This window comes from Spea bombifrons, chromosome 2, assembly GCF_027358695.1.
Source record: "Spea bombifrons isolate aSpeBom1 chromosome 2, aSpeBom1.2.pri, whole genome shotgun sequence".
In the NCBI taxonomy this organism is placed as follows: Eukaryota; Metazoa; Chordata; class Amphibia; order Anura; family Pelobatidae; genus Spea; species Spea bombifrons.
In genome coordinates, this window is record NC_071088.1 from 52,638,473 (window position 1) to 52,899,209 (window position 260,737).

At 43.6% G+C, this 260,737-nt stretch overlaps 2 protein-coding genes and 1 long non-coding RNA gene across 8 annotated transcripts; 1 reads left to right on the forward strand and 2 right to left on the reverse strand.

The window, feature by feature from the left end:
* Positions 1–23,015: 23,015 nt before the first annotated feature.
* Positions 23,016–24,170, reverse strand: RABIF (RAB interacting factor). Its single transcript, XM_053457024.1, has 2 exons — positions 23,964–24,170; positions 23,016–23,739 (listed from the first exon to the last, which is right to left on the reverse strand). The coding sequence occupies exons 1-2, from the start codon at positions 24,072–24,074 to the stop codon at positions 23,494–23,496; spliced, it is 357 nt and encodes a 118-aa protein (XP_053312999.1). The 5' UTR covers positions 24,075–24,170; the 3' UTR covers positions 23,016–23,493.
* An 18,201-nt stretch (positions 24,171–42,371) lies between these two features.
* Positions 42,372–208,309, forward strand: LOC128472411 (vesicle transport protein SFT2B-like). Of its 6 annotated transcripts, XM_053454246.1 has the most exons (9): positions 42,386–42,571; positions 83,641–83,727; positions 118,503–118,588; positions 133,117–133,198; positions 154,194–154,229; positions 155,769–155,827; positions 185,211–185,240; positions 198,515–198,560; positions 208,129–208,309. In XM_053454246.1, the coding sequence occupies exons 1-8, from the start codon at positions 42,509–42,511 to the stop codon at positions 198,531–198,533; spliced, it is 462 nt and encodes a 153-aa protein (XP_053310221.1). In that variant the 5' UTR covers positions 42,386–42,508; the 3' UTR covers positions 198,534–198,560; positions 208,129–208,309. The 6 variants fall into 6 exon arrangements, with proteins under 6 accessions (XP_053310225.1, XP_053310224.1, XP_053310222.1 ...); XM_053454250.1 differs by lacking the exon at positions 155,769–155,827 and having other exon boundaries at positions 42,372–42,571; positions 208,129–208,167; XM_053454248.1 differs by lacking the exon at positions 133,117–133,198 and having other exon boundaries at positions 42,378–42,571.
* On the reverse strand, positions 94,152–94,662 carry LOC128472413 (uncharacterized). The gene is made up of 2 exons (XR_008346170.1): positions 94,629–94,662; positions 94,152–94,537 (listed from the first exon to the last, which is right to left on the reverse strand). It is a non-coding gene; the product is annotated as an uncharacterized LOC128472413 (long non-coding RNA).
* Positions 208,310–260,737: the final 52,428 nt, after the last annotated feature.

Consider the following 260,737-nt stretch of genomic DNA (forward strand, 5'->3'; position numbering starts at 1 on the left):
ATTGGAAGCCCGTGGGCAGACGGCCAGCAACAAGTCAAAGGCTACTTTGATCGCGAAGCTAATGGAGGGAGACCGGAACAGCCTCGCCTCATCGGAGGGCACTGAAACTTCAGAGCTCCAGCGAGAAATCCGGTGGCGTATCGGTCTCCTGGGATCAGAACCGCCACAGGCGCTCATCACCCAGATAGTCAGCGAGGCCACCCAGCTTCGCATCACAGAGCTCCAGAGAGATAAAGAATGGGTGCCCACGACAGATCGGAGCGGCCCCTCGACCAAAGCTAAACTACCCTACGACGCCATTCCCCGATTTCAAGATGGCATAGATGAGATAGATAGATACCTTCAGATCTTTGAGCGACAATGCGATTTTTAGGGAAGTGGAAGCGTGTTGGTTGAATTAATGGTCGAATTCTCCTCAGAAAGAGTTTCCTTTAATTAGATCATGCGCATAATCGAGACAAGGCACACAACACACAAAAGTCGAAGCGTTGTCTAATTACACATTAAGATTACATGGTTTATATAGCATCTTATCTACTTCTAATAGCATGCATCATTATGATTGGTTACTTTTCAAGCAGGTTACACATCTTTAAGCTGCATAATTAAGAATGGCCTAGACTTGACCCTTTGCACATATATATAGAACAACATAGAGTAGACGTGTTGGCGGGAACTCGTGCATATATCATAGACTAGACATTCTCTGCTTTCTTATGTCTTTGTCAGGAATAATATTTACGATAACATAAGCATTTTTCTAACATTTCCCTCCTGTTTATCAAAATATTATTCAATATCAGATTCTTCATCTTCAGTGTCAGTTATTAGCACTGATTATTCATCTTTCATGTCAATAACGTCATTAATACGTATAGTCTCAGATACTCTTAATAATTGATCACAATCTTCTTTGTCGACCAGGGAGTACATAGTCTGATTTACAGCTTTATCAATTGTCTTATTCAAAAATCCTCGGCAACATGGAATAAAACAGCATCCTCCGAATATCAATACTGCAGATACTATAGTGATAGTAATTATTCCAGACATTATCATTCCCGACCATCGCCCGAACCATCCTTCTAACCAAGAGGTGAACACATTATGTATTCCTGCATTCTCGGCAAGGATGTTAGTCCTTCAAGGGCTTTGGTCTCCGCACAACCACCAAATATCTGCTCTAATCTGGGTTGGCTGTCTCAGTCCTGTGGAAAAAGTCTCGATACATAGTGAATTTAGACAAATCTTTATAATCAAAATAGCTGCTATTACCCTGAAGTTTCATACAGATATAATTTCCCCCATATATTTGCACTGTTGGAGATAATCCAGGTCTCTTAACCTTGGAAAACAACAAGTCCAATGTATGACAAGTTTCCTTTCCAGGTGGGGTATAAGTCTTATCAAACAGCTTTATTATGCAGTCAAATCCGACTGGATCATTCTCTTCTGTTAATGGAAATGGCACCGTAGCCACCTGCGGACGGGCTTCTGCACAGACTATACAATTCTCTTTGTTTAGACTCTTTACAGTAAATCGAAGCCATTCCAACCAAACGTTATCTCCATGAAATCCTGCTTCCAGGGCAATTTGATCAATAGAACTCAAATTGGTACCGAATTACCCCTGTCTCAATTTCCTCGATATATCTTTCTTCCTGGATCTGAAACTCTTTTTCTGCTTGGACCTTTCTGGAAAAGACAAAAAGAAAGTTCCCTGCGGGTCTCTATTGGAAACCCACACACCTATGGGATATAGTCTTTCATCCGTCTTCATAGGTTCCTTTAAAGTAAATAACAATTTATTACAATTATCAAAGGTTGTACATTCAGATTGTAATCTTTTTACAGATAATCTTGTTTTTATTCGCTCTTGCCCCGGGTATCATATCCCCAATCTCAACTAGCTGTTGTCCACATAGCATAATCCCAACTAAGACATGATGTTATACTTCGTTCTCCAGGGGGCTTTTCGGGCATCCAGCATATATATATATATATACATTGGCCTTAGCATAGTTTATTGCTTGCCCAATATTTTCACAATGAATCAATTTGCACAGATCAATTTCAATGGAACTATCTCCTGCCAATGAAAAAGTCAGATTTTGTGCTTTGGTATCTTCCCATCTGGTCACCTTCTTGTTCTCATCCCACTTAGCATTAGCTTTAGAATAAGGAATTATTGTAAAGCATCAGTCACTACCCAATAAACTATAAGCAGGCACCACCCCTTCATCCTACCTGGCCGTCAACTCAGGGTTTGGGGAATGGATTTCTTCACTGGCTTGAGACGAGTCCAACCTATCGTCTGGACCCCCCTTTGTACCCAGACTTAATGAGTGACTACCAGCAAGTGGTGTTACCTTCTTACAGTGCGACTGATATATCCAACAACTCCTCTCAGCTATCCATTGTTTCTTTCTACCAACCCTGCTGACTGAGGATGATAGGCACAATGATTCTTTAATTGTATACCAAATACTTGTGCAAATCTGGAGATTAGTTGATTGACAAAATGAGGCCCATTGTCACTATAATATATTCTTTCTGGTATTCCATATCTAGGAATGATTTCTTTTATCATGAAGACAATTAGCACACAAAAATTTTTTTTTTTAGAGTAATTTTGGAACACCTTATCTATCTATTACCATCCCTCCTGTTGAGACATGGCTCAGCCCATGACTCAATAAAGCTGCATAGCGAACCAATGATTTTGGCAATATTGGTTTGTTGTTAATGTGAAAAATTTTCTTACATAGAGTCGCTTTTTTAGACTGCCAATATCGTTTTTCAGACATAGGGGCAGCCTGCTGCATATCATACAAAACCTGGTGATCAATTTGTATCTTGTTAGTGATTATGGCAAACATCTCTTGAGCCATTCTTTTTGCTTCAATATCTGCACGGTTATTGCCTAATGCTATAGGATTCTTGCTGTTGGTATGAGCTGCACACTTTATTACAGCTACTTCTTTTGGTAGATTTATAACTGTTAATAGTTCTTCAATCAGGGCTTTATGGTTTATCGGTTTCCCTGTGGAGGTAGTCATATCTCTATTTTTTCATTATTGTGCAAACACATATACAGTAGAAAACACATATTGACTGTCGGTATAGATATTTACCCGTTTGTCTACTGCCCATTTGCATGCCTCTATGAGAGCCGTTAACTCAGCCGCCTGGGCTAATAAATGATTAGATAATTTACCTCTCTTACTTCAGTATTGCATTGAATATCTCCTTTATCTCTTTTCCACGAGTGATTAATCTCACATCGCAACACCATATCTCCCACAGACTTCTACTGATCCGTTTGGTGTTTACACAGAGACAAAGTGGTGTTTACACAGAGACAAAAAGTGTGATTATTCGGGGTGTTAATATACCAGATAATGCCCCTTGTCCTTTGTCCAGTAAAAGTATTCTGTCTGTATTACAGTACTTTGTTCATCTTTTAGATTCATAATACTCATCTCCTCCTGCTGTTTTCTTAACATACATTTTACAATGAAAATCATATGAATGCTGAACTTGTAAATCATCACAGATCTTGAATGTTTTATGTACAAGTTCTAAAGCCTGTATTATATTTCCCTTATTTTCAGTAAAATCTATGTTTAAAGCATAGTAGTAACGATCATGCCGTCATTGATAGTTAGTTCTTTTTCCCACTGTAACATCAAACTTGTCTCCCACGGGTGCAATATGCACTCCCAACTCTCTAATCAGATCTCTTCCCAGGAGATTTACGAGACATATTTCAGATAATATTACACTGGCAGTAATTATGTTTCCAGACTCTGGATGTTGATTTGGAGGGGAACAGATAAACTTTCGGTATGTGTCCTCCCATTTACTCCCTTTATGTGAATTTTACCAGTCCCTTTCTGTATGCCCGTGCAGGTGGGATAATTCAATAGGGTTCGCGAAGCCCCTGAATCTACCAAAAATGTTACACTTAATGTTACAATTAAATCAATTTCAGGCAAGTTTGACAATAACAACACATCATGAACATTACTGAGATCTAATGTCTGGGGAGTTCTGCTTTCTCTTGTCTGGTTCGGGACACTCTTTTACTCAATGACCTTCCTTTCCACAATTATAACATCCTTGTGACCGTCTATCACCTCTACCTCTTCTACCTCGGTACGACCGTCTGCTCTTGCCACAACTTCGAAATTTCTTACTTTCTCTTTAATCATTTCTCAGACTACTTAGCATATTTTAACACATCATTCAACGACGCTGTACAGCGATTAACCATATATTTACCGATGTAAACATTTATCTCTTTACATGTCCCAGACACAAATGTATTTTTAGTTGCTGCTTATATCTATTTATCTCCCTCCAATTTGTTCTACAAGCCTATCTGTTTTTGCAAGCAGTTATAAAAACATTTAATCGATTATTTAAATCAGCACTGTCCCCTGGGAGTGGGTGTCTTGGATTTAGATTATCGGACCCATTCCAGTTCAGTTCTACTGAACTCTAATCTGATTTCAAAATTCGTCGACGCGTTCTCTCTATTTCTTCACCATCACCATTTAATTGATAACTGTTATAGAGTCCCCCTATATCTATATCCTCTTTTGGACTTTTTACACATTCAGTAGCTTTTTAAATATCTTTCTCTGTTCATGTGCTATGCACCTACATGGTTAACGGATATATCTGACCTTGATTACTCCATAAGGAGGTGCGTTACTTATAATGTTACTTTAAGCATATTAATTTGAACAAAAAATAAAACAAGAATATATATATATCGTAAAAACCACAGACAGGTATACAGGATATCTTATTATCTTAAAAACAAAATATGTGCTAATTATAAATTTTAGCATTTAAATTATTAACCCTTATTTAAATGAATTCTGAAAAAAACATCTGAATAAAAGCATTAGAATAAAAAGATAAAAAAGCTTTTCTAATGTCGACTCTACATATAATTTATGATCGATCACAGATAACGGACAAGACATACATTTAACAGATTCTGGAACCAGCTGGAAACATGGTATAGAATTTGGAATGTTAAAATTTAGTCACTACGTAGTTTCTTTTAAATCCACACGTTCACCGGGATGGTCCAACCATCCGAAACCTGAGGGATTCACCCTCTATTTTTAAGTGCACTATACAATGTGGACTTACACCTAAACATTTTCTTGATTAAGTTTATACATAAACTGTTTGTCTTCTTTCAGTGGTTTCTTCTTTATCCACAAGAAAACACTCTCATCCTTTTGTTTCTTTCCCTTACTGTGGGATTTCCCCATGATACAATCTCACCGCAAAGCAGAAACCAAGGAAAATCTTTCGGTATTTATAAGATACCACGTCTAGACAGGGTTAAACAAAGGATCTCGGTATTTATAAGATACCACATCTGGACAGGGTTAAACAAAGAGCTCTTGGTATTTATAAGATACCGTTCCTAGACAGTAAAGACAGATAAATCACTCTCGCAGCGAAGTTGTTCACTTGCAATCCCAGCACTTGATCACAGAGGGCTTCTCACAAATGCCGGGGGGCGTATTAACAACAACCTTATTAACTGTTCGTTCGCCGTAAAGGACTCCTGAACAGTCATTCACACAGATAGATTCATTCAGACAAGATTTGTGACATGGGTTGGTATAGCTGTCCCTAGACCATAAGAGCTCTTCTCTTTAAGGTCTTGTAATACTCATTCACAATAATACAAGCCACAACCAACATCAACAGTATTATCACAATTACAAACAACAATTCGTTATCACAAAAATAATGACTAACTACCTGTGCACATTTCTCCTGATCAGCCTCAGTACTCCAAGTACTATTCCTTATTATCGAATGCATACGCAGTTATTTATTTCAGTAGTCCCTGACAGACTTTGACCTCTTATAATATTTCCCAGAAATATTTTTCCTACTCACATTTCTGAAGAAAAGACCGTAATAAATCTTCGGGAGGACGCTGCCGGTTTCAGGGACGATGTCGCAAAGTGCCTCTGTTTAACAGCAATCTTAGCTGGAGGACTTATATTACCCCAGATGCAGATTCTCGAGGTGCAGTTCCTCAGGACTGTCGTCCCCGTCTCCGGTCAGGACCTCCTCACACAGGGCACCAAAATGTTGGTTGAATTAATGGTCGAATTCTCCTCAGAAAGAGTTTCCTTTAATTAGATCATGCGCATAATCGAGACAAGGCACACAACACACAAAAGTCGAAGCGTTGTCTAATTACACATTAAGATTACATGGTTTATATAGCATCTTATCTACTTCTAATAGCATGCATCATTATGATTGGTTACTTTTCAAGCAGGTTACACCTCTTTAAGCTGCATAATTAAGAATGGCCTAGACTTGACCCTTTGCACATATATTTTGGTTTTTACTATATATATATATTCTTGTTTTATTTTTTGTTCAAATTAATATGCTTAAAGTAACATTATAAGAACAACATAGAGTAGACGTGTTGGCGGGAACTCGTGCATATATCATAGACTAGACATTCTCTGCTTTCTTATGTCTTTGTCAGGAATAATATTTACGATAACATAAGCATTTTTCTAACAAAGCGGCAGACTGGGTGACACTGCTGGTGAGCCGGCTGTCGGGACGAGCCTTGGAGGCCTATGAGACCACCCCAGATGCGGACAGTACCAATTACTCTTGGGTAAAGGAACGCTTACTAGCTCGATATGGTATCACCCCCGAGGCCCACAGGCTGAAATTTTGGAGCCTCCGACGCGCAGATGGGCAGCCCTTCACCGAGTGGGTGCATCGCATGTCCCGGGCAGCCGAAGGTTGGATCCACGGGTGCCAAGCCTCCTCCGTCCCAGATTTCCTCCAGCTGATCATACTGGAGCAATTCTATGACTTGGCCCCCCCTGGGTACGTGACCGACGACCCCACACCGCAGACCAGGCAGCAGTTCTAGCTGACCAGTATATTGACTCCCGGAGGTCTATCCCACCGGAGCACCGATCAGGGGCCCACTATGTACCACCCCCACTTCAACCACCTCAGGCCCACTGCACCAGACCTCGACCCCTGGCACAACAGCGGCCCACTACCTTCTGGGACAGTCGACCCTCGGGTGTCCGGTGCTATGGATGCAATCGAGTCTGTCACATATATAGGGAATGCCCCGCTAACCACGCTGCTGGACCGGGAGGGCACCCACCAGCCGGGCCCATCCAGGCAGCTGCTCATTGCCTGGAGGCTCCACCATCCCCCCCACGACACGACTGTGTCGAAGAGGATTTCGGGGTACTATACGAGGCCGACCCGATGCAGGCCGCCGCCCCAGACGCTGTACGGGTGACGGGAGGAAAGGTACTCCGAATCCTCACCCCCCGGGTGCACTTGGATTGGGGAGCTGGCGCTCGCGAAGTAGTAGTAGGTGTCATGAAGAACCTACCCACGGAAGTTCTACTGGGCAACGATCTGGGTCACCTAACTACCGCGTTTCACCCGGATGACACCGCCGAGCAGTGTGGAGCCATCACTCACAAGCAGGCACGGAAGGCAGTCCGCACTCGAGGACGAGACCCGGGTAAGTACTGTTAACCCTGACATCACTCCGACTGTTCCCCGACGGCCCCTACTTTGCCCTGGACCTCCCCTGCTGACTTTGCCCAGGAGACCTTGCACGACCCGACCTTACAGGGCTATAGGGACCGGGCAGAAGCGGATCCGGGTGGGGACGAGGAAGACAGAATTGAATGGAGCCAGGGGCTATTATACCGACGTACGGATGGGCAGGGAGAGACCCATGTGCCCAAACGCCAGCTGGTCGTGCCACAAAACTATCGGCAAGAGATCATGCATACTGGACACGACATTCCCCTGGCCATTTGGGGAGGCGACGGACCCATCACCGAGTCACCTGGTCCTTTTTCTGGCCAGCGCTGTCCAAGGATATCCAGCAGTACTGTAGCACCTGCGACACCTGCCAGCGAATAGGGAAGGGGCGTGGCCAGACAAAAGCCGCATTACGTCTGCTACCCATCATAGATGAACCCTTCAGCCGGATAGCGGTGGATCTAGTAGGGCCCCTACCCCGACCTAGCCCTTCGGGGAAAAGGTACATACTGACCGTGGTAGATTATGATACCCAGTATCCCGAGGCCATCCCCCTGTCCAATATACATGCAGAGACTGTAGCCGATCCCTACTACGGGTCTTCGTCAGGGTGACCCAATTTACAGCAGAGATTACCCAGCAGCTGTGGAGGTTGTGCGGGATTAAGCCTGTGTATAGCGCCCCTTACCACCCCCAGACGAACGGGTTATGCGAGAGGTTCAATGGAACACTGAAGCAACTGCTTCGGATGTTCGCTACCTCAGACCGGGACTGGGAAAAGTACCTACCACACCTCCTGTTCGTGTACCGGGAGGTGCCCCAAGAGTCCACCGGGTATTCTCCTTTCGAGTTGGTGTATGGGAGGCAGGTACCTTAGAGTTGATCCGGAGCAATTGGGAGGGGGGAGTAACCACCGAGGGCACCCCGGTCATACAGTATGTGTTAAAGTTCCGGGAGCAGCTGAGGGCACTCGCCGGAATGGTTTCGGGAGAACCTTCAAGCCGTGCAGGGGCGGCAAAAACGGTGGTACGATCGCACCGCTCGAGACCGCAAGTTGGGCAAAAAAGTTCTTGCCCTCAAGCCGGATAAGTCCGATAAATTACAAGATGCCAGGGTCCCTACCAGGTAGTGAAACAACTGTGTGACACTACCTACCTGGTCCAAAATAAAGAAGCAGAGGCTCAGCACTCAAATACCTACCTGGTAACCAAATGCTCCGATAGGAGGATTCAGTGAGCCTTCCATGTAAACATGCTTAAGGCTTACCAGGAACGGCCCAAAGAGGTGGCCGCTATCTGTGCCCCTGCCGCAGAGGATTCAGAGGATCTTCCGCTACCAGAGTTACCCAGACGGGGCTCAGGGCAAGTGGGCATAGAGGCTATCCGACTCGCTGATCAATTAGGGGCGACCCAGCGGGAACAGGCCCGGCGGGTACTGTCTAAGCGCCATCAAATGTTCTCCACTGCCCCTGGATACACTACTGTAGCAGTGCACCAGGTGGAGACCCCGGGGCAGCCGCCCATGCGGCAAGCAGCTTACCGGGTGCCCGAGACCGTACGGGAAGGTATGCGGTCCGAAATACAGAAAATGCTTGATCTAGGAGTTATTGAGCCCTCCAGCAGCCCTTGGGCTTCCCCGGTAGTGCTAGTACCGAAGCGGACGGCTAGTGCCGAAGCGGAACTCCTCGTTCACCTGGGAGTTGTATTAGACCGCATCAGGTCTGCGTGTGTCACCTTGTCAAGTGTACGTTAGGGGTTTCCGAGGTATCTTATCTAGGCCACCGGGTGGGCAGCGGGCGACAACGACCTGTACCTGCGAAGATAGAGGTGGTGGCTAACTGGCCCACCCCTACAACCAAGACACAGGCCTTAGCCGGTTCGTCCCCAACTACAGTGCCATTGCCAAACCCTGACGGACCTAACAAAAAATAAGTTGCCCCGACAGGTCCTGTGGTCTCCAGAGTGCGAAGCCGCCTTCCAGCAGCGAAAGAGTGCCTTGACGTCCGCGCCAGTACTAGCCGCGCCTGACCTGTCCAAACGTTTTTCTGTCCACACAGATGTCTCCACATTAGGGCTGGGAGCAGTTCTAAGCCAAGTAGGAACCAACGGCAGTGAGCACCCCGTAGCCTACATCAGCCGAAAGCTGCTACCCAGGGAAGTCGGGTACGCCGCCGTGGAAAAGGAATGCCTAGCGCTGGTGTGGGCTCTAAAGAAACTCCAACCCTACCTGTACGGGCAATCCTTTACAGTGCTTACCGACCACACTACGCCTGCTACGATGGAGCCTAGCCCTACAACCCTACAACTTCACGTTTCAGTATCGTCCAGGAAAACAGAACGGGAACGCGGATGGGCTCTCGCGGCAAACCGATCTCATGCCCACCTACCTTCCCCGGACAGCCCCAGGCCGACCCGTGGAGGATCTAGCCCGGTCTGCCGGACTATGCGTCGGGGGGGGGTGTTGTCTGGGTAGGGCGGGAAGATGTGTCCTGATTCATTACCTTTTTATCACCTAACCTGTATATAAGCCTGTGTGTTTCATTAGCGACATTAGTCTCGTCTAATGCTTCAGGGGCTTGCTGGATCACTCCGGATTCAGCTATGCTTCGGCGAGCTACAGTGCTCGTTCACCCAAGAATCCAAGCCACGTTCCTGGTCCCTTCCCCACTATTATAGGCTACAGCTGGAAGTGGTTAACACTTGTGGTTCCGGGAGGAAGCAACAAAGAATTGACGGGTGTTAACATAACATAAAATGTTAACATACCGTATTTGCTCGATTATAAGACGACCCCCCAAAATCTGAATATTAATTTAGGAAAAAAAGAAAAAGCCTGAATATAAGACGACCCTATAGGAAAAAAGTTTTACCAGTAAATGTTAATTCATGTAAACTATGTAAACTATTTTTTTTAATAAAAGCTATGATTGAGAAAAATATTTTGTTTTTAATTCCTTTTATTTTCAACCTACCCCCCAGTTATGCACATCTGCCCCCAGGCTTGTCACTCTGCCCCATAAATGCCTTAAATCCCCTATATGCCACTGTGCCCCATGATATGCCTTTTAACCCTCTGAAGTTCTTGAGAATACAAGTGAGGAACCCAGTATGCAGAAAAGGCACTGATAAATAAAAGAATTGTCAGACAAGCCGGGTCAGGAGTGGAGAAGGCAGCGAAGTCAGGAACAGGCACAGGTCAGCAACGGAGATGGTTGTCATACAAGCCGGGTCAGGAGTGGAGAAGGCAGCGAAGTCAGGGACAGGCACGGGTCAGCAACAGAGATGGTTATCATACAAGCCGGGTCAGGAGTGGAGAAGGCAGCAAAGTCAGGGACAGGCACGGGTCAGCAACAGAGATGGTTATCATACAAGCCGGGTCAGGAGTGGAGAAGGCAGCAAAGGTCAGGGACAGGCACATTTCAGCAACGGAGAGACAATCAGGTAAGTATACTAGTACAGGCACTGCTCAGATGGAACAATAACCGAGCACTGAATGGAAGTCAGTGCTCGGCTTTTGAATCTGCCGCTTCACCCAAGCTCCGCCCCCAACGGGTGACGTAACGCTAGCTACGTTACGTTGCCTCCCGGGAGGCAACCTATAAGAGAGGGGGCGTGGTTCGCCCCCGTACGTACCGCCCATCGTTTGTGATGGGGATACCAGGAAGGACCTGCCCCGGGTGCGTGCTGGATGCCTGCACGCCGAAGCGAGGTCCCGGGACTGCGGGAGAGGTAAGTTTCGAGTACCCGCTAGCCGCGGGTACTCGGGGAAATTGGTGCGTAGCGGTCCGTGACGCGGACCGTGACAATGCCACTGTGCCCCATGATATGCCTTTTGACCCCCTATGTGCTACTCTGCCTCCAGAAATGCCTTATACCTCTATATGCCACTCTGGCATTTAGGGGGTTAAAGGCATATTATGGGGCAGACTGGCATATAGGGAGGTATAAGGCATTTCAGGAGGAAGAGTGGCTTATAGAGGGTTAAAATGCATTTCTGGAGGCAGAGTGGCATTAAGGGGGTTAAAAGGCATTTCATAGAGCACTCTGCCAACAGAAATGCCTTATGCACCCCATTTAACACCCCCCACCCAAAAAAAACCCCAAAAACTTACCGGTGCTTCTGACTCCCGGTGTGTTGTCCGGGCAGCGTGTAGACGTCTACGCGATTCCCGTAGACAACTTCCGCTGCAGCCGGAAGGAGGTGTTGTTAGCAGCGGGGGTTGTCTGCGTCCATCGCGCAGACCTTCCCCGGCTGTCAGAGAGAATTCCCCGGTCAGGGGAACTCTGATCTCTGACAGAGAGAATTCCCCGGTGAGGGGAACTCTGATCTCTGACAGCCGGGAAAGGTTTGCGCGATGGACGTAGACAACCCCCGCTGCTAACCGCACCTCCTTCCGGCTGCAGCGTAAGTTGTCTAAGACAAGAAACATGACGTACTTGTCGGCTCATTATGAGTGGACGAGAGTTATTACGAAAGCTGTCCTCGTGTACACTTTTTGCTATGTAAAAGTTGCTAGACACCACTCACTGTCGCTCACGTTGGTTACAAGCTACCTTATATGAATATTCAGCTAATAGGTTTTATTTGAATCCACTGCTGTTGCATATTTTGTTAAGCAGCTCAGCCATATTGACGATTGAAAAATGTTACATTTGACTCTGAGTTACTTTGTCATATTGTCAATTACGAATTCTTATGCTTCTATAGTTCGTATCAATAACAATCTTTTTATTAAAAATAAAAAAAGATACCCCATGGGCATTTAAAATGCTAGTATTTTATCTCTTTCCATGCAAGATTTTAAGAGAACATATAGCGCTACTTTTAGGACTAAAAACGTTTTTATATCTATCTATCTATCTATCTATCTATCTATCTATCTATCTATCTATCTATCTATATATATATATATATATGGGCTCTTTTGTGACATCAGTGGGGAATTATTTTTACTTTTTTTTTTCGACTTGCATGGTTGAATACCTGCAGGGGGAGCCCAGAGTACTCAGGAGAATTTTTGCAAAGGATGCTGCCATCTTGCGAGAGAAAATCTCACACAGTGGCGCTTGTGACTGGTTTCCGGAGCGGTCACCCTGCGTGCTGAGGTGGGATTTCGGTGTTGCTGAATGCCTAGCTATCAATACATTTCAGCGACAACGTTTACGATTAGGAGGTAATCGTTGACTGCTCATCATGGCTATCCAACAAAGAGAAGTAATCTTATCACGTCACTCTGTGCGTTGTCCAGCTGTCATGGTATTGTACCCTGAATCGATTTTGTGCTGAACCAGGATGTGTCTTGAAATGTTTGTTTGTTGTTTAAATCAATTGTCCTCCGTCTTAGTAAACCTTTTCCATTTTGGGGAAAAAAAGGGTTTGTGTCTCTTTGTTTATGGATGAATCAAATCCCTTTTTTGTTAGGTTTGTTTTATCAAGATAGTTCTGGCTGTTGTTAAGTTCCCAATGTTGGAAAGATTATATAGTGATGTGAGTGTACCTGTTATGGGTGATTTCAGTATTTTGTAAAATTCGGCTGGGCAGCCATCAGGGTTAGGACTTTTTTTTTTTTTTTTATTGTGTAGGGTAGGTAAAGCGGACTGGATGTTAGCCTCTAAAATGTCTTCTTTCTAGAATGCATCTCATGTCTCGGGTTTAGTTTGTGTATGACTGCCTTTTGAAGCAGTTCCATTCCCCAAAAATCATCCCATATAGTATTTACTGTAGTTTTGAAAAGTGTTCATGAAAAGCTTTATGGGGGATGTTTCCAGCCTATTATGCGACGTCTGCCTTGTTTATTGCCACATTTCAAAATCTTAAAGTGTGTAGTCTAAGGCATTCAGCAACACTGAGATCCGCAGCAGGGGAGCTGTGTGGCCCCTCCCCGGGACATCGTCTGAATTAAAAGAGCTTAGGAGGGCCCATTGTGACTCACTGTGACTGCTCCAGAGACTGGGCACAAGCCACACTGCAAGAGATGTTGCCTCTCATAAGGGCGCCTATTTAAAACAATTTTTTTAAAAATCACAAAAAAATGTTACAAAATAAATAAAATAAAAATATGGTAAGATTTAAAAATAAGTATGCGGTGAACCATCCAGTTCCAACACAATGTAAAAAAAAAGTTTATTTTTAAGTTCTAAAATTAGCATTGTATCTTCCCAAAAATCCTGTCATGGAAATAGTTAAAACACTAGCATTTCAAATACCGATGGGGTGTCGACTTTAAAGAAATGTATGGTTTAATGAAGTAAGTTTACTTGGGTTCAAAGATTTCCCAAATAGGGCATAGGTGCAGACTGACCAGATGTCAAAATAAAAAAATAAAAGTGCACCTCCCAAATATGGCCTTCTAGCCCACAAACCCATGCATGGGTGGTATCATTGTTTGAAAGTGACATATACCAGGAGCTATAAATTCATACCTGAATTCATACAATTACTACCACAAACTTTGCCAAAGGCTGGTGGTAGAATTTGTGCATGGAATGGGTTATATATTTGACCATATATCTGTTAATTGATTTTTATTTTTTTTCCCCCTTACTGATATACATGGTAATTTATAATCACAAGTGGTGTTGAGAGGTATATGCAGTAGCGTACCTAGCGGGGGGCGGTCCGCACCGGGTGCCGCTCATCAGGGGGGTGCCAACTTGCCGGCACCCGGCACCCCTCCAGAGACGGACAGTAATGTCCGCCGCTGGAGGAGCAGGCTCGCAAGGGAGCGGTATCAGAGGTCTTTAACAGACCACCAGCTCCCTTGAGTGATTTTAAGCCGGTTCAAGGATCTCCCTTGAACCCGGCTTAAAATCACTCAAGGGAGCCGGAGGTCTGTTAAAGACCTCCGACACCGCTCCCTTGCGATCCGCGCGGCAACAGCTGTTGTGCGCCGTGGTTTGTTGTCAGATCCCGGCGCACAACACTGAAGCCGCGCCCACCGCTGTCCGTGCCCTCTGAACCCTGTGCCCTCGGAAGAAGACAGAAGAACGGAAGAAGAAGAGGAGCGAAGAGCAGGAAAAGGAGCTGTAAGGAGAAAAGAGGAAAGCATACAGTGAGAGTGGATTGGTGTATGTGTGTGGATTGGTGTATGTGTGTGGATTGGTGTATGTGTGTGGATTGGTGTATGTGTGGATTGGTATGTGTGTGTGTGGATTGGTATGTGTGTGTGTGTTTTTCGTTTGGGTATTAAGACCAGGGTCTTAATATTTTCAGGGTGTTTTATTGCGTGAAAATGTCTTAATAGTTAATTATTGGATTTATTAGCGAGCTAGACAGTTCCCTGCTTTAAGTGAAGGCATCTGTCCCAGCACTCAAGGGGATACCTATGATTGGGACAAAAAACTAGTAAATATTAATTCACATGTAAACTATTTTTTCTTATTTAATAAAAAATATAATTGAGAAAACATTTTTTTATTTCCCTTTATTTGCCACTCTGCCCCCAGTTATGCAAATCTGCCCCCAGATATGCCTTATACCCCCTTATTTGTCACTCTGCCCCCAGAAATGCCTTATACCCCCTATATGCCACTCTGTCTCCCTGATATGCCTTGTAACCCCCTATTTGCCACTCTGCCCCAGATATGCCTTATATCCCTATATGCCACTCTGCCCCCCTGATATCCCACTCTGCCCCAGATTTGCCCTTTAACCCCCTATTTACCACTCTGCCCCCCAGATATGCCTTATACACCCCCTATTTGCCACTCTGCCTCCCTGACATGCCTTCTAACCCCTATATGCCACTCTGCCAGAAAACCATTATACCCCCCCATGCCACTCTTACTTACGCCCCACATGCCCCGACTTACAGATGCACCCCTAGACTTGTCCCCTGTGCTTCAGATTTCTTGGTGTCATAGAAGCCCCGGTGGAAGCGGCGGAGGTTGTCTGTGCGCATCCTGCAAACGTCCAACGGCAGCCGGTGGAACCACTGGCGGTCTGTGCGATTTTAGATTTCATGTAATGGACATATGCAAAATAGTCCAATTTGCTGAAGTAGAATGAAAAAACGTTAAAAAAATAAAATAAAATGTGTGTGTGCAAATGTATTCACCCCCTTGGTTATGAAGCCTCCAAATAATATCTGTTGCAACCAATTACCTCTGTATGTCACATAATTTGTTAAATAAAGTCCATCTGTGTTCAATTTAAGTGTCACATCAGCTGTCCCATGATCAGTACATATACACCTGTTCTGAAAGGCTCCAGAGTCTGCAACACCACTGAGCAAGGGGCACCACCAAGTAGGCAAAGTCGTGGCGTACAGATCAGGGTTGTTGAATAAAAACAAAAAATATATCTGAAACTTTGAATAGTAAATGGAGTGCCATTAAATCCATTATTAAGGAATGGAAAGTATATGGCACCACAACAAACCTGCCAAGATAGGGCTGTGACAGAACCCTCCATCACTGGGGCCCATGGAGAGGCCTGAGAGCCACCCTCCTCCCTATTGCCTATGGGCCCAGGCCTTGTAGAGACTTCTGTGTGTGGACAAAGGGGGTGAGTTTCTACTGATTTTCCCCATGTTTTACTACTCAGAGTCTCAAAACTGTAACGTCAGATGGACATCCTGTTGTAGGAAGAAGGCTGAATGTCTTTGCATTGTTGATTGTATAGGTGTGAAGTGTTTCCCCTGTCATTGTGTGAGTTGGCCCTTGTCTTAAGACCCCTTGTAGGTATGACTAGGTGTCACTGCTGCATACCTAATTATCAATTACACAACAGGTAGCTGTTAATCCTGTGATCTCCTGTTATCTGTGTGTCCAGGGCATTGCCTGTCTCAAGCCAATTATATGTCTATCATCATTCCATGTCTATGTCCCCAATTAATGTAATTATTTATGTCTCATGTCATCCTGTCCTTCCCCCGGATATTGTGTTGCAGGATTTGATCTAATTACTTCCTTCCTGACATGGTAATTAGACCATGTGATATTTGTCTTGCCCCTTTTCTCACTTGTGTATATATAGCTCTGTATTTGGTTTTAATAAGAGTCCTGTTTTCACCTGAGTGTTGCCTGATGCTTGGGGTGGGCTGCTATGATCCTTTACTGTCCTTTTTGGGACAATAGCCACGCTGTTTAGCTAAGCTTTGGATAGCCACAGTGCCAACGCAGCTCCGGTGCAGCAACATCCCCCCTTCTATCTACAAAGCTGGTTCTGCCTGGCGCTGAAGGGGTTAATCGTTGGTGTCCCGGCAGGAGGAAGCAACGATTTGCAGGAGTACCCAGTCGGGGTACAGGTCGGTCCCGTCACAAGGGCCACCCACCAAATCTCACAGACCAGGCAAGAAGGGCGTTAATCAGAACGGCAACAAAGAAACCACAGATAACTTTGAAGGAGCTGCAGAGTTCCACAACAGAGATTGAAGTATGTGTCCATTGGACCACTTTAAGCAGTACACTCCACAGAGCTTAGATTTATGGTAGAGTGGCCGGAAAAAAAAAAGTCCATTGCTTAAAGAAAAAAAAATAAGAAAACGCATTGGCTGTTCACCAAAAGACATGTGTGAGACTCCCCTCTGGGAAGAGAAGACTTTATTTAGCTTTTTGGCCAGTCAAGAAAAATGCTATGTCTGGCGCAAACCAAACACCTCTCATCACCCTAAGAACGCCATACCCACAGTGGAGCACGGTGGTGTCAGAATCATGTTTCTAATCGGCAGGGACTGGTAAACTGAACAGAATTGAAGGATGGTGTTAAATGCAGTCTGGAAAACCTCTTCCAGAGGTTTGAGGCTGGGACGGAGCTTCACCGTCCAGTACCCTAACCCCACTGCTAAATGGGAAACATTGAAATGTCTTGGAATTGCTTACCCAAAGCCTACACCTCAATCCAATTGAGAATCTGGGGTATGACTTAAAGAGTGCTCTACACCGGCCGAACCTATCCAAATTGAAGGAGCTTAAGCAGACTTGCACACCGCAGTTTCTTTGTTCATGTTTGTTTTACAATAACAAATATTTTGCATCTTCAAAGTGGTAGGCATGTTGTGTAAATTACACAAACCCCCTAGAAATCCATTTAAGGTTATAATGCAACAAAACAAAAACTTTTGCAAAGCACTGTACGCCATTTGATGGTGATCTATAATCCTTTCCAAATTTGTGTCAGATTATTATGAGCAATATATTGGGTAATTGTTACTTTATGACTGATTGCTGTGTGTGCAAACACATGCATTTTAATGCAAAAATATTTTTTAAACTGACAGACTTCAAAAGACAGAGTAAGTCTAAGATGGTAAAAAAAAAAAAACACGTCCAAGTAGTAGCCTAGTATTGTATGTTCCTTGTAAGGTGCTGTTGACAGTGAAAGACCTGGTTTCACAAAGCCTAGAAATTACTAACTCAACAAAATACATAAAACACCTAAATCATTATCAATTATAATCACCACTCTCATCAACTTCTGTCGGCCACGGGAACACTTTTTTTCTTGCAGGATGATGGGTATGTACAAAGGGAACTGTGATGATTCAATATAGATAAATGTAAGGTTTCTTTGGTACCAAAAATGAGCATGCAAATTACACTCTATAGGGCATTGCATTGGGAATAGCAGAAAACGAGAAGGACTTGGGTATAATTGTAGACCATAGACCAGGCATGTCCAAACTTTTTTCAAAGAGTGCCAGATTTGATGAAGTGAACATGTGCGAGGGCCGACCATTTTGCCTGACATTTTCTGAACCATTAAAATTAAATGCAAATTAACTATTTTATGCAAAGTTTATTGAAAACGGCATACCACATCTATCCCTTTCTCACTATCTCCCCTCTCCCTCCCTACCCCCCTTCTCACAATCTCACCTCTCCCTCCCTACCCCCCCTTCTCACAATCTCACCTCTCCCTCCCTACCCCCCCTTCTCACAATCTCACCTCTCCCTCCCTACCCCCCCTTCTCACAATCTCACCTCTCCCTCCTTACCCCCCTTCTCACAATCTCACCTCTCCCTCCTTAACCCCCTTCTCACAATCTCCCCTCTCCCTCCCTACCCCCCTTCTCACAATCTCCCCTCTCCCTCCCTACCCCCCTTCTCACAATCTCCCCTCTCCCTCCCTACCCCCCCTTCTCACAATCTCCCCTCTCCCTCCCTACCCCCCCTTCTCACAATCTCCCCTCTCCCTCCCTACCCCCCTTCTCACAATCTCCCCTCTCCCTCCCTACCCCCCTTCTCACAATCTCCCCTCTCCCTCCCTACCCCCCTTCTCACAATCTCCCCTCTCCCTCCCTACCCCCCCTTCTCACAATCTCCCCTCTCCCTCCCTACCCCCCCTTCTCACAGAGGAGTCCTGGATTTCTGTCAGTCAGGGGGGCCCAAGAGGTGCCGAGCGGTCGTTTTCAGCAACCGATCGGCACCCCTTGGGCCCCCCTGACTGGCAGAACTCCAGGGCCTGGTCGCAACCCCGGTAGTTCTGCCACTGCCTACAATTTCTTCATCAGATGCCCTTGAGGCTGTGTGTGCCGGCGCAGGGAGAAGGAAAGCCCAAATCTAGCGACGTCCGAGATCGCAAGATTTGGGCTTTCCTTCTCCCTGCGCCGGCACACACAGCCACAAGGGCATCTGATGAAGAAATTGTGTAGGGGAGGGTTAGATTTCAACCCTCGTCTACAGTAAAACATGAACCCTGTTTAAAGTTACTGTAGACGAGGGTTGAAATCTAACCCTCCCCTACACAATTTCTTCATCAGATGCCCTTGTGGCTGTGTGTGCCGGCGCAGGGAGAAGGAAAGCCCAAATCTCGCGCTTTCCTTCTCCCTGCGCCGGCTGATGAGGCCAAGTCCCGTGGCTCACTTGGGGGGCCGTATCAGTCCGGAACGCGGGCCGCAATTGGCCCGCGGGCCGGACTTTGGACATGCCTGCCATAGACGTAGCAACAAAGTGCCAGTCAGCAGTTGCAAAAGCCAGTAAGGTATTGGCATGCATAGAGTATTAAATCACAAGATGAAAATATAATTTTACATCTTTATAAAGCAATGGTGAGGCCTCACCTTGAATATGCAGTGTAATTTTGGGCGCCAGTTACACAGCTCTCTAGTGATCTGCTCACCAAGAGGTCTCAACAAAAGACATGGGGTCATCAGACACTTGAGGAAAGGAGATTTCAGCATCGACATAGGATGGATGTCTTCCTCTGTAACAGGTGTCTGGCATGTGGCTACAGCACTCCAGGGGCTCTAGTGGTACATGGCTGCCCTGCACATTATTTTTAAGCCAATTTTCTGCCTTTGATTCTTGTGGTCTTGATAGTTGAAGAAGGCAAAAGACATGGATTTCCAATGTGGATTTTCCTTCAAGAAGTGAGCCTGTTCTTTGAGCCCCTTTTTAGCCCAAGCTAACACTAATCCTTCTAAAATGTTCCCCGATTTCACATACTAAAGCCCATAAATTTCCAGACTGAATTGTCAACACCAAATATCAGTATAGCAAGCGTGATGGATCAGGGCAGGGCAGTACAACTGTGTATCCATGGGTTGCATGCAGCCCACCATTTGCAAACCAGCAGCAGAGGCAGGCTGACACAATGGTAATTTTCCCCCTGCTGGTCTGAAATTCTTTAGCCAGGGCCCTATGGGGTCAAGCTAATGCAATGTTAATACTGTGGTGTGTATGTGTAGTTTTGTCTATGGGTCTGGCCCTCTAGCAGGACAAACTCATGCTCATAATATACAAGTGTTGCTAAATCGCTGTCATATTTTTGCTGTTCTGTTTAGCTTATTATGTACAGTATTATATAGTATGTTGTAGTTATGCAACAGACCCAGTAACCATTCCCTCACACCTGCGAGCACCTTAGGTCCCATGTTACCACCTGCATGTCCTCATTTCAGAATAATGGGTAATCATTTCAATCTACTGGCCACATTGAAGTTACACACACACTCATCATTTCACATCCTACTGGCCACAGATAACAATAACAGTTTCTTTGTCTTTTGTGTTTGTTCTGTTTTCCTCCCCAATAATCATTTTGCGTTTTGATTCCATCACTCTAGTGGTTTGTTTGGAGATACTCAGGAGAGAGTAATACCTTATTCTGAGAAGGGACCAGCTACCTACCTGTAGCCAGATCAACGCTGGCTGAGGACATTCTGGCAGACGTCTATTCTTGTTACACCCTCTGCAACAACAAAGTTGGACAGCACTGATCTAAGGGATAAAAGTAAAGAATTGGAGAAAAGGAGGGGGGGGGGGACTTGTTTCAGATATGCTACAAGCATCTTGCATGACTTATTAAGCCGAAAGAAGCAGTGCAATGACTTCCAATGACAGTCAATGCTTTATGTAGTGATAGCTGCGACTCATCATCACAACAAAATTGCGATTGGGCACAAATGCAATTCTCTGATATCATCGGTAAATTAGTGGAAGGAACAATTTGGAATGACGTTAAATTATTGCTTGTAATACTGACATGATTCTGTACAGAACAGATCTTCTACCATGAGGCAAGTAATAAATTTAAGTCTTGAGAGTCTATTTAGATGTATATCATTGAAGTCTAAAGTATTTGAAACTGATTCTTCTGATGTCTATGTAGGTCTTTTTTGTTTTGTTTGTATATCTATGTCCAAGAAGTTAAAAAAAGGTTTTTGCGACTAGCACCAATTTGTTTTAGGCTATAAACTCAGCTCATGTTCTCGGAACAAAATAAGTACATGGACGAGTGACCACTAGAGAAGGATTTGGTCATTCTAGTTGCCTTTTACCTGCTGGAAACATTATGCCAAAATGCTTTCTTTTATATATACCGATCAACCATTACATTATGCCCACGGACAAGTGAAGTGAACAACACTGATAACTGCTTGACGAAAATTGACGGTCTGGGCATGTCATGCAAAAACATTAACAATTGACGTGTCGGGACCGTCAAGCCTTTAAAACGGGTGTGGAAAGCGATCTACATTTGATTTAATCACCCAAACACTGTTGCTGTAATGCCTCGATGCCAAGGCATTCAGCAACACCAAGAACGGCATCAGGGGCCACATATGGCGGCGGACACCTGTTTTAAAATGATCGTATCCTAAACAGCGAACACCCACCCCAAGACGCACTGTAACCATTCTGGAGAGCGATCGCTCACTGCAAGAGATTTTGCCACTCATAGATGGTGACGTGTCCTTTAAAAAAATATTAAGTTTCTAAAAATTCCAAGAGGCTTCAAATATGTCCCAAATTGTAAAAAGTGGTTTTGAAATATGAAAACGCCACTTGACAGGACAAATAGTAGACTCTATTGAGCAGGTTTTTTTCATTAGCTTTTGTAGATGAGTAAAAGATTTTAAAAATAACAGCGAGAAAATGTGCTTTTTTTTTATAGGAAATTATATATGAAAAATATGGAATCTAAAGAAAGCCCTTTCTTGTCCTGAAAAAAAATCAATATATAACTTCTGTGGGTACACTAAATAGGAGAAAATTTACAAGTAAACATGAGCGCCACAAAAGTGTTAAAACAGTCTTGGTCACAAAGTGTGCAAAAAAAAAAAAGCCTTCTGCAATTTGAATTGTTACAAAATATACAATCTTATGGATAATTTACCTTTTTTATACCGTATTTGCTCGAAAATAGGCCACACTTTTTCCCAACTTTAAATCTTTAAAGTGGAGGTGCGTCCTATAATCCGGGTTTAGCGCAGAGATGCGCAATTCGTATCGCAGTTCCGGGAGGGTGTTTTTTTTTTTTCTTTTTCATTTAGCCCTGCTGTGGGATACTGTTGGGATACTACTCGTGCAGACGTCCACCGGCTGCCGGAGATCTGCCCCAGGTGCCAAATACTGTAAGTACGCCCCTGGTCCCAGCCAATGGCGCGCGCCCGTGCCATTTCTTGTGGGCGGCGGTGCAGGATCAGATTGAAACTCACTGCGTTTGCTGCCAGATTGTCTCCCACCTGCAGACAAAAAAGCCTCATAATGTCTGTTTGATGATTGATTGATTCCGTATTTGCCGCACAGGGCGCACTTTTCCCTCCCACTTTAAGTCTTTAAGCGGGGGTGCGGCCTATATTCGGGGTTTAGCGCAGGAATGCGCAATTCGTATAGCCCGACACCTGGGACATGTAGTTCCGGGCAGGCAGCAGGGTTAGGATACAGATCCCCCGCAGCGGTGCAGGGGACTTGCATCCTACTCTCCGATGCACCGAGACGGCCTCCCCTGCCAGCACTTCCCACGGGGGGAGTGCCGACACAGGAGATTGTCTAAGTGCATCGCGCAGACGTTCACCGGCAGCGGCGATTCGCTTAAACAACCTCCGCTGCCGGCACTCCCCCGTGGGAAGTGCTGGCAGGGGAGGCTGTCTCAGCACATCAGAGAGGTTTTTTGTTTTCCTTCAGATGGATTAATGCAGCCAGAGATATATTGGTAACCTAAAACAGCATATTGTGACAAACTATTCAAGAAAGTTGGATTTTAGTGTAACTTTATAAAATGGTATTCTAACCAAATGATAGATTGCATCATATCATGTACTAGCCAGTGCTCAACCAGAACCTCGCATTCCGGAGCAGAGGCCTCAGCCACTAAAGTCTTCATTCTCATCAGCGGCAGGAGAACCTGTATAGATGAATACATATCAGCAATTTTGTCACAAATTGTAACTGATTAATAACATTCGGAGAACGATAGAATCGGGGTGTATAAATAAACGACTGTATAATTACTGTAATAAATTGAACACAACACAGATTGCATCAATCATGTCAAGCATGTGACAGGTTCACTACAAACCCCAGAGGAAATAACATTAAGGATCCTATATGTACTTACTATATAGAAAATCTACAATTAGAGATTGATAGCACAATGTCAGTGAGATCCGCATTAACTTGGCCAGCACATTATTTCACAAGTCAATGTTACTTGTTCTTCCATCATGAGTCATCACTCGTGCTGCACTCTCTCCAAAGCCACATAAAAGCTGTTCCGCTCTTCCAGACTGTGCCATCCGATAGGACCCACTTCACAGTCTGCACATACCAGGTATTTCACTGACCCAACATCCTTGCTGAAGCCGACGTTTTCAAATGTGAACATATCATGTACTAGCCAGTGCTCAACCAGAACCTCGCATTCCGGAGCAGAGGCCTCAGCCACTAAAGTCTTCATTCTCATCAGCGGCAGGAGAACCTGTATAGATGAATACATATCAGCAATTTTGTCACAAATTGTAACTGATTAATAACATTCGGAGAACGATAGAATCGGGGTGTATAAATAAACGATACACAATGGGGCCCGTATAAGCCTTCAACTAACAAACCGCGATTAGAATTTGTACTGGTAAAGTGTGCCGATTAAAAATGAAGCGTCACAGTAGGATGCGTGGAAAGTAGCATCGGATACAAATTCACCTCTTTTCTCGCCAGCGTAGCCACCCCAGCTGAGAGAACTCTACACCTGCAGCGCTGACAAACCACTGCTCGAGCATTTCTCCCGTCCTCGGATAGTAGACTCTGCTCCATTGCCACAGACAAACCCGGATATTGCGCAGACACTGTGCAACACAATCTTTGGAAAGCATTACTTGATTGGCCACGTCACACTCCCTTCAGTAATACGTTAACGTGTTCGGGCGTAACGTCTTTCGTATATGTTTAAATTATAGAGACAACACAATGCCGCGATGTACGCTACATTTTGGCGAAATCGTTTTCTTTTGTGTGCAATAATTGTTGGTCTTCCAGCGGTTCACCCACTGTGTTACTCTGTGGTATGGGTTCGCCTTATTTTTTATATTTTTGTCTCTTGCGTTTAGAGCTCTATATGAATGTTTTTATGACTGGGGTACTTTGCATGAGTAAGTGCCTTTTCTAAAGGGACTGTTGTACCGCCTAGTGGTCAGGTCCTGCAATACGATAGAAGAAGAAAAAATAACTAGTACGTTACAAATCCGGAAACTAACCGGTTTACACTGAGAGATCTAGTTCCTATGCTACTAACGTTAGTTAGTTCATATTCATCTGTACCTTTTTATGTTGTGTGCAGTGCTCCCGTCTACAGCAAACAGGCCCTCTACTGGGATATTAGGTCGGAAACCTAATGCTTCTCGGCTTTTTGGCTAAGATCAAGTGTAGTACCCTTGGACAGGTGGGGAAAAACTTGGTCCGCTGGCCTTAGTGCCAAGGTAGCTTGAAGCCCGAGATGTCTTATTCGAGGCTCCAGAGTAGTCCTGGGCAACCTTGCAAATAAATGCATGAAGAGCACCATAGCTAGCTGCACGGCACCCCATCACTCCTTGACCGTTACAGGGTTGTGTGTGAAGATTTTTTATTAATACAGCCAAAGCTGAATGGCTGGGAACTTTGTTTATGTGCACGTGTGACTATGAGTTTTTTCCTTTTGTAAATAAATGTGTGCGATTTTTCTTTTGATATCACGGCTGAACTGAAAACGGATAATGGACATGGACACTGATTTTCGGCACGGATTTGGATTTGTTCAACATTCTTTTTATTAGAATTTTTTAATGACATTTTAATTGTACAGAAAAGAAAACATTGTCAGTGATTAGCACATCACATTTTACACAAGGTTCAATGATAATACAGAAGGGAAAAGTGAGTTTATTAGTGCAATATTAATGCAGTGACATGGCAAACATTTGTTCACAATCTTTCTACAGAAATAAATCTTCTATTCCCTTTATTGCTTCCGAATAAGTTATTTAAACAAAGGTAGGTGATTTATCAGTCCAAACTGTTAGATTTCGAGAACCTTTGTTGCATAATACCCCACCCTTAACTGACTTGTAACATGTTAACCCATCTAACAATGTAAAAACAAAAATAAGACAAAAGCATATTAACCCAAGTAAGTAACAGGTTGAGATAAAATAAGTGTTTGTGTTCGGTGTTAAGTGGTAAAGTCTTACGGTAATTACTGTAGTTTAGTGTATACTTTTACTAATTTGGATTTGAGCACTGCGCCGCAATGAAGCTAGACTCCAGCTTTTTTAGTTGGGATGGATAGAGGCTCCCTACCTCTTCCTTACAGTTACAGTGGTTCCCTTCCTAGTATTAGGTGGGTTCCGGCCCTCCTGCAGGCCTTCTGCCCCAGGGAGGGAAGGAAGACTTGGCATATCCCTTCGGGTAATGAAAGAGCTAGTATCTGTCCAGCTTTTTCTTCTAATGCAAGCCCATACCTCCCAACATTTCAAAATGTGAAAGAGGGACACCTTTTTGTTTATCGTCCTCGCGCAACCAGGGGTGGGCTGGCAGCCTACGGCCCACCATCCATGCCCATCTTTTCTAACACATATTGATGTGCTGGGATTGGGAGCACATCAGTACAATAAAAAAGTCATCATACACGGGACGTCTGAAGCCACAATTTAGTGCCACTAATCCTTTTTAAGACTGCAGATTGCAGATGCAGACTGAAATAGAGTAAATAACACACAACCTTTACTTTTCCTCTTACTGATTCCTGGGACTAGAAAGTTTTGTCCTCTAAAGTGACTGAAGATTCAGGAGGGCGTTTTATCTCTGGATGAGAGTAAATAAGTAAAGTGCCAGGAAACAGACAACCAAATACACACCAGGACAGGCTCTGCCACACCGACACCCAAATACATACATACACACACACACACACACACACACACCAGGACAGGTTCTACCACACCGATACTCAAACACACACACACCAGGACAGGCTCTGCCACACCGACACCCAAACACACACACACACACACACACCAGGACAGGCTCTGCCGCACTGACCTCCAGACACACACACACACCAGGACAGGCTCTGCCACACTGACACCCACATTACATTTATTGTACTCCACAGCGCTGTTACAGTCAGTAGAACAATTTCACATACAAAAGACATGCAATAACAAACTGGTGCAAAGGAGAGGAGGGCCCTGCTCTTGCGAGCTTACAATTTAGTCCATGGTTGAGGAGGAAGTGAGACACTAGGAGAGGACTGCTTGGATGGAGGGCCGGACTGGGACTGAAAAGCAGCCCTGGAAAAATTTGGAGACCAGCCCCATATAGTTTATCTCACGGTTGCGCTCTTTAACCACACGCACCCCTTATACACACCCGAGTCACACTATTCGCCATTCTTTTTATCTCATTATTTGTATTAAAATGCCAGAAAGCAAAAGTGTTAAAAGGCCCTAATAAATGAAATACATTACACATAATGGGATCAAAACATTTACTACTGCGAGCATTTTTAGATGAAAGAGTTTCATTTTATTCAGTGGAACAAAACACTGATCACATTATTCTTCACGATATTCTGGTAAGAAACTTTTATTTCTTTATTAATTCATGTAGACTATTTTTTTCCATATTTAATAAAAACTATGATTGAGACATGTTTGGTTTTTATTTCCTTTCATTTGACAACCTACCCCCGAGTTATGCACCTCTGCCCCCAGGCTTGCCACTCTGCCATATAGGGGGTTAAAAGGCATATCATGGGACAGAGTGGCATATAGGGGGTATAAGGCATTCCTGGAGGCAGAGTGGCATAAAGGGGGCTAAAAGGCATATCATGGGGCACTCTGCCTCCAGAAAAGCCTTATGCCCTCCTATATGCTTTATACCCTCCTATATGCCACTCTGCCCCATTATATGCCTTTTAAACCCCTATATGCCACTCTGCCTCCCTGATATGCCTCAATCCTCCTATATGCCCCTCTGCCCCGTGATATGCCTTTTAACCCCCCTTTTGCCACTATACCTCCAGATATGCCTTTTGACCTCCTCTATGTCACTCTGTATCCAGAAATGCCTTATACCCCTATATGCCACTCTGTCTCATGATATGCCATATAGGGGGTATAAGGCATTTCTGGAGGCAGAGTGGCATAAAGGGGGTTAAAAGGCATATCATGGGGCACTCTGCCTCCAGAAAAGCCTTATGCCCCCCTATATGCCACTCTGTCCCATGATATGCCTTTTAACCCCCATATGCCACTCTGCCTCCCTGATATGCCTCAACCCTCCTATATGCCCCTCTGCCCCGTGATATGCCTTTAACCCCCTTTTTGCCACTATACCTCCAGATATGCCTTTTGACCTCCTATATGTCACTCTGCATCCAGAAATGCCTTATACCCCTATATGCCACTCTGTCCCATGATATGCCTTTTAACCCCCTATATGGCAGAGTGGCATATAGGGGGTTAGAAGGCATATCATGGGACAGAGTGACATATATGGGTATAAGGCATTTCTGGAGGCAGAGTGGCATAAAGGGGGTTAAAAGGCATATCATGGGGCACTCTGCCTCCAAAAAAGCCTTATGTTCCCCTATATGCCACTCTGTCCCATCAAATGCCTTTTAATCCCCTATATGTCACTCTGCATCCAGAAATGCCTTATACCCATAAATGCCACTCTGGCATATAGGGGGTTAAAAGGCATGTCATGGGACAGAGTGGCATATAGGGGGGACACACTTACATACACACACATGCTGATTTTTTTTGTTTTTAACACATTCAAAAAAATATTATACATTTTGTACAAAAAAATACATTACTTTACTCACCTTCTACTTCTCTTGACTTCCGTCCTCTGGTAGCCGCACACTGTTCTCTTCTCTCTCCTGACAGGATGTCACTGACCTGACATCCGGTGCTGCAGCAGTCTGAGTGCGAGGGGGCGGAGCTTCCACCCCTCACGCTGCTCCCATCACTATGCAGCCATCAGACTGCTGGGAATGTAATCTAAACGGCCGGTGCGTGCTGATGCCCCTGGCCGGAGCTACTTTAACACTTTTTTTTAAATTTATATGGTAAGAAGGATCGGCTCGCCATATAAAGTAAAAAGAAAAGTATTAAAGCAGAGCCGGCCGGCGGCATCAGCACGCATTGGCCGTTTAGATTACATTCCCAGCAATCTGACGGCCGCATAGTGATGGGAGCAGCGTGAGGGGTGAAAGGTCAGTGCGAGGGGGCGGAGCTTTCACCCCTCACGCTGCTCCCATCACTAGGCAGCCATAGCACACGGCTGCTGGGCGCCGAAGCGGCCGGCCGGCGATACTGTAATACATTTTTAAAATTTAATATGGCAAGCCGGACCAGCTTGCCATATTAAATTAAGAAAAAAGTATTATAGTAGCGCCGGCCGGCCGCATCAGCACCCAGCGGACGCTCAGATTAGATTTCGGGCAGCCTGGGGGGCAATTGCCCCCCTGCCTAGCCCGCCCCTGGTCCCAGCCTGCCCCTGGTCCCAGCCCACGGACCTGCCGGCCCACCGGGAAATTTCCCGGTATCCCGGTGGGCCAGTCCGGCCCTGCTTGGATGGGGATGTGTTGATCTGGTTCCAACGATGTGTTGTCTGCAGTGGTACTTGGTATGTCGTTTCCCTCCAGTTTAACTCCAGTTTAATATCCACTTATGATGAGGCCACAGCAGCTAAGTTAAGCTAGACTAGAGGGGACCAAATGTAACCCTTTAAGAGCAGCAGGGTATGGAGACAGGCAGGATAAAGACATACCAATTGGAAACGGGTTACAGCAGGAGATGAGAGGTTCAGACGAAATATGGGATAGTCATACCAAGTGGAAACAGAGGTTACAGCAGGAGATGAGTGGTTCAGACGAAATATGGGATAGTCATACCAAGTGGAAACAGGGGTTACAACAGGAGATGAGGGGTTCAGACGAAATATGGGATAGTCATACCAAGTGGAAACAGAGGTTACAGCAGGAGATGAGGGGTTCAGACAAAATATGGGATAGTCATACCAAGTGGAAACAGGGGTTACAGCAGGAGATGAGGGGTTCAGATGAAATATGGGATAGTCATACCAAGTGGAAACAGGGGTTACAGCAGGAGAAGAGGGGTCCAGACGAAATATGGGATAGTCATACCAAGTGGAAATGGGTTACAGCAGGAGACGAGGGGTTCAGACGAAATATGGGATAGTCATACCAAGTGGAAACATGGGTTACAGCAGGAAACGAGGGGTTCAGTAGAAATATGGGATAGTCATACCTGTAAGAGAAGGAGATATAGCAGACATTAGTGATTGCCAGAGGAGTAGTTGGATGAAAGCATGAAGACCAGAGATGGATGTCTGGATAGTCCAGTGTAACTCTTAAATATCTACTTTTGAAGAGGCCAGAGCAGCTACATTTCCAAGCAAGCTTCAGGTATGGATCCACAGCTCCTGGTATATGTCAATATGTGCTCAGCAACATCTCCTGAGTACAGTGGCTTTGGTTGTTTGGGGACTAACAAGCCACTTTGGTCAGTCTGTGCCCTATCTCCTATTTGGAGAGACCCTCTTGGAAACTTGCTTATTTTTTTAAAGTACGCCGCCATCTTGTGAGTGTCAAAATCTCTTGCAGTGGTGCTTGTGACCACTCTCCAGAGCAGTCACATTACATATTCCAGTCATGATTTATTCAACAAAAAGCCAAAATGAAGACACCATGTGTGAAAACTAAGTATACCCATACTGCTTCCTTAGGAATTATTATTATTACTATTATTATTTATTGTTTTATATAGCACCATCAAATTCCGTAGCACCATACAATGAGTAGACAGGACATAACAAGTAGTACATAACATAACAATTTGACTTACAAAAACAACAGGCGAGGGGGGCCCTGCAGACAGGTGCTGCTAATCAAATGCCCTTGATGAATTGCTCATAAGCAAGTGTGACCACCTCTATAAAAGACAAAGGACTGGCACATACAGGTGTGTGTTAACATAATGCCAAGGAGGAAAGACATCAGCAATGATATTAGAGAAGCAATTGTTGCTGCCCATTAATCTGGGAAGGGTTATAAGGTCATTCCATCATTGTACAGTGAGAAAGATTATTCAAAAGTGGAAAACATTCAGTTCCCAATCTTTCCAAGAATAGACTTTCCAGCAATTTCAGACCTTGCGATGCTCCGAGAAATTGCAAGAAAACCAGAGAGTTACATCTCAAAGTCCTCAGTATGTTAAAAGTTCATGACAGTATACATGAACATGTATAGTTTATTCCAAAGGCTTGCAAGGACAAAGCCTCTGCTCTCTAAAAAGAATATGGCAGCTGGGCTTAGGTTTGCAAAGTTGCATCTGAACAAACCACAAGGCTTCTGGAACAATGTCCTTTGGACAGACGAGACTAAAGTGAAGATGTTTGGCCATAATGCACAGCGCTACATTTGGAGAAAACCAAACACATATCAGTACAAACACCTCATTCCAACTGTCAAGCACAGTGGTAGAGGTGTGATGATTTGGGCTTCTTTTGCAGCCACTGGACCTGGGAACCTTGCAGTCACTGAGTTGGCCATGAACTCCTCTCTATACGTATTATAGAGTCAAATGTGAGGCCATCTATCCGACAGCTAAAGCTTTTGGGTCATGCAACAGGACAATGATCCCAAGCACATCAGCAAATCTACAACAGAATGGCTGGAAAAAAATAATCAAGGTGTTGCAATGACCCAATCAAAGTCCAGACCTCAACTTTATTTTGAAGTGTTCAACTTGAAGTGCTGTAATGGGACCTTAAGAGGAAACCTCAAAGAACTGAGGCAACGTTGTAAAGAAGAGTGGGACAAAAGTCCTCCACAACAATGTGAGAGGCTGATAAAGTCATACAGAAAACGATTACTTGAAGTTATTGCTGCTAATTTTTAGACCTGCTAAGGAACAGATTATTATTATATCCTGGTATGTTAAACCATAGAATTCAAACAATTCATACAATTCATACAACTGTAGATCCTTTATAAGGACTGGAAGTGCACAACTTATAGTAAACTGTAATGCAAACAGGTCACTATATACCATGAATGAAAAAAAATATTTGATCACCTGCTGACTTGGTATGTTTGCCCACTGACACAGACATGATCAGTCTATAATTTTAATGGTAGGTGTATTTGAACAATGAGAGACAGAATAACAAAAAATCCACAATAACACATTTCAAATAAGTTCGACATAGATTTGCATTTTACTCAGTGAAATAAGTATTTGACCCCTTTGCAAAACATTACTTTAAGGCAAAACCCTTGTTGGCAAATCAGAGATCAGACATTTATTGTAATTGGCCACCAGGTCTGCACACATCTCAGGAGGAAATTTGTCCCACTCCTCTTTGCAGATCTCCTCCACGTCATTAAGGTTTTAAGGCTGACGTTTGGCAACTCGAACCTTCAGCTCCCTCCACAGATTTTCTATGGGATTAAGGTCTGGAGACTGGCTAGGCAACTATGTAGGAGATGAGAGTAGGTTCTCACCTTGAAGTCGCGCGTGAGCTTAATTATGTTTTGGCCAATTCATATAACCCAAACCTCTCATTTATATTATGTTTATATATTTGTTGCCAACTTTATTAGGGTAAGAAGCGCAGACAGTTTTTGTTTTTTGGTATAGATTGTACAGCCAAACACTATTTTGCTTACACCTGTTTGGTACGCCTCGTATTATACATTCGTATTATTTGAGCCTGAGACTAGCTTAGCGCACCAACATTTTTTATTTTCCCGGTTTACAAATACAGGACTAGCCTAGGACTATATGAAAACCATTGGAGATTCAGTCACATCATATAGCCATAGTCTGCTTAGCCCACCACTACGTCAAAGTACTCCAATATTCGGTGGGTCCTAGCTCTAAATCCTGCCCACTGAACCACCAAAGCTGAAACCAAACATTAAAGCCAAACCCAGAACAGAGACAAAGCACACCTAGAAACTGCAGACTGAGACAAACATAACAAATGGGTGGGGCACACCTTATAAAGGAAACAGAAGCTGAAGCCAGGTGCAGGACTGAAATCAAAGAATCATAAGTAAATTGCATAATGAAATCCAGGAGTGGATACAGCAAGAGGGGACTGTAGGGAGACCAGGGATCTGTAGCGATAAAAAGGAATACATCCATCTTTCACAAGGCAAGCTCTGCCAATGACATCTGGATTGTACATGACTGATTCCTGCCCCATATTATTAAACAGGAACAAGAATTCATTCCCTGCACATGGCAGGCCTTTACGGATAGCCCCATTGTACCAAACCTGCATACTTTGCTACAAGCCCTCACAACCTGCAATACCCACCTTCATGTTCCCCACAATCAACTGAAGCCCAAGCAAACCTGCATACTTTGCTACAAGCCCTCACAACCTGCAATACCCACCTTCATGTTCCCCACAATCAACTGAAGCCCAAGCAAACCTGCATACTTTGCTACAAGCCCTCACAACCTGCAATACCCACCTTCATGTTCCCCACAATCAACTGAAGCCCAAGCAAACCTGCATACTTTGCTACAAGGTATACAGAGTGGACCAAGAGATCTCCTTTATTATCTGTTATTGTTTTCTGTATTGTTATTATCATTTTCCTGTTTCTGAATTGTCTATTACCCTTTTCTGTCTATCTATGCTTTATGGCCTAGGAATGCCCTTACTGGGAGTTGCAGCATTTTTCCACTGATTGTTTTATTTGTTTTTATTTGGTAAAATTTATGTCATGCCTGTCACTACTTAAGTGTGTTATATTTTACTTTCTTTCTTTCTGCTCCACTGACCCCTTATCTCCTATATCTGCCCTCTTACTGCCCACGTCCACTTTAACACTATTTTACACTCTCTATTACAGCCCTCACAACCTGCAATACCCACCTTCATGTTCCCCACAATCAACTGGTTTTTTGACCGCCCTCCCTGCCCCTCTCCCACCCGCCCCAGTGGTGTTCTAATATATATATATATATATATATATATATATATATATATATATATATACACACCGTATTGGCTCGAATATAGGCCGCACTTTTTTCCCCCACTTTAAGTCTTTAAAGTGGGGGTGCGGCCTATATTCGGGGTCTAGCGCCCGACGCCCGGGACATGCAGACCTGCATCCTACTCCCCAAAACGCTCAGACAGCCTCCCCTGCCAGCATTTCCCACGGGGGGGGGGTGCCGGCACGGGAGGTTGTCTAAGCGCATCGTGCGGGCCGCCCCCCCCCCCGGACTTACCGGAGCAGACTTTGGAAGTTGTATTGCGTAGATGTCCCCCGCCGGCCCCGCAAGACACCCGGGAGTCTGCTCCGGTAAGTCGGGGGGGGGGGACAGTGGTAGCATATCTCGGGGGGGGGAGGGGGAGGAGGACAGTGGTAGCATATCTCGGGGTGGGGGAGGAGGACAGTGGTAGCATATCTCGGGGGGGGAGGACAGTGGTACCTCGGGGAGGGAGGACAGTGGCAGCATATCTCGGGGGGGCAGAGTGGCAGCATGTTTTTTGGTGCTTTTTTAAAGAAAAAAACTTTTTCTTTAAAAAAGCACCAAACTTTTAGGGTGCGGCCTATATACGGGGGAGGCCTATATCCGAGCCAATACGGTATATATATATATATATAGACAGTTAAGTACCAGCTCTATTGGAACACGCCAGTAGAGGGCACCAAACTGTAGATCCCTTTACTACCCACTACTCCCCATTAAAGCATTCCAGATCCTATCCCTCCCCATCTCTCTGCCATCAAAGTTATCCCAGTACCTCTACACTAAACCTTTATATGTGAAACCCACCTATATTTGCTCTACTACTCCTGTCCCCCACATAGTCTTTCCTATTCCTATCACTCTAAACCAGCAAACTCAATCAACATGCGCAACCTAACCAATCTTATTCCTATCATCTCCAACCATAAGCTACCTCCCGTCTTTAACTGCGCGCTATGGAATGCCCGCTCGGTATGCAACAAACTTGCTTGTATACATGACCTTTTTCTATCCCATGCTTTTAACCTCCTAGCTCTTACTGAAACCTGGATCCCCTCCCATGACACTACTGCTTCTGCTGCACTCTCCTTCGGAGGACTACACTTCAGCCACACTCCTAGGCCTGATGGCAGAAAGGGTGGTGGTGTAGGCATCCTTCTCTCACCTCACTGCACCTTCCAGAATATACCAAGCCCTCCCTCCCTCTCATTCTGCTCCTTTGAAGCTCACACAATCCCTCTTTTCTCTCCACTCTCTCTTCAAATTGCTGTCATATATCGCCCTCCAGGTCCTACCTCGAAGTTCTTTGACCACTTATCTGCCTGGCTCCCTTTCTTCCTCTCTCCTAATATCCCCTGTCTCATTCTGGGTGACTTTAACATTCCTCTAGATAAATCTAACAACTCTGCTAGCTCCAAACTCCTCTCCCTGACATCCTCCTCTGGTCTCTCTCAATGGACTAATTCCCCTACACACACTGAGGGACACTCACTTGATCTGGTTTTCTCAAGATCATGCTCGCTTTCAGACTTCTCCATCTACCCGTTCCCTCTGTCTGACCACCACCTTCTATCCTTTTCTCCAGTGCTAACCCCTAACAAGACAAACTTACAGCGCTCACCTCATACTTGTAGGCCATTACCAGACAATACCATTACCCAACTGTCAGCCTCACTTGAACCTCTCTTACCTTCCATGTTAACCCTTTCCTGCCCAGACACAGCAGCCTCTTTTTATAACAACACACTTGCTTCATCCCTCGACACCATAGCTCCAATTACTACAAGTCACCCCCGACAATTTAAACGCCAACCATGGCATACCAAAACCACACGGTTACTTCAGAAGTGCTGCCGCACGGCTGAGCGTTACTTCAGAAAATCCAAATCCAACGAAGACTTTACTCACTATAAATTCATGCTCCACACCTACAACTCTGCCCTCTCTCTCACCAAACAGCTCTACTTCTCCACTCTCATATCCTCTCTTTCTTCCAACCCACGACGCCTTTTTTCTACTTTCAACTCCCTTCTCTGTCCCTCCACACCCACACCACAAACCTCTCTCACTGCCCAAGATCTTGCTACCCACTTCAAAGAGAAGATCGAGACTATTAGAAAAGACCTCTCTTCCTTACAACTCCCTCCTACACCACTCAACACCACTCTCTCCACTCTTACTATACTAACTGCCTTTTCCCCTACAACCAAAGAAGAGATAGCCACTCTTCTTTCTTCCTCTCACCCAACAACCTGTCCCCTCGACCCCATCCCTTCACACCTCACAAAGTCTCTATGTCCATCCTTTGGTCCATCACATACCCACCTATTTAATCTTTCTTTATCATCTGGAACTGTACCATCTGCCTTCAAGCATGCGCTCATCACACCCATTCTAAAGAATCCTTCCTCAGATCCCGTCTGTTTGACTAACTACCGCCCCATCTCTCTGCTTCCTTTTACCTCTAAGCTCCTTGAACGGATTGTGTACAATCGCCTCACTAATTTCCTCTCCTCTAATTCCCTCCTTGACCCTCTACAGTCTGGTTTCAAACCCCTTCACTCTACGGAAACAGCTCTAACAAAAGTCTCCAATGACTTGCTCTCTGCCAAAGCAAAAGGTCACTACTCTATTCTGATTCTACTGGATCTCTCTGCTGCTTTCGATACTGTTGATCACCACCTTCTTCTAGACTCACTTGCTTCTATAGGCATTCGAGATACAGCTCTCTCCTGGATCTCCTCATATCTGTCTAACCGTTCCTTCTCTGTCAACTTCTCTGGCAAGACATCATCACCCCTTCCACTTTCGGTTGGTGTCCCCCAAGGTTCAGTCCTTGGTCCTCTGCTGTTCTCTCTTTATACTTCCTCTCTTGGCAAACTAATCAACTCATTTGGCCTCCAGTATCATCTATATGCAGATGATACCCAAATCTACCTGTCTTCTCCTGATCTCTCTCCATCTCTCCTGTCCCGTATTACCAATTGCTTGTCTGCTATTTCTTCATGGATGTCACAACACTACCTAAAACTTAATCTTTCTAAAACTGAACTCATTATCTTCCCTCCCTCCATCTCCACTCCACTACCTGAATTCTCTATCACCATTAACAACACGACTATCTCTCCTACTAACCAGGCCCGATGCCTTGGGGGCCTTCCTTGACTCAAACCTCTCCTTCATCCCTCACATTCAGTCCCTCGCCAGATCCTGCCGCTTGCACCTAAAAAACATCTCTCGTATCCGCCCATTCCTCACCCAAGAATCCACAAAAACCCTGGTTCATTCCCTTATCATTTCCCGTCTTGACTACTGCAACACTCTTCTGGTTGGCACTCCACTGTCTCGACTCTCTCCTCTACAGTCTATCCTAAATGCTGCTGCTAGGCTCATCTTCCTTGCACGTCGCTCCTCTTCTGCTTCCCCCCTCTGTGAATCCCTCCACTGGCTCCCAATTACCTTTAGAATTAAATTTAAGATCCTGGTACTGACATATAAGGCCATCCATAATACCGCTCCTCCGTACATTTCTGACCTCATTAGCAAATACTCTCCTACTCGATCCCTACGTTCCTCCCATGGGCTAAGGCTCTCCTCCTCACTCATCACCTCTTCCTTTTCCCGTCTACAAGATTTCACTCGAGCTGCCCCATATCTCTGGAATCTCTGGAACCTTCAGCATTCACCCTCCCTCCCGACATTCAAGAAACATCTAAAAACCCACTTCTTCAGAGAAGCATACCATCTTAGCTGCTAGAACTTCCTTGTCATCGATACAACCACCAAACTACCTCTCACCCTTTCTTTGTGCCTTATGTTTGTCACCCCATTTCCCTCTAGATTGTAAGCTTGCGAGCAGGGCTCTCTCCACCAAATGTATCGGTTTGTCTTAGTCTGTCAATTCTTGTCATATCCCTTGAATTTATGTATTGTATTAAGCGCTGCGTAAACTGTTGGTGCTATATAAATAAAGGATAATAATAATAATAATAATTATAGTGGGGGACTTAAATTTAAAAGTAAATTATAAAGTAGACATGTCCGCAGCTGTCCACCAGCTACTGTACAGAGTTAACATTGTATTCTAGCCCTTACAAATGCTTTTCGAGAATATGCTTTATTTTCATCGAAGCAACCTTGCTACAGACTGTGCAAACAGCAAAACTGGGCACCATCACATGGTCAGCCCATGTGCCGGTGGTGGTGGCTGTGGTTACTGACTTGTAGGGTACAGGCACATGGTGCCTAAATGATTATTTACAGAGAATCCCACATTTTAAATCCGAAATGGATTCTGTATGTGGCACCCCCCCCACACAACACACTTAAAAACAGCATATATCATTATATACTGAGGCAAACATCCCAGTTAAACAGCATAACTGCTATCATTATATACTGAGAGTAGGGTAGAGTAGCCATGTTTCCAGGACACATAATTTTTAAAGATTTCTGACCAGACCAGATAAAGTGCTGCCCTGCAGTATGGATAATGTATAACCAACTAATTGGCTCCCTTCCATGAGTCTATGCATCCCACATACTGCAAGGCACCATTTTATCTGGGCTGGTCATCAATATGAAAAACGTATACATGTCCTGGAAAACATGGCTGATGTGGTCTCCCTGAGTGGTCACCCATTGATGTGGTATATAGTGATAGGAGTTATGATGTACCACTGTCAACTAGATTGTAAGCTTGCAAGAGCAGGGCCCTCTTCTCCTTTTATGTTGGTTTATGTGATTTTTAATTTTACTGACTGAATGTAACTGCGCTACAGAATCTGCTGGCACTATATACGTTCATATAATATAATGTCTGGCTCAGTATAAAGTGATGGGAGTTATGATCTACTTTAGAGGATAACTCCCATCACTATATACTGAGCCAAGCACTGATGGAGTACAACATAACTCCCAACACTACACTGAACAAGACATTGACAATAGTGCAGTATAACTCCCATCACTCTCACACCACTTACTAATGCTTTCTCACCCCCCTCCATCTTGCTCTCTCCCTCTCTCTATCAATGTCTTCCTATCTTTTCTAAGTCATTTTCATTTTTCCTCCTCCTCTTCGTTCTTCTTCTTGGCTCTTCCTTTGTGTCCTTCTAAAGCTTCAGTGTTATGTGCCTGGATATGACATCAAATCCTGCTGCACAGCAGCATTTGCCGCCTGCACAGCAAGGGAGGAGGATCGGAGGTCTGCTCCCTTGACTGATTTTAAGCCGGTTAGAGGGAGATCTTTGATCTCCCCAACCGAGCCTGCTCCTCTAGAGGTAGACATTATAGTCTGTCTCTGGAGAGTTTGCGCACCCGATGCCGGCCCGGTGGCACCCCCCTGATGAGTAATAATGTTTTTCACATTTCTTTGGTGCTCATGTTTAGCTGTAATTTTCTTTTCTCATTTACTGTACCCACACAAGTTATTAATTGTGGTTTTTAATGACAAGAAGGTCTCTCTTCAGATACTATACAATCAAAATAATGGTAAGTATCATATGGTAAACATTTTGAGGGGGGACTTTTTCTTCAAAAACCTTTTACTCATCTACAACAGCTAATCAAAAAACCTGTTAAATAGATTCTATTATTTAGATTAGAATATTTTAGAAATACCCAATGTTTTGTGTTTTTGCAAGTTATAGGGCAAGAAGTAGGAGTCACATATTGCAATTTATTTTAAATCTGATGGTACTGCCCTCATGTGTTATTCTGGACATTGTTAATGCTGGTCAGTTCAATATACCCCCATCAAACCATAAATGTTTGAAAACTAGACACCCTGTTTGTGGTAGTCATTTTTTGTGTTTTTTCCTTCACACGCACTTTATTTCAGGCATGAATTTACAGTCTCCTTCTATGTGTCACTGTCAAACACTCCAGTACATTGTACTTCAGGTAGGACTTTTCCACTCCTAGTATGTCATTATTTGCTTGGTAGTAATTATCAATTATGATCATAGTGTTTATTTTTCTTTTCTTTCTAAGTATCAAGTTGTAGGGAAAGTCCAGCAAAGGAACATCAGGGCCAAAGGTATTTCCTGAATCTGGACCAAAGTGGCTTTATGATGAGATGTTCCCACCAGGTGTGGGAGCCTTTGTTTCTGCAATTTCTCCAACAGATTCCAGATGCATTTGGGTATATTTTCTGTATTATTGTTGGCACCAAGTACCATATGTAAAGAACCCGTTTGCTTGCTAGTGGTTTATGCAATTCAAGACCCTAATACAATGCTGCTCTCCACTGTTCTACTTTGATATTTTCTAGTTCAGCCTCCCAGTTCAAGACTGTAATGGCATTTTGCAATGCTGCTCTCCACTGTTCTACTTGGAATATTTTCTAGTTCAGCCTTCCATTGTACATGAAAGGCAGCTTGTGTGGTATAGCTAGGTATATATAGGTATATAACTAACAGGAGTGGTTTCTACTTTGTTATGTGATTACAGTCCACACTGGAGGTCCAACCTCCTTCTGAGTAGGTAGAATTGCTTTAAGAACAAAAGTTCCAGAGTATCTATGGGGCCAATTTGATTGCTGCCACTGTATCTATTTTTGTTCTAATGTACGTATACCACAGTTTAAGACATCTATTCATGGTAGGAAGCAAGTGAGAGAATTTTGATCTTCTTGCCGATATCCAAATAATTTGATAGAAGTTGATCGATGACAGGTTTTCCATGGAGACTCATTTGGGGAGGGACGTTTTGTAGAATGTTGACAATGTTTGTGACAATGAAGCCGCCATAAAGTATCTGTTTATATCTGGCATCCTGAGACCAGACAAGGCTTTGGTAGGTAGAGTCTCCTTACCCTAGGCTTCTTGTCACCCCATATGGAGGTTGGTATCTGCTTTTAACAGAAGCTTAAGATTAACCTTGGTATATGAATAAGGAGCGCTCTGAAATCTGAATAGATAAATGAGACAAGGAAACACCATTATTTTAAGAGCAGCAGTCTGTTTCCATGTCTCTGTCTTTACTGATCTCTGACTGCAGTTTAGGGAAATTGCCACTGAGCAGATTTTGGTGATTTTTGTTCAGTTGTAACTTAACGAATGATGCCGGTCAGGGATATCAGCACACTTGGACATCTCCTTTGTTTGATTATGTGTGAGATCTATAAGCCACCTAGTGCTATCGGAAGCTTGCCACCCAGTAGCGAATCTAACTTGATCAGGATCTAGCAGAGACGGGAGAATGATGTTCAGATGGTTGGTCAACAGTCATGTATAAATTTTAGTATCAATATTTAGCAAAGAGATAGGTCCGAAATTTGCAGGAACATGAGGTGTCTTCCCAGGCCTTGGAAGAGTGATAATGAATGTCTCTAGTATCTCCCCTGGGATCCTACTTAAGTCCTTAAAATAATTAAATAGAGGTAGTAAATGTGGTATGAGAATGTGCCTGAAAGTCTTGTAGTAACAATTTGTAAATCTAGGGCAGAATTTTCAACATATTAAAAGTCCAAGTTAAAAAAACTGAATTGCGCACGCCTCAAATGCTCCTATTACTCCCCAACTAATCTGACAAACCCATGCATGGGTGGTATCACTTTACCAGTGTTCAGTGTTGCTGAACACATATTGAGACGTTATTTGGCAGTCATATATACCAGGAGCTAAAGTCATACCTGGATTAAAATGTGTGTGGGAAAAACACACAAAAAAATACCACTGCAAACTTTGACAAAGGCTGGTGGTAAAATGTGTGCAAGGAAAGAATTTAAAAACCCCATTGGACCAATATATTAATAGTGAAGTAGTCTCACATATACCCCCTCTATAATATCTTACAAAATGTAAAGCTAAATATCCAAATATCAGCTCAGACGGTGGCATTTTTCAATAGTCTATACAGGGTAAAAATAAAATTCCCCCAATGGACCAAAATATTAACAGTGCAATAGTATCACATATACCACCCTCTATAATATCTTACAATATGAAAAGATTTTAAGATAAAGTGCCCCAAATATCAGCCCATTGGTTAGAAACTGACAATTTTTAATGTTCTATATGGGGTAAAAAAATTTCCTTTTTTCTAAAAAATGTTCACTGTATTTTATTCCTTTTTTATTGCAAAGATATGATCTGATCAAAATAATGACATCGTATCCCCTTCTTATGCTGAAAAAAAAACCACTGTTTGCTTTCAGTAAATGGGAAAAGAAGAAAATTACAGCTAAACAGGAGCACTGCAGAAATGGTAAAACAGCCTTTGTCACAAAGGGTACAAAAAATAAAACCAGCCATTGTCACGAAGGAGTTAAATAGCCCTAGAGCCAAGAAAAAAAAAATTCCCCCTTCAGATAATTACTGGGGCAGGCTGAAATTGTATTTCTTTACTTAGAGCCTTCTTAACTCTTTCCAGATTGTAAGATATTATAATATAGAGGGTTGTGTGTGTGAGGTATATGCAGTGTAAATATATTGGTGCAATGGTGGATTACAATTATCCCATATAGTCTCCTGATCTCACTGTCTAACCAATGGGCTGATTATTGCTGATATTTAGGTTGCTCCTGATCAAAGGTTAAGGGGTGCGCGATTAGGATGGCTGTGCTGGTCGACCCAGACGCCTGCAGAGTGCAGACAGAAGCAGCAAATCAGCAAAGCCCCAGCGATCACGACAATTTTGGTGTCACGGAACCAATGTGTGAGAACTCTGCCTAATTCAGTCATAATTGTATTTTTAGATCTTTATTTAATATACCTTGTGCTAATCTGAAACCAAGTGTCTGGTGGCTTGACTACTTATTTGAAACTGTCTGATAACTCGACTTCAGACTGGCGTCGAAGGGGTTAAATTCGCCGTCACTGTCCTTTCCTTCTTGAGCCTGTCCCAACGCTGCTTCTCCACATCGGTGCTCACGTCATGGAAAAATGCCATGACGATTAGTAAAAACTCAACATTGATCTTTCTGGGCCCTGCAGGTATCAGTTGAATTATATTCATTCATTTTTCCTGCAAAGTAGTGGCTTCCTGCAGCTCCAGTACCATGTGACCACTACAGCGGTCACATGACTAACTGATGTCAGGCGACAGAACCTAGCGTGTACGTAGGTAAAAAGGTTTTCCTTATTGGACAATTTCCTGGTACCTGGTAGCTCAAACGCAAGATTTTTTTTTTATTGAGACTAAGAGACAAGAATTAACAATCCCAGAAAATACATAAACATGGATAAACTGAAGAAAGTCTTAAGTGGACAGGATAATGAGGAGAGAAATGACTTCGAACAGGTACTGAAAAACATTGTCTCAGAGTTCCTTTGTTGCATAAAAAGTGGGATGGAATGTTAAGCATACAGGTTTTAAAATGTTATATGAAAATTAGGAAGCTAATGTTAATGTTATATGGCGGTTATAACATATTTACGTTGTCTTTATTCAGCATTAACGCCTCTGACGTTTACTTTACTCGCGCAAGTGAGTTTAGACACGCCTACTAAATACACGGTGGGTAGAGAGAGAATTCCTATTTAAAACACCTGCCAAAAGGTAATTTGAACCCTTAAAGAAGCTCGTGTTGGCGAGCCACGTATCTGGGTTTCTGTAATCTGAGCACGTATTTACCTGTTTGTAAATTCTGCCTTGGCATATGCGGAAATGTATTTTTAAAACGCCCGATGTTTAGGTTTAATAGGAAGGCATGTAAACTCCCGTGTATACCTGTCAATTTAAAAACTATATGTAATAGCATCCATATTCATTATCTGGAAGATCCAAATAACAAATGTAGCATTTTTGAATTCATATAAAGGGAGGTATTTTAGTGACCTTGTCTTTTTAATTGAAGCTCCAGATAGTGATGAATACTTAGATGTAGCAATCATTGTTAAGACATGAGAGATACCATGTATACAGGGAGCTACATAACATACTTGATTTATGATGTGGTTCGTTAAGGGTGGCCTTGGACCAGATTTGTTTATTTTAAAGGGAATCAATAAAAACTTTTAATAGCACTCACCTATGAACAAAAAAACCCGGTATGCTATTGAAGCACAGGCAGCCAATGCTATTTGCCAACGCTGGGTCATCTACCTCTTTTCATGCAGCTGCTTCTCCAATGCCATCTTTTAAAGTGTGTGGCAAGAAATAGAACTGTGCACCGTTTGGAGTTTTGCTTAGGATATGCCGCTACCTGATGTAGAATCCAAGTGCAAAAAGTTGCAAAAGTTTAAAAAAAGATTTCATTGGAGATTAAAATGCACATATGATCTCTTATGCATCACCCTTTACAGTAATATTTATTTATTAAAAAATCTATGTTTGGGTTGGTGGGCAGTACTTTTTTTTTTTTTTTTTTTTTTTTTTTTTTACAATTTTACTAAAACAGTTTTCATTGTGCTGTCCAAAAGAAGTGCCTTAGAAGTCTCTTTCTGTTTTATAAGAAGATTTATGGGAACTTGTGATCACTGATTTTACTATGGAAAGCCCTGCTTTTATTGGCCTGATGGCTCATCAGCGAAATCTGCAGGATCTGTATAGACCATTAGAAGCTCTTTACTATCCTGACTGTTGCTTCCTTTTAACCCCTTAATGACTTTCTTACTTGTAGTACATTTTGGGACAATGGCTCTTAACATTTTTCAGTGTTGCTGTAATTTTCTTCTCACTTTGTTCACCCACACTTTTTGTCAGGACAAACAGGGCTTTCCTTAGATACCATTATTTTTATATCTAATTTACTATAAAAAAAATTAAATATGGAGATTTTTTTGTTAAGACTTTCACACTTTTTTTTTAAAAAAAAGAAAACATCTTTTACTCATCTGCAAAAACAAATGAAAAAACCTGCAAAATAGATTCTACTATTTGTCCTGAGAAATATCCACTGCTTTTATATATATAATTTTTTTTTTTTGCTTTTTTTTCCCTGCACGTTATGGGGCAGTAGCGTGTTGCTATTTCCCCAAAGCTGGTCATTCTGTCCCATGTACTATTTCAGTTATCTTTGAAGCCGGCCAATGCAATTTACCCCATCAAACCATATATTTTTTAAAACTAGACACCTCAAGTTATTTCAAATGCTGGTATTTTAACCCTTTCAATGCACGAATCCTACCATCAGCCTTTGTCAAACTTTATGGTAGTAAAAAAAATGTTTATTTTTTTTCCACACACACACGTTGTACTCCAGGTACATATTTACCGCTCCTGGTATATGTCCCTATCAAACACCTAGGGCTGCAACAACGAATCGATAAAATCGATAATAATCGATTATGAAAATCGTTGTCAACGATTTTCATAATCGATTAGTTGAATTGATTTTTATCGATTTATAAAATTATGTTTTTCAGAGCAAACGCTCTGAAAAACTCCCGTCCTTCTATAATCCGATCTCAAATAGAGATCGGATTATAACAGTAGAAACCAGACCCCCCGCAAAGCTGCAGGAGACCTGGATCCTCTCTGCCACCCGGTGAGGGTCTGTGCAAAACGCGCAGACATCCTCCGCATTCTCCCCTCCACTTCCGCCGGGGTTTCTATCACTGAACCCGGCGTCACGTGACCTTCCCGGTGCGGCTTCCATCATGGAAGCCCCAACGGAAGCGGAGGGGAGAAGCGGCTGTCTGTGCGCATTGCACAGACTCCTGCCGGAGAGGATCCAGGTCCCGTGCAGCGCCTGCAGGGGATTTGGATTTTAGTGCGCGATGTGCGCAACCTCGATACTTCATCTCGCTGCCACTTCCACCTGCCCCACCAGGGGTTAATATATCAACAGAAGAAAAACAGGACAAGTAAGCAGCACTGGGTAAGTATTATCTTTATTTTTATGCTCATTTGCCCTGTGTTTCTTCTGTTGATATATTAACCCCTGGTGGGGCAGGTAGAATTTTTGCGGAATCTATTAATTATGTGCATTTGTGGTTTTTTTTTTGATGTCTATAATATTTGATTTATTTTCCATATATTTATATTGTATTGTGTATTTTTTTTTGTCTATATTTAATAAATATAAAAAATTTTTAGTGATAGATTTTTTAGGGGGCATAAGACATATCAGGGGGGACAGTGGCATAAAGGGGCTATAAGGCATATCAGGAGGGACAGTGGCATAAAAGGGCTATAAGGCATATCAGGGGGGACAGTGGCATGAAGGCGCTATAAGGCATATCAGGGGGCACAGTGGCATCTCAGTGGCATATAGGGGTGAAAGGTATATCGAGGCATGGTGGCATATCAAAGGTTAAAAGGCTTATAGGGGGCTATAAGGCATATCAGGAGGGCACTGTGGCATATCGGGGCACTGTGGCATATATAGGGCTATAAGGCATATCAGGGGGCACAGTGGCATATCAGTGGCATATAGGGGGCTATAAGGCATATCAGGAGTGGTATAAGGCATATCAGGAGGGGTGTAAGGCATATCAGGGGACAGCGTGGCATATAGGAGGTATCCCCTTATACCTCCTATATGCCACTCTGTCCCCTGATATGCCTTATACCCCTCCTGATATGCCTAATAGCCCCCTATATACCACAGTGGCATCTCTGACATATAGGAGGGTATAAGGCATATGCATATATATATATATATATATATATATATATATATATATATATATATATATATATATATATATATATATATATATATATATATTAGGGCTGCAACTAACGATTATTTTAATAATCGATTAATCGGCCGATTATTTTTTCGATTAATCGATTAATCGGATAAAAAAAAACAATATGCAAATTTTTCGTTTATTTAAAAGAATTTAATGAACTGGATGTTAAAAAACAACTTAAAATTTACATTAACATTCTTATTTTGTTATGATGTAATAAAAAACAATATTTTCAAAGTACAAGAACCCAAACACAATATTTATGAAACAAAATAACCCCAAACATTCTGAAAAGAGGTGGACTATTACTGTTCAAGAAACTTTGCCCCAGCACTTTGCACTTTGCACCCAGCACTTTGCACCCAGCACTTTGCACCCAGCACTTTGCACCCAGCACTTTGCACCCAGCCCTGGCACTTTGCACCCAGCACTTTGCACCCAGCACTTTGCCCCAGCCCTGGCACTTTGCATCCAGCACTTTGCACCCAGCATTCAGCACTTTGCACCAGCACTTTGCACTTTGCACCCAGCCCTGGCACTTTGCACCCAGCACTTTGCACCCAGCCCTGGCACTTTGCACCCAGCACTGGCACTTTGCACCCAGCACTTTGCACTGTGCCCCTGCACCCAGTCTCTAACTCTGCCCTGCACCCAGCCCTGCCCCCACATTCTGCCCTGCCCCCACACTCACACTCTGCCCTGCACCCACTCTGCCCTGCACCCACACTCACACCCTGCCCTGCATCCCCACCCCCACTCTGCCCTGCACCCAGTCTCCCACTCTGCTCTGCACCCACACTCACACCCTGCATCCCCACCCCCACTCTGCCCTGCACCCCCCACCCCCACTCTGCCCTGCACCCCCACCCCCACTCTGCCCTGCACCCCCACCCCCACTCTGCCCTGCACCCACACTCACGAACCGCTCTGTGCGAATGGAGCCACTCGCACAGAGCGAACCGCTCTGTGCGAATGGAGCCACTCGCACAGAGCGAACCGCTCTGTGCGAATGGAGCCACTCGCACAGAGCGAACCGCTCTGTGCGAATGGAGCCACTCGCACAGAGCGAACCGCTCTGTGCGAATGGAGCCACTCGCACAGAGCGAACCGCTCTGTGCGAATGGAGCCACTCGCACAGAGCGAACCGCTCTGTGCGAGTGGAGCCACTCGCACAGAGCGAACCGCTCTGTGCGAGTGGCTCCATTCGCACAGAGCGATTCGCTCTGTGCGAGTGGCTCTGTGCGATCCGTGCACATAGACATGAAGAATACTTACCTCCGGAACGCGTCACATCCGTCACGTAGCTAGAAGGCGGAGACTGCAGAACGTGTAGCAGAAGCGGGGAACGCTCGCGGAGGTAAGTAAAAGGAGCCGAGTGCTCCAACAACGAATTGATCACTCGATTAATCGATAACGGAAATCGTTATCGATGATTTCCGTTATCGATTATCGATTTTATCGATTCGTTGTTTCAGCTCTAATATATATATATATATATATATATATATATATATATATATATATATATATATATATATATATATATATATATATATATATATATATATATATATATATATATATATATATATAGGGGCAGAGTAGCATATAGGGGTATAAGGCATTTCTGGGACAGAGAGGCAAGCTGGGGGTGAGATGTGCATAACTGGGCAAAATAGTTTACATGAATATTTACTAGTAAAGCTTTTTTTGGGTTCTTGTTAAAATATAGCTTTAATTATTATGTCAGTAAAATAAGAAGGCGAATCGTGAAATGCCATTGTAAGTTTTTATTTTAAATAAACGAAAAATTTGCATATTGTTTTTTTTTTACCCGATTAATTGATTAATCGGCCAACTAATTGATTATGAAAATAATAGTTAGTTGCAGCCCTACAAACACCCCAATATGTGTTCAGCAACATCTCCTGAGAACAGCGATACCCCACATGGGATTGTTGGATTATTTGGGTGGTAAAAGACCACCTTTGTAAGGTGTGTATTTTTTGCCATTTAGACATCTGGTCAGTCTGTGTCCACGTCCGTTGTTTGGGACATCTTTGAAGCCGGTGAATTCAATTTACCCCATCAAATCATACATTTTTATAAACTAGGCACCATATGGGCGTTTATAATGCCAACATTTTAACTCTTTCCCTGCAGGAATTTTTGTGAAGATATAGCATGAATTGTAGGACTTGCTCATAAAACACTTATATGCACTTTTTTTTTTCTTTTTTTGGTGCAGTGGGGAAGTATACCATATATTTATTTTTTACCTAATCACACTGATTTGTGAGCTGGGCTCCATTGACTTTGCATGGTTGAATGGTCTGGAAAGACCCTCTGTGAACTTTCTGTTGTTGACGCCATCTTGTGAGTTGCGGCAGTCATTTACATAATGACGCTTGTGGTTGCTCTTTGGAGCAATCACAAGGCGATCAGTGTAGGGGGGGGGTCAAATATCGAGGCATGTCAGCGACACAGTTTATGCTTAGGAAGCGATTGCGGTGGTGGCCATTTTTCTTGTGGGGAGGGCTCTCATCCACGGTCAGCCTCACTTGTGAGGCTTCAGTGGATGCTGCAAAGCTGCCTATCGCGGCTATGCACCTGTTTAACAGCAGCCTGTACATGTACGGGCTTTGTCATTAAGGGGTTAAACACTGTCTCAGTTTGTAGCCTTACCTTCCACACATTAGTAGGGTGATCTCCCCTCTTGAACCAGAATATAACATCCCGACAGAACGTTCTGTAAAGATGCAAGACGTACAATTGCCTTGAGAAGGTGATATAGGTATGAAGTTCCTATACCTCTACATCCCCAATTGTTAAGTAACTGAAAAACCTCACCACGCTTTGCAGCTAACCAAAGTTTGCTATTGAGAGGTCTACTTCAAACTAAGAAAACAATTCTGGATAGCAGCGCATTGAGCTCCTCACAGTTCTTCTCCATACGCACATACAAGTGCAAGTAAACATTTTAACGGCTTATTTTATTTTTTGGACCCTTTGTGACAATGGCTGTTGAAATTTCTGCGGTGCTCATGGTTAGCTGTAGTTTTCTTTCCCGTTTACCGAACCCACGCAAGATTTATATTTTTTTCATGACATTATGTAATGAAATGACAGATGTCATTGTTCACTATAAAAAAAAAGTATAAAATATGATGTAAAATTGAGGAAAAAAAAGGACTCTGACTTTTACTTCTCTATAAAAAATGAATGAAAAAACCTGCTAAATAGATTCTACTATTTGTTCTGAGGCTAGAAATACCCAATGTTTTTATGGCTTTTTTTTTTGCATGTTATGGGGCAATAAGTACAATAAGCATTTTCAAAACCATTTTTCCCAATTTGGTATTTCTGGCCCATGTGCTATTTCTGTATCTTTGAAGCTGGCCATTGTAATTTACCCCATCAAACTATATTTTTGAAGACTAGACACTGTCATGATTAACTCATATAATGTAGTGGATGCATGGAAGGGTAACCCAGCAGAGGTGGTTAGTTTCTTTGTTTAAGCACTCAATGAGTTAATCTGAGGTTGACTTAATGTGTTTCTTTGTGAATGCCCTCTGTATCTGTTCTGGCTAGAGGTGTCATCTTCCCAAAGGACCCCTGTGGTGATTCATGGCCTAACAGATAAGGATCCTTAGTTATAGGAATTCCATTCCTATCTTAAGTGGGGGGGTTTCCATCACCTTTACCCCACCATAACTTATTGGCACATCAAAGATGGGACCCGATTCTTGGGGATGGTGTCATATAATCAGTCATGTGGTCAGAGGGGCGTTTGCTTGCAAAAGTCTGATTTAGGGACAATGCAGCGACCTCAAAGCAGAACTCCATGATATACTCTGATCGGAACAACATCATAAGAACCATCTGGACTTAAGGAGTTCCCACAGGCCTACTTATTGGAGAAACTCGTGAGTGAGGGTCCTGTGTTTAAGTCCTATTGCTTTTAAGAACTGTTTGCTGTTTTACTTTTATTTTGTATGTCTTGTTGTTTGTAATTCTGGCACTGTGTAATCTTTGTCTTTTTGTTATTAAAATATTCAAAATCTAAGTCTGTCTTTGGGCTCTAGTATCGATATCCACAAACCCGAAGAGAGGATAACACGTTACCGTATTGTTATTAAGTTTTACAGGATATATATGTATGTTGTTTGCCCGGGGTGGGTTGATATATATATATATATATATATATATAGATAAAGGTTCTAATTCGGATTTCTCACAAATCCGGTATCAAAATCGTGAGTGGTGGCAGACTACCTGGGGGGATACAGGCAGGATTTGGGGGTTAATTTGGTGTAACTTATGCCCTGTTAAGGGGTCTAGTTAGTAAATCCAGAGGCCTGGTGCTATTAATCCCTTCATGCCCACGCCCTCCACACAGTCACGGCTTGGCAAGTAGTCCTGACCGTGACAGACACCCCGGGGTATTTCAAATGCTAGTAGTTTAACTATTTCCAAGCAATAATTCTACAACCTGTCTTTGTCAAACTTTGTGGCAGTAATTGTTTTTGTATTTGTTGTTTTATTTCCCCCCCCCCCGCCCACGCATTTTAATTCAGGTATGAATTTACAGATCCTGGTATATGTCACTGTCATACAATATGTGTTCAGCAGCAACATCTTCCAAGTACAGTGAGACCACTCATGCATGGGTTTGCATGTCTGTTTGGGGGCAAAAGGGCCACATTTGCAATGTTGGACATTGACATTTGGTGATCCACTGCCCATGCCCTATTTGGTACATCTTTGAGCCTGGCCAATTCAGTGTGCTCTATAAAACCATATATTTTTTAAAACTAGCGTTTTTAAAATAATTGTTCAAGTTTCAAGAAGATATGAAATGGGAAGAGCTTCCAAAGGTAGAGGTGCAAGTTGCACAGTTATCTAAGAAAACCACGCTATACAGGGAAAAAAAAAGGTGAGATAGCGGGACTCAGAGACGCTATGGATAAGAGAGCCGAAACAGCTGTTAGGAGAATGTTTCAGGCAGCTGCGTTTCAGTATAAAGCAGCTTCAGCGGGAGCAGCTGTTATCAAGGCACAGGCCCTGTAGCTACAGAAAATGGAAGATTACTTTATGGAGGATGCCGATAAAGAAATTGTAAATCTTTTAAAAAATTTAAGATTATCTAATGAATATTTAGCAGACACCATGAAAGAGGTCGTGAAGCTTTCCACCCATTCCATGGGGCTGTCATCAGTGGCCCATAAAATCTTGGAAGGCGGATACAGCCTCTAAAGCAGCCTTATGTGACCTGCCGTTTGAACAAGGAAGACTTTTTTTGGTTCGCCATTGGAAGAACTTATTAAACAAATGTCGGAATCCAAGAGAGCAGGGGTGGTCTGCAACACTTTCAGGCAGCATGGTTTCAGTCTACAGAAAACACATGGATAACGGAGTGGTCTAGACAAATAGTTTCTGTAGGCTACAAGATCAGGTTTTTCAAGGTTCCTCGCGACCACTTCCTGTGTTCCTCTTATCTTACAAAAAGAAAGAACAAAGTTTTGTCGGCAGCAGTGTTGAGATTGTTAGTGAATTTTTCCCGTGCCCAAACCAGATGGCACATTCCGTCCGGCTCTCGACTTAAAGGCCGTCAATCGTATTTCTTATCAACATTTCAGAATGGAAGTCATTATATCAGTTTCCCACATCACCCGAGAAGGAGATTTCATGGTCACTATAGACCTAAAAGACGTCCCTATGGCAGTAAGTTCCAGGAAGTTCCTGAGATTTGCTATAAGAACAAAGAACGGCCTGAAGCATTTTCATCACAAAGCTCTTCTTTTCGGTTCGGCTACCGCTCCACGAGTCTTCACAAAGTTTCTCTGTCCCCTGGCGGCGCAGTTGACTTTGCGGTTTAGCCGTCATCCCATATCTCGGCGACTGGTTTCTCAAGGCATCCTCTCCAAGTCAACTCAATCACCAACTGAAGACTTCAGTAGCCTTATTAGAACAGCACGGATGGATCATAAACATAGAAAAATCTAATCTTACTCCATCCAGGAGAATCGATTTCCTAGGTCGCATCGTGGACTCTGTATCCCTCTTTTTGCACCTTCCTTCTTAGAAGATCACACCGTCTGCAACGATATCAGATTTGTATCATAGAAAAGCAAGAGTCTCCTGGGTCTATTAACTTCTACCATCCCAGCAGTAAGATGGTCTCGAGCAAGGATGAGGCCACTTCAGTGGCAGATCCTTTCCAGATGGTCCAGGTCTCAAGAGGAGTTAGAGTCTAAGATCCAGGTGTCAAGAGTGGTTCTCCAACAGCTCAATTGGTGGCTTTGTTTTCAGCCAGCAGACTGGTCCATTGTCACACCCGACGCGTCAAAGGTGGGGTGCTCACCTTTGGTTCCACAGAGATCAAAGCAGAGAGTCATCCAATTTCAGGGAACTGAATGCAGTTTTCTAGCCCTTAAGGCATTCAAATCCTGGATTATGTTCCACCACGTACAAAGTTATTAGTAAATATTAATTCATATGTTAACTAAAAAAATATGTTTTCATATTTAATAAAAACGATGAGAAAAAAGCCTTGTTTATATTTTCTTGTATTTACCAAACTGCCCCCAGTTATGCACATCTGACCCCCAGCTTGCCACTCTGCCCCCATATATGCCTTATACCTCCTATTTGCCAGAGATTCCACTGTGCCCCCTGATATGCCACTGTGCCCCCGATATGCCTTATACTCCCTATATGCCAGTGATATGCAACTGAGCGCCCTGATATACCTTTTACCCCAGATATGTCTTATGCCCCCCTGATATGCCTAATATTGATATGCCTTATACCCCCTATTTGCCACTGTGCCGCCTGATATGCCACTCCACCCCCATAAATGCCCTGCACCACCCTGAAATTCATTATACTCCCTGATTCACCACTCTGCCTCCCCCAGATATGCCACTCTGAAATTCATTATACCCTCTATACACCACTCTGCTACCCTGAAATTCATTATACCCCCTTACACCACTATAACTCACCCATATACCACTCTGCCTCCTCTCCCCTCCCATACGCCACTCTGCCTCCCCCCTACACCACTTTGCCTCCTCCCCCTCCCACACACCACTCTGCCTCCTGTCAGCAACGGAGGTTCACAAGACACCAGGGAGCCGGGTAGAGAGGCAGAGTGGTGTATGGGAGGGGGAGGAGCCAAAGTGGTGTATAGGAGGGTGGCTCTCTCCCGACTCCCTGGTGTTTTGTGAACCTCTGTTGCTGACAGGCACTTTCACTGCAGCTTCATAAAAGCCTCAGCGTAAGTGAAGGGCAGTAACGGAGGCTGTCTGTGCGCATCGCGCAGACCCCCACCAGCTGACAGAGAGGATGATCCTCTGCAGGAGACCTCGATTCTCTGCCAGCCGGTGGGGGGGGATCTGGATTCTAGCGTTATAATCCGATCTCTGTTTGAGATCGGATTATATAAGGAGCAAATGCTCGGAAAAAAAACTTTATAATCGATTCGACTAATGATAATGAAAATCGTTGTCAATTTTCATTATCGATTATATCGATTAGTTGTTTCCGCCCTAAAAAAAAAAAAAACTCCTCTCCCTAAAAACTGCATTTTTGGTCGCCGTCCCTTCAGCTAGAAGAGCGGGTGAAATTCAGGCTCTCATCATCCAGTGAGTTCATTCTCTTTCATCAGGATAAAGCAGTTCTGCATCTCAGACTATCTTTCCTCCCTAAAGTCTTGTTGTGGACTAACGTTAACCAGCCTAAAGTGTTACCCACCTTTTTTTCCTAATCATCCTTCTCCAGATGTTAAAAGAGCTCTTCCTGTCTATTTACAACGTACTGCAACACGTTAGGACAAGATTCAGGGAGAGTGGATAGTGTGTGAGAGTGATGGGTGTTATGCTGAATGTTTGTGAATGAGGGTTTCAGATAGCATGGATATGTAAGTGTTGGGTGATAGCATGGCATAGGGAGGCTGTAATCACATTCCTTTCATGCCCAGATTCCAGCATATACCGGCTGCCTAGGCATGATAGGAGTGTGATTGCTGTTATCAATTTTTTTTTTTGGTCCAACTTTGGTGTGTTAACAACACTTTTATTGGACAGAATAATTATATATACCGTATTGGCTCGAATATAGGCCGCACTTTTTCCCCCCACAGTCTTTAAAGTGGGGGTGCGGCCTATATTCGGGGTCTAGGGCCCGACGCCCGGGACATGCAGTCCCGGGCGCCGGGCAGGCAGCGCGGTTAGGATACAGATCTCCCGCAGCGGTGCAGGGGACCTGCATTCTACTCCCCGATACGCTCAGACAGCCTCCCCTGCCAGCACTTCCCACGGGGGGGGGGCTGGGGTGCCGGCACGGGAGGTTGTCTAAGCGCATCGTGCGGACCGTCCACACGATGCGTTTTACCTCTGCCCACCCCCGACTTACCGGAGCAGAATCCCGGGTGTCTTGCGGGGCCAGCGAGGGACATCTACGCAATACGCGTATACAACTTCCGGTGCCGGTAGCATATCTCGGGGAGGGAGGACAGTGGCTGCATATCTCGGGGGGGGGGGGGACAGCACCAAACTTTTAGGGTGCGGCCTATATACGGGGGCGGCCTATATCCGAGCCAATACGGTATATATATATATATAATTGCAAACAGCAATCACACTCCTATCATGCTAAGTCAGCCAGCACATGCTAGAACCTGGGCATGATAGGATTGTGATTGCTGTTATCTATATATATATATATATATATATATATATATATATATATATATATATATATATATATATTTGTTGTTGGTTTTTTTTTTAGTCTAATTTTGGTGAGTTACTTTTAATAAAGTATTTTAAAGTTTTTTGGGGTTTTTTTTTGGCCAAGTGAATGCTGAATTTTCAGTTTAGGTCCAGAATTTTCATTTCGGTGCATCCCTACTATATACTAAGCCAGTCACTGACGTGGTAGGCCTACACCACATCAATGTTTGGCTTAGTATATAGTGATAGGGGTTGTAGTGCAGTATTGTCAGTGTCTGGCTCAATGTATAGTGATAGGCACGCATTGACGTCAATGTGTGCCTCAGTATATAATAGTTATGCTGTACCCCTGTCAATGTTTGCCTAACCATAGAAACTATGAAGTTTTAAAGTGTGTGTGTGTGTGGGGGTGCCACATACAGTATATGCCACAGGTGCCAAATACTCTCGGTACGCCCCTGCATCATGCGGCAGTCAGACCCAATGGCTGTGCCTCAGCTCTTTGTCCCACGTCTTAAAAGGGGTGGGATGAAGAGCTGAGGCACAGCCATTGGGTGGTGCGGTGCGTGCACGCCGGCCGCTTTGATTTCATTAGGCGCCGGTGGAGTGACTACTGCATGACAGCCGCTTTCAATGTCGCTCACAGCCGCTTTGGTGGCGCAATGGGCCAGTTGACTAGACTTGCCCCCCAGGCCTTGGGCTGCCAGCCCTCCCCTGGCCGTCATGTTCTTCAAGCAGTCACTGCCTCTATCCCACCCATGTAAGGGATCTTTCTATATCCCATACGTACTGCCACTATACGCAGGAAAAAACTATTTCTTACCGTAAGTTTTCTTTTTCCTAGTATAGTGGCAGTACTCCCTCCCTTATAAGTTGGAGTGAGCAGTATTTCTTCTGAGGACTCTACCAGCTTGCCGGCTTTTATTGGTAAGAGGGGAGGAGTTTAACTTTTGATTGGTCTTTCAGAAGCTTGTCCTGAGGGGAAAGAACAACCCATACGTACTCCCACTATACTAGGAAAAAGAACATTTACGGCAAAATTATTGTTTTTTGTGTATTTTTTTCCCACATGCATTGTAATTTATGTATGAATTTACAGCTCCTGGTATATGTCACTGTCAACATCTCCTGAGCACAGTGATACCCCCCATGCATTGGTTTGGGGGCTAAAAGGCCACATTTGGGACACAAACATTTTTCAGATTGGATCATCCTACCCCCTGTGTTAATTGGGACATTGTTGAACCGGGCCAATTCAATATACCCCATCAAATAATACATGTTCTAAAAGTAGAAACCTCGTGGGCTAAATGCTAGTATTTTAACTTTTTCCATGCGAGAATTGTTTGAAGATATAGTGGTTATTTTAGGACTTGCTCATAAAAATGTGTATATATACACACCATATTTGCCAGATTATAGGCCCCACTTTAAAAACAGCCTATAATCAGGGTTTAGCCCATGGTTTTTTTTTCTTTATCATTTAGCCCTTCTCCCGGCAAGCAGCAGCTTGTTGTTTGACAGTGACATATACCAGAACCTGTATATCTATAACAAAGTGTAGTTGTATAATTGGTGCATGGAAAAGGTTAAAATAATAGCATTTGGAATACCCTGGGGTGTCTAGTTTTCAAAAATATATGGTTTGATGGGGTTAAATTGAGTTAACCAGATTCAAAGATATTCCAAAGAGGAGTTGGAGGCAGAATGACCAGATGCTAAAAGTCTCTGTTGCCTCAAAAGTGACCCTTTACCAGCCAAACAATCTAACAAACCCATGCATGTGGGGTATCGCTGTACTCAGATGTTCCTGAACACATATTGGAGGGTTGTTTGACAGTGACATATACCAGGACCTGTATATCTATAACTAAAGTACAATTTGTGTGAAAAAAAAATAAAAAAAAATTACTATTACAAAGTTTGACAAAGTGTGGTTGTATAACCGTTGCATGGAAAGGGTTAAAATAACAGCATTTGGAATACCCTGGGGTGTCTAGTTTTCAAAAATATATGGTTTGACGGGGTTAAATTGAGTTAACCAGATTCAAAGATATTCCAAAGAGGAGTTGGAGGCAGAATGACCAGATGCTAAAAGTCTGTGTTGCCTCAAAAGTGACCCTTTACCAGCCAAACAATCTAACAAACCCATGCATGTGGGGTATCGCTGTACTCAGGAGATGTTCCTGAACACATATTGGGGGGTTGTTTGACAGTGACATATACCAGGACCTGTGTATCTATAACTAAAGTACAATTTGTATGAAAAAAAAAATTACTATTACAAAGTTTGACAAAGTGTGGCTGTATAACTGTTGCATGGAAAGGGTTAAAATAACAGCATTTGAAATAACTGTGGGTGTCTAGTTTTCAAAAATATATGGTTTGAGTGGGTTAAATTGAGTTAACCGGCTTCAAAGATGTTCCAAAGAGGAGATGGAGGCAGACTGACCAGATTTGTTAAAAAAGGTTTGGAAATCATAAAACGCTGCTTGTACTTATTGCCCTATAACTTACAAAAACCAGCAAAAAAACATAAAAACATTTTTTCCCGTCGTGTAGTGTCAGTACCATGGGTGTCGCTCTTCCTGGGACAAGGACCTAGAACCGAAGAGGTTAAGATACCTCCTAACCCCTCCTACTCCTCCCTATAAGAGACCCGGCAACCCTCATACCTCCAGTTTCTTCCTTGTCAGGGACGGACCTTGTTCCTTGTTTCTTTTTTTCTTTTTTCGTTGGTGGGGCACACGGGTTGTGTCCGGGGGTTCCCTCCGAGTGCTCCCCGGGTGGTGAGCAGAGCGAGGAGTAACGTCCGCATCGGCGGACGTTACGGAGCCGTTTAGACGCCGCGCTCTTATGCCGGCAGAATTTGGAGCATGCGCACAGCGGTGGAACGCACGCCAGAGGGCGCTGCGTTCCACCAAGAGTACTGACACGCTATTGAGCATGCGTGATTCAGTTTCTCTGATTCAGGGCGCGAAAACTAACTGGTTTTCGCATATATATAGCTGTGCTGCCCAGTCTGACAGCAGAGGAGCTTGTCAACACTGGGATTTCCGTGTCACCAGCCCCCCCCCCCTATCAGCGCACCTCAAAGGGTTGCCTATGTTATCTCACATGCAGAATCTCATGTATAGAGAGTGGAATAATCCAGGCAAAAGAGCCTTTATATCAAAGCACTCTAAGCAGCTTTTTCACCTTCAAGGCGATGAAAAATGGGAAGATATCCCTAAAGTAGACGTCCAGATAGCCCAGCTTTCCAAACGTACGACCATTCCCATTAGTGAAGTGGCTGGTCTTAAGGATCCTATGGATAAGAGGGCAGAAACGTCTTGCAGACGGGTTTACCAATCATCTGGGTTCCAGTGTAAAGTGGCATTGTCTAGCGCATCTGTGGCTAAAGCGCAAGGTGTCTGGTTGCAGTCCTTAGAGGGCAGTCTTTCAGAATCTATGGATGAAGGTTTGTCTAAACTATTTAAAAACCTGAGACTGGCTAATAGCTTCCTGCTGGAAGCTGCAGAAGAGGGCCTTAAGCTTTCAGCCCGTAACATGGGTTTGTCTTCCGTTGCCAGAAGGGCATTATGGCTACGTTCCTGGGCAGCAGATACTGCCTCCAAATCTACTCTATGCGATCTGCCCTTTGAAAGAACCAAGCTATTCGGTTCTTCCTTGGAGGAACTGATCAGACACATGTCTGATACTAAAAAGGCACTTCCTCAGGATAGGAAAAGCAGATGGAACAAACGATACCAGTATAGACCTTCCAGGCCTTTTCAACCAGTTTTCAAGACTCAAGCCTTTCGTAAACAACACGAGAGAAAATTTCAGGAACACCCTAAGAAACCAGAGGGTAGGAAGTTCTGACGGTGTTGGAGGTCATCTGCAATGGTTCCTACCAAAATGGAGACAAACCACAAACAATTCCTGGGTCCTCAGAATCATTGCGGACGGGTACAGGATAAAGTTTTCCAGTTTTCCTCGTCCTCTGTTCCTGATTTCGTTTTACCCCTCTCAGGTGAAGAACTCAGCACTCTTTGCCGAAAGCCTTACCCTTCTAAAAAAGGGTGTCATAGAGCCTGTTCCAAAGAATCAGGAGTTTCAGAGAGTTTATTCCCGTCTCTTCCTGGTCTCAAAGCCGGATGGGTCCTTCCGTCCAATTCTGGATTTAAAGAGTGTCAATGCGTGTATTCCTTACCGTCACTTCAGAATGGAATCCATTCTCACGGTTACCCGCCTGTTGAGACAAGGGGACTTTATGGTTACGTTAGACCTAAAAGATGCCTATCTCCATGTGCCTATCGCCATAGCCTCCAGGAAATATCTCAGGTTTGCCATAAGAGTCGGGACAAGAGTTCGTCATTTCCAGTTTACTGCTCTCCCTTTTGGCCTGTCGTCAGCTCCTCGGATCTTCACAAAGCTTTTAACTCCTATTGCAGCGGCTTTACGGAAAGAGGGGATCACAGTTGTCCCTTATCTAGACGATTGGCTGCTAAAAGCAAGTTCTTCTCAGGAGCTCCGGGCACATCTCAGCTTTATGACCCGATGCTTGGGGGAACACGGCTGGATCATAAATCACAAAAAGTCCAACCTGATTCCAACTACGAAGATCCAGTTTCTGGGGCTCATAGTGGATTCCGTCTCTTCGAGACTTTATCTCCCGCGCTCCAAGATCAAGAAGATAAAGAATCAGGTTTCCTTTCTGCAACAAAATCCAACCCTTCCCTTCAGGCTGGCTATGAGTATCCTGGGCAGTCTTACAGCGTGTATTCCGGCAGTAAGCTGGTCCAAAGCACAGTTGAGACCCCTGCAATGGGACATCCTACAACAGTGGTCCAGGAGACCGGAGGATCTAGATGTTACCTTCACGGTATAGAAACATAGAAACATAGAAACATAGAAAGTGACGGCAGATAAGAGCCAGAAGGCCCATCCAGTCTGCCCAACCTCTGAGTACTCTCCTTTAGTACTTGCCCTTATCCTATATCTAGCTTGGCATTATGCCTATCCCATGCTTGCTTAAATGACTTTACTGTATTAACATCTACCACTTCCACTGGGAGGCTATTCCATGCGTCCACTACCCTTTCCGTAAAGTAATATTTTCTGATGTTACCATTAAACCTTTGCCCCTCTAGTTTATGCTTGTGTCCTCTTGTTGTGGTTTTATTTCTTCTTTTAAATAAACTTTCTTCCTTTACTTTGTTGATTCCCTTTAAGTATTTAAATGTTTCTATCATATCCCCCCTGTCCCGTCTTTTTTCCAGGCTATATAGGTTAAGATCCTTTAACCTGTCCGGGTAAGGTTTATTTTGTAATTCATAAACCATTTTAGTAGCCCTTCTCTGCACTTTCTCCAACATATCTATATCCTTCTGGAGATATGGTCTCCAGTACTGTACACAATACTCCAAGTGAGGTCTCACCAGTGATCTGTACAGCGGCATGAGCACTTCCCTCTTTCTACTGCTAATACCTCTCGCTATACAACCAAGCATTCTGCTAGCATTACCTGCTGCTCTACTGCATTGTCTACCTACCTTTAAATCCTCAGAAATAATTACCCCTAAATCCCTTTCCTCACACGTTGAGGTTAGGACAGTACCAAATAGTCTATACTCTGCCCTTGGGTTTTTATGCCCCAGGTGCATTACTTTGCATTTATCCACGTTAAATGCCAATTGCCACAGCTCTGACCATTTTTCCAGCTTACCTAGATCGTTTGCCATTTGGCTTCTTCCTCCAGGAACATCAACCCTGTTGCAAATTTTTGTGTCGTCGGCAAATAAACATACCTTTCCATCAACACCATCTGCAATATCACTAATGAAAATATTAAAGAGAATGGGTCCAAGTACAGATCCCTGAGGTATCCCACTGGTAACAAGACCTTGTTCTGAATATACGCCATTGACTACAACCCTCTGTTTTCTGTCACTCAGCCACTCCTTAATCCATTCAACAACATTGGGATCTAAACCCAGAGATTGCAGTTTATTTATAAGTCTTCTATGTGGGACAGTGTCAAAGGCCTTACTGAAATCCAGATACGCAATGTCTACTGCACCACCTTGATCAATTACTTTAGTCACCCAATCAAAAAAATCAATAAGATTTGTTTGGCAAGATCTTCCTGAGGAAAACCCATGTTGTTTTTGATCTTGAAAGCCATGTGACTTCAGATGTTCAACAATCCTTTCCTTTAACATGGTTTCCATTAATTTTCCCACTACAGATGTAAGACTAACTGGCCTGTAGTTGCCCGACTCCTCCCTACTGCCTTTTTTGTGTATAGGCACAACATTCGCTACTTTCCAATCCCCAGGGACAACTCCCGTTACCAATGATTCGTTAAATATATCAGTTAACGGTTTTGCTAGTACACCCCCAAGCTCTTTTAATAACTTGGGGTGTATCCCATCAGGCCCCATCGACTTATTTGTCTTTACCTTAGACAACTGAAGTAAAACCTCCGCCTCGATAAACTCACATATTTCAAATGATTCAGTCTTTTTTCCCAATTGAGGTCCCATTCCATCATTCTCATCTGTAAAAACTGAACAGAAATATTCGTTGAGGCAGTCAGCTAAACCTTTATCCTCTTCTACATATATGCCTTTTGTTTTTAGTCTAACTAATCCTTGTTTAACTTTCCTTTTCTCATTTATATATCTAAAAAATGTTTTATCTCCATTTTTTACTGATAGGGCAATTCGCTCTTCTGCCTGTGATTTGGCAGTTTTTATAACTTTCTTTGCCTCTTTCTGCCTAATTTTATAGATCTGTCTATCTTCCTCACTTTGGGTATTTTTGTATCTACTAAAGGCTAACTTCTTGTCTTTCACGATTTTGGCCACTTCTGCAGAGTACCACAGCGGTTTCCTTAATTTTTTACTCTTACTGACCAACCTAATACAATTTTCTGTTATCTTCCATAAAACAGCTTTTACAAAATCCCATTTCTCCTGAACACCATTTAAATTGTGCCAGTCTGATAATGACTCCTCTATACATTTTCTCATTTTAGAAAAGTCAGCTTTTCTAAAATCTAAAACTTTTGTTTTTGTGTGGTGTGACTCAGTCACTGTTCGTATATTAAACCACACAGACTGATGATCACTAGATCCCAAACTTTCACCTACAGAAATATCTGTTAACAAATCTCCATTTGTGAACACTAAATCCAATGTGGCCTCCTTACGAGTTGGTTCCTCAACCACCTGTTTTAAAGATAATCCCAATAAGGAGTTTAGAATATCCGCACTCCTGGTACAACCAGCTACTTTCGTTTTCCAGTTCACATCAGGGAGATTAAAGTCACCCATGATTATAACATCCCCCTTCACTGTCATTTTAGCTATTTCCTCCACTAGTAGATTATCGAGTTCTTCTACTTGTCCTGGGGGTCTATAAATCACACCTATGCGAGTTACTTTACTTTTGCCAAATTGTAACCCAAACCGACTCTAAGTTCTCTTCACCAACTTGTATTAAGTTAGATTTGATGTTATTTTTCACATATAGGGCCACCCCTCCCCCTTTCCTGCCCTTTCTATCTTTTCTATATAAAGAGTACCCCGGTATTGATATGTCCCAGTCATTTTTCTCATTATACCATGTCTCAGTAACAGCCACTATATCAACATTCTCAGTTGCCACAACTGTTACAAGTTCATGGATCTTATTCCCTAAACCGCGAGCATTTGTAGACATGACCTTCAGCTTGTCATTTAACACCGATGCTGCAATCACTTTCTGTCCTTGCTTTGGGGGGGCAAAACATATGCTTCTCCCTATTATCTTTATAGACCAAGCCCCCAGATCCACCCACCTGGTTACTAAGTAAATCGCCTTCCCTTTCTATACTGTCTAACCCGGTATTTATTCCCTCCCCCCCCATTCCTAGTTTAAAATCTCCTCCAACCGTCTAACCATTCTCTCCCCAAGCACATTGGACCCTCTTGCATTTAGGTGCAATCCATCACGACTATAGAGATTGTACCCCAAAGCAAAATCAGCCCAGTGCTCTAAGAACCCAAAGCCCTCCTTCTTACACCAAGACTTCAGCCATGCATTTAGCTGCCTAATCTCCCGCTGCCTTTCTGGTGTAGCGCATGGCACAGGTAGTATCTCTGAGAATACTACCTTGGAGGTCCTTTTCTTAATCTTACTACCCAAGTCCCTAAAATTATCTTTTAGGACACTCCATCTTCCTCTTACTAGGTCATTGGTGCCAATGTGCACCAAGACAGCTGGATCCTCACCAGCCCCTCCCAATAATCTATCCACTCTGTCCGCAACATGCCGAACCCGGGCACCCGGGAGACAGCAAACCATTCGGTTGCTGCGATCAGAGCTACAGATTACCTTGTCTGTTTTCCTGATTATTGAATCCCCTACCACCACAACCTGCCTGGGCTTTCCTTCCTTTCGGATCCCCTGCACATTGGATGAGCTGCTCTCCCGGCTGTTAGGGAGAACAGCTTTTTCCGCAAAGCCTACCTCTGAGTCTGCCTCCCCAACATGCTCACTTAAAAGGGCAAATTTGTTGGGAGGGAGAGACTCTGGGCTGGCTTGCCTCTTCCTCTTCCCTTCCCCACTGCAACCACGTCTTACTGTCACCCAGCTATGTGCCTGACTCCCTTCTGACTGATCTCCTCCCTCATTGCTAGGGGCCCCATCTAAACTTTGCTCAGTGAGCAACAGACTCCTCTCAAGGTTGTCAATCTCTCTCAGTGTTTCAATGTGCCTCTTAAGAGCACCAACCTCAGCTTCCAGAGAGACCAATTGATCACACTTACCACAGCGATATGGACTAAGGAACTGCTGTTCCAAGCATGCATACATATGGCATGATGTGCACTGAGTGAAATCTCCAAGCTTGCTCATTCTTTATAAAGGGACGCGAGTATAGAATTTAAACAGTTGCTTTATGTCACTTACCCTCCTTGCTCTTGCACTCTTGTGTTGCACTAACTGCTGTGGTGCACAAACTGGTCACTTACAGAAAGCAAGTCACTTAGAAAATGCAAGCCCCTTACAGTGAGCAAGCTGTGAGTTTAACCACTTCCTTATATACAGAGCAACACAGTTAATTGATTATAAACCCCACCCTTAACTAATTACACTATAGAAAATGGGAGAGAGAAAAAAAAAACAAACAGTTAATGCAAAACAGTTTTTTTTTTTTTTTTTGTTTTTTTTTTTTGTTTTTTTACCACAAACCCTTCAACCCTCTTGTTGCTGGTTGAGATACAAACCCACTGTTGGTATACTTATAATACCACTTCTCTGCCGCTGCTGTGGTGCACAAACAAACTGGTCACTTACAGAAAGCAAGTCACTTAGAAAATGCAAGCCCCTTACAGTGAGCAAGCTGTGAGTTTAACCACTTCCTTATATACAGAGCAACACAGTTAATTGATTATAAACCCCACCCTTAACTAATTACACTATAGAAAATGGGAGAGAGAAAAAAAAACCAAACAGTTAATTCAAAACAGTTTTTTTTTTTTTTTTTTTTTTTTTTTTTTTTACTCCGGCTGAATTGGTGGAAAGCGAAAGGGCGCCTCACCCAAGGGCGATCTTTTCTACCACGTCATTGGTTCACCCTCACCACGGATGCCTCCAAGGTAGGCTGGGGAGCTCATCTACTCGACCTCTGCAGTCAGGGCAGCTGGTCCTTAATCGATCAAGCCCAATCATCAAACTTTCGGGAACTGAAAGCTGTGTTCCTGGCACTCAAGACCTTCGGTCCAAGATTACGGGGGAAAGCTGTGAGAATCCAGTCCGACAATGCCACCACAGTCTCATATATAAACAGACAGGGTGGCACCCGAATTCCAAGACTACAGGACCTTTCAGACCATCTCATGCGCTGGGCCCAAAGAAACCTGGAGGATTTAGCAGCGACACATATCAAAGGAGTAGACAACAGTCTGGCAGACGATCTCAGCAGATCTCGTTGCTCCCAAGCAAACTGGTCCCTGGACAAGAGCATTTTTTCTCTCCTAGTTCAAAGATTCGGCCTACCAGATATAGACCTTATGGCGACCAGACAAAACAGGAAATTACCAGTTTTCGCCTGCCTTTACAGGCAGGACAATCCTCCCCTGCTAGACGGAATGTCAGTGGTTTGGTCTTTCAAGATGGCTTATGTGTTTCCTCCAGTAGCCATGATTCCTCGGATCCTCCTGAAGATTCGGGTAGACAGAGCCAGGGTTTTAGCTATTCTCCCTTATTGGCCGAATCGAAGTTGGTTTTCGGAGCTGCTCAGTATGGCGATTTCAGTATGGGAGCTGCCAGTTTCCTCCCATCTTCTGGAAAACAAGAACCTGTCCAAGGATGTTCTTCTGCAGTTCAGATTGACGGCCTGGCTGCTGCAAGGATGATCCTCCAGAGCAGAGGCATTTCCAATTCTATGTCAGAGATCCTATTGGGTTCAGTACGAAGATCTACGTCCACTATTTATCTTCGAGTCTGGAATAAATTTCTCCACTGGTGTGTCTCCAAAGGTTTGGATTTCTCTTCTCCCCCCACAAGTTCTGTTCTGGATTTTTTGCAGGAAGGTTTTTCAGCGGGTCTCACAGTCTCGACGCTTAAGGGACAGGTTTCAGCCCTGAGTCATTTTCTCCTGTCTGAGTTGGCGTCCCAAGTTCTCGTCAGGCGTTTCTTTAAGGCTGCCATCATTCTACGGCCTCCCAGACGTTCGCATTTTCCCTCCTGGGATTTGTCATTGGTCCTCCAAACACTCTGCTCTGAACCATTTGAACCTCTGGAAGAGGTATCTCTAAAATTTTTATCCCTCAAGACGGCTTTTTTGGTAGCCATTACCTCAGCGAGGAGGGTCAGTGAACTTCAGGCTCTTTCCGCGGCTCCAGAATTTACTATTTTCCACCAAGATAAAGTCGTCCTGTATGTTAAACCTTCTTTTTTGCCCAAGGTTATCTCTAAAGCTAATGTCAATCAGCCATTAATTTTGCCCTCTTTCTTCCCATCTCCTTCAACTCCGGAAGAATCACTCTGGCACACTTTAGACGTCCGCAGAGCTCTACGAATTTATATAGACCGCACTGCTTTTTTCCGCTCCATGGATCAATTGTTAGTTAATTATTTTGGTAGATCCACAGGCAATGCGGCCTCCAAGCACACGATATCTCGATGGCTTTCCGACACTATTCGCTTAACCTACTCTCTCAGCGGTCAGGTTCTTTCATCCCGCGTTACTGCTCACTCCACCAGGGCTATGGCTACATCCTGGGCTGAAAGGTCTTCGGCATCTCCAGAAGAAATATGCAAAGCAGCTACTTGGTCTTCCTTTCACACGTTTATCAAGCATTACCGGCTAGACATCTTCTCCTCCTCTGATGCTGACTTCAGGCGTAAGGTGCTTCAGGCAGTTACCTCGTGACCGTTTTTTCCCCACCCAGGAGGGGTCATCTTGCTATATCCCCGTGGTACTGACACTACACGACGGGAAAAATAGTAATTTTACTTACCGTAAATTCTTTTTTCCTTAGTGTAGTGTCAGTACATATATCCCTCCCTGTGCATTTTTGTAGTAAAATTATTTTTTTGCAAGCTATCTTGTGTTTCTTGGTACTTTCTGGAGGTATGAGGGTTGCCGGGTCTCTTATAGGGAGGAGTAGGAGGGGTTAGGAGGTATCTTAACCTCTTCGGTTCTAGGTCCTTGTCCCAGGAAGAGCGACACCCGTGGTACTGACACTACACTAAGGAAAAAAATTTACGGTAAGTAAAATTACTATTTTTTTTTTTATAGTAAATAAGATGATACGATCAAAATAATGGTATCTGAAGAAAGCCCATCTTGTCCTGAAAAAAACAATATATAACTTATGTGGGTACAATAAATGGGTGAGGAGAAAATTACAGCTGAACACAAGCACCACAAAAGTATTAAAGCAGCCTCTGTTCCACAGGGTACAAAAAGAAAAAACGAGCCCGGTCCTTAAGGGGTTAAATAAATTAAAAATTCACATTCATTTTTTTTATCCCATTAATCGAAAAAAATAATCGGCCAACTAATCGATTATGAAGGTAATCGTTAGTTGCAGCCCTAAATACATGTATTGCTGTTCATTAGGTAAAATACTGTTTAACCATTACACTTATTTTTTCACAAAAAAAATTTCTTTTTAAAATAGCACCAAAATATAGGTGTGGCATGTGTTATATTTATACATACCGTATTGGCTCGAATATAGGCCGCACTTTTTTCCCCCACTTTAAGTCTTTAAAGTGGGGGTGCGGCCTATATTCGGGGTCTAGCGCCCGATGCCCGGGACATGGAGTCCCGGGCGCCGGGCAGGCAGCGGGGTTAGGATACAGATCCCCCGCAGCGGTGCAGGGGACCTGCATCCTACTCCCCGATACGCTCAGACAGCCTCCCCTGCCAGCACTTCCCACGGGGGGGGTGCCGGCACGGGAGGTTGTCTAAGCGCATCGTCCGGACGGTCACCTGCTGCGGCGATGCGGGTAAACAGCCTCCCGGTTGTTTACCCGCATCGCCGCAGCCGGTGACCGTCCGGGCGATGTGTTTTACCTCTGCCCCCAAGACTTATCGGAGCAGACTCCCGGGTGTCTTGCGGGGCCGGCAGGGGACATTACGCAATACGCGTATACAACTTCCGGTTGTATACGCGTATTGCGTAGATGCCCCCCGCTGGCCCCGCAAGACACCCGGGAGTCTGCTCCGGTAAGTCTGGGTGGGCAGAGTGGCAGCATATCTCGGGGAGGGAGGAGGAGGACAGTGGCAGCATATCTCGGGGGGGGGGGCAGTGGCAGCATATCTCGGAGGGGAGGATAGTGGGAGCATATATCGGGGGGAGAGGACAGTGGCAGCATATCTCGGGGGGAGAGGACAGTGGCAGCATGTCTGGGGGGGGGACAGAGTGGCAGCATATCTGGGGGGGGACAGAGTGGCAGCATTTTTTTTTTTTTTTTTTGTGCTTTTTTAAAGAAAAAAACTTTTTCTTTAAAAAAGCACCAAACTTTTAGGGTGCGGCCTATATACGGGGGCGGCCTATATCCAAACCAATACGGTATTATATATATATATATATATATATATATATATATATATATATATATATATAATATACCGTATTAAATATATACCGTATTGGCTCGGATATAGGCCGCCCCCGTATATAGGCCGCACCCTAAAAGTTTGGTGCTTTTTTAAAGAAAAAGTTTTTTTTCTTTAAAAAAGCACCAAAAAAAACATGCTGCCACTGTCCTCCCCCCCCGAGATATGCTGCCACTGTCCTCCCTCCCCGAGATATGCTACCACTGTCCTCCCCCCCGAGATACGCTGCCGCTGTCCTCCCTCCCCGAGATACGCTGCCGCTGTCCTCCCTCCCCGCGATACGCTGCCGCTGTCCTCCCTCCCCGCGATACGCTGCCGCTGTCCTCCCTCCCCGCGATACGCTGCCGCTGTCCTCCCTCCCCGCGATACGCTGCGCTCCCTCCCCGCGATCCGCTGCCCTCCCTCCCCGAGATCCGCTGCCCTCCCTCCCCGAGATCCGCTGCCCTCCCTCCCCGAGATCCGCTGCCGCTGTCCTCCTCTGCCCCCCCTCCTCGACTTACCGGAGCAGACTCCCGGGTGTCTTCAGGGCCGGCGAGGGACATCTACGCAATACGCGTATGCAACTTCCGGTACCGTTACCGGAAGTTGCATTTGCGTATTGCGTAAATGTCTCCCGCCGGCCCCGCAAGACACCCGGGAGTCTGCTCCGGTAAGTCGGGGGTGGGCAGAGGTAAAACGCTTAGATAACCTCCCGTGCCGGCACCCCCCCCCCCGTGGGAAGTGCTGGCAGGGGAGGCTGTCTGAGCGTATCGGGGAGAAGGATGCAGGTCCCCTGCACCGCTGCGGGGGATCTGTATCTTAACCCCGCTGCCTGCCCGGCGCCCAGGACTGCATGTCCCGGGCGTCGGGCGCTAGACCCCGAATATAGGCCGCACCCCCACTTTAAAAACTTAAAGTGGGGGAAAAAAGTGCGGCCTATATTCGAGCCAATACGGTATATAATTGCCACAATTGTGTATGACGCATTCGTGGCATTGGGGACTAAATATCAGTCAATGCTGTGCTCCAATGGAACATCAGCATTGAAAGGGTTAAAAAATAATAATAATAATAATAAAAAAAACAGCACTGACCTGAAAGTCCAGGGTGCTTCCAGGTCAAATGCTGTGAGTTTAGTAAGTGGGCTGATGATGATCAGATCACTCCTGACCAACTGTTAATTTAAAAAAAATCCTGGCTCCTAACTTTTTTACCTGGCGCCTAGATCCACAACAAATTTGTCAAGCCCTGCAGTCTGTTATATTAGAGGTATCAAGGACACTAAACTGTCTTTTGATCTGACTTGCCCATATAGTGATGCTTTTCCCTTTAAGGGCCCTTATATTAACCACTCTTTTTTAGAGTGATATATATATATTGTGACAAGCCTCCCTTTTTCTTTGGGATTTTTGTCAAGGATCTTGGCTGTAACCACAGTCTTCTAGGGTAAATGAAGTCCAGGACACATCCAGCTCAGCTTCAATGTTTATTTTAAAGGAACAAACAACAGCAGTTGTAAGCAGAATAACAGTCTTTGCTTAGAACAAAACAGGTCACAAGTTACCATCAATATGGCTTTGCAAAGAGAAACCACCCCTCAGTTTATCAGCTCTCCTAGCTGGCATAACAGTGGCTTCCTCTCTGAATCAGATTCAGTCCCCTTTACCCTCTGCCTGCTAATTAATCAACCACAGGTGAGCTGCTACTTAGTCCACACCTGTGGAGCTCCTGTCCAGAATGCACACTCTGGACTGGCTCAATACAGCAATTAGTGCTGTTGGAGCACTGGCCCACCCTGCTCTTCCAGATGCTCCGCCCCAGGGACCCTTACCATGTTTTGCAAACTGCCAGTAGTGCAGTTTGTAGTCAAACATCTTTCCCTGGGACATATTTTAAGGCAGACTACTATTGACCAAGGTGTTGTATATACTTCTCCTCTCTCAAACCAATACCACCAATTGATATGCGTGGAGAATAATCCGCTCTGCGTTGTGTATTAATGATAAATGTAATACCCCTTGTTACCTCCTCCAAGAACTAACATATAACCGTATCCCCTTTTCCAGATAATATATATGTCTAGTTCTACTAAGGTTTTCTACCCGATATTACAATAAAACAGCCAACCCAAGATTCTTACCAGAGAGAGAGCTTTAATTAGAATCTGCCCAGATTAATGTTACAGCAAAGACAAAACCAGAGTTACAGTGATATACAGATGACAATCATTCATACCGACCACAAACATCCCATCTATCTAATATCTGCTGCTAAGTGTGTATGCTGTGTGGGTGATGTGCCAAGGGTGAGACTCTCCAATCCAGTCTCCTTCTGTGTGTTTCTACAATGTCTTTTTAAGGGATTTCTCTATTGATGTGTAAATGAGGTCCCTGTCCTCTGTTCCCAAGACCCCACCGTGTGATGTTATTGACTTGCTATGTTTCCCATGCCTATCTCCAGGTGATGCATTTCCTTCCTTCTCTACGTAGTATGTAGGTGTGATATCTTCTTACAGCTGTCTTTCCTGTTACTTCCCCCCTAAGTGGCTTGCAGCTATCATACATACATATATACACACATAAACTTAATCAAGCACATATTAATTACAGATATACATACTTTGTATTTACCCCAACACTCCCCCACTTGAATAAGATCCATATAGGAACTTATTCATAAAGACATATACCAACTCAAACCCAAACAGTATTACAAGAACCAATATACTGGTATTTTATATCCCTACAATTGATGCTAGCTCTACTCGTTCCTGCTTGGTGTGTGTTTTTTTCAGTTCTTTCCTCCAGAAGCAATATAGGATGAATAAGGAGCAAATTAATACAAATTGCAGGAATACAAATATTACAGAAGCAGTTCTTAATCCTGGGTGTGTGTATACATTGTAGGGGATGCTCCACCAGGGCTCTTGAAAGCTGTGTGTAATTTCTTTAGTGCTGGCTAAATTTTCTTTCACCAGATTCTGTAATTGCACAACCCTTCTATTATTTCTTTTAAATAATGTATCCAAATCTATGTTAAGTGCCGGGATTGTTTTAAATAGTGAGGGAATCATCTTATTCCAATTTCCCAGCTCCTCCTGTACCATGTTCACAGATACCTGTGTGAGTTGAACGTTAGCTCTTATGACCTCCTTACCCACTTTCATGGAGCCATAGGTGAGATTAACACACCATCCTGTAGCAGGTACATTACAAGGTACAGTTTGTTGCCAGAGAATTTTAGATACACCCAGTGCACAGATCGTAGGGCCCTGCCCATGTACCACCCTTTTCCATCCATTTACAGTTCTGTGAAGGTGAACTGGGCAGCTCCCTGAGCTCTCCATTATGAAGCCAAGCATTTTTACGTCTGTCACAGCAACTGGGGTTAATAATCTTCCATAACTGGTTTTCTTTTACCACCAAGCGGGTTTGTGGCAGGAGTTGTTTTAAAACATTAGTGCCATTAGCCACGTCTAACTCACCCAGCATAGTCATCTTATAAACAGGTACAGGCTGTTCTGTCCAAACTGGAATGTCGATTAGTAATGGAATTACCTTTTTCCCTACTTTACACTTAATTCCCTAACCAGATCAAAAACTAGGGTAGAATTCACAATTCTGGGCCATTCCCCTTGTTTTATTTCTTGGAGGCCTAAATTTAGGTGTTCAACTAGTAGATTTCCGACTATACCACATACCATAGCCTTGGACACATCATTATTCTCAACTGATTCTCTCAGAGCATTTACAGATATCAGCAACTGTGTGAATGTTCTGTATTGATAGATCAGTTTCGACTAGAGTGTTAAATTCCACACGTCCCTCTTTAAGTAAAATTTGTTGCAACCCATCTACAAATTTTTGTTCTCGTGAGTTTAGATCCTCTATGTCTCCTCTATTCCAAATTGAGGTCCCCAAACTGAATCCTGATATTATATCAGTACCCAGATCCCTTTTTTCTCTCTCTCTAAAACAAAGCCCTTGTGTAGCATCCCAGAATAGATTAATATGTGCTTGAAACACCTTTTTAAACCATTCTTTCAACATTTCTGGGCAGCTCTCTGGTATATTAAATGAAGAAAAATGTAACAATAAAGGTAATTTTACATAAGACACATCTGTATAAGCGACCGTTTGTGTTGGTTGTATGAATAATCCATGCTCTGGCCAGGGGGTGGTTGTTGGGCAGTCCTGTGAGTTAGTAAGTTGTACTTTAATTGCTGAGTCTACTATAGTATGCAGTCCACTGTGATTTGGGTTGCATGTCACAGAACCATCCTGGGTTAATGTAAAATTTCTTTCCAGCAGCATCTTTATTCTCACTTCCTTTGTGGTATTGGCCCAAAATGTACCGGTACTCTTATGCATATCACTCCCTCCTGGATAGCTCCAAACTGCAAATTCAGAGGGAAGGTTAGACTTAGGCATTGAAATATTACACTGTACCACTATCCATCCCCCTATAGCCCCAACCACTGTATGCTTATCCTTAAATGTAACTTCTGGCGATTGCCCCTTTACTCTTAAAGTTACTCTGATTTCTCCATTTTCTTCTGGACGTCTTTCCTCCCTCTTATATAAATTTCCTGAAAGAAATCACACATGTTAATGTCCCGATCTCCTCACAGGTTTGTTTCCTTTCTTCCTTTATTTTTTTTTTTTTTTTTTCATTTAGTATCATCTCTTCTTTTTCTGAAAAACAAATACTTTAAAACAAATAGATTAGCATCATATGTTACAACAACAAATGAAAACAAATCTAGAAGACCACACTAGTTTTATTCTGTTTTTCAACTCTTTCTTTCTGTGCCTTAATAACATGGTAGGGAATCCAAGGCTTGATATAATCTTTTCTAACATCATTACCTCTTCCCTGAGATCCCCACCTAGTGTAATTAAAACAACTCTTATCTCCCTGCCTCCAACTATCAACCATGGGTCTTTCCTGAACATGGTGTTTTTTAGCAGCGTGAGATTGGCAATTTCTGGCAAAATGTCCTACTTTACCACAAGCAAAACATTTAAAGGCTTCCCTTTTATCTGTGTGTCCTTGAAATTTATGTTGTAGCCTGCTCTGATACAACTGTCTCTGAAGCGAAGGGCTTAATACAGACACAGGCTTTGCAATAATTTTGCTATGATTTCGGATCAGTTTATGATTACCATTATTGTGCTTCTCATCTAAACCTTGCCCATCTATTTCATTCACATCATCATTTTTTAACACTTTGACTGCAGCCACAACATCATTTCTTTTCTGTAGCTGTACATTTAACTTGTTACCATTAGCTGTGCAATGCACACGATCAGCCTCCCTCTTACTGCAAGCTGCCAGGGTCCTGATCTCCCCCTCTGCATCCTTCAGCCTCTGAGTTAGCCGCTCGTTTGCACTACGCAATTCCTCATTTTCCTGCAAAGTCTGCTGGTTGCTTACACATAAAGCTGCAGCATTCTGTGCACAAATCTTAAACTTTTCAAGTTCAATGTTTAAACCTAGAACTTTTGCTTCCAAAAGTTCTTTTTGCTCTTTCATTGATTTGTACTGCTCCTCTATCCAACGGGCAGCAAAATCCAGAGCAGTTTTCACTCTAAGATCAACAATCTTATTATTTAACGCATTATACATCTCATCATGCTTCTCAGATTTTACTTTAATTGAAACATTCAGCTCTGCCAACTTATCCTCCTTTGCTTTCACAATTTCTTCTAATCTTAAACAACAAGAGAGTAGTCCTTGCACAATGCAACCTTTTCTTTTACTCTCTGACACCTTTTTTTCAAATAATGTCTCTCCCAAAAACTTCTGCAACATCTCCCATGACTGTTTACAGTCCTGTGGGATTTCATAAGGACCACCATGTCTCTTAATATAATTCAGAAGCCATTTCTTAACATTTTCAGAATAAGTAACTTTTGCATCCTCCATGTTGCATGTCATATCAAACGAACAAATCACAGCAATAGAATATAATAACAATTATACTCACCACACTCCAGGCAGACTCTGTAAAGTTCTTCTGGCCAAGGGTCACGGCACCAATATGTTGTATATACTTCTCCTCTCTCAAACCAATACCACCAATTGATATGCGTGGAGAATAATCCGCTCTGCGTTGTGTATTAATGATAAATGTAATACCCCTTGTTACCTCCTCCAAGAACTAACATATAACCGTATCCCCTTTTCCAGATAATATATATGTCTAGTTCTACTAAGGTTTTCTACCCGATATTACAATAAAACAGCCAACCCAAGATTCTTACCAGAGAGAGAGCTTTAATTAGAATCTGCCCAGATTAATGTTACAGCAAAGACAAAACCAGAGTTACAGTGATATACAGATGACAATCATTCATACCGACCACAAACATCCCATCTATCTAATATCTGCTGCTAAGTGTGTATGCTGTGTGGGTGATGTGCCAAGGGTGAGACTCTCCAATCCAGTCTCCTTCTGTGTGTTTCTACAATGTCTTTTTAAGGGATTTCTCTATTGATGTGTAAATGAGGTCCCTGTCCTCTGTTCCCAAGACCCCACCGTGTGATGTTATTGACTTGCTATGTTTCCCATGCCTATCTCCAGGTGATGCATTTCCTTCCTTCTCTACGTAGTATGTAGGTGTGATATCTTCTTACAGCTGTCTTTCCTGTTACTTCCCCCCTAAGTGGCTTGCAGCTATCATACATACATATATACACACATAAACTTAATCAAGCACATATTAATTACAGATATACATACTTTGTATTTACCCCAACACAAGGCTGGTCTAATATACCTGCCATCTACCACTTTACCAGACCTATATATATATTATACACACACACACACACAATCTATGGATAGTTACCAGCACTCTAGGTCTTTTTCAAAAAATACAGATTCCTTTTTTGTAGGTCAACGTTTCAGTCTTTATTTGACTTTCATCAGGACAAAGTCAAATAAAGACTGAAACGTTGACCTACAAAAGAGGAATCTGTGTTTATTGAAAAAGACCTAGAGTGCTGGTAACTATCCATAGACTGTGTATATTACTTTGCCTTGTTACCTAGCATCAGGCTACTACAGAATTGGTTTGGAGTGCAATAGCATATCATTGGTTTTGTGTGTAAGTATTATATACTCTTTTCCCAGTCACTAGTCGAGACTCAGTGTAGGGTATAACCAAAACGATATAGCCAGCAAAGCACACATTAACATAAATCAAGCTATTGGGATACAAACTGCCCCCTTAATCTGCCTCCAAGAGACAACAGGGTCAGTAAAGGGATTAACAATGCAATGGGGTCCCATCCTCCACTATCTATTAGTGGCCGAAATCAGTTCCGGGGATTGGCTGGGGTAAAAATCTGTAGTGGTGGAACATTAAACTAAAACAACGGCGGTCAATCCCCCTTAGCAAATGATAAGATGATATACTGCTAGGGGGTAGACACAGAAGTCTTTACAAAGCTAGGGCCCATAGTAAATAGGGAGGAGGCTGGCTGTCAGGCCTCTTCAGTGGTTGAGATGGTGTCAAGCGTGTGTGGCGGCAACCAGGTGAGGAGTACAAGGACAAGTGTGTCTTGCCTGCAGTCAAGCATGGTGGTGGGAGTGTCATGGTCTGGGCCTGCATGAGTGCTGCCTGCAGTGGGGAGTTACAGTTCATCGAGGGAACCACGGATGCCAACATGTACTGTGACAAAGTGAAGCAGAGCATGATCCCCTCCCTTTGGAGACTGGGCCGCAGGGCAGTATTCCAACATGAAAATAATCCCAAACACACCTCCAAGACAACCACTGCCTTGCTAAAGAAGCTGAGGGTAAAGGTGATGGACTGGCCAAGGATGTTTCCAGACCTAATTGAGACATGCCCTATTGAGCATCTGTGGTACATCCTGAAACAGAAGGCGGGGGAGAGTAAGGTCTCTAATATCCACCAGCTCTGTGATGTCATCATGGAGGAGTGGCAACCTGTGAAGCTTTGGTGAACTCCATGCCCACGAGGGTTAAGGCAGTGCTGGAAAATAATGGTGGCCGCACAAAATATTGACACTTTGGGCCCAATTTGGACATTTCCACTTAGGGGTCTACTCCCTTTTGTTGCCAATGTTTTGACATTAATGGCTGTGGGTTGAGTTATTTTGAGAGGACCGCACATTTACACTGTTATACAGGTTGTACATTCGCTACTTTACATTGTAGAAGAGTGTCACTTTTTCAGTGTTGTCACATGAAAAGATGAGAGAGAGTATATATTGTGATCCTGCACCCACACAGGGTACCAAGTCCTTGCAAACAGCACAGTCTTCTAGAGTATTAAAGCCACAGTTCATTATTAATCCACATCCACAGTTGGAGCTGAGCACTGAGCTCTTACTAACATATATGTCCCTTACTAAGCAGGGTCTAAACTAAACAAAATGTGGGTTCACCAACCTTTTTAGATTGCCTCTTTAGTGCATAGCCAGCCCTGCTGCTTCCAGGCCTCAAACAAAACTCTCTTTTCTGTTACTCAGGCAAGGCTTTATTGCAGTCACTGCAGCTAATCACTTGCAGCTGACCAGTGCTTTGGAGTCAGCCTGAACTCCTGTCCTGGATTCTCCAGGTGTATATAAACTACTCTCTGTGTGCTCCACCCTAGGGGCCCATATATACTCATTAGTGATGTCCGGATCATGAACGAATCGTTCATTTGATCCGATTCTTTTCAGTGATCCGAATGAATCGGTTCAGTAGACTGAACGATTCATTTGAAGCAGTTCAGTCTGTGAATCATGCAGTAGTAACCTGATTCTAGAGTGAGTCATCTCCAGAGCACTCAGACACAGACTCTTGGATCAGGTTACAGCTCATTAACCCCTTAACGATAAACCCTGTATATGTACTGGCTTGCAGTGCAACATGATAACGACAAAGCCTGTACATGTACGGGCTGCTGTTAAATAGCCGCATCGCCGGCTTTGCAGCATCCACGGAAGCCTCACAATTGAGGCTGACCATGGATCCAGGGAGGAAAGCCCTCCCCTCAAGGAAAATGGCCACCGCCGCACCAATCATCAAAGATCACGGCGGCGTCTGGCTAAAACAGCTTAGGAAGCGATCAGAATTACAATTACAATTACAAGACGACTTCCCCCCAAAATTTGAATATTAATTTAGGAACAAAAGAGAGCCTGAATAGAGGACTGCCCTATAGGAAAAAAAGTTTTACTGGTAAACATTAATTCACATATTTAATAAAAACTATGAGAAAAATGCATTTGTTTTTATTTGCCAACCTACCCCCAGTTATGCACATCTGCCTCCCCAGATAAGCCACCCCCTCTGACTTAACAATGCATCCCCAGACTTGTCCCCATGCTGCAGACTCCCTGGTGTCTCACCAGCTGCCAGAGAGGAGAATCCAGGTCCCCTGCAGCGATGCGGGGAATCTGGATCTTAGTCTTATAATCAGACCTCTATTTGTCTTATATTCAAGCAAATACTTTATCTTCCTAACAAATCCTTTCATGGAAAGAGTTAAAATACTAGCATTTCCACCAAATGTGGTCTTTTAGCCCCAACCAACCAGACAAACCCATGCATATTGGGGTATTGTGCCTTAGTAAACCTTAGTAAACTCTTAGTTGAATACCCTAGTTTGTCTACTTTTGAAAAAATATGCACAGCTAAACGCCACAACAGCCTTGGTCACCAAGTGTACAAAAATAAATTAAAATCAGCCCGTTCATTAAGGGGGTAAGGTACTTTTCATATGCAGTCTGGCGCCTAGGTTTTGTCAGCCTCTTACATCCAGAAAAAATTGTGGATGTAAGAGGCTGAGTCACCACACAGGGGCGCTGCTGCTGCTGTCTGCCCAGGAGTCTGGGCAGACAACATAGCCACTCCGAGCCCGCCCCCGAGCCTGAGATCACTCCCACGGAGTGAGCCTGTAGGCTGAAAACGTGGTTGCTGCAAAACCAGCAATCGCGTTTTCAGCTGCCACAGGCAGCTTCAGGGAAGGAGGTTGTGTGTTGATTGGGTCCCCACACAAGTGTGGGGACCTGACACAACACCCCCCTGCTGCCTGATCGCTCCATGAGAGCGACAGTGCAGCATTAACCCCTTCAATGCTGCGATCGCGGCATTTAGGGGTTAATTCCCGTTTTGTAAGGGGCTCTGCTGCTGGTGGTCTGCCTGGAAGCCCAGGCAGACCAGCAACAGCAAAAACGAGCCCCCACAAGCCCTTTGATGATTCCTGTAGGCATGGAAGCCTACACCAGTCATCAGAGACTCCCCCCTGCAATGACTGGTCTATAGACCAGCAATTGAGTCCCAGCTGCCAGAGGCAGCTTCAGGGACAGGGGAGAGGGTTCTTTGGTCTCCCCATGAGTGTGGAGAGCAGCCCCAACACCCCCTGCTGCCTGATCGCTCCCTGAGAGCGACAGTGCAACGTTAACCCCTTCAATGCCACATTTGTGTATGACGCATTCGTGGCATTGCAGGGGTTAACATTTGTCCCCACAAGCTTGTGGGGACTAAATATCAGTCAATGCTGTGCTCCAATGGAACATCAGCATTGAAAGGGTTAAAAAATAATAATAATAATAAAAAAAAAACAGCACTGACCTGAAAGTCCAGGGTGCTTCCAGGTCAAATGATGTGAGTTTAGTAAGTGGGCTGATGATGATCAGATCACTCCTGACCAACTGTTAATTTAAAAAAAATCCTGGCTCCTAACTTTTTTACCTGGCGCCTAGATCCACAACAAATTTGTCAAGCCCTGCAGTCTGTTATATTAGAGGTATCAAGGACACTAAACTGTCTTTTGATCTGACTTGCCCATATAGTGATGCTTTTCCCTTTAAGGGCCCTTATATTAACCACAATTGGTTGAGATAAGGTCACCTGTTTTTCGTTTTTAGAGTGAATAAATCTTGTTTTGCTGACATCCCTTATTAGTCTTTTGTAGCTTTTCTTTGCATTCTTTTAAATTCAATCACATCTTTCTTGTGGAATGATAGCCTGATAGCCACTGTGTAGTCCAAACGAAGCCTAATCGGTACTTTTTATGGTCATAATTACATGCTCAGAACTTGTATTAGTACCCTTTTTAATGTATGCTTACAATTAGAGATTATAATAGCCTTGGTGCTTCATAATTTGCATACCATCTTTACTCTACCACCAATAGCAGCAAAGAGACAAACATGAAAATCTAAATATATAACCATAATTTATCAACATAAAACAGGGACTATAAAGCCTGAAGACAGCCACCCCTCCTCCTCTTCTTTGATGCAGAGCCAACGTGAAGAACAAATACGAACAGGAGGTTATAACGGCTATTTCCGACGGGTGGAACCGATGATGTCCACCTCTGAGCCACAGAAAGGGCACGATTAAACTGAAAGAAAAAGGTAACAGTAACTGTGTGATCCTATAGCTAGGTCAATAACATAGACCATAATAAAAACAAGGCATAAAAACTCACACAACCCCCATGCTACAGAGTAAGCGAAAGGGAAGAGAAGAGTGGGAAATTATTCACCTTCTGTCTTTATTACAATTTAGATTATACATGCACCAAGGCTATTATAATCTCTAATTTTATAGCAAGACAGGAGGCTTCATAATTTGCATTTTAAACGCTAAGCCAAGCAAAGGTAGCATGGGGAGCATGAAAATAAAAGTTATGGAAAGTAGAAGTCCTGGACCTGTCCTCGGAGTGCAGGACATCAGACAGGGAGGTGCCTAGAGACACAGCACCAGAGGCTGCCACCCCTCCGAACAAATAAATCCTGAAACTGGGGTCAATCCCGACCAGACCCAAAACCCGGCGCACCCATCTAGCAGTGGTAGGAGACGGTACCAGACAAAGGGAGAAACATACGAGAGAAGCAGCTGATGGGAACCCCTTGGACGATGAGAGTCCGTGGACAGAAGATACAGCCGAGAGAAGCAAGCCCCACACAAAAGTGTCTGCTCTGGAAAGCATGGGTAGGAGACAGCCGAAGAAATTGATTTGGTGCGACAAGAAAGCGAGAAAACCACCCTCTGCAGAGAGAAAGAAATGACAAAGACAAACTAAAGCCAGAAGCAAAGTAAGTTTGGCCGAAAGCTGTTTCAGAGAGAAGTATTAGGCAAGGATTTCAGAAAATCCAGTACCTTATGGATTTCCCAGAGAGACAAATACCTAGGACCCAGGGGACGAGATAACTGGGCCCTGCGCAAAAGACGACAGACCAGAGGATGCCTACCCAGGGGAGCACCCGAGACCAGAGCATGAGAAGCCGAGATGACTGATCTAAGGCATTCAGGGTACGGTAAGACTTCCCCTGGCAGAAAAGGTGAGAGAGAAAGTTAAGAACAGCAATTGCAGTGGCCTAGAACGGATCATCATGCCATTCCAGATACCAAGACACCCAGGACCTCCAAGCATAAGCGTAAGCTCGTCCGGTGCCTGGTGCAAGGGGTCTCAGATAAGCATGTGAGCATCCTCTGAAAGTTGGAACAAACTCCAGGTCACTGGAGAGGCTCCACGCTATTAAGGATGAGGGGTGAAACTGACGGTCCAGATCCTGAAGAAGGTGCAGGACTGACAGAAGGACAAGAGGTGTCCTTAAAGACAGTTCCAGGAGTGACTGGATACAGGGTAGAGGCAGCCAGAGGGGTGTGGTGAGAAGCACAGATCTGATCATGCAAAGCGTCTGAGGAATCAGAGCAAAGGGGAAAAGCATAAGCCCCGGATGGAGGCCAAGTCTGTAGGAAGGCATGCACTGCAGTGCAGTCTGGATCTGGAAGCCAGTTGAAGAAAGTCGCCAGTTGAATATTCAGTCTGGATGCAAAGAGATCAATAGAAAATGTATCCCAACGAGAGTCCAGACGCTGGAAGACCGCAGAGTCCAGTTTCCAATCACTGGTATCCCTCAAGTCACAGGAAAACCGGTCTGCCATCGTGTTATTGGAGTCCAGAAACATATTCTGCTTTCAGTGTGATGTGGTTGGCCAGGCAGAAATCATAGAGATCCTTGGTAAGGACCCTTAGCATACATGACCGCATGCCCCCCAGACGGTTAATGTACTGGACTGCCGAGATGTTGCCCATCCAAAGGAGAAGGAAAAAGTGAGAGCAATCTGCGGCCAAGCTCTGAATGGCAAAGGATCCCGCAATCAGTTCCAGACAATTGATGTGCAATTGCCTCTCCTCCGCTGACCACCGGACACTCCAGAAGGTCTGGACACCCCACAACAGTAAAAGCTGGCGTCAGATTCCAGGACTAAGTCCGGAAGGGAGATGAAGATAGCTCAACCATTCCATGCCTCCATGTATTGCAGCCACCTCATGAGCTTTAGCCTTTCCTCCGTCGAGAGGGTGATCTGTTGATCATAGGATGGAAACCTGCAAAAGTGGGTCGCTGAAGAGGTTGGCAGTGGAGCGCAGCAGGAACGATTGCTTGGATGAACGAGGAGAGAAGGCCAACAATGCGAGCTAGAATCCGAAGTGGAATCAGCTTGGAGCATAGCAACCTGCGGATCTCCTTCTTGATCGCCTGGGTCTGAAAGAAAGCCATGACAGATTTCATCAGCTTGGTAAAGCACCAAGGGGCCGAGCTGAGTCCAAAGGGAAGGCAGGTGAACTGCCGAAGCTCATTGTGCCAGAAGAATTGAAGAAACCGGTGGTGAGCCCTCTAGTCGCCCTCTAGTAGAAGATCTCTGAGGAGATGTATGCTTTCCATCTGGAGTGACGGCAAAGATCTTGAGGCTTCTGAGATTTATAACGGGTCGAGATTTCCCTGACTTCTTGCGAACCAGGAAGATGTTGCTGACAAAGTGAGGAGGACCCATGACATGGGTTCTATGGCGCTCCTTCTGGGATAGCAGGTGGATTTTCGAGTCAACTAGCTCCTGTTGGGGAAGAGAAAGCTAGGGGAGAAAAGAAAATCTGTGAGGAAGCCCTGAACCGACTGAAGGACTCAAGGGTCCAGACACATGAGGGAGCAATAATGGGAAAAGAGAGATAGCCTGCCCGCAACCCGAAGGGGAGAAGAGATTTGTGGCACCTCGTCCAGGTGAACCTCTGGCGGAGGGAAACTGAGCCTGACGACTGGTAGCCTCTGGTGGCTGAATAGGAGCCTCTGGTGGCTGTACAGCTGGTGGTCCTTGGATATCCAGCCCTGCCAGAAAAACGCTGTCTGGAAGAAAAGGCTTACCTCTTGGAGGATTGGGCCTTTGTGAAGGAATAGAAAATGTTCACATGCTTATTAGCTCCTTGATGAAAGCATCCCAGAAATAGAGAGAGATGGCAGCTGGACCCATCTCCTTGCTCCGAAGATCCATAAGGCAAGGGACTTGGCACCTGAGAGCAGCCTGGCGTTGCTCGGTTCAGAGGGCTAAGTTAGCGTTACCAAGCATGATGCTGCGGAATCCATTCCGTGGCAGGGTCCATTTCGGGTATCAGACATGATGGCTTGTTCGGCCATCAGGAACAAGTAGGACAAGGGGCCGGCAATGTCCAGAAGCTTTTCCTGGGCTCTTCTGATACCATCTTCGGCCCCTTTCCTGGGTCCCTGCAGGTTTTGGACATATATGTCACCATCGTGGGGGTCAAACTTGGGGGTCTTAAGACCTTGTGTGGCAATTTAGGACCTGGGCATTCTGCCCGAGGTTTGTTCCGGATCTCACTCTCCACTGGTTTCTGGATCCATTTGACACCGAAGCGTGGGTTCACCCATGGCATTGAGGACACCAGAATCCTCTGGTATTGCAGCAGCTCCGGATGGAGTCATCAGATACGAGCCTGTAGCCTGGGTACGTCCAAGGCCGTCTCACAATCCTGCGAAAGGGAAGGAGGTCCAGATTGTCCGAATATAGGTCGGAGTCAGCAGAATCGCCTCGCCACTCGTCTAGGAGTGAGTTGTAGGCGCCTGGACCCTCGTCTTCCTCAGATGAGGAACCATGGATATCCCCACTGGGGTGGAGCCAATGGGAGTGTGTATCGCAACTTGCTTCTCTTTAGAGGTGCCAACATAATGCTCTTACATGGGCGTTTGCTGACTGAGCCCTTTGGATCAATATCTGAATATGGCGTGTCATCTCGAAGAGCCCTGGGAGAGCACCATGAGATCTGCGAGAGATCAGCAATAAATGTGCAAGGCACAGTATATAAAACCACAAGGTGACGGTGGAGGCTAGTAGTATAGTAATGGTAAGGTCCCAGATCTAGTAAAAGTATCAATCAGATGGAGACAGGGACCAATCTTAAGGGAGGCCGACATCTGGTAGGCCTCCCTGAATCACCCTGTATAGCAATATGTCCTTTTTAGTATTAAAGAAATAATCTAAAAAAAAACTGGAAAAAGAGGCAAGATTCCTTAAAACAAGAACTAGGCCTAGAGAGACCACCTAGAAACTAAGAAACAAGGGAAAAACAGCCTGAAACGACTGCAAAAAAGCAAAAACTGAACAGCAATAGAAAATGAAAGTGAAAGTAAATGCGCAATCGCTTAAGAGAAAGAAGGAATCTAATGGGGAGCTGGCACCATGAGGGAGGAGGGCTGAGAAGCGGAATGTGGAGAGCAAGGGAAGCAGCTCATTGCTACAGACAGGTAAGGTAAGTGTTACAGAGAGAAAAAAATAAAAGGAAAAATAAAGCGGGAGATGCACAAGAAGAGGGTTTAGGGCCCTAAAAGCAGAGTCTCTGCAGTGAACAAATTGAGGTGATGTAATTGCAATAATAATATCAGCAAAATAAAGATAACGAAAATCAATAATAGAAACAATCAATACAGGAAAATTTAATGGGTAGCTGATCTGACCTGTTGTTTTGGATTTTAAATTCACCATGATCATGTAACCTTCTCTGGAACATGCATTAATACATTTTGAAACATGTGTACTTACTTGTAACAAGTTTTGATGTTATGTCTGTTTTGCAGGTGATAGAATCAAACTCTCTAAGCTTCGGTACAAGAATAAAAGCCTTTATTGCTTGTTTTGTAACTGGAATTGTTTGCTCTGTTATGGTAAGTTCTTTATAATTTTTACTCTGTATTTGTGTGATTTATTTCAAAAATACATTTGTATAGATAAACACATATAGTGTAATATGTTTTGTTAGTACAAAAAAAAAAATTCTCTATATCTAGTATAGACACCATCCCAGTGAGTGTCTAGAAGTGTCTGTGTTTTTCAAACTTTCCCATAGATATTTAAATAGGTGGAGGTCCGGTGATTGCTTTGGGAAAAGCCATAAAAATTAGAACTCCTTGTCCTTTCTTGGGCTTCAGGTGGCTTTGATGTGTTATTTAGATGAAAGAAAAGACCAAAGTCCAATAAGTTCAACATTACTGTTAATTTAAAAAAAAAATGCAAAAAACTCACATTGAAGAAAGTTCCTGTTGTTCTCAAAAAGGGTGAAAACTCCAAAATGGCAATCTAATTTTAAACTGGATCAACAAACTATAATTAAACCTGACTTTATAACCAATTATATATCCTTGTATATTCGTCTTTGGTTTATAAAAACACCTCTGCCTATTTTTAAAGGTATCTATTAAATTTGAGTCTGAGTAATGAATTCCATATCTTTATTGTTTTTACGATAAAGAACTTTTCCCCTGCTTTAAGTGTGAATGGATGACCTATTGTTCTTTGCACAGTCCTATTAATGAACAGGTCATTAGAGAGCAGCTGTTATTGCCCCCTTACATATGTGTTAAATGTTATCATATCTGCTCAATTTAAAAAAAAATCTTTTTTACTGTAAACAAATTCAACTTACCTAGCCTTTTTCGTAACATAGGTGTTGTCTTTATCTCATTCATTTTGTAGCACAGCTCTGCACTTTTTAAGCCCATTGATTTATACAGAGGCAAAATTATATTTTCTTCCTCCATTACGTCTCTGCATACATGCCAATGTCTTAAGGGCCCTTGCAGCAGCTGACCGATATGGAAGGCTGTTGCTAAATACAGTTATTCCCGATCATTTTAAACCTTAAATGAGGTTGTGTTAGGGAAATCATTTATTTTCTCAAATTGCATAAAATTGTGTTTTTCATCATTAACATTCACCTGCCCCGTGGTTGCCCAGCCCAGCAATTTGACCAAATTTCCTTGGAGGAAGGGAACTTCTAGTTCAAACTGTATTACCTTACCTAACTTTGTGTCATCTGCGACACATGGCTTTTCATACCCATTGCAAGATTATTATTATACATCATTAACAACAACTCCAGACCTAGGACAAACCTGAGGAACTCTGTTTACCACTTTTCTCCATTTGGAGAATTTTCCCAAACAAACACTCTCTGAACTCTACCCTTAAACCAGGTGTCAGCCCTGGTGTATAACATTTTGGCTAAGCCTATATGTTTTATTTTGTACAATAATCCTTTATGAGGAAGCGGAATGCTTTAGTAAAGTCCTAATCACGTATACTGAAATTTACCGATCTATATTTTTGCTCGCCTTTTCATTGATTCAAATGATGATATTATTAGATCAAATATATTCTTGAATATACAGGAGTGATCAAAGAGACTCCTCCCTGTAATCTCCCATCTACGGGAGATTGTGGGGGCTCGTTTTAGCTGTTGCTGGTCTGATCGCAGCAGCAGAGCCCTGTACAAAATGGGTATTAACCCCTAAAATGCTGCAGCTTTGAAGGGGTTAACGCTGCACTGACACTCTCATGGAGCGATCAGGCAGCAGGGGAATGTTATGTCAGGTCCCCACACTTACCTGAAGCTGCCTGTATTCTCCATGAGAGCGTCAGTGCAGTGTTAACCCCTTCAATTTTATGAAAAATTTATTTTGAGCCGACAAAATCATTTCGTGGGAGTGATTTGAAGGCTCGGGGGCGGGCTCTGGGTGGCTGTGCTGTCTGCTCAGACACCCAGGCAGACAGCAGCAGCAGCGCCCCCGCGATCACCACAATTGTGGCAACGTGGGGGCATTTTTTTGAGATGACGTACCTGCTACGTCCCGGTCTGCAGCTACCATGTAACCATGGCGTACCAGGTACATCCCGGTCTCGAAGGGGTTAGCATTAGAAACAGGAACAAGAATTTTTCCACCAGTAAGGAAGGGCTTTGAGGTGCAGACCAGGACAGGCACTGGCAGACAGACACATACAGCCATGAGACTGACCCTCACCATATTAGAAAAAAATTTAATATGTCTATTAAAGAAATAATCTAAAAAACTGGAAAAGAGGCAAGATTCCTTAAAACTAAGAAACAAGGGGAAAAACAGCCTGAAACGACTGCAAAAAAAGCAAAAACTGAACAGCAATAGAAAACGAAAGTGAAACAGGAACAAGAATTTTTCCACCAGTAAGGAAGGGCTTTGAGGTGCAGACCAGGCCAGGCACTGGCAGACAGACACATACAGCCATGAGACTGACCCTCACCATATTAGAAAAAAAACAATTGATTCCCCAGAGTAAGGAAGGACATTAAGATCCAGGGGCAGGGAACAGAGCAGAACAGGACAGACACCAGCTGAGAGACACATCCAGCCACAAGACCACCTCCGCATAGATGGTAGACACTGGTAGATTATAGGCACATGCCCCAAATTAGAGGTTTGGCTAGTAGTGTAAATGTGGAACTGGCTTAATCAACTAAATTCTATTTAGGAATAGAATTTAGTAAATAACTGAACAGGGCCGGCCCAAGACATAATGCCGCCTGGGACGAAATTTCAAATGCCTCCACCGATGCCAGGGGTCATTATCATTATCCTTCCTCTCCCTCCCTGTTTTCTACCCTTCCTCCCTATTATCTACCCTATCCCCCCTTTGTACTTACCTTTCAGCAGTCCTGCGGCGTGTCTCCCTGCTCTCCCCCCGGGCGCGCTGCTTTACTGCTGATGTCATTTTCCGGTGCTCAGCATTACAAGCCGGCACCGAGACTGAGCTAGAGGGCTCGCAGAGGAGAGAGTGCCGAGCAGGTAAGCGAAAACCACTCGGCGCCCCCTCTCTCTCCTCTGCTTAAAAAAAAAAGGCGCTTGGGTGCCGCCTCTTCAAAAGTGCCGCCTGGGGCAATTGCCCCACTCTGCTCCATGGTAGGGCCGGCCCTGCAACTGAAACATAGTGTGTGCAAGTACAGTCAAATGTCTAGCGTTGTCACAAATATTATTTTTTGTATTAATCAAACAGTAGAGGTTCTGCCTTAAAGTAAATGGGGACAAATGTCTGCTGCAGTCCCTGTTTACATTACACTTTCTCCAGTCCACCCCACACTAGTACATTTTCTACACTAAAATAAACTATTATTACTTAATTATCTTGCAGTATTGTAAATGAGCAATGAGAATGAATCTCAGCCTCTGCTAAGCTAACTGTCACTGTCTCACACCCCAGCTCTCATCAGTCTGTAACTGCTGCTACTGATGAGTTGAAATGCCGTCAGCACATTTATTTATCTATATATAAATGCTTGTCCCTTCCCCTTGTAAAATTCTGATTGGCCAGAGTGAAAAAAGAAAGGAAAAACACCCACAGGTTGTTGGACTCATATCAATCACAGCCATAAGCATCCATAACCATCAATGAGACCATCCCCTGTTTTTAAATACTTCCTATGAGTCATTATTATGTACCCTCCTACACACAGCCCCTTCCCACTTTACCTCATCAAGGAGCACCAAACGTTGGGGTTCACGGAGGTTTGTACAAATACACAAAGCAGGCAATTTTCGTAAAAAAACCCCAAAATGCTTGAGTCCAAGTGTCATGGGCAAGCAATCTGAGCACCCCTTCCCTTTTTTATAATTCCTAAAGCTTTACTTTCCCCACCACAAAAGCAAGCGGTGTGTCAGAGAATTACAGCAATAAAAGTAAATTAAAAATCATTTATGGCAACTAACTCCTCACTAAACAGTTTAGTAGAAGTTATGACCCTCTTAAAGGGTTATTCTTTAGGGAATGTGTGCTGAATAAAACACAAAGACAAGTGTATAGGAAAATGGTTTCTATAATATGTTTAAAAATTGTATATTGGTATTAAATTAGGTCACAGTTACAGGTTATAAATCATATTACATACACTAAACAAGAAAAAATATAAAACAAAAGGAATGCTTAACGACCTTCGTGACCGGGACGAACCTAGTACTTCATGGTCACCTTTGGCTTGGGACGTACTAGGTACATCATTCAAAAAAAAACTGCCCCACGTGGATTGCGAGGGCACTGCTGCTGCTGTCCGCCCAGTGTCTGGGCAGACCAGCACAGCCCCCCTAAGTCTACGATCACTCCCACGGAGTGATTCCATAGGCCCAAAACGCAATCGCCGGTAAACTGGTGATTGTGTTTTCAGCTGCCGCAGGCAGCTTCAGGGAAGGGCATTGTTTGTTGATTGTTACAACATTCTCCCGCTAACCCCTTCAATGCCGCGATCACTGGATTTTAGGGGTTAATACCCATTTTGTATGGGGCTCTGCTGCTGTGGGCTTCCAGACAGACCAGCAACACCAAAAACGAACCCCCACAAGCCTTTTGATCATTCCTACAGGAGTGATCAAAGAGACTCCTCCCTGCATTCGCAGATGCATCAGCGATTGCGTCCCAGCTGCCAGAGGCAGGGACCGGGAGAAAAGGTTCTTTGGGTGGAGTGGAGATCAGCCCCAACCTTCATCTGCTGCCCGATTGCTCTGTTAAAAGCAATCATGCAGTGTTAACAACATCGCGGCATTGCAGGGGTTAATATTTGTCCCCAAAAGCTTGTGGGGACTAAATATCAGTCAATGCTGTACTCCAATGAAAGTTAAAAACTGTTGTAGAACCAATCAAAAGTGGGCTCATGATCAGGGCCGGCCCGACAATGGAGCCGAGTGGGGCAACCGCACTTTGCTGCCCCAAGCCCCTTTTTTTTTAAAGCGAAAGAGAGAGAAAGGGGCGCCGAGTGGTTTTCGCTTACCAAGCTGGCACCGAGACCGAACAGGGAGACTCGCCGCAGGACTGCTGAAAGGTAAGTACAAGGGGGGGTAAGGGTAGATAATGGGGGGGCGGCAGGGATGGAGAGAGAGAGAAAGGGTAGATAAGGGGGGGGGCGGCATTTTAAAATTCGCCCCAGGCGGCATTTTGCCTTGGGCCGGCCCTGCTCATGATGATCAGTTCACTCCTGGCCAATAGGAGTGATCTGATCATAATGTCAGCCCCTAATGACCCTGCCTTAGAAAAACCCACAAATCATTACCGTGTTTGCTAGATTATAAAACGACCCTGATTTATAAGACGACCCCCCAAAATCTGAATATTAATTAGGAAAAAAGAAAAAGCCTGAATAAAAGACGACCCTACAGGAAAAAAGTTTTACTAGTAAATGTTACTTCATATAAACTATTTTTTTTAAATAAAAGCTATGATTCAGATTTTTTTTTAATTTCCTTTTATTTTTCAACCTGCCCCCCAGTTATGCACATCTGCCCCCGTGCTTGCCAATCTGCCTCAGAAATGCCTTATAACCCCTATATGCCACTGTGCCCCATGATATGCCTTTTAACCCTCTAAATGCCACTGTGCCTCATGATATGCCTTTTGAAATGCAGAAATGCCTTATACCCCTATATGCCACTCTGGCTTTTAGGGGTTAAAAGGCATATTATGGGGCAGAGTGGCATATAGGGAGGTATAAGGCATTTCAGGAGGCAGAGTGGCATATTGAGGGTTAAAAGGCATTTCTGGAGGCAGAGTGGCATTAAAGGGGTTAAAAGGCATATCATAGAGTACTCTGCCTACAGAAATGCCTTATGCCCCCATCTAACACCTCCCCAAACTTATGTGGTTTTTACACAACACCCCAATATGTGTTCAGCAACATCTCCTGAGTACAGTGGTACCCCACATGCATAGGTTTGTCGGGTTTTTGGGAACTAAAAGGCCGCATTTGGGACGTGTGCATTTTTTAAATTGGAAATTAGATGTGTGGCTATCCTCCCCCCCGTGTTAATTGGGACATTGTTGAACCTGGCCAATTCAATTTACCCCATCAAATCATACATTTTTTAAAAGTAGACACCCCATGGGCATTTAATGTGCCAGTATTTTAACTCTTTCCATGCGAGAATTGTTTTAAGCTAATGTGCTAATTTTAGGACTTGCTCACAAAAATATTTTTTTATATATATACATTTTTTTTTACATTTTTTGGAACTTAAAGGTTTTCCTAATGGTGACGTCAGTGGGAAATTATTTTTACATTTTACTGTTTTTTTTTTAAACTATTTTTTTCTTCTTGTTTTTTTTTTTAATTTATTTTACTAATCACATTGTGATTAAAAAGCTGGGCTCCATTGACTTGCATGGTTGAATGCAGTACCTGTATTCAACCTGCAAGTGGAGCCAGAGTTCTCTAGAGGGTCTGGAGACCCCTTGGGCTAACTTTTCTAACTTCATTGTTTTTTTTTTATACGACGGCCGCCATTTTGTGATTGGCGAAATGACTCGCAGTGGCGGTTCTGACCGTTCTTCGGAGTGGTCACAGCGCATCCTGGGATGAGTGTTTGGTGTTGCTGAATGCCTCCTGATCGAGGCATTTCACCGACACCATTGAAGTTTAGGAGGTGATCGTTGATTGCCTCCTAAACACTTTTAAAATGGGCATATGCCGCCATACAGTGTATGGCGAATGTTGACGCCCCGGGGAGGGGCCAGACACAGCCCCCAGGCAATACAGTAACACCGTTTGGGTGCAGAAAGCGAACGTAGGTCACATTCTGCACCCGTTTAAAGTCATGATGGTCCTGGCACGTCAGTTGTCATTAAGGGGTTAAAATTAAAATGGTTAAGCAATAACCCCTTAAGGACCAGGCTGTTTTTTACTTTTTGTACCCTTTGGGACCGAGGCTGTTATAACACACTCTCGTGTTTAAATGTGATTTTCTCCTCACCCATTTTGTGTACCCACAATTTCCCATAAAAAATATATGATGAAAAATTTTAAAAAAACCTACTTTTTCTCGATGGAGGTGGCCAGGGAGGTGGGGTACGATGACGTAAGACGCAGCATGACGTAAGACTGGGAGGTGAGTCTCGCAGGTCTTCGGCACAGGAGGATGTAAACGGCACAGAGATTTGTGAGGGATTTGTGAGAGCGGACTGGTCTAGACACATGAACTGCCAGAGCGAGTGGAGGCAGGAGAGACAGGCTGATTTATGGTGGCGGGGGTGAGTCTTGAGCATTTTATCTAAAAAGAAGCACACTGCTTTCAGTTTGCCAAGAATATTACCACCGCCCCCTCCCTTTCTGTGTTTGTGAACCTCTAACTGGAGGGAACGAAGTTGCAATTATTTGGACTGAATCTCAAATTACATTTCTAATAGATCAATAGCTTGAAAGAAGAGTAAAAAGTAAAGAAAGAAAAGGGAGAGATGGAGGGAAGAGGGGAAAAAATTACTTAACCATCGTCTAAAATTGATTCATATATATAAGGGAGAAGTGGTACTGTGGCGAGACTGTTCAGAATGGTTTCCTGAACGCATAATACATTAAGTGAATATATGTTTATAAATTTCAGCGTTTGAAAATCTTGGAGACATAGACCTGTCACAATTGTTTGAAATCTCTGATATTGTGGATATTTATTATCACGAAAAATCCTTTCCTCTCTGCAATCTTGAAATATAACTTAGAATGTGCTATGGCATCCAGGAGAACACAGGACTCCAGAGCATTGTCAAAAAAGAAGGAAAAAAAAGAGGAAAAAAGGATTATAAACTGGAAAAGAGACTATCCACCTTTTTCTCACCACAATCAACTAACTTTCAATCAAATAGATCCATAACAGGCACTCCGCCCAACCCAGATGAGGAGGATCAAAGAAACAGTAATGAGCCAGATATATCAACCCCTAATCTGCATACCTGGGAACTCTCCGAGTTTGACCTGGAGATTCTCCGGCTCAAGACCCGAATCCTCCGGGTCGCGGGAGCGGGGTCTTGACACGCCCCGCTCCCCTCCCATTTTTTCATTTACATGGGGGTGTTCCCCACCGACGTGAGCAGGAACTCCCGCAAGGGAAGGCTCCGGGTTGCTGGAGCCAGGAAGTTCCCAGGTATGCTAATCTGCTAATCTTTAGTAGAAGAGCTAAAACAAGAAATGACCAAATCTTCAAAAGATATTAAATCGGAAATTATTCAATTGGCAACCAAAATTAAAAAAAAATAGAAGATAAAAGCGAGGACCTGGAATTACAAATAAAGATCTTAACGGATGATAAGGTCAAACTAGATCAAAAGATTCTTCAGCTAGAAATGAAAATGGACAATTTAGAAAACAGATCTCAAAGGAATAATTTACGTTTCAGAAATCTTTCGGAAAGAACAACCTCAGAAGATCTTAAACAAATACTATCAGATTCTTTTTCATCTATTGTTCTCTAACTAAGTTTCTAGACTCCAACTTCCTGCTTGACCCTCTTCAATCTGGTTTTCGCCCTCGACACTCTACTGAGACCGCCCTTACTAAAGTTACTAATGACTTACTCACTGCTAAATCCAAGGGCCACTACTCCATGCTAATCCTTTCTGCTGCTTTTGACACGGTGGACCCCCCCCCTTCTCCTTCAAAAGCTTTATGATCTTGGCCTCCGTGATACTGCTCTCTCATGGCTCACTTCCTACCTCTCTGATCGTACCTTCAGTGTCTCTGTCTCCAGTAACACTTCCCCTCCCTCTCTCAGTTGGGGTTCCCCAAGGCTCAGTTTTAGGACCCCTTATGTTCTCTCTTTACACTTCCTCCCTTGGCAAACTGATCTCATCCTTCGGCTTTCAATACCACCTGTACACTGATGACACCCAAATCTATCTATCCTCCCCTGATCTCTCTCCCTCTGTCTTAGATTGTGTAACTAACTGCCTTGCATCTGTCTCTACCTGGATGTCTGAACGTTTCTTGAAACTCAACCACTCCAAACGGAACTCCTCATCTTCCCTCCCTCCAACGCTAAGATTCCCCATCTATCTCCCTCAATGTTAATGGTGCTATCATCCCCCCCATCTACTCATGCACGCTGTCTTGGTGTTACCCTTGACTCCGACCTTTCGTTCACACCCCATATTCAGTCTGTCTCTAAAAACTGTCGCCTTCATCTTAAAAACATTGCCCGCATCCGTCCCTTCCTAACACAGGATGCCACTAAGGCTCTTGTCCATGCCCTGATTATCTCCCGTCTTGACTACTGTAACTCTATTTTAGCCGGTCTCCCTCTTAACCGTCTCACCCCTCTACAATCCACCATGAATGCTGCCGCCAGACTTATCTTCCTCTCACATCGCTTTACTAACGTTTCTCCACTCTGTCTGTCTCTTCACTGGCTGCCTGTGCGCTTCAGGGTTCATTTCAAAATCCTCACTCTTACTTTCAAAGCTCTTCACAGCGGTTCCCCTCTCTACATCTCCTCTCTCTTCTAAATACACTCCTAACCGGTCTCTCCGCTCATCCAACGATCTCCTTCTGTCCTCTCCTCTGATTTCTAGCTCTCATGCCCGCTTACAAGATTTCTCAAGGGCTGCCCCTATCATCTGGAATGCCCTCCCCCAGTCTATCCGTCTCTCCCCCCTGCCTTTATTCCTTAAAAAAAATCCCTCAAGACCCACTTCTTTAAGGATGCTTACAACATAGCACATTAACCCCTTTCCTCCCATATTCCTTTAGCTTACCCTTCCTACTCCCTCCCCTGCAATACTTTTACTAGCGTGGCTGGTCTATCCCCAACAGTGGCACTTTTACCTTTTGTGTAATGCAACCCAACCCCCTCTAGACTGTAAGCTCGTTTGAGCAGGGCCCTCCTCACCTGTTGTCTCTGTCAATTTATGTTACATACTACTTGTTATGTCCTGTCTACCCATTGTACAGCGCGACGGAATTTGATGGCGCCATATAAAACAATAAATAATAATAATAATAAAGACTTTTCTAAATATATGGAACGTATTCACAGGCTTCCCAGGCCTACTAACTTACCTCCATTGCAACTTTCTAGTCAAGATCTAATTGTGAAAACGTGTAGGGAGAAGAAAATTACAGAAGGTCAATATGAAGAAGTAATAGTTCTACCAGATACTTCGATATTGTGGAAGCATAATATCAGATTTAAGTGGGGTTTCCCCACAAAGATTAGTTTCATATATGAAGAAACTTTCCTCTCTTTTGATGATCCAGAAAAAAACTTTGATATAGTTACAGTGTTTACTATCCAGTACAATGTGCCTTTTTAAAAATAATTTTTTACATTTTATTTTCTTTTATTTTTCTCTCACTCTAATAACAATGGTAAACTTCACTTGGGATTAATTAAGAAGTTAACTTTATTTATTAGTAGTGCTGCAACTAACGATTATTTTAATAATCGATTAGTTGGCCGATTATTTTTTCGATTAATCGGATAAAATAATTCAATTTTTTTTTCAATTTAAAATAATGTAATAAAAAAACGTACAATTTACACTTTCATCTCTTTATTGCAATGGCCTCTCTCTATTCACCTTCTTATTTTACTGACATAATAAAAGCTACAAGAACCCAAACACAGTGTTTCTCAAACTAGGTTTTAATACAAAGTTATTAGTAAATATTAATTCATATGTTAACTATTTTTCATATTTAATAAAAACTATGAGAAAAAAGCCTTGTTTACATTTTTTTTATTTACCAAACTGCCCCCGGTTATGCACATCTGACCCCCAGCTTGCCACTCTGCCCCCATATATGCCTTATACCTCTTATATGCCACAGATTCCACTGTGCCCCCTGATATGCCACTGTGCCCCTGATATGCCTTATACTCCTTATATGCCAGTGATATGCAACTGAGCCCCCTGATATACCTTTTACCCCAGATATGTTTTATGCCCCCCTGATATGCCTAATATAGATATGCCTTATACCCCCTATATGCCACTGAGCCCCCTGATATACCTTTTACCCCCAGATATGTTTTATGCCCCCCTTATGTGTCTAATATCGATATGCCTTATACCCCCTATATGCCCTGAAATTTATAATACCCCCATACACCACTATAACTCACCCATACACCACTCTGGCTCCTCCCCCTCCCATACACCACTCTGGCTCCTCCCCCTCCCATACACCACTCTGGCTCCTCCCCTCCCATACTCCACTCTGCCTCCTCCCCCCTCCCATACTCCACTCTGCCTCCTGTCAGCAACGGAGGTTCACAAGACATCACGGAGCCGGGTAGAGAGGCATAGTGCCGTATGGGAGGGGGAGGAGCCAGAGTGGTGTATGGGAGGGTGGCTCCCATACACCCCTCTGACTCCGCCCCCCTCCCATACACCGCTCTGCCTCTCTACCCGGCTCCGTTACTGACAGGCACTTTCACTGCAGCTTCATAGAAGCCTCAGCGTAAGTGAAGGTGAGTAACGGAGGCTGTATGTGCGATGCAGACCCCCACCGGCTGACAGAGAGGGGGTCTGCACGATGCGCACAGACAGCCTCCGTTACTGCCCTTCACTTACGCTGAGGCTTCTATGAAGCTGCAGTGAAAGTGCCTGTCAGTAACGGAGTCGGGAGAGAGGCAGAGTGATGTATGGGAGGGGGGAGGAGGCAAAGTGGAGTATGGGAGGGGGGAGGAGGCAAAGTGATGTATGGGAGGGGGAGGAGTCAGAGGGGTGAATGGGAGGGGGGAGAGAGACGAAAGTGAGAGACCGGCCGACAGTGAGGGGAATCCAGGTCCCCTGCAGCGTTGCGGGGGATCTGGATTCTAGTGTTATAATCCGATCTCTGTTTGAGGTCGGATTATAATAAAGAGAGGAGTTTTTCAGAGCATTTGCTCTGAAAAAAACCTCTTTTTATAATCGATAAAAATCGATTCGATTAATCGATAATGAAAATCGTTGACAACAATTTTCATTATCGATTATTATCGATTTTATCGATTAGTTGTTTCAGCCCTATTTATTAGTAATTACTTGGTTTGTCACAAGAGTAGAAGTAATTAATGGGTTATTAGTTAGCACCATTTTAAGATGAAGACAAAGGTTTATATAATATACACTTTTACCTTACGTGACAGCACCTTAGAAAAGCACTTTTTATATAATTTTTTAAATTCTTTTCTTTCGGAAAGAAGGAATTAAAAGAAAAAATAGAGAATTAACTATAATTTAAATGGGAATATCACTTCAAGATTAGCACAAATGCTTACATACAGTGTTCATTTATGTGGGTACACTCTGAAACCCTTTTTTTTCTCGTATTTTGAAATTGCACCTTATTGTTGTAGGGTTACTGTTCTTTTATTAATTGAAGGATTTAAGTATATAATCTACCGTATTTGCTCGATTATAAGACAACCCTGATTATAAGACGATCTGAATATTACCGTATTTGCTCGATTATAAGACGACCCTGATTATAAGACGACCCCCCAACATCTGAATATTAACTTAGGAAAAAAAGAAAAAGCCTGAATATAAGACGACCCTAAAGGAAAAAAGTTTTACCAATAAATGTTAATTCATGTAAACTTTTTTTTTTAATAAAAGCTATGATTGAGAAAAATATTTTTTTTTTGTTTTTATTTCTTGTATTTTCCAACCTGTCCCCCAGTTACGCACATCTGCCCCCAGGCTTGCCACGCCAATATGGCACTGTGGCCCATGATATGTCTTTTAACCCTCTATATGCCACTGTGCCCCATGGTATGCCTTTTGACCCCCTATGTGCCACTCTGCCTCCAGAAATGCCTTATACCCCTATATCCCATTCTGGCATTTAGGGGGTTAAAATGCATATTATGGGGCAGAGTGGCATATAGGGAGGTATAAGGCATTCCAGGAGGCAGAGTGGCATTAAGGGAGTTAAAAGGCATTATATAGAGCACTCTGCCTCCAGAAATGCCTTATACCCCTATATGCCACTCTGGCATTTAGGGGGTTAAAAGGCATATTATGGGGCAGAGTGGCATATAGGGAGGTATAAGGCATTTCAGGAGGCAGAGTGCACTATTAAATGCCCCCTTAACACCACTCTGCCTCCTGAAATGCCTTATACCTCCCTATATGCCACTCTGCCCCATAATATGCCTTTTAACCCCCTAAGTGCCAGAGTGGCATATAGGGGTGTAAGGCATTCCAGAAATGCCCTACACACACACACACACACACACACACACACACACACACACACACCTCTTACTTACCGGTGCTTCCAATTTCCTGCTGTATTGCCGGGGCAGCGGGTTGACGTCTCATTCCGCGGCAGCCGGAAGGAGGTGGAGTTGGCAGCGGGGGTTTGTATGCGTCCGTCGCAAATACCTTCCCCGGCTGTCAGAGATCAGGAACTCTGGAACTCTGATCTCTGACAGTCGGGGAAGGTATTTGCGACGGACGCATACAAACCCCCGCTGCCAACTTCACCTCCGGAAGCACCGGTAAGTGTGTGTGTGGGGGGGGGCGACGACAGGAGGATCCAGGTCCCCTGCAGCGGTGCGGGGGATCTGGATCTTAGTCTCCTAATCAGACCTCTATTTGAGGTCTGATTAGAAGACGACCCCGATTATAAGACGAGGGGTATTTTTCAGAGCATTTGCTCTGAAAAAAACCTCGTCTTATAATCGAGCAAATACGGTAATTTAGGAAAAAAAGAAAAAGCCTGAATATAAGACGACCCTATAGGAAAAAAGTTTTACCAGTAAATGTTAATTCATCTAAACTATTTTTTTTTAATAAAAGCTATGATTGAGAAAAATATTTTGGTTTTATTTCCTTCTATTTTCCAACCTGCCCCCCAGTTATGCACATCTGCCCCAGAAATGCCTTATACCCCCTATATGCCACTGTGCCCCATGATATGCCTTTTAACCCTCTAAATGCCACTGTGCCCAATGATATGCCTTTTGACCCCCTATGTGCCACTCTGCCTCCAGAAATGCCTTATACCCCTATATGCCACTCTGTCATTTAGAGGGTTAAAAGGCATATTATGGGGAAGAGTGGCATATAGGGAGGTTTAAGGCATTCAGGAGGCAGAGTGGCGTATAGAGGGTTAAAACGGCATTTCTTGAGGCAGAGTGGCATTAAGGGGGTTAAAAGGCATTTCACAGAGCACTCTGCCTCCAGAAATGCCTTATGCCCCCCGTTTAACACTCCCCCCCCCCCACACACACACACACACACTTACCGGTTGATCTGACTTCCCTGTCATGTAGCCGGGGCAGCGTGTAGATCCCACGCACTTACGCTGCAGCCGGAAGGAGGCGTGGCTTCCCCGACTGTCAGAGATCTGAACTCTGATCTCTGAAAGCCGGGGAAGGTCTGCGAGATGGACGCAGACAACCCCCGCTGCTAGCCACACCTCCTTCCTGCTACAGCGGAAGTTGTCTAAGCGAATCGCGTAGACATCTACACGCTGTCCCAGCTACACACTGGGGACTCAGAAGTGGGGCCGGGGGGGAGACAGGAGGATCCAGGTCCCCTGCAGCTGTGGGGGATCTTGATCTTAGTCGTCTCATAGTCAGACCTATTTGAGGTCTGATTATAAGACGACCCCGATTATAAGACGAGGGGTATTTTTCAGAGCATTTGCTCTGAAAAAAACCTTGTCTTATAATCGAGCAAATACGGTAATAATAAAAAAATAAAGTGAGCTAAGTGATGTCATTGTGGCTTTAATAACATAATCAAGAGGTCCCTAAGAGGACCTCTAACCATTTAAAAAAAAAAATATATATAAAAAAAGATTATTTTTTTTTTTAAAAACGTTACATCCCATTGCCCTAGCACAACATCTATCCAGTATAACCCTCCTGCCCCCGTTCACAACCCCCAAACCCGTTAAGCCATAAGCATAAAAATTCTACAAAAAGGGGGAGCGTGTCTGACTGCCGAGTAAGATGGCCGCATGAGCTAGTTGCTCCGCTGTCGCTCGCACATTTTTATAGCTAAATAGCCGCGTTTTCATCATGAGACGCTCGAAGAAGACAGTTGCCAGCCCTCAACTACAAGGGATTGTTCCCGGTCATCCTCGTCATCTCTCCAGGAGTATTTCCATACTAATCTGGCCTCACAAGCCTCAGACGACCACAAGGCCGCATCTCCAGCCAGCACATCCTCTGCGGAGGATCTGGCAGCGCTGGTGCACTATCCTTCTGTATCCCATCTGCCTGAGGTTTTACAGCTCTTCTCGGCGCGCTGGAAGTCAGATTTCTCCCTGTTCATCACGGAATTTAAGCATGTGGTCCGAGATGAGGTGTCAGCGCTCCAGAATGATTTGTCCTCCTTGGAACAGAGGGTTCAGGCCCTGGAAGATGCGACGACCCAACAGCACAGTACTACTACTGCTGTCCAGCACGTGCGTGATCGCCATACACACTACCTGAGGGAGCTACGCTACCGGATCGAGGACATAGATAATGGGGGTTGGCGGCAGAATATTCGAGTGCTAGGGGTTCCTGAGTCGGACGCGCCTGAAGATGTCATGGCGCTTCTGACAGGTCTATTCAACGCTCTCCTTGGCCGTGCCCCTGATACTCCCGTATCAGTGGATAGAGCGCACTGGGCTCTTTGTCCTCGTGGTGGCCTGGGGACCCCCGGAGGGATATCATCTGCCACCTCTCAGACTTCCGTCTGAAGGAAGCCATCATGGGTCACGCGAGGGAGGTAGGCAGGCACCTGGCCGTTCACCAGATATCATTTTTTCATGAACTGAACTGACCTGACCTTACAAGCAAGACGGTCCCTTCGCACCCTGACATCGGAATTGCAGAGGCTACAAATTACGTACCACTGGGGTCACCTCTTCGCCCTGGTTATCTGACATGACAACAGGTCCCTCACTATTAAACATCACCATGATGTGCAAGACGTCCTACAGCTTCTCGGCTTGCCAGACGTCCAGATTTCGGATTGGGCCGTTATGGACACTGTTCCTGATTCTCTGCCCCTTCCGCGCAGGTGTGATCGACCCATGTCCTCCTGCTGCCGATAGCAGGTATAGATCAACACACAAACCCAGATCAATTGAAATTCACTTGTGATCTCAGCACTGAAGGTATATATCACTGCCCGCATAGAACCTGACCAGCACCCAAATAACACACACATAAGATTTGCCATCTTTGTCCCCAAATAGCCCAGCACAAGTCAACTTTGTCCCCAAACAGTCCGGCTTGTGCCATCTTTGTCCCATATACACCCTGCCTGTGCCATCTTGGTCCCCAAGGCTCAAACCTCCTGCTAGTGCCATCTTTACCCTTCCACAATTGTACATCCATGGCACACACAAACACTTTTACAGTCACTCACTAATTCACACTTTCATTCAGACAACTCATCCACACATTAACCCATGCTCTCCCTCATTCAGACAACTCATCCACACTAACTCATGCTCTCCCTCATTCAGACAATTCATCCACACATTAAGTCATGCTCGCCCTCATTCAGACAATTCATCCACACGTTAACTCATGCTCTCCCTCATTCAGACAATTCATCCACACATTAAGTCATGCTTGCCCTCATTCAGACAATTCATCCACACATTAACTCATGCTCTCCCTCATTCAGACAATTCATCCACACATTAACTCATGCTCTCTCTCATTCAGAGAATTCATCCACACATTAACTCATGCTCTCCCTCATTCAGACAATTCATCCACACATTAACTCATGCTCTCCCTCATTCAGACAATTCATCCACATATTAACTCATGCTCTCCCTCATTCAGACAATTCATCCACACATTAACTCATGCTCTCCCTCATTCAGACAATTCATCCACACATTAACTCACGCTCTCCCTCATTCAGACAATACATTCACATATTAACTCATGCTCTCCCTCATTCACTCATGCACACATTAATCCACTCTTTACTTATATCACTCTCTAACCCCTCTCCCTCCCTTATCACTCTCTAACCCCTCTCCCTCCCTTATCACTCTCTAACCACTCTCCCTCCCTTATCACTCTCTAACCACTCTCCCTCCCTTATCACTCTCTAACCACTCTCCCTCCCTTATCACTCTCTAACCACTCTCCTTCCCTTATCACTCTCTAACCCCTCTCCCTCCCTTATCACTCCCTCACCCCTCTCCCTCCCTTATCACTCCCTCACCCCTCTCCCTCCCTTATCACTCCCTAACCCCTCTCCCTCCCTTATCACTCCCTAACCCCTCTCCCCCTTCTCACCTTGGGGTCCAGCGTCAGGAGCACGAGGCTTCTGCCTTCTTGCACTGCTGGGGTGCCTGCTGCTTCACTCCTGAGCGCCTTAATATAACGTCATATTTTGGCACTCAGCACTAAAACAGCGGGCACCAGCGGGTGGCTTTTAAACGCTGTCTTTTTTTTTTTTTGATGCGGGGGAGAACGAGAGGCGCCGAGCGGTTGCTAGGCGCCCCTCTCTCTCCTCCGCATCAGAAAAAAAGAGGGTTTAAAACCAGCTCGCTGGTGCCCGCTGCTTCACTGCTGAGCGCCGCAATATGACGTCATATTGCGGTGCTCAACATGAAATACCGGCACCGGGACGGAGGTAGGGTGCTCATGGAGGCTCATTGCTCATTGCTAGGCTCATTGCTAGGCGCCCCTCTCTCCTCCGCACCAAAAAAAAAAACAAGACAGTGTTTAAAACCCGCCCGCTCGTGCCCGCTGCGTCACTGCTGAGCGCCGCAATATGCCGTCATATTGAGGCGCTCTGCATGAAATGCCGGCACCGGGACGGGGTAGAGGGCTCGTGGAGGAGAATGAGGGGCGCCGAGCAGTTGCTAGGCGCCCCTCTCTCTCCTCCGCATCAAAAAAAATTACGGCGTTTAAAAGCCGCTCACCGGCGCCCCCTTTCAAATGGCGCCTATGGCACGAGCCATAGTTGCCATACCCTAGATACGCCGCTGCACTTATGCCCCCCCACACCTGTCTTAAAATGCTTTGGGGGGGCTAGCGGCCATTGTGTCACGTGGGCTGTTATTTGCTGTCCCATTAGTGCAGTGCCCGTTCAAAGAGTCTCTGTATGTTGCTCTTGGTGCTTGTGTTTCTGAACTCTTTATCAGTTTGCCTTCATCGTGTATCAGACCTCGGCTTTGTTTCCTGACCTCGATCCCGTGCTGCCTGCCCCGACCTTGGAACCTCCTGACTAAGTTTATCTGCCTCTGGCCCTGTATCGTTCGTTTGCCTTGGACTTATTTCCTGAACTCTTCGTGCTGTGAATACGTCTCTGAATAGTGGGTGCATTATCGGTGTTGTCCAGGTCCTGTGATAACGCAAAGTACGATGAACTTGCTTTCCATCAACACTCGTGGCCTGAATGCCCCAGAAAAACGTTCCACCCTTTTCTGAGAATTGGGAAGGGGCCGCGTGGATGTTGCCTTCGTACAGGAAACCCACTTCCATGGGGATAGAGCTCCTAAGTTGCCATGCTGATCGTATCCCACTGGTTTCTTCAGTAATAACCCGTTGGCTAAGACAAAGGGTGTGGCGATACTCTTTTCTGCCAGAGCGCCTTTTTGGGTGATGGATATGCAAGTAGATCCAGAGGGGAGGTTTTTGCTAGTTAAAGGGATGCTTTTAGAGCATGTATACGTTTGCGAATGTTTATTTACCTAATCAGGGCCAACATATTGTTCTGCGTGCTGTCCTCCGCAAACTTGCTGACTTCCAGGAGAGGTTACTGGTGTTGGGAGCAGACTTTAACTTGGCTTTGTACCCTGAGTTAGGCACCTCTGCAGGCAGTGTGCGGACTCCCCGTCACGTCCTGCGGAAATTTTTTTCCCTCCTTGCGGCACACAAACTGGTTGATTGCTGGAGAGCTCTGCACCCTGTTGATAGAGACTATACTTTTTATTCTACAGCGCACGGTTCATATTCCTGCATTGATTTCTTTCTCCCCTGCCACTTTCCCAAGCTCCTGCGTGGCTCTAACATTGGGTCGGCGACCTGGTCGGACCATGCCGTCTCCCTGGCCTCCTCTCTGCACCACTCCTCGGGGAGGTTCTTGGTGACTTAATAAGTCCTTATTGCTGGATGAGTTTTCCTGTGCAGAGATCTACTGGGTTCTCCAGTGTTATTTTGAAGATAATCTCAAATCAGTTGACTGTCTGGGAGGCTCATAAGTGTGTTGTTATGGGCCACTTTCTTAGTGTTTGTTCTAAACGTAAATGGCTTGAGGCTGAGCAGGTTGACAGGCTCTACACCCAGATAGTTTTGGCAGAACGGGCGCACAAGACCTCCTTGTCGGAAGGTGACCTGCAGCTCCTCCTGACTCTCCGGGGTGAATTAGCTTTGATTCTTAATAGTAGGATGCAATGCACCTTTTTAAAAACTAAGGTGCTCTTTTATGAGCGCGGAAATAAGTCTGGCAAGTTCTTAGCCAGGGCTCTTCGCGCAGTTCGGAAACCCACATACGTCTCCAGGGTACGTTCCTCCGGAGGTCGGATTCATTCCTATCCACCTGATATTTCCCGTTGCTTCAAGAACTATTATGAAGAGCTTTATAACCTTGGGCCGGGTCCACATGGTCCCTCCTCTCCTAGTAAAGCAGCTGATGTATCTGACTAAAACGATTAGTCGGACACTCGCTGTGGACGAGGCTGCTCTCCTTGATTCTCTGATCATTCTGCCAGAATTCATGATGGCCCTGAAGTCCTCCCCATCCAGAAAATGCCCCGGCCCTGACGGGTTACCCCTGCGTTATTACTCGGCGTTCAAGGACCTTCTGGCCCCTCACTTCATAGATGCTTTGAATTCTATCTTGGAGGGCAGTCGCATTCATAAACACACTTTATCGGCCTCAATCACTCTGATCTCCAAGGTGGGCAAGGACCCCGAGCACTGCAGTAGCTAACGTCCCATATCCTTGTTGAACACTGATTTGAAGTTGTTCACCAAGATACTTGCTAACAGAATCAAACCCTTCATGCCCTTTTTAGTACACCCTGACCAGACGGGCTTCATCCCGGGCTGTGAAGCTAGAAACAGCACTATTAGAGCTCTTTCGATTATGAACTTCGCAAAACACACATCTACCATGACCATGCTCCTTTTCACTGACGCTGAAAAAGCCTTTGACGGGGTGGACTGGTCTTTTATGATGTCCACTCTGAATCATATGGGATTTGGTCCGGGTCTGTTTACCTGGATCACATCTTTATATTCTACACCCACGGCCTGAGTTCGGATTAATAACTCTTTCTCCAACCCCTTCCCTATCTGGAATGGGACAAGGCAGGGCTGTCCCTTATCCCCACTGCTCTTTGTGCTCTCTTTAGAGCCTTTTCTCCAGGCCATCAGCATGAACCCTGACATTTGCAGACTCCAGGTGGGAACCACGCACCATAAGATTCTGGGTTATGCCAACGACCTCCTGTTTATTATCACCCGCCCAGGGATATCCCTCCCTAATAGTCTGGAAGAGTTTTCAATTTATGGCACTCTTAAGGCTGCTCTCCAGGCTAACCTAATGTCTTGGAAGAAATTGGCGATCTCCTGGGTCGGCCGCATCAACACAATTAAAATGAACATCATGCCTCGTATTCTATATTTGTTTCAGGCTCTTCCCGTCTCCACCCCCTCCTTTTTTGACTCTCTCCAGACAACATTCTTGACATTTATATGGGGTACACAAGCTCCTCGAGTCTGTTTTACCACATTGATACTTCCTAAATCCTAGAGTTGTCTTGCTTTGCCCTGTCCCCGCGCCTACTACAGAGCTTGTCATCTGCTCCGTGTCCTGGAATTGGCACATAGTCCGGTTCGTAAGCAATGGGTGTACATCGAAGCGGTCCTGTTGGACCTTCCTATGAGGGTCTTACCTTGGCTAGCGATCTGGACGGCTTGCACAATCACTTTGTCCCACCCTTTTATCCGGGCCACTTATGATGCTTGGCTCCAGGTTCTCCGGAAGACACAACTCTCTTCTATCCCTTCCCCATTGACCTCGGTCAGGGACAATCCGGATTTTCCTCCCGGGAAGGGGTGCTACCTTTTCCCGGCTTCCCCTGCTGCAGCGGGGTCAGGGATCAGCTCCTTTTTGTGGTCTGAGGGCCTTAAGCCTTTGGACCTGTTGTCCTCTCGCTCACCTCCTTCCCTCTTAGATTCGTTCAGATATGCGCAGCTTCGCAGTTTCTTCCGGTCCCTGCCTTTGGAAGCACAATATGCTGCATGACCACACGGCGTTTGAGGAGCTCTGTGTGGCCTCCAAGCTCCCGCCTCATGGCATTTCTAGATTGTATGGCCTTCTACTTGAGGCCTTTCACTCGGTATCGCCACCGTTCATGGGGAGCTGGGAGTCTGAACTGCAGGTCGCCTTCTCCGCAGAACAATGGGAGAAGATCTGTGTAAGAGACCAAGAAATGGCTTATACATTATTGTCCCGCTGGTACCGACCCCCAGCCTTGATTTCCGCTTACCGTCCAGATGTTGGCGATGCGATGCCACTCTGGGCTCCCTTCTTCACCTTTGGTGGCACTGCCCTCGTCTACTCCCCTTCTAGGCTTCTATTCACCAGCAGTTGCAGCACTTCACAGACAGGGCCTTTCCATTTACACCAGAGTTCTTCCTTCTCCATCACTTACCTTATTCTGAGAGCTGGTTCCAGAGATCAGTGGTTCGTCACCTCCTGACGGCAGCCGAGGCCTTAATTGCTCTACGCTGGGGCAGTCCTGCCCCGCCCACCTTTTAAAGAATAGGTTCTCCGCGTGGAGCAGATACGCATTTTTGACGAATTGCACCTACTAACTGACTGGTCGATTGAGCGGTACCGGTCCACTTGGTTTCATTGGTTGGAGTTTGTGTCGGGGCCGGATATCTGTCTTCCACTGGAATAGACAAATTAGATGTGTTTCCCCTGCATTGGGCATTTTCTATCCTCCCGCCCCCATCTCTCTCTTTTTTTTTTCTCTCCCTCTTCTACCTTTTTGTATACCTCCGTTTATTTATCTCCCTTTGTGATGGGTTCACACCTTTCCTCCCATGTAATGTCTTAAAAAGAGGTCATTCTTCACCCTAAGTTACCAAATCTCAATTTTATACATGTGGATAGGTCTCACATTCAATAAATGAAATTGTGAGCACAATTATAAGAAAGGACAGATAATTCAATATAGTAATTATTTATTAAAAATAATAAAAATTACAGAAATCCAAACTTAAACAGAGTATAACATAGAATGCCTATTAAAGCTTAAATGCATAAAAAATAAAAATAAACATACCAGTCGGTCTCGACTTATGTGTTTTTGCTTTTTTTTCTGCACATTATGGGCAATAAGTACAGGTAGGGTTTTGCTATTTCAAAACCATTTTTTAACCCCTTAACGACAATCCACGTACGGGGTGACGTTGCAATGTGTTAGTGACAATGCCTGTAAATGTACGTGGTAGCGTTATTTGCCGTTGATCGCAGCGTTTTCGCCACGATCAGCGACACTGCGGTTTTCCTGGAAGCCTCAAAATGTTCCAATTTGGTACCCGCAGTGTCAAAGAGACATACCCTACACATGTTTGTGGGGTATTCCTGTACTCGGTTGTTTCTGAATACAATTCACAAAATGTCCCTAGGAAATACTTTGGGATGTCAAGGCAAACCCCCAAAAAGTTTTCAAGACCTTCCGATCCCTGAGATCGGCGGTTGAACCCCTTCAATCCCCTATAGATGTACCGTGACGTCCAAAAAACGCCTATTAAGAAACCCCGGTACGTCCAGCCCTTCGTGCAGCGACAGCCTGGACTCCCCACTGACAGCAGAAGCTGGCATTGCCGGCCTTCTGCTGTCCGATCTCCTGTAACAGCTTCCGGCATGAAAGTCGGTAAGCTGTTACATTGCTAACTGTCCGATCGCGCAGTTTCAAACGCGCGATCGGGCGTTCTCTTCTGGGTTGCGTCACTGCTGATGTAACCCGGAAGGTCATCGGAGGACAGGTTAAAATACCAGCATTTGAAATACCTTGGGGTGTCTAGTTTTCAAACATATATGGTTTTATGGGGTAAATTGCATTGGCCGGCCTCAAAGATACCTGAAATAGCACATGGGGCAGAATGACAAAATTTGGGGTAAAATGGTTTTGATATATTTTGAATAGCAAAACGCTACTGGTACTTATTGCCCCATAACGTGCAGAAAAAGCAAAGAAACATAAAAACATTGGATATTTTTAACCTCAGGACAAATAGTAGAATCTATTTAGCAGGTTTTTTTCATTCGTATTTGCAGATGAGTAAAATATTTTTCAAAAACAAAATCGCCATATTTTATCTTTTTTTATAGTAAATTAGATGATATGATAAAAATAATGGTATCTAAAGAAAGCCCTGTTTGTCCTGAAAAAAACCCAATATATAATGTGAGTGGGTACACAAAATGAGAAAGATGAAAATTACAGCTAAACAGCAACACTGAAAATTTTTTTAAAAGAGCTATTGTCCCAAAATGCACTACGAGGTTAAATAACTAGATTCCCTGAACTGTCTAGTCTTTGGAAATATATAGTTTTAGGGGGTTAAAATGAAATATGGGACATTTCCTGTGTCTCAAATGAGACATGCACCCAGTAAACTGATCTGTCTAAATTCCATGTTTGAAAACTGTAATGCGTATGTTCCAATTTGGTACCCGCAGTGTCAAAGAGACATACCCTACACATGTTTGTGGGGTATTCCTGTACTCGGTTGTTTCTGAATACAATTCACAAAATGTCCCTAGGAAATACTTTGGGATGTCAAAAATTATTATTGCCCAGAGATGCACAATTCATATCGCCGTCGCCCAGGACATGCAGCCATGGACATCTGCGCGATGCGCGTAGACAACCTCCTTCTGGCATTTTCACCGGGGCTTCTATGGTAGAGCACCGGCGTGACATAACCTTCCGGTGCTTCATCACCGGCCGGTCCTGCCGGACACCAGGGAGTCTGGGGGTGCATTATTAAGTCTGTGCAATAATTTGCATAACATCTTTACTCTACCACCAATAGCAGCAAAGAGACAAACATGAAACAAACATGAAAATCAAAATATATAACTAGGGCTGCAACTAACAATTATTTTCATAATGGATTAGTTGGCCGATTTATTTTTTTGACTAATTGGATAAAAAAAATGAATGTAAATTTTTAATTTAGTTAAAATAATTTAAAACAAATGATGTTAAATACAAACAGCAGAATAAAAAACTTTGATAAAATGCATTTCTTTTTCCCAACCAGCCCCCCAATTTATGCACATTTGAGCCCAGGCATGCCACCCTGCCTCCTAGACATGCCACGCTGCCTCCCAGACATGCCACGCTGCCTCCCAGACACGCCACGCTGCCGCCCAGACACGCCACGCTGCCGCCCAGACACGCCACGCTGCCGCCCAGACACGCCACGCTGCCGCCCAGACATGCCACTTCACTCTACCCCCACATATGCCACTCCACTCTACCCCCACAAATGCCACTGTGGCCCCTGACATGCCTTATACCCCCTGATACACCTTATACCCCCTGATACACCACTCCATCCTCCCCAGACATGCCACGCTGTCGCCCAGACATGCCACGCTGCCGCTCAGACATGCCACGCTGCCGCCCAGACATGCCACTCCACCCTACCCCCACATATGTCACTGTGCCCCCAGATATGCCTTATACCCCCTGATACACCACTCCGTCCTCCCCAGACATGCCACACTGCCTCCCAGACATGCTACACTGCCTCCCAGACATGCCACGCTGCCCTCCCCACATATTCCACTCCACTCTACCCCCAGATATGCCACTCCACTCTACCCCCAGATATGCCACTGTGGCCCCAGATATGCCTTATACACCCTGATACACCACTCCGTCCTCCCCACACATGCCACACTGCCCTAGCCACATATGCCTTATATACCTTATATGCCTTATACCCCCAGATATGTCACTCCTTCCTCCCCAGATACGCCTTATACCCCCCGATATCTAATAGTCCCCTCATAGAGTCACAGACCCGTTCACAGCACACTGACACCATACTTTTATAAATAAGAACTGGGTTAATCTTCACTGCCCCAAGATTAAGATTCCCTTTAGTTTGCTCCCCCTTTACCTCTAACTGCACCTTAAGTTAACTTTATTAAATTAATTAAATTAACTCTCAGTCCTCATCATTAAATTAACCCTAAATACCCCATCAACCACAACTACCCTAAATTAACCCTAAACGCCCCATTAACCATAACTGCACCTAAATTAACCCTAAACACCCCATTAACCATAACTGCCCCTAAATAAACCCTGAACACCCCATTAACCACAGCATCCCCTAAATTAACCCTAAACACACCATTAACCACAACTACCCCAAATTAACCCTAAACACCCCATTAACCACAGCTGCCCCAAATTAACCCTAAACACCCCATTAACCACAATTGCCCCAAATTAACCCTAAACACCCCTTTAACCACAGCTGCCCCTAAATTAACCCTAAACACCCCATAATCATAGCTGCCCCTAAATTAACCCTAAATACTCCATTAACCCTAAACACTCCATTAACCACAGCTGCCCCTAAATTAACCATAACACCCCATTAACCACAGCTGCCCTTAAATTAACCCTAAACACCATTAACCATAACTGCCCCTAAATTAACCCCCACCTCCCCTAACTTTCAGCAGCCCAAATATTAATTTTATACTTACAGTTAGATGAGTCACAGCCATGTGGTTCTGGCCTGGAGAAGGAAGGGGCGGGGCCAGTTGTACAGTGATTACAGGGAGGGACTGTTAAGTAGGAGCTGCTGCTGTGAGTCAGACTAAGCGGATTATATAATGAGGGGTATTTTTCAGAGCATTTGCTCTGAAAAAAACCCTCGTTTAATAATCGATAAAAATCGATTCAACTAATCGATAATGAAATTCGTTGGCAACTATTTTCATTATCGATTATTATCGATCTTATCGATTTAGTTTTTGCAGCCCTATAAATAACCAATCAACATAATACAGGGACTATAAAGCCTGAAGACAGCCACTCCTCCTCCTCTTCTTTGATGCAGAGCCAACGTGAAGAACAAATACGAACAGGAGGTTATAACAGGAAGCATAGGAAATGGCTATTTCCGATGGGTGGAACCAATGACGTCCACCTCTGAGCCACAGAAACTGCACATTTAAACTGAAAGAAAAAGGGAACAGTAACTGTGATCCTATAGCAAGGTCAATAACCTAGACAGTAATAACAACAACACCACAACCCCCACGCTACAGTGTAAGCGAAACGGGAAGGGAGGGAAATTATTTGCCTCCTGTCTTTATTCAAATTTAGATTATATATGCACCAAGGCTATTATAATCTCTAATTTTATAGCAAAACAAGAGGCTTCGTAATTTGCATTTTTAACGCTAAGCCAAGCAAAGGTAGCATGGGGAGCAGGGCAAGAATAAAAGGTATGGAAAGTAGAAGTCCTGGACCTGTCCGTGGAGTGCAGGATGTCCGACAGGGAGGTGCCTAGAGACACAGTACCAGAGGCTACTGCCCCTCAGAACAAATGAGCCCTGAAACTGGGGTCAATCCCGGCCAGACCCAAAAGCCAGCGCACCTATCTAGTGATGGTAGGAGAAGATATCAGATGAAAGGGAGAAACATACGAGAGAAGCAGCTGATGGGAACCCCTCGGATGATGAGAGTCCGTGGACAGAAGGTACTGCTGAGAGAAGTGAGAGTGAGCCACACACAAAAGCGGCTGTTCTGGAAAGTATGGTTAGGAGACAGCTAAAGAAAAATATTTGGTGCGACAAGAAAGTGAGAAAACCACCCTCTGCAATGAGAAAGAAATGACATCAGCATCGAAAGCCTGGACATCAGAAATGCGGCAAAAGCAAACTAAAGCCAGAAGCAAAGCAAGTTTGGCCAAAAGCTGATTAAGAGAGAGAAGTTTTGTTAGGCAAGGATTTCAGAAAATCCAATACCTTCTGGATGTCCCAGAGAGACGAACACCTAGGACCTAGGTGACGAGATAACTGGGCCCTGCACAAAAGATGGCAGACCAGAGGATGCCTACCCAGGGGAGCACCCAAGATCAGAGCATGAGAAGCCGAGATGGCTGATCTAAGGCATTCAGGGTACGGTATGACTTCCCTGGGAGAAAAGGGTAAAATGTTAAGAACAGCAATTACAGGGACCTAGAACGGATCATCCTACCCTTCCAGACACCAAGACGCTCAGGACCTCCAAGCATAAGCTCGTCCGGTGTCTGGGGTTCTCAGAGAAGCATATGAGCATCCGCTGAAAGGAACAAATCTCCAGGAGAGGCTCCACGCTATAAGGATGAGGGGGTGAAACTGACAGTCCAGATCCTGAAGAAGGTGCAGGAGGAGAAGCGGTATCCTTGCAGGCAGTTCCAGGAATGACGGGACCCAGGGTAGAGGCAGCCAGAGGGGTGTGATGAGAAGCACCGATCCGATCATGCAAAGCTTCTGAGGAAGCATAGTGAAGAGGGAAAGCTTAAGCCCCGGATGGAGGCCAAGTCTGTAGGAAGGCGTGTACTGTGGCGCAGTCTGGATCTGGAAGCCATCTGAAGAAAGTCACCAGTTCAGTATTCAGTCTGGATGCAAAGAGATCAACAGAAAATTGATCCCACTGAGAGTCCAGACGCTGGAAGACTGCAATCCAGCTTCCAATCACTGGCATCCCTCAAGTGGCAGGAAAACCGGTCTGCCAGTGTAATGTGGTTGGCCAGGCAGAAATCATAGAGATACTTGGTAAGGACCCTTAGCATACTTGACCATGCGCCCCCCCAGAGGGTTGATGTACTGGACCGCCGAGATGTTGCCCATCCAAAGGAGAAGGCAAAAGTTGGAGAAATCAGCGGCCAAACTCCAAATGGCAAAGGAGCCCACAATCGGTTCCAGACAATTCATGTGCAATTGTCTCTCCTCCACTGACCATCGACCACCAGTCACTTCGGAAGGTCTGGACACCCCACAACAGTAAAAGCAGGCATCAGATTCCAGGACTAAGTCAGGAAGGGAGATGAAGATAGTTCAACCATTCCATGCCTCCATTTATTGTAGCCACCCCATGAGCTTTAGCCTCACCTCCGTCGAGAGAGTGATCTGTTGATCATTGAATGGAAACCTGCAAAGGGTTGCTGAAGAGCTCGGTAGTGGAGTGGATCAGGTACGATTGCATGAGGGACGAGCAGAGAAGGCCCACAATGCGAGCTAGAGTCCGAAGTGGAATTGTCTTGGAGCATAGCACCCTGTGGATCTCCTTCTTAATCGCCTGGGTCTAAAAGAAAGCCATGACAGATTGCATCAGCTTGGTAAAGCACCAAGGGGCCGAGCTGAGTCCAAAGGGAAGGCAGGTGAAGAATTGAAGAAACCGGCGGTGATCCTGGTGGACAGGGACTGCGAGATAGGCGTCCTTGAGATCCAGATGTAAGCCAGTCGTCCTCTAGTAGAAGATCTCTGATGAGATGGATGCCTTCCATCTGAAGTGACGGCAGGTGACAACGATGTTGAGGCTTCTGAGATTCATAACGGGTCGAGATTTTACCAACTTCTTGCGAACCAGAAAGATGTTGCTGAAGAAGTGAGGAGGAGCCATGACATGGGTTCTATGGTGCCCTTCTGGAATAGTAGGTGAATTTTCGAGTCCACTAGCTCCTGTTGGGGAAGAGAAAGCTAGGGGAGAAAAGGAAGGGCATGTGTAACGGGGGAATAGAAAAATCTATGAGGAAGCCCTGAACCGACTGAAGGACCCAAGGGTCCAGAGACATGAGGGACTAATTGTGGGAAAAGAGACATAGGCTGCCCGCAACCCGAAGGGTTTTTTCCTCGTGCTGGGCCGTCGACACCTCATCCGGGTGAACCTCTGGTGGAGGGAAACAGAGCCGGGAATGGGTACCCTTCCTGACGACTCGTAGCCTCTGGTGGCTTATTGGGAGCCTCTGGTGGCTCAAGGTCCAGCTCCTTGGATATCCAGCCCTGCCAGAGAAATGCTGTCTGGAAGAAAAAAGCATACCTCATGGAGGATTGGGCCTTTGTGAAGGAGGTGAAAATGTTCACATGCATGCATGCTCCTTTATGAAAGCATCCCAGAAAAGGAGACCGTCGGCAGCTGGACCCATCTCCTTGCTCCCAAGATCCATAAGGCAAGGGTCTTGGCACATGAGAGCAGCCTGGCGTCGCTCGGCTCAGAGGGCTAAGTTAGCTTTACCAACATGATGCTGCAACGCTGAATCCATTCCCTGGGAAGGGAGGAGTCTATTTGGGGTATCAGACATGATCGCTCGTTCGGCCATCAGGAACAATTGGGACAATGGGCCGGCAATGTCCAGAAGCTTATCCTGGGCTCTCCAGATACCACCTTCTGCCTCTATCCTAGGGTCCCTGGAGTTTCTTGGACCTATATGTCATCCCCGTGGGGTCAAACTTGGGGGTCTCTAGACCTTGTGTGGCAGCCTAGGACCTGGGCATTCTGACCGAAGTTTGTTCCGGACCTCCCTCTCCACTGGTTTCCAGATCCATTTGACCAGCGGTTTTCAAATCTGGTTGGGCGGAGTCCCCTCTCCCCAGCGCGGATGCCTTATGTTCTCAGGGTCAAAACAGGGTTCACCCACTGCATTGAGGGCACCAGAATCCTCCGGTATTTCAGCAGTTCCAGCTGGAGTCATCAGATAGGCGCCTGGAGCCTCGTCTAGCTCAGATGAAGAACCGGGGATATCCCTACTGAGCTCTGGGGCATCGCGTAAAGCACTACACGCTGCCGGACTAAGCACCGGGGACTCAGAAGTAACGGTAAGTGTGTGTGTGTGGGGGGGAGTAGGAGGATCCAGGTCCCCTGCATCGCTGCGGGGGATCTGGATCTTGGTCTCATATCAGATCTAGTTGAGGTCTGATTATAGGACGACCCCGAGCATTTGCTCTGGCAAAAACCTTGTCTTATAATCGAGCAAATACGGTATATAAAACCACAAGGTGGCGGTAGAGGCTAGTAGTATAGTAATGGTAAGGTCTCAGCTGTAGTAAAAGTATCACCCAGATGGGGACAGGGACCAATCTTAAGGTAGGGCTCACATCTGGTAGGCCTCCCTGAATCACCCTGTATAGCAATATCTCCTTTTTAGTATTAAAACAGGGGAACAGGTGAGAAAATGTCCAGCAATCACCACATATGTCAGAAAAAAACGCAATATATCATTTAAATAAAATAAATAAATAATCTAAAAAACTGAAAAAAGGCAAGATTCCTTAAAATAAGAATTAGGCCTAGAAAGAACACCTAGAAACTGTAAGAAACAAGGGAAAAACAGCCTGAAACGATTGCAAAAAAAAGGAAAAACTCAACAATAGAAAACGAAAGTGAAAGTAAAAATGCAAGAAGAGAAGGAACCTAACGGGGAGCCAGCACCATGAGGGAGGAGGGCAGAGAGCAAGGGCTCATTGCCACAGAAAGGTAAGGGAAAACCTGTTACAGAGAGAAAAATAAAAGGGAAAATAAAGTGGGAGACACACAAGAAGAGGGGTTAGGGCCTACAGAGAGGGCCTTAAAAGCAGAGTCTCTGCAGGGAGCAGAGATAGGGAAGAATAGTGAACAAATAGAGGTAATGTAATTGCAATAATGAAATCAGCAAAATAAAGATAATACCATGGTGGTAGAGTAAAGATGTTATGCAAAGATGTCTTGCTATAAAATTGGATATTCCGTCACATTATATGGCCATAATATGCTTAGCCCACCACTACGCCTAAGTACTCCAATATACGGTGGGTCCTAACGCTAAATCCTGCCTACGGAGGTTCTAAACAAACTAAACATGAGATCTAAACACATATCAGAGAGACATACCTGTAGACTGCAGACTGAGCAAACATAACGGGTGGGGCACACCCTATAAAGGAAGCAGAGCTGAAGCAAAGAGCAGAACTAGAATCCAGGAATCAGAGGTTCAGGACAGAAAGGACCACAGCAAAACAGGGAAACAAAAGACATTCAGCTCCGCAGCCTGGATGGGGCCTGACAGATAGAGTTAGTAATTTTAATTTAATTCTGCTATGGATGGGGAGCAAGTGGAGGCACTTGCAGAGAGGTGCGGCAGATGCAGAGCGTCGGGTGAGATGGATTAGTCTGGCAGAGGAAGAGAGAGAGGCCTGTAAGTAGGTTGTTGCAGTAGTCTAGACGGGAGATTACGAGGGAGTTGGATTAATTGTTTTGCGGTGCTGGCAGTCAGGAATGAACGAACTTTGGAAATGTTGCGTAGTTGGTTGTGGCAAGATCTAGAGAGTGATTTATTTTGAGGAATAAAAGATAGGTTTGAGTCTAGGGCCACTCCGAGCCAGCGGACTTGTGGTGAAGGAGACATAGTGGTACCATTGACAGTGATAGGTCAGAAAGGGGAATAGAGTTAGAGGGAGGGATTAGAAGGAGCTCAATCTTAGACATATTTAAGACTGAGAGGCCATCCAGGAAGAGATGCTAGATAGGCAGCTGCTGATTTGAGAGAGGACAGATGCAGAGAGATTGGGGGTGGAGAGATAAATTTGTGTGTCGTCTGCATGGAGGTGGTATTAAGCTGTCGATACCTTTCCAAGTAAGGAAGTATAGATGGAGAATAGTAGAGGACCCACGGCAGAACCCTTCAACAGACAGAGGCACTGAAGAGGAGGAATTGCCAGCAAAAGACACTGAGAAGGATCTGTTGGAAACATACAATTTAATCCAGGATTAACTTGTATGAGATCCAGGAGAGCAGTGTCACGGAGACCAAGAGAGCTGACAGTTTTTTAAAGACCTTATTTGTTAATTAAATTATTTTAAACAAAAAACTTACATTTTTTTTATCCAGTAACCACCAAGCAAGGTTAAAATAGAGATTATTTTTTATTTCAATTAGTCTGGCATTTTATGTTGGTGTACTGTAAATCATGTTATTGTATTGTATAAAAATGTAAATTTCGGAATATTGGGTGGAGGGGTGTTTCCATCTCTCTTTGGATTCAGATAAATCATTTAAGTAGTTTTAAACTTCTTAAGATGGGATCCCCAACTCCTGTATATTTTAAGATATTTTTATTTGTATATCTGTCTGTTTATACGTTGTCATTAAATAAAATAATAAATAAAATAAAAAAAAAGAAATACAACTCTCTTGTCAACTATCCTTTTAGTGAGTAAACCGTTAAATTAACTGTCACTATTTAAGCTTCCAAATTAAATGTTTATTTTCATATCCCTCACATTCAGTCCCTCGCCAGATCCTGCCGCTTGCACCTAAAAAACATCTCTTGTATCCTCCCTTTCCTCAGCCAAGAATCCACAAAAACTCTGGTTTATTCACTTATGATTTCCCGTCTTGACTACTGGAACACTCTTCTGGTTGGCATTCCACTGTCTCGACTCTCTCCTCTACAGTCTGTCCTAAATGCTGCTGCTAGGCTGATCTTCCTTGCACGTCGCTCCTGTTCTGCTTCCCCACTCTGTGAAACTCTCCACTGGCTCCCAATTACCTTTAGAATGAAATTTAACCCCTTCGTGACAAAGGCTGATTTTACTTTTTGTACCCTTCGTGACAATGGCCTTTTTAACATTTCTGCGCTGCTTGTGTTTAGCTGTAATTTTCTTCTTTCCCGTTTACTGAACCCACACACATTAGATATTGTTTTTTTCAGGACAAGAAGGGCTTTCTTTAGATGACATTGTTTTGATCGTATCATATTATTTACTATTAAAAAAAGTATAAAATATGGTGAAAAATTGAGAAAAAAATGACTGTTTCTAACTTTTAGTTGAAAAATCTTTTACTAATCTATAAAAGGTCATGAAAAAACCTGCTAAATAGATTCTACTATTTGTCCTGAGTTTAGAAATACCCAATGTTTTTATGTTTTTTTTGCTTTTTTCTACCCATTATGGGGCAATAAGTACAGGTAGCGTTTTGCTATTTCAAAGCCATTTTTTCCAAATCTGGTAATTCTTCCCCCCATGTGCCATTTCGGGTATCTTTGAACCCGGCCAATGCATTTTACCCCATCAAGTCATATTTTTGAAAACTAGACACCCCAGGGTATTTCAAATGCTGGTATTTTAACTCTTTCCATGCACTTATTCATTTTTTTGCATTTGTTTTGCCACACACATTTTACTTCAGGTATGAATTAAAAAGTTCTTGTATATGTCACTATCACAAAACACCCCAATATGTGTTCAGCAACATCTCCTGAGTACAGCGATACCTCACATGAATGATTTTGCCTGGCTGTTTGGGGGCAAAAGGGCCACATTTGGGGCATGCACATTTTTCAATGTTGAACTTTGGCATTTGGGGATCCACTGCCCATGCCCTATTTGGTACATCTTTGAGCCGGGCCATTTCAGTGTGCCCAACAAAACCATATATTTTTGAAAACTAGACACCCCAGGGTATTTTAAATGCTGGTATTTTAACTCTTTGCATGCACACATTTTACCACCAGCATTTTTTCAAAGTTTGCAGTAGTATTTTTGTGTGTGTATTTTTCCCACACACACCTACTTTATGTATGAATTTACAGCTCCTCGTATATATTCTGCTGTCACACGACACCCCATAATGTGTTCAGCAACATCTCCTGAGCGCAGTGATACCCCACATGCATGGGTTTGTCATTTTTTTGGGGAACTAAAAGGCCACATTTGGTACGTGTGCATTTTTCTAATTGGAAATTAGATGTGTGGCCATCCTTCCCCCCCCGTGTTAATTGGGACCTTGTTGAACCCGGCCAATTCAATTTACCCCATCAAATCATACCTTTTTTAAAAGTAGACACCCCACGGGCATTTAATATGCCAGTATTTTAACTCTTTCCATGCGAGAATTGTTTTAAGCTAATATGCTAATTTTAGGACTTGCTCACAAAAATATATTTTTTATATATATATTATTTTTTTTTTGCCTTTTTTAAAAAAAAATTTAACATTTTTTTTTCAACTTGGAGGTTCCCCTGATAGTGACATCAGTGGGAAATGATTTTTACATTTTACTGGTTTTTTACTATTTTTTTCTAATTATTATTAATTTTATTTTATTTTTTAATTTATTTTTACTAATCACACTGTGATTAGAAAGCTGGGCTCCATTGACTTGCATGGTGAATGCAGTACCTGTCTTGACACGCCCGTTCCCCGCCCATTTTTCCTTTAAATGAGGGTGTTTCCCGCTGCCCCCCCCCGTCAGTGGGCAGTCCTCACCAAGTCCCGCAAAGGAAGGCTCCGGGTAGCTGGAGCCAAGAAGTTCCCAGATATGCCCATAACGTTGGGTATTTCTAAATGCAGGACAAATACTAGAATCTATCTGGAAGGTTTCTTCATTAGCTTTTATAGTGGAGTAAAATATTTTTCAAGTAAGAAAGTCCTTTTTTCTACAATTCTCACCGTATTTTTATACTTTTTATAGTAAATGATATGATAAATGATTGATACAATCAAAATAATTCATTTTTAAATAGGAAATTAGATGATCAAAACAATGGTATCTAAAGAAAGCCCTTCTTGTCACGAAGAGGTTAAAAAACTATGTTAAATGCATAAAAGAAGCAATGATTCATTTGTGGTGCCAGCCTCATGTAAGATGATATTTTGTGCATGAAGTGAGTGAGAATTTGCTTTGTAACTTGTATGTTAGAAGACAACTATGATTCAAATAAAAAGTTCCCTTGATTGCATGCTAGCAAAGTGAGTGACTGCCATATAGCAGAAATCTGTGATTACCATATTTTAAAATTATGTTTATTTACCTCTTAATATACTCAAACTATACCAAATGGCAGTCTATATCATACACCCCACATAACCACCTAATTTTGTTTTATTTACTCTTTTTAGGGCACTTGTCTTTTATGGGTACCAATAAAGGGAACAATTCTTTTTGCAATTTTTTATACTCTTGGAAATATTTCTTCAATCGGCAGGTAGGTTAACATCTTAACATGCTTATTTTATTCAAATGTGGGGTTTAGCAGATTTTACTAATTTATGACGTAATGTCATGATTTATAAAGACACAGAGGCGAGCATTACGCTTATCTCTTTTCTTTATTTCCCTCAGCAGCAAAGAAAGAGAAAATATTAACAAACAAAAAATATGCAAATACACCAATCACAAGCATATATATCCAATGAGGGACCTCCAAGGATACCCCTCCTCTTCCTATATAAACGTATGTATCCTGAACACCTTCCTCTTTTCTTTGAGCGAAACTGAGGAGCAGGAATAAATAGTTGAACAATAAACTGGAAACTCAGATGAACTGAAGAAACCGTCACGCCAACCGCAAAAGTGGACGGAAAAGGCAAAAAAACACCCAAAAGCCGGATATCAAGGAGTCCTCAAGCTGAAAAGAAACAGAAAAACAAGAGATTGAACCAAAGCAAACAAGCACCTGTAACACACATTCACGGCCAGTTGACTGAATAATACAAATAATCATAACATGAAATAAAAAGCATCCTAATAAATAATAAAATACGGTATACAATCAGGGCGGAATAATGCTCGCCTCCGTGTCTTTATAAATCATGACTTTACGTCATAAATTAGTAAAATCTGGCAATTTATAAAGACACGGAGGCTCCCATTATTCTAGTTTAAAGCTGGTCAATGATGGTAGCAGAAAAATGAGTCAAAGGTTTAAAATAAAATTCCCTGAACGTAGACTCCCTGGACCAATCCCAGCCCTGAGGAGATCCTCCAACCGACATACCAGAAACGCAACCTTAAACGCCATGGCCCCCCTAGTAGAATGAGGACCAAAAATGGAAGTACCAACACCCGCAGCGTCCAACAACCATTTGACCCACCGGGCCAAGGTGGAAGTCGTCACAGGTAAGTGAGGTCTGTAAAAAGACAAAAATAGTTCAGGATGCGAGACCTCCCTAAAAGGAGCTGTCCGTTCCTCATACGCCTTAAGACATGCCACAGGGCACAATCGAGGTTGATGAGCAAAGAGGCATAAAAGAGGTTTTGGTAAATCTCGAAATGTCGAACTAAACACCTTCCGGGGTAAATGATCTAGACGAAATATCCAATGCCCGAACATCAGACCCACGCTTGTAGGATATAAGACAAAACAACATGACCAATTTGGCAGACACCTGTTGAAGAGGCAAAAAAACATTATCGGGCCATGAGATCAAAAATCGAAGAACAACGTTAACGTCCCATAAGCCCGAATAGCGAGGCGGGCGAGACAACCTCATGCCCTTAAGGAAACGCCATTTAACTGGTTGTTTCCCTAACGGCACCCCTGCAATACCTACGAGATAGCGGACCCATAAATGCTGATGGTGCGGTACGCCGAACCACCGTCGAACAAGTCAGTGAGAAAACGCAACACCACTGTTACAGCAGCCGAAACGGGATCATGCGTTGTCCCACGCCCCAACGTTCCCACACGTTCCAGGCATGACTGTAAGTCTGTCTAGTCCCTGGCGCCCAAGCTCCCGCCAAGAGATCCTGAGTTGATCTCGAAACTCCATGGACATACCAGGGTCCCCAGAAACCTTCCAAGCTAACAAGGGTAGAAGGTCTCTACAAAGTAGGGGATGAGGAGACCTGTCCCAATCCATTATCAAGTCCAGACTGGAGGGGAGCACGCGCGGGATGTTCACTAGCATCTCCAACAATGAAGGGAACCATGGTTGGGTGGTCCACAAAGGAGTAATGAGAACCAGAAAGGCGCTGCACCGACGAAGATGGAGCAATGTGTGCGCCAGAAGGCAAAAGGGAGGGAAAGCGTAACTGCGGAACGACCAGTCCTGCAGAAACGCATCGGACGCCAAAGCTTTCGGGTCCAGCCTCCAACTGAAAAATCTGGGGAGTTGAGCATTCAACCATGAGATTCGGTGGAATAACGATTGGAGCAGGCGCCAGTCGCCGGAATCCTTGAGGTGGCGTGAGTTCCAATCAGCGACGTAATTGCTCAGTCCTGGGATATGCTCCGCCTGGACAGATATGTTGTGGGCCAGACAGAAATGCCAAAACTCCTTGGCCAGACTCGACAGTGCCTGAGATCACGTCCCGTCAAGATGGTTTATATATCTGACCGCCGAGACGTTGTCCAGCCAAAGAAGCATGGAGCAGTTTAAGGAATCTCTCCAAAAACTCTGAATGGCGAATGACCCTGCCAGTAGCTCCAAGCAATTTATATGGAGTTGTTTTTCCTTCAGCGACCACTTGCCTCCTGTGGAGGAATGACCGCATCTCGCACCCCAACCTTCTAAGCCAGCATCGGACTCTATGACTATGTCAGGAGTAGCGCCAAATATCGCCCTCCCATTCCAGGCATCCATGTGGGTCAGCCACCAAGAGAGTTCCTCCCTCGCCTCGCAATCGATCGGAATGACCGCGTTGTAAGAGAGGCCTTGAAGTAACGAACGGTTCTTCAGCCGTTGTAGCGCACGATAGTGCAGAGGCCCGGGAAAGATGGCCTGGATCGACGCCGATAGAGTCCCTATTATACGTGCCAGGCTGCGGATGGAGATAGCCGGTTGTCTCAAAATCCTCCTGATCTCTTTCTTGATCTACCTCACCTTGGTAACTGGGAGATGCATGGATCCGTGGACCGAGTCGATCAAGAATCCTAGGAACTCCATAGATCGAGAGGGAGTGAGATCGGACTTCTCCCAATTGATTAGGAAACCCAGGTTCTGCAGGAGGGATGTGGTCCACAATAAATGAAGTTTCAGGGTACCTACGTCTTGCGACATAATGAGCAAATCGTCTAAATAAATGAGACGCCCGCCTTTTTCTCATAACTTGCCCACCACTGCCTTCAGAAGCTTGTTGAAACACCAGGGTGCTGACGAGAGACCGAATGGCAGGCTTGTGAGCTTCCACTTCTGGGAATCCCATCGAAAGTGAAGGAAATCTTGATGCTCCGCGGCTATGGGGACCGTCAGATATGCATCCTGGAGATCGAGTTTGACCATCCAATCCCCTACCTGCAACAGGTCCCTTAGACAATGAATGCCCTCCATTTTGAAGGCATTCAATGGGTGAAGATTGATCACTGGACGAACACCCTTTTTGGCCACCAAAAACAAATTGCTCAGGAAACCCGGTGAGGCGTTGGGGATAGGGCTTATGGCCCGTTTGGTAAACAGCGCCTGAACTTCCTTGGAGATCAGAGATCTGTCTGTCTCTGAAAACCGAATCTCCCTGGGTAGCACATATTGAACTGGAGTCGGAATAAAATCGATGTGATAGCCCAGTACCGTATCTAGAACCCAGGGATCCGCTGTCAGCGATCTCCAGGCCTCGAAGCAGAAACGCAGTCTGCCCCTGACCTGAAATGTGGGAGGTAAAGAGGTTAGGTTTGCACTTACCATAAGGGTGCCTGCCTTGGTAGGATCCTCTAGCCCCTCTGTTCTACCATGGTCACTGACGTTGGGAAAGAAAGAAGTGGACGCCGGCTTGTGTTCCTGGAAGTGTGATCTGGAGAGACCATTATATGGCCCTCTGGAGTTACAGCCTGGTAGACGGCCTCTGTGTCTACTGGCCCCTCCAAAAACCTTTCCCCTTAACACCTTGCGCAAATTGGATTGTGCCATGTCCAGGGCCGTAAAAGTGTGGACGAAAGAGCCCAGATCCTTGATGAAGGAGTCACCAAAAAGCAGACCTTTTGCCTGTGGGCCAGGCTCAGACACCGCCATGTTGACTAGTTTCAGCTCAATTTTTAGCAAAACCGCTTTGCGTCTTTCAGAAGCCACAGCTGTATTGGCGTGGGCAACGAGACCGAGGTATTATCGGAAAGAGCAGCCTCTACCATCTCAAAGGCCTTAGTAGTCGGGCCTAGGATATCCAGGATTTTATCCTGACAATTCCTAAGGGAAAACTTTAGACCCTTCTTAGACTTCCAGCTCGTTTTCCCTAAAAATTGGGCGATCTTGGGGTCAACCTTAGGTGTGGCACATGCGTCATCCGGCACAGATGGTCTAGGACATTCAGCCCGCAGCTTATTCCTAGCCGCTTTATCCAAAGGTTTGCGGACCCTGGAGGCCACATATCGAGTGACATGTGGTGAAGGGAACCACTCCGCTGACCTCAGATGCCTCCTCAGAAGTCGACTCAGAGTCTGACGAATCGGAAAATGATTTTGCCTTTTTCCACTTACGCATCGATTTTGCCCGATGGTGGGCTCTCTTACGTGGTGCAACCACGTCCTCAGTGACGGGGCGTACCTTGTCCGTCTTATTAGTTTTGGAGGGCAAAGGTGCGGTATGATGCGATTTAGCTGAAGCCTTACGTCCTGAAAAAGCCTCTGTAGTGCCATGTCCAAGAAAACGAGGGTTAGGTGGCATGGCAGGGAACTGCACAGCCTTAAAAGCAGAAGCAATGGACTCTGGAGGACATAATTCCCATAGCAGACTGCAGGGCTTGGTTGACTGATTTGGACATAGTGGCATCAAGCAGTGTATGGAATTCTTCAGCGGTAAGGGCATCCCCTTGGGAATCACGTGGGCCCGAACCCTCAACATGAGAGGCAGTAGCATGAGAAGTCATTGGCAGCTCAGCAGAAGAAGCTGTCTTGCTGGGGAACATAATCCCAATTAGTGCTAGCCTGGCTGGGTAAAAAACGAGAGATCCGGGGGGACATACCGTCAAAAGATAGACAAACACAGAATAAACTAATTGCTGAGATACCACTGCGCGATAGTGCATGAAAAATGGCAGCCGCGATGCGAAACAGCCGTCACGTAAGGTCTGGCAAGAGAGGAAACGATACCTACCTCATCAAAGATGGCCACCGCGCGTCTGACATAGGGCGCGCAAAACCTAAAGGGGGAAGAAGGAACAGGCTGCAGAGCACGGAGCAAAGGGGCAGACGAGGAAACACCGTGCGGACTTAAAAGGTAGGAACAGCATGAGAAAAAACGAGATGCGAATAAACGAGGAGGCACAACCACCCCTCTGAATGGAGGGGGGAGGGAACACCAATATGAAAGGGCACTACAGCAAGTAAAACTCAAATAAACGGGAGTACTTATCTCTGAGGGAGCAGCAAAGAAAAGAGGAAGGTGTTCAGGATGCATACGTTTATATAGGAAGAGGAGGGGTATCCCTCCTCTTCTTATATATGCTTGTGATTGGTGTATTTGTGTATTTGCATATTTTTTGTTTAATATTTTCTCTTTCTTTGCTGCTGAGGGAAATAAAGAAAAGAGATAAGCATAATGCTCGCCTCCGTTTCTTTATAAATCATAGAATGTTGAGACCACATGTGTCCCGTCCACATTGTGCTTGTACAGGGCTACACATCTATTATTGTACATCCACTGCCTGAAAAATTTCTGTAGGGTCACTAATCGTGATATCCTGGGACAGTTGCCAGCCATGCAGTTATTGCACCAGCTATTTATCATAGTGTTTTAGTCCCTTTAGGTTGTCAAACAAAGGCGAGGGTACTTAGACATTTGACCTGCCTGCCATGACCTTTCTGAGTGCCTAGCTGTTTTTGACTGGAACCGGATGCTAGAGATTAGAGTGACCTGATCCAGTGGATTGATGAAATTAATCATCCTAAAGGTTGTTTTACACAACATGAGCCTCTACCTAGTATACCTGAGGGTATAAGAATAAGAATTACCCCTAATATGCATCAAACCAGTGTGTATATAGCGAAATGTGCAACCCGGCATAGTATGAGGTCAAAATGGTGTTATGTATACAAATATTAATTTGTCATACACTGTGTGTACAATTATTAGGCAAGTGAGTATTTTGACCATATCATCATTTGCATATTTTCCAACTCCAAGCTGTATAAACTTGAATGCTTATTGGATTTAAGCATATCAGGTGATGCGTATTTGTGTAATTAGGGAGGGTATAGCGTAAGGAGATGAACACCCTATGTCAAGGTGTGCAGAATTATTAGGCAGCTTCATTTTCTCTGGCACAATGGGCAGAAAAAGAGATTCAGCTCACTCTGAATTTTTTTTAAATGTATTATAGAGGGATGCAGCACTCTTGAAATTGCTAAGATATTGGGGCTTGATCACAGAACCATCAAACGTTTTGTTGCAAATAGTCAACAGGGTCTCAAGAAACGTGTTGAGAAAAAGATGCAAATTAACTGCCAGAGATTTGAAAAGAATCAAACATGAAGCTACCAGGAACCTATTATCCTCCAGTGCTGTCATATTCCAGAACTGCTATCCTACCTGGAGTGTCCAGAAGTACAAGGTGTTAAGTGCTCAGAGACATGTCCATGATACGGAAGGCTGAAACCCGACTACCACTGAACAAGACACATAAGTTGAAATGTAAAGACTGGGTCAAGAAATATCTGAAGACAGATTTTTCAAAGGTTTTATGGACTGATGGGATGAGTGATTCTTGACCAGGGCTGGACTGGCAATGAAAAGCAGCCCTGGAAACATTTGGAGACCAGTCCCATATAGTTTATCTCGCGGTCAAGCTCTTATACCCACACGCACCTCTTATACATACCCGAGTCACACTATTTGCCATACAAATAGCTATAAAACATTTTTTATCACGTTATTTGTATTAAAATGCCAGAAAGCAAAAGTGTTAAAAAGCTCTAATAAATGAAATACATTAGACATAATGGAATCAAAACATTTGCTACTGCAAACATTTTTAGATTAAAAAGTTCAATTTTATTCAGTGGAACAAAACAGTGATCACGTTATTCTTCACAATATTCTTGTAAGAAACTTTTATTTCTTTATTAATTAATGTAAACTATTTTTTCATATTTAAGAAAAGCTGTGATTGAGAAAAAATTTTTTTTTGTTTTTATTTCCTTTTATTTGCCAACCTGCCCCCCAGTTATGCACATCTGCCCCCAGTAATGCCTTATACTCCCCTATATGCCACTCTGCCTCCCTGATTTGCCTTATACCCTCTTATATGCCACTCTGCCCTGTGACATGCCTTATAACCCCCTATATGCCACTCTGTCCCACGATATGCCTTTAACCCCCTTTATGCCACTCTGCCTCCAGAAATGCCTTTTGACCACCTATATGCCACTCTGCCTCAAGAAATGCCTTATACCCCTATATGCCACTCTGGCAAAAGGCATATCATGGGTGTGCTTCTGGTGTGCGGTGAGTGCAGCGGGTGGAGGCCGGCATTCATATAGTTAAAGGGGTCGGTGTTCACACACGGTGCCGCACAATGGTCGTGCCTCAGCTCTTCGTCCCACCCCTTTTAAGTTCTGAGGCACTGCCATTGGGCGGCGCGGTGTGTGCACTGGCACTGTTAACTTCATTGGGTGCCGGCGGCAGGAGGAGGCAGCCTGGTTGCCGCATTCAATACCCCTTGCAGCCGTTCAGCGGCTGTTTTGAAGGTTTGTCTCCAGCGACCCACGGAGCGACCAGCCCACCGGAATATTTTCCCGGTATCCCGGTGGGCTAGTTCGGCCCTGTTCTTGACGGTCCAGATGGATGGGCCCGAGGCTGAATCAGTAACTGGCACAGAGCTCCACTTTGACTCAGATGCCAGCAAGATGGAGGAGGGGTACTGGAATGGGCTGGTATTATCAAAGATAAGCTAGTTGGACCTTTTCTGGTTGAAGATGGACTCAAACTTAACTCTCAAACCTACTGCCAGTTTTTAAAAGACGTTTTCTTTAAGTAGTGCTTCAGCAAAAAGTCTGCATCTTTCAAGAAGACCATGATGAGCACAATGCTCCATTGCATGCATCGAAGTACTCCACTGCATGGCTAGCCAGTAAAGGCCTTACAGATGAAAAAATAATACGATGGCCCCCTTCCTCACCTGACTTAAACCCTATTGAGAACTTGTGGGCCCTTCTTCAATCGCAGACTTACGGTGAAGGAAAACAGATCAAGAAACTCAAAAATTGTTTGTTTAGTACATTTTGGGACAAAGACTCTTAACGTTTTTCAGTGTTGCTGTTTAGCTGTAATTTTCTTCTTTCTCTCATTTTGTGCACCCACACACATTATATGTTGTTTTGTTTTTTAGGACAAACAGGACTTTCTTTAGATACCATTATTTTTATCATATCATCTAATTTACTATAAAAAAATGATAAAATATGCTGATTTTCTGTTAAAAAAAATGACTTTCTCACTTTTTTTGAAAAATCTTTTTTTGCTTTTTTTTCTGCACGTTATGAGGCAATTAGTACCAGTAGTGTTTTGCTGTTTCAAAACCATTTTTTCCCCAAATCTGGTAATTCTGCCCCATGTGCTTTTTTAGATATCTTTAAAGCCGGCCAATGCAATTTTTCTTTCACTTAGAATTTTTTATTGAGATTTCCACAATTTGACAGAAAAAAATGTACAGAGAAATATATGCATCATGTATATCCAGTGGTGTCTCCAGCTTTCATATTTAGGGGGGGCACTTGGGGGGGCACAGACCAAAGTAGGGGGTGTCACGACCAAGGTACGGGCTGTGGATCCACGCTGCAGAAATGGCGCCTCCTAGCGGAGTGAGGACGCTCAGCCACTAGAGCAAAGAAGATGAGCGGTTCACCACAGAGAGTAGAAGGTGCAATAATACAGGAACATAAAATAAAAAAAATAATAATAGTATCCGAGGGGTCAGGCAATAGAGTAGTCAGGGTCATGAGCAAAGGTCAGGGCAGGTCAAAACAACGTAGGTCAGGATCAAGCAGGAGTCAATACCAATTAATACAAGATTAACCCCTTAACGACAATTGCCGGTCCTGGCACGACACGGAAAAGCATGTGCTTTACGACAATTGACGTGCCAGGACCGGCACGTCTTTAAACGGGTGCAGAAAGCGATCTACTTTCGCTTTCTGCACCCAAAAAGCGTTGCTGAATGCCTCGACCTCGAGGCATTCAGCAACGCCGTGATCAGCACGAAGGGGCCATCTCTGGCCCCTCCACGGGGCGTCAACATCCGCCATACTTTGTATGGCGGCGGACGCCCGTTTTAAAAGCGTTTAGGAGGCGATCAACGATCGCCTCCTAAACTTAAATGGTGTCGCTGGAATGCCTCGATCAGGAGGCATCCAGCGACACCAAACACTTACCTTTCGATGGGCTGTGACCGCTCCAGAGAGCGGTCACAGCCGCAGCTGCCCGTGATCTTCGCTAAAAAAGTTTTAAAGTTCGCTAGATGGTCCAGACCATCTAGAGAACTGGCTCCACTTGCAGGTTGAATACAGGTACTGCATTCACCATGCAAGTCAATGGAGCCCAGCTTTCTAATCACAGTGTGATTAGTAAAAATAAATTATAAAATAAAATTAATAATAATTAGAAAAAAAATAAATTATAAAATAAAATTAATAATAATTAGAAAAAAATAGTAAAAAACCAGTAAAATGTAAAAATCATTTCCCACTGATGTCACTATCAGGGGAACCTCCAAGTTGAAAAAAAATGTTACATTTTTTTTTAAAAAAGGGCAAAAAAAAATAAAATATATATATAAAAAATATATTTTTGTGAGCAAGTCCTAAAATTAGCATATTAGCTTAAAACAATTCTCGCATGGAAGGAGTTAAAATACTGGCATATTAAATGCCCGTGGGGTGTCTACTTTTAAAAAATGTATGATTTGATGGGGTAAATTGAATTGGCCGGGTTCAACAATGTCCCAATTAACACGGGGGGGAAGGATGGCCACACATCTAATTTCCAATTAGAAAAATGCACACGTACCAAATGTGGCCTTTTAGTTCCCCCAAAAAATGACAAACCCATGCATGTGGGGTATCACTGTATTCAGGAGATGTTGCTGAACACATTATGGGGTGTCGTGTGACAGCGGCATATACCAGGAGCTGTAAATTCATGCATAAAGTAGGTGTGTGTGGGAAAAATACACACACAAAAATACTTTGAAAAAACTTGCAAACTTTGAAAAAATGCTGGTGGTAAAATGTGTGCATGCAAAGAGTTAAAATACCAGCATTTAAAATACCCTGGGGTGTCTAGTTTTCAAAAATATATGGTTTTGTTGGGCACACTGAAATGGCCCGGCTCAAAGATGTACCAAATAGGGCATGGGCAGTGGATCCCCAAATGCCAAAGTTCAACATTGAAAAATGTGCATGCCCCAAATGTGTCCCTTTTGCCCCCAAACAGCCAGGCAAAATCATTCATGTGGGGTATCACTGCGCTCAGGAGATGTTGCTGAACACATATTGGGGTGTTTTGTGATAGTGACATAAACGAGAACATTTTAATTCATACCTGAAGTAAAATGTGTGTGGCAAAACAAATGCAAAAAAATGACTACCATAAAGTTTGACATAGGCTGCTGGTAGAATAAGTGCATGGAAAGAGTTAAAATACCAGCATTTGAAATACCCTGGGCTGTCTAGTTTTCAAAAATATATGACTTGATGGGGTAAAATGCATTGGCCGGGTTCAAAGATACCCGAAATGGCACATGGGGGGAAGAATTACCAGATTTGGAAAAAATGGCTTTGAAATAGCAAAACACTACCTGTACTTATTGCCCCATAATGGGTAGAAAAAAGCAAAAAAACATAAAAACATTGGGTATTTCCAAACTCAGGACAAATAGTAGAATCTATTTAGCAGGTTTTTTCATTACCTTTTATAGATGAGTAAAAGATTTTTCAACTAAAAGTTAGAAACAGTCATTTTTTTCTAAATTTTTCACCATATTTTATACTTTTTTTAATAGTAAATAATATGATACAATCAAAACAATGTCATCTAAAGAAAGCCCTTCTTGTCCTGAAAAAAACAATATCTAATGTGTGTGGGTTCAGTAAACGGGAAAGAAGAAAATTACAGCTAAACACAAGCAGCGCAGAAATGTTAAAAAGGCCATCGTCACGAAGGGTACAAAAAGTAAAATCAGCCTTTGTCACGAAGGGGTTAAGCAGGTTCAAACGCTAGTGAAGGCAAAAAGGCACTATCACAGGTAAGGGGAAGAGGTAACGGGGGCCAATTATAAATGCTACATATATATATATATATATTTATAGATAGATAGATAGATAGATATATGCGTTAAGTTTCAAAATAACAGCTGAACTGGTAGTTATTTTTCATTCTTTAATATTAGACCCTGCTGCCGATATATATACTTATATTTTACCCTGCTGCCGATATATATTAATAATAGACCCTGCTGCCGATATATACTAATCTCATACCCTACTGCCGATATATATATATATAAATATTGGCCCCTGCAGCCAATATATATATAAACATTAGCACCTGCAGGGGATATTTATTGATAATAGCCCCTGTAGCCAATATATATTAATATTAGCCCCTGCTCCTGATATATATTAATATTAGCCTCTGCTGCCAACATATATAAATATTTGCCCCTGCTGCCAATATATACATACATTTTAGACCCTGTTGCCAATATATTTTATAGTGAAAAAATTGAACCCGACCCAAGCATTTCCTTGAGCCCCGCTCCACGCTCCCTAGCATGCAATCACTCCCTCCGCTACTACACTACAAAAAATATTTGCCACACTGTAGATCAGGGGAAGACTGTGAGAGTCAGTACAGTCTTCCCTCCTTCTGCACCGTGACATTGAGAGGTTCTCTCCCCGTAATCATCCCCAGAGTCCCTTTGTCCCCTCATTCACTAAACCACACCTCTCTTTTACTTACTCCCTGTAGTTCAGGTATAGATCAAATAAACAACACATGGAAACAGCACGTGCAACTGAATAAGACATAAAAACCCTGCATTTGCAGGTATACATAAATCATGTATGGAAACATAGCATTGCAGGTATAGATCAACAGAACACACAAACCCAGCATTGCAGTTATAGATCAACTGGAATTCACATGTAAACTCGGCACTGAAGGTATATATCAAATAAACAACACATGGAAACAGCAGTTATCGATCAACTGAATAAGACATACAAATCTTGTACTTGCAGGTAAACATAAATAATGTATAGAAGCATAGCAGATATAGACCAACAAATTAACACACAAACCCAGCTTTGCAGGTATTGATTAATTGGAATTCACATAAAAACTCAGCATCAAAGTTATAGATAAAACACCCTAAATTACAGGCATAGATCACAGACTGCACACCCCAAAGCCAGAGTCCACATTGCCCACATAGAACCTGACCAGCACCCAAATTACACACACACACATAGGCTATCTTTGCCCCCAAACAGCCTAGCATGAGTCAGCATTGTCCCCAAGCAGCCGAGTGTACACCATCTTTGTCCCATAAACACGCTACCTGTGCCATAAAAACCCTGCTTCTACCATCTTTGCCTTTTTGACAAATCAATTATACACCTATGATTTACACAAACAGTCACTCGCTAATTCACTTTCATTCACACAATCATTTATTCTTTCACACAAATTATTTACACATATTCATTGATGTATTCTCACAAATTCATTAATTCTCTCATTCATTCACACAATTAATCCACACATTAATCCATTCATTTTCTCTCTCTCATTCTCTTTAGTTCAATATTCTTGCTACCCTCCTTTCTCCCTATCTACCCTTCTTCCTCCCTTCTCCCTGTGTACCCCCTCTTCCTCCCTTCTCTTGATCTACCTTCTTCTCACTCCCTTCTGCCCTATCTATCCCCTTCTGCCTTATCTATCCATTTTCACTCCCTTCTGCCCTATCTATCCATTTTCACTCCCTTCTGCCTTATCTACCCCCTTCTCACTCCCTTCTGCCCCATCTACCCCTTCTCACTCCCTTCTGACCTATCTACCCCTTCTCACTCCCTTCTTCCCTATCTACCCCCTTCTCTCACCCTCGTCCTATCACGTCTATCATGGCTGCGGGGGGGCACACGGGGGCACAGCATGATGTAGGGGGGCCATGGCCCCCTCTGGTCCCCCCCCGACGCCACTGTGTATATCACATACATCACATACCAGGAAATCTCAAGTATTTTTACCTTTAGAATATGATGAACAAACTAAATAAAACATACTCTGGGAGGGGAAGAGAGAGAGAGGGAAAAAAAACAATACGAGAAAGAAAACCTTAATTCTCGGTAACCGATTTTACGTACCTGGGAGTACGCATATGTGTGGTATTAGAGGCTGAGTGAGCCATTTGCTCATAGATACGGGTATATGTGATCGAATATAGAACTTCCTGGATCACGGGGGGGAAATGATAGTTTCCATTAGCGAGCAATACAGATCTTAGCTGCGTTCAATACATGTGCAAGGAGTTTTCTATGTGTGGACCGCAAGGAGCGGGGAAACATGCCCAATAGAGCTACCTCATCCCCCTCCTCCACCGGGATGCCAAGCAATTGAATGATGAGATTAAAAACTGCTGACCAGAAGGAACAGATCACAGGACAACTGCACCAAATGTGTAAAATCGTAGCAACATCCCCACATTCCCTCCAGCATAGAGAAGAGGCTGAGGGAAACATAGTAGCTAGTTTAGAGGGCACCAAATACCATTGGAAAAGAACCTTGCGGTTAATTTCATAGTGCGCAACATTTTTTGATACCCCTTGAAAGGCGGTAATGGCGTGATTCCACGTTTGAACATCGTATGTGGACCCTATTTCTCTCTCCCATTGTAGCATGTATGTCTTCAGACCTGTGACGGTGCCCCATCAGAGCCGAGTAACAGAAGGATGTAGTATTGGAGACGTGAGATGCTTTTAAACAGAGTTTAACAATTGGTGTAGCGGGGGAGGTAGCAGCAGGATGTTTAAGATGTTTATGTAGGGCATCACGAATTTGCAGATATTTAAAAAAATCATGACGAAGGAGCGAGAAGAGAGCCTGAAGAGCCGGAAATGTTTATACGTGACCTTGAGAGAAAAGCTGAGATATGGAGACGATTCCCTGATCCATCCAGCGATCAAGGAAAACATGAGGTAGAAGAGGTTTCAAAGACGACAACGGAGAAGAGCTGTGGAGATCCATCGGGAAACAGAGTGTAGCACAATGTCGGTCCCACAGTGCCATAGACAGTGTAGTAGCGAGCAACATATCATGTAGCTGAGGTTGGCTGGCTTTAGGGAGCCACAGCAGGTCTTTCACGGAATATGGAGCCGCCATCGTAGATTCTTGGTCCACCCAGGCAACACACGATTTGTCAGAAAAAGGAGAATGTTCTGCGCGAGGTGTGCAGCTTCATAGTAATTTTTGATATTAGGAACACCGAGACCACCCAGCAATTTAGGCCGTTGTAAAATTGTGAGTGAAAGCACACATATATAATCTCATAAGAAAGCTAAAACCTCACTTTTAATTTCTTAAATATTCAGGTCTTAACATTTTGGATTGACAGAAAGCATTGTAGTTGTTCAATAATAAAGTTAATACTCAAAAATATAAATTACCTAATAATTGTGCACACAGTTTATACAGCACAGTGTCTGCTAAGGTTATGCAGCAAGGTTTAATAGGTTACTAAAAAGTGAAAATTAGCTTTGCATATGTCACATACATGTTAAATTTTTTCATATGTCTTTTTCTGCTTTAGCACAATATTTCTCATGGGACCTATGAAGCAGTTAAAAAGAATGTTTGAAAGCACTCGTTTGATAGCAACTGTTGTGATGTTGGTAAGGATTTCAATACTAAAGTAGCATAAAGTAGCATACAAATGGCAGTACACATCATAGTTAACTTGCAAAGTATAGCATAGACTTAAAAAAATTGTGCCAAAAAGTATGAAGGATATCTAGGATATACAGCTTTATATATTGCTGGCTGGGTCCTCGGTGGATGTTACTACGATATTGTTTTAAGTAAGCAGCATACCTGGGAACTTCTGGGCTCTTCCCTTGCAGGACGCAGCCAGGACTACCCACTGATGTCAGCGGACGATCCCGTGACGTCGGTGGGAGGACCCAATGATGTCAGTGGGAGGTCCCGCTGACGTCGGCCGCCCGAAATCTAATCTAAACGGCCGCTGTGTGCTGATGTCCCCGGCCGGCGCTACTATAATCAATCAGCCCCTCCCAGTGTCACCTCTGTCCCCAATCAGCCCCTCCCAGTGTCACCTCTGCCCCCATTCAGCTCCCCAGTGTCACCTCTGTCCCCAATCAGCCCCCATGTAATTGCTGTCCCCATTCAGCTCCCCAGTGTCAGCTCTGTCCCCAGTCAGCCCTTCCAGTGAATTAATATTTGAGAGTATATGGGCCAATTTTAAGGTATGATCCTGGTAGGGTACTCATATTAGCCTTAAAAACACTTTCCCTGCTGCTGTGTACTATACTTCCCATAATCCTCAGCCAGTATCATGGGGGACATTTAACTGGCTGAGCATCATGGGGACATTCGTTCACAAAGTAACATCTACATCTATATTTTTACTGCACTTTCTATGCTGCTATGTCTGGCTGAGCCTCATGGAAGCTGTAGTTGACAGATGGAATGACAGGTGTTAGCTGTGACCTACATCTCCCATGATGAACAGTCACCAAAAAATTTAAATAATGCTGGATGAGCATCTTGGGTAGTGTAGTCCACATTGCTCTGTATAGTGATGGCAGCTTTGCTATGTTATTGCTATGTTATTAATTATGGCTGATTTTTATTTTTTTAATTTTATTTTAAATACCTTCCTACTGCTATTTGACCAAACTTCCCATGATCTCATGTCTATCTCATGTTTTTTATGGATTTGTTGTATGTTTTATAGTTACTTTATTTAGTTATATTGATTACATTTATTTTTTATATATATAATAGTTCAATAGTCTAATTTGGTTATTTATTTGGTGGCCTAGTGTTGTAGGTAGCTTGAGTACCACAGGTATGGTGTTTTTTAAATAATATTAGCAATATGTTTCTTTTCCGTTGTGTATTCCGAGTGTATTGCTCGTGATGCTTTGGGATTCATGTACTTGTTTGTGAGATGCAGAATTAGTATTAGATAGTAACAGAATACTCTGTTACTAGCAGTGTAAAAACTATAATGCTTCCCATGAGCTAATTTCATATGACAGTGTTATTTCCAATGCATTAATAGTATTTTTCATAAAATGTTTGTATTTTTAGCAAACATACAGCATGGTGTATTCCATGTAACATAATATGAAATACAGTGTCTGTGATCAATTGAACAAAATGCCTGTTAGCCTACTAATTTCTAAGAGCAGTATCTTTATTTCCTGAAACCATTCTTCCATATAACACATATCTGTGCATGATGAAGAAGATTCATGGATTATCAAGATGTGTGCATACTTGACTTGTTTTTTCTTTTTTTTTTTTTACTTTTTTGAAATCTCATGAAAAAATCTTACATGTCAGGTAAGTATAAATATTATTTGTTTGCATGACTTTTCATTTTGTTATCAGGTTTCTGGAGTTTCTCGGTTACGTTAATAACATTTTTGAGCGATTAAAATAAGTTGACACAAGATTTTGTTTTAGGCTGGTGGTGCAAACCAAACAACTAAAACTGTTGATGTTTCTGCTGGTCCAAGTGGTCTTTCAGGCATGCCAGTCATGTTAATCGAAGAGGAGGTGAGCGCACAAGCAGAAATACACGTGACTGAGGATAAGCTAGCTTCCGAAAGCAGAGAGCAAGCATGTGGATTCCCCAGGTGTTTTTGAAGATCTTCCTGAATTGGAATGTATCACATCAGAAGACATGTCTGAGTCTGTTTTTAGTGATCCATCAGGAACCTTTTATTCTGTTTCCTGCATGTTCCATAGCAGAAAAAATGTATTTTGTTGAAAAAACATCCTTTTCAGCCAACCAGCATTGAATACAAAAATCTCCCTTTTCAAGAAGCTGACTTTTATTACCGAATAAAGTCTAATGGGGATCGTATTGATTGTTGTAAAACCAAGGATCGAAAGTTGGAATCATTTTTTTTGCAGCATATGCATTGCCTTTTCCTCTTCCTCATTCACTACAGGTTGTTCTAATTTTCTTTCCATTGCTACCAGGCTGTAAATAAGCATGAGTCTTCGAAAAGCCATAGTGATTCTGTTAGTGCTTATTTTTCTATGAAAAAGAATAGAAGCATTGACACATTAATAAATCAGGCTCATGCCTCCAAAAGAAAGAAGGAGATACTTCAAAATATTGAAGTATTGAATCGTATATTTAATATTGTGAAACTGCTTGGATTGGCATTTCATGCCCATGGCACTAATGAATCACTGTACAATTTAAATAACCGTGAAAAGAACAGTGGCAACTATCTGGAAATTGTCGTACTTCTTTCGCAGTATGATGTGTCGAGGACATCGGAGAGAAACGATTCAGCATTCAGGTTGACTCCACCCAAGATGTTGGAATTGTAGATCAAACAACAGTGGTTGCAAGATATATAAAAGATGAAGCCATTAAAGAACGGCTCTTGGCGATTCTCCCTGTTTAAGATGCTACGGGAAAGGGATTCCATGAACTTTGAATGTCCAGTTTTGAAGCACTTGGATTAGATTTCCAAAGAATTGCCGGTGAATCATTTGAGGGGGCAGCAAATATGAGGAGTGCATATGTGGGACTATGCGCACAGATTGCGAAGGTAGTGCCGAAAGCAGTCTATATTTGGTGCTATAGTATATCCTCAACCTGTGCATCTCAGATTGCTGTCAAGTATTGAAGGCCAAAAAATATTTTTGATCTCTTAAATCGATTGGCAACTTTTATTGGAGACTCCCACAAGAGAATGCATATCTGGAAAGATAAAAGACATGGACAGGAAAAACTTCTGAAGTTACAAAAACTTGGAGAAACAAGATGGTGGGCAAACGAAAAGGCCTTCAACTGGACTTTAGTCTTGCAGCTTTTTGATGTTATAGGCCCAGTGTCAGAATATTTACAAACCAGTGGCCTTGACTTCATGGTAGCATGGAGAATGGTAGACAGTGCAGTTGAAATATATTTCAGCTGTGTAAAACAAAAGGCTAAACACCTTGCAACAAAAACAAATGAGTTGATGGAGGAAAGTGATGTTCTCGGCTCCTTGGAAGTCGAGACTATTCTTCCAGCTAGAGTGGCACGAAAAAAGCAATTGGCTGAAAAATCTTCACATGATGAGCGACCTGAAGATGAAGTGCAATGCTTTGGAGCTACTGTGTTCAGAACAATTCTAGACCAAATCATACAACGCTTGACAGAGAGATTTTATAGAAAATAAGCAATTGATCATGGATTCCCACTACTTAGATCCTCACATTTTTGAGAAAATTAGGAGAGATCCCAAAGTGCTAGATGGAGGGACACTGGAGAGAGTTTCTCAGTTGGCAGAAGTAAATGAATACTCTCTAAAAACCGAATTAACACGTTTTGCCAACTTATTTCCAAATCTTATAGGACGTCTTTCTGAAGATGAGACAAAGAAAGTGGAAATAATTCATGATGATGATGATGAGGAGGAAGACTGTATTTCACCTACTGACAAACTGATTGATGTACAACAGGAATTGCAGTTCTTGTAAGCAGTGCTTACTTTGCTGTCACAGGTTGTTGGTAAAATACAATCTTTATTCAGCAGCATATGAAAATCTTTCTACTGCCTATGAGTACCTGTTGACCCTTTCTTTTACACAAGTGTCGTGTGAGAGAGCATTCAGCAAGCTTAAATTAATCAAAACCCGACTGCGATCCACATTGGGACAAGATCTGCTCGATGCCCTAATGCTCATGTCAGTGGAGATTGATCTTCAGTTTCAGGGTGTACTGGAAATTATATGTGAAAGTTCTCCCTTGCTGACTGTCTGATCACATATTTTAAGACTTGTATACAGAAAATTCTTTTTGGCCTCTATTTCTTGGAAACGTTAAATAAAAGCCAATATTCTTTATCCATATCTCTAAATGTAAACAAATAGAATGTATCGCATTTCCTTTAAGTGCATGTTGTACATACATTGCTTTCATTTGTTAAAGGTTTTGCCTTTTTTACCACCCTTTGTTGCTATTAAATGTAAATATGTTAAACCACATTTGAATCACATTTGTCTTGCTTTATTACATCAGTATGCGTTAGAAAATCAGGAAAAGATGGGCATGTATGGTGGGCTGATTCGGTGTTACAATGGGCCACTTGACTTGCCCCCCAGGCCTTAGGCCGCCAGCCCTCCCCTGATTCTTTGATACTCTCTTTTCCCTCTTGAAACTTAAAAACTGAAGTAACATAACACCAGGCACATATTCATGTAATTAAATTCAATTTCTTATGTCAAAAGATATCAAAAGAATTTACTGACCTTTGATTAATTGAGCAAGCCCGATAGAAAGTACTGCAGGTGCGCCGTGACGTGCACCAGGATGCTGGGGGGGTCTTGTTGGGTGCAGGATTTAAAAATCTGGAACTGCACAGACACCCTATTGTGGTCCTGATATTCTATTTTCTGAGTTGGAGTTTGTATTTGCTTTTATTGACCCTAGACTTGCCAGACTTCTCTTCTGCCTAGTGATTCTGATCCTGTATTGCCCTTCCTGTCTACTGTACCTGGCTTGTCTGACTCCCTGCACTGTGTACCCACCTCTGGCTTGTATAACTACCCATTTGGTATATTGGACCCAGCTGTGTCTGACCAATAATTCTGCATTAACCCCTGGCATCCTGTGCCTACACCTGAGCCTCCTTTCTGTTGGGATCATCTAAGTCCCTTATATGTTCCTATCTACTTAGCTTGAGGCCCAATTTCTTGCTAGGTGGTGCAGGGCTGAAGAACTTTTATACATCCAAACTCAATGACTGCACTTTATTTATGTTTTCTATGCAGGATAGTGTTGAATACCTTACTGAAATCTATATAGGATATATATATATATATATATATATACACACCGTATTGGCTCGGATATAGGCCGCCCCCGTATATAGACCGCACCCTAAAAGTTTGGTGCTTTTTTAAAGAAAAAGTGTTTTTCTTTAAAAAAGCACCAAAAAAACATGCTGCCACTCTGTCCCCCCCGAGATATGCTGCCACTCTGTCCCCCCCGACATATGCTGCCACTCTGTCCTCCTCCCCGAGATATGCTGCCACTCTGTCCTCGCCCGCCAACATATGCTGCCACTCTGTCCTCCCCCCCCGAGATATGCTGCCACTCTGTCCCCCCCCCCCCCCGACTTACCAGAGCAGACTCCCGGGTGTCTTGCGGAAGTGCCGGCACCGGAAGTTGTATACGCGTATTGCTTAGATGTCTTCCGCCGGCCCTGCAAGACACCCTAGAGTCTGCTCTGGTAAGTCGGAGGGGGGGTGTAAAATGCATCGTGCGGATGTTCACCGGCATCAGCGCATCGCCGCTGCCGGTGAACGTCCAAGCGATGCGCTTAGACAACCTCCCGTGCCGGCACTCCCCCCGTGGGAAGTGCTGTCAGGGGAGGCTGTCTGAACGTATCGGAGAGTCGGATGCAGGTCCCCTGCACCGCTGCGGGGGATCTGTATCCTAACCCCGCTGCCTGCCCGGCGCCCGGGACTGCATGTCCCGGGTGTCGGGCGCTAGACCCCGAATATAGGCCGCACCCCCACATTAAAGACTTAAAGTGGGGGGAAAAAGTGCGGCCTATATTCGGGCCAATACGGTATATAGGCTCGTCAAAATAATATATTAAGATGATTTGACAAGATGTAAATTTACTTCCAGATATTTGCCAACTACTGACGCAAGTTGTGCGTCTTCATCTTTTTTATTTTTTTTTTATTTTTTTAAGTGTTCTACAATTGCCAACTTCCAGTCTTCTGGAACTGGAATTTTAATAATTGGTATAATAAGTGTTAATCACCAGGTCCTATGGATTTAACTGTTTTTACTTGGAGCGTTCAAGTAAAATGCTGTTCCTCTATAAACAGACCCGTGTTTACATAGTTTTGGACCTTCATCTTTCTCTGTAAAAACAGAAGTGCAGTATTTAAGAAGCTCACTAGATCTTTTTCTTGATTTACCATATTTGCTCAACTATAAGACGACCTTCCAAAATTTGAATATTAATTTAGGGAAAAAAAGAAAATAGCAGACTACTCTATGGGAAAAACATTTTACTGTTAAATATTACCGTATTTGCTCGATTATAAGACGACCCTGATTATAAGACGACCCCCCAAAATCTGAATATTAACTTATGAAAAAAGAAAAAGCCTGAATATAAGACGACCCTATAGGAAAAAAGTTTTACCAGTAAATGTTAGTTCATGTAAACTATGTAAACAATTGTTTGTTAATAAAAGCTATGATTGAGAAAAATATTTTGTTTTTATTTCCTTTTTTTTTTTCAACCTGCCCCCAGGCTTGCCACTCTGCCCCAGAAATGCCTTATACCCCATATATGCCACTGTGCCCCATGATATGTCTTTTAACCCTCTAAATGCCACTGTGCCCCATGATACGCCTTTTAGCCCTCTATATGCCACTGTGCCCCATGATATGCCTTTTGACCCCCTATGTGCCACTCTGCCTCCAGAAATGCCTTATACTCCTATATGCCACTCTGGCATTTAGGTGGTTAAAAGGCATATTATGGGGCAGAGTGGCATATAGGGAGGTTAAAGGCATTTCAGGAGGCAGAGTGGCATTAAAGGGGTTAAAAGGCATTTCACAGAGCACTCTGCCTCCAGAAATGCCTTACACCCCCCATTTAACACTCCCTCCCCCTCCCTCCTCCAAACTTACCGATGCTTCTGAGTTGGGGGGGGCGCGCGCATAACACAGGAGGCTCCAGATCCCCTGCATCTGAGTCCCCGGTGCTTAAATACAATCGCGTAGAGCTCTACACAATACAATCGCGTAGAGCTCTACATGCTTCCCGGACTAAGCACTGGGGACTCAGATGCAGGGGACCTGGATCCTCCTGTGTTATGCCCTCCCCCTCCAACGTACCGGTGCAACGTACCTGGATCCTCCTGTGTTATGCGCGCGCCCCCCCCAACTCAGAAGCATCTGTAAGTTTGGAGGAGGGAGAGGGAGTGTTAAATTGGGGGTGTAAGGCATTACATAATCGCGTAGAGCTCTACACGCTGCCCGGACTAAGCACCGGGGACTCAGAAGAGTCCCCGGTGCTTAGTCCGGGCAGCGTGTAGAGCTCTACGCGATTATGTAATGCCTTACACCCCCAATTTAACACTCCCTCTCCCTCCTCCAAACTTACAGATGCTTCTGAGTTGGGGGGGGCGCGCGCATAACACAGGAGGATCCAGGTCCCCTGCATTGCTGCGGGGGATCTGGATCTTAGTCTCATAATCAGACCTATTTGAGGTCTGATTATAAGACGACCCTGATTATAAGACGAGGGGTATTTTTCAGAGCATTTGCTCTGGAAAAAACCTTTTCTTATAATCGAGCAAATACGGTAATTCACATGTGAACTATTTTTCTATATTTAATAAAAACTATGATTTAAAAAAATGAATTTCTTGCTTTTATTTCCTTTAGTTGCCAAACTGCCCCCCCAGTTATGCACATCTGGCCCCACATATGCCTTATACCCCCCTATTTGCCACTCTGCCTCTCTGATATGCCTTATACCCCCCTATTTGCCACTCTGCCTCCCTGATATGCCGTATACCCCCCTATTTGCCACTCTGCCTCCCTGATATCCTTTATACTCCCCCCCATATGCCACTTACCTCCCCTGCCCGAGACTTTTTCCCCTTGCTTCAGACTCACTGATGTCTAGTGGGGCAGCCGGTGGGCATCTGCGCGATACACGTAGACAACCTCTGCTTCTGCCAGGCACTTTCGCCAGGGCTTCTATGACTGAACACCAGAAGGTCATGTCATTCATCGTCTTAGAGGCCCCAGTGGAAGTTCCATTTAGCTGTGGAAGGTCATGTTACGCCGTTGCTCCGTCATAGAAGACCGACAGAAGTGCCGGGCAGCAATGGAGGATGTCTGCACGCATGGTGCAAACGTTCAGCCGCTGCAATAGAGGAACATTCAGGTGCCCTGCAGTGCTGTGGGGGATCTGGATCTAAGTCTTGTAGTCAGACCTCTATTTGAGGTCTGATTATAACATGACCTTGAATATAATACGAGGGGTATTTTTCAAAGCATTTGCTCTAAAAAAAACTGAAAAACTTTGTCTTGTATTTGAATAAATACAGTATTTCTTATGTCTTTAGACTTAATCTAAATATGTCCATATCATCAAAGACTCACCTACAAATCTCTCCATTTAAAAAAAAAAATAATCTTTCTAAAATCAAAAACTTTAGTTTTAGTGCAGCCTCTCTCTTTTGCCCAAACATCAGCGGTGGAACTACCGGGGTCGCAGGGGATGCGACTGCGACCAGTCAGGGGGGCCCAAGGGGTGCAGAGCGGTTGTTTTCAGCAACTGCTTGGCGCCCTTCTGTCTCCTCTTCGGCCATCGCCGCCTGCCTCAGCTCTGCCCAGACTGCAGTGTTGGGAGCGTGAGGCTTCTGTCTCGGGTGCCGGCGCTCAGCAGTGAAACCGTGAGCAGTGAGACAGAGGCCTTGCGCCCCCACCACAGGACTGCACGGTAAGTGACCTACAAAGGGGGGTAGGGTGGATAGTGAGAAGGGGGGGTAGGGAGAGGGTAGATAGTGAGAAGGGGGGTAGGGTGGATAGTGAGAAGGGGGGTAGGGTGGATAGTGAGAAGGGGGTAGGGAGAGGATAGATAGTGAGAATGGGGGGTAGGGAGAGGGTAGATAGTGAGAAGGGAGGGAGAGGGGGTAAATGGCCTGAGAGGGGGGGGAGGGGGTAGATAGCCTGAGAAGGGGTGTAGATGGTGTGAGAAGGGAGTAGAGTGGGTTGGGGTGGGGGGGCCTTAACGGATTCTCGCACCGGGGCCCTGAGGCTTCTAGTTACGCCCCTGCCAAACATGCCAGTGACAATCTAAAATAAATCAATTTGTAAATATTAATGCCTCCTTCCTTGGTGTCTTTTCTACCAATTGCCTAAGACATAGTCCCTGTAAGGAATTTAGGATGCCTCGACTACTGGTTGGCTCCTCTCTTTGGTTCTTCCAATCTGCATCAGGGTGATTAATGTCCCACATGCTGATAACTATCTTTCTTTGATATCTTAGTGATTTCTTCATATAGAGGGTTAAAAGGCATATCATGGGGCACAGTGGCGTATAGGGGGTATAAGGCATTTCTGGGGCAGAGTGGAAAGCCTGGGGGCAGATGTGCATAACTGGGGGGGGCAGGTTGGAAAATAAAAGGAAATAAAAACAAAATATTTTTCTCAATCATAGCTTTTATTTTTAAAAAAATTGCTTACATGAATTAACTTTTACTGGTAAAACTTTTTCCTATAGGGTCGTTTTATATTCAGGCTTTTTCTTTTTTTCCTAAATAAATATTCAGATTTTGGGGGGGTCGTCTTATAATCAGGGTCGTCTTATAATTGAGCAAATACGGTATATGAAAGTGCGGAACTTCTTACTGCAAAATATATTATACCCATATAATAAAAAATCATACATAGAAATTAAGCAGAAATAAATATCTATGTGTTATAATGGGCATAACGCAAACAAAGACTTGAGTCCACTTAGATTTTCTCTTTTTGAAAGATAAATTAGCCTAAAGTTCTGGTTTATCTCCTCAAGCTGGGGTAGATTGCAACAATGCCTATAAGTAAAAGCCTCCTGTTGATTGTTATCTATTTTGTATTATTTGCTTGCATGTTAATACATTTATTCATTAATAACTTGTATTTCTAATTATATTCACAGATGTGATAGGGATGAGGTGTATAAGGACATTGACACCTAATGCTTAATACAGATAATACCTACAAAACAATATATTCTTATTGATTTTGCTGTTCTTTTTTTGTCAAATGTGTGTAGAATGTTTTAATTTTTTTTCAGGTTGAAGGCAGTCTCCACTGCAATCCAGAAAGCTTTATCCAGTTACAAAACCTCCTTGTTGGACCCAAAAAGTTTGTTCTTCCTGCTATGGCATTTTCAAAGCCAAAAAGAGGAGCTGAGTTTATGTGTTCTCCCCCAGAGCAGTGATTGCCATGGAGACACCCTAGACATTATACTATATTGTAGGCAGAAACTCCGCCCTTAGAACAGTGGTTGTCATGGAGACCCACACGTATACATTGGACACTGTATTTGAAGTGCCAATCATGGAGCTTCCGATCCTTGTGGCATATTTTCAAAATACCTCGGTAGTGGGGTGTTCTTTCCTCAGTCTCGGCTACTTGTGGATTATGTAACTCAGTATAATGGTTTAAACAATGTCTATGGAGTATTTTTTATAACCTATAACAAATCTATTCCTAAGCACCCATGTCTATTATATTACTGTATTTGCTCGATTATAAGACGACCCCCCAAATATGAATATTAATTTAGGAAAAAAAGAGAAAAAGCCTGAATATAAGACGACCCTATAGGAAAAAAGTTTCACCAGTAAATGTTAATTCATGTAAACTATTTTTTTAAATAAAAGCTATGATTGAGAAAAATATTTTTGTTTTATTTCCTTCTATTTTCCAACCTGCCCCCCCAGTTATGCACATCTGCCCCAGAAATGCCTTATACCCCCTAAATGCCACTGTGCCCCATGATATGCCTTTTAACCCTATATGCCACTGTGCCCCATGATATGCCTTTTGACCCCCTATGTGCCACTCTGCCTCCAGAAATGCCTTATACCCTTATATGCCACTCTGGCATTAAGGGGATTAAAAGGCATATTATGGGGCAGAGTGGCATATAGGGAGGTGTAAGGCATTTCAGGAGGCAGAGTGGCGTATAGAGAGTTAAAAAGGCATTTCCGGAGGGAGAGTGGCATTAAGGGGGTTAAAAGGCATTTCATAGAACACTCTGCCTCCAGAAATGCATTATGCCCCCCATTTAACACCCCCCCCAATTTACCAGTGCTTCTGACTCCCCTGTCATGCAGCCGGGGCAGCGTGTAGATGTCAATGCGATTCGCGTTGACAACTTACGCTGCAGCCAGAAGGAGGTGTGGCTAGCAGCGGGGGTTGTCTGCGTCCATCGCGCAGACCTTCCCCGACTGTCAGAGAGAATTCCCCGCACCAGTGCCGGGGAAGGTCTGCGCGATGGACGCAGACAACCCCTGCTGCTAGCCACACCTCTTTCGGCTGCAGCGTAAGTTGTCTACGCGAATCGTGTAGACATCTACATGCTGCCCCGGCTACACACCGGGGACTCAGAAGCACCGGTAAGCGGGGGGGGGGGGGGAGACAGGAGGATCCAGGTCCCCTGCAGCTGCTGGGGATCTGGTTCTTAGTCGTCTCATAGTCAGACCTATTTGAGGTCTGATTATAAGACGACCCCGATTATAAGACGAGGGGTATTTTTCAGAGCATTTGCTCTGAAAAAAACCTTGTCTTATAATCGAGCAAATATGGTATTATTGATTGAATTATTTATTGATACCATACATTATATGTACAATATTGTACAATATGAAGTCTGATTTGGAGTCAAGAAGGAATTTTGTTCCCCATTGAAAGCACAAACCGAAATTGCTGACGTAAGTGCGGTGAGGTTTTGCCTTCTTTTGATCAACAACGGTAAACAAGGAATAGAAAAGGCTTGAGCTTGATGGACGCAAGCTAAACTACTATAAAGGAAAGACATATCTTACTTTGCAATTATTGAGAATTGTTCACTTTAAGTTCTGCATTTGCATTGTTCCACACCAAATGTACTGACAATCCACAGACGGTTGGGATTGAGGAAGAAACACCCTCCTACCATGGTGTTCTAAAAATACACCACAAGAATCAGATGCTCCCTGTCTTGGCACATACATGTCTTTATGACAATACCCCCTGTATATTGAAGATGGAGAGGAAGTTTTTTTGGTACAAAATTACTATACACAACAATGTGCATCAATTTGCCCATATAAATTGTTTGTTTTTTAAGCATAGAAACATAGATGATAACTGTTTGGCCCATCTATTTGCCCAAGCAGAAAAACACATGAGGGTCTATTTGTTAAAAGGATTTTTATTAAGTATCATTAGCATTTGCACTGAAATTCACTCATTCACTCTTTCATTCACACATTCATTAGGAGAAGACTGGTAGCGTCAGTGCAGTCTTCCCTTCTTTTTGACCCTACTGTGACTTTGAGATGTCCTCTCCCCTATAGTCATCCCCAGAGTCCATTTGTCCCCTCATTCACTAATCCATACCTCTTGTCAGATTCCACAATGATCCATAGGTTAGAAAAACCTCCAAAGAAAAAACCTTGTTTAATACGGTCACTTTAAGAATCTCTGACCTGACCTCACATCGTCATAAAAGCGTGCTCCATCTGTGCCTCAGGGCACGATTATTGTGTATAGTGATTGACACACGCCTGAATCTGGTCCTGTGAAACCTGAACTTATATCCTCTGTGGATAGAAATACCCATTTTGGATCAAGCCCCATTGATGCTACTCTGGATTCCACCTAGTACCCTTTCAAGTTCTATGGACTTTCTGCTATTTTCTCTGTAATGAGATTCTGAACTTACCTTGCCATTTCGGATCATTTGGAGATAATCAAATCAGTGCTTCTTCTGTTATTTACCGTATTGGCTCGGATATAGGCCGCCCCCGTATATAGGCCGCACCCTAAAAGTTTGGTGCTTTTTAAAAGAAAAAAGTTTTTTTAATAGACATGCTGCCACTCTGCCCCCCCCCGAGATATGCGGCCACTCGGCCCCCCCGAGATATGCTGCCACTGTCCCCCCCGAGATATGCAGCCACTCTGCCCCCCCGAGATATGCTGCCACTGTCCTCCTCCCCGAGATATGCTGCCACTGCCCCCCCGAGATATGCTGCCACTGTCCCCCCCGAGATATGCTGCCACTGTCCTCCTCCTCCTCCCCCCCGAGATATGCTGCCACTGTCCTCCTCCTCCCCCCGAGATATGCTGCCACTCTGCCCCCCCCCGACTTACCAGAGCAGACTCCCGGGTGTCTTGCGGGGCCGGCGGGGGACATCTACGCAATATGCGTATACAACTTCCGGTGCCGGCACTCAGTGGATGTGCCGGCACCGGAAGTTGTATACGCTTATTGCGTAGATGTCCCCCGCCGGCCCCGCAAGACACCCGGGAGTCTGCTCTGGTAAATCTTGGGGGCAGAGGTAAAACGCATCGTGCGGATGTTCACCGGCTGCGGCAATGCGCATAAACAACCTCCGCTGCCGGCACGTATGCACGATGTGCTTTAACAATCTCCCTTGCCGGGACTCCCCCCGTGGGAATTCCCGGCAAGGGAGATTGTTAAAGCACATCGTGCAGACGTGCCGGCAGCGGAGGCTGTTTACGCGCATCGCCGCTGCCGGTGAACGTCTGCACGATGCGCTTAGGCAATCTCCCGTGCCGGCACCCCCCCCCCCCGTGGGAAGTGATGGCAGGGGAGGCTGTCTTAGCGTATCAGAGAGTAGGATGCAGGTCCCCTGCACCGCTGCGGGGGATCTGCATCCTAACACTGCTGCCTGCCTGGCGCCCGGGAACTGCATGTCCCGGGCGTCGGGTGCTAGACCCCGAATATAGGCCGCACCCCCACTTTAACGACTTAAAGTGGGGGAAAAAAGTGCGGCCTATATTCGAGCCAATACGGTAATTTGACTTGACCTACCTGCCATATTAATCTGAACCTGTGTGGTCTGAGAGATTACCTTATATTTCAAACCTGTTTTTCACCGCTGACAATAAATATGAAAGGATTCATTCATCTCATTATAGTGTTTTAGCAAATTTATTTCCATCCAATATGGCTAACTAACCTGACGGTCAGCTCACACATGACATCTCTCTTTTACACGTCCAGGCTCCTTTTAAACTCTGTTGTTCAGAATAAGACATACAAACCCTATATTTGCAAGTATACGTAAATAATGTATGGAAACATAGCATAGCAGATACAGATCAACAGATATAAAGCAACTGCAATTCACATAAAAACTCATAAAAGGTATAGATAAAGCCCCCTAAATTACAAGCTTAGATCACAGGTCCCACACCCCAAATGCCAGCCCTGGCGTCCACATTCCCCACATAGAATTTGACCAGCACCCAGATTACACAAACATCTTTGTCCCTAAACAGCCCAGCATGAGCCATCTTTGTCCCCAAACAACCATGATACACATATCCATTAATGCATTCTTACAAATCATTCAAACAATTCAGCCATACATTGATTCATTCTTTCACTCATTCACACAATTCATCCACACATTAATTAATTCTCTCTCATTCACACAATTCATCCACACATTCATTCATTCTCTCTAATTCTCACGCTTTATTTCAATATTCTTAATACCCAATGTATTACTTTCTACCCCCCTTTCTCACTATCTACCCCCTCTCAATCCTTCTCACTATCTACCCCTATCACTCCTTCTCACTATCTACCACCTCTCTCCCTTCTCACTTACCATGCTGAAGTCCTGTGGCGGGAATGCGAGGCCTCTGTCTCGCTGCTCTGCCGCGGTGCGCGCAGCTTCACTGCTGAGCGCCGGCATATGACCTCATATTCCAGTGCTCAGCGTTATGCGCCGGCACCAGGAAAGAGGGCTCAAAGCAGCGCTGAGGCTGGTGGCGGCAGGGAGCAGACGAGACAGAGGGGTACCGAGCGGTTGTTGAAAACTCCTTCATGTGCGACCACTCGGCTCCCCCCTCTCTCTCCTCCGCCTGTGTGTGGTACGGTGTTTCGATTGGGGGATTTCGGCCTTGGGGGAGATTTCTTCATTATCGGTCCCCCGTCCCCCAGTTTCTACGCCCATGGTAATAACCCTTTGCGGTCCTATGTCCGCAAGATGTTGCTATTATAGAAAAAATATTTTACAGCTTGTGGTTCAATGTTGGATTTCCTAGTGACCACTATGTCACTATTATATGGTGGAAAAATATAAAAACTAGACTTGTGCATTCGTCTTCGGGCGAACATGGAAACGAACACGAAGAGTGCGTTTTCGTGTTCGTTCCGAAGACACGCCGAAGAGAAGACGGCGGCGGTAAAACGTAGGCGAAGACGAAGACACACACCACGAAGATCTTCGTGATTGTCTTCGTCTTCGTCTACCATTCCCCCCCCCTTCATCTTACCTTGTCTTGGCGGCATCGCGGCAGTTCCCGGAAGTGGAAATCCGCAGGTTCGCCGTCACGGGTTACAGGGCAGTGCGAATGAGCCTATTGGTCGCCTACAGGGACCTCCTCTGGCATCAACCAATTGGTTGATGCCAGAGAAAGACCCTGCAGGTGACCAATAGGCTCACTCGCACGGTCTTTGTAGCCCCTGACAGCGAACCTATGGATTTCCGCTCCCGTTAACCCCTTCGATGCTGCGTTATCTAACGCAGCATCGAAGGGGTTAACGGGAGCGGAAATCCATAGGTTAAAGGGCCGTGCAAGCGACCAATAGGCTCACTTGCACGGCCCCTTAACCCTTTAAAAAAGTTAACCCCTAACTAATTGAACAGGGAGGGAGACCAGTGGCATCGGCAGTGCCGATGCCACTGGTCTCCCTCCCTGTTCAATTAGTTAAATGTCCGTACGAGCGACTTTATTGGTCGCTCGTACGGACATTTAACCCGACACGGACTAACTAATTGAACAGGGAGGGAGACCAGTGACATCGGTCTCCCTCCCTGTTCAATTAGTTAAAGACCAGTGGCATCGGCAGGGTAAGTTGCAGCTGCAACTTACCCTGCCGATGCCACTGGTCTCCCTCCCTGTACAGAGTTAAATGTCCGTACGAGCGACTTTATTGGTCGCTCGTACGGACATTTAACCCCGCACGGACTAACTAATTGAACAGGGAGGGAGACCAGTGGCATCGGTCTCCCTCCCTGTTCAATTAGTTAAAGACCAGTGGCATCGGCAGGGTAAGTTGCAGCTGCAACTTACCCTGCCGATGCCACTGGTCTCCCTCTCTGTACAGAGTTAAATGTCCGTACGAGCGACTTTATTGGTCGCTCGTACGGACATTTAACCCCGCACGGACTAACTAATTGAACAGGGAGGGAGACCAGTGGCATCGGTCTCCCTCCCTGTTCAATTAGTTAAAGACCAGTGGCATCGGCAGGGTAAGTTGCAGCTGCAACTTACCCTGCCGATGCCACTGGTCTCCCTCTCTGTACAGAGTTAAATGTCCGTACGAGCGACTTTATTGGTCGCTCGTACGGACATTTAACCCGGCACAGACTAACTAATTGAACAGGGAGGGAGACCAGTGGCATCGGTCTCCCTCCCTGTTCAATTAGTTAAAGACCAGTGGCATCGGCAGGGCAAGTTGCAGCATTGGGGTTTTAAAACCTCAATGCTGCAACTTACCCTGCCGATGCCACTGGTCTCCCTCCCTGTTCAGATAGTTAAATGTCCGTACGAGCGACTTTATTGGTCGCTCGTACAGACATTTAATTAATTGAACAGGGAGGGAGATCAGTGGGATGTGCCGGGTAAATTGTAGCATTGGGGTTTTAAAAGTCTGCACGAGCGACCAACAGAGTCGCTCGTGCAGACTTTTAAAATCCCAATGCTGCAACTTACCCAGCAGATCCCGCTGGTCTCCCTGTTCTATCAGTTAATAAATGATAGAACAGGGAGACCAGCGGGATCTGCCGAACAATTACGGCACCAGGAGTATAACAGTCTGTACGAGCGACCCTATTGGTCGCCAGCAGGGGGCTCGTCTGCCATCAGCCAATGGCAGACGAGCCCCCTGCTGACGACCAATAGAGTTGCTCATACGGACATTTAAACTCCTGGCGCCAGAGCGGCTTTAACTCCGTTTTAACCCCTTAACCGGGGAAAACGAAGAAAACCCGAACACGAAGAATGTCCGCGAATATTCGCCCGAAGAGAAGACAGGACCAGGCGAATATTCGCGGAATACGAAGTTTTTTTTTTTGCCGAAGACGAGCACGAAGACGAACACGAAGAGCCCCCTGGTGCCCAAGTCTAATAAAAACTATAAAAACTAACATAATATATGGTTTTAGAATAGCATATAGTCATATATCTTGATTTTTCCAAAGCATTTGATACGGTGCCACATAAAAGGCTGGTACATAAAATGAGAATGCTTGGGCTGGGGGAGAATGTGTGTATGTGGGTAAGTAACTGGCTCAGTGATAGGAAACAAAGGGTAGTTATTAATGGTACATACTCTGAGTGGGTGACTGTTACTAGTGGGGTACCACAGGGGTCAGTTTTGGGTCCTATTCTTTTTAATATATTTATTAATGACCTTATAGAGGGATTGTATAGTAAAGTATCAATCTTTGCAGACGATACTAAGCTCTGTAACGTGGTTAACACAACAGAGGACAGTGCACGATTACAAATGGATCTGCATAGGTTCGAGGCTTGGGCTGGGATGTGGCAGATGAGGTTCAACACAGATAAATGTAAGGTTATGCACATGGGGAAGAAAAATCCAGGCTGGGAATATGTATTAAATGGGAAAACACTGGGGACGACTGACATGGAAAAGGACTTAGGAGTCTTGGTTAACAGTAAATTTACCTGTAGCGACCAGTGTCAGGCAGCTGCTGCTAAGGCAAATAAAATCATGGGTGCATGGGTGCATCAAAAGGGGCATAGATGCCCACGACAAGGAAATAATTCTACCATTGTACAAGTCACTAGTCAGACCACACATGGAATACTGTGTACAGTACTGGGCACCAGTGTACAAGAAAGATATAGTGGAGCTGGAGAGGGTTCAAAGACGGGCAACCAGAGTAATAAGGGGAATGGAAGGACTACAGTACCCAGAAAGATTATCAGAATTTGGGTTATTTAGTTTGGAAAAAAGACGGCTTAGGGGGGACTTAATAACTATGTATAAATATATAAGGGGGCAGTACAGAGATCACTCCCAGGACCTATTTATACCCAGGACTGTATCTATAACAAGGGGACATCCTCTACGGCTGGAGGAAAGAAGGTTTCTACACCAGCACAGACGGGGGTTCTTTACAGTAAGAGCGGTGAGACTATGGAACTCTCTGCCAGAGGAAGTGGTAATGGTAAACTCAATAAAAGAGTTTAAAAGGAGCCTGGACGTGTTTCTTTAAAGCAATAATATTACAAGTTATGGATATTAGATTAATAGGGACAGAATGTTGATCCAGGGATTTATTCTGATTGCCATATTTGGAGTCGGGAAGGAATTTTCCCCCTGGTATGGGGCAATTGGCATCTGCTTCATAAGGGTTTTTTGCCTTCCTCTGGATCAACACAGTAGGGACACAATATGTATATAGGTTGAACTTGATGGACTTTGGTCTTTTTTCAACCTTATGAACTATGTTACTATGTTACTATGTTACTATTCATCAATTGTTTTGTATAAAAATTAAATTTTTGTTTTTTTCCAAAAAATAAATTGGACCTGCTAGGTGCATTTAGTGAAATTTCACTGTATTTCTGAATCAAATAAATATATTGTTGTGATGTATTGCTGCTTCTCTAGTGTCCCTGACCATGGATGTTTAACCGTTTATGCTGCTTCTCTGTTGTCCCTGACCGTGGAATGCTTAACCATTTATGCTGCTTCTCTGGAGCCCCTGACCTGGACTAACCATTTTCTGCCTTGCTACTACCGCTGTCCTCAATTACCCTTGCAGCTACATTTGGGGATTCATTCCATGCATAGTGGGTTCCTGTTTATTCATCCTAACACACTCACTCTCTCACACACTCATTCTCTTTCACTCTCTCACACTCTCTAAATGCAGACCACTTCCGTGAGGCACTGGGCAACAAATTTAGTTCCTGAATTGAAAATGCCCCCGAATTTGCGGCTGAACTGAATTGGCAGGGAATGAAATTGAGAGGCTGCATGTCTATACAGTGATGGAAAAAATAATTTGATCCCCTGCTGATTTCGCATATTTGCCCACTGACAAAGACATGATCAGTCTCTAATTTTAATGGTAGGTTTATTTGAACAGTGAGAGACAGAATCACGCATTTTGCATTTTACTCAGTGAAATGAGTATTTGATCCCCTATCAATCAGTAAGATGTCTAGCTCTGAAAGGGAGTGCTCCTAATCTCAGCTTGTTACCTGTATAAAAGACTCCTGTCCACAGAGGCAATCAAAAAATTCCAAACTCTCCACCATGGCCAAGACCAAAGGACTGTCCAAGGATGTCAGGGACAAGATTGCAGACCTACACAAGGCTGGAATGGGCTACAAGACCATCGCCAAGCAGCTTGGTGAGAAGGTGACAACAGTTGGTGTGATTATTCGCACATGGAAGAAACACAAAATAAGTGTGGAGTTTCAATGATCATGAGAACGGTGAGGTATTAGCCCAGAACTACAAGGGAGGATCTTGTCAATGATCTCAAGGCAGCTGGGACCATAGTCACAAAGAAAACACACTACGCCGTGAAGGACTGAAATCCTGCAGTGCCCGCAAGGTCCCCCTGCTCAAGAAAGCACATGTACAGGCCCATCTGAAGTTTGCCAATGAACATCTGAATGATTCTGAGGAGAACTGGGTGAAAGTGTTGTGGTCAGATGAGACCAAAATTGAGGCATCAACTCAACTCGCCGTGTTTGGAGGAACACCATCCCCATGGTCAAACATGGATGGGGAAACATTATGCTTTGAGATTGTTTTTCTGCCAAGGGGACAGGACAACTTCATTGCATCAAAGGGATGAAGGATGGGGCCATGTACCATCAAATCTTGGGTGACAACCTTCTTCCCTCAGCCAGGACATTGGAAATGGGTGGTGGATGGGTATTCCAGCATGACAATGACCCTCAACACACAGCCAAGGCAACAAAGGAGTGGCTCAGGAAGAAGTTCTATAAAGTCCTGGAGTTGCCTAGCCAGTCTCCCGACCTTAATCCCATAGAAAATCAGTGGAGGGAGCTTAAGGTTCGAGTTGCCAGATGTCAGCCTCGGAACCTTAATGACTTAATGAGAGGATCTGGAGTGGAACAAAATCCCTCCTGAGATGTATGCAAACCTGGTGGCCAACTACAAGAAACATCTAACTTCTGTGATTGCCAACAAGGGTTTTGCCACCAAGTACTAAGTTGAGGTTTGCAAAGAGGTCAAATATTTATTTCGCTGAGTAAAATGCGAATTAATTTATAATTTACTTGAAATGCGTTATTCTGGATTTTTTGTTTCTTTTGTTGATTTTTTGTCTCTAAAATTATAGACTGATCATGTCTTAGTCAGTGGACAAACGTACAAAATCACCAGCGGATGAAATCATTTTTTTCCTTCACTGTATATTGATATTAACTAAGCCTTTTTAAAGTTTATATGGATAGTAGATGTCTCAGACATCTGACAGCATGAATGCAGGAGAGCTTGCCTTGTGCACAGCCACCTACTTACTCAGGCAATCGGGTACACATCAAAGACCGCTTTTCTGTTAAATTAGCTGTGATTTGGCTTATGGGTCACTATATATGAAAGTTACCAAGTGGCTGCAGTTTGAGTTCTTAATATTTTTACAAAGTAATTAAAAACATATAAGTACTTTATTATGAATTAAAGAAGATATATATTTTGACTGATCTTTGGGTTCTTGCTTTTTTTAAATTATGTACATTTGTAAACCTTAGTTAAAATTTGAATGGTACTAAGATTGATTTTATTATTTGAGCATAATAGCAACATGTAATAGTTTTTTGTATGTTTTTTTTAGGTTTGTATGTCGCTTACTTTATGTTCTGCCTTTTGGGTGAGTATTATACACATGTTTTTTTTATATATGTGTATTTACTATGACTAGAAATCACTTTGATGTCTTTATAGAATACAGGGTACCACTGATGGTTTCATGGTGGCATCACTGTGTTCTGTTTCAATAAAGATACTTTTAATGTAAAGGGCAACTGTATAGGCCACTGAGCCACTGTGCTGCCCGCAACCTGCATTGGTGAACCGGGTGTAATGTGAATAATAAGAATTACAATGGATAGGAGATCTAGTAATAGGAGTGTCTCTGAGTGGAAAGGAACATCTATGATTGGTGAGAATAACTGTCAGTCAATTTCTTTGACTGCTCACCTTTGGGAATTGGAGAGAACCACTGCCCATCATGTATATGGAATTCTATTGGACTATGTGGGTGATGTCATGCTTAGTCACCTTTAAAGCAATTGGCTGGATCTGGAAACACATCTAATACATCGGTAACCATTGGATATGATTGTTCCCTCCCCGAATCCGTGATGTCACTAACAAAGAGATATAAGGCCAAACAGTCTCCATTTTGGAAGCCATTAGCCCAGACCTCTGATGAAGCTCTGAGGAGCGAAACATGTCAGGGGGGCTACTTGTCTGAGTTTTTAATTAGCCTCTGTCACTGGTCATAATTGAATTATTTCTGTTGTTAGGACTGCAGCCATCAACAGTATGTATGACCTAATATTAGTGTTACACAGCTTATGTTACTGTGACGTATACCTTTTATGGTAGGACTGGTGACACTGGTGTTTTTAAAAATCTTTTTTTGGTTATACCTTTTAATAAACATATTAATAAAAGTCATGTTTTAGGGTGGGGTTATAATAAGGGTATTTTTTGATCCCGGGAACGGGATTGGTTTATTTGTAGTTGTAACTTACCCTTGTCGCTGGGGCATTATTTTGGAATTGAATATGTCAGAAGAACTCCATTAGCAAAGAACTCCATTATGTCAAGTTGTCATCGTGTCATCGTGAGCAGGGCCGGCCCTACCATGGAGCAGAGTGGGGCAATTGCTCCAGGCGGCACTTTTGAATGGGCGGCACTTTGCCACCCCAAGCCCTTTTTTTTTCTTTTTCTTTAAAGTGGAAGAGAGAGAGGGCGCCGAGTGTTTTTTGCTTACCAAGTTGTCAGTACCCGCTCGGCGCCCCTCTCTCTCCTCTGCGAGCCCTCTAGCTCGGTCTCGGTGCCGGCTTGAAATGTTGAGCGCCGGAAGATGACGTCATTATATAATTTTTACTTTCTCAGTATTAACCTTTTTACATGGATCCCTCTGAACCGAGAGAAGAAAACCAAGTTATGCAATAATCCTGGCACCATAATGTATAATGCCTGACCTGCTTGTATTTTTTTTTGTAAGCAATAGTTGCTTTTGTGAACATAAAAAGTTTTGAGTTTGATTTCTTTTGAGTTGGGTACCAAAAGAAAAAAAAACCTTGAAAACTTAGTTAACAGTTTTAACAACTATAATTCTATAATAACTATAATTGTGTGTTCTGTTGTAATCGTTTTTTTTTGTAATTTCTTTCAGTGGAAGATCAAAGGGCTTGCGCTATTGTTCTGCTTATTGCAGTTCGTGGCAATGGCATGGTATGCACTTTTAGATTTACTTTCTTTAATTAAAATTGGAGTGATCTGTAGAAATTGTTTATGAATAATGACTCATGGGGGTATATACATTTTCTTCCATTGTTTTAAGTAAAATATATGTTCACCTCATTGAATAAGCAGTTCGGTATGAATTTTTTTTTTTTAAAGTACATTAGCCAGGGACTGCTATGGGTGCATGTTTTGCCAACCCCTATAAAGTGGTGCTTTGCTTTTGGAGAATCATTTTTTATGTATTTTAAAATATTGTTGAATATGGCAGATATGTTTTATTTGACACTAAAATCTATAATGTACTTAGCAATACAGTAAATTGGCAATGGAATTTATGGACATAAAATTGGTGGTTGATTTACAGCCTAGAATTGGGGATTAATCTAGCCTTGGTGCAGAATTAATCTAAATTTTAATTAAAGACAGGAGGCAAGTATTTTGCATTATCCTTCTTTATTGATAACCTCCAGCAGCAAAGGAGTAAACAACCATAAGATAAACAACCAATCAGAAAACAGACAGAACACTATATAAGTCCCAAATGCCAGCCACTCCTCTTTCTTTGCAAGTTGAGCAGAACAGGTAAGACATAGTGTCGATAGAACAATCAACAGGATCCGAAACCATCAGAACATCAAGGAAGCCCGCAGGACAACAGGAAATCCACGCCAGAGAACCTCAAAGAGATGTAGAAAATCCTGAAATAGCAAAGACAAAGTGACAGTACCAGGCGCAAATATGTCAACACCTGAAAATATAATGTCGTAACAAATGAGAACAGCCATAAAACATGCTAACAATCTCAGTACAACACCGACATAGGGAGGGAAATGGAAGGGAGGGAAAATACTCGCCTCCTGTCTTTAATAAAATGTAGACTAATTCTGCACCAAGGCTAGATTAATCCCCAATTTTACAGCAAGACAAGAGGCTTCATATTTAGCAATTTTAACGCCTCAACAGCGCCAACTGAGCATGCAGCTGAGGGCGAAAGTAAAACGTATGAAACGTCGACTCCCGAGACCAATCCGCCGCCGCAAGCGACAGAAAGCTACCCAAAGAGAAAGCCACGGAAGCCGCAGCACCGCATACCAAATGGGGCCCCAAAGGAACCCTCAATTCCAGCCAGGCCGAGGATCCACCTGGCCAGGGTCGGAGTGCAGACCGGCCAAAACGGCCAAACGTGGCAAATAAAAAAAGGGGCCCTTTGAAGAAACGCGCAAAGTAAGGGACGCCGACAAATAGGCCTGGATGCACTGTGCCATGCACAGCTTGGCTCCCCGCCGGGTCTAGAAGCAAATCCGGCGAAGATGGAATGAGCAGGGGGTCCTCGCAGGACATTTCCAGCAGAAGAGGGAACCACGGCTTTGACTTCCACAATGGGGTGTTCACTTGAGCCAAAACGCCGAGACAGTGGAGAGTCCGCAGGATCATGGAGGAAAGCAAGAACGCATAGGCACCCTGAGACGGCCAGGGACAGCGTATCCGGAAGCGAGCTGAAAAAGGCTTCGGTCTGGAGATTTATCCTGGACGCAAAGAGATGGAGGAGTTCCTATGTAATGTAAGGCAGTTTTACATTACATAGTGATTGTTAGATAACTGAAACAGCCTCCCATCAGAAGTTAAGTTTAGTACAGTGAGGGAATTTAAACATTCATGGAATAAGCTTAAGGCTACCTTGACTATATGACAAGACCAAGGACAAGAAAAGGGGTTGGCTATGTATTTATGTTAGACATTAGGTAAGGACTAGTATTAAAGAAGTAGTATGTACTGATAGGGGTGATAATGTCAAAGCCTTGTGGGTAGAGAGTAGACTTGTGCATTTAAAACCCCAATGCTGCAACTTACCCTGCAGATGCTACTGGTCTCCTTCCCTGTTCAATTAGTTAAATGTCCGTACGAGCGACTTTATTGGTCGCTCGTACGGACATTTAACCCGGCACAGACTAACTAATTGAACAGGGAGGGAGACCAGTGGCATCGGTCTCCCTGTCTCCCTCCCTGTTCAATTAGTTAAAGACCAGTGGCATCTGCAGGGCAAGTTGCAGCATTGGGGTTTTAAAACCCCAATGCTGCAATTTACCCTGCCGATGCCACTGATCTCCCTCCCTGTTCAATTAGTTAAATGTCCATACGAGCGACTTTATTGTTCGCTCGTACGGACATTTAATTAATTGAACAGGGAGGGAGACCAGTGGGATGTGCCGGGTAAGTTGCAGCATTGGGGTTTTAAAAGTCTGTACGAGCGACCAACAGAGTCGCTCGTACAGACTTTTAAAATCCCAATGCTGCAACTTACCCGGCAGATCCCACTGGTCGCCCTGTTCTATCAGTTAATAAATGATAGAACAGGGAGACCAGGGGGATCTGCCGGACAATTACGGCACCAGGAGTTTAACAGTCTGTACGAGCGACCCTATTGGTCGCCAGCAGGGGGCTCGTCTGCCATCAACCAATGGCAGATGAGCCCCCTGCTGACGACCAATAGAGTTGCTCATACGGACATTTAAACTCCTGGCGCCAGAGCGGCTTTAACCCCGTTTTAACCCCTTAACCGGGGAAAACGAAGAAAACCCGAACACGAAGAATGTCCGCGAATATTCTCCCGAAGAGAAGACAGGACCAGGCGAATATTCGCGGAATACGAAGTTTTTTTTTTTGCCGAAGACGAGCACGAAGACGAACACGAAGAGCCCCCTGGTGCCCAAGTCTAGTAGAGAGTTGCTCTGATGCAAAGAGGTGCAGTCAATAGTAGGTATACAAACCCTCAAATATTAGTAACAAGGGGGGCATTACAAAACTGCACATCTGCTCACATTTTGAAAGGAATACTGAAACGTGTAGATCAGCAAAGGGGAGCAACATTTTCAACCTGTTAAAGTTTAACCCCTTTGCGGCAATTGCCATACCAGACAGAAACTAAGGCTACAAATAAAATACTAGTATTTAAAATACCTTGGGGTAGACAGTTTCCAAAAATATATGGTTTGATGGGGTAAATTGAATTAACCGGCTTCAAAGATGGCCCTATTAGGACATGGGGGCAGTAGGACCAGATGTCAAGTTCCAAATTTAAAAATGCGCACTTCCCAAATGTGACATTTTACCTCCCAAACAACCTGATATATGTGGGGTTTCACTGTACTCGGGAGATGTTCCTGAACACATATTGGGGTCTTGTTTGACAGTGACATACACCAGGAGCTGTAAATCCATACCTTAAGTGCAATCTTTGTGATAAACACAAAATAAATTACTACCACAAAGTTTGACAAAGAATGGTAGTAGAAGTGGGATGGGTTAACATACCAGCATTTGAAATATCTTGCGGTGTCTAGTTTTCAAAATTATATGGTTTGATGGGGTAAATTTCATTGGCCGGCTTTAAAGATACCCGAAATAGCACATGGGGCAGAATGATGATATTTGGAAAAAATAATTGGTTTTGAAATAAGAAAAACGCTAGTTGTATTTGTTGTATAACTTGCAGAAAAAAGGAAAGCAGGACAAGCAGTAGAATCTATTTAGCAGTTTTTTTCCATTAGCTTTTTGGATGGGTACAAGATTGTGTTTTTTTTAATAGGAAATTAGATCATATGATTTCAAAACAAAACCTTTCTTGTCCTGAAAAAAAGCAATATATAACTTGTGTGGGTACACTAAATGAGAAAATTACAGCTAAACAAGCGCACTGTAAAAGTGTTAAAACAGCCTTGGTACAAAAGGCTACAAAAATAAAAAAACAGCCTGGTCCTTAAGGGGTTAATATCGCATCTACAAGATGTTTTGTTCTTGGGTCAGTAAGAATCCGGACTAACCATTATTACACCAAATTGGTCTGCATCACTTCCTGTGCATATGATCGAGCTGCTCAATTTTCAACAACACATCCACAGGATAATCTCTAAACAATATGCTACAGAATTCCCTGCTTAAAGCCTGTACCCCTGTGCTAGTCAGGAGTTTGGACATACCAGCTTTAAAGATAGTTAATCCCTGAGCATCTTTCTTATGCTCAATACAAAATGATGACCTCCATGCATGTAAGTAATGGTTTTCTTTGGCACCTTCTTCAAAAAAATATCCCATTCCATGTCTTTTAAAATCTCTTTATCATTTTCCATAATATTAAAAGCAGCCACAGTAGCATTACTTTTTCCCCATCTGTAACCTTTGATCATTAATTTCTGCCTGGAATTTGTATTGGTCAGTGTCTTTATAGCTGTGGGGTCTCAGTGTTCTAATAGCTCCCTCTGCATCATTTAACCTCTAAGTTCCTGATTTTTGTGTTTTAACTGTGTATTTGCTTGACACATCTGCTCAGTACCTATGCATGCCCCCTAACTGTTCCAATTTACGTGGGACAGTCCCGATTTTGGGTTTCTGTCCTGCCGTCCCGCCTATCACTTTCTCTGTTCCGCTTTGCAGGGGCAGAGGAAGGGTGAGATCGATACTCACCTCAGGTGCAGCTGCGGGGGGCGCACAAGCGCCCGGTCAGCAGCCTCCAGACTAGCTGGGAGATTGCAATCTCCCTCTAGTCGGCTCAACATTAGGGAGCGCGAGGTCTGTCACTTCACTTACTGCTCCCTAATCAGTAATGTCATCCCTGCGCTCGGCAGCAATAGCCGATGCGTAGTGATGAGGGAGTAGTAGGATGGAGGAAGAGGTAAGAGATGGGGAGAAATGGGGGTAAGGGCAGTGTATGTGTTTGTAAGCTTGTGTGTGTATGGACCGGTGCGTGTAAGAGCAGTATAGGTATTTGTTAGCTGGTGTGTAAAGGCAGTGTATGTGTATATATGTGTGTGTAAGGGCAGTGTACATGTATATGTGTGTGTGTAAGGGCAGTGTACATGTATGTGTGTGTGTAAGGGCAGTGTACATGTATGTGTGTGTGTAAGGGCAGTGTACATGTGTGTGTGTGTAAGGGCAGTGTACATGTGTGTGTGTGTGTAAGGGCAGTGTACATGTATGTGTGTAAGGGCAGTGTACATGTATGTATGTGTGTGTGTAAGGGCAATGTATATGTGTGTGTAAAGGCAGTGTATGTGGATATGTGTATGTAAGGGCAGTGTACGTGGATATGTGCGTCTAAGGGCAGTGCACGTGTATATGTGTGTGTAAAGGCAGTTTACGTGTATATGTTTGTGTGTGTGTGTGTGTAAGGGCAGTGTACATGTATGTGTGTAAGGGCAGTGTACATGTATGTGTGTGTGTGTGTGTAAGGGCAATGTATATGCGTGTGTAAGGGCAGTGTATGTGGATATGTGTATGTAAGGGCAGTGTACGTGGATATGTGTGTCTAAGGGCAGTGCACGTGTATATGTGTGTGTAAAGGCAGTTTACGTGTATATGTTTGTGTCTAAGGGCAGTGTACCTGTATATGTGTGTGTGTGTGTGTAAGGGCAATTTACGTGTATATGTGTGTCAGGACCCTACCGGTAGTCGGCGGGGGTCCTCACCCGACGGCGACACCGCCGGGCGCCCGCGTCCTCGGCCACGTTCCGGTCGGGTCCCAACCCGTCGGCGGCGGCGGTCCCTACCCGGCGGCGTCCCCGCCGAGCAACCACGTCCTTGGCCTCACGGCACGGCATCTCCGTGCCGCGGGCCGCGTCCCCGGTCTTCGTTGCGGCGGCAGCCGCACGCGGCAGAAGCAGGGAGTAGCAGTATGGCGGGGGGGCGTGTCCTGCGGTCCCAGACCGCTGCTAGCAGCCAGGGGGGGCGTGTCCTGCGCTCCCAAACGGCTACTGGCAGCCAGGGGGGCGTGTCCTGCGCTCCCAAACCTATCTGACAGCCAGGGGAGGGGTTAGGGACTAATTGACAGCCACAGAGAGAGGAGGAGTATCAATTAGGCGGGCTATTTAAACCTGCAACCCTGTAACTTCATTACTTGGTTGTTCAAGTTCCCTACCGGATTCCTATACCTTGTAGCTGTTATTCCTCTATTTGAATTATATGGACTTTTGACCCTCGGCTTGATTCCTGGACTTTGTTTTTGGATTATCCCTTGTACTGCGAACCTTCTGATTGATTTACGGACTTTGACCCTCGGCTGGATTTCTGGACTTTGCCTTTGGATTACCCTTGTTGTACTGCGCACCTTCTATTTGATTACACGGACTTTTGACCCTTGGCTAAGATACTGGACTTTGTGTGTTGGATTGCCCTTACTTCACTCCCTTGCACCCGGTGTCTCTCTGCGCTGCGCTCCGAACCCCACTCAGCCATGACATAACAACCAAGTCATATGGAGCCTGCAGGAGTCACCGATGCCTTCATGGCGCTCACGCAGCAGATTGCAACTTTGGCTCACACCATGCAAGGGCTGCAGGATAATCAACAAACCTTGCAAGCCCAGGTGCAAGCCCTACAAGCAGCTCCCATAGCAGCGGCTCCACCTGCACCTCCTGTCCCTCCTCCTATTGCCGACGCTATGGCCGCACAGGCACCTGACCCTCACGTACCGCTCCCTGACCGGTTCTCCGGGGACCGCTCCAAGTATAAAGCGTTTATTACCACCTGTGAATTGCTGTTTGCCCTTAAACCCAGGGCCTATGCCACGGATTTCGTAAAAGTAAGAACCGTCATTTCTTTGCTCACTGGAGCCCCTATGTCTTGGGCTCACCACCTTCTGCAGGCGGATCACCCGTCCTTGAATAACTGGGAGGACTTCCGACGCTCCTTGGATGCCTTATATGATGACCCTCACAGAACCGCCACAGTGGAGACCGGTCTGAGAGTCCTCAAGCAAGGAAGGAGGCATGTGGAGGAATACGTAGCGGAATTCCGTGGATTGGCTGTGGAAACCCAATGGAATGAACCAGCCCTTGTACATCAGTTTCGCTTGGGCCTTTCTGAACAATTGAAAGACGAGTTAGCCAGGGTTGGCATACCAGAGACCCTGGAGGATCTGACTCAACTGGTGATACAGATGGACAGGCGTTTTCGGGAAAGGCGTTCGGAACGGTCCGCCAATATTGGTCCTCTCCGTCCTACACCGTTTTTTCATACTGCTCCTGCCTCTGCTCCAGCAACAACAGAGGAACCTATGATGATAGGTATGGCTCGTGGGCCGTTACCCGAAGCAGAAAAAGAAAGACGAAAGAAAGCTAACCTCTGCCTCTATTGCGGAGGCCCGGGCCACACTTCCTACCAGTGCCCTGCCTTAGCCTCCAGAGGTAAGCGTTCTCCACCTGTGTATCCTGTATTGTTTGGGGGCTTGTCTAGCCACTTATCCATCCCTGTCTCATTACAGTGGGACGGAAAAAGGATCCAGCAGAAGGCCATCATTGACTCCGGAGCCAGCGAATGCTTCATGGACCTTGCGCTGGCACGTGCTTCAGGTCTCCCAACCCAATCCAAGGCACAACCACTCACGATCCATCTGGTGGATGGCACCCCTATGAAGTCAGGCCCAGTAACCAACGAAACCATACCGGTCTCCCTCACCGTTGGGACCGGACACCAAGAGACTCTATGTTTCAATCTGGCACCGTCTCCTTTGTTTCCCATAATTCTGGGGTTACCGTGGCTTCGCCGTCACAACCCCTGTATTGACTGGACTGCTGGTGCGCTGACATTCTCCTCTCCTCACTGTAACCGGCACTGTCTTCTCGATGCCCGTTCACCTACACCCCACTTTGTTTCATCCACCGTGTCCACGCCGTCAACCAAGATACCCATACCCTACCAGGACTACGCTAAGGTCTTTGATAAAAAGGAAGCGGAACAATTACCACCTCATAGGACATATGACTGTCCGATTGATTTGATACCGGGTGCCGCTATTCCCTTCGGGAGGATATTCCCCCTGTCTGAACCGGAACTCAAGGTTTTGAAGGACTATATTGAAAGTAGTGTACGTAAGGGCTTCATCAGGCCTTCAACGTCACCTGCGGGTGCTGGTATTTTTTTTGTGGGTAAGAAGGACGGTGGAGTTAGACCATGTGTGGATTACCGTGCACTAAATAAAATCACCATTAAAAACAAATACCCGCTTCCTCTCATACCTGAGCTGATGGATAGGCTACGTGGGGCATGTATCTACAGCAAGATCGACCTGTTAGGGGCTTACAATTTAGTACGTATAAGGAGGGGGGATGAATGGAAAACGGCCTTTCGTTCCCGCTATGGTCATTACGAATACAGGGTCATGCCATTCGGCCTTTGTAACGCGCCCGCCACATTCCAGCATTTCCTCCATGACATATTTCGGGATTTATTGGACACCTGCGTAATAATATACCTAGATGACATCCTTGTGTACTCCTCGTCATTGATGGAACACCGGAAACACGTGCGACAGGTCTTGAACCGCCTACAGGAGAACCAACTGTACGCAAAGATTGAAAAATGCACCTTTGAAACAACAAGGATAGAATACCTCGGCTTCATCATAACCCCAGGTCACATTGAAATGGACCCCAAAAAAGTAGAAGCCATATTACAGTGGCCCACGCCAACATCGGTCAAAGCCGTACAGAGGTTTGTGGGTTTCGCCAACTATTACAGGCGGTTCATCAACAGTTTCTCCCGAATCATCCGTCCTATCACACAGTTGACCACCAAACAGAACCGTTTCCAGTGGACACCACAAGCCCAACATGCCTTTGAACTCTTGAAACAAAAGTTCACAACTGCACCCATACTCGTTTTGCCTGATCCACAAAAACCTTATTTCTTGGAGGTAGACGCCTCGGAAACCGCAGTAGGCGCGGTGTTGTCACAAAGACACGGAGAGAAGGACTCCTTGCACCCTGTCTCCTTTTATTCCAAGCGCCTCAACCCTGCCGAACGCAATTATGGCGTAGGTGATCGCGAACTACTGGCCATCAAGATGGCTTTGGAAGAATGGCGCCACCTGTTGGAGGGCGCTCAACATCCTGTTACAGTGTTCACGGATCACAGGAACCTCGAATACCTCCAGACAGCACGCAGACTCTGTCCTAGACAGGCTCGTTGGGCACTGTTTTTCACTAGATTTCCCCTACACATAACATACAGACCAGGCGCCCGCAATGGAAAAGCGGACGCCTTATCCCGGTTATACGATGAACAAGAAAAGACCACAGAGGCCGAAAACACCATCCTCCCTGCTGGCGTCTTTCTTGCCTTCCGGACGTCTCTACTCCAGAAACTCCGAACCCACAGCACCCCTCAACCGTCTCCGGTGTGTGACGTTCCTCTCCACTCTAATGATGGTCTCCTATACAGAGGCAGCCAGCTTTACGTGCCGGATCAAGTCAAACCCGACATCCTCAACGCCGTACATGATCATCCTCTAGCTGGACATGGGGGTGTTCGGAAAACCTATGAATTGGCTAAGAGGTCCTTTTGGTGGCCTGCGATGAAACGGGACATCATAACATATATCAAATCGTGCGATACATGTGCCCGAGCCAAACAACAACCAGTCAAGGCTACTGGCCTCTTGCAACCACTACCCATACCTAAACGACCATGGGAAGAAGTGGCGGTGGATTTCATAGTGGACCTACCGGTATCCCAACAACATACTACTATCATGGTAGTGGTCGATAGGCTCACAAAAATGGCACACTTCATTCCTGTTCACCGACTGCCAACCGCCGCACAAACCGCAGACCTGTTCATCCGCCACATTTTTCGTCTCCACGGCATCCCTAAGACAGTACTATCCGACAGAGGGGTGCAATTCACATCTCGGTTTTGGGCTGCATTCTGTAAAGGGTTACGTCTCAAGAGACTTCTTTCATCTGCATATCACCCCCAGACCAACGGGCAAACTGAAAGAATAAACCAGATTCTGGAACAGTACCTTCGTTGCTATGTGTCACACCTCCAAGACGACTGGTGCCCTCTGTTACCAGTGGCTGAATTTGTATACAACAACCAGGTACAGAGTTCAATTCGGATGACGCCCTTTCGGGCTAATTACGGGTACGACCCGCAGTTCCATGTGGACATACCTCCTACTGCCACCGTTCCCCCAGCTGTTGATCGACTACAACTCCTACAACAGGGGTTTCAGACCCTACAGACCCACTTACACAAAGCACAACTGGATCAGAAGAGGCATGCTGATAAACGAAGACAAGCAGCACCCCTTTATCAAGTCGGAGACAAAGTATGGCTATCCTCTGCCCACATCAAATTACCAGGACCATCAAAGAAACTAAGTCCAAAATACCTAGGACCTTTCACCGTTACCGCCATTTATGGTCCTTCGGCCGTTCGCCTTGATCTCCCTACCACATGGCGCGTACACCCCACGTTTCATGTATCCCTCATCAAGAAATGGTTCCCCGATACGCACCAAAGAAAACCACAAGCTCCTCCACCTCCCCCGGTCTCGGTGTCGGGTGCAGATGAGTACGAAGTGGACAGCATCTTGGATTCCCGTCATCGGTATGGACGCATAGAATACCTGGTTCATTGGAAGGGCTATGGCCAAGAAGAACGTACATGGGAACCTGCCTCCAACTTCCATGCTCCAGTGAAGATTCGTGCTTTCCATCTGGCACATCCTTCCAAGCCTGCACCTGCTCGCCCCCTGAGGTGGCGTCTCCGGGGGGGATCCTGTCAGGACCCTACCGGTAGTCGGCGGGGGTCCTCACCCGACGGCGACACCGCCGGGCGCCCGCGTCCTCGGCCACGTTCCGGTCGGGTCCCAACCCGTCGGCGGCGGCGGTCCCTACCCGGCGGCGTCCCCGCCGAGCAACCACGTCCTTGGCCTCACGGCACGGCATCTCCGTGCCGCGGGCCGCGTCCCCGGTCTCCGTTGCGGCGGCAGCCGCACGCGGCAGAAGCAGGGAGTAGCAGTATGGCGGGGGGGCGTGTCCTGCGGTCCCAGACCGCTGCTAGCAGCCAGGGGGGGCGTGTCCTGCGCTCCCAAACGGCTACTGGCAGCCAGGGGGGCGTGTCCTGCGCTCCCAAACCTATCTGACAGCCAGGGGAGGGGTTAGGGACTAATTGACTGCCACAGAGAGAGGAGGAGTATCAATTAGGCGGGCTATTTAAACCTGCAACCCTGTAACTTCATTACTTGGTTGTTCAAGTTCCCTACCGGATTCCTATACCTTGTAGCTGTTATTCCTCTATTTGAATTATATGGACTTTTGACCCTCGGCTTGATTCCTGGACTTTGTTTTTGGATTATCCCTTGTACTGCGAACCTTCTGATTGATTTACGGACTTTGACCCTCGGCTGGATTTCTGGACTTTGCCTTTGGATTACCCTTGTTGTACTGCGCACCTTCTATTTGATTACACGGACTTTTGACCCTTGGCTAAGATACTGGACTTTGTGTGTTGGATTGCCCTTACTTCACTCCCTTGCACCCGGTGTCTCTCTGCGCTGCGCTCCGAACCCCACTCAGCCATGACAATGTGTGTGTAAGGGCAGTGTATGTGTGTGTGTGTAAGGGCAGTGTATGTGTATATATGTGTTTATGGGCTGGTGTGTAAAGGCAGCATATATGTATATATGTGTTTATGGGCAGATGTGTGTAAGGGTTCTGGGAGGGAGCGATGGGAGGGATGTTAGCCTTTTTTCATTTAAAAAATCTCTGCTGCTGTGGACTACTCTTCCAATGATACTTAGCCAGCATTATGGTGGACACCTGGGTGGCTGGAATCATGGGAATTTTTGTTCACAGCTAGCATCTGCAGCTTTACTGTTGCTGCACTTCCCATGATGCTCAGCCAGCATCATGGAAGTAGTAACACATTCAATCCAATGTGTTGGTTATGCATGACTGCTGACAGAAACGAAGTGTGTTTTAAGTGGCAATGCAAGCGCGACATTGTAAAGTGCAATTGCTTGTATCGGTGAGTTCCGCGAGATTTTTTTTTTTTAAAAAGTGTCCCTCTTTCACATTTTGAAATGTTGGGAGGTATGCCTATGGATAAAGCAGCAGTATTTTGTGCAGCAATTTTAAACATATCCATTTTGTTGTTTAAATCAAGAACCCTTTCTTCTAAGTATTCATTTTGCTCCTTTATAGACTGCCTTTATGTACTGCTTAGCTATCCAATGGGCTGCAAATATTAGAGCATGTTTAACACTTATTTGAATACGTTTTTCTCTCTAATTGCCTTAGCTACATAGTCCTAGGCAATAAGCCTAGATGCTTCCTTGATGCAGCTGACAATAGCCTCAGAGCTAGACACTTTAGCACTTTATTTTTTTTTAATAATCCCTCCATTATTCACAACTTTGCTCAAGTTTCTACACACACACAAAAAATACCCAACCAGCTAAATAACCAAAGATCAAGTAACCAACCTTAACCCCTTAAGGACCAGGCTGTTTATTTTTTGTACCCTTTGTGACCAATGTTGAGCTAACACCTGAACAGGTAGAGGATGCTAGGGACATGGCAGAAAGGAATAGAGATGTCTTTTCAGAGAAGCCAGGTAGAACTGGTGACATGAGCCATGACATAGTAACGGAGGCTGGGGTAACGGTTAGGTTGAAACCATATAGGATTCCTGAGGCCAAAAGAGAAGCTATCAAACCAGAAGTTAGGAAAATGCTAGAACTTGACATTATCAAGGAATCTTATAGTAACTGGTGCAGCCACTTTATTTTAGTGCCCAAACCAGATGGAACACGTTCTCTGAGGTTCTGCAATGATTTTAGGAAACTAAACAAAGTATCAAATTGTGATGCTTACCCAATGCCACGCGTAGATGAGCTGGTGGAGAGCCTAGCAAAGGACAGGTTTTTTTCTACATTAGACCTAATGAAAAGCTGCCTCCCTCATTGATTTTGTTAAGGCAAGGAGGCAGATGACTCCTTTGTGGAACGCCGCAAAGCTCTAATCAGCAGTTCCTCGTGGCACCGGATTTTCACAAGACAATCTGCACACAGATGACTCTGAGGTCGGTCTGGGTGCTGTTCTGTCTCAGTATGTTGACAAGGAGGAACACCCGGTTTTGTTCTTAAGCAGGAAATTATTGCCCAGGGAACAGCACTATGCTACTATAGAGAAAGAATGCTTTGCAGTGAAGTGGGCTATGGAAACGCTAAGATATTATTTGCTGGGCAGGTATTTCACCCTGGTCACTCAAATAAGGATAAGAACTCAAGAATAACCAGGTGGTTTTTGCCCTTGCAACCTTTTCGTTTCATGGTGAAGCACCGGGCCGGCCTGTTGCATGTGAATGCTGATGCACTTGGGTTCATGGGCTTACTGTGGCGACCTCTTTCCACTCTGATGTTTAGCTGGGGAGGGGGATGTGTGATAGGGTGAAAGATAAATGCAGGGTGGAGGAAACAGCCTTTCTCTCTGAACAGCCCACTGTATTTTGTCTTCATCTTGTTGGGAACAGGAGGTGTACAGTGTGCTACAAGGTGGGCTGGTAAAAGAGACGACTTTGGAGAATTTGATAGAAGTCTATTCTGTTTTATTTTTATACTGGGAGCCTGTTTAGCTGGCCAGTTCTTTGTTAGTCAGTGAAGACTGCTGTATAGTAAGATTCCTAAATAGGAGTAGGTTTATCTTTGTGTGTTTGTTTAATTTGGTAATAAAAGCCTGAAAACATATTGGGTCTCCTACTGTCCCTGCAGCACTAGAAGTATCCTAGAAGGTACCTTACTGTGACAGAACCCTCGATCACTGGGGCCCCGGAGAGGCCTGAGAGCCAGCATCCTCCCTACCGACTATGGGCCCAGGCCTTGTAGAGACTTCTGTGTGTGGACACAAGGGGCCAGTTTCTACTCAAAACTGTGATGTCAGCTTGACATCCTGTTGTAGGAAGAAGGCTGATTGTCTCTGCATTGGGTGCATTGTTGATTTTATGGGTGTCAAGTGTTTCCCACATTGAAAGAGTTGAAATATTGGCATTATACTCATCTGCAAAAACTAATGAAAAACCTGCTAAATATTTGTCCCGAGTTTAGAAATACCCAATGTTTTTATGGGTTTTTTTTGCTTTTTCTGCACGTTATGGGGCAATAAGTACCAGTAGCGCCATTCTGCCCCATGTGCTATTTCGGGTAACTTTGAAGCTGGCCAATACAATTTACCCTATCAAACCAAATATTTAGGTGAAAAATTGAGAAAAAGGGACTTTTTTTCTGACTTTTAAATGTACTCAATTTTTGCCTGGGATCACATAATACTCAATATAATACCCACTGAGTTTGACATAAATATGACAATAGGATCATCATAGTTCTCTGGTTCTAGAGATCATTTTCATACCAAACCCCACAACTTTTTTCCTTCTGTTATGGTCATGCCTGCATGGCATGTTTGGTCTCCCTGAAACCAGCATATCGCAGGCATAGTGATGCAAGTTATGGTGGGGCCCAAAGTTATGCAACCGTCATATTTTAGACATTATGTCTTAAATAATTCAACCTTGTCTCCATTGATACTCTGTCTCCACCCCCAGGGAAATGTAGCCAGGGTGTCTGGCCCTTCACCCTTCCACAGGCAACATCTTCCTGGCAAAGGTGACAATACCCATCATGTGTCATCAAGATTTATCTTGGTCTCTGGCTCCAAAGGGAAAGGTGTGAACAAATGGAAATAAGCTGAGCCATACAGTCAAATCTCTTAACCTATTCTATGCCAAGCTCAAGTTAACTCAATACCTGCCCAGCAAATAATATCTTAGCGTTTCCATAGCCCACTTCACTGCAAAGCATTCTTTCTCTATAGTAGCATAGTGCTGTTCCCTGGGCAATAATTTCCTGCTTAAGAACAAAACCGGGTGTTCCTCCTTGTCAACATACTGAGACAGAACAGCACCCAGACCGACCTCAGAGTCATCTGTGTGCAGATTGTCTTGTGAAAATCCGGTGCCACGAGGTACTGCTGATTAGAGCTTTGCGGCGTTCCACAAAGGAGTCATCTGCCTCCTTGCCTTAACAAAATCAATGAGGGAGGCAGCTTTTCATTAGGTCTAATGTAGAAAAAAACCTGTCCTTTGCTAGGCTCTCCACCAGCTCATCTACGCGTGGCATTGGGTAAGCATCACAATTTGATACTTTGTTTAGTTTCCTAAAATCATTGCAGAACCTCAGAGAACGTGTTCCATCTGGTTTGGGCACTAAAATAAAGTGGCTGCACCAGTTACTATAAGATTCCTTGATAATGTCAAGTTCTAGCATTTTCCTAACTTCTGGTTTAGTTATTCTATGCCAAGCACAAGTTATATATTTATACTTTATACTTGTTTTTTTTAAGGACAAGAAGGACTTTCTTCAGATACTATTTTTTATTTTTTTTTAAAATTGTTCTTTATTCAATTTTTTTTTAAAATAATTATGACAAACATTTAACATGTGAGTTACTTACATAATAATTAAAGTAACCTACAGTATACTTCTTACAATATTCATTGATTTGTAAATTATAACAAACATACGTACAATTAGACACTACAACAAAGCTCTTTGGATTGATAACCTTGGTAACATTTTAGATCTCCATGAGGGGTCTACATTGGCGAAGTATAAAGGTTGAACTCATCAGCAGAACACGAAAAAAGGAGAAAAAAGAGAAGAAGAGAAGAAAAAAAAAATATATATGTATAGTTATTAAATTCTCAAGGACTCCCTAAAATATATGTGTTCCAACTAGACCAAATTTTGTAATAAAAAACTATATTATTCCGAAAAAAATATCTCTCTGAAATAGCCTGTATTTTAATTTGATTATAAATTTCGTCCCGTGATGGGGTGTCATGGCTTTTCCAATTTCGAACAATACATATTTTGCATGCCAATAATATGTTAATTAACAAAATTCTATTAAATTTAGGTATTTGCGGAAGGTCTAAATGGAACATAAAGATTTGAGGCGTCAAGCAAATCTTAATACCAGTAGTTGATTGAAAAATAAGACATACTAAATTCTTAATAGGATTAAGATTAGAACATTCCCACCATATGTGGAAATGAGTTCCAACTGATTTTTGGCAACGCCAACAAACATCGTTATTTTCATTATACATTTTACTAAGTTTGCTTGGAACCAGGTACCAACGATGTAATAATTTATAATATTGTTCATGAAGATTTAAACAATGTACTGATTTTCTTGTATGGTGCCAAGCTTTATACCACTTTTGCAAATGAAATTCTTCTCGAAGGTCTCTTTCCCATGATAGAATTGTTTTGCATTTTTCAGGAAGACATTATGCCTGTCAGCAGTTTAGACACCTTCGAGATTATTTTTGCTTGAGGGGGTTCTGAGAAAAGATCATCCAAATTATCATGTGCCCTTAAAGGGTTTGATAATAAAAATTGCTTAATACGTAAGTAAGAAAAAAGTTCCTTATTTAATGAATTATATCTTATCCCTCCGTAAAATCTGCTAATTTTTGTATCCCGCATCGTTTCCATCCTTGAATATTTAAATCTGTAATATATATGTTTAAGATTTCTATGGGAGATAATATATCAATAGCTGTTGATAAGCCGTAATCTTTCCGAACTTTAAGTAATGCATTCAGAATATCTCTCACCAGGGGGTTTACTAATTTTAAATTATTCAATGTTTTCTTATCTAACCAAATTAATTTAGATGGATCAATGTTATTACTAATGTTTTTTTCCGCATTATACCATCCTAAATTTTGTTTAGTTTTAGTTGCCCATGCCAGAGCGTGAGATAAACGGGAGGCCTCGTAGAGTCTATATAAATCTGGGTATCCCAATGCTTCGTGAGAGATGCTCCTCCTCATGATATTTTTAGATATCCTTGGTTTCTTAGCTGACCAGACAAACGTTGTAAATAACTTATCAAAATCCCTTAAAACGTTTTTAGGAACCTGATATGGAATGGTTCGAAACAAGTATAGTATCTTTGGTATTAGGTATGCTTTTAAGATGTTTATACGGCCTAACCAAGATAATTCTAATTTTTGCCATTTTGAAGTTAGACCTTTCATTTCTTCTAGCAATGTGCTATAATTTAAAGAGATTGTATCAAATGAATTTTTACTAATAATAATACCCAAATATTCAACTTTATTTTGAGGTTTAACTTCATAGGTTCTCTCTGAAAAATATCTTTGTTGAGTTTCTTTTAAGTTGAAAGTTATTATTTGTGTCTTTAAGAAATTAATTTTATAATTAGAAAGGGATGAGTATTCCCTTATTTCTTCTAAGATGGAAGGACATGACTGTTCAGGAGAGGATATCGTTAGGAGTACATCATCTGCGTATAGTGTAATTAAATGTTCCTGGGGTCCTATTTTTATTCCGTGAATTTTCTGTGAATTTCTAATAGATGCTGCTAAGGGTTCCATAATTAAAGCATAAATCAAGGGTGCTAGAGGGCATCCCTGACGGGTACCGTTTTGAATATTAAAAGATTGAGATTCAAATGCCATTCCTTTTATTCTGGCCGTAGGAGATGAGTATAGTGCCATAACGGATCTCATATATCTATAGTTTAATCCATATGTATGGAGAGTTGCTTCCATAAACTTCCAGTTGACTCTGTCAAAGGCTTTTTCTGCATCAAGTGCTAATAAAGCCGAAGGGATTTTATTACGGTTGGTTATATCTAATATATTAAAGAGTCTACGGGTATTATCCTCCCCTGATCTACCTGATATGAAACCCGTTTGGTCAGGGTGGATTAGGTCTGGCATTATTATTTTCAATCTTTGGGCTAATATTTTTGAAAAGATTTTGACGTCTACATTTATAAGAGAAATTGGTCTGTAGTTCGTCACTCTTGTCGGATCTTTACCTGGTTTCGGTATAGGTGTTATTGCAGCTTCAAGCATTTCTTTTGGGAATTTCCCTTTTTCTTCTATTTCATCAAATAGCCTTTTAAAAATGGGTGTTAACTCCGCGCGTAGAATCTTAAAAAAAAAGTGTTGAGAATCCGTCACGCCCTGGTGCTTTGCCTGGTATCAGGCTATTAATAGCTTCGTCGATCTCTTTAATAGAAAAGGGTTGATTTAACGAGTTTGATTGTTCCTTTGTTATTTGAGGAAGGCCTAATTTCTCTAAATAGGAGTATATTTGTATTTCTGACTTATTGGGATCGTCTAAATTATAGAGTGATTCGTAATAATTCTTAAATGCTTCTCCTATTTGAGATGGAGATAAATATATTTTATCATTAAGATTTATTTGTTTAATCCTATAGTTTTGATTTTGAGCTTTAATCTTATTCGTTAACTCCCGGGAGATTCGGTTACTACTACAGTACCATTTTTGTTTTAGGCAAGTCATAATATTTTCTACCTTAAGTTGTAATTTAGTTAATATCTGTGCTTTAATTGATTTTATTTCTTCCGTCTTTTCTTCACTAGGATTTGTTTTATTATCTCTTTCTATAATTGCTAACGCAATATATAGATCTGTCAAGTCTTTCCCCTTTGTCTTTTTAATCCATGCTGCTTTTTTAATTAAATGGCCTCTCAAGAAACATTTCATAGCGCACCATAGAGTACTCATTGAGATTTCCCCTGTATCGTTAGTTTCTAGGAATAATTCTGCTAAGGAGCGCAACTCTTTCCCATCTTCTTCTGACTTTATTGTTTGCTCATTCATACGCCATCTGAAGCTCTTTTTATAAGTTGGGTTATCTAAAATTGAAACATAAACTGGTGCGTGATCCGACCAGGTAATATTGCCTATCGAGGAGGAGGAGCATCTCTCCAATGTGGGCCCCAACATAAAAAAGGTGTCTATTCGTGAGTATGATTTGTGGGGTAAAGAAAAAAAGGTAAAATCTGTTTCATCTGGATGCATAGTTCGCCAAACATCATATAAATTTTGTTTAAACATATAGGCTGAAAACAGGTCTGCTTTTTTTTTAACCTTTTATCAGATATTTCGGTTTTCTTATTTTTATTTCTTATTCTTATTCGGATTTCCTGTCCAGGTTAAAATCCTGGATACTGTTAAAGTCTCCCCCAATAATAACCAAGCCTTTTTCAATTTTCTCGAGAGTCTCGATTGAATCGTTAATAAATTTAACTATTGAGTCAGAAGGGGCATAGAGGGACATAAACGTATAAAGAATATCATTAATTTTACAAACTAAAATTAATCTTCTCCCGTCCTTATCTGATTCGTGCATAATATATTCAAATTTGATTTTATGAGATAGTATTATAGCAACACCCCTTTTCTTTTTCTCTGACATAGAGGAAGTAAATATATGGGGATATCTACGGTATCTCCACAATAATTTTTGTTGTTTTAACCAATGGGTTTCTTGGATGAATGCAATATCAATATTTTCTTTTAACAAAGAGTCATAAAGATAAGACCTTTTATACGGTGAGTTCAACCCTTGTGCATTGATTGTTACTAATTTGAGGGTCATTTCAAAGGATAGTAAGAGAGTTTTTTTACAAAAAATTGACCCGTATTTTTTGCCAAGTAGACAATCACCTCAATAGAGATCATACGTAATACAAAATAGAATCCATCGAGCTTAACATTAAACATAAAATCCATTACGTATATCTTAACGAGTGACATAGAAACATATAGAAAAACATTCATTCTATCTCTTCTATCTCCATTCTCTGGGGGGGTGTCAAAAGTCAACCTCCCTATGCGGAGAAAAAGTCCCTGATCCATCTGGGATTATCGCGAGGGGGCGTAGCCAGGGCTAAGAAAAAAAAATAAAAAAAAAATATAAAGATTAAACCCCTTCTTCGTGAAGTGTAGATATTTAGTAATTATAAATTTGTGTGTGCACTTAAGTAAACTGTACAGTATAAATATCAATAGTGTTTCTCTGAATTGTTTATAATCTTAAATTACTTCAGTGTTTCTCTCTCATACAATTATTATGTGTTACATTACAGCTATAATCTAGTATTATAATTATCTTATGTGTAAATCAATTATATAATAATAAAAAAAAAACAAAAAAAAAAACCCTTTATAAAGTGAATATATTTCCTTTTTTCTCTTTCATAGATTTATATGTTTACCCAATTTGGGTCATACAGTATAAATTTAATTTGGGGAATGTTTCTTAAATTATGTGTATTCTTGTGGTTCCCTCGTTATATGTGTCTCGTATAAATTTTTAATATTACGATTATAAATTAATTATTTATATTTAAGCTGTGTATAAATCTACTATGTGTAAGTCTATTGTATCCCAATCTTTACAAATAATAAATAGTTGTGTACTTAAATATCTGTATTATTCTTAGATTTAGGTGTCAAAAGTGTGTTTCTTCAGAGAGAAGAAAAAAAGAAATTGGAGGCGGGAGCCTCTATATTTCTATTAATCAGTCTCATTTTAATAAACCCCAAATAGTTAATTTAGTTTTAAGCTGTTCTGGGTCCTGGCAGGTATATTGTTTTCCACTATAATTGACCCTTATTTTTATGGGGAATCCCCAGGTATATTTGATATTATTTTCTCTTAGACAGGCTGTAAGGTCCGCGAATTTACTCCTATTAAATCTTGTAGTTTGAGAAAGATCCGGGTAGAATGTTAATGATGCAAATTTTTTGTTTTTTTGCGGATTTGCTCTTCATTCTTTAACAAACTGGTCTTTAATCCGGAGACTTGCAAAAATAACTATTGTGTCTCTGTCTCTATCTTTGTAAATAGGGTTCGTTGGCTTTGGAATTCGGTAAACGTTCTCAATTGGTGTAGATCCAAGTAATTTTGTGTCCATGTATGTTGCCAAAAGCTCCATTATATATTGATCCATATTTATAATTGTTTCTGGAATTCCTCTGATTCTTAAATTTTTCCTTCTGGAGCTATCTTCGATGTCTGCTATTTTGTGCTCCATTTTTTTAATCTCCAGGTTGTAGCTTTCATTTTGAGCTTTCAGATCTTTTATTGTTGTTTGAAGAGTAGAGATGTCTTGAGAATGAGAAAGTAATGAAGATTTTATGGTAGATATCTCGTCTTTATAGTCTTTCAGATTTCTATCCAGATCCAACTTAATTCTCATGTATAGGGTTTCTAAAGCTGATGACAAGTCTTTGTGAGATATGTATGGTTGTTGGATTTGATCTGGTTCTTCAGTACCGTGTTCCAATATTGATTTTTCAGGCGATTCTGAAAGACTTAGCTGACTACGAGGAGAGTAAAAAGTACTTATGGATTGCGGTTTTCTTGATTTATTTGTATTCTTAATTTTCTCGCCTTTATCCATTTTATCGATTTTAGGAGGCATAATTCATATGTAAATGATTTCTTACTGAGGAGGAGTTAAAGGTCTGTGTTCTTCTTCAGTTCTTTCTTCAGTTATATCGTTAGATTTATTCCAGAATATCAACCATTTATTCCTTTATTACTAGCTTGTTATCTCAAATTCAGGTTAGAGGAGGAGTATCTCAATGTGATATATTAATCATGCAGTTGTTTCAACTGAGTTTTTTGCAATCTTCAATTAGGTACCTTGAATTATATATATATCAGGAGTGCCAATTAACTCCTATTATATCAATAGATTTCGATTTGTTTGCGTAAAATAGAACCCAACCAAAAGTAATTCACTTTCTCTCCCCAGTAAGATGTATTAATAATGTAATTATTTCAGAGGGGTTTTTACAATCTTCGCTTAGATTCTTTAAATTATATGCATGTCAGAGATGGAGAATTAACCCCTATCAAATTGGTAGGTCTCATATATGTGTAAGTAGGAAGAAGTTGTTTTGCAATAAATTTTTCAGTTTAGTTGTCTACAAAAAAAACCAAAAAAAAAACGATACTGATTCACAGTCTCTCCTTTCCTCTTTTTAGTCCAGAGATTACAATTCCCTCTTAACTAGAGGTGGAGTATCCCAATATTAATCATGCAGTTGTTTCACCAGGGTTTTTAGCAATCTCCAGTTAGGTTCCATTAATTATATACATATCAAGAGTGCCAATTGAGTCCTATTATAACAATAAATTTCAACATTGGTTTGCGTAAAATAGAGCTCTGCCAATAATAATTCAATTTCTCTCTCCAGTATGATGTATTAATAATGCAATTATTTCAGAGGGGTTTTAACAATCTTCACTTAGATTCCATGAGTTATATGCATGTCAGGGGTGAAAAATTAACCCCTATCAAATTGGTAGATCTCATTTATATGTAAGTAGGAAGAAGTTGTTTTTGCAATAGATTTCTTCCAGTTTAGTTATCCACGAAAAAAAAAAAGGTCCTACCAGGTTAGTGCCGCGATACACGATAAGCCTGGGTTGTTGTGTTCAGTGTGTTGCCACGTGTTGAGCGAGTTGTCTGGGCTATGAGACAGCCGGTTCAATTCAAATCAATGTGTTTCATGTAGTTCCGTGCTAGGGATTTAGTGTGCCGCGTACGGCACCGCCAGACCACCGGTCTTCCAATCGCTTGACTGTCCGCTTGTCACGATCCGTATGTGAGCTGGTAAGCGAAAGGTTCCTAATCGCAGAAAAACACCAATCCACACAGGACAAAAATCCAGGCGAGGTACAATAGGGCATGAGCGGAGGCAGAGTCGAAAAACAAGCAAGGGTTAAAGGCAGGCAGCAAATAGTCAATGGTCGGTAAGCGGGAACAGGGTCTGGTACACAAAGGGTCAAAACACAGAGAACGCTTCAGTATAGGAATCTAACTACAACTGATACTTCAGCAAAGGAAACTGGGACTGAAGCGTCTAAATACGTTCAAATTTGGCGCCAAAATGACGTCAGCATTTGAAACGTGTTGCCATGGCAACAGTGGAGCGTGTCCTACGTTTCACTTGATTCTGCCGGCAGCTAGAGAGAGACGCGTCTCCCTGGCAACGGAGCGAGCGCCCCCTCCCTCCTGTTAACCTCCGGCTGCAGCTGCGTGGGAGTGTAGCCGGAGAGGCCCTGCTTGCTGCTGTGTCAGTAAGCCGGGAAGGAGCAGAGATGTCAGCGTGGGAACGATGGCAGGGGTAAGTACTTGATTTATGACACCGCTATAGTCAGCGTGGTTGCGGGTACACGAGGCAATGCCGGAGGGGCGGGCCCTCGCTCCTCCATGAAGTCGCGTAACCTCCATACGGTCTCCCCGGTATCACGCCACTGTCCGGCTCAGAACCCGAGCTCTGTCTCCGTCCGTCTGGATCGGGTCAGAAGCCTCGAGTCGACGCCGGCATTCCTCCGATTTGTCGGAGTCTCACGTTGCCTCTCGTCTCGTACCGGCAGCGGCTCCCGCATCAGCACATACCACTAGGAACGCCCCCTCTCGCACACACGCGTCTCTACGCCATCACGCCAACTCCAGATACTATTTTTGAATCATATCTAATTTCCTATAAAAAAAAATAGTGAAATACTGTATTGGTCTGATTATGGGCCCCATTTTTGTCCACTAATTTAAGTCTTTAACCCACTTGTGACAGTGGCTGTTTAAACATTTCTGTGGTGCTCGTGTTTAGCTGTAAAGTTTCCTGTTTACGGAACCCACAAAGGTTATAAATTGGTTTTTTTTTCAGAACAAGAAGGGCTTCTTTAGATGTCATTTAGAAAATAATTTTCTTCCTAAATCTGGTCATTCTGCCCAATGTGCTATTTCGGGTATCTTTGCCAATGCAATTTACCCCATCAAACCATATATTTTTGAAAACTAGACACCCCAGGGTATTTCAAATGGCGGTATTTTTAACCCTTTGCATGCACTAATTTTACTACCAGCCTATGTCAAAATTTGTGGTACTAATTCTTTTGTATTTTTATCACACAAATTGTACTGTCACACTGTCAAACAACACCCCTATATGTGTTTAGCAATATAGTTTGAGTACATTGATACCCCCCATGCTTGGATTTGTGTGGGAGCTAAAAGGCCACATTTGTGAAATGCGCTGTTTTTTCCATTTTTGTCTGTGCCTATACCCTATCTTTGAACATGGTCACTCTAATTTACCCCATCAAACCGTTCTTTTTTTTTTTTTAAAGTAGACACCCCTGAGGTATTTGAAATGTGTTTATTGTACTTCTTTCCATGTCAGGATTTTTGGAAAGATACAGCGCTGATTTTAGCACTTGCTCATAATAATAAAGTTTATTTTTTATTTTATTATTTTTGGACTTTTTTTACATTTTGCTTTAACTGAATGCATAATTATGTTTAAATGTTACCACATAGTTTTTTTTTTTAGCTATTTTTATTTTTTCACATATTTATTATTTTTCTAAATATTTTACTAATAAAGGTGGGCTCCATTGGCTTGCATTGTTGAATGTACCGTATTTGCTCGATTATAAGACGACCCTGATTATAAGACGACCCCCCAAAATCTGAATATTAACTTAGGAAAAAAAGAAAAAGCCTGAATATAAGACGACCCCAAAGGAAAAAAGTTTTACCAGTAAATGTTAATTCATGTAAACTATTTTTTTTAATAAAAGCTATGATTGAGAAAAATATTTTTTTTGTTTTTATTTCTTGTATTTTCCAACCTGTCCCCCAGTTACGCACATCTGCCCCCAGGCTTGCCACTCCAATATGGCACTGTGACCCATGATATGCCTTTTAACCCTCTATATGCCACTGTGCCCCATGGTATGCCTTTTGACCCCCTATGTGCCACTCTGCCTCCAGAAATGCCTTATACCCCTATATCCCATTCTGGCATTTAGGGGGTTAAAATGCATATTATGGGGCAGAGTGGCATATAGGGAGGTATAAGGCATTTCAGGAGGCAGAGTGGCATTAAGGGAGTTAAAAGGCATTGTATAGAGCACTCTGCCTCCAGAAATGCCTTATACCCCTATATGCCACTCTGGCATTTAGGGGGTTAAAAGGCATATTATGGGGCAGAGTGGCATATAGGGAGGTATAAGGCATTTCAGGAGGCAGAGTGCTCTATTAAATGCCCCCCTTAACGCCACTCCAGAAATGCCCTATTCCCCCATTTAACACACACACACACCCTATACCCCCATTTAACTAACACACACACACACACACACTCTCTCTCTCTCCCCCCCCTCTCTCACCCCCCTTCCCCCTCTCTCCCCTCTCAGCCCTCTCTTACCGGTGCTTCCAGCCGGGGCAGCGGGTTGACGTCGCCTTTCGCTGCAGTCGGAAGGAGGTGGAGTTGGCAGCGGGGGTTTGTATGCGTCCGTCGCGTATACTTTCCCCGGCTGTCAGAGATCAGAGTTCTCTGACAGTCGGGGAAGGTCTACGCGACGGACACAGACAACCCCCGCTGCTAGCCACACCTCCTTCCGGCTGCAGCGGACGTTGTCTACGCGGATCGCGTAGACGTCAACCCGCTGCCCCGGCAATACAGCAGGAAGCACCGGTAAGTGTGTGTGTGATGGGGGGGGGGTGAGACAGGAGGATCCAGGTCCCCTGCAGCGGTGCGGGGGATCTGGATCTTAGTTTCCTAATCAGACCTCTATTTGAGGTCTGATTAGAAGACGACCCCGATTAGAAGACGAGGGGTATTTTTCAGAGCATTTACTCTGAAAAAAACCTCGTCTTATAATCGAGCAAATACGGTAGTACCTCTGTTCAACTTGCAAGGGGAGCCAGAGTTCTCAGGAGGGTCTGGAGAAACGCTCTTGGAAACGTTGGCAACTTTTTATTTTTTAAAGGACGCACTGCCATCTTGCGAGTGACAAAGAAGGTAGCTGCTATCTGTGTCGTGGAAGACACAGAGAGCCTTCCGCTGCAGGAGCTCCCATGGTGGAATAAAGTTCAGGTGGGGATAGAGACATTACGGCTGGATGAGCAGCTAGGGGTGGTGCAGAAAGAACAGGGTAGCCAGGTATTTATCCAGTTCTCTGCTGTCCTAGGGAACACTACCGGAGCAGTAGACCAAGAGTTCTGAGTCTAGGAACTAAACTGGAGGCGAGAAGACCACTGTCTTCCTTTTCATCAGTGTGGAGTATGGTTACTTTTTGATAATAGATACCTAGGGTAGTGAAAATCCCTGAGTGAAACTACATAAACTACATCATACAGATAGCTTTAAGTTACTATTAATTGAAAGCCAGAAATAATTTCATCATGCATTAGGTGATTGATACAGCAATAAAATGACAAATACATTTGCTATTTGCTATTTCTATTGTGTACCAGATAATAATTACATTTAGTGCTCACTACTTTAAGGTGATGACATAACAGTAACCTAAGGAACCAACCATTTGAAAGTTATCTAATTGGCCTTTCAAAAGGTTTAAAATAACAAGTATACTATTGGTATAATCTTCTAACGAAAAATAGTAGGACACGTTCCCATACAAAGCAGACAATAACTCACCTCTTTAAGGGTTAATGGAGCCATTCTGTCAGTAAATTGGTTACAGTAGTTAATTATGAACAAAATATGACAATATCCAAACAGTAGAGCTATCTGTTTGGGACTAAAAACCTACCTATTGACGGCCCTTACCACTGACTCCAACTATAAATGAAGCAAGACATAGTAACTGTGGTTACCTCCCAGAAGTATAATGCAGCAGGACAAAGTAGGGGAAGAAAATGTTGTTTAAATTCTTTAACCCCTTGATGACAATCGACAGTCTAGGCACGTCGTGCACGTGCCTGGGCGACAATTGACGTGCCAGGACCGTCATGGCTTTAAACGGACACCCAAACGGTTTTGCTGTAATGCCTTGATGTCGAGGCATTCAGCAACACCGAGATCGGCATCAGGGGCCATGTTTGGCCCCTCCCTGGGGATGTCATGTTTTAAAATGGTGTCGCTGAAATGCCTCAATTAGCAAGGCATTCAGTGACACCGTACTAGGTACCCTAGGACGCACTGTGACTGATTTTGCCACTCGCAAGATGACGGCGTGTCCTTTAACCCCTTAATGACAAGTTTCTTTCTCGTAGTACATTTAAAAGTCAGAAAAAAGTCCCTTTTCCTCAATTTTTCACCTAAATATTTGGTTTGATAGGGTAAATTGTATTGGCCAGCTTCAAAGATACCCAAAATAGCACATGGGGCAGAATGACCAGCTTTGGGTTTTGAAATAGCAAAACGCTACTGGTACTTATTGCCCCATAACGTACAGTAAAAAGCAAAAAAAAAAACCATAAAAAAATTGAGTATTTCTAAACTCGGGACAAATATTTAGCAGGTTTTTTCATTAGTTTTTGCAGATGAGTATAATGCCAATATTTAAACTCTTTCAATGTGGGAATTTTTTGGGAAGAAAAACCCACCGATCGCCGTGAATACCACGATCGGGAGGATGTGAAGCCCCCTCTGGGGCATTGCAGGCTTGCCTCAATGAAGAGGCAGCCTGGAGTGCCCCTCACCAGGTTTGCATCTGGCTTGGGGGCGTGCTTACCAGACCGGTGATTTGCATTACTGGTCTGTTGTTTAAACCGGCGATCAGAAGATCGGAAAAACTGTTTCTGTGGTTTGCCTGGACATCCTCACTTGTGAGACTTCCAGGAAACAACGACCAACGACAAATAACGCTACCACCTACATGTATGTGGATTGTCGTTAAGGGGTAAAAAAATAAAGAAGTTGAAAAGGTTTCTCCAGACCCTCCTGAAACATACATGCAAGTCAACGGAGCCCAGCTTTCTAATCACAATGTGATTAGTAAAATAAATGTAAAAAAAAAAAAATGATAACGTAAAAATAATTTCCCACTGATCAGGAGGGACAATCTTACAGTTCCAAAAAATTTAAAAATGAATAAATAGATAACCCCCACACCCACAAGTCCTAAAATTAGCTCTTTATCTTCAAACAATTGTCGCATGGAAAGAGTTGAAATACTGGCAAGTTACTCTGGGGTGTCTAGTTTTCAAAAATATGTGGTTTTATAGGGCACACTGAATTGGCCATGCTCAAAGGTGTACTGAATTGGGCAAAGGATCACCAAATGTCAAAGTTCAACATTGAAAAATGCGCATGCCCTAAATGTGGCCTTTTTGCCCCCAAATGGGGAGGCAAACCCATGCATGGGTCACGGAAGCCTCTGTGCCATGGGCTCCTGGAGGGGACTGAGTGCCAGCCTCCTTACTACAGACTATGGGCCCTGGTAAGGAGTGCCAAGTTATCCAAATCATAAGGGACTCTAAAGACTGTGGAGCTCGGAAACAAATTTGGGTTTCCTGCATTTTGGGACTGTGACGGTTCCTAGAATCAAATAATTCTACTCCTCAAATAATGTTATCCTTGTGTGTGTTGTGTTATTAATAAAAATTTATATTATTGCCTTATTGTTGTAAAAGTTTGCACACGGCACACTAAGGTCTGAGATAATGTAATACACATAATGTGTGCTCTATATCCCCCAGACTTAGTGGTGCCAGTTATTCCTTTTCTATTGTTAACCCCATTACTGCCCCTGTTGTCTCTGGGATGCAGATTAAGGGGGTGGTTTTTATCCCATTATCTTGTTTTATGTTAATGTATGTTTTGTTGGAAATATCCAGCCGTCTGTGTCTAAAATAAATCAGCTGTCCTGTTGTTGTACCTAAAGACTAGTCTTGCCTGGTTATTTGGGTACTGGATAGCGATATCCCTTTACTTTGCTTGGGGATATTGCCTACGGATTGGGGGGAATTATTGTCCTTAAGGGAGAAGTCGCTCTTGGCGGAGAGGGACAACCTGAGGTCCCTGGTCGGTCCGTCATATTACTGAACACATATTGTGGTGTTGTGTGACAGTGACATATACCAGGACCTGTTAATTCACACCTGAAGTAAAATATGTTTGTGAAAAAAATGACTACCACAAAGTTTTACAAACCCTGTCGGTAGCATTAGTGCATGGAAAGAGTTAAAATACTAGCATTTGAAATACCCTGGGGTGTGAAAAATATATGGATTGACGGGCTAAATTGCATTGGCCAGCTTCAAAAATACCCAAAGTGGCACATGGGGGAAGAATTACCAAAAATTGTTTTGAAATAGCAAAACGCTACTTGTACTTATTGCACCATAACAAAGCAAAAAAAAAAAAACCATAGAAACACTGGGTATTTCTAAACTCAGGACAAATAGTAGACTCTATTTAGCAGATTTTTTCATTAGCTTTTATAGATGAGTAAAAGATTTTTCAAGTAAAAGTCAGAAAAAGTTCATTTTTCTCAATTTCCCCCCATATTTTATACTTTTTTTTATAGTAAATGATATGATACAATCAAAATAATGACATCTAAAGAAAGCCCTTTTTGTCCTGAAAAACAATATATAACTTGATGGACTTGCCATTGCACCTCCATAAATCCATAAATTGCTCCTAAAGGGCTTGTTTCCGGCTGCTGCTGCTGCTTTATGGTTATTTTGGTAACGTTACTCTGTTACATGTGAATAGTTCAGCAGATGAGTTTTATGAAATATTGCACAATATGGATGTGCACAGCAAGTTGTATGGATAGTGTTGGAGCTGGGAAAAAAGGATATTTATTATATACTTGCATTAAAGTGTTACAGCAGATCTGATGGATCTTTGTGGATTTTCAAAACTCTTAAATTTTTTTTATTTTTATTATTATTCTAGGTACAGCATTTCCTTTATCCCATTTGCAAGGTAATTATTATTACATAATACACTGTTTGTACTTAAGCAAGTTAAAAGAATATTTAATCAATGTAGTACATACTTCATGTAGGGTTGCCCAGGATAGTCCTACAATGGGACTTCAGGTCCCAGGCAACCTCAATCTGGGACAATACATTGTCCCAGAATGAGAGCTCTCAGCAGAGCTTTCATCTTCGGGTGGCACTTTTACATTGAAAATTATTGAGCAGACAGGCTCAATTTGTTTATACATTAAGAAATGTGTAAAATGTTTGTAGTTTATTATATAGGGTTAGTAATTATGCATTTTTTAAAAGTTGAGAAAGCAAAAAACGTACGTATGACTTTTTTATGTAGCCAGTGAATGTTTGCATAAATACTGAAAAATGCGCTGGCAAATATGTTTTCGCCAGTCTCAAGCATAGCTTGCAATGCACTCATCAAAGTAGGAAATGGCAGTTAGGAAATGTGTTTAATCACAACTCCATGTGTCCCTATCCTCTTTTCTTGTTCTTTACCACCCTCCTTCTCTGGCTGTAAAAATATATCCTATCCTCCCACTACCCCAATCAAATGTTTACATTTTTTAAGAAACCATGACATTTCAGTTGGGAAAGGCCCCAAAAGGTAAAGTGGACAGTTTATTGTATGTCAGCAGGGATAGCAATACAACTACAGGGTCCATAAACCACCAAACTCATGTTGGGAAGGCATGAGTTTTGCAGGGTCTGTTCATTAAAGGGACAAGTTTGCAGGATAGTTGTGGTTTCTACACCTTGACTTCACTATACTTTATCAAGGCCCAACCCCAGTGAGCTACTGTTGTTGGAAAGGTTTTCCTGGCCCCCGATAATGCATAGATAAGTCAGTGAGACTTCTCAAAAGTCTTGTCGTCATTGACTTATTCGTAACAAGAGCCAGCTCAGTCCATTTTTTGTGGAGAAACTTGTCAGTGTTTCAGAAAAAAATTAAAAACATGTCTCAAAATGTTACTTTACAGAGAAGCAGAACAGAATTAAAATATGTATTGGACATAATAAAGCTATCCTGAATCGAACACATGAGCATGGGCTGATTAAAGTGTGGAGACTATGGGGAGACTAGATAGTTCGGTATTAAGGAGCAGGAACCAGATGGGCTCAAAACGTAAAGTGCAAAACACCTTTTATTATAATCAAGCACAGAAAGCCAAATCATGATTCAAGAGCATATACCAAAAGAAAAGCCAAGGAACCAAGACAGGTAATCAGACAAGCCGAGGTCAGGAACAGAGAGATCAGCAAAGTCAGGGACAAGCCAGGAGCCAAGAGGGACGTCAATGAAAGCCTTGTCATGCACAGGTAATCAGGAACACAGGTAAATACACTTGCAGCAAAGAAATAACACAATGACACGGAGGAAGTGAACTTGGGGCTGGCTGTGGGCTAGGTAATGGGCTAGTCCAAAGGACAGTAGCCGTGGTAACTCTGACAGGTAGTAAGCAGAAGAGCAGCCAGACCATAACAGCACCCCCATCTAATGTGGGGCCGGGGAGCGGGTTTGAGGGGAAAACGTATGTGAAAGGCAGAGAGGAGGGTGGAGGGATGAACACCTGGGGCTCGTACCCATGATCTCTCCTCCGGACCATACCCTTCCAACTATTGAAGCTTCCAAGAGAACTGAGAGCGGATCTCAAACTCCTCATAGAATCCGGTCGAGGAGCGATCAGGGGTTTCAGCAGCGAGACATGGAACACATTGTGGATGTGCATATTGGAAGGAAGATCCAGGACATAGGCCACAGGGTTCACCAGGGGAGCTAGTTTCTGGGAGGGCAGAGCTCGAGATTTCTGGAGGACAACCAGACCCTCTCCCTGACCTAGATGGAGGGTGCGGGTAGGCCTTGAGCTCCTGAGTTTGTTGTGAGTGTTGTTGTGCCTCTTGGACCTGCACCCATATGGACGGATCTGCTGGAGATGATCCTCCAGCGCTGGAAAGTGTCGGGAATCATGGAAGGCTGATACCCATAATTTACCATGAAAGACGAAAGCCAGGTGGGGAGCGAGACAGCACTGTTATGAGCAAATTCCATCCAAGGGAGCAGAGCCAACCAGTTGTTTTAATGGTCCAAGAAGTAGCACTGCAGAAATTGCTCTAAGGCCTGATTGGACCTCTCCTCAGCCCCATTTGATTGGAGGTGGTAGGCCTTATGACTTTGGGAACCCTGTGTAGCCAATAGACCTTGATAGCCAACCCCTTAACGAATGGGAGCTTTTTGAAGGGTATGCAGTGGATCATCTCAGAAAACCAGTCAACAACCTTGAGGATAACCGTGTTATCATTGGACTGTTGAAGATCAACTATGAAGTCCATGGCAAGGTGTGACCATGGCCTCACACCATTGGGTATAGTTTGGAGAAGGCCCACTGGAAGGTGACGGGGTGATTTAGTCTGAGCGCAGACTGGACAGGCAGCGACAAAGGCAACAATATCTGTTAAGTCCTAGCAACCAGAAGAAACGGGAAACCAATCAGAGAAATTGGTTCTTCCTGGGATGCCTTGCTGACTTAGTATTATGCTTATAATACAAAGTCATCAAGAAAGCGACCTGAATGAGTTTCAGCAGGTCCATCTACTTGAGTGGTCCCGTATTCTCTCCCCGAGGGGAGATGTTATGCTGGTACATATGGTGGACAGTACTAGGTCCTGGAGAATAATCAGCCTAGGAGGGCTCGCTGCCTTAGTATTCTAGAACTGTTTAGAAATTTTTGGTCTTCGGCAGGTACGAGACCATATAATTAAAGCAAATAGAACTAAGGCCCATCAATCCTGCCTCAGAGTCAAGCTCATAGCCTCGGAGAGGAGTGCAACTGGCTCTCAGGAGTAGGACGTTGAGACAGATGGGTGCCTACTTCTTTCTCAGATGCATCAACCTCAGGTAGGAATGGAAGATCGAGTTTTGGGTCTGCCAAAATGAGAACTGCAGCAAAAGTGGCATTTAAATTACTCAAAGGCTTTGATGGCCTCTGGGGCCAGTGAGAGCCATTACTGTCTTTTTTTAGTCATATTAGTAAGAGGTTTTACAATAGTGGAAAAATTATGAATTCATTTACAGTAGTAGTTAGCAAACCCGAGGAACCGTTGAAGGGTGTGGAGACTTACGGGTCGCAGCCACTCGAGAAGCCCAGAGAGTATTTCAGGGTCCATAGCGAAACCAACCTCTGAAATGACATACCCCAAGAAGGTGACCTGTTTGCGGTGGAACTCACACTTCACATATTTACAAAATAGATTATTCTCTTGTAACCTTCGCAGGACTCTAAATGTGTGCAATGGCTTTCTATGGAAGTGTAATGGATCAGAATGTTGTCTAGTTATACCACCACGCATTGTTGGAGCATGTCCCGGAGGACATAATTTATGAATTTCTGGAAACCCGTGGGAACATTGCAGGGACTGAAGGGTATAACGAGGAATTTGCAATGCCCGCTCCTGGTGTTAAACAAAGTTTTCCATGCTTGGACCTCATTTATCCTTACCAAATTATATGCCCCTCGCAGTTCTAGCTTAGTAAACAACTTGGACCCTTTCCAGCGATTGATTAACTCAGTAATAAGCAGAATCAGGTAGGCGCTTTTAACCACGATACTGTTGGGCCCCCTGTAATCAATACAGGGTCTCAGTTCTCTACATCTCGAAACTCCTGGTACTCTTGGGTTAGCAAAGATACCAGAGAAGTGGTTAGCACCTTCACCCCAACTGTTACAAGATATGGCTAATGACAGTTCATTAGCCATACCTTGTAACAGTTGGGGACCATGCAATGACCTCGACCATTACCAGATCAAATTTGGGATTGTGTTTGCTCAACCACGGATATCCCAGAATGATGGGATAATCAGGACAGTGGATCACCTGAACTTGTATGATTTTGTGATGGAGACCCCGTAGTGATTTTGTGGGTCATCTGCGGAGGCTGTAGGGGTCTGCCATCAATCGCCTCAATGGCAAGTGGAGCAGTATGAAGCTGCAATGGAATAGAGTGCTTCTGGACGAAGGTGCTGTCAATAAAGATACCCCCTCCCCCAGAGTCAATGACTGCCTCTGTAATGATGGAAATCTTTCCCTAAGAGAGGCCCACCAAGACTACCCGGGACACAGAGTTGTCACCTAAGGCCTGTCCCCCATGGAGCCTTAGGTGCAGGTGTGTGGGGCAAGTGCCCCGCCTTACCGCAGTAAAGGCACAGGCCCTCTCCTCAACCGAAAGACAGGTAAACCCAAGCTCCTATGGGTTCCACAACTGTTGAGACAAGGAGGCATGGGAGGTGAGGGAGGCATTGGTGAGGACAAAAAGCTCTTGGCTAAGCAGATAGGAGACCTCCACAAGTGTTCCCTGAAGGATGGTCTCTTACGGATTCAGGAGTCAATAAGATGCAATATGAGACCAGTTCCTCCAAATCTCTGGGAAGGTCCCTGGCTGCAATCTCATCTTTACTAGTATCCGAGAGCCCATTAGAGCCCATTTTTTCAACCAACCTCAACGGCCAGGGTACAAAACTCAATGGCTTAATCCCCAACGTTCTTGTACACTGTTGAATAGATACTAGTTGTTTGACAGCCGAAGCGGAGCAAGCCGGAACATCAAATTCCCTTTTAAAAGTCTCAACAAACTCAGGGTAATTGTGTACTAAAGGCTTCTGTGTCACCCAAAGGGGATTAGCCCATGCCATGGCCCTGTCCGAGAGTAAGGAAATTACAAAGCCCACCTAACAGACGGAAGGCCTGAGATATAATCTCCAGGTAGATACTGACCTGGTGTATATGTGTGAAAAAGATCAGAATCAAAATACCCAAACGGAAAAAATAAAAAATACCAATCTGGGTTATTCTTAAATAACCTCAAATAAATATGTGAATAATAATAACATGAAATAAAATATGATAAGAAAAAATGTAATGCTTTTCTTTGGTGATTTTCGGGCAGCCTCCCTGTTACAACACTCTCCAAATGTCGAAAACAAAATGTAAAAATCAAGATCCACAAGAAAGAGAAGAGATACAAATAGTACAGAGTGCAACAATGTATCCTTTGTAACCACAAAAATCTTTCAACACTAATTAGCGTGTTTTTAGGCCTTTTTCGTTTCCTTTAAAAGTTTCTAGATGGAAAACAATCAAAAGGGACACAATAGTGTAGTATGCCAACTTAATAAATGTTTGAAAAATTGCACTCACACAACTGGTGGCACATCAATCAAATGTGCTAATCACGTCTTATGCTCCGGGGGTGGCTGTTATCCATCCATGCCAGGAATTCACCAGTGTATATTGCCTGCTGTTTCATCCGAAGTTTCCACGATGTCTTCAGTAAATAAAGGTAAGTAACCCAATTTCCTTTTTTTATAAAATTATGTTTAATTATGGGATAATATCCTATTGAATGAAAAGATGATAAACGGTAATATAAAGCAATAGAAGTCTGTATAAAAGTTTGTCTTGAAAGTCCTCTACGTGTTTCGCCTGGACAGTGGCTTCATCAGGAGATATCAATCATTGATCGTTTCGCTCCAATTCTCTTCTTTTATACTTCCTCAGGTTGCCGGAGAGGTTACCGGGTTCACTTCCGTGTATCCCCCGATGACGTCGTCCTGACAGGTGAGTTGTTTTTTTTGTGGGTATGTTCATACGTCGGACCATCAAAACTAATAGACCATTTTCTCTTCCTTTCAGCTGTTTCCTTTGGAGGAGCCGTCCATGCCGTCCGAACATCAGACCGTCACTCCGTGACGAAAAAACTTTTCTTAAATCAGATAATGGTTTGAGGGGGGTGTTTTTTGTAGCATTGCGTTAAAAATCTTTGTTAGTTTATTTCTGTAAAAAGTACCGATCCATTAATATACTTTGTGTTGTGTGCAAATTCCATCTTTGTACCATCTTAATGGTAAAAACGACGATATACTATTGTATATACTTCAACAGAAGTACACCACATTTAATTTTTAGATGTGGAACTTTTCATTGAAGATAACAAGATATGCTCAAGGAACTACAGAAAATCTACTGATGCCAATGGTTATATACATTATACAAGCTGCCACCAACAATTAGTGCCGGCACAGGGAGTTGTATACGCGTATTGCGTAGATGTCCCCAGGAGTCTGCTCTGGTAAGTCGGGGGGGGGGGCAGAGTGGCAGCATATCTCGAGGGGGAGGACAGAGTGGCAGCAAATCTCGAGGGGGGGAGGACAGAGTGGCAGCATATCTCAGGGGGGGACAGAGTGGCAGCATATCGGGGGGGGACAGAGTGGCAGCATATCTCGGGGGGGGGACAGAAAAAAAAAGAAAAAAAATTTCTTTAAAAAAGCACCAAAATTTTAGGGTGCAGCCTATATTTGGGTGCGGCCTATATCCGAGCCAATACGGTATATGTAGGTGGAGCATGATATATATTGCCTTTTTATTAACATGTACCTATTATTATTTTATAATTACATAATCACAGTAAAAAAAAAAAAAAGATTCTGATTTCCCTCAGATTCATTTCCCTTTATTACACTGTCAAGATTACCAATTTTTATTACTCTCTTTTTATACGAGTTTTTATATGAGATTTTACACAAATATATTTTAATAACACAATATCAATTTATGGATTTTTCACACACTCACAAATTGGCTATACAAATTAGGGCATCACACTTGTTGAGGATATTAAAATGATCACATCGATTTTTACAGACCCATACAAGTCACATTGAAGTATTTTTCTCAATATAAATTGACAAATTACCCACTAGCTGGGGATAAAAATTATAAACATTTATACACATGATTTTTTTGTTATGAGTTATTCCGTTCATTTATCTCATCACATAGCAGACAATATTATGAACATTTACACATGTTTTTTTGAGTTCATTATTTGTTATATATTAATTATTTAGTTCGTATATCTCATCACACAATTTACAGATACATATTGTGAGGTAGGTCTGGGATCGCCCCTCGCTGAGGTCAAGGGACAAGCGCTGTCTTCATTCAAACCAGGCACACAGCAGTAAATTCGTGCAATCTGACACAGGGTCAGGTTTATTAGAAAGGTTGCAGGGACAAAAGAAATATAACAGTAACAAAAGAAACACCTTGCCTGTCCGGCACTTACTATACATAGGATGTCCCTCACTACCAGCTGGAGAGCTTCTCTCTGCCAACTTAACATAACATAATATGTCCAGCAACCTTTACTCACAGGTCTCTTCCACAGACAGGCTTTCTGTGTCCTCAGTCAGAGAGAGATACCTGCCCTCCTGGCTTCCCTTTTATATCCACCCTCTAATTCACTTAATTAATCACCGAGCAGGTGGAAGTCTCAGGTGTTACTCCACATAGGAAAGGAATCTAGGAGAAACATACCTCCCTTCTACCACCAATCCTACATGACTGTCACATATCCCCCCCCTCAGCTCAGGCCCCCGGGAATGAGCATCAGGAACCGCAAGACAGTGCACACGTGACAGTGCGTCCGCATTTCCCTGCAGCCGACCAGACCTGTGCTCCACTGTAAAATTGTAGGCCTGCAGAGCTAGAAACCATCTAGTCACTCTGCTATTTTTCTCCTTATTCAGGTACATCCATTTCAGAGGGGCATGGTCAGTGACCAACCTAAACTTCCTTCCCAACAAATAATACCTGAGGGACTCAAGGGCCCATTTAATAGCCAGACATTCCCTCTCCACAATTGCATACCTTCTCTCGTGCTTATTCAACTGCCTGCTTAAATAAAGCACAGGATGTTCCTCTCCATTCCTGATTTGCGACAAGACAGCCCCTATTCCTGTCTCAGAGGCATCTGTTTGTACCACAAATTCTTTTTTAAAATCAGGCGTGATCAAGATCGGCTGGGAACAAAGGGCCAATTTCAGAGTTTGGAACGCTTTTTCAGCTTCAGGGTTCCACCTTATCATTACTGAGTCTTTTCCCTTGGTGAGATCAGTCAGGGGACCCGCCATGGCCGCAAAATGGGGTATGAACCTTCTATAATAACCGGCAATACCCAGGAATGCCCTCACCTGTTTTTTATTCACCGGTTGGGGCCAACGGAGGATTGCCTCAAGTTTGTCAACCTGGGGCTTGATTATACCTCTTCCTATTATGTAACCCAAATATTTTGCTTCTTCTAACCCAATGCAACATTTTTTTGGGTTTGCTGTCAGACCTGCTTCCTGTAAACCGTCAATGACTGCCTGTACGTTCAATAGGTGTGTCTCCCAGTCATGGCTATGTATCACTATATCATCCAGATAGGCAGAGGCATATTGCCTATGCGGTCTTAACACTCTATCCATTAACCTTTGGAAGGTGGCAGGGGCCCCATGTAGGCCAAAGGGCATATTTACATATTGGAACAAGCCGTCAGGTGTGGAAAATGCTGTCTTTTCTTTGGCAGTGTCCGTCAGGGGAATCTGCCAATAACCTTTTGTCAGATCTAAAGTTGTGATGTAGCGAGCTGTTCCCAGTCGGTCTATGAGCTCATCCACCCGTGGCATAGGATATGCATCAAACTTAGACACCGAGTTTAACTTCCTAAAGTCGTTACAGAATCTTATAGTACCGTCCGGTTTCGGAATTAACACAATTGGGCTGGACCACTCACTATGGGACTCTTCGATCACCCCCAATTCCAGCATCTCCTTTACCTCCTTAGACACTGCCTCTCGTCTAGCCTCAGGGATTCTATAGGGCCTTACATGTACCTTTACTCCAGGATCCGTTATGATGTCATGCTTTATGAGGGGGGTCTGCCCTGGTTGTTCAGAAAAGAAATTTTTATTACGAAACACCAATTGTCTAGCCTCTTTCTTCTGTCTGTCAGACAGAGACTCAGCTATATTAACATTTGGTATTACGGAGCCATCACACACTGAAAAAACACCTGTCGTAGCCAGAGCTGGCCTGTCTTTCCAAGCCTTGAGCAGATTCACATGGTATATCTGCTCAGGTTTTCTTTTACCTGGTTGGTGTACTTTATAATTCACTTCACCTACTCTTTCAATTATAGTGAAAGGACCCTGCCATTTAGCTAGGAACTTGCTCTCTATGGAAGGGACAAGTACCAACACGCGATCCCCTGGTGCAAATGTACGGATCTTAGCACCCCTATCATAAACCCTTTTTTGTATTCCTTGAGCCTGTTCTAGGTGTTTTTTCACAATTGGCATCACAGCTGCAATTCTGTCCTGCATTTGCGAAACATGTTCTATTACACTTTTGTAGGGAGTGACCTGTCCTTCCCAAGTTTCTTTAGCCACATCCAACAACCCACGTGGATGTCTACCATATACCAACTCAAATGGTGAATACCCTGTAGATGACTGAGGCACTTCTCTTACCGCAAACATTAGATACGGAAGCAAAAAGTCCCAATTTTTCCCGTCTTTGTCCACTACTTTCTTTAACATCTGCTTAAGAGTCTTATTAAATCTCTCCACTAAACCATCAGTTTGAGGGTGATAGACTGAGGTACGTAGTTGAGACACCTTAAACAATTTACAAAGTTCCTTCATCACGTTAGACATAAAGGGGGTTCCTTGATCTGTAAGTATTTCTTTTGGAATGCCTACCCTACTGAAAACCTGAACCAACTCCTTTGCAATGGTCTTAGACGACGTATTGCGCAAAGGTATGGCCTCTGGATAGCGTGTAGCATAGTCCATTATGACTAAAATATGTTGGTGACCACGGGCTGACCTTATCAGGGGACCAACCAAATCCATCCCAATCCGTTCAAAGGGTACTTCGATTATCGGTAAGGGAACTAAGGGGCTACGGAAATGAGGCATAGGTGCATACATCTGACACTCGGGGCAGGATTCACAATACTCTTTTATATCACGATGCATGCCAGGCCAGCAGAATCTTAGCAATATCCTCTCTGTAGTTTTCTGGATCCCCAAATGGCCACCCACAATGTGCCCGTGTGCCAAATCTAATACTGTCCTCCTATAGGCCTTTGGAACCACTAGCTGATGCACGGTATCCTCCCCTTTTTTATCAACTTGGTATAGTAAATCATTTTCCAGGACCATATAGGGAAAAGCAAGCCTAGCTCCAGGCTCCACATGTACCCCATTAACTACTTTTACGTTTTCTCTGGCGTGAGTCAGTGTAGGGTCCCTCAACTGCTCACTTTGAAAGTCGTCTTTTCTGACCTCTAAATCAGCTATACATGGCTGTGGGATCCCTTGAGTTTCTGTCTCTGACAGGGGGTCTTCCAAGTCCCCTGCCATAACAGTAAAGGGAAAGGATAGGGGCCTTTCTGCCGACACCCCAACTACATCCTCCGTTGGGGAACTCTCAAATGGTTCAGGGCTTAGGTTAGCCGGTGAAGGCCTAACAGGGGCGCCATCTTTAACCACAAGATTGTTCTCCCATAATTTCCAAAAATAAGGAAAATCCCTTCCCAGAATAACCTCATGCATTAAGGCGGGGACTACCCCCACCTTGTGACACACGGAACCATAGGGAGTTGAAATACAAGCTACAGCAGTTTGGTACTCACAAGTATCCCCATGTACACAAGTTACTGTGAAAGTGTCGGGTTGCCTGTTAGAAGAACCTATGAGGCTGGCCTTTATTAGACTTACTACACTCCCGGAGTCTAACAAAGCCACCACCTTTTTATCATCCACTGTCAGCTCACACAGGTGTCTGTTAGAACCTTCTGAGCTGATAGCAGTACACACTACTTGAGCAAACATAGACATACGTTTCTTCAAAAAGGCTGCATCACACTGCATAGGTTCAACAGTCCCAGGACAGTTCATAGCAATATGACCCAACTCATGGCAACGAAAACATCTTATATCTCTGCTTTGTCCATAATCCTGCAGGTTAGGTTTTCCTGAGCCCACAGTCTCATCCTTATCACGGAAAGTCTTTACATTCTTCCCAGCTCCCATAAACCCCAGAACAGTCTTACCAGGAACTCTTGCCATCCGGACGGTTGAGCGCTGGGTGCCACACAACAGCTCGCCAGCAGCAGAATACCGTTCCACAAGATCCACAAGCTGGTCTGCTGTTTTAGGATCTCCATGGCTTACCCACTTTCTTAATGCTGGGGGTAGAGCCCTTAGGTATCGGTCCATGACGACACGTTGCACCACCTCAGTTGCTGATAAAACATCTGGTTGTAGCCACTTCCTGGTCAGATGGACGAGGTCAAACATCTGGGAACGCGGCGGCTTCTCCATATTGTATGCCCACTGGTGTACTCTCTGAGCTCTGACAGCTAAAGTGACACCCAAACGAGCAAGGATCTCTGCTTTGAGTTTATCAAAGTCTTTGGCTGCCTCCGGGTCAAGATCAAAATAAGCCTTTTGTGCTTCCCCTACAAGGAATGGGGCCACCAAGCCTGCCCAACGTGCCCTGGGCCACGCTTCTTGCATAGCTATCCTTTCAAACGTTGCGAGGAACGCCTCCACATCATCCGCTGGGGTCATCTTTTGCAAATAGTGGCCCACAGGGATAACCCTGTGCGGGGATTCTGGTTGCGTGTTTGGCAGATTTGCCAGGCCCTGCACCACCTCCTGCAGCGTCTGGCGGTCCTTGTTTGTGGCCTCGGTTAATGCAACCAGCTGGGCTGCCAACAGGCGGTTTGCTTCCTGCAAGTGTATATTTGTGCGCTGTTGCTCACTGGTAGCCTCCAGCTGAGCAGAAGCCGATCGCACCAAGGCAGTCACCACGTCATCCATTTTATGACACTTAAATGTGTTGCGTCACCCCGGCAACGTCTCCACGGTATTGCTCCGCAATCTTAACAGCCACCGGTTGCGTCTAGTGACGTGCCCGCATTCTCCACCAATTGTGAGGTAGGTCTGGGATCGCCCCTCGCTGAGGTCAAGGGACAAGCGCTGTCTTCATTCAAACCAGGCACACAGCAGTAAATTCGTGCAATCTGACACAGGGTCAGGTTTATTAGAAAGGTTGCAGGGACAAAAGAAATATAACAGTAACAAAAGAAACACCTTGCCTGTCCGGCACTTACTATACATAGGATGTCCCTCACTACCAGCTGGAGAGCTTCTCTCTGCCAACTTAACATAACATAATATGTCCAGCAACCTTTACTCACAGGTCTCTTCCACAGACAGGCTTTCTGTGTCCTCAGTCAGAGAGAGATACCTGCCCTCCTGGCTTCCCTTTTATATCCACCCTCTAATTCACTTAATTAATCACCGAGCAGGTGGAAGTCTCAGGTGTTACTCCACATAGGAAAGGAATCTAGGAGAAACATACCTCCCTTCTACCACCAATCCTACATGACTGTCACAATATATACAAACGAAGAACACCACACTTATTTACAGATTGATGCAGTATTTTATTAATTCCTTCAGTCACGTAGAAATAAATTGGCTTATATGTACACATTGAAAATTTTATATTTTATCAATTCACGCATTTTTTATTAAATCATTATTTTTACTTCTGTTGAAGTATATACAATTGTATATCGTCGTTTTTACCATTTAAGATGGTACAAAGATGGAATTTGCACACAACACAAAGTATATTAACGGATCGGTACTTTTTACAGAAATAAACTAACACAGATTTGTACCGCAATGCTACAAAAAACACCCCCTCAAACCATTATCTGATCTAAGAAAAGTTTTTTCTTTATATTTCTCTGTCACGGAGTGACGGTCTGATGTTCGGACGGCATGGACGGCTCCTCCAAAGGAAACAGCTGAAAGGAAGAGAAAATGGTCTTTTAGTTTTGACGATCCGTTTTGACATACCCACAACAAAAAACAACTCACCTGCCAGGACGACGTCATCGGGGGATACACGGAAGTGAACCCAGTAACCTCTCTGGCAACCTGAGGAAGTATAAAAGAAGAGAATTGGAGTGAAACGATCAATGATTGATACCTCCTGATGACGCCACTGTCTAGGCGAATCACGTAGAGGACTTTCAAGACAAACTTTTATACAGACTTTTATTGCTTTTTATTACCGTTTATCATTTTTTAATTCAATGGGATATTATCCCATACTTAAACATAATTTTATAAAAAGGAAATTGGGTTACTTACCTTAATTTACTGAAGACATCGTGGAAACTTCAGATGAAACAGCAGGCAATATACACTGGTGAAGCTAACAGCCACCCCGGAGCATAAGACGTGATTAGCACATTTGATTGATGTGCCACCAGTTGTGTGAGTGGAATCTTTATTTTTCAAACATTTATTAAGCTGGTTTACTACACTATTGTGTCCCTTTTGATTGTTTTCCATCTAGAAACTTTGAAAGGAAATGAAAAAGGCCTGAAAACATGCTAATTTGCGTGAGTGAATTGAAAGATTTTTGTGGTTACAAACAGACGTTTCCTGGACCAGGTCAGTATCCACATTGTTGCAGTCTGTACTATCAATTTGTATCTCTTCTCTTTCTTGTGGTTTTACGTGAGTGCCAGTTACTGACCTGGTCCAGGAAACGTCTGATCTGATTAGGGTCACCTCCCATAAAGCTGGGGAAACAACATTGAGTCACCAGTGGTGGACGGAGAGGAAGCAGTTATAGGGGCAGCCTGTGCCATAAGTAGCTAAGATGGTGGAACCAGATGTGCTGTACGGAGCAACAAGGTCTGGAGGGATAACGCAAACTAGTCCATGAGCTGGTCTACCTGTTCTAGCTTGGTAAAAATGTTCGCCCTGCACCTTCTGGGTTCAATACTCAAAATTGCAAGTGCAAAATTACTTTTTATTGTAATAGAAACATAGAAAGTGACAGCAGATAAGAACCAGTAGGCCCATCCAGTCTGCCCAACCTCTGAGTACTTTCCTTTAGTACCTGCCCTTATCCTATATCTAGCTTGGCCTTATGCCTATCCCATGCTTGCTTAAATGCCTTTACTGTATTAACATCTACCACTTCTGCTGGAAGGCTATTCCAATGCGTCCACTACCCTTTTCGTAAAGTAATATTTTCTGATGTTACCATTACACCTTTGCCCCTCTAGCTTATGACTATGTCCTCTTGTTGTGGTAGTATTTCTCCTTTTAAATAAATTATCTTCCTTTATATTGTTGATTCCCTTTAAGTATTTAAATGTTTCCATCATATCCCCCCGTCACGTCTTTCTTCCAAGATCCTTTAACCTGTCTTGGTAAGGTTTATCCTCTAATCCATAAACCATTTTAGTAGCCCTTCTCTGAACTTTCTCCAACATATCTATATCCTTCTGGAGATACAGTCTCCAGTACTGTACACAATACCCCAAGTGAGGTCTCACCAGTGATCTATACAACGACATGAGCACTTCCCTCTTTCTACTGCTAATACCTCTCGTTATACAACCAAGCATTCTGCTAGCATTACCTGCTGCATTGTCTGCCTACCTTTAAATCCTCAGAAATAATTACCCCTAAATCCCTTTCCTCACATGTTGAGGTTAGGACAGTATCAAATATTCTATACTCTGCCCTTGGGTTTTTATGCCCCAGGTGCATTACTTTGCATTTATCCACATTAAATGCCAATTGCCACAGCTCTGACCATTTTTCCAGTTTACCCAAATCATTTGCCATTTGGCTTCTCCCTCCAGGAACATCAACCTTGTTGCAAATTTTTGTGTCATCAGCAAACAGACATACCTTTCCATCAAGACCATCTGCAATATCACTAATAAAAATATTAAAGAGAATGGGTCCAAGTACAGACCCCTGAGGTATCCCACTGGTTACAAGACCTTGTTCTGAATATACGCCATTGACTACAACCCTCTTTTGTCTGTCACTCAGCCACTCCTTAATCCATTCAACAACATTGGGATCTAAACTCAGAGATTGCAGTTTATTTATAAGTCTTGTATGTGGCACAGTGTCAAAGGCCTTACTGAAATCCTGATACTCAATGTCTACTGCACCACCTTGATCAATTAGTTTAGTCACCCAATCAAAAAAATCAATAAGATTCATTTGGCATGATCTTCCTGAGGAAAACTCATGTTGTTTTTGATCTTGAAACCCATGTGACTTCAGATGTTCCACAATCCTTTCCTTTAACCCCTTAATGACAATTGCCGGTCCTGGCACGGCACGGAAAAGCATGTGCTTTACGACAATTGACGTGCCAGGACCGGCACGTCTTTAAACGGGTGCAGAAAGCGATCTACTATCGCTTTCTGCACCCAAAAAGCGTTGCTGAATGCCTCGACCTCGAGGCATTCAGCAACGCCGCGATCGGCACGAAGGGGCCATCTCTGGCCCCTCCACGGGGCGTCAACATCCGCCATACTTTGTATGGCGGCGGACGCCCGTTTTAAAAGCGTTTAGGAGGCGATCGACGATCGCCTCCTAAACTTAAATGGTGTCGCTGGAATGCCTCGATCAGGAGGCATCCAGCGACACCAAACACTAACCTTTTGATGGGCTGTGACCGCTCCGGAGAGCGGTCACAGCCGCAGCTACCGGCAATCTTCGCCATCAAGGAAGATGGCCGCCGTCCTGTAACAGGAACCAACAAATTTTAAAATTTAGCTAGATGGTCCAGACCATCTAGAGAACTTTGGCTCCACTTGCAGGTTGAATACAGGTACTGCATTCACCATGCAAGTCAATGGAGCCCAGCTTTCTAATCACAGTGTGATTAGTAAAAATAAATTAAAAAATAAAATAAAATTAATAATAATTAGAAAAAAATAGTAAAAAAACAGTAAAATGTAAAAATCATTTCCCACTGATGTCACTATCAGGGGAACCTCCAAGTTGAAAAAAAATGTTAAAATTTTTTTTAAAAAAAATAATAAAAAAAAAATATATATATATAAAAAATATATTTTTGTGAGCAAGTCCTAAAGTTAGCATATTAGCTTAAAACAATTCTCGCATGGAAAGAGTTAAAATACTGGCATATTAAATGCCCGTGGGGTGTCTACTTTTAAAAAATGTATGATTTGATGGGGTAAATTGAATGGGCCAGGTTCAACAACGTCCCAATTAACACGGGGGGAAGGATGGCCACACATCTAATTTCCAATTAGAAAAATGCACACGTACCAAATGTGGCCTTTTAGTTCCCCCAAAAAATGACACACCCATGCATGTGGGGTATCACTGCACTCAGGAGATGTTGCTGAACACATTATGGGGTGTCGTGTGACAGCGGCATATACCAGGAGCTGTAAATTCATACATAAAGTAGGTGTGTGGGGGAAAAATACACACACAAAAATATTACTGCAAACTTTGAAAAAATGCTGGTGGTAAAATGTGTGCATGCAAAGAGTTAAAATACCAGCATTTAAAATACCCTGTGGTGTCTAGTTTTGAAAAATATATGGTTTTGTTGGGCACACTGAAATGGCCTGGCTCAAAGATGTACCAAATAGGGCATGGGCAGTGGATCCAAATGCCAAAGTTCAACATTGAAAAAAGCGCATGCCCCAAATGTGGCCCTTTTGCCCCAAAACAGCCAGGCAAAATCATTCATGTGAGGTATCTCTGTACTCAGGAGATGTTGCTGAACACATATTGGGGTGTTTTGTGATAGTGACATATACGAGAACATTTTAATTCATACCTGAATTAAAATGTGTGTGGAAAACCAAATGCAAAAAAATGACTACCACAAAGTTTGACAAAGACTGGTGGTAGATATGGTGCATGGAAAGAGTTAAAATACTAGCATTTGAAATACCCTGGGGTGTCTAGTTTTCAAAAATATATGGGTTTATTGGGCACACTGAAATGGCCCGGCTCAAAGATGTACCAAATAGGGCATGGGCAGTGGATCCCCAAATGCCAAAGTTCAACATTGAAAAATGCGCATGCCCCAAATGTGGCCCTTTTGCCCCCAAACAGCCAGGCAAAATCATTCATGTGGGGTATCGCTGCGCTCAGGAGATGTTGCTGAACACATATTGGGGTGTTTTGTGATAGTGACATAAACGAGAACATTTTAATTCATACCTGAAGTAAAATGTGTATGACAAAACAAATGCAAAAAAATGACTACCATAAAGTTTGACAAAGACTGGTGGTAGATATGGTGCATGGAAAGAGTTAAAATACTAGCATTTGGAATACCCTGGGGTGTCTAGTTTTCAAAAATATATGACTTGATGGGGTAAATTGCATTGGCCGGGTTCAAAGATACCCGAAATGGCACAAGGGGGGAAGAATTACCAGATTTGGAAAAAATGGCTTTGAAATAGCAAAACGCTACCTGTACTTATTGCCCCATAATGGGTAGAAAAAAGCAAAAAAACATAAAAACATTGGGTATTTCTAAACTCAGGACAAATAGTAGAATCTATTTAGCAGGTTTTTTCATTACCTTTTATAGATGAGTAAAAGATTTTTCAACTAAAAGTTAGAAACAGTCATTTTTTTCTAAATTTTTCACCATATTTTATAATTTTTTTAATAGTAAATAATATGATACAATCAAAACAATGTCATCTAAAGAAAGCCCTTCTTGTCCCGAAAAAAACAATATCTAATGTGTGTGGGTTCAGTAAACGGGAAAGAAGAAAATTACAGCTAAACACAAGCAGCGCAGAAATGTTAAAAAGGCCATTGTCACAAAGGGTACAAAAAGTAAAATCAGCCTTTGTCTCGAAGGGGTTAACATTGTTTCCATTCATTTACCCACTACAGATGTAAGACTAACTGGTCTGTAGTTGCTCGACTCCTCCCTACTGCCTTTTTTGTGAATGGGCACAACATTCGCTACTTTCCAATCCCCAGGGACAACTCCCGTTACCAATGATTCGTTAAATAAATAGTTAACAGTTTTGGTAGTACACCCCCAAGCTCTTTTAATAACTTGGGGTGTATCCCATCAGGCCCCATTGACTTACTTGTCTTTACCTTAGACAACTGAAGTAGAACCTCCGCCTCGATAAACTCACATATTTCAAATGATTCAGTCTTTTTTCCTAACTGAGGTCCCATTCCCTCATTTTCATTTGTAAAAACTGAACAGAAATATTCATTGAGGCAGTCAGCTAGACCTTTATCCTCTTCTACATACATTCCTTTTGTTTTTAATCTAACTAATCCTTGTTTCACTTTCCTTTTCTCATTTATATATCTAAAAAAAGATTTATCTCCATTTTTTACTGACAGGGCAATTCGCTCTTCTGCATGTGATTTGGCAGATCTTATAACTTTCTTTGCCTCTTTCTGCCTAATTTTATAGATCACGCAAACAAAGCCAAATCGTGATCCAAGAGCTTATACCAAAAGTGGTGAACATATAAAAATTGCCTGTCGTGTGTAGCATCACTCCCTACTTAGTTCCAAACTGCCTCTGAAAGTAACACTGTGGGTCGGGAGCTTCATGAAATGGGTTTCCATGGCTGTGTAGCTGTTCACGAGCCGAACATCACTATACACAACAGAGTGTTGACTGGAGTGGTGTAAAACACACCATGTGTTCTGTGTAGTGATGGATCATTCTTCACTATCTGGAAGAATCTGTGTTTGGCGGATGCTAGGAGAACGCTACCTACCAAAGTAGGAGGGATAATGGTTTGGGCTAGGTTCATTCCAGTGAAGGGTAATGTTAATGTTACAGCATACAAATATATTTTAGACAATTGTGTGCCTTCAACTTTGCCATTTGGGGATGGTCCTTTCCGTTTCCAGCATAACTTTGCACCTGTGCACAAGCAAGATCAGTAAAGACATGGTTTTATGAGTTCGGTGTGGATGAAGTTGAGCGGAAAAAATTGGAATGCATATGCAAGCCTGGCCATCTCCAACATCAGTGGCTCACCTCACAAATTGGACATATTCCCACTCCAAAATCTTATGGAAAATCCCAGAACTGCATTTAGCTGCATTTAGCTGCATTTAGCTGCATTTAGCTACAACAATGGAGGGGGACAGCTTCATACTAGTGACCATATTTTTGGAGTTGGATGTCCAACAAGCTCATATAGGTGTGATAGATATCCGTATACGTTTGGTCATACTGTGTATTACACTTGAATGTTCCATCAGTGGTGGCTGAAATCAACAGGAAAAATTAACCTCTCTTTTATGAATGTATCCACAAAATGCTATATTAGACTCTCCCCTAATCATCATGAGACAGTCCAGCCATCTTATGCACTTGACAGCTTTGTGGTCACTTTAGATTTTTGTGATGTTGCCCTTGTAAATGCAGAATCCCCCCTTTTCCTTGCCCCTTATTTTTTTTCTTCATGCAGGAGATGTGTTTGACCGAACACATCTGCTTGCACACAAGATACTTACAGTCTTCACAACCCTGTTCATGGGTGCAGTAATTTAACTGGGAACCCCTTCCTCCCACTGGCTGCTTCAAGCTCTGTTAATCTGAACTCTGGCAAAAGAATTTGGATGTATCACCCTTATCCACTGAAACATTTGCCAACCATAGCCATACTGACACCAGACACAGCCAACTAACCCCCTCAAAGGCCCTTCTAGCATCAAAGTAAAAGCAGGAAACATGTTCCTTCAAGATGAACAACTTTTAGTGGTGTATAACACAACACCTAATAACGTGAGAAACAGTTACTGCCGACTTGGGCCCTTATTTACCCTTAAGAGTAGGGTAGTTCCTCAAGGTTATATAGAGTGTGTTTATGGAAGATAATAGGACCCATTTTCAGAGCAGGACCAAGCATCAAGATCTCCCCACCTGTCTTTTCACTTAAAATGTGGGCAGTAGCAAGCATAATAGATGGGGCTCTTGACCCCTTGGTAGAAAGAACAATACAGTAAATGGCGTAATTATATACGGTTACATACAGTGTGCCATATATAGTAGCGGTGAGGTTTCTATTATGAGCCATTAAAGAAAAAGGGAAGCCCCAACAGTACTTAAAGCCTGTCTAGTGAAGCATGTAGAAGGCAGCCTTGGGGTTCTTCTTGTCTTAAGGGACATTGTCTTGGAGGGGATAGACTACCACTGATACCCTTGTTTTTTTAACAGAACCTGCATTGCACAAACAGGCAAGCATTAGGGAGTTAGACTTGGAAACATGCTGTGAGCCAGCCATGGAAGCGGAATATTGTCGCAGCAGCCAGGCCTTTTTTTAATAAAAGACCTGGAGAAGATATTCTTCTTTATTAAACTTTTTTCTTTGCTATATCGATCATATTCAGAAGAAACAGAAGGTAAATACCGTATTGGCTCGAATATAGGCCGCACCCTTAAAGTTTGGTGCTATTTTAAGGCTAGGTTTCCACTTGGGTTTTTGTCCTGCGTTTTTTTCTTGATGAAAAACGCCAGGAAAAACGCCAAGAAAACTGCCACTGCATTTACCTGCGTTTTGGCGTTTTTTCTGGAGTTTTTTCTGGCGTTTTAGCCTTTCTGTGGAAATTGCTTTTTTTGACCTTAGGCAGTTTTTCCAGCCTTTACAAGTTAGAAGTTTCACCCAGCTAAAAGGGATTAGGATAAATGGCAAGTATCTGCCCTCTCCTGATGTCATTTACTTGGTAGACCCTTTTGTCTCTTTTCTGTGGTTTGTAAGGCATGCTTTATTTCGAATGTCTGCTCCTCTGGGAAGATTGGCCCCAAATGATGGTGCAAATTGTTTGCTGTTGCTTTTGGCACGCAGGATCCAGTTGATGCGTCGGGTATGTTTGTTTGTAATGGCATGTTTGTTCCAAATGGTGTAAAATTCAATATGAACCAGTCCAGGACTTTGTTTTGTGTGAAACTGTTTGTTTTCAGCCTATTTCTCGTAGGACACACAGATACTGGGTCCATCCTCTGCATTGTAACTGTGGAAAAAACGCCATAAAAAATGCCAAGGCAATAAACCCACATGGCTTTTTCATGGCGTTTTTTCTCTCCCATAGACTTCTATTGGAGAAAAACGCCAAGATTTCCTTGCAAAAAACGCCATAGTGTCAACATGCTGCGATTTTGAAACACTGCCACAGAGCCCAAAAAAGCAGAAAAACGCCAAAGAGGACTGAAAAAACGCCAAACAGAAAAACGCCAAGTGGAAATGGCATTTTGCGATTTCCTATTGAAGAACAGCTAACATCTGGCTGCAGTGTTTTTTCACTAAAAAAACACCAGGTGGCGCTATTGGCGTTTTTATGGGCGTTTTTAGCAAAAAAAAACAAGTGGAAACCTAGCCTAAAGAAAAAATATTTTTAAAGAAAAAATGCACATTAGTGGAATGGTAAAACAATATTTTATTTAATGAACAGGAATACATGTATTTTAACATTTATGGTATCTGTTAGTCAGCATATGTTATATACAAACAGAAAACCAATAGCCATTTTAAGGTCATCCCCTTAATTCATAATTCACCTTACTTATAGATATGCCACCCTGCCCCTAATATGCTTTATAACATATGATATGCTTTACCCAGATATGCCACTCTGACTCCCCAGATGTGCTTTATGCCACCTAGAAATGCCCACTTGCCCATTAGAAATGCCCACCTGCCTCCAGATATGCTTTATGCCCCCTAGAAGTGCCACTCTGCTTCCTAGAAGTGCCACCCCCGACTTACCAATGCTCCCCAGACTACCTGGTGTGAAGCGGGGCCGGTTGGTGGACATGCAGACGTTCACCGGCTGCGGTGATGCACATAGACAAGCTCCGCTGCCGGCACTTCCGCCGTGACTTTTCTGGTGGAGCACCGGAAGGTTATGTCCACCATAGAAGCTCTGGCGTAAGTTCCGGCAGAAGAGGTCTGCGCAGACATCCACGGCTGCCAGAGAGGAGGATCCAGGTCCCCTGCAAAAATAAACTGCCACCTGGCGCCCGGAACTGCATGTCCTGGGCATCAGGCGTATCGCGAACTGCACCAGACCTAAAGTGGGGGGGAGTGTGGCCTATATTCAGGCCAATACGGTAATATCACAGAAGTCCACGGATATCAGACAAATTTCCACATTAAGTGTATAAGCATACAGCATAAGAACAAGTAGAATAGCTTGACATGTTTTGCACCTTCATGCTTAGTCATAACAAATAGCTTCTTCTGTTTCTATTGAATTAATTTAGGCGTGGTCCTCCTAAAGACTGCCAAGAGGCAAAGAAAGTTATAAGATCTGCCAAATCACATGCAGAAGAGCGAATTGCACCTTCATGCTTAGTCATAACAAATAGCTTCTTCTGTTTCTATTGAATTAATTTAGGCGTGGTCCTCCTAAAGACTGCCAAGAGGCAAAGAAAGTTATAAGATCTGCCAAATCACATGCAGAAGAGCGAATTGCCCTGTCAGTAAAAAATAGAAGAAAGTTATAAGATCTGCCAAATCACATGCAGAAGAGCAAATTGCACCTTCATGCTTAGTCATAACAAATAGCTTCTTCTGTTTCTATTGAATTAATTTAGGCGTGGTCCTCCTAAAGACTGCCAAGAGGCAAAGAAAGTTATAAGATCTGCCAAATCACATGCAGAAGAGCGAATTGCCCTGTCAGTAAAAAATAGAAGCTCAGGCGTAAGTTCCGGCAGCAGAGGTCTGTGCAGACATCCACGGCTGCCAGAGAGGAGGATCCAGGTCCCCTGCAAAAATAAACTGCCGCCTGGCGCCCGGAACTGCATGTCCTGGGCATCAGGCGTATCGCGAACTGCACCAGACCTAAAGCGGCGGGGAGTGTGGCCTATATTCAGGCCAATACGGTAATATCACAGAAGTCCACGGATATCAGACAAATTTCCACATTAAGTGTATAAGCATACAGCATAAGAACAAGTAGAATAGCTTGACATGTTTTGCACCTTCATGCTTAGTCATAACAAATAGCTTCTTCTGTTTCTATTGAATTAATTTAGGCGTGGTCCTCCTAAAGACTGCAGGGACCATTCTCTTACTCATTTGTTTCGTTGCTTGGGGTTCATATATTCTGTTTTCATTTATCTCATTTGTTTATTATAACCCATATATTTTTTTCCACCAACAGGGATGCAGTGAAAAAGTGTTTCACATTGTGTGTTTCGTAAAAGGACCTTGATCCCATGAAAGATTTTTTCATCAAACATAGCTTTTCAGTTTTATACAAAAATGTTATAAATGTATTTTGTGTTTATAAGGGGAACTGTCAAATTTGTGATAAAACTAAAACCATAAAATTTTTATTCAAAGTTTTTGTTGTTGTTTTTTTATATTGAATAGGCCTCTTTTTGTGTAAATGATTTAGAATGTTACTGGCTGCCTTCCCTACATTCTGCTGGCTTTATAAGGATTAACTTAAGTTAATGACATTTTTGCAAAAACCCATAAACCCAGAATAAATATTCACCGATCAATCATTATGACTACTGTCAGGTAAAGTGAATAACACTGTTGTCTTATTGTCATGGTACCTGTCAGTGGGTGGGATATATTAGACAGCAAGTCAACATTTCTTCCTCAAAGTCGATGTGTTAGAAGCATGAAAAATGCCAAATTGACAAGGGCCAAATTGTGTTGGCTAGATGACTGGGTCAGAGCATCTCCAAAACTGTATCTCTTGTGGGGTGTTTCTGGTCTGCAGTGGTCAGTACCTATCAAAAGTTGTCCAAGGAAGGAAAAACAGTAAACACACAGTGCATTGTAGTTTGTTGTGTAACCGAACTGTTGTGGAGCAAAAGACCAGTCAAGGTGCCCATGCAGACCCTTATCCATTGCCGAAAGCACCGTGAGCATAAGAACTAGACCACGGAGTAAGGAAGAAGGTGGAGTGGTCTGATGAATGAATCACATTTTCTTTTACATTACATTTTCGTTGCTGAACCCATATTGTGGTGTTATTTCACAGTGACATATACAAGGAGCTGTTCATCCATACCTGAAGTACAATTTGTATGATACAAACACAAAAATTACTACCACAAAGACTGACAAAGGGTGGTAGTAGAATTAGTGCATGGAAAGGGTTAAAATACCAGCATTTGAATTACCTTATTGTGTCTAGCTTCAGAAATATATGGTTTGATGGGCGTGAATTGCATTAGCCTACTTCAAAGATACCTGAAATAGCACATGGGGCAGAATGACCAGATTTGGAAAAAAATGGTTTTGAAATAGCAAAACGGTACTTGTACTTCTTGCCCAATAACTTGCAGAAAAAAGCAAAAAAAACATTGGGTATTTCTATACTCAGGACAAATAGTAGAATCTATTAAGCAGGCTTTTTCATTAACTTTTTTTTGGATGAGTAAAAGATTTTTCAAATAAAAGTGAGAAAATGTGTTTTTTTTTCATCATATTTTATTATTTTTTTTATAGGAAATAATATGATATGATTAAAAAAATGGGGGGGGGGCATGGCCTGGATGGCGATCTGAGCAGATGTTAGGTGAAGGAGCTCCGCGCTTACCCAGCCTCACTGTATTCCATCCGCACTCATCGGTGGCTGATTCTGCCCTAATAACTCATCCCTGTTGCTCCATGCACATGTCAGGACATTGCTCGAAAAAATCTGCAAAAATGCTCAATTTTTTCGAACCCAAACTTCGCACGAAGCACTCCTCCCGCGAATTGGGCCTACTTCGTGATCTAGAGGAGGACTCTGACGCTTCCACAGGCCCAGCCTTGATCTCACGCTCCAGACCTCCAACGCCAATAGATGTCCCGCACAACGAACCAGACCAGGACACACGCACTCACCCCGCAGACCATGAAATCGCTCTTACGCGAAATGCGAGAACAGCTCTGCCAGGGCATTCAGTAAATTGTGAATTCTATTTGCCGGAACCTTGATGGCCTGGGTCACCGCACAGACCATTTGGAGAGACGCATGGAAGAATTCACTGATGCTCACAACATCCTCGCGGACGACCACACCACACTCAAATCAGAGCTAGCTCATCTCCAATAGAAAGTGATGGACTTGGAAGACCGCTCACGCCGAAATTATATTCTCCTGAGGGGCATCCCGGAGGACATAGGCCAAGACGCCTTACCGGATTTTGTTATGGACCTCTTCAAGCATCTTCTGGGCGAAGGTAATAATGCTGACATACGCCACCACGCTTCTAGGCCTAAGGCACTTTCCTTAAAACTCCCTCGAGACGTCTTGACCAGAGCACACTTTTATGATACCAAGGACAAGATTATGCAGACAGCCAGATGCAAACCATCTGCCTTCCCGTTTTCAAAACATCATGCTACTCACGGACCTCTCCCAACTCACCCTCCAGCCCCGGCGCTCCTTCGCCCTGGTGACAAGCCTCTTGCGCTCCTGGCAGATCCCCTACAGATGGGGCTACCATATTTGTCTTATCGAGGTAAGACAAATCCTGCACACCCAGGATCGACGATCCTGCACACCCCGGAGGACGGCATGGCTCTTTTACAGAAATGGGGGATCGAACCGACCGTGGACCAGAGAGAATCTCCCCACAGAAGAAACTGAAACGGGACTGGTCTACGAAAGCCCGCCCTCTCGAACGGTAATCTGTATCGCTGCTGAAACATGTTGGGTCTCCCCTTGAAATCTTGGTCTGCGACCAACACTTACAAACGTTATTCTTGTTAATGTTCTTTTTTCAGTATTCGAACATTTCAATACTTGCATTCACACCCCACATTCTATTGCAGACCAGCCTGTCGTTTAATATTCCTCGCCATCACCACCTACATGACAAGTGCCTCTGCATCCTGGGTTTGGTCTGCACTGGCCTATAGCATTCCACACTCATTCGCCTACACTCTTACATTCCTACTAAGTTTACATTCCACACACAGCCCCGTACCTTGCAGGCTGTGCGGACTCCTTCTGGATGGGTCTTCCACTGCTCTACCCTTCCACCCCCCCTAGTTCTATCTACATCTTTAGCACATTCTCCCTTCCAATCGGTTGGACAACTCGTCCTGGTTATGCATCTTTGTTTTTTTCTCCCTTCGTTTATGATTTTTCTATGTACTGTTATTACCATGGAATGCCTCACAATGCGCCGTTGTAACCTAGCTGGTCGGGTGCAGTCTACTGTATTTTCTTTAATACTTATTGTTTGGGGCTCGGCTCCCCTGCGGGTCTTTTCTTCCCTACAATCCCCTCCAATCTCTACCAATGACTGACCTAAACATACTCTCTATTAATGCTAAGGGCCTCAATACTCCCCAAAAAAGACACTCCTTATGGGACAAAGCCAAGACCCATAAAGCTAATATTATCTGTGTTCAAGAAACGCATTTAAAAAACACAAGCAAAGTTAATTTGTTTTCTAAACACTTCACTTGGCAATTTCATTCCATGGCCGCCACTAAGCGAGCGGGAGCCTCGATTCTCCTATCAAATGTCCTCTCATTTTCTTTACTACGTAAATGCCCTGGCCCGCAGGGACGCTACCTCATATTAGTATGCAAAATTAACTCAGTATGTTACACCATTGCCTCTTTTTATGCTCCCAACACCTCCCAAACTCCATTTTTTCAGTTCATTTTTAACTAAACTCAAACAAGGGCAGGTCATCCTATGTGGAGACTTGAACGCCGCTCTAAAGCCTCTCCTGGACAGCTCCACTCGCAGGCAGATCCCTCACGACTCCCGCACCCACACACTCGGCTCCACCATGTCTTCTCTGATACACTCTCACCAATTATTCGACGCTTGGAGGGTACTGCACCACTCTGAACGGTACTACACTTATTTCTCTGCCCCTCACACATCATACTCCTGCATAGACTATGTCCTTCTTAATAAATTCACTCTACAATCAGCCAAGTCATGCTCGATAGGGATGATTTCTTGGTCTGACCACGCCCGCTCCTACTCTCCTTGAGGCTCTGTCATCCTATATCTGGGAAAGGTAGCTGGCGTCTTAATGACAGCCTCCTGCTCAACCAGACCCACAGGGAACAAATACAGACACACCTCACAAACTACTTCCATGATAATCAAACCCAAGGAACTCCCATAGACATTCTCTGGAATGCCCATAAGGCGGTCATACGTGGTAGACTCATCAGCCTAGCATCCCATCTCAAAAAGCAATCTGTTGAATCTAAAACTTCCTTACTTCTTAAGCTCCATGACAGTGAATCCTTTCACAAAAAAACACCTTACTGACTCCCTCCTGCACAACATTAAATGCATTAAACTTCAATTGTCAGAAATGAATGCCCGCTCCACGGCTTATATGCTGCTGAAGCTCAAACAGAAATTGTATGCGAAAGGCAACAAAGCCGACTCCCTCTTGGCTAAGAAGCTCGGCCATCACTTTCCTGCCCGTCTTACATTAAGGATCACACTGGCCAGGACATACGGAACCAAATGGTAGAGACCTTCGCCAACTACTACTCCAAATTATATAATCTTAAACACGACACCTCCATCCCTCAACCAACACAAGATGACATCCACACTTACCTTGCCTCCACGCACTTACCTTCCCTTACACCTGATCTTCACGACTCTTTAGCCCTGCAGACGAGGAACAAATCGGGTGCGGTTAGCAATTCTAGATCTGCTTCTAACATAGGTAAAAGAGATAAAAAAAACTCTGGATAGTGTTTAGAAGACCTAGGGGGGGGGGTTCACCGGAACAGTCCGGCGCATATAGAGCAGTTTGGGAAGAGCCGTCATTTTCAAAGTATTCACCCTGCCTAGCCACGACAGTTCGAATCCTCGCCATCTGGTAATGTCACGCCTGACTGTACCCCAGACGTCCGCAATGTTAAGATCATTAAGAGAGTGTCAATTCCACACACGGCGTTCCACGCAATGACTTCTTTAAATATCTCCAAATTCGCCACTTACTCCGTTCGCTGCCCTCTCTCATGTGTCACTCCTCCCTGGCTCCCAGGCAGCTATTCTCATTGTACAACTTGGTCCCAAGATTTCCGAGGGCTATCTCCACCTGGTACTCCCTCTTAATCGCCCGCTTCTCCACTCACAAGCTACCTCATATGCTGGCCTGGGAGAGGGAGCTCCATACAGAGCTCCCGCTGGAATTGTGGCTAGAGGCGAAGGAGGCGGTGAGGGGTGTAACCCACTGCACTAACCATTTAGAACTCCAGAAAAATCTCAGCTGCCGCTGGTACCTTACCCTGGTCCGTCTCTCACATATGTGGGACAACCATTTTAGGCTTTGCTGGAGGGTCTGTGGCCAAACAGGCTCCATGCGTCACATGTGGTGGAGCTGTCCACAAAAATTTTTTTTTCCGATCCGGCTCTGCTGGTTGAGTCTCCATTGACCATTGTCATCATCCTTGCTCTCTTATTACATGACTATGCATTCACGGCCTTCTTGGAGTCCTCAACCTTGCGTTGTTCAGAAATGTCGCCTCATGTCTCATTCAGCTGTACTCAGAGATTGCACACCGCCCTGCGTGACGGTTGTCTTCTCCTTTGTATCAAGGATCTGATGTATAAAAACTTTTACTGGAAAAAAAATGGTATTTGAAGAAAGCCCGTCTTGTCCTGAAAAAAGCAATATATAACTTGTGTGGGTACACTAAATGGGTGAGGAGAAAATTACCACTAAACACAAGCACCACAAAAGTGTTATAACAGCCTTGGTCACAAAGGGGACAAAAAAAACCAGCCTGGTACTTAAGGGGTACTGGAACCGTCCGGAGCACATAGAGTCTGCGAAAGGATGCAAGCTTTGTGGTATGACTCAATATGGTGGACACCCAGGCCGCCCTGCAGACGAGGAACAAATCGGGTGCGGTTAGCAGCTCCTTCCCAGGCTGCGGAGCTGCATATCTCGCTCTTGTTTCAATTTCCCTGTTTTGCTTCGATCCATTCCTGGATTTCCTTTTGCTCTGTTCTGATCTTCCATTCCTTGCTTCTGCTTCAGCTCTTTGCTTCATCTCTGTTTCCTTTATAAGGTGTGCTCCTCCCGTGTGTTCTGTTTGTCTCAGTCTGCAGTCTACAGGTATGTCTCAGTGCTATGTGTTTGGTTTACATGTTTGGTTTACATGTTTGGTTTACATGTTTGGTTTGTTTTGTATCTTTGTCAGGAGGGATTAGCGTTGGGACCCACTGTCATTGGAGTACTTTGGCGTAGTGGTGGGCTAAGCATACTATGGCCATAAGATGTGACGGAATCTCCAATAGTTATCAAACAGTCTTAGGCTAGTTCCTGTATTTATGTGTGTCCTGCCCTGTATCCCCGGCAGCGGGGTGTCCTGTCCTGTATCCCCGGCAGCGGGGTGTCCTGTCTTGTTCCCTGTTGTGCCCTGTAGTATGTATATCTTGACTGGTTATGTTTATTCCTTGTCTTGTTCACTGTTGTGCTCAGTAACACGTATATCTTGTCTGGTTATGTTTCGTGCTTGGTCTCCCTGTCCCTTGCTTGTTATGTGTCTGCTATATTTCTCTGCTTAGCTTCCATACTCCCAGCCTGCAGCATCCCGCACATGAGTCCTGTGTGATGTCTCATGCCTGTTCCAGGGTGACTGCAGGATTTCACTTTGTTTCCTTTTGGATTACATCTGCTGCTATGTCAGGGTGCTGGTATGTGGCTGCACAACCCTAGGTGCTCAACACCTGGGTGAGTGTGGTCGCCCTGCAACCAAGCCCTGTCTAACTCCACTACTGCACCGTAACTCCTGCACACAATCTTTGGGCGCGCTGGGTCCTTTCAGTCATCAGCATGGACCCAGTTCGTGACACACACCAAATGTTAAATTAATCCTTATCACACTTAAGTGGGATACATTTCTATTGTATTATATTTTCAGTTCTGAGATATTACTCAGTGTTTTACACCACTACACCCAAGGCAGCCCTTGGGAGGCTAAACTAACCACATAATTAATGACATAATATAGCTTATATAGCTGGTACCACAAAGCCTTGATATGTATCTACTTTTACAAACAAAGTATAATATGTCAACATAATTACACATTTAGGTAAATAATATTTTATTTTTAATGACACGGAAGGGGTACAACAATACAGGGTAATACAGAAAACACATAAATGAGAAAGATCAATTAAGTGTTGTCACGTAAAATCAACCACATCATCAACCACCAGCCAATGTGGCATATAATCAAACATGTAAAATCAAAAAGGTGACATGAGAAATCAATCACATAGCTGTCCACAGGGAAAAACAGAGTATAATCGACCAAGAAAAATCTAATAAGTGTAGACACACGAAGCAACCACATCGACAACATAGGGTATAACAGAACATACACGAGCAAGAAAAGTCAAATAAATGGAGATATCTGTATTCAAATATAATAAACAATATCATACATTGGGTAAGAAGAGGGGAAACACAAAACAAGTCCACCGACTCACATCGTCACCAACGGAGTCCACTGCCCTCCCGGGCCATGGCTGGGAAAAAAAGGGGGGCGAAGGGGAAACATGGGGGAAGGTAAGGAAGAAAGAGAATCAAGAGTAAAAAAGGCAAAAGGAGAAGCGGGGAGGAAGGGAAAGCAAGGGAGAGAGAGAAGGAGAAATAAATATAAATGAGGAGAACCACATACAGTAGGAGAGAAAGGGACTAAAGCCAGGATTGGCTAATCAACTTTATTTCAGGAGCTGAGCCAGTTTTGTAGACTACAAAAAAGATATCCAGCTCGGCCAGAACCCCGTGTACACCTCCATCAGAAGACAGATGAACCAACTCCTCCACTCCGCTCTCACCTCTTCCACTTGAGCCACCCAGTGACAGAGAGACAGAGCTTCCGTACATTTCCATTATAAGGGAATCAGGGAACAGACAGCGTTAAGAGCGCTTCATGAATGACAGTGAGTGCAGAATGAGGCAAAAACTGTAAGTGTGTGAAACCACTTGACCAGACACCTCTCCAAAAAGGCTGGATTCTCTGGCAGCTCCACCGGGTATGCAGGAATGAGCCAATCTCCTTGCCGCACCTCCAACTGGTCAGATCACTCCTCGAAAAATCCTGCTAACGGAAACCGGTAACATGGTAAGAACCTTGTAGGCCATCTCCTGGCTTTTCGGGGCAATGGAGCACTTATGTGTCAGGACGCAAACTTTTTCCCATTTGTGGTCAGAGAGGGTTTCCCCAAGGCCCTCTACCCAGGAAACCATAAATGGGGGGGCAGACGATACATCTGTGATCACAAGTTCATATGTAGTCGGAACCTCGAGGTATCTTCTCTAGTTGGTTGAGCCATTCAAAAGCCATGAGATCTCTCGCGGTTATGTTTGCCTGGAAGTGAATTGATGTAGCGTATGAGTTGAGCAAAGCGAAATCGTTGAAAGTCCGCTAGGTCTGGGAAATGGGAAGACCCTATCAATAGGAAGGGGAGCATCAAGGCCCCATACAGCTGATAGGGAGGACCCATCGACTGCAGGAACCTGCGCTCCATTCCTGGCAAGAAATTCAAAATGCCTGCAATAGGTGTCAACGGGGATGGATAAGCACACACCAGGACAGGCTCTGCCACACTGATACCCAGACACACATAAGACAAAGATGACTTATGGTTGCCCCATAACCCTGCTGCCAATATATAATATATATTAGTCCCTGCTGTTGATATATATTAATATTAGCCCCTGCTTCTGATATATATAAATATTAGACCCTGCTGCCTATAGCAGGTAGAGATCAACACATTAACACACAAACTCAGCATTTAGGGTATAGATCAAATAAACACAATCAGACATACAAACCCTGCAGGTATACAAGGGTAAATCTGAGGGTATAGATCAAATAAATACATGGAAACAGCACTGCAGGTCAACTAATGATCAACTAAATATGACATACAAACCCTGTATTTGCAGGTATGCATAAATAATGTATGGAAACATAGCATAGCAGATATGGATCTACAGAATAACACAAACCCAGCTTTGTGGGTATGAATCAATTGGAATTCCCATAAAAACACAGCATTAAAGGTATAGATCACAGGCTGCACACCCCAAAGCCAACCCAAATTATATTACCCACCTTTGTCACTTAACAGCTTCCCGTAGTCATGTTTGTCAGTAAACACTGTGTTACTACCATCACATAGCTGGTGCGTCATCACCCTACCACTTAGTATTTAGAGCTCCCACAATAAAACACAACAAAAAAATTACACACAGAAAGCTCAGCTGGACGTAAGTCAATGGATTCAACAAGGTTTTGTGTTAATAGCTTCATTCTACATTATCTTATTATTCACAATGGTTGCATAATTGAGTTCTTGCATTTTTCCAGCATACCTGATATAGAGACATAAAGGATTATGGGTAGCTATTTAGTGACAAAGAGGCCTATGGGAAATGGTGACAGAGTTTGCCCCAGTTTCTCATAGGCATCTTTGTCACTAAACATGGGACTATGGGGAGCTATTTAGTGACAAAGATGCCTATGGGAAACTGGGGACAGAGTTTCTCACTAGACTTGGGCACCAGGGAGGTCTTCGTGCTCGTCTTCGCCAAAAAAAAATCTTCGTATCCAGCGAATATTTGTCCATTCGTGTCTTCTCTTCCGGGGAATATTCGTGGACATTCTTTGTGTTAGTTTTTTCCGTTTTTTTTTATAAGGGGTTAAGGCGTACTGCAGCTGCTCTGGCGCCAGGAGCCCCCTGCTGGTGACCAATAGAGTCGCTTGTACAGACTTTTAAACTCTTGGTCCCGTACCTTGGCCGGGAGAGACCACTGGTCTCCCTGCTACAACAGTTAAAAGTCTGTAGGAACGACCAATAAAGTCGCTTGTACGGACATTTAACCGACAGAGCAGGGAGACCAGTGGTCTCTGCCGGAAAAGTTGCTGCATTAGGATTTTAAAAGCTTGTACGGGTGACTCAATTGGTCGCTCGTAGAGACTTTTAAAATCCGGGTGCTGTAACTTGGCCGGGAGAGACCACTGGTCTCCCTGCTGCAACAATTAAAAGTCATTTAACTGATAGAGCAGGGAGACCAGTGGTTTCTCCCAGCCAAGTTACGGCAGGGGAGGACTGAATGGCACGGTCTCCTAGGTGATGGAATACAGCAGCTTGTGTCAGCTGCTGCATTCTGTGTGCTTGGGCTCCCCTGACTGGCAGAACTCCAGGGCCCGGTCACTGTTGGCACCACCTGTAGGGGAATGAACCCTGAAGTGTCCGCACTTCTCCTGGAGGCAAAGAAACATTCAGGACATCAGATTTATCCGTGTTGATCTTAAAGCTGGAAAGGGAGCCATAAATACGAAGCTCCTCGTGAATATGTGGGACCGAGATAAGGGGTTGGGAAACTGTGAATAGTAGATCATCTGCATACCCAGAAAATTTAAGTGAGCGATCTGAGCAGAATACTTGGGTTATCCCATATAGCCTGTAAAAAAGGTTTGAGAGAGAAGGCAAACAAAAGAGGAGATAGGGGGCAGCTCTACTGCGCGTTCCATTACGAATCTGAAAGGGTTCAGTGAGTTCTCCATTCAAACGCACTCGAGCAGAAGGCAACAAATACAAAGACGAGATCCAGTGAAGCCAAGATTGACCAAAGCCCATGGTTCGGAGGGTCTGGAACATGAAGTCCCAGGCAACCCTATGCCTTCTACGCATCAGTGAACAGGAGAAGGATTTTCTGACCAGTCTTCTGTGCAAGATGTATGGTGTTTAATGCCCAATATGTGTTTAATGCCCAATATATATCACGGCCCTCCCTCCCTGCAAGAAAGCCAGATTGGTTAGGGTGCACCAAGAGTCCCAGAACTGGTTGGGGTCTGGTCGCCAGAACCTTTGCAAACATTTTTAAATCCGATTTCAGGAGAGATATTGGCCTGTAACTCTGGCATAGCAAAGGATCCTTTCCGTCTTGAGGCCACATAGAGATCGGACCCATTAGAGAATGAGGGTGTAGTTGTTCACCAGATCTAACAGCATTGAGCTTAGATGTAAAGGGCTCCTGCAAGTGTTTCCAAAAGGCCCGGTAGTATCTAAGGGGGAGCCCATCGGGTCCCAGCGCTTTCCCAATAGCCATAGATTTCATAGCAGCCGATACCTCCTCGACCGTAATCTTACCCTTGAGGTCCTCCGATTGATCGTCGGACATGAGTATTCAAGTATTGCCTGATAAGGGAGCACCGACGTTCCCCTGTGTAGACGCTCTGAAGACTATATAACGACCGATAATATTGAAAAAAAAAAGTTAGCTCGTAGCGCTTTAGCAAACAAGCGTCTGCTCTTGTTGCCATGCTCATAGAAGAGAGCTTTAGTGCGCGTGAAAGATCATGAATATTGTAGTTAAGTAGAGTACTCAACTGCCGCCTGAGCATCACCAGCTCAAAGTAGGTGCGTTTGTCGCAGGATTGTTTGTGGAGTTGTACCAGAGAAGCAATGCTATGTACGAGATTCATGATTTCCTGGGACCTCAAGCGCTTCAGATGTAAGGCCCTACTGATAAAAATCCCCCGTATAGTGCATTTATGGGCTTCCAATGTGGGCGAGTAACTCCCCCAGAAGAAGTGCGTTCGCGGCTCATTAAGTCACCAGGGCGTAGTGCTTGGTCTGAACATACAGGCCTGAAGGTGCAAAACGACCGGGGAGTGATCCATTAATCCTGCCGTGCCTATGGAGCAATCCAGCAGTAATTCTAAATGATAATACTCCATCAAAAGGAGGTCAATTCTGGAATAGGACCTGTGAGGGGGGAGTAGCAAGTGTAGTCTCTCTCTGCTGGGTGGTATGCTCTCCAACATTCAACACGTCTATGCTTATGTAAAGGATAGAATTGAATCGCTTAATATGAGAGGGTGGGATGCGAGAGGACCCAGAAGAAGTATCCACACACGTCAGGAGGTAAATTAAAATCTCCCCCAGAACCAAAATACCTTGCTTGAACTCCATAAGGGAGCGGAGAATGTGGGATAAGGCAGTGCCACGTGTTAGGGAGATAGATGGAGGCGAATGTAAACATATGGTCATGTACGGTGACCTTAACAAAGGTGTATCTACCATCAGGATCATCTCTAACCTCAGACATGAGAAAAGGAGTGTGTTGTGAAAACAATATGGCCGTCCCCCTAGATCTAGAGGCTGTGAAGTTGCTAAAGAAAATCAATGGAAAGGCTGTGTACCGGAAAGTAGGTGCATTAGTTCCTTTCAAGTGGGTTTCTTGTAAGAGAGCCATGGATGCCCTTGCCTGATGAAGTTTTCGAAACAACCGAGACCTATTTTCTGGGATATTAAGGCCTCGAACATTGAGGCTCAGTACTGTCAGGTTCGAGGGTTGAAAGGGCGAGTTGGTTGACTCAAAGAGATGTAGAAGGGCACAAACGGTGAGGGAGACAGGAAGGGCAACAAATAGAGGAGAGAGAATGAGAGGTAATGAACAAAGGAAAATAAGCGGGGGGGGGTTTATAAATAACGACCCATCAGAAGGAGCAAAACCCGGGGGGCCAAGAGGGCAGGGGAACATGGACGACGTACACTACAGCAAAGATCGGGGTGGGCGACCATTGAAAACTCCGCCAGAATCCTGAATTGCTAAGGGGAATGGAAACCCCACTAGAGATAGCAGCAAAACAGAGAAACAAAGTCTCAATCAAGAAAAAAGAACATAATCACAGCAACTCTGCAGCCAAAACTCATTTATAGAAGAGAATTTGTATTACCATCTGCAACAAATAGCAAATATGGCCCCAAAAGTAACCCTAACAACCCTCCCAACAAACCCACTGAAAGTAAATATGCGAGACAGATACCCACTTATCCCCCCACATGCCCAAAATCACTTATGCATTAGCAACGTGCTATGGCAACCAAAATCCCCCTACCCCCTACCCCAAGAAAAGCGATCATGTGACAAATTATAACCAATCAGCATTAAAAAAAAATACCTCAAGTGACATGTAAAAAGATTTCACAGGGACGGCCAAATAGTCATGTAGTGATAAGCGAATGATACTGTGTGTGCAGTTGAGGAGCGTCAGCGCGGGCGATCGCACCACTAATAAAAATAGAGGCCGCAAGAATAAAAGGGACAGCCCTGTGACTGGATGTGTCATCTGCCAGTCCTGTCCTGCTCTTTGCCCTGCCCTGTGCCTCGATGCACCTCCCTTACTCAATTCTTGCTCTTGTTTCTAATCAAGGGCAAATCTAGAATCTGAGGGACACTTACGCTAACACAAACCCAGGCAAACAGTAACACATACACTCAACACTAACACACACACTAACACACCTAGACACCCACTCAAACTACGCAGATACTCAAACCATAACCAGACACACATATTAGGGAAAAGAAAAAATGTTGGTGCGCTAAGCTAGTCACAGGCTCAAATAATACAAATGTATAATACGAAGCCTACCAAACAGGTGTAAGCATGCTGCAAAAAACAGTGTATTGGCTGTACAATGTATACAAAACAAAAACTGTCTGCGCTTCTTACCCTAATAAAGTTGGCAACGAATATATAAACATAATATAAATGAGAGGTTTTGGTTATATGAATTGGCCACGTGGCGGGTGAGCTTAATTATGCTTTGGCCAATTCATATAACCAAAACCTCTCATTTATATTATATTATGTTTATATATTTGTTGCCAACTTTATTAGGGTAAGAAGCGCAGACAGTTTTTGTTTTTTGTAGACACACATATTAGCATACGCAAACAATAACACATGTTGACACACTAAGATACCCACACACACACATATTTACAAAGACACATGTTTACACTAAAATACCCACACACTCACAAACATACCCAGACAAACACATACTAAAATACCCAAAGACAAATGTTGACATATTAACCCTTTCGTGACAATGGTTGTTTTAACATTTCTGCTTTGCTCGCGTTTAGCTGTAATTTTATTCTTTCCAGTTTACTGAACCCACACAAGTTATATATTGTTTTTTTCAGGACAAGAAGTGCTTTCTTTAGATGTCATTGTTTTGAATGTATCATATTATTTACTATCAATCTATCACTTTTTGTTGCACCTTCAAAAGTATCATTCGAGGGCAATTAATACTATTAAGATATAAATCTTAGTTGTATTACCGTATTTGCTCGATTATAAGACGACCCTGATTATAAGACGACCCCCCAAATCTGAATATTAATTTAGGAAAAAAGAAAAAGCATGAATATAAAATGACCCTATAGGAAAAAAGTTTTACCAGTAAATGTTAATTCATGTTAACTATTTTTTTTAATAAAAGCTATGATTGAGAAAAATATTTTGGTTTTATTTCCTTCTATTTTCCAACCTGCCCCCCCAGTTATGCACATCTGCCCCAGAAATGCCTTATACCCCTATATGCCACTGTGCCCCATGATATGCCTTTTATCCCTCTAAATGCCACTGTGCCCCATGATATGCCTTTTAACCCTATATGCCACTGTGCCCCATGATATGCCTTTTGACCCCCTATGTGCCACTCTGCCTCCAGAAATGCCTTATACCCCTATATGCCACTCTGGCATTAAGGGGGTTAAAAGGCATATTATGGGGCAGAGTGGCATATAGGGAGGTTTAAGGCATTTCAGGAGGCAGAGTGGCATATAGAGAGTTAAAAAGGCATTTCTGGAGGCAGAGTGGCGTATAGAGAGTTAAAAAGGCATTTCTGGAGGCAGAGTGGCATTAAGGGGGTTAAAAGGCATTTAATAGAACACTCTGCCTCCAGAAATGCCTTATGCCCCCCATTTAACAGTCCCTCCCCCTCCCTCCTCCAAACTTACCCGTGCTTCTGACTCCCCTGTCATGTAGCCGAGCAGCGTGTAGAGCTCTACGTGATTCGCGTAGAGAACTTACGCTGCAGCCGGAAGGAGGTGTGGCTAGCAGCGAGGGTTGTCTGCGTCCATCACGCAGACCTTCCCTGACTGTCAGAGAGAATTCCCCGCACCGGTGCGGGGAACTCTGATATCTGACAGCCGGGGAAGGTCTGCGCGATGGACGCAGACAACCCCCGCTGCTAGCCACACCTCCTTCCGCTGCCCCGGCTGCATACCGGGGACTCAGAAGCACCGGTAAGTGGGGCGGGGGAGACAGGAGGATCCAGGTCCCCTGCAGCTGCAGGGGATCTGGATCTTAGTCGTCTCATAGTCAGACCTATTTGAGGTCTGATTATAAGACGACCCCGATTATAAGACGAGGGGTATTTTTCAGAGCAAATACGGTAATTGCCTTCTAATGATACTTTTGATGGTTCAACTGAGCCAAATTGTGACCAAAAACAAAACAGTCCCCTCTACAGGCAATCTAGATAAGATGAATATGAAATATGAAGATGAATGTAAAAAGATATCAATATTCCATTAATAAACAAAAATCCAGATTGGTTAAAGATGATTTTTTTATTATAAAGGTAATAAAGCAGTTAAAATTCTTTTGCCAAAAAAAAAAGAAAACACAGAGCCAATAGATTGATTGCTGAAATGCTAGATGGAAACAAAATAGGAGACTGTAAAATAGGATTTCTGTAAAGACCTATATAATCTTAAGTACTGTCCTTTAACAACATATATATATATATATATATATATATATATATACAAACCAATTATAACACTTCCCACATTGTCGTGTACAAGTTTTAAATATGAAAAATCGATAGGGAAGAGATCTATAAAGCTACAGATAATTTTAAAAAATAGCCAGGTCCTTATAGCTTTAATTATTTTTTTATACATTTCTGAAATATAAAATAGCAGACAAGTTGACAAAGGCTTTTAATGCCATCATAAATCAAGCATCTACTCCAGACGATTTATTAAAATACCAATCTTAAAACAAGACAAAGACCAACTACAAGTAACAAACTATATACCCATCTCACTTTTACATGTAGATATAAAAGTTTATGCAATGGTCTTAGCAAATAGATAAAAAATATTGATGTTCTGGACCTAAGCAAAAAAAAAAAAAAGAACACCAGTTTTGATGCTGGTGTTAGATGCAGAAAAACTTTGGTTTTGACGGAAGAATCCTCAAAGCAATTATGGCTTTATAAACAAACACTACTGCTAGAGTAAAGGGTCCCGTTTATATTTCAAAATGGTGCTAGACAAGGCTGCCCCTATACTATATACCGTAGCATATTAATTACGACCATTCAGTCTTCAACACCTAAACTAATAAAATAAATAAAACAATATGGTGCAGTCTCAAATTATAAATTAAATATAGATAAATCAACCACTTAACCTATACTTTAAAAATTCCCTATCGCCCAGCCACGACCGTAGAATCTAATTTCTGCTTTTAAAAAAAATAGGCAGAATATTTAAAAACTACAAGACACTGGAAAAATAGAGATATCTGGTGGGGAAGAATTAATGTTGTCAAAGCATATGTCCTCCCTAAATGGCTATATATGTTCAGGACGCTTCCTCTTAATATCTCAAGCTACTGGTTAAATATGGTTCAATCAAGATGTATACGATTATCCAGTAAGATAAAGCAAAGAGGACGAGGATTCAAAACTATCATGGTGGCAGCATGTTAATGCACGCTTCACACACACAGAGAACTCTAATAATGGAAATGAAGCCTGGTACCATATAGAAAAACATTATCTTAGGGAAAGAGGACCTAGCGGGCCTATTTTGGGATACTGGTAAAAATGTCAGTCTATAAAAGCTCCTTGATTTTTATACATATTTTGAGTTTTTAGAAAAGGCTTTACTACTCCACATTATGGAATTTAATGTGGAGATCTGAACCTAAAAAAACTGGTATCTACAAGGAATTAGATATATAGATGATCTTGTTGATCTTGTTGATCTTGTTGACTGTAACGATTGGATGAGGAGGACCCCGGATGGCGGAGTGAGCCAGGCAAACAGGAACCAGGAGTAGCCAGGAGAGCTGGAACCGAGAATCAGGTCTGGTAACCAGTAAAGCAGGAAGCCGAATCAAATCCAGAAGAGTAGTCAAACAAGCCGACTCAATACCAACGATCAGAGAACAGGGGCCAAATCAGAAAACAGGGGCGAAGTCAGCAAGCCGGGTCAAACGGCCAGGGTTAAATAGGGAAAGGTGGAGATGTGTCCTGCATTAAAGAGGTCACCTGAGGTTATAAGAACACGTTACAGATGTAACGTGTAATATTATGTTTTGACCACACTGTGCTACCTGTTTACGCCGACCAGGTAGCGGTGGTACTCGCTGCCCGGGAAGCCGTCTGAGGAGGAAGCGTTGCGGAACCGGCCAAGGCGCGGGACTGGAGAGGCAGGTAAGTCCTTACAGTACCCCCCCTCGAGAACCGGGCCTCCTGGGGTTTTTGGAATGGAAGAGGCGAACCAGCCGAGGCTCGCAGACTTCAGAGGCGGGCACCCAAGATCTTTCTTCAGGTCCATAACCCTTCCAGTGAACCAGATATTGCAGAGCACCCCGGAAGATTCGGGAATCGAGGATGGAACGGATCTCGTAGTTCTCAGAGGAGGTGACAGAAACGGGACCAGGACTGGCTAGAGGACGGGTAAAACGGAAGAACAACACTGGCTTCAGGAGGGAGACATAAAACGTGTGAGGAATACGAAGGTTACGTGGCAGGTTCAGTTCATATGTGACAGGGTTAATATGGCGGAGGATGGAGTATGGTCTAATATAGCACGGTGCCAGTTTTTACGAAGGAGAGCGAAGGCGTATGTGACAGGTAGAGAGCCACACCTTGTCTCCAGGCATATAGGAAGGGGCAGGTAACATTTTACGGTCATAATACCTCTTTTGTTTCTGAGAAGCAGCTATGGATGCAGAGCAGACAGAGGACCAAACAGAAGACAGGTGTTATAGGTGTGCGTCCAAAGCAGGTACCCCTACCTCTGGGGTGTCGGTAGGCAAAACAACCGGGTGGAAACCGTAGACACAATAAAAGGGGGTGTGTTGGGTGGAGCCTTGCACAGAGTTATTGAGGGCGAATTCCGGGGAGGAGGTCAGCCTAGTCATTCTGGTTGTCATTAACAAAAGCACATAGATATTGTTCAAGGCGCTGATTAGAGCGTTCCGCTGCCCCGTTGGTTTGGGGGTGATAAGCCATGGAAAAGGACATGGTGATGCCTATGGCTTTACAAAAGGACCTCCAGAACCGGGAGATGAACTGGACTCCGCGGTCAGATACGATGTCCTGGGGAATTCCGTGGAGTCTAACAACTTCTCCCATGTAGATGTCCGCGAGTTCTCTGGCCGTGGGAAGTTTAACTCGTGGAACAAAATGAACCATCCTGGAGAAACGGTCCACGATAGTGAGTATGGTGATGTAGCGACGGGACAGAGGAAGTTCCACTATGAAGTCCATAGCAATATGGGTCCAGGGATGACAAGGTACCGGAAGGGGCCGTTGGTGACCTGCTGGAGGAGTCCTGGGGGTCTTGGTAGTGGCACATATGCGGCAGGATCTGAGGTAATCAGCCACATCTTGTCTGCAGGAGGGCCACCAAAAATGGCTGATGCGTCAAAGACCAAGGTGGCCTGAAAACTTTGTGGAATGGTGTACCTGAAGTATCTTTTCAAGGTACACAAGAGGCACAAACAATCTCCGGGGAAGCCGGAGAAGTTATCACATGGAGTGTTATAGTCTCTGTATGAAGAACCCCTACTCTGAGACGAAGCGGGGTAGTTTCGTGGGTCACTTCTGCAGGTTGAAGAGGTCGACCGTCGATGGCCTCCACAAAGATCGGGGAGGTTTTCTCCTGCAAGGGTATATTGTGGAGCCTGCAGAAGTCATGGTCAATAAAGTTTCCGACGACTCCAGAGTCTATAAGGGCTGGAGCCAGAATGGTGCTCTCCTGAACAGTGAGAGTTGTAGGCACGAACATACGAGGCGCCCGGTCATGGGGAAAGGCAGCAGAAAGGCCTAGAGGAGGTACCCCAACCCTCCTTAGGCCTTGTAGTTTCCCGGCTTCACAGGGCAGGAACGCACATAAGGTCCTTGTTTGCCACAGTACATACAGAGGTCCTGTTGGCGCCGGAGGGATCTCTCCTCCTCAGAGAGATGTGTGGAGCCGATCTGCATGGGCTCCTCAGGCAGAAGAGAAGCAGAGTCAGAAGAAGCCAGACGTGGGGCAAAATGCACTGGAGCCCTCCTTTGGCGATCTCGCTGTACCTGGCGTTCCCGGAGGCGCAGATCAATGTGGCCAATGAAGGCGATGAGTTCTTCCAAGTCCGTGGGCAGGTCCCGGGCAGCCGCCTCATCTTTTTAGGCGGTCAGATAGGCCATTAGTGAAGGAAGCAACCAAGGCGTCGTTGTTCCATGCCACTTCTGCAGCCAGGGTAAGGAATTCAATGGCATAGTCAGATAAACTGTGTGTACCCTGACGCAGTGAGAAGAGACTTGACGAGGCAATATGGCTGCGACCTGGCCTGTCAAACACTTGACGGAAAGTGGTTATAAAGTCATTATAATCGTTGACCACTGGAGAATTGCATTCCCAAAGAGGAGTTGTCCAGGCCAGAGCCCTGTCAGTGAGTAGAGAGATGACATACCCCACACGGGCTCTGTCGGAAGTAAACAATTAGGGAGACGTCTCGAAGTGAATGGAGCACTGATTGAGGAATCCACGACAGGTTGCAGGATCTCCTCCATATCTGGGAGGAGGTGGTAAACGGAGGGTATGAAGACCTGGGTCAGCAGGCGGTGGAACAGCAACAGGCACAGGAGGAGGACCACGTGCTGGATCAGTCCTCGCCAGGAGTGTTTGCAAAGCCTGAGCAAACTGGTCCATGCGAAGATCCAGACTTTCAATACGGGCTTCACAGGTAGACATCTTCTGGCCAATCTCCGCGGGGTCCATGGTGACCCTTGGTACTGTAACGATTGGATGAGGAGGACCCCGGATGGCGGAGTGAGCCAGGCAAACAGGAACCAGGAGTAGCCAGGCCGAATCAAATCCAGAAGTCAATACCAACAATCAAAGCCGAGTCAATACCAACGATCAGAGAACAGGAGCAAAATCAGAAAACAGGGGCGAAGTCAGCAAGCCGGGTCAAACGAAGAAATAGTCACAGCAACTCGCACAGGAAAACAGCAGAATACACCAACCAAGGGTGACCCAGAAGAGGAAGTCCAGGGAAAGGTGGAGGTGTGTCCTGCATTAAAGAGGTCACCCGAGGTTATACGAACACATTACAGATGTAACGTGTAATATTATGTTTTTATCACACGGTGGCGCTGTGCTACCTGTTTGCGCCGACCAGGTAGTGGTGGTACTCGCTGCCCGGGAAGCCGTCTAAGGAGGAAGCGTCGGGGACTGGCCACGGCGCGGGACCGGAGAGGCAGGTAAGTCCTTACATTGACAATAACAAAATCAGTTAGCTATCTGCACATAGAATTTGGTCTGAACTCGAAAGAATGATCTAAGAGTAGGACACTATCTACAAAAGCATTCATACAAGTCTGTCAGAACAACTTGTTTGGTTGAATAAACTGATAAATTCACGCTCTTCTGATCACTTATTAGCTAAATGTATTAAAATGATTTCATTTTTTCCACCCACATTAAGTGGGAAAAAGACCTAAAGATCAAAATTTCAAGACAGCAATGGAATAATTTGCTGTCTTATATGTATAACTATAAGACATATGTATAACTATAAGACATATGTATAACTATGTACGTTCTAACAGATGGTATCTAGTTTCTAGCCGCCTCTCAGAAATGTACCCAGGCCTAATAGATACCTGTTGGAGATGTGGAAACCATAGAGGTGATATCCTCCATATATTTGGGAACTACCCTTTAATTAAAAATCTATAGTCTACGTGGTCTAAATCTCAGACCTAATGTCTGTACAACCCTAATACACTTAAATCTAGAACGCTATGTTTCTTACATAGTTAGATGGCCTGAAAAAAGACGTGTCCATCAAGTTCAGTTATGGCTCCATTTTTGCACAAACTAGGAAAAAAAATTCCTTCTTGACCCCAGAATGGCAGTCAGATCTCTCCTTGGATCTAGAAGCTGTTTCCCCATAATTTAAAAAAGGAATTTTTTACTCACCGTAAATTCCTTTTTCCGTAATGCAGTGGCAGTACGCGTGGGTAAGGTTCTTTCTAGGGACAAGAAGACGCTGCAGGCTTATTTGGAAAAGAAGGGTGGGAAACATGTACTGCCACTGTATTAAGGAAAAAGGAATTTACGGTGAGTAAAAAATTTCTCTTTTTCCTGGCATACAGTGGCAGTACGAGTGGGATGTAACAAGATCCCTGGAGAATGAGGGGGGCAAAAAGCTAGGAGACCACTGCTCAGAGCACCTTACGTCCGAAATCCGCAGCAGAGGAGGAGAAGACGTCTAGCCAGTAATGTTGTACAAAGGTATTGAATGATGACCAAGTAGCAGCCTTGCAAATTTATTCTGGGGAAGCCGATGCATTCTCAGCCCATGAGGCTGACATGGCCCTGGTGCAGTGAGCCGTGACAGGACATCGCAGTGTCTAGTTAGTTACTTGGTAGGCCATATGAATGGTTTCCGTAAGCCTTCTCGCCAGGGTTGCTTTCAAAGCCGCTTTACCTGAAGAACTACCAGACAAATTAATGAACAGGTGGTCAGTGTTACGGATGGAGGAAGTTCTAGGAATACAAAACTCTAAAGCCCTTCTAACATTCAACGTGTGCCATTTACATTTTGCTTCAATCCAAGTCGCACCTAGGTGTTGTGTGTGCAGGTCACCTTATTCATGGCGACAGCATAGCTCTGTGATGCAACCAACACAAACACCAAAAAGAAAAGGCGCGCAGGAAGACTTGGCCGCCACCTAAAGTCTAACTTCAACAAATGTTGCGCTGGCCAAGAGAGCTGCCGAAGCACAGCCCGTACATCTTGGATGTGAAACGGGCTGTTGCTATGGGGACCAGTGCTACTTCCCTCGTTTTGCCAGTGCTGTCGACTGGTTGGATTCCTTATTTACAGATCGATCCGTTACAATCAGTGCATGCAAATAAGTGAGGCAGCCTGCCCTTAAACCCAGGGACCATCCGGACAACTCTTACTGTGGGTGTCCTTCAAGTAATAAATCGGTTGCACTAGCTACTTCAAACGTCCTTTTTTCTGTTGAGTGCAACTGTCAGGATGCACCTGAGTCTCTCTTAAGGACCCTTAAAATCCAGGCGCCGAAGCCGCATCGTACTGTTACCGCGTTAACCCCCGTATTAACCACTGCTAGAAAACCGTCAGAAAGCAAACACGAACACAAATATTCACCCGAAAGCAACATGGGAACGGGCGAATATTCGTGGAGTACCAAGGTTTTTTTTTTTTCATGCAGACCAACACAAAGACCAAAAAAAAATAAGGTGCGAAGGAAGACTTGGCCGCCGCCTTACGTCTAACTTCAACAAATGTTGCGCTGGCGTTGTTACATTCTCTGACTTCTTACATGTTTCACATTTATGCCGAACTATGGTTTGGTATTTGCAGCGATATTGTATGCATGAGTGCATTCCAAATCCTAACACTGTTTGCAAAACAAACAGCAAATATAGAGTAAACAACAAAACCTTACGTTGTGCACTTGAGCTCACGCACACAGCTCCGTGCTCCAACGGTAGCCATGACGACAGCATAGCTCTGTGAGGCAACAAAGGCGAATACGCAGCTAGACGTAGTGTGCGTGTGCAGGTCACCGCAGTCATGGCGACAGCATAGCTCTGTGATGCAACAAAGGCGAACTCCACCTAGGTGTTGTGTGTAGAGGTCACTGTCTCAGAGCCACACTGTGCTCGCTCGATGGAGAAGCACACAAGCAGCTGCTGGTTTTGTTTTTTCTGCCGACGCCAGAAATTTGCCCTGCTCCACTGCCTGCTGGTGGGGGTGGGGACGGCGACAACAAGCTGTTAAAGATGAAAACAGTACCAAGAGAGCTGCCGAAGCACAGCCCGGACATCTTGGATGTGAAACAGGCTGTTGCTATGGGGACCAGTGCTACTTCCCTCGTTTTGCCAGTGCGGTTGACTGGTTGGATTCCTTATTTACAGATCGATCCGTTGCAATGAGTGCATGCAAATAAAGGAGGCAGCCTGCCCTTAAAGGACGGTCGGTAATGACCACTTTCAGTTTTGAATGCTTAAAAGTAGTTTTTCTGCACTGCCCATTCCAACCAATTGTGACATCATCACCATTGTAACAGCATAAGCAATTGGTTTCATTCAAGATCCGGCATACCAAGAGAAACATGCTCTAGCTTGGCCTTATGCCTATCCCATGCTTGCTTAAATCCCTTTACTGTAATAACATCTACCACTTCTGCTGGAAGGCTATTCCATGCGTCCACTGCCCTTTCCATAAAGTAATATTTTCTGATGTTACCATTAAATCTTTGCCCCTCTAGCTTATGACTATGTCCTCTTGTTGTGGTAGTATTTCTCCTTTGTAAATAAACTCTCTTCCTTTATCTTGTTGATTCCCTTTAAGTATTTAAATGTTTCTATCATATCCTCCCCTGTCACGTCATTCTTCCAGGCCTTTAACCTGTCCTGGTCAGTTTTATCCTGTAATCCATAAACCATTTTAGTAGCCCTTCTCTGAACTTTCTCTAACATTTCTACATCCTTCTGGAGATACGGTCTCCAGTACTGTACACAATACTCCAAGTGAGGTCTCACCAGTGATCTGTACAACGGCATGAGTGCTTCCCTCTTTCTACTACTAATACCTCTTTCTATCCAACCAAGCATTCTGCTAGCATTACCTGCTGCTCTACTGCATTGTCTGCCTACCTTTAAATGCTGAGAAATAATTACCCCTAAATCCCTTTCCTCACACGTTGAGGTTAGGACACTATCAAATATCCTATACTCTGCCCTTGGGTTTTTATGCCCCGGGTGCATTACTTTGCATTTATCCACATTAAAAGCCACTTGCCACAGCTCCGACCAATTTTCCAGTTTACCTAAATCATTTGGTTTCTTCCTCCACAAACATCAACCCTGTTGCAAATTTTTGTGTCATCAGCAAATAGACATACCTTTCCATCAAGACCATCTGCAATATCAATAATAAAAATATTAAAGAGAATGGGTCCAAGTACAGAGGTATCCCACTGGTCACAAGACCTTGTTCTGATTAGATGCCATTGGCTACAACCCATTGGCTACAAAGCCGCTTTACCTGAAGAACTACCAGACAAATTAATGAACAGGTGGTCAGTGTTACGGATGGAGGAAGTTCTAGGAATACAAAACTCTAAAGCCCTTCTAACATTCAACGTGTGCCATTTGTCTGTCACTCAACCACTCTTTAATCCTTTCAAGAACATTGGGATCTAAACTCAGAGATTGCAGTTTATTTATAAGTCTTCCATGTGGCACAGTGTCAAAGGCCTTACTGAAATCCAGATACGCAATGTCTACTGCACCACCTTGATCAATTACATTAGTCACCCTATCAACAAAATCAATAAGATTCGTTTGGCATGATCTTCCTGAGGAAAACCCATGTTGTTTTTGATCTTGAAACCCATGTGACTTCAGATGTTCAACAATCCTTTCCTTTAACATTGTTTCCATTAATTTCCCCACTACAGATGTAAGACTAACTGGCCTCTAGTTGCCCGACTCCTCCCTACTGCCTTTTTTGTGAATGGGCGCAACATTCGCTACTTTCCAATCCCCTGGGACGACTCCCGTTACCAATGATTCCTTAAATATATCAGTTAACGGTTTTGCTAGTACACCCCCAAGCTGTTTCAATAACTTGAGGTGTATCCCATCAGGCCCCATCGACTTATTTGTCTTTACCTTACACAACTGAAGTAGAACCTCCGCCTCGATAAACTCACATATTTCAAATGATTCAGTCTTTTTTGCCAACTGAGGTCCCATTCCATCATTTTCATTGCAAAGAGTAATATTGTTTTCAAAAGAAAAATGTTATTGAAAAGTGACTTGTTAAAGGACGGTCAGTAATGACCACTGTCCGTTTTGAATGCTTAAAAGTAGTTTTTCTGCACTGCCCTTTCCAAGCAATTGTGACATCATCGCCATTGTAACAGCATAAGCAATTGGTTTCATTCAAGAGCCAGCATACCAAGAGAAACATGCTCCTTGGATCCCAAGCAATTATGACATCAATATCAAGGGATATTCAAGGGAATCAACAATTGGTGGGTGGTGTCACCTGACCAGGGCTGACCAATCAGAGCGAGGGAAACCTGGGCCGGCTGCTGATTGGTCGCTGGAGTCAGCTGACTAGGCTCAGCCAATCAGGGGCTGCCCCTCAGCTCTAGCCTCCTGATTGGTGGGTGTTGTCACCTGACCAGGGCTGATCAATCAGAGCGAGGGAAACCTGGGGCGGCTGCTGATTAGTCGCTGGAGTCAGCTGACTCGGCTTAGCCAATCAGGGGCTGCCCTCAGCCCTAGCCTCCTGATTGGTGCAAGGTATCATATTGCATGGCACTTTATTATTATTTATGAATTATTATTAATTATTAAATTGTTAAAGGAATCATTAATAATTTGATTTTTTATTTTGCCGTTCGAATTTATGGGCACCACTTTTGCCGTGGAGAGTTTATGCCCGACATTACTGGTGTGGGAATGAGCTGGTAGTAGCCGAATTCATGAACAACAGGGTGGAAGTCTGACACCTTAACCACAACTCCAAGTCAGAGATACTGAGATGCCCCCATCTCTGTAACATATTGGTTTAGGTGTTAGCGTGATTTAAGTTTAGCTTTAGGTGGCCTGAGGCTTATTTTTTACGTGGATCACCACGTAGACCAACATTTAAGCCATATTGTCTCTGCCCCTACAAGCCACCATTCTATAGTTTATTTAGTGTGTTTGTTTGGAAGTTAGGCCAGCTGGAGGACTGTATTGTATAAAGGATTGTTTTTCGGAAGGCTGCCATCCAGTTTCTGTAGCCTAATGGCTAAGGTGTTGGGCTTGGTGCTTTGATGTCCTAAGCTCAATTCCCCTAGGGTTCAACTGTGTCTGCTTTGTTTTTTAAGTAAGCACATAGGCCAAAACATAAGCCATTTTGTCTTTGCCCTTACAAGCCACCCTTCTTTAGTTTATTTAGTGCATTTGTTTGGGAGTCAGGCTAGCTAAAGGGCTGTAAAAACTAAAGGATTGTTTCTGTAGGGCCTTATACCTGTTCTCTGTGGTGCAATGGTTGAGATGTTGGATTTAGTTTTTGAGGTTCTGGGTTTAATTCACTCCGATTGATTTATTTGGTGTGTTTGTTTGGGAGGAAGGCACGCTACAAGATTGCAATGAGGTCAAAAAACAATGGATTGTTTGCAGGGGACAGGTTTGCTAGTGTCTGTAATGTACATGCTACCCTCCTTTCGTTTATTAATTGTTTTTGTGTGGGAGACAAGCTAAGTGCCACTCCCATATGACTATGTAGAGTAATGTTTAAGGAGCTGAGCACCAGTGCTTAAGGTCCTGGGTTCAATTCCCTTGTGCTCCATCTTGAGCTTTCTCTCAGCTCTCTTCTACATTGTGTTTTGGGTTTTTTTGGTGAGGGAGAAAAAAGCTATTGTTAGCAACCAGGTAGACCAAAACACAAGCCACCCAGTTCATGCATTTAAATTGAATGATTTACTCAAAGGGATTTGGGTCACTCTGTCAGCATTAGCCATTTTCCCCACATTTGGATATTTATATCATCATTCACAGGCCATACAAAATCATCAACTTAAAAATTACCCCTGCATTGTGTATTTATCCCACCATACATCCCCACATTGTGTATTGATTTATGTGATGACCCTCAGCCAACCCTACATGTAAATGAATGCCCCATTGCCCCCCACACCCTTGTGTATTGTCCTCTAGTGATGTCCGGATCATGAACGAATCGTACATTTGATCCGATTCTTTTTAGAGATCCGGATGAATCGGTTCAGTAGACTGAACGATTCATTTGTAGCGGATCAGTCTGTGAATCATGCAGCTGTAACCTGATCCTAGAGCTGTGAGTCATCTGCAGAGCACTCAGGCACAGACTCTGGGGTCAGGTTACAGCTCATTAATTCACAGAGGAACGATAATTCATAGAGTCAGAGAGTCGTTCAAAGATTCGAATGATCCGAAGATTCGAATGATCCGAAGATTCGAATGATTCAAATGATTCAAATCTTACAGGGATCCGGATCTTACAAGGATCTGAATCTTACAGAGATTCGAATCATTCAGAGAATATTACTGATACCATACTTTTATAAATAAATACATTAATAATATTCACACTGCCCCCAGGATTTAGATTCCCCTGAGTTTGCCCCCCCTTTACCTATAACTGCACCTACAGTTAACTTTATTAAATTAATTAAATTAACCCTCAGTCATCAGCATAAAATTAACCCTTATACCCAATCAACCATAACTGCCCCTGAAATTAACTGTAAAGATCCCATTAACCATAACGGTCCCTGAAATTAACCCTATAGATCCCATTAACCATAACGGCCCCTGAAATTAACACTAAATACTCCATTAACCATAACTTCCCCTAAATTAATTGCATGTACTCCAGATAAATTACCTAATAAATTGGTATGGTTGATGGGGTCTTTAGTGTTAATTTAGGGGCAGTTATGCTTAACGGGGTGTTTAGGGTTAATTTAGGGGCAGTTATGCTTAATGGGGTCTTTAGTGTTAATTTAGGGGCAGTTATGCTTAATGAGGTGTTTAGGGTTAATTTGGGGGCAGTTATGCTTAATGGGGTGTTTAGGGTAAATTTGGGGGCAGTTATGCTTAATGGGGTGTTTAGGGTTAATTTGGGGGCAGTTATGCTTAATGGAGTGTTAAGGGTTAATTTTAGGGGGAGTCATGGTTGATGGGGTGTTAAGGGTTAATTTTAGGGGCAGTCATGGTTGATGGGGTGTTAAGGGTTAATTTTAGGAGCAGTCATGGTTAATGGGGTGTTTTGGGTTAATTTAATGGTGAGGGTTAATTTAATTAATTTAATAAAGTTAGCAGGTAAAGGGGAATGTACCGTATTTGCTCGATTATAAGACGAGGTTTTTTTCAGAGCAAATGCTCTGAAAAATACCCCTCGTCTTATAATCGAGGTCGTCTTCTAATCAGACCTCAAAATGTCTGCTGGGGCCATGCTACTTACCGGGCTTTGATCGCGAGCAGCAGGAGAACAAGAAGCTAGCAGCGTGTCACATAACTCTGCCTCCCCCCTCCTTCCTCTGGGGGCGGGGCCAGAGAAGTTGCATGCACAGCCGGGACCCTGCAGAAGTCTTCGAGTGGGAGATCTGCAGTTCAGGTAAGGGGGTGGGGGAGGGTTTTTGTGATTAATGTGTGAAGTATGTGTGATTAATGGAATGAATGAGTATTTAAATGTTTGTGAATGAGTGTGTGTTAGTATGGATGTGTTAGGGTGGTGGTGGGGGTAGCATGGCATAGGGAGGCTGTACTCACACCCCTATCATCCTCAGGTTCCAGCATGTACTGGCTGCCTTGGCTTGATAGGAGTGTGATTGCTGTTAGCAGATATATATATATATATATATACCTCCAGAAATGCCTTTTAACCCCCTATATGCCACTCTGCCCCATGATATGCCTTTTAACCCCCTATATGCCACTCTGGCATATAGGGGATTAAAAGGCACATCATGGGGCAGAGTGGCAAATAGGGGGTATAAGGCATTTCTGGGGGCAGAGTGGCAACCCTGGGGGCAGATGCGCATAACTGGGGGGACAGGTTGGCAAATAAAAGTAAATAAAAAAATATATATTTTTCTCAATCATAGCTTTTATTAAATATGAAAATATTGTTTACATGAATTAATATTTACTAGTAAAACTTTTTTTTCCTATAGGGTAGTCTTATATTCAGGCTTTTTGTTTTTTTCCTAAATTAATATTTAGATTTTGGGGGGTCGTCTTATAATCAGGGTCGTCTTATAATCGAGCAAATACGGTAAATCCTTGGGGCAGTGATTATTAATGTATTTATTTATGGTGATATTATCTGACTGATTCAAATTCCAATGAAGGCATAAAGTCGTTCAAAGATCCGGATCTTACAATGATACGGATCTTACCGTGATCCGGATCTTACAGTTATCCGGATCCCTGTAAGATTCGGATCCCTGTAAGATCCGAATCTTTGAACGACTCTCTGCCTTCATTGACATCACTGGAGTAGGCAGGGGGGAGGATTCATTGAGTAATGAAAGGGGCGGGGACAATCGTTAGTGTGCCTGCACGGAGTTACTGGAAAACAGTAACTCCTGTGAGTCACACTGAGTGATCCGAAGATTCGGATCATGAATCGGATCATTTCAGTGAACGAGTCGAAATTATCCGATTTACTTTAATGATCCGAACTTCCCATCACTATTGTCCTCATCCATTTTCTTTGAGAAATCCAGGTGCTGTGGTTGCAGTGGGATGTGTCTGATTGCACCGCTGCAGGGGACCTGGATCCTCCTGTCTCACCCGACCCCCCCCATCATACACACACACTTACCGGTGCTTCCTGCTGTGTTGCCGGGGCAGCGGGTTGACGTTGCAGCCGGAAGGAGGTGTGGCTAGCAGCGGGGGTTGCCTGCGTCCGTCGCATAGACCTTCCCCGACGGGAAAGTATACGCGACGGACGCATACAAACCCCCGCTGCTAGCCACACCTCCTTTCGGCTGCAGCAGAAGGCGACGTCAACGCGCTGCCCCGGCTGGAAGCACCGGTAAGAGAGGGGGGGGAGAGAGAGAGAGAAAGAGAGGGGGGAGAGAGGGGAGAGAGAGAGAGAGAGAGAGAGAGAGAGAGAGAGAGTGTGTGTTAGTTAAATGGGGGTATAGGATGTGTGTGTGTTACATGGGGGCATAGAGCATTTCTGGAGTGGCGTTAAGGGGGCATTTAATAGAGCACTCTGCCTCCTGAAATGCCTTATACCTCCCTATATGCCACTCTGCCCCATAATATGCCTTTTAACCCCCTAAATGCCAGAGTGGCATATAGGGGTATAAGGCATTTCTGGAGGCAGAGTGCTCTATACAATGCCTTTTAACTCCCTTAATGCCACTCTGCCTCCTGAAATGCCTTATACCTCCCTATATGCCACTCTGCCCCATAATATGCCTTTTAAACCCCTAAATGGCAGAGTGGCATATAGGGGTATAAGGCATTTCTGGAGGTAGAGTGCTCTATACAATGCCTTTTAGCTCCCTTAATGCCACTCTGCCTCCTGAAATGCCTTATACCTCCCTATATGCCACTCTGCCCCATAATATGCATTTTAACCCCCTAAATGCCAGAATGGGATATAGAGGTATAAGGCATTTCTGGAGGCAGAGTGGCACATAGGGGGTCAAAAGGCATACCATGGGGCACAGTGGCATATAGAGGGTTAAAAGGCATATCATGGGCCACAGTGCCATATTGGAGTGGCAAGCCTGGGGGCAGATGTGTGTAACTGGGGGACAGGTTGGAAAATACAAGAAATAAAAACAAAAAAAATATTTTTCTCAATCATAGCTTTTATTAAAAAAAATAGTTAACATGAATTAACATTTACTGGTAAAACTTTTTTCCTTTGGGGTCGTCTTATATTCAGGCTTTTTCTTTTTTCCCTAAGTTAATATTCAGATTTTGGGGGGGTCGTCTTATAATCAGGGTCGTCTTATAATCGAGCAAATACGGTAGTTTAGATCTCCTTTAGGGCAGGACTCTTCTTCAATTTGATACCAGATTTCTTGGTTAGCATCTTCCAGCTGCGTTCTGACAATATGGAGAAGAGCGTAAGTTTGGTAATAAGATTTTAGAATTGGCGCTCCTGTGCCTGCCTGTGATATCTTCTTTGCCATTGTATTCATATTAATCCTGGGGATTTTCCCCTTCCAGATAAAGTTATTAAAGCTTGATTGAGCCATATCTAGCCAACTAGTTGGAATTGCAAGTGGGATTAATCTAAATAAGTATGTCCATTTAGGTAAAAGATATGATAAACATCCTACCCCACCAAGATAAACCTGCTTGACTCCACTCCTTGAGAGTTTTGTTAGTAAATTTTATTAGTTTTAACACATTAGTTTCCATAATTCTATCTATATTTTTTGGAATCTTTATAGCTAAATAAGTTTTCTCTTTTTCAGAATCGCAAAATTGGTATTCTTTTTTGATTAAATTTTTTGTTGCTATATATATATTTCTGTATTGTATCATAGATTTGTTAGAATTTAATTTGTAATTGGAGACTTTACTATATTTTATTATTTCAAGCATCAAGCTCTTTATAGATGTAGTATGATATCGTCTGCATATAGAGAAATTTTTGGTTCTTGATATTTAGTGGGGAAACCTTTAATCTCTGTGTTGTTTCTTATATTAATTGCGAGAGGCTCGATTGATAAAATATATAGTAGTGGAGATAGAGGACAACCCTGTCTTGTACCATTTTTTAAATAGAAACGTTCTGAGCAAATATCAGTGCTTACTATCCTCGCAGATGGGTTAGTGTATAATGTTTTTATAGCTTTAGATATCCAACCTGTGATCCCAAAAGTTTTAATTACTTGTTCCATATAACTCCAATTTACCCTGTCAAACGCCTTTTCGGCATCGAGGGACAGGGTAATAGTGGGCAAGTTTTTTTATTAGCTCCGTAAATTATATCTATCAGTCTTATTGTATTATTTTCAATATCTCTATGTGGAATAAAGCCAACCTGATCACGATGGATTATTGTTGGCAAAATTTTCTGGAGTCTGTCAGCCAGAATAGCCGAATACAATTTAACATCTACATTAATCAATGAGATAGGGCGGTAATTAGCAATATTCGTGGGGATTTTATCTTGTTTTAGAATTGGCAATATATTAGCAGATAACATCTCCTCAGGGCATTTTCCTTCTAAGGCCATATGGTTAAATGTCCTTGAGTAACTAGGTCTAGCTTAAATGTTTTATAAAAAAAGTTTCCAAAACCGTCAGGCCCTGGGGTTTTATATTTCATCAGATGGTTGATTACTTCAGTTACCTCGCTCTCTGTTATAGGTTTGTTTAATAGTTCCCTTTGTGCAACAGTTATTTGGGGAACACTTGTGTTCTGTAAATAAGAGATAATATCGTTTTCTGAAGTTAACGTTGGTAAATTATACAAATCTTGATAAAATATCTTAAACCTATCTGCTATATCATCTGGAGTTAAATATGTTTTACCGTAGTCTATAATCTTTGTTATTTTATTTTTCATTTTGATCTTTTTCAATCTATTAGACATAAGTTTATCTGTTCTATTATTTCTATAATATAATTTAACTTTTAATTTCTCCATATTCTTAATTACTTTATCCATCTCTCTTTGATTTATGTCTTTTTGTACAGTTTGGATTTCTTCTGATTTTTCTTTTGTAGGATTCTCCTTATTATCTCTCGTTAATTTATATAGATTTATATAAAGATCTGCTAAGGCTTTGTTTTGTTTTTGCTGATTTTTTTTTAATTTAATAAAGTGTCCTCTGATGACAGCCTTATATGCACACCAGATAGTTTGTACCAGAATATCTTCTGTTAGATTTTAAATTTTTAGTTGTGTTCGAGATATATTCTTTATTAGCCTCACTATACAACAGAGAGTCCTCTAAACGCCAGGTTGTTTTTGATGTATGTATATTTTTACCATTAAGCTCAAAAAATATTTGGCTATGGTCAGACCATACATTCTCTTTGATATACGTTTTTTCTGTTAATTTTTGTGTAGAGAGGTCACCTAAAATTAGATCAATTCTGGAATAGGAACAATGTACTTTAGAAAAATGAGTATACTCTCTAACATCTGGATGCGATAGTCTCCATAGAGCATACAAATTATTTTTTCTAATTTCATTGGTTAATGTCCTTGCTTCTTTTTTTAATCTTTTATCTACTGTGTTTGATCCCAGTTAGTTTTTTATCCAAATCTGCGTCTTGAACACAATTGAAATCGCCTGTTATCAAAAGATTGCCTTTTTTAATTTTGTCTATTTTCGCCATTATTTTGGAGAAAAGATTAGATGGAGCCTTATTAGGTAGGTATAGATTTGCAAATGTAAACATTGTTTCATTTATGTTTACTATTAAAATAATATATCTACCCTCTTTATCTTTCTCCTGGTATTGAATATCTATGTTTAACGCATCAGAAAAGATAATTGCTACTCCCCTTTTTTTTGTGTCAAAGAAGCATGAACAAATCTTGTAAAAGGTCTGCTTCCCCAATTTCTATTGCCGTATCTAACCAATGAGTTTCCTGTAGGAAAGCAATGTCTATTTTTTCTTTTTTCAAAAAAGCATATATTCTATTTCTTTTATATGGTGTGTTCAGACCCTGAACGTTTACTGATACACCTTTAATCATCTCTTGTAAGATGTATAAAGGAGATTTTTCTCTTGATCTCTCTTATCCATAGCCTTTCTGCACTCTACTGACCGCTCCCATATAACAAAAGACATAAAAACACGACATTTAAAAACAAGAACTTTGAGTATACACTCAATGGTTCTTTCCAACACATTTGGCCTGACTCTTCCTATGTTAGTCATAGCTCTACGATAATTTACCAAATAAGGATCAGTAAATTCGGTCCTGAGGTCTAAATCTAGAACTCATGGCTGGGGAGTTTTTTCTTAGGGTTGTGGCAATCGATGGTAAAAAAAAAAAAAGACTATTCAGACATGGGGATGCTCATTCAAAAAAAAACAAAAAAAACCATAATTTTGTTGTGCAATAATCAGGGTTTCATAATAGATTGTTACGTAATAATAATAGCAGAGCATAACCAATACTCCCCTGTTAGGCTATATTTACTCCATAAGATTCAAAAACGTTATCATTAATAATATTTTGGATTGAACCGGAATTTTAATGATAATAATATTACGTATCTACGTTATAGTGTATACTATGATTGCAGCATAAAGTTATGTCCCCATCCTTTGCTAAAAAAAAAAAACAAAAAAAAACAAAAAACAATAATTGTGTATAATAAGAACAATAAACAACTCATTTTATATTGTGTCCTGAGTAAAGTGCACTTAACTATGCATTAATAACTTCCTCATAACAGTGACTGTGATACCTATAGAAAAGCCATCAAGAAATTTTTTGGCTTTTTCTAGATATTTTATATTAATATATAATAAATGTAGTAATTAAATAAAAACACTTTTTTTTATTTATTTATTTTTTTTTCATATGTGGTAAAGGCAATAATTAGCCCGTTTTATAATGTGTAGTGATATGCACTTAAAAGTCGGGTATTTGATAACAACCTCATAGGGTGACTGTATAAACTATAAAATGCCCAGCAGGGCTTTTTTTAGCTTCTTTTAAATATTTTATAATAATATATCTTGTGACACTAATAGAAAACTTGTGAAAATATATATATATATATAGAGGAGAAAAATTTTTTTGGGTTACTTTTCCTTTCTCTTTTCTTTTATAAAAAATTGTGAAGGGTGAAGGGCACTTGACTATACATTATTTAATAACTGCCTCATGGCGATAACTGTAATACCTATAGGAAACCCACCAAAAACATTTTTACCTTCTTCTAGATATATTAATTGAATAATAATAAAAAAAAAAAAAAAAAAATGTGTCCTGAGTGATATGCACTTAACAGTCAGGTATTTAATAACAACCTCGTAGGGTGACTGTATAGACTATAAAATACCCAACAAGACTTTTCTCTTTTTTCCTTCCCTTCCTCTCTCTTTTCTTTTTTTTTCTTTTCTTTTTTTTCTTTTTAGCTTCTTTTAAATATTTTATAATAATGTGTAAAGTGTCTTGTGACATAAATAAAAAAAAAAATTTGTGAAAATATATATATAAAAAAGAAAAACTAACTTCTTTCGTGTTATGATTAAATAGTGATATCTCTTATGTGAAGGTAAAAGAATAATTGTTTGTTATATGTGCTCTTAGCCATTGATTGTCAAATCAAACATCTTTACGATTTCCAATTAAACCAAATTTAAGTACTATTATGTATAAGTCCATTGCATAAAACAGTATGTATCGATAAAGTAAGAGGACCCCCTCTAACTATAAATTAATCAGAAACAGCAAAATAAATATATGTATAATGTCTTGCAACGACAACTTCATAATATTTTTTTCAATTCTAACCAGTTTTTCAAGTCAACCACTTGGTTAAATATAATAGGGTGGCCTTCCCAGAAGATTTTAATTTTTTTAGGGAAACCCCAATTGTAGGGAATTTTTTGGTCTCGTAGAATTTTTAATTCTTCTAAAAAGGATCTTCTCCATACACGCGTGTGAAATGATAAATCTGGGAAAATCAGGATATTTTTGTACATATTGTCTTCCATATTCCTTTTTCTGTTTGCTTGGAGAATGAGTTCCTTAAACTTAAAAGACTGGAAATAGATGATAACATCTCTAGGTATTGCTTCAGGGACGCTTTTAGGTTTATTTATACGATGATATCTTTCCATTTGAGTGTTATACTGTTGGGTGTCTTTCATCATGGATTTAAAAAGCTCTTCTAAGTAAGTTTTTAATTTATCTTGGGTTATTGTTTCCGGAATATTCCTGATCCTCAAATTGTTTCTTCTCATTCGGTCTTCAAGATCAGCTATTTTATCTTCCATTTTGGTTGCTTTTTCTTCCAGCCCTCTTATAGATTGTTTTACTTCCGATAGGCTTTCAATGTTTAATTCTATAGCCTTTAATTTATCAGATAGTTGTTCCAATTTGTTATTCAGCTCCTCAGTACTTCTATTAATCTCTGATTTTAAAGCACTCGCTTGTGAGTCTAAACATTTTTTTTAAGTATGATTGGGATAGCGACAGCGGCTCCATTAAGCTTTCAGAAGAGTCGTCCATAGATTGAGACGTTTCCATGTTTTTACTAGATGATTTGTTTTTTAGTTGATGTGGGGAGAAAAAGGCCAGGGCTGAGGCGGAAGATCTTTTTTCTATTACATCCATTTTAGGTTCTTTTTTTTCTTTATCTTTTCTTTGCTGAGTGCTCTGGGGGTTTTTTGGAGGCATTATGATTTTTTTTTTTTTTTTTTTTCCTTTACTTCCTCTTTTTCTTTCCTTCCTTTCTTCCTTCTCTCTTTCCGTTTTTCGTTCACAGAAGGTTTGTGAAGTGCAAGTAAATTATGATCACTATCCCAATTTTCTTTGCACTTTAACACATTTGCAAGATAAAGCCATACACAAAATGACTGATTAAAATCCAAACAGATTGTCTTTTTCACCTTTTAAACAAGAGTGAGTAGGACCAGTTAATTTAGCCCCGTCCTGTGGAGTATGGGTGAATAAGTTCGGTATATAGTTCGTTGTGTGGTAGTTCAAATGTAATCATTTATGGCAGTTCAAATATCATTCGTTATTTTCTACCAGATGTTTTAAGTGTTGTAAAAGATTTTTTTTTTTCTTTTTTTTTTCTCTCCTTCCCTCTCCCTCCCCTTTAGTCCTCCATGATTAAATAGTTGCCATTGATTGTATAACTATATGACCGCACTGAGCTGGGTATAAGCTTCAAATTAAGCATCCAATTAAACAAATTGAACAGTCACTGATTGAAAAAGTAGAAAGAACCGCCAAACAGAAAAATAAAAATAAAAAAAATACCGGCAATGTCGAAATTAGATCATTGGCATGTATCTAAAAATTTGTTCGTCAATCTTCTTCATCCACAGCCTATAACGTTGGCCTTTTATTTATAGTCGTGCAAGTTATTTAAATAGTTATAATTACTGTTTGTAGCAGTTCTAGGAGTCCTTCTTCGGCTGAATATGGACATCGACATCAGCTGCTAAAGCTGCTGAAACTGCAAAAGGTCCCCACGTCTTCGCCGTCTACAAGCCGCCCAAACAGGCTTCAACGCTGAGCAAAAGCTGTCATCAAGGGCGTTGAGGGCGCCATTACAGCACCGTTGCGGCGATCACTAGCCGCACTGCAACCCACAGAACTCCCCGCCTCCTCCGGCGTGCACGTTCCGTCACGTCATCACGCTCCCCCTCCGAGCCTACGTTATTCTTATCTACAATGGTAAGTTGAACATTTCCTTTCACTGTAACTCATCTAGTACTCATAGTTTCCTCAGAGAATTGTGTTGCTTCTTTACATGTAGAGATAAATATATCAGCGTTTCTTCCTTTTTTTTAATTTTTTTTCCTTCTTTACTTTTCTTTTCGCCATTGTCTTCATCCCTTTTCCTAAGGCCGCTATCTCTTACTCTTCTAGACTATCCTCTCTCATTGTTTTCCTCTTTTACCCATATTCTCTGGTTTGCAATTCATGTTTTATCCTTTTTTTATTTATTTTTTTTGGCTTATAACATTTTGTTGTTTGAGGTTTTTGTTGTTGTTGTTGTTGTTAGAATCTTGTTGGATCAGCATGAGTTAATATTCATTGTACATATTCCAGATAATGAAACATGTCACATAAATTATACAATGTTTTTTTTCAGTATAGCATAGGCAATGTAATCAAAGTACAGATTTGAAACACAAGAAAACCCAAAATGCCCGTTAAGTGCCATGTTAGATCAAATGTGAACCATTGTATGGTTTATACACTTGGTCATCCTGTTGCAATTGTGAATAACACATTTATATCATTTTATCCAACTTTTCTTGTAATTTTTGAAATAAGGCAAATATTCCCATATGGAACAGATCTACCAGTTTGTCTATGCCTCGTTTAGCATTTTAATGCTTTATTATTATTATTATTATTATTATTATTATTATTATTATTATTATTATTATTATTATTAACTTCCCCTCTCTGTATGTCCCATTCTGCTCTCCCCTGCTTGCTTCTATTAAATTGAAGTCTCCCTCAACAGTTTGTTTCCACTCTGCTTTTAGTGAGTGCACCGTCTTCATCTCACATGCCTTTACGAGGGGATTTCCATTGGAGATTTCCACGATGCCTTTTTCCCTTCTGTCTGTGTCCATCCTCAGTCTCTCCATGTCTGTTCTGGTCAGTCACATTGATCCTGTATATGATTTTTCTTTCTGAAAATGTAATTATTTTGTTGGAGGGGATTGTAGATCAGTTGTACAGCCTCTCAACCAGAAGTGGTAGAGTTTAGTAGGGTAATAGAAGATAAACGTTTGCCGGGAAATCGTATAGCTGCCCTGAAACAAAGACAAGGACTTCAGACTTGGGCTAGATGGGCCCAATGGTTCATATTGTAATTCAATCTCTCTGTCTGTTCGTTTTGGAAGAAAATATGGCCAATGTGGTCCCACAGGGTGCCTCACAATAGCCAAAGGAGTGTGGCACCACAATATCTCTTAAGAATATTGGCATCTTAATTACAGTAAAGTCTTTAACACTGTCATACTTTCCTGAAATAGAGCAAGAAATAATTGCGGCCCATCCATGGAGACTGGCTAAAGAGAAGACTTAGCCCTTCATTACAGGTAAGACCTTTCTGCTTAAAAAATCATCTTCCCCTCTGTGTGTAAAGAGCAGTGGGTGTTGTTTTACAATATGTGTTGCCATGTAGGTTACCGTTATCTAATGGCTTTCCCCACAGACACCACCCTGAGCTGATTGTTTTTGGTGGCAATTTAAATAAAATCCTTTCCCTTAGTCCCCAGGTGCCTGTTGGTGTTGAGGACCTGCTTATCACAAGGTTGTAAGATAAGCATTTAGTGTCATTGTCTAGGACAAGATTTGGTTGAGACAAGAGAGATATGTTTGGCTAATATGTTAAGCTGTCAAACACCCTGCATTATGTTAAGACTACAGTTTCATTGGAACAGGAAAAGACCAAAATATTAAAGCTTCTCCTTTAGTGTATCTTCTTTCCAAAGTTATCCCCAAAATGTTTCCATACTTTCAGTTTTTGAACAAATGCAATAATTACCGTATTTGCTCGATTAAAAGACGAGGGTTTTTTCAGAGCAAATGCTCTGAAAAATACCACTCGTCTTATAATCGAGGTCGTCTTATAATCAGACCTCCGCTGGGGCCAGGCTGCTTACCGGTGCTTTGGTCGCGAGCAGCTTCTATTCTACCAGCGGCAGGAGAACAGGAAGCTAGAAAAGTGTCGCATAACTCTGCCTTCCCCCTCCTTCCTCTGGGGGCGGGGCCAGAGAAGTTGCTCGCACAGCCGGGCCCCTGCAGAAGTCTTCGAGTAAGAGATCGGCAGTTCAGGTAAGGGGGTGGGGGAGGGTTTATGTGTGATAAATGGAATGAATGAGTATTTAAATGTTTGTGAATGAGTGTGTGATAGCATGGATGTGTAAGGGGGGTGGTGGTGGTAGCATGGCATAGGGAGGCTGTACTCACACTCCTATCATCCCCAGGTTCCAGCATGTACTGACTGCCTTGGCTTGATAGGAGTGTGATTGCTGTTAGCAGATATATATATCTGGAGGGTATAAGACATTTCTGGAGGCAGAGTGGCATATAGAGGGTTAAAAGGCACATCATGGGGCAGACTGGCAAATAGGGGGTATAAGGCATTTCTGGGGGCAGAGTGACACCCCTGGGGGCAGATGTGCATAACTGGAGGGGCAGGTTGGCAAATAAAAGGAAATAAAAATATATTTTTTTTCTCAATCATAGCTTTTATTAAATATGAAAAAATTGTTTACTTGAATTAATATTTACTAGTAAAACTTTTTTTCCTATAGGGTAGTCTTATATTCAGGCTTTGTTTTTTTCCTAAATTAATATTTAGATTTTGGGGGGGTCGTCTTATAATCAGGGTCGTCTTATAATCGAGCAAATACGGTACATGAAAATATAAAATTTGGGGTACTGTTGCCAAGACCAAGAGCAAGTGCCATTAAGGTCTGTGATGCTCCTGAATGCTGCATTGGCTATTGTCTGGGCCAGTGCACTATTGGGTAAAAGACGGCTAGGTGGTAAGGCAAATTACTTGCCTCAATAGAACAACCTTTTAAGGTGGCTCATTAAGTTGTTTTCTTTTTCTGCTTTACAAGCGACAGTGGTGGACTCCAGAGATTTGACAGAGACCCTGGCAATGATGAGAAGATCTGACATTCTAGAACATGCCGTGAGCCCTTGCAGCTGGTAAGACTAACATGAACGTGCGATCAGAGGCAAGATGGTCCGTAGTTGTGCAAGCATTTGCAAAGCCACCATTATGTGTGGCCGCAGAGTGTGGAACCAGCCTTTGAGTGATCCTTTCAACGAGTGAGTATGAACATGTAGGTTTATTTTTATTAAGTACCAACACCGTCTGCGCAGCACTCTCTCCATGTCGCCCTTCTGTCCCTTCCTCCTATCAAACAGTTCTGCTACTCATAGACCCTCCTCTTCCTCTTGTTCCCTTGATACAACTGTTTCTTTGCCTCACTGTTTCATTCCCCTTTTGTATGCTTCTCTTTTTGCTTAATTCTGTAAGTGTTGCGACCCCCCTAAATAATTCCGTCATCTGCTTCAGTCCTCTAAAGTCCCCGCCTAAAAGTTTTAAGGAAGACGCTCCCTTTTGATTTCACCAATCATTACTTTTACCAACCCATACTGACCGCCCCTTGCCCATTCTCCCCTCCTTATTTAACATAGCATTCCCAATTTAGTAACCCCCCCTCTATCCTTTCTTTCTTCCCTTAACGGTCTGATCTCAGTGGCCATGTTACAGCTAAATGCACTACCAGCCTAAAATTGTCAGGTCCCTTACCCTTGTTAAAATCTTTGATTCCATAAGAACCATTCAGCCCATCTAGTCTGCCCATGTAAAGACTCTGACCTTAATCCAAGTCCTTGATCTCGTTTTAGAGTGGGGGAAGGCTTTGTGCCTGGCCCGTGCATGTTTAAACTCCCCCACTGTTTTAGCCTCTGCCAGTTTAGCTGCCCGGGTGTTACATTGATTTCCATCCTCTGATTAAAAACAACCTTTCTTTTATTACATCTAAACCTGACTCCTTTCTTTTAGATTATGACTTCTTATTCCCACATTTCTCCTCCTTTGAAAAAACAAAAAAACCCATCCCGTACTTTGTTAAATCCTTTGAAGTATTTCAATCTTTCTGTGACACATTCTCTCTCTCCTATAAGGTATATGTAAGGTATTAAAATGGATTCAAAAGTGGCTTTAATGGTTTGCAGGAAACAATTTACTACAAAGATTAGTCTTTGTAGTAAATTGTTTCCTGCAAACCATTAAAGCCACTTTTGAATGTGTCCATTTTAGTGATTTGAAGTGGTACGTTAAGGAACTTCACATTCAAAAGTGGCTTTAATGGTTTGCAGGAAACAATTTACTACAAAGACTAATCTTTGTAGTAAATTGTTTCCTGCAAACCATTAAAGCCACTTTTGAATCCATTTTAAAGGGATACATCACAGCTAGCTGCCTGGTGACCATGAAAACACCTTACAAAGGGTGCCTGATTTTCACTTACTTTTGCAGCCCCCCCACCCCACTGTGACACAGTAGTACTTAGCTGCCACCTGCCAACTAAAAAAGTTGCACAGGGATCTGCTGGCTTAAAGGCCAAAGGGAGAATAATAGATGGGGTGATCTCTACACTCTGGTTATTATTCTCCCTTTGGATTGTGGATTGTTGCTATAACAGACCACCTCAATATCAGAAGCAAGTCTACGGCAGAGACCTGATTTAAACTCCTTGACTTTGCTATACATTCTAATTGCCAAATTATTAATCCGTTTCGGCAGCGTAAAGAGCTTGGCTGGCCCTTTATAATGCATAGCTAAGTCAATGAGATGTTGCTGAAAAATCCCTGACCATTTAATTATGCACTATACAGGAGCAGCACAGCCATTCTAGCAAGAGGAACCTGCAAGTATGGGCAATATGAGCTCTCCCGTCAACCCTCCTTCCAGGGAATACTCTCCAATTAAGGAAGTGACTGCTGGAGACTTTCTCCCGCCTGCTGAGCCAAGACAGGCTTAGCTTAGTCAAGCAGCAGCTGCCCCTAAGCCCTAGCCACCTGATTGGTGGGTGGTGTCACCTGACCAGGGCAGACCAATCAGAGAGAGGTGAACCTGTGCTGGCTCCTGAATGGTTGCTGGAGTCAACTGACAAGGCTCAGCCAACCAGGGGCTGCCCCTTAGCCCTGGCCTCCTGATTGGTGGGTGGTGTCACCTGACCAGGGCTGACCAATCAGAGCGAGGGAAACCTGGGCCGGCTGCTGATTGGTAGCTGGAGTCAGCTGACAAGGCTCAGCCAATCAGGGGCTGCCCCTCAGCCCTGGCCTCCTGATTGGAGGGTGGTGTCACCTGACGAGGGCTGACCAATCAGAGCGAGGGAAACCTGGGCCGGCTGCTGGTTGGTTGCTGGAGTCAGCTGACTAGGCTCAGCCAATCAGGGGCTGCCCCTCAGCCCTAGCCTCCTGATTGGTGGGTGGTGTCACCTGACCAGGGCTGGCCAATCAGAGCAAGGGAAACCTGGGCCGGCTGCTGATTGGTCGCTGGAGTCAGCTGACTAGGCTCAGCCAATGAGGGGCTGCCCCTCAGCCCTAGCCTCCTGATTGGTGGGTGGTGTCTGAAAATGACCAGGGCTGACCAATCAGAGCGAAGGAAACCTGGGCCGGCTGCTGATTGGTCGCTGGAGTCAGCTGACTTGGCTCAGCCAATCAGGGGCTGCCCCTCAGCCCTAGCCTCCTGATTGGTGGGTGGTGTCATCTGACCAGGGCTGACCAATCAGAGCGAGGGAAACCTGGGCCGGCTGCTGATTGGTCGCTGGAGTCAGCTGACTAGGCTCAGCCAATCAGGGGCTGCCCCTCAGCCCTAGCCTCCTGATTGGTGGGTGGTGTCATCTGACCAGGGCTGACCAATCAGAGCGAGGGAAACCTGGGCCGGCTGCTGATTGGTCGCTGGAGTCAGCTGACTAGGCTCAGCCAATCAGGGGCTGCCCCTCAGCCCTGGCCTCCTGATTGGTGGGTGGTGTCATCTGACCAGGGCTGGCCAATCAGAGCAAGGGAAACCTGGGCCGGCTGCTGATTGGTCGCTGGAGTCAGCTGACTAGGCTCAGCCAATCAGGGGCTGCCCCTCAGCCCTAGCCTCCTGATTGGTGGGTGGTGTCTGAAAATGACCAGGGCTGACCAATCAGAGCGAAGGAAACCTGGGCCGGCTGCTGATTGGTCGCTGGAGTCAGCTGACTTGGCTCAGCCAATCAGGGGCTGCCCCTCAGCCCTAGCCTCCTGATTGGTGGGTGGTGTCATCTGACCAGGGCTGACCAATCAGAGCGAGGGAAACCTGGGCCGGCTGCTGATTGGTCGCTGGAGTCAGCTGACTAGGCTCAGCCAATCAGGGGCTGCCCCTCAGCCCTAGCCTCCTGATTGGTGCAAGGTATCATATTGCATGGCACTTTATTATTATTTATGAATTATTATTAATTATTAAAGGAATCATTAATAATTAGATTTTTTTTTTTGTCGTTTGAATTTACGGCCACCATTCTTGCCGTGGAGAGTTTACGCCTGACGTTACTGGTGTGGGAACAAGCTGGTAGTAGCCAGAATGCGAACTCATGAGCAACGGGGTGGTAGTCTGACACCTTAACCACAACTCAGAGCCAGAGATACTGAGATGCAACTGTCTCTGTAGCGTATTGGTTTAGGTATTAGCGTGATTTAAGTTTAGCTTTAGGTGCTTCCCTGAGGCTTATTTTTTACGTGGATCACCACGTAGACCAACATTTAAGCCATATTGTCTCTGCCCCTACAAGCCACCATTCTTCAGTTTATTTAATGTGTTTGTTTGGAAGTCAGGCCAGCTGGAGGACTGTATTGTATAAAGGATTGTTTTTCGGAAGGCTGCCATCCAGTCTCTGTAACCTAATGGCTAAGGTGTTGGGCTTGGTACTTTGACATCCTGAGTTCAATTCCCCAAGGGGTTTGACTGTGTCTGCTCTGTTTTTTAAGTAAGCACATAGGCCAAAACATAAGCCATTTTGTCTTTGCCCTTACAAGCCACCCTTCTTTAGTTTATTCAGTGCATTTGTTTGGGAGTCAGGCTAGCTAAAGGGCTGTAAAAACTAAAGGATTGTTTCTGTAGGGCCTTATACCTGTTCTTTGTGGTGCAATGGTTGAGATGTTGGATTTAGTTTTTGAGGTTCTGGGTTTAAGTCACTCCAATCGATTTATTTGGTGTGTTTGTAGCTCTCTTCTACATTGTGTTTTTTTTTGTTTGGTGAGGGAGAAAAAAGCTATTGTTAGCAACCAGGTAGACCAAAACACAAGCCACCCAGTTCATGCATTTAAATTGAATGATTTACTCAAAGGGATTTGGGTCACTCTGTCAGCATTAGCCATTTTCCCCACATTTGGATATTTATATCATCATTCACCGGCCATACAAAATCATCAACTTAAAAATTACCCCTGCATTGTATATTGTGATGCATCCCCACATTGTGTATTGATTTATGTGATGACCCTCAGCCAGCCCTACATGTAAATGAATGCCCCATTGCCCCCCACACCCTTGTGTATTGTCCTTATCCATTTTCTTTGAGAAATCCATGTGCTGTGGTTGCAGTGGGGTGTGTCTGATTGGCTGAACCTGGTCAAGTGACTCCACCAGCCAACCAGGCATTGGGATTGAGACCCAGCTTCACTTGCAGCCCTTGGTTCTTTTGATGTTCATTTTCTTTGAGAAATCCAAGTGTCCAGGCCAGGGCTTATACAAAGATAAGCCCTGGCCTGGACACTTGGATTTCTCAAAGAAAATGAACATCAAAAGAACCAAGGGCTGCAAGTGAAGCTGGGTCTCAATCCCAATGCCTGGTTGGCTGGTGGAGTCACTTGATACCTGTGATAACTTGATAACTGGGGATAACCTGTCCCCCAGTTACGCACATCTGCCCCCAGGCTTGCCACTCCAATATGGCACTGTGGCCCATGATATGCCTTTTAACCCTCTATATGCCACTGTGCCCCATGGTATGCCTTTTGACCCCCTATGTGCCACTCTGCCTCCAGAAATGCCTTATACCCCTATATCCCATTCTGGCATTTAGGGGGTTAAAATGCATATTATGGGGCAGAGTGGCATATAGGGAGGTATAAGGCATTTCACGAGGCAGAGTGGCATTAAGGGAGTTAAAAGGCATTGTATAGAGCACTCTGCCTCCAGAAATGCCTTATACCCCTATATCCCATTCTGGCATTTAGGGGGTTAAAAGGCATATTATGGGGCAGAGTGCCATATAGGGAGGTATAAGGCATTTCAGGAGGCAGAGTGCTCTATTAAATGCCCCCTTAACGCCACTCCAGAAATGCCCTATGCACACACACATACCCTATACCCCCATTTCACTAACACACACACACACACACACACTCTCTCTCTCTCTCACCCCTCTCTCCCCCCTCTCTCACCTCTCACCCCTCTCAGCCCTCTCTTACCGGGGCAGCGGGTTGACGTCGCCTTCTGCTGCAGCCGGAAGGAGGTGGAGTTGGCAGCGGGGGTTTGTATGCGTCCGTCGCGTATACTTTCCCTGGCTGTCAGAGATCAGAGTTGCGGCACCGGTGCGGGGAGCTCTGATCTCTGACAGTCGGGGAAGGTCTACGCGACGGACACAGACAACCCCCGCTGCTAGCCACACCTCCTTCCGGCTGCAGCGGACGTTGTCTACGCGGACCGCGTAGACGTCAACCCGCTGCCCCGGCAACACAGCAGGAAGCACCGGTAAGTGTGTGTATGATGGGGGGGGGTGAGACAGGAGGATCCAGGTCCCCTGCAGCAGTGCGGGGGATCTGGATCTTAGTCTCCTAATCAGACCTCTATTTGAGGTCTGATTAGAAGACGACCCCGATTAGAAGACGAGGGGTATTTTTCAGAGCATTTGCATTGGCCCTATTCTTTTGTGTTTTAGTTGTTTTTTCCTGCTTCCACCTTTGCTGTTACTGAAGGCACAAGGAGTCTCAGACCCTATCATCTCCAATAATACTAATGTCTTTTCCTTCACTTATCATGAGTAGTTCTTCTTCTTTCCATAGCTTTAATACATCCTGTTCAATCCCTTTTCTGTTGTGTTGTGTCTTTGAAGCTAACGTTCCCTCACTTTATTAGTCTCTACCGCTTCTGCTGGGAGGCTGTTCATTTCTCTACCACTCTAGGAGTAAAACTTCTTTACATTCCATCTAAGCCTCTAACTCACTAGTTTCAGATTATGACCTTGTTTAACCATTTCTCCTCTTTTGAAACAAGCATCCCTCCTGTGATTTGTTAAATGCCTTTAAGGATTTCAAGTATTTTCTCCAAGCTTATACATTTCGAGATTCCCTAGTCTTTCCTGATCCTGAGCCTGCGTTATTCTTATCTACAATGGTAAGTTGAACATTTCCTTTCACTGTAACTCATCTAGTACTCATAGTTTCCTCAGAGAATTGTGTTGCTTCTTTACATGTAGAGATGCATATATCAGCGTTTCTTCCTTTTTTTTTTTTCCTTCTTTACTTTTCTTTTCGCCATTGTCTTCATCCCTTTTCCTAAGGCCGCTATCTCTTACTCTTCTAGACTATCTAGACTTAGAAGTGTGATTACAGCCTCCCTATGCCATGCTACCACCCCCACCCCCCTTACACATCCATGCTATCACACACACACACTCATTCACAAACATTTAAATACTCATTCATTCCATTAATCACACATACATACACATGCTCAAACCCCCCACCCCCCCACCCCCTTACCTGAACTGCAGATCTCCCACTCGCAGACTTCTGCAGGGGCCCGGCTGTGCGAGCAACTTCTCTGGCCCCGCCCCCAGAGGAAGGAGGGGGGAGGTAGAGTTATGTGAGGACTGTGCTAGCTTCCTGTTCTCCTGCTGCTAGTGGCACAGACGCTGCTCGCGATCAAAGCTCGGTAAGCAGCCTGGCCCCAGCAGAATGAGGTCTGATTATAAGACTACCTCGATTATAAGACGAGGGGTATTTTTCAGAGCATTTGCTCTGGAAAAAACCTCGTCTTATAATCGAGCAAATACGGTAAATTGTTTCCTGCAAACCATTCACCATGGATAAAGCCGCCTCCACTTTTGAATCCATTTTAAAGGGATACATCACAGCTAGCTGCCTGGTGACCTTGAAAACACCTTACAAAGGGTGCCTCATTTTCACTTACCTTTGCAGCCCCCCCACCCCACTGTGACACAGTACTACTTAGCTGCCATGCCAGAGTGTAGAGATCACCCCATCTATTATTCTCCCTTTGGCCTTTAAGCCAGCGGATCCCTGTGCAACTTTTTTAGTTTACTAGAACGTCACTGGTGTGAGGACAAGCCACTTGAACTTATGGGCCTTATGGTGGAAGACCAATGCCTTAACCACTACTCCAAATCAGAGGTACAGGTTACCTATTTGAAAACATGTAAAAACCCTGGTATGTATCAACTCTCTCTGTATAACGTTCTTTATAATCGAAAATTATACAATCTTAAAAATGTCTTATGAAGTGTTCCGTAGTGCAGGTGTAATAGTCAGTTCACAGTTCATGCATTAAAATTGCATGATTTTGTCAAAGGGATTTGGGTCACTCTGCCAGTATCAGCCAATGAAACCATGCACCCCTCATACCTTTTAGTCAGACCTTCAGGATGGTTGGGGGTTATTCAAATCTTACTGGAATGTGGCTTCCCTTTCGTGCTAACCTTTATTTCTTTTTCCTCTTTCGGGATCAATGCAGGAAGAGCTGCTACGTCGATTTGGAACAACTGTTGTACCCTGGAGAACCTGCTCAAAATCCTTTGGCAACGCACAGGTTGATGAGAAGCTGGATGAGAAAATCATCTATGAAGCGCATTAGGCTTCTCAGAATAGCATGCTATAAATTAGTCCTCCACAGTCTACGTACCATGAGTAAAAATGTTACAAATGCTAAAATGTTAGATTTGATTTTCAGGGAGCAGGGATAGTGAACAGGTTGGAAAGAGAAGATAGAGGCAGCACCCGTTCTTGTTGTTGGTAGTAAAGTGGTGTTTTTTTGTTCCAAGTTGATGGCCACAAAACACCCCCGCGTCAGAGGGCTCAGCTAACAGCACAGACCTGTGGGATAAAACAAGCAGTGTGTCCTGCATCAATTGTCTATTTTGTCACTAACGGCTCGGTGGAGTTTGCTATCCCAGTTTGGAGTTAACGGAAGTATGGAAAATGCTACACCCAATCACAAATGGAGTCTTGCTGAGCCAATAGAGACGCAACTCCCACGTAGGAAGTGATTTGAAGTGGCACGTTAAGGAACTTCACATTTTTTATCTTTTATGGAAATAAAATGAATTATTTAAGTGTGTGTGTATTATTATTATTATAATTTTTCTATTCCTTTGGTATGTAGCCTTCTGCTTTCCCTCCTCCAGTGTGAGGATTCGTGGACTGTTGTACAAAAGCAAACATAGGGGTTTAATTTGAGTGAATTTGCAGCTCTGGACAAGATAGTCCTGGCTATTTGTGGATTGTTGCTATAACAGACCACCTCAATATCAGAAGCAAGTCTACGGCAGAGACCTGATTTAAATTCCTTGACTTTGCTATACATTCTAATTGCCAAATTATTAATCCGTTTCGGCAGCGTAAAGAGCTTGGCTGCCGAATGCATAGCTAAGTCAATGAGATGTTGCTGAAAAATCGCTGACCATGGATGTATTTGAAAAGAAAAAAGCTGAAACGTTGCCCCCGCATCGCTCATACGACTGCCCCATTGATCAGGGATGGTGCACCCATTCCTTTTGGAAGAATATTTCCTCTCTCGGAACCAGAACTTGCCACCCTGAAAGACTATATTGATGAAAAGGGCTTTATCTGGCCTTCTACCTCCCCTGCAGGTGCTGGCATCTTCTTTGTCAAAAAGAAGGATGGAGATTTACGCCCATGCGTCGACTACACAGGGTTAATAATCGCTATCCTCTCCCATTAATTTCCGAGCTCATGAATCATGCCCGCACAGCCCAGGTATTCACAAAGATTGATCTCGTAAGAATACGCAGCGGGGATGAATGGAAAACGGCCTTCAGATCTCGATACGGTCATTTTGAGTATTTATCATGCCATTTGGACGATGTGATGCTCTAGCCACTTTCAACGTTTTATAAATGATATTTTTCGGGACATTTTGGATAAATTCATTATTATTTACCTGGACGACATTCTTATTTATTCCTCCTCGCTCACCGCGAACACGTCAAGATTGTACTTAACCGTCTCAGACAACACCGGTTATACACCAAAGCAGAGAAATGCGTCTTCGAAACCTCCACTGTGGAATTTTGGGGATTTATTCTATCTCCTAACTGTGTCAAGATGGATCCTAAAAAGGTGACAGCTGTTTTACGATGGCCTCCGCCCTCTGACCGTAAATTCATTAGAGACCTTTCTAAGGTTATCCAGCCTATAACTGCACTTACCTCCAAACATTCTACTTTTCTATGGACTACCGCTGGGCAAACCTGGAACCTTCCAAACTCTACACTTTGGAAGTTGATGCTTCTGATGCAGCGGTTGGAGCTGTTTTGTCTCAGCACCAAGAGAGAGATGGTCATCTACACCCGGTGGCATACTTCTCCCAGACGCTGACGCCTCCTGAACGGAATTAAGACGTAGGAGAACGGGAATTACTAGCCATTACACTGAGTCTCGGCTAGTGACTGGGAAACCTGGGAAAGAGTGTGTTATCCCAGGCTAAGGGAGCACAAGTCAGCAGAGGTAGTCCATCAGACTATCCAGCTCCGTGACACATGTCATCTAGCATCGGAGTCATCGGAATTCCTGCTAAAATACTTTGTTGCCAAATTGCAGGTGCTTTTCCAAAAACCATTTGATTATAAGTATATAGACCCCAATGTGTGTTGATGGTAAGTAAATGAGACCCATAGTAAGGTTTTGTCCCCCCCACACTCTGCTTTTTTACCAGTGAATCAGGACGGAGGCAAAAAGGTACTGGTCAAAATGTTTATTAAAATAAAATAATAACAAGAATCCAGAACATAAGACAAGCGGGTGGTCGTAGAACAAGCCAAGGTCAGGAGCCAGAACGGGTAGTCATACGAGCCAAGGTCAGGAGTCCAAAAATCCACGTAGTCCAAAAGCAGGCAGGAGTCAGCACCAGAATGCGAGTCAGACAGGCCGGGTCATACACAAGAATCAAACACTGGAAGGAAGCACGCACTCACAGGTCCGGAACCACGAAAGGGCAACCAGCAACTGAACTAGCTGGTTAATATAGTCACAGTCTGCAGGAAGAGGAGGGGTTAACTTGGACATAAAGTTGGAAGAGGAAGGGGGCGCGGCCTAACAAACAGAGAGCCATGAGGAGGAAAGCCAGTGCAGGTAGGCCGAAACCCTGACAGTACCCCTCCCCTAACAACCCCTCCCCCGGGGGGAGGGACCAGGTTTAGAGGGGAAATGCGTATGAAAGGCTCGTACCAGTCTAGGGGCATGAACATCCTGGGCAGGCACCCAAGATCGTTCCTCAGGTCCGTATCCTCTCCAATGAACTAAATACTGCAGGCGACCCCTGGACACACGAGAATCGATGATAGACTGAACTTCATATTCATCATGACCATTAACCGGAATCGGGCGAGGGCGAGGAGCTGAAGCAGTGAATCAGTTGCAAACAAGTGGTTTCAGCAGCGAGACATGGAAGACATTCGGAATACGCATGTTGGGAGGAAGATCTAAGGCATAAACCACCGGATTAACCTTGCGCAGAATACGGTAGGGACCCACAAAACGAGGGGCCAGTTTGTGAGAGGGAACCCGGAGGTTCAGATTGTGAGAGGATAACCAAACCCTCTCCCCGACCTGGTAGGAAGGAGCCGGAAGCCGTTTGCGGTCAGCCTGGAGCTTGTACCGTCGTGCTGATAACTGGAGTGAGTCCTTGACCCGTGCCCACATGGATCGGAGTTCGCGTAGACGGTCCTCGAGAGCAGGGATGCTCTGGGGTGGAAAGCTATCGGGTAGCATGGCAGGTTGCATCCCGTAGTTTACCAGGAAAGGCGAGAGACCAGAGGCGGTGGATACATGGCTATTATGAGCAAACTCCGCCCAAGGCAACAGGTCAGACCAGTTGTTCTGATGATCCGAAATGTAACAACGAAGGTACTGCTCCAAGCCCTGGTTTGAGCGCTCTGCGGCTCCGTTAGATTGTGGGTGGTAGGCCGAGGAAAAGGAAAGGCGTATCCCCAACTGGAGACAAAAGGCACGCCAAAAGCGAGACACAAACTGACTCCCTCTATCCGAGACTATTTCTTTAGGTATTCCGTGCAGCCTAAAGATCTCCCTCGTAAAGACGTTTGCCAATTCTTGCGCAGACGGGAGTTTCTTAAGTGGGATACAGTGGCACATCTTGGAGAACCGATCCACTACCATCAGAATGACAGTATTGTTCTGGGAGGGAGGAAGTTCCACAATGAAGTCCATGGAAATGTGTGTCCAGAGTCTTTCGCCATTGGGAATAGGTTGCAGTAAACCCACAGGAAGATGCCTGAGATCTTTACTTTGAGCACAGGTCTGGCAGGAGGCAACAAATTCCTTAATATCATTACGGATCTTGGGCCACCAGAACTGACGGGTCATACCCCAAATCATTTGATTCTTACCAGGGTGGCCCACGGCCTTAGAACAATGGTAAATGCGCAACAAGGAATGTCGGAGGGGAACAGGTACGTAGCACTTGCCAGGCGGTGTGCACGGTGGAGCCTGATTTTGTGCAGCCAGGATTTTCTCCCCCAATGGGGAGGTCAGACTGGTACGGATGCTTGCCAGGATGCGATCGGGAGGAATAATCGGTGTCAGAGGCACTTCTTCTCTGGAAGAGGAAGTGAATTGTCGAGATAAAGCATCCGCACGTACGTTTTTCGAGCCCGGGAGGTAAGATACCAGAAAATTAAACCTGGAAAGGAATAAGGCCCACCGAGCTTGCCGAGGAGTCAATCTTTTGGCCTCGGAGAGGTAGGTCAAATTCTTGTGATCTGTTAAAATCAAAACAGGTGTTGTGGTCCCCTCAAGGAGATGACGCCATTCCTTGAGTGCCAGAATTATAGCCAGAAGTTCCCTATCACCAATCTCGTAGTTGCATTCGGCTGGAGAGAGTTTTTTTGAGAAGAAGCCGGTGTAGCGGGCCTTCAGGTTTAGGACGTTGAGACAGAAGGGCGCCTACTCCTGTCTCAGACGCATCTACCTCCAGGATGAATGGTAGTGTCGGGTCTGGGTGGACCAAGACGGGAGCGGACGCGAATGCTTTTTTTAAATCCTCAAACGCCTGAATCGCAACCAGAGGATCACCATCTTTTCGGGTGAGGTCAGTAATGGGTTTGACTAAATCAGAGAAGTTGCGTATGAATTTGCAGTAATAATTAGCAAAACCGAGGAAGCGTAGGACAGACCGAAGACCAACAGGACGAGGCCAATTAAGTCCTGCAGAAACCTTTTGAGGGTCCATAGAAAAGCCCTTATCAGAAATAATATAGCCCAAAAATGCAACTTGGTTTTTATGGAACTCGCATTTCTCCAATTTACAGTATAAACCATTCTCTCTGAGGCATTGGAGGACACGTTTGACGTCACTGATATGGGTCTCGAGAGAAGGCGAGTGTATGAGTATATCGTCAAGGTATACAACAACACACTACTGTAGCATATCTCTGAGTACGTCATTGATAAACTCCTGGAAACAGCAGGGGCATTGCATAAGCCAAAAGGCATAACCAGATATTCATAGTGCCCACTTCTGGTATTAAATGCTGTCTTCCATTCGTGTCCTTGCTTAATGCGTACCAAATTGTAGGCCCCACGTAAATCCAACTTGGTGAACAGCTTGGCCCCTTTTAACCGATCAAAAAG

Excerpts from the sequence above, each read along its gene's own strand:
- RABIF (XM_053457024.1), bottom strand. The coding sequence starts at position 24,074 with ATGGAGCAGAGTCTACTATCCGAGGACGGGAGAAATGCTCGAGCAGTG. Across the intron at positions 23,740-23,963 it reads CTACGCTGGCGAGAAAAGAG|GTTCTCCTGCCGCTGATGAG; the intron begins GTGAATTTGTAT and ends TCATCTATACAG.
- LOC128472411 (XM_053454245.1), top strand. The coding sequence starts at position 42,509 with ATGGATAAACTGAAGAAAGTCTTAAGTGGACAGGATAATGAGGAGAGA. Across the intron at positions 83,728-118,502 it reads GAATTGTTTGCTCTGTTATG|GGCACTTGTCTTTTATGGGT; the intron begins GTAAGTTCTTTA and ends TACTCTTTTTAG. Across the intron at positions 154,230-155,768 it reads CTTTATGTTCTGCCTTTTGG|TGGAAGATCAAAGGGCTTGC; the intron begins GTGAGTATTATA and ends AATTTCTTTCAG.